This window comes from Pseudoliparis swirei, chromosome 9, assembly GCF_029220125.1.
Source record: "Pseudoliparis swirei isolate HS2019 ecotype Mariana Trench chromosome 9, NWPU_hadal_v1, whole genome shotgun sequence".
NCBI lineage: Eukaryota > Metazoa > Chordata > Actinopteri > Perciformes > Liparidae > Pseudoliparis > Pseudoliparis swirei.
The window spans coordinates 11,672,261-11,904,150 of record NC_079396.1 but is presented as its reverse complement, the minus strand read 5'-3'; the positions used below and the strand labels follow the sequence as shown (position 1 = coordinate 11,904,150).

The 231,890-nt window shown below is 43.4% G+C and overlaps 6 protein-coding genes and 2 long non-coding RNA genes across 16 annotated transcripts; 4 read left to right on the top strand and 4 right to left on the bottom strand.

Moving 5' to 3' along the window:
* Window positions 1-18,602: 18,602 nt before the first annotated feature.
* LOC130199068 (uncharacterized) lies at window positions 18,603-22,421 on the bottom strand. Its single transcript, XR_008832740.1, has 4 exons — window positions 22,334-22,421; window positions 21,320-21,473; window positions 20,840-20,903; window positions 18,603-20,506 (listed from the first exon to the last, which is right to left on the bottom strand). It is a non-coding gene; the product is annotated as an uncharacterized LOC130199068 (long non-coding RNA).
* samd11 (sterile alpha motif domain containing 11) lies at window positions 21,824-72,911 on the top strand. Of its 4 annotated transcripts, none has more exons than XM_056422267.1 (13): window positions 21,824-22,628; window positions 23,789-23,880; window positions 33,834-34,009; window positions 42,748-42,857; window positions 49,812-49,904; window positions 54,410-54,574; window positions 59,802-59,955; window positions 64,997-65,112; window positions 65,417-65,495; window positions 65,696-66,480; window positions 69,800-69,933; window positions 70,868-70,978; window positions 71,198-72,911. In XM_056422267.1, the coding sequence occupies exons 1-13, from the start codon at window positions 21,929-21,931 to the stop codon at window positions 71,480-71,482; spliced, it is 3,000 nt and encodes a 999-aa protein (XP_056278242.1). In that variant the 5' UTR covers window positions 21,824-21,928; the 3' UTR covers window positions 71,483-72,911. The 4 variants fall into 4 exon arrangements, with proteins under 4 accessions (XP_056278242.1, XP_056278241.1, XP_056278243.1 ...); XM_056422266.1 differs by having other exon boundaries at window positions 54,410-54,601; XM_056422269.1 differs by lacking the exon at window positions 21,824-22,628 and adding an exon at window positions 23,421-23,682 and having other exon boundaries at window positions 54,410-54,601.
* Window positions 72,912-73,905: 994 nt separating this feature from the next.
* Window positions 73,906-92,362, bottom strand: noc2l (NOC2-like nucleolar associated transcriptional repressor). The gene is made up of 18 exons (XM_056422331.1): window positions 92,322-92,362; window positions 91,285-91,419; window positions 90,996-91,179; window positions 89,574-89,814; window positions 88,918-89,008; window positions 88,737-88,815; window positions 88,407-88,517; window positions 88,177-88,290; window positions 87,806-87,994; window positions 86,922-87,061; window positions 85,355-85,466; window positions 82,073-82,186; window positions 80,932-81,033; window positions 80,454-80,597; window positions 77,219-77,332; window positions 76,886-77,021; window positions 74,812-74,901; window positions 73,906-74,136 (listed from the first exon to the last, which is right to left on the bottom strand). Exons 1-18 carry the CDS (start codon window positions 92,345-92,347, stop codon window positions 74,018-74,020), a joined length of 2,241 nt encoding a protein of 746 aa, XP_056278306.1. The 5' UTR covers window positions 92,348-92,362; the 3' UTR covers window positions 73,906-74,017.
* klhl17 (kelch-like family member 17) lies at window positions 92,187-104,925 on the top strand. 2 transcript variants are annotated; one of them, XM_056422332.1, is made up of 12 exons: window positions 92,187-92,236; window positions 94,760-95,024; window positions 95,888-96,009; window positions 96,105-96,326; window positions 98,548-98,664; window positions 98,758-98,971; window positions 99,518-99,662; window positions 100,273-100,440; window positions 100,609-100,697; window positions 100,832-100,905; window positions 101,025-101,206; window positions 102,499-104,925. In XM_056422332.1, the coding sequence occupies exons 1-12, from the start codon at window positions 92,210-92,212 to the stop codon at window positions 102,725-102,727; spliced, it is 1,854 nt and encodes a 617-aa protein (XP_056278307.1). In that variant the 5' UTR covers window positions 92,187-92,209; the 3' UTR covers window positions 102,728-104,925. The 2 variants fall into 2 exon arrangements, with proteins under 2 accessions (XP_056278307.1, XP_056278308.1); XM_056422333.1 differs by lacking the exon at window positions 92,187-92,236 and adding an exon at window positions 92,831-93,136.
* Window positions 104,926-113,434: 8,509 nt separating this feature from the next.
* plekhn1 (pleckstrin homology domain containing, family N member 1) lies at window positions 113,435-126,621 on the top strand. 2 transcript variants are annotated; one of them, XM_056423284.1, is made up of 16 exons: window positions 113,435-113,570; window positions 115,253-115,340; window positions 115,522-115,683; window positions 117,113-117,193; window positions 117,682-117,772; window positions 119,600-119,733; window positions 120,189-120,338; window positions 121,241-121,318; window positions 121,421-121,496; window positions 121,770-121,915; window positions 122,156-122,308; window positions 123,003-123,236; window positions 123,786-123,941; window positions 124,349-124,612; window positions 124,834-124,891; window positions 125,793-126,621. In XM_056423284.1, the coding sequence occupies exons 1-16, from the start codon at window positions 113,497-113,499 to the stop codon at window positions 125,975-125,977; spliced, it is 2,130 nt and encodes a 709-aa protein (XP_056279259.1). In that variant the 5' UTR covers window positions 113,435-113,496; the 3' UTR covers window positions 125,978-126,621. The 2 variants fall into 2 exon arrangements, with proteins under 2 accessions (XP_056279259.1, XP_056279258.1); XM_056423283.1 differs by having other exon boundaries at window positions 115,250-115,340.
* Window positions 126,622-132,195: 5,574 nt separating this feature from the next.
* LOC130200083 (PPARGC1 and ESRR induced regulator, muscle 1) lies at window positions 132,196-139,020 on the bottom strand. Of its 2 annotated transcripts, none has more exons than XM_056424046.1 (4): window positions 138,377-139,020; window positions 134,168-137,979; window positions 133,072-133,188; window positions 132,196-132,777 (listed from the first exon to the last, which is right to left on the bottom strand). In XM_056424046.1, exons 2-4 carry the CDS (start codon window positions 137,685-137,687, stop codon window positions 132,653-132,655), a joined length of 3,762 nt encoding a protein of 1,253 aa, XP_056280021.1. In that variant the 5' UTR covers window positions 137,688-137,979; window positions 138,377-139,020; the 3' UTR covers window positions 132,196-132,652. The 2 variants fall into 2 exon arrangements, with proteins under 2 accessions (XP_056280021.1, XP_056280022.1); XM_056424047.1 differs by having other exon boundaries at window positions 138,771-139,020.
* Window positions 139,021-149,604: 10,584 nt separating this feature from the next.
* LOC130199725 (uncharacterized) lies at window positions 149,605-151,599 on the top strand. 2 transcript variants are annotated; one of them, XR_008832877.1, is made up of 4 exons: window positions 149,605-149,691; window positions 150,600-150,658; window positions 150,737-151,070; window positions 151,210-151,599. It is a non-coding gene; the product is annotated as an uncharacterized LOC130199725 (long non-coding RNA). The 2 variants fall into 2 exon arrangements; XR_008832878.1 differs by lacking the exon at window positions 149,605-149,691 and adding an exon at window positions 149,730-149,878 and having other exon boundaries at window positions 150,600-151,070.
* A 46,043-nt stretch (window positions 151,600-197,642) lies between these two features.
* her9 (hairy-related 9) lies at window positions 197,643-199,955 on the bottom strand. 2 transcript variants are annotated; one of them, XM_056423149.1, is made up of 4 exons: window positions 199,281-199,955; window positions 199,018-199,113; window positions 198,825-198,912; window positions 197,643-198,696 (listed from the first exon to the last, which is right to left on the bottom strand). In XM_056423149.1, exons 1-4 carry the CDS (start codon window positions 199,386-199,388, stop codon window positions 198,116-198,118), a joined length of 873 nt encoding a protein of 290 aa, XP_056279124.1. In that variant the 5' UTR covers window positions 199,389-199,955; the 3' UTR covers window positions 197,643-198,115. The 2 variants fall into 2 exon arrangements, with proteins under 2 accessions (XP_056279124.1, XP_056279123.1); XM_056423148.1 differs by having other exon boundaries at window positions 197,643-198,699; window positions 199,281-199,950.
* Between the last annotated feature and the right edge of the window lie 31,935 nt (window positions 199,956-231,890).

Here is a 231,890-nt window from a genome sequence, read left to right as displayed (position 1 = left end):
GTATGCAACTGTATATATTATTTCTTCCAGTCTAGAGGCTTCTGTAAAAAGTGGCGCGGTGAAGTGGGGTTGTAAGCCTTTTACATTCTCAGCTTCATTGGGGCTCATGAAGGAGATTTCTGTCCTTCAACTTCTCCTACATATGTTGCCATTGTAGATTTGTAGAAAGCTTTATTAAGTAAGCCTGGAAATTCAAGTCTATCGCACACTGATGGTGAGAGGTAGCAGAATTTGAGTGCAGTAATCCATACACTCGAGTATACACTCAAATGAACACACATACACATCACAAACACACATGGTGGGTGGTAGGTTTCCCTTTGAAACCTGCGGTGGAGAAAGGCTTGTTTGTGAGCGTGCGAGCATGAGGGACGCTCTGCGTGCTGCGACTACTTGAGGACGAACTTTGGCCCTTTCTACACGTTCACTTTCTCTTGCTGAGACAAAAACAAGATTAAGTCTGCTCATCTCTACGCCGCACTGACTGCTTTCCAAGAGGGAGCCTACATGGACCGTGGGTGGTTTTGGAACGAGGTGCTCGTTAATTAAAGATCGGCTAATTACTGGCGCTGCTTAGTCTGGCTTTTGCGGCGCTGATAAGAGGATAATCCTGGAGAGAAAGGCGGAGATCGAACTGGTCCCCAGTAGACCAGGCCTCCTGCTCGACTAGGCCCCCCCCCCCCCCTCTGCCTCCAACCTCCCGCCCTGCTCTGCTTCTTTAAAGAGCAGGACTTACAACCAGAGTATAGAATATTCAAGCAGGCTGCACTTCAGCAGGAGGAAGCCTACATAAAAGACATTAGCCACCGCTTGTGAGACTGAGGGTTACTGAGGCTATTTTAATGCTACGTCCACTAGGTTAGCCGAATTTGGCTCAGAAGAAGCACAATTGTGCATTTTCCCAGTGAGGAAAGTCTTGAATTCCACATCACAGATTTCCCGGCAACATGTTTAATTAGTGCCTGTGTCTGTTTGCTCATTTGGATGCTTGTTTATGTTTATATTCACTTGTTTATCCATTGGAGCCTTTCCGTCATTCCAGATACACGCATGCATACATTTAAGTAATCACATTTACAAGCCACCTCACACTCTCATGTCTCAAAGGTTGCATGACCCGACTATCACTCACATGTCTCTAACCCATATTTTGTCATGGGGAGTTAGCCATTAGCACTTGCTGGGCTGTTCCCATATGCTGGGCCTCCACAGATCTATAATTCAGGGGAGGCAGATGTCCCCATGCATTATTCATGAGTGCCGTTCCATGCCGGGCTCGCAAGTGAGCCAGCGGCAGAACCGTCACAAGGTCCTTGCATATGGGCGGTCTTTTCCACGTTGACCTGCGAGTCGACTTCCTTACAACTCCTCCTGCAAAAGGACTACAGTGAGCTTTTCTGAGGCAGCGAGCAGCAAGTTGCTCTCTCAGATGACAGAGAGCATCATGGGAATCGGGAGCTGCATAACGGATGCTGATATTCTTCTGTTTAGTACGCATAACTGTGATGAAGTTATGAGTACGTATGAGTACATCGATTTTATATGTGAATACAGTCTTTCTAATAGTTGTATAATATCTTCTGTGGCCCTATGAGCTCATTCTGAGAGAGGTTATGGGAAGTGTAGGATACAGTTTGGGGTATTCATCCCACCCTAGGGCTGAATGTCAGGACATCTGTCTCTTTGCTGCATTGATTTCGACACGTTTAAAAAAAATTGTATGGTCAACTTTATGAAAGTTTAATATTAATTACATCATTGGAATGGGCTTTCTTCAAAATTAATACATCATTGGCAACATGTATTTCCATAAATAATGTCATGGAGATCGTTTTTACAGTAGGAAATAGTTTGGTTGATGTTTTGTTTTTTTGACCAAAAAAACCCAGTATAGAATATTCTAGATGTTTTGAAGCAGAGGAAGAGGCTGGATTTTGCGTATGTGCTCGAGTGAAGCATCTAGTCTGTAAATCACACCTACATACCTGGAGGAGACAGCAGCATTGTGTGCTGATACCCTCAAAGAGTGGGAGATAAAACACACACACACACACACACGCACACACACACACACCTACACACACACACACACACACAGGCACCCAAGATCACAAGCTGCCGCCAGCGCCAAGCCTGGCCGGCGCTGAACCAGCAACCCGATACCTCCTCCGGAGCCGTGCGAAGGGGGAGTGTTGGTGTGGGAGAGAGGCTTCCATAAAGTCTGTCCCGCCGGTCGGCTGTAACCTGAGCTCCAGCAGACAGCCGCGGTGCTTTGCAGTCAGGCACGGAGCTGTGTGTGTGTGTGCGTGTGTGTGTGTGTGTGTGTGTGTGTGTGGGGACGTGTGTGTGTGTGAGAGTGCGAGAGAATGGGTGACATGCTACCACACGCTTGTTACCACGCTTGGGATCAGGCCTATGTGCATGTGTATATTACGAACACTACCGTTTCTCACAACTTTACACACACACACACACACACACACACACACACACACACACACACACACACATACACACACACACACACGATATTAGTCTCAAAGTCATTTTAGCAATGTGTTATTACAGCCATTCTTTTTCACATTGACCCTTCCTCTCCCTGAAATTGATACAGATGTCGGGACCTTCGTCACTGAGTTTTCCTTTCCTTCAGGCTTTTTTCCAATATCTTCTCCCTTTTTACCCCCCGTGAGATCCAACGTGACCGTCATCCAAAACATTTAAGACGTCAGCGAGCAGAAAACTGCTGTCAGCTGCCAGGGTGCTGCCAGGGTGCTGCCCTTTACGGATGTGAGCGTGGTGTGAGCTGTATTGGATGAGAAGTGTGAGTGTGCATGTGCGTGTGTGTGTGTGTGTGTGTGTGTGTGTGTGAGAGAGAGATCGTGCTCGTCTCTGGTCTGGCAGAGGGACAGGAGCCTTTTGTGCGGTTGCAGTGGGTGAGGAGGTTAACTGAGCCACGGCAGAGCCAAGACGATGCCTGGGATATTGACAGGTTGGAACCTGAGGGCTCCTGCAGGATAGGAACACACTGCCAGAGGCTTGGTTACCACCAACGCCTGCCTGCCTCCCAGGGAGGGAGGGGGTATGAGATGGAAACACTGGGTGAAGGGAAGAGTCGGAGATATAGTTGGCCAAAATGACTCGAAAAAAAGGATCATGGGAGTGATTTGGCTCAGCTGTATGGTTACAGCCTGTATCACAATATTACTAAAAAAAAATATTTCTAATCGTGATGCATATTAAAAAAATGGTAAATGGGTGCAAAATCAAATCTTAAATATTTGAATTGATATTTATTATTTATTGCGAATTACACCAAACCAAACTCTTCAAATGTGTAAAGCAAAACCTTTAAGGGCTCTTTTGTTAGTTTTTTGTTTGTTTATTATGGTTTAGTTTGAGTCATTCCCAAACAACACAATCAGATTATGATACTACTGAAAGTCATTAAATGATGTCATTGGACGTTGAGAGTGAAATTGGTCATTTTAAAAAACAAAGCGTATTCCAAGCAAGAAAACTTAGTTAACTGCCTTTCGTGACGGATTTGTTGTTGCTCCATCTTTGCGGAGCTCCACCTTGCTGCTTTCACTCAGTAAGAAGCCGAGTATATGGTCTGTGTGGTTCAGGGTCATTCGCCATGGTAACGGTGGACCCGGTCAGAAGGTGATTGGCTTAGCTGAGGAGGGTGCTGGCGGCTGTTTGTTGATCCTCTGATAGGGGTGACCTCCCCCTGACCTCCACACAAATCAATACTGCCTCCTTAAACTTTAATTTGTCCTTGTTTGCTCGTGCTCACCTCCGATTGGGAGCAATTAAAATAGTCTTTAAAAAAACTATTTTTTAGCCTAAATTCACTATGGATAGGGAGGGGCCTTATTACTTCCTATTAGTTGAGATAAATGCAAATTTCTTGCATCATAGATGTGTTTATTTTTGTACACTTCTCTTCTAAAACTCCAAGAAGACGATACATTGTTTATATATTTGCTGTTTGTCAATATTTCATACAGCATAGTACATTCAGATGTGAACTAGCATGGCCTTTGTATGATGGAGGTGAAGATTCCAGTCACACAATGATTTCGGAGAATGCTTATTGTCCTGTGTTTATAGAGAACCTGTGTGGTGTAGGGAGTCCCTCCAACGCAGGAAAGCCTTTGAGAAGCTCCTTCCTGTCTCTTCACCTCCTCTTCATTGCACTTTTGTTTCTCTCTCTCCTCTCACCCCCTCGTTCTCACTTTCACTACCCATAATCCTCGGTGTGGTTTATAAGGTTACTGTGTTCCTCTGCTGAGCAGCAGAGCTCTGTGGGCTCATGATTTTTTGTGGGTACCTCTTCTCCTTTCTGGGGTCACCCTCTTTTCCTCCTCCACACAGGGAGTCACCTCACTGAAAGGCTTTGTGGTGGGTAGTTGCACCGAAACAGTCCTCCACAGTGTGAGGGACACGCTGTGCTGTTAGTCCCTAAAGCTGAGAGGTCAAAAAACAATGTACGCCTCAGAGCATCCTCGTGACTGTGTGTCAGACTCAAGCTTCAGTACTTTATTACCACATCAACGTAGACGGCAGGAGTTTGCGTCAATGCTGTTAGGTACCAAATGTAAACAGCAGCCGGCAGTTGCTGCACAGAACAGGTTTATTTTTAAGAATCATTCACCAGTTCACTGGGCACTTCCTTCTATAAATAAAGTTAATTTGTACAAAAAAGAACACATAGATTTACACAACAGAATACACAATATAATACAATTACAAAAGAATGGATGATACAACATTTCTGCCAAACTGCCATACCTAAACAAATATATGTCTAATTATATTACTAAATATTTTTTATATTTTCATGGTTAAAAGAAAAGCATCACTTAACTGAAAAGTCCTCTGATGAAAACAGACCGCTAACAACACCTGACATGCTTCAGCACCTCGTTATCTATCTAACAAACCGAATTTCTATCCGTGCCCCGGAGACGGAGAAGCCGGAGAAGCACAAGTGTAATTAATAACATAAATAACGACTGCATTCAATTTAGATGACCCAGTTTCAGGGTCCTGGTGTTGTGCATGCTGGCTCACGCCGTCATGGCTGACTGAGACGCTTCAGGAAATTGAGCCATCGTTAAGGTCAGTGTCACCTGTGGAAATGGTTTGTGTAGATTAATAACCAATCGCAACATTTTCAGTCAGTAAAGTCGCTTCCTGGTTAAATCACATTTCTGTCTCCTTTGGTTCGATCTATGTTTGGTTTCCTCTCTCTCTGCCGTGAGCGTCCTTGTGAGCCATCAATCGGTTTCTCTGTGCTTGTTTTCCTGCTGTGATAAAACACATCACTTCCTCCTCGTCACAGCATTTATACAAGAAAATGTTTGCTCCTCTGCTTAGAAAGTGATCACTTGCTTCTCTGTTATATATATATATATATATTATAGTCTTCTATTTGGAAATGTCACAGATTAAAAGTGCACCTCTGGATATGACATCACTCCTCGACTTGTTCTTTTAGATCTGTAGCACACCGTTTGAGGCCTCTGAAAAACCTTTTTAATAACATTTAACTTATATAACATTCTGAATACATATATCAGAATACAGCTTCTTCTGGCCTGTTTCAGTATACATGCTGTTGTTTGTGTGTGTGTGTGTTAAAGTAAATGATCTCCAGAGAGTTTGGCTGTCGTGGCGTTGGGAGGGCTGCGTCGTGGCCGCGTGGAGCTGCAGCACAGGAAACGCGTCAAAGTGCTGCGAGCTAACTGGAACCAGATGCACGGCCGCCGGCCGGGGGATTCTCACCGTGGAACAAGAGCGTCAGCGGGGGAAGAGAACTTCCCCCGCTGACGCTCTCGCTGTCTTCTATCGTCTGTATCTCTGAATCTTTTGTCTTTGAGTTGTTTCCTCTTCTCTCTCTGTCAACACTACTTGATTTATCAGTAGTTTAGCCGTTGAAGCGGTTGAGAGACTCCGCAGCGGGAGATTGAATAAAATAGCGATGACTAAGAGAAAATTATTTTCCATTGTTTTCTCTCTGCATATTCGAAAAGGGTTTGGAAACGAAAGACTGAAAAAGATTCAAAGATGGTCGGAACGATGATTAAAAAAAATGCAAATTTGCAATTGTTTTCAGGATCCAGTCAGTGTGGCAGTTTTTAGTTAGAATACAACATAACAGCTCATCTCACACGACTGATATAACCAGGCGTACTTAACCATTTCTAGTGTTTTTGAAGCTCTCCATAGTGGGAGATGGAGTTGGCCTGCTTTCTATGCCTGGGAGCATTGCCTGCCCTCCTCCGCTTCACTGCCCCCTGACTTTCTCTCACATATACAGTTCAGACACACACATGCGCATTTAAGCACACGTGCACACACACACTCATGCATACACTTAACTTATTCACTCATGCGCAGCAATCATACATGGCACGTGCACACGCATGACGACCGATGCACCGCTGAGGCTGTATGAGCAAGACTCCAGCTGAGCCTCTGGTCGACCCAGGGCTGCTGGAGGTCTTCAGTCTCTCTGCCGTTGGCGGATCCCCGAACACGGGCCACTCGGCAACAGAGACGACACACACCCACACACTCTCCCGCGGCGACAAATGTTCTGTAATATGAACTTCCAAATGATAGACTGATAAACAACAACAACTTGGGTGGCACTCTGAAACGAGACAACAATTACAGATCATAAACATAGGCCAGCGTGTTGAGAGTGTGCTCGTAGATGCACGTCTATCAGAGGCAGTAAGATGAATGATCCTTCTCAGTTTGGTCAGAGCTTTTTTTCTTTCTCTTTGCTCCTTCGAGGTGAATCGGCGCATCCGGAAGGTCCCCGATAGCTCTGGGTGAGAGCGGCTTTCAGCAGGCAGTTAGTCTTATCATCACACACAAACACACACACACACACACACACCAACACGCGCTGTCCCCTCTGACCCAGGCCGTTTCCTGCCCCTGGCTGATCTATTGGCTGATGCCTGAGCTGTGACTGTAGAGAAAGAGAGAAAAAAAGGAGGGGAAGGAAAGTGTGTGTGTGTGTGTGTGTGTGTGTGTGTGCGCGTGCGTGTGTGCGCTTACGGCCTGTCCCAGCGAATCGATATCCGCCTCGTATCCGTGAGCTGTGCCTGACCTCTGGCCGACCTTGCTCAGCATTGGTGGTTGGAGCGTGTTTTTTGTTGTTGGGGTCTGAAAATGTGAGAGGGACATGGAGTTTTACCCCCCTGCTAATAGAGGTCCGGGGCCACCGAAGAGTGTGAAAAGTCCCGACTTAAATGCACCAGTCGGTGGAGGCGGCAACAACGCATCGGAGAAATTCTAAAATATCGGGAAAATACTTGGAGTTTCCATCATTTCACAGTTGGTCAAAGTATAGTTCAAAGTATTTCCCCAGAGATAGTCTGACGTGATTATTTCCGCAACAATGAATATCAGAAACGTGTCTCTGCAGAGAGGTCGTTGTCTAAAGCTCGCAGAATCATTCATGTTGTGGTTTCAGGAGAAAAGCTGTGAAAAGTTTACAAAATGTTTTCCCTTCGTTTGTATACGATCCTGTTCAGAGATACTAAAGCCTCTCAGAGTGTGTGTGTGTATGTGTGTGTGTGCGTGTGTGAATACATGCATGTGCCTGTGTGTGCTCATGAGTGTGTGGGTGTGTAATTGTGTGTGTGTGTGTTATTATGTGTGTGTGTGTGCTATTGTGTGTGTGTGTGTGTTATTGTGTGTGTTATTGTGTGTGTGTGTGTGAATACGTGCCTGTATGAGGCCAGCATAGCAGTTGCCTTGACGTTGGGTTGCTAGTTGGACTCAGCCTTGCGTGTTGTTGGTGTTGCTGATAGAGGCTCCAGCTCCCGGCTGAGTGGGGCTGCGGGTGCTAGCCGCCGCCGGCACTAATTGAACCCTGCCGCTGAGGTAAGGGGGGGAGGAGGAGGCTGTCAGCGAGGGAGGGAAAAGAAAAAAAGAGAGGGAAGGAAAAAAAGCGTGGGGAGGGCGAAGTGCCCCTGGGGGGTTGGGTCCCTGCCTGCCTGCCTTTCGTTCTCCGGCTCCTTCCCCCCCTCCCCGTCTAAATAGCCGTGCCGGCGCTCCAGGGCTTCCTGCGCCTTATCTGCTGATAATTGGGCACTGGAGCTCCACAGCTCGCTTATGAAATATAGATTCCTGACGGAGAGGAAGGATGGGGGGAAGGAGGTACGTTGGTGGAGGGAGTGTGCAGGCAGAGAAAAGCCCCTGGTCGTATCGCGGGCTGCTCGGTGCTGCTCTGGCTCGTTTGGCAAACACACCCCACTGTAGTCAGGGCGAAGGCCTCCGCGCCGAGCGGCCCACACTGTCACAGACAATTGAAAAACAAGGCTTTGTTCCTGTTGTTCGTTGTACCCACAGGGTTCAAAGAGCCATAAATTGAGGGGGTGAATGTTGTTGTCTAGTTTGTCGCCGAGCATGTGAAACATTGTCGAGCCGTTTGAACGGCGGAGATTCGGCCCTTTGTGTCACACAAAACTCACGACTCTACACTTCCTGCTCCCAATTTTTTACGGAGACTTTGCATATTCAAGACTGAAAAAGGTGTGAGTGACGAGCCTGCGTATTACGGTGTCATTTGAATACCCCGATGAGGGAACGGTGTGTTATGAAACGCAGTATTCCTCTGTGTGTGAATGGAAGAGGATGTGTTTTTGCTGCAGTGAGGTCGGGATGCTATTTGCAGTCTCATGGGGGAATGTTATTGGATCACAACATGGAGACCAAATCCCAGAGAGAGGAGAGCAGGGAATACTCTGCTGGGTGCTCAACACACGGATCCCAAGACTACTTTTGTTTTTGTCTCTGGAAGAGGTTGTTCAATTCGAGATTATAACCGTTATCTATTTTATTTAAGACATATATTGTTAGCTCAATAGTAAGGAATTCATTCTTTCTATAAACTATTTAGTTAGTAAATGCCCCAAACTGTGCTTAGTGGGCATGACTGAAGTCAGTGGGAGGTAGTCTTTCTGAATGTCTCTTTTTGGAATGAAATTTGTGTTGAAACTCTTGGAAACAAGGACCGAACAGCTCAAACCTGTTGCCTCGTTTACTGTCTATCATTCAAAAGGTTATTCGATCTGACACCGCAGAATGTAATAACAAAACCTTGGTGCTTCTTGTCTTTTCTTCAGATCTATTGTCATCTGTCCTCAAATTCATTTTAAATACACACCTGCACACACAGGTCTGTGCATGTCCCAATTAGTGAGTGAGAGATTGGGTTCATGAAAATGCTTCACGCAGCTCTGTGCTCTTAGAATACAGTCGACTAAATGCAGCTTATATACGTTTTCTTAACCTCAGAGGGCAATGTTGCACACTTTGTTTTGAGGCAGGAGAAGAAAACAAATGGCCCGGGCTCAAGCAATCTTAGGAGTGATTCCCCTCTGCAGCCTGACCTCTGTGTATTTGACATTCTCTTTTAAACAATCGCAGCTCACGTTTAAAGTGTGGCCATAAGTCAAAGGAGCCTTTACCCTGAGTAACGGCTCCACCATCACATTTGCCAGAGTAACCACACGAGTTCCTTGTTTTTCACCCAAACCACCTTTAATTATGCGACAAAAAGACCGGCACTGTGGTACGCATTGATCTTGACACGGCACACTCTCTGTATCATTTCCCTTGGATCACTTGGGCCCTATTGGTCAATACCAATTGTAATACCCTGCTCTATGGGCCAGACAAATTCATTTCAATTACAATTAGCATGGAGGCCCAGCGGCTGATTTATGGCTTTGCTTTCCTTCCCGTGCCTTCCCCCGTGCATTAATCACGCCTACACCGGCCCGTGTGATCCTCACTTCATCTACCTGCCAAAGCAGCCGCCCTGCCGTGCATTCCTGGATCCCCTCCCCTCTTCTTTCCCTTTGACCGCAGGGTAACAGTGGGTGTCCTTAACTTGCACCTGACTAAGGAAGCAGGGCTGCACTTAACGTGGTGTCGGGGCGTCTGATTGGCACTCATTTATCATGTGCAATGAACAGATGGCCCTTGGAAAAAATGCATGAAAAGCTGTGGTTTTATAAGAACATCAAAATGAGGTCAGCACAGTGTCATTTGCTTTTCTGAATATTCCTGGGCTTTGCGAACACACATGCAGGATAAACTCCGATATAAATACATAAATCAATAAAAAAAAGGATAAATCAGATGCCAGGCTATCACCTGATTAACATTAACATTTATATGGTCTCTGGTCGTGTGCTGCAGGTTTGGAATTGGGAAACTACGTTACAACCGCCTCACACTCTCATCCTTCATTTGACATTTGGTTACCATCAGTTGGGGATTAGCAGGCCTATTTTAGATAGTCTGGAAACTGTTTGGGACCGAGCAGTGTCTCCTCCTCCTCCCGTGCTGCGTCGGAGGCTGAGTCATCCGGCGTTTCCACTGGGACAATGTACCAATCCTCGGTGGCCACACTCAGTCTTGTTTATACGGCCCCGTCCGCGGCCTTGTGGATCTGGCAGCAGCTCTCTCGCTTCCTACCTCTGTCCCCTTCGCTGCTCCTCCGCCCTTTGACGTTTTACCTCAAAGGCTTGGCGTGTGTTTTTGTGGGTCGGGACTTATTGACCAAGGCAATGGTGTCTCTGTGGAAAGTCAGTAAATTCAGAGGGCCAATAAAAACACAAGGCAGTGCGCTCCTCAGGGCAGACTAAACATCTGTTCACACAACATCCTGACTAGAGCTTCGCTGGTGGGCGGGCTATGAGCAAGCATGTGCATTAATTTGTACCTTTATGAAAGAGGTTACCCCAGGTAAATTAAAATTATAACCCACTTTGATTGTTTTACTGTATATGTAGAACCCAGATGAAACGGTGTAGAGCTCCTTTTTTTATTTGTTTCATTGCGTTTCAAAGCGATATATTTGGGTTGTATGAGGTACTGATCTATAGTATATAGCCAGTTGGTGGGTCAATAAGAAATAACAAGGGAACAAAAAGTATCATTAAAATACAAGAGCACTTCAAGAACACTAAGGTAGATTAACTGTATAAATCAACTTCATATAAATCAGTTAAAAAAGAGGACCCGCCTACACATTGCTGACTTGTCCATTGAAAAATGTTCAAACCTTTCTAGCATGCCCAAAGATTGGTACGTGGTGTCTCCGTTATATGGAAGCGCTTCTGTCGGCCACTCATATTTTACACATCTGAATATGATGGATAAGTCACTTCCGGATCTTGAACTGTTTTATTTCAGACCTCTCCGCTGGGTTTGAGCTTCAGAATTGCTTGTGTAAATGTAGCGTGTGTGGACACTACCTCAGTAATAAAAGCGCTAAACTACTAAAAAAGCTATTCGATTCAGAAAACAGCGACGTTGCCATCACGCTACTGAGAAATGTCGTTGAACTGGTATCGCTGCTACTTGAAGTGCAGCTGCTACCCAACACTCAGAATGTGTGCACCATGTCTGTGTGACGTTGGTCTTTTAAATGGCCTGATGGTGGTTTAGCTCACTTGCTAGATACTCATTAGCATTTATTAATCACTGACTCACACGCATTAACTGCATGCTTGATGTCTTCTTGTAAAATACAAAAATAAGTTTTCACTTTACATAAACCAGTCAAGCCTTCTGGTAAAGAAATAGGAGAGAAGACCCAACAGAAAAATATAAAATAATTTTAGTTCTTTTTTGGTTTATAAATGATCTGTAATGCCCTTACAACAAGAGCTCTTAAAATATATTCCCAAATCTTCATTTAGGGTGGATACAATGTGTGGGGCACGCAAAGAGCTCCTTTTTGGTCTTTTTGTAAAATAGTATTAAACAGTCTTCCACATGTGGCCCTTTTTAGTCCCGGGAGGTGGTGTTCTCACCTGACCTTGACGTGACCTGAGCAGCCTCCCTTGTTTAACACCTGGGTGCTGAGTGAGGAGGTTCAGCCTCTCCCACACAGGAAGTTATTCCCTTTCAACAAACAACCCAGAAATCTGTAGGATAAGCAGAGAAGGAGTTAAAACCCAAATTCTCAAACATCACCGGAAGCTGTTGGATAAGCTGAGGAGAAAATGTAGAGTGAAATGAATGTTGCCTCTCCTGCTTTTGAAGTATTTATAAGGACGTTCCACTAAGACTGAACTTCACTCTCACAGACATGAGCATCAGCCTAGGTAGAATTAATTTAACCCATTGGCGCTTTTGGAAATTCATATTTAGATCTAATTTAGATCTAAGGATTTTCTCTGATTCAAGCAGAGCCATTTTCATATTGCACTGATCAAAAGAAACTACTTCTCCCTCTATAACATCACTTCAAACGTGTGTACTTTAGCAACTAGACATACTCATCCAATCAAGCAAATCCTATTGTCTTTTGATTAATGAATCATGTGTCCACTCATACGAAACCTTTCTTTCCCCCACACATTCACACACACAAACATGTAGACCAGCGTTGGTGCATACGCACATGCACACACACTTTTACCGACAGAGAGAATAAGCTACCCTGAGAGGGAGTGCTGTATTGGGTTTTCTTCAGGAAGTGCGGCTCCTCCAAAGCTCTGGTCAGATGAAAGGCGAATAGCTGTATCGATCGGCCCAGAGCGGGGGTGGGGGTAGGGGTGGGGGTAGATGGAGCGAGTGGTGTGTCTGCCTGATGCAGGGCTGCCAGCCAGGCGAGGAGCAAGAGGCCAGAGGGGTACGGTGGGCTGAGAGGGGGGGGCAGCGAGTTGTCGCTGTGGCCCCGTGGCTCCACCATAACCCCCTGGCCCCACACACACACACACACACACATAATGCTAGCTCTAGCTCTCGCCTACTGTTGTTGATGAGAGCTGTCAGCGAATGAAACAACATGCGAGAGAGAGAGAGAGCGAGCGAGAGAGAGAGAGAGAGAACGACTTGGTATAAAATAACAACAGCATTCAAAGTTTTCTTATGTAGTCTAAAGTGTATTTAAATGGAAAAAAGCACTTCCAACGTAGATGAATCAAACAGAGCAGTAGGTTATAGTCTGAGAATATTTAAGGAGATGTGCAAAAATGTGGTTTTATAAAAGTGTCTGACAGTGAAACTCCGCATGCATAGAAGATTAAGCAGTGAACAGTCGCTCCTCCTCTGGGCGCGAGATGGTATCGCCATGGCCACACTTTAAGTGACTTTAAGTGAAAACCCTTTTCTGGATGGGCTGTTTAAATAAATACAAGTTAAACAGTTGACAGACCATTATTTTACATCTCAAACCCAGATGATGTGAGCAGCTCATGTTGTGTTATCCCACTGCAGCCTGTGTCTCTTCACAGGAAACGACCCGCGTCGAACAAACCACACTGAGGTTGGTTTGACCTGTGAATACATAAGTTTGTGTTTTTCACTTGGAAAAGATGTGGAAAATAGAGAATTGCTTGCCTGTGGCATGTATAAAGTCTCCCCCCGTGTCTTATCAGATTCATTTGAGCCAACACAGGACCATATGTGGACTTGGGCTGGGCGTGCCCGACCCTCTGCACTCTGTGCCCCGGGGGAGAGATCGGCCGGGGCGGCTTGCTAATTGAAATGTGTTGGCGACTCATCGACGTCTCGGCTCCAGTTTCAGGGCTATTTCGAACCGCAGTGCTGATTGCTGGTTTCACATCACACAGGAAAAAAAGAAAATCAATAGGAGCTGGGAGAGCGAGGGTTTATTCTTTGCAAGCAGACATTAATGCTTTGCAGAGGAGCGTTTGATATTTATCATTTGTCATTTCGTCGCTGCAGATCAACCTGAGCAGAATATATATTTAAATTGCTGAAATTTTTCAAATTTGGTTTCAATGTCCAGAACAGTCTTCACAGGCGTGGACAGACCAAGTCTTTTTAACATTGTTTATTTCCCTCAAAACTGTTGTTTTTGTTTTTATTTGTATGTTGTTGTTGCATGTTTTCAACAGAGAGAAACACCCTTGACCTTTGGGGATCACCAAAGGAGCCTCGTTGGGAAAAAATGGGTGATGTGATTTTACAGGGACTTAAAAAATATATATATATCAAAGGATGGTGCTTTTGAGACGCCGCAATTTCCGTCGTCATCAGTGAGCACGTGAAGCGTTTTCAGTGTAAATTGGTGGCAATCAACACTTTTTATTAAGTGACGATTTTGCATTTCAGTGGACAGAGCATGGCTAATTTAACATACGTGATTGAAGGACTGGTTTCACTTCCTTAAACAGCTTATATGTCACTTGGCACTGGCTGAGTCCACTTTGGTCCACCACTAGATACTGAAGAATTTCTCAAACATAATTTAAAGTCCAAGTCCTTACGCCTTAGATCCTCAATGATTCCGCGATGCATTTGACTAAATAACCGGACGACGATTTCTGCTTTCGTAGTGGTAGTAATGTTGGCCATTGTTTTGATCTTATGTTGGATTCCAGGGGCCTAATTTGGTATTAAGTTCTGGTCATAAATGGTACTGTCCATATCAATGAGTTCTGGTCTCTGGCATCGTTTGAAATCACTAGGTCGGATCTCTAGAAGGCTAACGTGGCCCACTATCTGGGCTTTGGCTGCTGGTGCTGCTACCCTTCAAACACAGAGTGAGCCCTTTGAAAAATGGATTGCGGAAGAGATAAGAAATAATTTATGTTCCTATCACTGCCTCGCACAAATATGGTGGGGAATACTGTGCCAATAACTCCCACAAACTCAGAGAGGCACGCTATCTTTTACTGCACAAATTATTAACGGCGCTGGGGAGGAAGGGGAGACGCTGTGCATTTTTTGCGAGATAGACCTGACTCATTGCTCGTTGAAGCTTTGAATTCACCACGGCGCTTTACAATAAAAGATTAGGAATACTAAAGTGAAAACCGAATAAACAATCGTGTAGGATTTTTCATTTTCATTATTTTCAGCCTAAAGTTTCATTTAGACAAATTATTTTCTCTCTGAGTGTGTGTGTGTGTGTGTGTGTGTGTTCATGCACTGTCCATGTGCAGTGCGTTTGTGTGTGAACAGGGAATAGAAGGAGGAGAGGAGGGAGTCCAAAGGGGAGTGTTGAGGGAGGATACTCGGGGTCGGGTGTCCGCTCGCCTCTGTCGGCTGGCGTTGACAGCTACAGACGCTGGTCTAAAATGAGAATCCTCTTGGGCCGCCTGCCTGCCCATCCAGCAAGAAAATAAATCCCATGTGGAAGAGCCGCTGTGTGGGATCACAGACAGCCGCCTGACCCCCCAGATCCGCCGGGGGAGGCCAAGGGCGCCGGCACGACAGCATAACCCCCCCCCCCCCCACCCCACCCCCGCCAGTGTCTAATGTTACTCCGCTTGCTTGCCAACTCTGAAATGTTGGAGTTAGAGGACTGCGTTGGTCCCACACTAGTTCAGTTTAAAAAAAGATTTTTTTTGGGGACATTTTTGGATGAATGCTCGGGTGAAGATTTAGCTTACGGCCTATACGTTATAGCACAACAATAGCACCACGGTATGTCTGTGCTTACAGGACCATACACTGTTGAAATGTTTTGAAACTTAAAACGAAGGACAAATTTGACTTAAACATTATTGAACTAGAATGGGCACTCGGTAGAGCGCATACCTTCGCATATCACAAGACTGGTCATTGAATTATGAACATTTTGGCATTAGTTGCATGCCAATTGGATACAAATTGACCGTGCTATGGTAAAAAGAAGATTTTGACCTTTTCATGACCTTGACCTTTGACCCGATTGATCCCAAAATCTAATCAAATGGTCCCCGGATAATAACTAACCATCCCACTAAATTTCATGCGATTCGGTTTAATACTTTTTGTGTTATGCGAGGAACACGCATACAAATAAATAAATAAATAAATAAATACACGGCGATCAAAACATAACCTTCCGCATTTTCAATGCGAAGGTAAAAAGGGGCGGGAGCTGGTGCTGGTATTCAGAGACGGCACACAGTGGCCAAAACACACAACCTGCTGTGCAATTAGAGACACACAATGAAAATAAGAAGTTTTTAAATATGATGTGGTGTTTCACACGGCCACCAGATGGAGGGTATTGAAATGCCCAATGTAATGCTTTCTCTTCAGAATTTCAGCTCTCGGATCTACATTTTCCCCTTCTAGTGTATGATGTTTTTTCCGTGTCTGCTTTCTGCTAAGTACACTCAAAGCCCACAGACTGTATCCCCTGAAACATTTTCTGATATTAAATTCCACAAATTACAATTGAGGAGAGCTAATCTTCCTACAGGACCCCTGAGAAGTATCGTGTCTAGATACAATGAGAATGAGTCAGCGAGAGGTAGCAGGGGAGCTAATAGAATTAACGAGTATGACGACAAAGGAAGCTTGACCTGAAACGAGAGGTGTTGCTCTTTCCAATCGCTGATCAAATAGTGCAGAAATTGTGAACCATGAAATATGAAATTAATCCCATGTAATGAGTCGGTATGCGATGTGACATCTTCATCATGACGTATATTTGGTACATTACTTCCATATTGCAATTGCAGAAAGGTTTGGGTGGGGAGGATATTATATTATAATTTTTGTTTAGCTAATAGTCTAATTCTAACAACTAATTACCCCGAAACACCCGAGTGTTTTAGTGGCCTAGCCCTACATCCCTAAACGATAGCGTGTTGGCCTAACATAAACCGTCCCGTCGGGTCGTGTGCAGATATCAGTGTTCTGACTGGTGTATAGAGCTCCCTGTCTGCCTCCACATCAATACAATGGAAGTCAATGGTTAACATTGTCTCCTTACTCTAGAAATAGTGTAGTGAAACCAATTGACAGTGTGCTTTGCAGATTATTCGAGATATTTTGAATGTAATATTTCAATGCTGTGAGCACCTCATATGAAATTCCATTCCTCCTCATTTGGGTGGCGGTAGAAACCTCAAAGACGGGTGGGCCGATCTCAAAACCTGTTCAGGTCGAACAGGCGTGGCTCGATAACGAATATCAATACATTTAAAATGAACTGATTATTTTAAATCACCGGTCAGTGGCGGACTCGGCTACTTAGCAGTGGCGCAACAGTCGACTGCGCTGTTTTAACTCAGATGTGTTAGAGACCTCGAAAGCTACAGACACAATGTGATCGGATAACTCTTTTACAGATGATACATGAACTGTTAACCCTTTAGATGTGTGTAGGCTAGTTTCGCAGCGTGGGCTAGCAGCCGACTGAATGGCCTACGAATGGTGATGCGTTCACTGACTGCTGGAGGCCATACTGAATTGCATTTGAACTGAGTCATTATTTTCATAGGAACAGTTTCAAAGATCTACATCGTGGGCGACTAATAATCTTTGAACCAAACAGAACCAAGTGATCAGTGGAAACAAAGTGATTTGTAATATCCATCTGATAAAACATATTTCCGCTAAATGTGTGAGAAAATGTGATAATGTGGCTCCTAAAACTAGAAAAAGTCCACAGAAGAAGAAGTGGTGGTATAATTTACACTAATTGGGATCAATCGCCATGCAACACACAACAAGCGCAACTTAAGTTTCTTTTTTATTAACTTCCTCCAGCGACTTTATCGGCTTTTGGCTTTGTGTCTATGGGAGAATTGGACAAGAGTATACTGCGTAGGCCTCCTTAGGAAATTCATACTATGCTTTAAATAGTTAATTACTCTCGCCGCGTCTCCGGCGGTGTCTGGGGGGCGGAGGGGGGCGGAGGAGACGGAGACGCTTCTCTCCGTCTTCCTTTCTGTTTTCCAGTAGGGGCAGGCCGATATATTTTGCAGCTCATGTCTGAAAGGCTGGCTCCAAGCGCCAGGGGTGGGCTCTCGCTCTCTGATGGTTTTCCAGTGAGTATTTGTCAGGTCAGACTGTGCACCGCCCGGCGGTCTCCGCTCCTCTCCCCGGGTTATTTATTACCTCTCTCCCCCGCCGGCAGCGCTGCGGCTCCGGGGCCGCTGCCAACAACGGCGCAGAGGCGGGGGCCGCGTTAGGGGGGTTCCCGGCGGACGATGAGGGCAAAGGAATGGACAGAATTTCCGGCTTATAACATGGCGAAGTTACCGTCCTCGACATTTCTTCGTCACCATCCTGTATAGTTTTCAAACTGAACTGGTCTGAATGTTGGATTGTATTTGAAGTTCAGTCCTGTGTGTGTTTTTGTGACATTGTATGGCTCAAAGAATCTTCATCAGTGCTGAACTAATTACTTAATAATTGATTCGAAGAGCAGCAGAAAATTAATTTCCAACCATGTTGATACTTTTAAGTCAATTGGAAGGAATTTCTGCTTTTTTGTACATTTTGTATCATATCACAGTAAATTAATTATTTTTGTGTTTTGGACACATTTTACAAGCTCGGTCGCGTTAAAATCTAAATTATGATGCCAACATTTTATAGTCTAAACGATTAAGATATTAAGAACATACAGATTAATCAATAATGGCAATAATCACCATAGTTAATCACCATAGTTTGTCTATGATCATGTTGATCCATGGTACTGCCATACAGGGATGTATTTGCATTATGTTGGAAAACAGATATCTACAATATCTATATGTTAAAACACATGATATCTGATTGTCAGTATCTTTGTTGAAAGTGTAACATGGACTTCCAAAGTGGAAACAAATTCAAAAAGCAAGAATCAATTTTATATTATGATCATCATTCATTTTATTAAAATAATATCAGTTTCACGAAGTGAAATGCTCCTTTTTCGTACACTTACAGCAACATGAAAACCATTTAATTTAAACGTTATACAAACATAAACTGTCATAAAAGAAAGAACAGTTGAGTTAAAATATCTGGAGATAGACAAAAATATAGTGTGAAAACAGTGTAACATGATCTGTATGTGAACATTAGTGTAACATATTTATAATAACAACACAATGGAAGGAACCAGGTACTGACCTCTCTCTTTATTTATTATTTGTCTAATCTAAAATCTTTTTAATCATTTTAACTCTTGATAGATTTGATTTCTTCTGTGGGTACTGATGAAATCTGCCAATGCTACACATAAGAAATAAATGAAAATAAAGAGTGTTTACTGATGGGTTTGCTGCCAGCCTCAGAAGGGAGTTAGAGTTGTAGACTCACCAGATGAATCCTACTTGAAACGGCATTCAGTGATAGAAAGAGAAACTATAAGAGGAGGCGGCACCAGTGTCTTCGTCGTGAGGAGCTCGTATCTTTGCATTTTGAGTAAAAGGCAATCGTTTTCCTTTTATTCCTTCATTCAAAGTCTTGCTGTGGAGTCTAAAACCAAACCTGAAAAGTCGTGACATAGATACTAGAAAAATAAAAGATTATTAGAATCTAAACATGCAGGGTTATTTATTTCTGTGCTCTAAATTGGTCTGGTTAATAAATAGTTGGAACCTCTTTCAGTTGTGACATGTGAGGGACACATGAATAAAAGTTACTATAATAGAGCTATGTCCTGATATTAGTATTTACTAATTTTTTCTAAATTCATGGGGTGTATTGAGCAGCTTAGTTTTTTTACACAGGAGTAGAAGAAGCAAGATGTAAGAAAAGGTTGAGGTACAAAGGTTAAATAAGGTTTCACAAAAACATGAAATCTTTTTATGAAAGAGACACAAAGGCTGATGGAAAACTCTGTTCAGTTTACGGGTTTTGAAGATGTTGAAGTGTCATTACCGTACACGTTTGGGGAACCCCTCCGTGATGAGCCATGGACAATGAGTCACAATCGGGGTGTGACTGTGTGTAGGAGTGAGTATGGGCGTCCCCTTTATGACTGGTTTCATCAGGGCTCTCCCGATGCTGCCACCTCCAGCACCAACGCACACATCAGCAAGGTTTCCATCCCGACATGTCGATGTGGTGAGGGCTGGTTGGGTGGAGACAGAATCAAAGAGCGTCTCCTCTGAAACGTCATGTTCCACTTCCTAGAAATGGGTTTGTAAACATACGCCATACATGTCAACAGCTCATGATTGATGTCACTGCTTGTGTTTAGAGCGCTTACCAACACATGTGAAGGGACATTACTGGTTGGTTTGAAATCCTGCCTTTCGATTTCATTTAGCACACGGCGTTCACTTCTAAAGGTAGAAGCTCTTGGGTAAAAGATTTCAGTTAAAATCATTTTTGGTCTCTTTCGGATCCACAAACACAAACCCATTCATTCCATGACATTTTCCTGAGACATCACAACTCCTCAGTTCCAGAAGGAGGAACGTCAATCTTCTGTCCCTCGCTGTCTTCGATGAGGTAGCTGCCGGGTGTTTTTGTAAATGTCTGCTTGCCTGCCGGCTGTAGGCACGACACCAGCTCTGGCCATGCTGTGGTCTCTGGCCTCCCCGTGTACCGCTTCCGCCTGCGGTGCGGTGTGCCTCCTTCCTGTGTGTGTCAGAGGCAGTTTGGCCTGATTTATAGGCCCCTGACACACGGCGTTTTGGACCCCACCTCTGCTTCTGGAATGGCTATTCCATGTGTTGGTGGTGGATCCACCTGGGTGGTTCTCCACTGATGGGGGTCAGATGTGGTTCGGCTCACGAGCTCCAGGAGCTCAGGGGAACATAACCTACAGACAGTGTGGAGAGAACGTGCCTTCAGAAAATGTGCTTCCAGGCTGAGGAGGTTTTACTTTAGTTAAAGCAACACGTTTGCAGCAACGGCAGCACATATTTATGATCTGTCCTTCCTAAACATGCTCTACATTAAAACTAAATATAAGGGCATTGGAAAGATTCAAATGTGCTTAACAAAAGTCACTGTGAAGTCATAAAACACGTTTTGGGTCATAACGTTGATTATGGCAATTTCAATGTAAACTGCAACACGACTGGTTGGCTGAGGCATCCAAACAAGCGGCTTTTTCAAGTTGTGTGACATTTTGACAGCTCTGCACACATACACATAGTTTAAGGCGACCGCAGCAGGTGAGTGGAAGTTGGAGAAGAGAGGGAAAAGTGGCGTCACTGTAAAACAAAGAGGAGGTTGAAAGAAGACACACCAGGTGAACATAAAACAAACCGTGGCAGGTCTGTTGACCTCTGTGACCCTGACCACCACAACGTGTATGATCAAAGGTGAAGGGTTAATTTAAAACTGCCTCTGTTTGTGTTTGCCATTGAAATGGCCAGAACATTATAAAGTTCTTATTTGGTGTATATTATTTGGTAGAATAGTAAACATGTTGAAACAATTTGCCTGAAAGGAAGTCTGGTATTAATGGTGTTACACATGTATTGACCTATTGAGGGGGACTTATAACTTCTAACAACTCAATGAGTGTGCTTAATATGTTGTAAATATGAAGACCCAGTTGTTAAAACCAGTTTTAGATTCAGTTGCATCGGTGGAAATGACAGTTAAGTTCCTCACGCTCACTCACGATGGTCACTCCAGTTTACGCACTTAAGCGTCGTCCGTCGCAGTCCCCCCTCCTCTCGCGGCTCCGCCGAGCCGCCGCTGTTTAAATGGGCCAAGTTGAGAAGCGGCGGAGAGTGCAAATCTTGTTTGGTCTGGGTCTGTGAACTTCAGCGTGACTTCAACGACATACACGGGGGTTAAAAACAACTCTTTAAAAACTTTAAACTGTATTAATGCTGTACAAATACTCCTCACGAATATTACGCCTGGTATGTTTCGCTTGTGGTTCTGATTAGTGCCATATGCCACATTGCTTTAAAAAAAATGTAGCCTACTAATATCAGTTTATTATCTTAATTGGCTGTGGATTTGTGTCTTGACCACGTTTAAACTCCCCATAACTGAGTCGATGTGCATTGTTTTCTTAGACTGCACAGACGATTAAAAAGGAATATACTCGGTGAATATATATCAAAAATAAAAAAAACTCCAAGCTACTTCTAATTTCCCCAAAGGCAAAGAAATAAGAGACACGACGCGTAACTGCGGCGGGTAATGGTCACCATAGGTAACATAATGTCCGGGGCTCAGGGCTCTCCATGTCAGGTATTAACAGACCGAGTGTGATTAAATGTGGGAGGTAGAAGCTGTGAGGCTGGCGGAGAGCGCCGCTGCCGCTGCGAGCTGGAAACTACTGAATGGGAATCTATCCGGCAACTTCACCAGACCGCTGTCTCACGGCGACACGGGGGCTCTGCGTAAAACCAAGCGGCGCGTCTCCAAGTCTGGCTCAGCCCAACTCACAGACGGAGAGGACGCAGAAGTTGGGTCGGGCGAGCTGCTTTTCACTTGTTACCGGCGCTCGGCTCCCACTAACATGCCTGCTATCAAAAAGGAGAGGCTGGATGGAGACGACATGGCATTGACTGCGTTCAACCAGTCCGAATACCTGGCCCCTTTAAATGCCGCCGCTATCCCCGTGGTGACCCCGCATCCGCCGCCGTATGACCACATTTTCGCCCATCACCGTGCGTACTTGGGGCTCCACGACTCGGCGCTGCATCACCAGCACCTCCACCATCACACGGACGACTTAATGCTGGAGAGGTTCTCCTCCATCCCGGACTTTCAGCCCTTCTTCGACAACGGGGAGCCGTGCATCGAAGTGGAGTGTGGGGAAAACAAGGCTTTGCTTTATATCAATAAATTGTGTCAAGGTAGTAAGGGACCCTCAATTAAATACAGGGGCGAGTGGCTTACCCCCAACGAGTTCCAGTTTGTCAGTGGACGAGAGACTGCCAAAGATTGGAAACGCAGTATTAGACACAAAGGTAAGAATAACCTCCACTATCCTCATGGTTCGTTGGCAGAGATGGACACCTCGCCATCAATGTAACACTTTTTAGACGCCACTTATTCTGGGTACAAAGTTGGGTCTCGTGGATCGGTGCTGAGTTTTGGAGTGAAAGGGTTACAGCAGTCGGTGCGTAAGGAGACGGATGAAAAAAAGGCGCATATCCTCCACATACCCCGCGAGGCTTTGACTCAGAGTTTGGGCAGCGACCAGACACCCAACCCGGCATTTGGAGTGGGCTGCACTGGGACTGAGGTGAAAAGTTAGACGTAGATGAGTCAATGCGTGACAGTTAAAATATGTTTTTTCTCATTATGGGTTGAATCGTTCCGTTAAGTGCAGCTGCACTTTTTACGCATTGCATGCTCGGTCCGAGATGGGCTTCATTTTTAAATAAGCGCTTTGTTTGTCCACTCCAGTTACAAGGGAGGTTTTAGCAAACATTTACACTTTTCAACTCAATACTAGGCTAATTGTAAGGCTGCTTTTATTCATAGTCAGATGATTTTGGGTATCCGTTAGATGTTCCGGTACAATAACCTTAATAGCATGAATGTAGTGATACAGTTCCGGTATTTTTATGTGGACATTTTTAGCTTAGTATTTTTAAACAATAATTCCGCATGGTCCACGCACCCCCTCTCTACACAAACTAACGCACACACGCGCGCGCACACACAAACACACGTGCACACGCACGCACACACTCACACACAAGGTTACTCAGGCAGAGCTGACACGCGTTAGGATGTGTTGGGGGAGGGTGTCGCCCCCAGGTCAAAAATGGTAGCCTAATAGTTTAATATACCGATTGCTATAGACAGATGACAGTAGGCTGCTGTCTCTCTGGCTCACAGCACTTGACCTCTGAGTAGAATTAAACTTCATGGCAGAAAAGTAGAGACAAGTCAAGTTGTCTGCAGAGACTCCTTCAGAGTACATGCTGTGCGGATTGGATGCTTTCTGACAAGATGTGTCGTGAACACATTGAGTCCTGAGAGGGTGGGATGAAGAAAAAGGCCCATTCTCAAGCAAGTTGATAATACCGTATCACATGCTGGAGGATATGAGTTTACTGGCTGGAGAATATGGTTGGTATTTACTAAAAGCGTTTCACTTGTTTGTTTGTTTTTCCAGGGAAAAGTCTCAAGACTCTTATGTCCAAAGGAATCTTACAGGTGCACCCTCCGATCTGTGATTGTCCTGGTTGTCGAATTTCATCTCCAGTGGTAAGAACTTTGTCTTGGTGTTACTCTCTGTCTGTCCTTGTGAAGTCAATATGTTGCTACATGGAAAATATTGTTTTAGTTTGACTTGAGGACAACTTCTCTGCTGTGGATATTCAATACATAGAACATGGGGTATTACAAATGTCCTGGATAGTTCATGGTAGTCAGGAAGCTGCCCCATTGGTGAAGGTTGTAACTTCTCAAATGGCAACATGCATGCAGAGCTGGAAGATATACAACATGTGTGAAAAGATGTATTTGCGATTGTAATATTGTACGCCCAACATATAGTGTTTTTATAGTTACGTAAAACACTTTTTAACTTGCTGGTTATGAATGCTTGTGCTTGCCTGGCTGTAATATTAAGTTATACCAAAATCACAAAATTGCCTTTAAGGTCTTTTTTATTCTAAACTGTTGTTTCTTTCCCAAATCGATATTACAGATCGTATTCTTTTAATTTAGATTTAGTTCAGCTTGTGTGAAAGCAAGACTAGGCATACTAATATTTCATTGACATATTTGTGTTGTGTCACCCAGCTTCACACACATGAAACAGGGGGTGAGTGTACACTGGAGCATTGTCTTTGTCTGTAACCTTGGTGATGAAGACCCTACAGGCACACGTGTCAACGTTGATGGTAATTCTTCTCAGCATGAATATCAAATCCACTTTCAGCCCTTCGCCGATGCTGAGTATCAAACAGCCCTTTTGATTTCGAGGCATTGACCGGCTCGATGTGGCTGTTTGACGAGAGGTGTTGTTGGTCGGGCTCCTCTGTCCCATTGTATCTGTTTCCTCACCTGGCTGCTGAACTTTTGTTTGCCCAGTGCGTCCCTCGGGGCTCAGGCCAGGGGCACATTGCCAAACCTTGAGGCCATGCAGGTGTGTCACGATTACAGCATCGCCGCCGCTCTGTGTGTGTGTGTGTTTGTGTGTGTGTGTGTCAGCTCTGAGCAAGCACACTGCCGGCTCACCGTCGCCAAATCTGTTCACACAGGTGCGAGTTGTGAGTGTGTGTATGTGTCTTTACGTGTGTGTGTTTTTATCACCACGGAGCGCATCTGTCGTCGCTCCCAAGCACTAATCTTGAGGGAAGGGTGTAAGAGGCTTAGCGAGCTACTGAGCGTGGCTACTGCTGATTATTGTGGGCGAGGCACGCAAGGCAAAGGCGGTTTAGATAAGCCGGAGGTGTTTGAGTGATACAGGTAAACTGGTGACATTTTTCACAGCCACAAATGAAGACCTGTACCCTGACACACAGGGTTCAGCCAAACGAAGGGAGGTAGGGCGTGCAGGGAGAACGGATAGTAGAAATATACATGTCTTCATTTTTGCTGAAGGGTTTGAGCCATGTTCGCTAATGTTCAGGCTCATAGCGGATATCGGAGTGATTGGATTGTGGCTTGCTTGGGCTTGTGCAGTTGCACTTAAATTACAGCTGTTACGTAGTACAACTCTGTCATTGACGTCAGCAGAGATATGAGAGCTGCACGGTTGTTGTTGTTGTTCTAGCCTTCTCTTCATGTCCTCGTCTGGTGCTGAAGCCTGAAGTCGAACCCACCAAGTGAATACCACCATGACACTTTCACGTACACACACACACACACACACACACACACACACACACACACACACACACACACACACACACACACACACACACACACACACACACACACACACACAGGCTCAGTATATTGGCAGCTCCGTGTGAGGCGGTGAGGGTTAGACGGAGGAGGGAGGGCAGAGGGGATTGTGTGGCCTGTACTGGCGTCTTCCTCTCTCCCCACTGACTCCCCTCAGGCCATGGCAGCCAGCCTCACTGATGAGCTCTCTCTCTCTCTCTCTCTCTCTCTCTCTCACACACACACTGCACTACAACACACTCACTACACACCAACCCCCACTATTCACTCACTCACTCATTCACGACACACTATATGCTTGCATCCTCACACAAATTACCTCATGCAGTCATTGATTTTGAAAGTTTGATGGCTGAACTTTGAGTGATGTTGTTTCGCTATAGGCGTGAGGCAAGCGATCATAAAAAAAGTGGAGCAGCTGGTGGGAAGACTTTTCACCTGCCTGCTCAGAGCTCATGGAAGTTAATATGCTGCGTTGACCCGTTCACAAGCTGTTTATTACAACTCAACCGTTGTCTCACCCACAAGTGTAGAATTACAATATGTTGATGACATACCTTCGGAGGTGTGTTAGCTTTCTATTCAGCATTGTTGTGTGATACATGATTTCTCAACTTAAATTGGTATAAAAGTTGCCCATTGGAATACATGTTGCTGATTGTGTGTGTTTCGGACTTCATGTCATTCTTTTGCACATATAATACTTTAGATTATACGATAGATTATGGATGCACGTTTTGTTGTTAGTTTTCTATCCGTGTCTCAATACATGCATGTCTTTGATTACATTTTTTTGTACGCCCGCGATGGCTGGCTTGACTTGCCTGCTTGCTGTGTGCGCATGTGTGTGTGTTCGTGCGTGAGTCTCCTCCCGGGAGAGCTGGGCTTCCTCTGCTCTGTTATTTCAGCGGAACTGGCGGAGGCCGGGAGGAAATTACACTCCCCTCCTCCGGCTCGTAAAGACCTCTTTCAATCAAGGGCTCCTCTTGCAAAGTGGAATTAAACAAACACACACACACACACACACACACACACACACACACACACATACACACACACATACACAGTTTCGCACAAATGTATATTCTATCTCATTACATTTTCATCATGCGACTTCCAAAAGTGTTAATGGGGAAAAGATCATTAAAATCAAAGTGCAACATATTGAATGAAATATTAGAAATTGGGCTGCCATGTGACGTGGAGTTGTCTTCATAGATCAACTTCCTACTGTACGTGTTGTGTATTTGTGCTAGCATGTGTGTTGCTGAGGTTATGTTGCGATGGTAACACCGGAATCGGTCATTGGCCCAGAAGTGTTCAGAACTGTGGTCGCATGCAGCGTGTTTATGCACTTCTGTGTGCTTCTCTGTGAGTATCGGACACATTAGAGATAAAGTAAGACGAACGATATGTGCGTTGTAGGTCTTAATGTCGCTTATAGAGATCAATACGTATTTAAATATGCGTCAAACATATAGAAATACAGTAACACTCCTCCACACACTTGCAAAAACTCTTTTGTGCCTCTTGTTGTCTTTCTATACAGTAAAAATAAACAGTTTATTTCGCAAATAAGCCATTAGCCGCTGGTGTGCATATCAGCAAGATGTCGCCGCTGAGTGTGTGTACGCTCTGTGTGAGCGTCTAAAAGTGTTGCTCACTAAATGACTGGATGCGTCGTGTGTGTTTGGATGCGGACGCTGTTAACAGGCAGCTAAAATAAGTTGGAGCATCTGTCTATCAGCTAAATAACAACAACAAAGCCCACAGCGATATTTCTGAAACCCCTCCTCCCAACATCTGTGTGTGCGCACAGATGTGTGTTTGCGTTTGTTCGCCATGTGATTTCCTCTGATTATCGTCACATCAGGCCTTTGCAGACAGTATGTCCTGTCATAGTTTTACCCATCCATCCATCAGTTCACTCCAAACCAGCACACTTAATGTGTGTAAACACAGCATTAGTCAGTCAAAGTAATCGGTTTTCTACAGTTATATTTACAGTTATATGATCATTTGCAACGTTTAAAGTGTAATAAAGTAGATAGCTTCCGAATTTCTTGATCATCACATTCATGCATGGGAAACCAAGGGAAACATCTTTAGCTTACACATTTTTAATGTTTAATACTAATGTGCTAAAAAGTCAGCATGAGAAACATTACAGACTCATAAAGACTCATAAAGCCTACATGTTATGTTGCTGGCATAAATGAGGGTCATCTAAGTAGATTATACCTCCACAGCATAATTTATGCTCACCATTCAAATTGTGTCCACCTTTATTTCATAGGTCGAGCCCGAAGGATGTGAAGAGGTGTAATTTTAACAACGTGTATTAAATGAAACTATTTCGAGTTTGTTGATCTTCACATGACATTCTCATAACTGTCATCATACTTGTTGCGACCAACACCAGAGAAAACATCAGTTGAATTTAGCAACCGCAACCTTGAATGCTGGCCCCCACCTCCCCGGTGTTTGAGGCTCAGCGTACCTGTCCAGAGAGCTCCCCTGCCGAGGCCTCGGTGGGCCGACCCAAACAGGAGAGAAGAAGGGAGGAGGAGGAGGGAGAGGAAGAAACGAGAGGGAAATGGGAGAGACGGAGGCGTGCTGGCACGCTTGACTGCACCGCCACTGACCTCCCAGCGCCGCCCAAGCAGCCGCCCCACCCCTCCTCCTCCTCCTCCTCCTCCTCTCTTCGCCGCCTCTCGCCCTCTGTGCACCTCTCCCCCTCCCCCAATGCTTACCCATCCCTCCCCCCTTGCCCTGTGCCGCTCCACTGGGCTGCAACTGCCCGCTCGGCTCAGCGCGTGGGGGCCGAGGGTGCAGGAGAGCATGAGTGTGTGTGTGTGTGTGTGGGAGGGTGGGGGGGGGGGGCGGTGGGGGGGAGGAAGGGGACTAGGTCGCATGCCTGTCCGCCCTACAGTGCTTTCTCACTTTTTTTTCTCTTTCTCTCACATGGCCTTGAAGAACCAAGTGTTGCCTAAAGTCTGAAACCACACACACACACACACACACACACACACACACACACACACACACACACACACACACAGTCATCCTGAATAAGATCAATTTAGCTGAGTTTTACTTGATAATCTTCATGCTTCATCTCAGAAAAAAATTATAGAAGTAGAATTTTTGATGTTCTTTGTGCAATATCAATGGAATTATGTACTTAAAGCAGCATGTGGAGCCACTCAGGCAGTACTGTGCTACCACAGCAGTTTAACTATTAAGGACACATCTAGCTCTACAGAATTTATTTGAAAATTTAAAAGAGTTGACAAAAATTATGAAGCCAAGTTTTAGTTATAGATCTTAAATGTACCCATCTGTATGGTATTGCAACATGGCTGGAGACGCTCTCCATCCCAAATAAAATATGTGAGTCACACTTGTTGACAACAATGTGTGTTTATGTTACTTGGTTGGTTGATATAATGAAAAATATTTTAGGAATACTTAAAGCATTATACTCTGTCATCTTTGCTTTGAACTTGCAAGATGTGACACATTGCAGTGATGAGTGTCAAAGGGATTTTTGTATGCTTGTGTTTTCTGCCATTGCAAAAAATTAACATTAGTGACAGGATTTTACTTTGTGTGTGTATGTGTGTAAATAGAAGAGTGGATCGTATAAATGGCCACACGGTGTATGGAGGATGAATGTGTCTATTCCTTTACCTCCTGGTAATATCTATAATATGAGCATTATATTCTTATGACAGAAGAGTTCAACATATTTCTAATAACATAGCTGCAGTTTATTCACAGACGTTCTTGATATTTGCTGTCCTTGCAGATTTTGCAGTGAGTTTGTTTTGGTGCACACTAATAATTTAATTAGAACCAGATTAGGCTCGCCATTTTCTCCCCGTGGCCTGCGCAGCATAGTGCGCCTTTTGTCTGATTTGGTTCAGTGTTTTGGTTCTGAATATGCCCCAGAAAGGTCATAAAGGGCAGCGGATGCAAATGGGTGTTTATATAAACAAACATTGTCATGGCTCGAGATGAAGAAAAATAAAAACAGCTAAATTATTTGTGGATGACAGCAAAACGGCTTTCATGTCACAACTATCTCAAAGTAAAAGAGATCGTACTAAGGCGCATGCTAAATTACTCAAAGCAGAAACTATGAACACCGACACATCTCTCATCCTTCTTGTTTTGTGGCACTAATAGAAGTTTTATTCTACCGGCGACTACACTTCTTGAGACATTATCCTTCCTTTCAAGGACCACATCATATTAACTTTATTATTGGATTACTGAGGAAATCTGGTTACTACGAACCATGTAAACACTTTAATTAAACTATTACTTTAACCCGATTATCCACAGTAATTAAGTTTGCATACTGAGCGATCTCATTTTGACTAAAGCTGACAAATAGTAGCCAATCACCTTTTCTGGATGCACCTGTGAACAAGTCATGACGTCAGAGATGAGGAGGTGAGACTTAGCGAAGTAAGAATTTGAGTTTTGTGTATAACTTGATCCCAGCCTCACACAAACACTGAGCAGGCAAATTGTTTTGGCCTTGTTATGTGAGCACGGTAATGACTGCTTCATCCCCCCAACCCCCCTCCTCACGCTCTTTTTTTTCCCTCACTCCTTCTCTGTCGTCTCCTCTTCCCCCTCCCCCTACTGCTCGCGCCAAGTCGGCCCGCCATCCCGCCTACACACACACACACACACACACACACACACACACACACACACACAAATGCACACACGCTGCGAGGTAACGGCAGACAGGCGCGTGACTCATTAGGCATTCGTCCCCCAGGGAGATTGCTGGGGGGGCGCGTGCGAGGGAGAGAGAGCGCCGCAGCTGCAGGAATGTCACGGGCGGCTACCGCTGTGTGTGTGTGTGTGCGCGCGTGTGTGCGCGCGCGCTCGCTAATGCGAGTTGGAGCCAGCGGCAGGGCACTGCACCTTTCAGGAAAAAACGCAGAAAGAAAACTAAAAAATATATTATTACTCCTCATTTTCCAACGAGAGCTCATTTAAAAATATGAAATAAATGTGGAGAGAAAATACTAGATTGCCTTTTAATTCCTGCTTGAATTTAACGCCTTTTGCTGGCCAACGTGTATAGCTGTGATATTAGCCTGTATTGTTTCTCAGTACAAGATCATTTAGTTGCTTTTAAAACCAAAACCTTTCCATAACTAAAGGGTTTCATTAATGACGCTACCCAAATTACTTCGAGGAGCCTATATGGCACATTGCTCGGCATAGTTAATCACCAGATGGATTTTATTTGAAATATGAGAGCTTTATCTACTCCAGAGAATGTATGCAGATTATATGTGTTGTCGCTTGAAAGACCAGTTTGAAGTGGGACACATTTCACTTCTTGACATTTTTCAAGACTGTCTTCATTTACTTAACCCAGAAAATCCACCTCAAACAGCATTCGGTGCCATTTAGTATGGTAGGGTTGTAAAGGGTCGTTATCAAGTTCAGCTTCTAGTACTATTTTCAGATCATACTATTGCATCATTTGTGTACTATATGAATATACAGTATATTGGGAAGTGTCTCTGAATGGTTTTTTTCGTGTCTGCCTACTGATATCATATGACTGATATGACTCATATGACCATTTCAATTGTCTAGATTGTGTAAGAGTTGGTCAGGGTGTCCCTAATCCCTATGTGCATCTCTGCGCATGCGTGTCTATTTTTTTTGTGTAAATGTGAAGGCCAGATATATTTCTTGGCTGCCAGACTGACAGAAAGCGTGGGAGGTGATATTCATAGAAGTGCTTTTAGTGGGACTTTTATGAGAGACTTTTTTCCATGGCTGAGGAGGTTGACCACACAGTGAGGTTGCCTCAGCTCTGTGCACATGCTTGCGTGTTTGTGCGTGCTCGTACGTGCCTGAACGTTCAGGCGCCCTTCCTTTGAGCGCCGTACGTGGGCCGCCAGGGGTGTGTTTTGCTTCGTGTTTTGTTTCGGAGAGCCCTCCCCCGTGCTACGGAAGTGTTGCCGGAAGCAGTGGGAGCTCACCCCCAGTTCTGCGTCAGTGCCACTAAAGAAAGGATCGGGGCTTTCCGGGAGGAGGGAAGAGGGAGGGAGGGAGGGAGGGAGAGGGGCTGTGAGCCTGGGTACGTCACGGCCATGTGGGTGGTTGTCTACACGCTTCCACACACTCACACAGCCTCAGTCACGACTGGTCTTAGACAAACTATTCTATTTTGCTGGCATGCTCCAAGTAAAATCCCCTGCTTTAGTTTGGAGGGGAATTCTAAGGAACAGGTGTGTGTGTGTGTGTGTGTGTACATGCAAATATGTGTGCGTGGAGGTGGTGAGGATAGTGTGCATGTGCGATTTTATGTTTTCCCTTACGATGCGAAGACAGCAGTCGTGAGGCTTGTACTTGGAGCTGCAGCGTTTGTGTTTAACAGATGTGTGTGTCTGACAGATGAAACTGCATCAGTGGAAAAGTGTTGTTCTATTGTTCTGATCTGATGTCATGCTCCTGTTTCCTGCTTCTAATGCGCCCGGTTGGAGCTCCGGCACTAACTTCTTTACAGCGAGGCCTTGTGTGAAAGTATCACAAGTATCAGAAAGTGATCCACTGTCCTCAAACATTAGAGCAGAACTTGAAGAAAGCTTCGACGGGGAAGAAGAAGCAGGAAAAAGCTCTTTTCTGGCAAAGCACGATAAAAAAGAGAAGGGAGAGAAATGTGCGGAACTCAGTGGCCTGCTCATCCTCGGGGATGTTTTCATCTTTCTCTGTCTTCCACCCCCCCAACTCTTTTTAATGTCTGCCATTTGAGAGACTCCAGAGGGGCTGCACCTGTTTGCCTCTTGGCTCGGAGCCCCCAAATCCCTCCTCCTGCCCCCGCCTGCCACTCAAGCTGCCGCGCTTCCTGGGATGGAAGGGACTGAGGGAAGGAGGGAGTGGGGAGGAGTGGTGGAGAGCGGGGTTGCGTGTGGTGGGAGGGATAGCTGGAGGGCTTAAAGGCGTTCGGGAAGAAGCCTAGAGATGTAAGCACAGATAGGGAGGGGGGTGTGGTGAGGGGTGGGGGGGGGGGGGTATAGTTTCAAATCCAAGTCCACTCGACACCGGGCAGACCTTACTTCTGTGGAGAGTTCGCTCTCACATATTTTGATTTAATTTATGTACTTTTTCCTCACCTTCTCTCACCTGTACAGATCCACATCTGCTCAGCCCTCTCTTCTCTGTTCACTTTTCTCCTCAGCCTATCCTTCCCTTGCTCCGATTTCCTTCCCCGGCTCAATCTCTCTCTTCTACTTTCTCCATCTACCATTTCCACTCCTCTTCTCCTCTCTTCTTCTCCTATCTTCTCTCTGTGATAGGACCATGTTAATCTGCAGTGACCTCTTCAGGTCACATTAAAGGTCGCGCAGCTTCCCGTCCCAATGCCCCTAGGGCCACCCTCTACTCTATATCCTTTATGTTCCTGGCAGCGTTGGAGAAAAATCAATAAACCACCAACAAACTTTTTTCCCCATCAGTTTAGTTTTAGAGTAAAAGTAGACGTATGCCAAACGTGACGTCTGTGTTTGGTGCTGGTGCAAGAAGCAGCTCGTTTCAAAAGGAAGCTTCTCTGTTAATGCAGATATACCTGTACAGGTTGGCCTCAGGACCAGAGTACCTCTTAATGATCACGTTACACGTTAACTGGATGGGATTTAACACTATTAATGAAATAAAAGTAGATATTGTTGCAGTAGTTTATCTTCATACAGTTGAACTGTTAAGGTCAGTTTGGTGAAGTTTGCATCTTAATATTATCACTTGGCGTGGCGGATGCTGGACATTTCACCATTATCCATTGTTGTTTCTCAAACACTTAAAGCAAACTATTTAGACTTCTGTGCTCGCTAGTTTTTATGTGTTACATCTGACTCGATGTGTGATATAAATATTTCTTCTCAAATTACAATCTTGAGAGATATTTGACAATCTTTCCACATACCAACCACGGTAACTGCAGAAGGTACCCCCTGGAGAACAAGTACCCCTGGTTGACAATTACTGATTTAATGTATTTTTTTACGACGTGTAAGCAGGATAACACGACACAAAATAGCGGATACATACAAAGTAAAACTGAGGGCCATTTTTATTGAAGTCTTGATTAGTCCTGCTTATATTTTCAGAGAGAACTCTCTCATCCAATGTGCTGTGACACAAAAAAAGGCTCCTGCAAATGATCAGAACCTAAAAATGCCAAACACTGAGAAATGCATTCGACAATGTATACATGAATCCTGTTGCTAAAGTCTCTCTTTTCTTTGTGCCTTGCTGTGCAGAACCGCGGACGCTTGGCTGAGAAACGTACCATCCCCCTTCCTCCTAACCGGGTGCCCAAGAAGGAGCTGGCCTCCATCTTCAGCAGTGACGACAGTGAAGGCAGCGACCGAGCCAGTGGAGATCATGCCCACATCAAACAAGAGGACGAGCTGCATTACAGTATCATGAGAAAGAGGTGAGGCCCCCGTGACTTCTACGGCCATGACTTGAATGCAGTTTGATGGACAGCCCAAGCGTGTTCGATGTTTGGGTCCCATGCCATTCTTATCAGATAGGGGTTGAGATTCCTTTACTTCTTACATGCAATACAATACACAACGTGGCTTTCCTGCCATTAAAGCGTCCAAAAAAACAACGTTGCCAAAGCAATCAAATTAATATTTTCCGTTGCTTTTTCTTACATTTTTGGACACTCATCATAAGTCACTAATAGTGAGTTGAGGATCATTTAGAAGTGTTAGGGACTGATTCTGAGATGAACAAACACAGAACCGTGTTTCAAAAATAGAGATAGAGCTTTTGCTTTGGGATGTCTTATGGAAGGACGCGTCCTGCAATGTTGAATGTGTTAATTGTAGGGCTGTCAATCGATTAAAAAAAATTAACTAATTAATCGCACATTTTGAAATTGCGATTAATTAATCGCGATTAAAAGTGTTTTCCTTCTTTTTAAAGACAAAACTTCACACAGAGCTGTGTTTTCAAAGAGGCTCCTACATATACAGTGCCAGCGAGGTATTTAATATCGTGGATGATAAATTGTTTCTTCAGTGAAACATCAGATTAGTAAAAAAAATATATATATTGAGACCCCATTGGTCCTGTCATCTTTAACACTGAACACAGCAGAACCAGTGGCCTTGGTAACTGACTGACATTCACATATGTCACGTTAACCCTCTGGAGTCTGGGGGCATTTTATACATTTTACAAAATAAATTAAATTCACCGTTTAAAGTCTTTTGCGTGTGACACACCCCCACGTGTTATACATCAAACATTCCAGAACAATCTCAGCTCTGAAATAAGGCTCATTGTCCTCACGCCGTGTTCTCTGGTTCTCTGACTGACAGGCTGCTAAATGAGCCTTACCTGTGAGGTGGGAGGTCCTTTGTGATTTACTGAGTGTTCATTGGTTGTTTTTACCGAAACGGATTGACAAATCATGGTGAAGGTTTCGTGTGACGAGTTCTTTCCGCGCCGCGTCACCCGACACGTCGCCCCTTCGTTCCTCTGTGTATCAGAGGGGGAGACGGGAGGAAGGAGGAGCAGGAGGAAACCCGACTGATTCATCCACGAGTTAAACTGATTTATGGTCCTTATTTTCGCGGAGAAAAAAATGGTTTTAAAAACGGAAACAGTGTCAAACCGTACTGCCGCGGTTTAAAAAAATATATATATATTTTAGTGCGTTAACGCGGCCAAATTAATCGCATAGATTAACGCGTTAACGCTGACAGCCCTAGTTAATTGGTTTGTTGAATTGCGTTTTGCTGCTCCTGCCAAGTCTCAGTGTATCCATCTTGACTTGATATTGAAGACTGAGCCACCTGAGTCACCAGTGTCCGCTCCGTTGCATCCCATGCTGTGCTTGGGAGCAGTTAGATCACAGAGTGTTTGATATAAAACATTCATAAGGCATTGCTGTTGCATTTTCATATCATGTTATTGCATTTTTTCATCTTAAGTGTCGAGAACGTTTTGAAATGGTGATGAAAGCTTTGGAATCCATGTTCATTGTGAAATACATTGTGCAGCACGATTGACATTTTTCCCAAAATGTTTTAGAGCCAGTGGTATGATATTAGTAAAAAACATGAACAGACGTGGCGTGACAGATTGAGATTAAGAGAGGGAGTAGTATATGCTGTCTCAAAAAAATGCACGGCCCGGTCAGTCTCTGGATCCTCAGCCGATACACCAGTATACGTGTGTTGTTCTTTTAATCAAATCAGGAGGGAAGCACAATTCTTGACAGGAATGTCTGTTGGAGGCATCAAACCATAATAATACCACAAATGTTTTCAAAAATGCCAGTGGTTTATTTGGGGGGGAAAACATCACATTTTAGTTTTGAATCAGTAAATTCCTGTTTGGATGAAGAGTGCTCAAGAATTGTGGTAGATTGGGTTTGTCACAAAAATGTGAACTGCATTTCCTAAAATCCGGTTTGGATTCAAGTGAGTATGTTCACATGGTCACACTTGCAAATTCACGTATGCAGGGTGACGGTGAGGTCACCGCATTACGATGAATCAGATCGCTTTGAAAGACGGCGCTCCCTCTCTCTTATGGCCAACAATCTGCTGTTACAAACTGGAAAAGATGGGAATAAAATTGTTTATTTGCTCTTTTTACAATCATTACGTGGATCCATTTTAAGTGACAGAAATTAGACATTTTCAATATGGAATAAACATCACATGGATTCTTGATTACTTGGTATATACATGACAGATCATGGGCGGATATAATGCAGAAGCTGTTCATTGATTAACCTCAGAAAGTCCCCAGCTGCATTATAAGCAGCTTGTGCAACCTCATTACAGGCGGGGATGTTTTTAAAAAAAAATGTCTTGAGACTTGCGTGTGACATGGCGGACAGCACAGCAACTGTGAAGCTTTAAATGGATCCGCTAACCTCATTTAAGAGGGCTTCCCCTCCCCCTGACACTTGTGCCGCTGGCGTGTTAAGATGATAATGAATTTAAAGAACACTTATGACTAATATGTCAGGCTTTTACCCTTTGAAAGGCGACGGACTCGCTGGAGCCGCAGCTCCGGTCTGTCCTGGGCATCCGTCTCAGCCCTGCTTTATCCCCCAGCGCAGGTCTGGACGAACGGGATAATGGGATGTCCAATCACGGAAATGTGATTTCTATTGACCGCAGCTTCGTAAGTGAGTCGTAGAAGGGTCTTAACAAATTGGATTTGGCCAATGGATGTGAAAAATACAGGGCCTCTGTATACATGTGTGAGCGTATCCGTGCCGTCTCATCCACACATCATCAAGGCTGGCGTTACCTACTTTAATCTACATTTATCCAAATGTTTTTACATAACGCTTCATGCAGCAAATCACCTTCAGGTGGCATCACATTCCACACATACAGTTATGTCATGTTTTTAAAAGAGGATTTTTCTGTCAGTGTCAACAAGTGCTGAGCATTTTCACCCGGACGTCTTCTCAAGTTCATTATACACCGGCCCACCTTCTTTGTACCAGATTAATGTTAATATTCGCCGGCTTTACAGACAGTTAGTTAACTTGGGGCTCCACAGATCTGCGCTTGTCCTTCTGAATGAGAACACAAAGCATCTAGAGACTGAAATGCTGCCAAATCTCGGAGCCAAACAAATAATCGTTACCACAATAAGTTCTAAAGAAGCTCCTCGGGGGGTCAGACCCAAAGTCTAATGTGGCGCCTGTGAAACACAACAACTGAAAGGTAGAAACACAATCTTGTTACCACCTTTGGTGTATTGTCTTGGTATCGATGCTGCAGATTGTTTGCGTCAGACTTTTGTCAACACAGATTTATGGATTCATCTCTGCGACTAAATATTTCATACCGATAACTTTCTACTGTCTTATTACTCAATGGCAAAACACTACCTTAGTGCTTGTTTCAGTTAGCCGTAGATAACAAGGCTTTGATTGAAAAGTGCTGACTCAGAGTCTGGGTAATTACCCGGCAACCAACGTGGATTTTATAAGTTACGCCCGCTGACGTCTGTCTTTCAGTCTTTGCCTCGTAGAAAGAAAGAATCCACCGTACCAATATCAACATTTACCAAAACAAGCAACGGCAGTTTCTCAGTGTTGCTGCTTCATCACTGACATAAACAAAATGCCTCCTCCCACAAAAGCAACAACATGGACTGACTGTCAGTGGCTCACACTGGGCCTCCACTTATAAGGGCCATCTTGTCCTGCGCTCTGCCACTCAGCAGGGAGTAAAGCTGATTGAAACAAGCAACACACTGAATTCAACATAACATACCACCATCCCATCTCATTATTTGGGATTGGCATCTCTATCTTCAGCAGCAAGGTTATAGTTGGAGTCCTTGTGGGCGTAATTCTGATAGACCTGGTTATAGCCTTGAATTGTCGCCCGCTTGATTGTGTTTCTCCAGTTTCACCTGAAGAGTGAGCTTCGGGTCCCATTGAGAGAAAACAATGGTGTGTTTGCTGCAGTTCATGCTCATAGGAGGCTGATTTGTGAAATTAGAAGCAAACAGAAACTTGCCTTCACAAACATGAAAAGGAATCTGATATTTTATTTACTATCAGGGTTTATTCAGTTCCCTTTCAGACATATGGATGAAAATACTGTATATACTTTCATGGAGCATTGGCTTGAATTAGTTAATGGTGCTCTGTACTTATCTGTGCAATAACCACAGAGAAAGAAAGGCTGTGATGCTGCGTTAGCTGCTATCTCATTTGACATTCTGTCCTCTGGCTTTATTGAACAACGGTGTCATTGCCTTATGCCAGTAGGAGGTCACGGACAGTGTGAAATTACTGGAAATGGCCCTCCCCTAAAGCACTAATTAGTGAGCTTGGAGGTTTTATAGCTTTCTAGAGGAGCTTTCCGCTTCAAGAATTCTTGGCTTTGTTTACACGCGTTGGCAACCATGGCAACAGAGTCACAGCAATTTAGTAGTTGATTGGGCGTTGGCTAGAAGCTAACGTACGTTATTTCCACATACGGAGTTCACGGACTAAACTCCCTATGACAAAATCATGAACACAAAATGAAAGTCAGCAGTGTTCCAGCAATTTAGTCTCACATTTGGCATTTGGCTTGAAGCACGAGGTTCACCGTTTCCACACGTTAAGAACACAGAGTTTACTATTCATGTTCTGTGATACAGTCAGCTGATGATATTAAGAGCTTTCGCCTTTCATACAGTTAAACAATGTGCTTTTTGAAAGCTCAAAAGGATTACCTCCCACTGTAACGAACAGATAATTTACTTTTCCAAATGTTTATTTCTTCAGAATCAGAAAAAGAAGAAGCAAGTAATAATAAAAGCTCATAAAGTGTGAGCCAGAGGAGAAATTAACATTAAAACCAGCAGCGTGTGCACGGCTCAGTGTAGGGGAACGTAAATGCAACATGGTGGACTTACCTCATTCAAATATATTGTACTTTTCTTTCCTCCCTTGGCTGCCTTATCGACCTCATGTCAGCCGGCACAGCAGAACAACAACAAGGAGAAGTGAAGCCCAAGTGAAGCCAGGCTACTCTTGGTTATTTATGTATCTATTTCTCTATTTATTCATTACCCCCTCTGCTCGCAGGGTTCCCAGTTGCAGGTTGCCTTTCGATCCAACTGTGAGCAGCATGACAATTGTGTTTCCGTTGCTTGTAGGAATCAGACAAAACATAAAACTTATGCGGAAAAGATCAATATTCCTGCTTTAAGCTTTACGTGCCTAAAGCATAGTTATTTCCTAAATAGAAGACTTTCATTATATATTTTTCCCTTCAGAGCGTCAGACAAACTTTACTCATTCCTTCCTTTTTTCGGAAGTCCATACTTGACCATGCTGTGGTGGCTGAACATTAGATATTGCCTGGTGCTGTTTGCATGTTGCTGTGGGCCAACTGTGCAGGTTGGAGTTGGCTCTGTGTTTGGGCTGTTGTCTTCAAAGCTTAAGAGGGTACGCGGTAAACCTGCGAGCACCAGATGTTACACAGTGCTTGCGACCTGTCTCTCTCTCTCTTCTCTGTCTCTCTTGCTCTCTCTCCCCGCACTCCTTCACATCCCTGCTGTCTGTCTGTCAGCACTTTCCCAGTGGTGGTGTGAGACATGGCGTCAGGGTGCCTGGGCTGCCAGCTCCTGCCAGCTCACACTGTGACCTCCAGCCCCGCCACCTCAGCTCCGCGTGCCAAGGCCACAGCGGGCCACCACTGGGCATTTATACTGAGGCGCCAGCCTTTGCCAGGAGAAGAGTTTTTTTCATGTTGTTTGGACCATTTTCAAAAGTAACTCATACTTTAATTTTAGAATGGAGCGCAACCTTTTCTAAAGAACAAAAGAAAGAGCCCCAACAAGTGATCTGATCAATTTATACTGGAATAGTTTTTATTTTAGGAATACAATGTTCAATATTGAGTTGTAGGGGCTACGATAAGTGATAAGTGTATTTTAAATTCATAGACCAGAAGCACTGAAAGGGTCCTAGAAATTCTTGTCTGACATGCAACGAGTATTAACATTCCAAGCATTGAAGGCTTAGTCTGATTCGTAGACATTTCCTTCTTGATTCTTTGATCCAAAATATCCTAAAGCAGTAAAATGTATAACTTTCGACAATATATTCACTCAGGTAAAGTCAGGTGATGAAAATGTATTGTTTTGGTATCGGCACATAAACTCTGGTCTTTTAAATTGAGAGCCAGCCCTTGTAGAAATGTGATTAGTTCTACAGGCTTTGCGGTCTCCTCTCAGTAATACTGCAGACCAGTCGTATGACGTTGAGCATTAACACATCTTAGCCTTCCCAGGGTCTGGGTCAGTGGGTCTGTCCTGTGGCCGCTGATGAGCGGTGCGGTATTGACCAGTTTAGGGATGAGCTGAGGATGAGATGATTGTCTACGGCGTGCACCTGCGTGATAAGAAGGCAGCTCATGTCCTTCTTTGCTATCGGGCCCGACAGCCACACTTTACCCCCCCCCCCCACCCCAACTCATCTCCATCCTCTCCGAGGCTGCTGTCCTTCCCTGCTTACTCCGGCTCTAGGAGCTCCTTAGGGAACGCTGACTCAGGTGACTGGGTTTTTAACCCCCCCCCCTCCTCCTCCTCTTCCTCATCTTCCAATGCTTGAGTATGACCTTGCCTCCACCCAGAGAAAGAAGGGGGGAAGGGGTTGAGGGAGGGCAAAGGTGGTCAGGGATAGGACTAGGACCTCATTAGCCCAAGCCGAGGCGGGACAGCTCAGGAAAAGTGTGCTAATTACCCTACGAACAATGTGCTTGCCGTTCATGGCTTAGAGCGGCTACTTCGCCATGAGATAATAACCCCATCACCTCTCTGAGAAGTTCAGGATGGCTTTTTCATGATCACTTTAAATGATGGACAGATGGTGGTGTTATAGCGCAGCTCGCTAGAATTTGGCCTCAGTTTCTCACAGTGGAGCGTGTGCAGTGTTTGTGATGTGTGCTTTGTTGTCACTTGCACTATTATATGACTTTAACACGTACAAATAAAATAAAAATAAAAACCTGTATCTCCTTTTCTCTCAAACCCTGCAACTCATTTTGTTTTTGTCTCTCAGACACAAATAGCTACTAATTTTAGCGAGTTACACTCTAAAAAAAGAACTCTATCATTATTCTGTTGCAGTCGCAACCCAATCAAGCGTCTACTTGCTGAGCAACCGGTGGCGACTGTTTTGTCTGAGACCGTTTCTGAGTCATTGTTTCTCTGTGACTGACCGGTGAAGCCAGCACGGCGGGCATTAGGCCCTCCAAGCTTTCTTCCATCTTTTCTGTTCGCGTGTGAAAAACAGCTTGGCAACCGACAGCCTGACATTACAGCAGGAGCCTGTAATCATGGGACTGTAAAAACCCAAATCCAGCAGCCACAAACAGTGTGGCCTCGTCATAGTGGTGGCAGCTAAGAGCCATTCGCCGCTTCTGTCCCATAAACTGTGCTTGCTGTGTCACACCAGACCCCCTTCACAGATGATTCTGCTTTCAATACAGTTGCCAGTTAAGCCTTTGAACAAGATCCCCAGTGACACGAGAGGATGCTGATACCAACCAACTGACATGTTTCAGTACTGCAATTTTTTAGGCATATTTTGTGGGCAAAATCATAATGTACATGAAGTTTCCTTTTCATTTGGGCTTTGGGATGTTCTTCCATGTCATAAACAGTACATTATATTTAGACTGTTACCTAAAACATATTTCACGCTGTGCCGCTCCGGCCACACACGCTGTTTGTCATTACATTGTAACTACACTGGTACTGCGTGTCTGCTTTCCTCCTCTCAAACTCTAAGCACTAATTTACCTTCATTGTGCCATTTAATGCAACTGGGATGGTACTCGGATTGCAAATGAAATACTTCATGACACAGTAGTTTGAGTCTCTTGGTGTGGGGAAGTAAGAAAGGCAGTTGGGGAAGCCTTTGGAAGGGCAGAGTGGCTCCAACCAGATCCGGGACTAATCTGTAAACCCTCCTCCTGCTCCTCCTGTGGGCGCTGAAGGACAGGACAGGGGCTTGAGAGACTCTTGTGCATAGTTTTGTTGTGAATGGCCACCTGTTGAAGTGCAGAAAAGAAGACATGAAGCCCAGTTTCAAATCACACAGATTCTCTGCATTGTCCTTTACATATTTTATTATTGATAAGTAAGTCAGACTCGTGCACGGTTTGATGGATATTCTGTTTTCCATCATCTTTCATTTTTCGTTATCTAATTGCCAATTTTTCTCTAAAACAGCAGTTGGCGGCCCAAGTTAATATCAGCTATAATCAGGTTTTAAGCAGCTGAACTAATTATGAGTTGTGAATATGTTCGTTAATACATCTTAGTGTGGAAGATGAGTAGGGATGAGACCCAAAAGTGCTGGGTGCGGTAGTCTGTCAGAGTGTATTACACACCTCAGAGCTAAGAGCCAGATGACAGGACAGCCACTTGTAGCTGCTGAGTCTGTGTAGAGGCATGCATTTTAGAAAGTTTAGACTGTCCTGTCTGGATGGAGGATCTTTGTGGTAAATAGTGCATGAAATACGATGAATGTATGCAATGCTGATCTATCACACACTGGTTTGGATTGCGTTGTGGAATTACGTTAGTTTGGAGCTGATTTTAAATGTGTTTATCCTCCTTTTCCTCTGTGTATTAATGTACGTGTGTGTGCGTGTGCTTGTGTGTGCTTCACAGTCGTGACAGTGACCTCTCTACAATCATCTCCAACCTGCACCACACCAGACAGCACGGCATGCCCGAGGGCCAGTCAGCCTCCGACCACAACACCAGTACTGGACACACAGGTAGGACCCCCAGTGATGCTTTCTGTGTGTGTGTGTGTGTGTGTGTGTGTGTGTGTGTGTGTGTGTGTGTGTGTGTGTGTGTGTGTGTGTGTGTGTGTGTGTGTGTGTGTGTGTGTGTGTGTGTGTGTGTGTGTGTGTGTGTGTGTGTGTGTGTGTGTGTGTGTGTGTGTGTGTGTGTGTGTGTGTGTGTGTGTGTTTAAAGGTTTGCCAGGATATTTAATTTATTTTTCTTTTTAATTTCTCTATTTCTATCTTTGTATTTAGACTGATAATATACACCCCGCCCTTTAAATCTCCTTTAACATATGTAAACGTTTCATTATCCATTTAATTTACCATAATTTGTGTGATTTGAGGGAATTTAACATAAGCGTATTACTAATTCCTGGAGGTCGCTCTCAATTTGATTACTTAATGGTCTTCCCACATTCTCTACCAGGATTTTTGTTAAACCCCCTGTTTTAAATTACTTCTGAATAAATAGCTTTGTTTGCCATTAATCCAGTTTCTTATGGGCAAGTGGAACCGTGGTGCGCACGTGCTGAGAGCTTTTCTTCCAGCTTACAGACAGAACACAGACAGTATTTAATCACAGCTATTTGTCAAGTAGCTTGTAAGAGGATATTGTGTCGCCTTCAAAGACATATGTTTGTAAAACAGCCTCTGTGGATATCTCTGTTCAGCAATCAAGCTACTGAACTGGATGTTTCTGTCATTTTCAAGTTATATGTTTGTGTCGTGTATAGTATCCCAACACGGTATGATTGAGTGCAACCCAAACACATTATCACATAATTGTGCATTTAAATGATTATATTGTCAATACAGCTTTGAACTTATATAAGTCACACTTTATAAACACACTATACACACTAGACACACTATAAACTTTGTCTCAACTGATGTTGTAGATTCTTGTGTTATTATTTTTTTCCTATTTAACCCTCCTGTTGCCTTCGGGTCAATTTGACCCGATTCAATATTTAACCCTCCTGTTACCTTTATATTTACTGACATATTTTACCCTTGGGGTCAATATGACCCCAGCTATTAAAATCTCCAGAAAATTATTAGAATTAATATTGTTTTCCAAGTTTAAGTGTGAGGTACTTTATGTTTGTTTGTTGACTACCGAAAGAACACCGACATTAAACATTGAATCGGGTCAAATTGACCCGAAGGCGGCAGGAGGGTTAAATATTGAATTGGGTCAAATTGACCCGAAGGCAACAGGAGGGTTAAAATGTTTATCAGGATGTCTTTTCTCGACGCTTAACCATTTGAAGTCAGTTTAGAATTAACTATAGACATTATTGTCAACGTAAACGATTCTAGTTTATATATATTTGCTGACTTTTGCAGACGGGAAACATCCAACTCTAAAATACTGATCATGAAATAATAATCAGCTGAATTATAAAAATCAAACATTTTAAAAACAAATACATTCACCCTTAATTAGCAAATGAGTTGTCTTGTTATCAGTGAAGGCCATACCTTGCCCCAATGTTGCCCTGGGTTTGACCCCGACCCTTCTTATAACATTAGCCAGAGGCACAGCGAGAACCATAATCAGTCCAGACCCAACACCTCCATACCCTCTCTGTGTGTGCTCATCTCCTCTGCCAGATTAATTGTCCATACGGTGCCTGTGATATCAGCTGTGGAGGGTGGAGGGTATTAGACCGCTCAACAGCCAACCCAGCCAGTGTCTTGAACCTTGTGACGGATTTCCACCCAAATACCGGCCTAATCAGCCGCTAAAGTTAATGGAGAAATCAGAGCCCTGGGTAGTTATTTTAATGGAGGAAGACACAAGGGGATAGAGGTGGGTCAGTGGGGGTTGATGGAGGAAAGGGTGAGCACAGTGTGGCCTACGCCAAGGGGGGTCCAAGACCCCAAAATCTGTTTGTTTGAGCGCTAAAGGGAGATTTAACAGGCTGCCTAAGCTCCTCGCTTTGTGTCTGTAAACAAGTCCAATCCGATCAGCCACTGGCTCCAACTCTGTCTGCCAGTGAAATTAGACGCACACACGTTCACAAACGCACAATTACACACAAATAACACATAGTTATACAGATGTGTGGCAACGCAAAAATAAACATGTTTAAATTTGCATCCAAATAAAGGTGGGTGTAATGTGTATAGCAGTGGATTATTTCACGTTGAGATAGATGAGCTTGCTGTATAATATTGTGTTTACTCTGTTCTGTCAGTCAACTATTGGGCTTATCCTCCACAACGCCATTCAATACACTGTGGAGGGAGAACACTTAAGAGGCACAGGAGTAAGATCGGAGAGAAATTAAGGATTCCATAAAGGAAAAGCAAGATGCATTAATGGAAGCAACATTTGGAAATGGAGAGCAGAGAGAGAGGAAAGAAAGATGAATGAGTGCGGTGGTGGTATCAGGGGAGGGCAGGCGGCAGCTATGGCGGCGGGCGGCTTTGTGTGTTGTTGTGTGTGTGTGGGTCAGGAGGAAAGGGAAGCAGGCTTGCCGGGTCGTCTCCGCGCCGTAGTGGGCCGTTAATTAAATCTGAGGGACAGACAGGAGGCCTGCCTCCCTCCTTCTCTTCCACCCTGCCCTCCCTCCCTCCCTCGCTCTCTCACTCCCCAGCCGCTGGCTATTCAGAGGCTCTGTGAGAGGGGGAGGGATGAGGGAGGAGGGAGGAGGGGTAGAGCAGGGGCGCCGCCGCTGAGAGTCTGGCTGCCTGTGGAGACTGTAAACCGTGGCTCTGCGGTCAGACTGGAGACTCAAACGGGCAGATAAGGTGTTTTTGGACCGCCTCTCTCTCTCTCTCGCTCTCTCCTCTGCTCCCTGCTCTCAGACTCCCAGAGGCAGTTACAGCCTGTTGGTGTGTGTGTGGTTGGGGGTTGTAGCGGTGGTTTGGGGCTTGAGCACATTTTTGTGTGTGTGCACCTTTCCGTGTGCGGTTTTTAAATGCCTGGCTTTGGATGTTTGCTTGCGTGTGAATCTGCATGCAGCCCGGCATGTTCGTGCAAGACCTTCTTTTTCAAACTGATTGTGAGTGAGGATCACTCTGAAAATATTACCAGGCAATACTAAACAAAAGTAAACACTCCGGGATTTCTAATGATATTAGCTCTGTCCTACAGAATCAAAAAGGGAAATGTGGGTTCTAAATATTTTTTAATATCACACTGCCTAATAGGAATATCATTGTACCGCCATAACACAAGTACCTTCTCAGGGTTATTGTTAATTAATTCTTCTTTCAAGAGATATAATTCACAAGTGCCCAAATAAAATGCTGAGTAAATAGTGAAAATACAATGTTCTTCTTTTCAGAGCACTTAAACTAAAGTTTTAACTAATTTTTTCTTTCAGTTAGATATTTAACATAATAATTTGATGTCGCCGTTCAAACTTTAATAGCCTTTAATAACCTGCGGCCTGAGCAGTTTTCATACAAAATTTTTGAATTTGTATATTCTGCCTTGAGGAAGAAAAACACTGGGATGACAGAGACGGAGAGATTTAAGAATGACAGAAGACACCAAGTGATTGAAAACTTAGACATACTTTGTAAATATGAATTTCCTTTTTTGAAGTAATATTTTGTTGTGAGGTGTAAGTTACATTCAGGTTCTGATCAACATTCTAATATTTAATTGAGGGGTTAATATTCTGTCATTGTATGTTTGTTTAATTTTCTTCACGTCATTTATTATTTACAACCTTTCCTTAATAACTATCATAATAATGTCCGTCTCTGCCCCAGACTTATTATAAACAAAACGCTGTTGGTGGAACCACCACTTCTCCACCACCTGTACACCAGACGTACCACTGTACCCGACAAAGGGCCAACAGAGCAACAACAATAATATCATGCAAAGATAGCCAGTAGGTTTAGTTTTTATTGTGTTACACAACTACATGCGTTGCAAAGGGGACATTTATTTATATGATAATGTCCCAGATTTTCACTTTAAGGTCAGTCATACTTTAGTCAGTTGACTAGACGCCCAAATCTTCCTCCGTGATTTCCTCTCTCCTTCGTTAGTTGTGTTCTTTTCTCTCCACCTCCCTTTCTTTCTCTCTTCCTGTTAAAAAGACATCATGACAAACATTAGATCAGTGTTACTGTGTGTACATTTGCACGTGTTGGAGGTGGCGCATCCTCTTCTCTGCGTGAGCAGAAGCGCCTCTCTTCCCATCCCCATCAACCACCCCCATGCCTCCCCCATTCTCCCCTCCCTCTCCCGGCTGCATCGGCGTGTAAGCCAATCAATGGCAGGGCTTTCAGGGCCGGCGGAGGCCCCGGCGCACAGAGGGGGGATCAATAAGTTATTAGCACCATTCTGTCAGCAGTAATGTGGAGATTGATCGGGGGGCTGCGGCTGGCGGCCCACCCCACGTCCCTGCCTGTCACTACCCCCCCACCCCCACCCCCACCCCACCCTCTTTCCGCACAACCCCCCCCCCCCTCCCCCCTCACCGGCCTGATAAAGATGACAGATTAACGGAGTAAGAGAGGAATTAAGGAGTCTGGCTGTCTGAGCTGTCAACACGCTCCATGGGATGGAGAGTGGAGAGGAAGAGGACTAAAGTTTGAGGGAGGAGAGGAAATCAGAGAGTAAAGAGGAATGCCGCCCTGGTGGTGTCACATGAAAGAGGAAGGGGTTTAAGTCTTGCTGTTTCCTCTTTCTCTATCCATTTTCATCCCTCTTTCCTCTAAGTAGGAGGAACGCCAGATAAGGAGCAGGTTAAGAGGAACTGAAGCAGAGGCTAGAAGGTTGGGTGGTTGAAAAAAGTTAGCCTGTATTTGTTGACCAGAAATGGGAAAAACAAGCGGCTGTATCATAGCAGCTAATACTATTTTGACTTAATTATTGCACGCTTTTTAAAGTCACAGTCGACGCCTGACGCCGTAACCATTAATGCTTCAGCAGTATATTAACAAGCAGGTGGTAGGGAAATGCCTGGGGTAGCAAACTTGACTGTAAGCCGTGTTAGTGGGAGTAAAAGTGTTAGCATAGGCGCTAGCAGAGCTCAGCGTTCGGCATTAAAAGGGAGCGCCGGTGCTCTAAGAAGCCCCATTTAATTGGCTTTAAAAGCTTTCCGCCCTCAAATCTCTGGCCCTCGGGCACTCGCTCAGGAGACGCAGTGTCTTGAGTGAGGTTGGCTCAAAAGACGACTCAAGTGTGTGTGTGTTTGATCATAAGTGGGTCTGTGCGTGTGTGTGTGTGTGTGTGTGTGCGTGTGCTAGAAGAGGCGGTTTAACTATTAGGGGTTCACTCTTTCTTTGTTAATATTCCAGCAATAAGATAGAGGGAGATATTGTTGTGTACTAAACCTTATTTGAAAATGAGAAGAAAAATAGAATGAAATATAAAAAGTGTGTGTGCATGTACTTTTCCATTAGCATCCCCCCTTCCCCTACACTGTCTCCTTAGGATGGTATAGGGAGTGGATCTCCTCAGGACCATTGAGGCAACATCAAACACTGGATCATTAGTGAACCTCCCTCTCTCCCTTTCTTGTTTGTTTGCTTGCTCGTCCTCTCATCAACACCGGGGCTCCTTCAGCAGCCCACAACATCCTCTCTGCCTGTCGCTCTTTCCCGTCTCCGTCTATCTTGGTCTAGTTATAGTGAAGAAAGAGCATACGTTTGGGTAATAGGTTAAGAGTTAAAGGTCAGACTCCACTCCAGCTTCACTCCTCTGTTGACGATTGTCCGTGCGTTGCAAAGGTAACAAGTGGGCATAGGAGTGAACACATGACAGAATTTTTTTTTTTTGCACCCCTGTTCATTGTTTCTTTGCACTATTTACACATGCTGTGCAAATGATGAAAAATTGCTTGGTTGAAAAAAAGAGAAAGAGCGAGGATCCATACTCCTTGAAAGAGGAGGGGGGGGGTGGGCACGGACTCTTCCCATCCTTATAAATACGCACGAGAAGTGAGAAAGAGAAAGCGAGAAAAAAAAGTCATACGGGAAGCAGTCGCTGCTGTGGCTTGGCTGTCTCTGTAGAGTCAGAGAAAAAGGTATATGCGATAGAAATAGAGAAAGAAAGAGAGCGAGAGCGCAATGACAAACAGCCTTCCTTGCCCGCACTACATGCAATGTGCTCTGCATCCCCTCTTTCTCTGATTAGGTCCATATTGATTTGAGGTGTGTATCAGGGGGTTGGAGGTGAGGCGATTGGGTGGGAAGGAAGAGAGGGATAAGAGGGGAGGAGAAGGAGGAGGCAGTAGGGGTTGCTATAATTGTACACTAGATACTCCTCTTTGGTGGCAGGGGAGGAGGTAGGGGGAAAACAGGGATGAAGAGACAACGGCAGGGAGGGTGTAAATGGGAGGAGGGAGAGAACTCCTAATGGGAGGAGGTTGCAAACACACCAAGAGGAGACGGAGACAAAGAAATGAGAAATGAGGCGAGAAGATCAGACGTGTGTTTGTGAGGAGAGGACAGCAACAGGAGACAGAGGAGTATCTGTCGTGGAGGTACAACAACTAAAAATACACATGATATAGACATAATGTTGGCTAAGAGGCTCTCGTGCACTTTAGTTCAGTCAGAGCATTTTGTGCCAACATCTGGAAAAAGAGAAGAGAGGAAGACCAGTAACACTTGAAGACTGTTGGAAAGAGACGTTGGGAGACACAAAGAGACAGAGCCCTCCTTCAAATAGACACACACACGTGAACGAGCACGGCAGATCTGTCATCCACGGCTCATCCCTGCTCATATCTGACAGAACAAGCAAATCTCCAGATGCCCGTGGCTGGCTTTACTTGCTCTCTTTCTCTCCATGCATGACTATTTTTTCTTTTTCTCTTTAGCTCTTTTTCACTCCCTCTCTTCTAAATTTGCATTTCCAAAACAGCTGCCATGTATACAGGTAGGCATAGAGCAGAACCTCTTTATCAAGCTTGTACTTTGGTCATTTAAGTGTCCGCTCTTTTTCTCTTTGTGTGCTTACAGATGACCTTCTAGGGAAGAGAAGAAGCTTCTCTCCCAACAGCAGCAGCGAGTGTCCCTCTGACAGCAAGAAGTCACGTAGCGTATCCCCCAAAGGTAAGAAGACCATGCAGAGAATGTGTGACTTTACAGATGTGCTTGGACGGACATTTGCTGACAGAAAAGAAGTAACAATTTTGGGAAAAAAGACAGAATGGCTGAGTTAAAGTTCAAATGAAAGGATGGAAACTGAGGAGTGAAGATGGAAACATGAGGCGTTGCTGGTTTTAGCTGCTGGTGGTCAGTGTTAGGGTGGTACACATGTGGAACCATGACGTCTTAAGCACCACGAAAGGAGAATTACTGTACAGCTGAAAACATTGAGAGATGACATTAGTAAAAACACTGCAGAAACTTTTCTTCCCATCTACAATGTCTGTATTCCTCTGGTCACTCAACAAGAGAACAGCACATGGGTGGTCGGGAGACGCCAGGGGTAGCTTGTTACAACACCTTAGATAATGGCTCTGTTGATAGAATATAAGTGTTGCTGCTGATTACTAATAAAAACTGTATTCCCGTTTCATCTGCTCTCTATATGACATGGAAACAACTTAAATAAAAAATCTTAAAAAGGCATACGTTGGCAAGACAATTCCCTGCTGTAGTGCTGCAATCCGGTCGCCATCCTCTATTATTCATATTTCCCTCATGTGGCGAGAAACCAGGCGCCCAGCGTGGAGCCGGCACAACCGTCCCTCTGGGCTCTTGAGGAAGACTTCCTGACTGATGCATTATACAGCAGGCAAAACCGCGAAACCAAGGGCAGCTCACCGCACATCCAGTCTCATCTCTGGAGACAACTGAACAACATGTACACACACGCATACACATTTTAATTTTTTTTCATTATAGTTAAATTCTGTGGGGGAAGGGGGGGGGGGGTAATCAATGGGTGAGGGTAATTTTGTAAGTGCAGATTTAGGTGTGTAGAGCTCAGCCTAAGCCTGGTGTTGACCTTTGACCCCTGGGTGATCTTTGACCGACATCAGCCCTGCCGGGAGCCTCTTTCTCTGAGTAGAGAAGCACTCACTCCTGACCATGATGGTCTTATTTAGACACAACTCAGCTTCTGAAAGATGCATGGGTTTTGATGTATATGTGAGTTCTGTGTGTGTATACTCGGGCTTGGCTTCCTCTAAAGGCAAATGGGGCTCGTGTGTTATTATTTCAACGTTGTGCTCTTTTGCCTTCATAGTTAGGTTTTTGGCTTTTAAAGCAAACAACGGCGGTATATAGCTTACATTTGAAATGTTCTGAATATTTGCATCATGGTGACTGATGAGGAAGACGGTGTGAATGTATGTGTGCAGCCTGCTGTCCAGAGAATTGAAGTTAAGCCATTTCAAAACACAGCTGATCCTGTGTCTTAACCTTGAGCTCTATCCACAGTCAAACCCCGACTCTGCACCTGCATGCGTATTTCTTTATCTATGCATGTCTGTATGTTCTCCATGTTCGGCGACAGACCCTACCCCTTAATGACTAATGCAAGTCGAGAAATAGATAGAGAGAGAGAGAGTAGCATAGCGTAGGAATGGTGCAGGAGAGATTGGATGCCGCTGTGTAAATGATGTCTGTTTTTCTTTCTGTTGCAAAATCGGCACCCCCTGCTGTGTTTAGAGAGCGAGAAAACTTCAGACAGTCACCGACTAGTTGCGTGCACACACACACACACGCACGCACGCACACAAACACACAAACACACAAACACACACAGACACACAGACACACACACATACACTTGAGGACCTTGGGTGGATTAGCTGGAGCTTGGCGGTGGAGACAGAGACGCTTGCGTGCTTGCTTCCTCCTCCACCACCTCCAACCCACCTCCGCTCCTTAGCGCCACTCCTGCTCGCCTGCCCGGGGCCAGGCTCAGGTTTCAATAAGAGGGAGGGTGGTAAAAATAACCCCCTCTTTCCTCTGCTTCTCCCTCCTCCTCATCCTATTTCTCCCTCCTCTAAGTCCCAAAACACCGCCCCATATTCCCCACCACCCATACCTTAGATCATGTTACTATTGACAGAGAGAGGGAGGTCAGAGAGAGAGAGATTAAGTGTGGGGACTGACAGCTAGATAGATATCATACACCACATGATGGTAGAAGCGGGGCCTCTTTTGGTCGTCTACATAAAAGAATATTTTTAAATACAGGAAAGCAAAACGTATAACCTTTCACCCTATGGGAACATTAATGCATGGTTATTCTGTGCGTTCTGTCAGAGAAATGGTGAGGTCATGCTTGGGTCAGACTCAGACCATTAACAATGCATGCTGTGTGTGTGTGTGGCTTCATCCAAAAGAGTTTCCAGTCCATCAGTGCTGGCTTTGCACTTCTTAATGAATAATATGTGAAAAAGCATGTTTTCTGCCTGATATCTGAGGAAGCATTCACGACAGTAATAAGTGCAGTAATAATAAAAAATATCCAAGATAGAAAGAGTATTAAATGATTCATGGTTAATCTTGACTCTGTAAGGTTTACAACGGCAATGAGTGCAGCTCTCCAGCAGGTGGGTCTGCAATGACCACTGCTGTGTGATTGAATGGACACAGCCCACATTGGGCTAACCCCCGGTCTGGACACTAATGGGCCGTAAAGCATCCTAAAACACAGACGTATGCAGGCAATCGGCTCAAGATCGTTGTATAAGACATTTTAAACAATCTTGCCAAAAACTAAATTTAACCGAGCTGACTTCATTCTGCCACGAGGTCCTTGAGCGTGTAGCTATTCCTGGCCACACAAAATACTATCCAAATTGCTGCAGCAAATGTGAGTTTAGCCGTGGACAGACGCACTCCACGTACTGTATGCACGCACCCGATCGGTTGCGTGATCCTCATGGCGAAAAACAAACAAACGCAAACTGGTTTCTGAGCAGCAGTGAGTGAGCTCATTTAAAAAAGGTGGGACTCACTAGTATTAAGGTACATCTAGTTATCCTCTTGTCTATTTGGGGCAAAGAGATACGTGTACTTTGCAGAATTGCTAAACAGCAGCGTTCAGTTCAGTGATGTCGTGAAATTGCATTTTGGCTATTCAACTTCAAATGTAGCCTCTGACCTCTGGCTTCATATTGAAACTGTATAGTAAATGTAGTATGGATGCATATGCCTCACAATCATGCCTGACAGAAATTAATGATATGATATATGATATGGGTTTTATTGTCATTGCATAGAGTACAGGTACAGAAGCAACGAAATTGAAAAGAAAGGGGATGGAAGATTACAGCATAACATGAGGGAAGAGAGGCGAGAAAAAAACAACCCCCCGACTATGCCCCTAGGGGTACAGTGTGGGAGCAGGAAAAAAACACCTTAGCACATAAGCACATACATCTTAAACATAAATTGCAACGAGTAGGAAGGGGGGAGGGGAGGTAAGCCAAAGACTGGGTGATCTAAGCCCAGCCATTGGGGGCAGGAGGTGACCAGCACCGACAAGCAGCCAGCCCGGTCCTTCAGCCATTACAGCGCCGATCACAGGCCCCGTCCTGTCACACTGGGGGGACGAAGCAGACGAAGGCGTGGGATGGGGGAGGGGGGTAGTGAATGCATTTCAGTGTATGTTAAGTTCGTGTGAGCGTGGCCTGTTATGTCGTCCTCCCCCAGGCCACAACAGACAAAGTTCTCAGTCCGCAAGATGGTCGTTGCCATGGAGATAGCCTTGAAGGGTCCTGGGGAGAAAACAACCACAGGTGTCTGTGGATAGGGGGAAGGGAATGAGAGAGATTCTCGTTTCAGTGATCTTCGGGGGAGTTGTTGTTCCAGTAACGGCCTTGGCCAAGGCCCGTCCTGGTAAGGGAGCCGAAAGCAGATAAGATTGGGATTGTTTGGTCTTCCAGTAGCTGCATTTCAATTTTGCGCAACCACTATTCCTCCATCTTCCTCCCGTTTGCCAATAGGATTTCAAATCGATCCACTTTCATTTGCAGAGCCGTCAGCTTCTCCACGATGTTATCATTCTGGCGGTTTAATGCCACAGTCTGAGTGCCAACAACTCTACCCAACGCAATCATGTCGGGCAGCCTTAGAGGGCTTTTTACAGCTGACACCGTTTGCTTGATTATCCGATAAGCCAGGGCAGCGCCAAATCCAAACAGCAGAAATCCTGTAATCATAGTTCGAATAGGTAGATGTCTTCTACGTCCTCCACGGAGAGTGGTGCTAGGCACAAGACCCGCCACTTCGCCCACGCGTCCATCGTGTATCCAGCAACATTCGTCCCAGCAGGACAGGCAGGTTCCCCCGAACCCGAGCTTCTCGTCGAGAAGATGGTGTCAATTGCGTTTAAGCACCAGTTGATTACGTCCATGGTTTTTAGTTCGAAGAGCGATGCGTAGAGAGTCTCTCCAGTATAGATGCATTGCATTGCAGTAACATGCATTGTTAATGGTCTGAGTCTCTCCAGTATAGAGACAGAGGTGGATGAATGATTAATTCAATGTACAACAATGACGTGAGTTTTAAAGCCTGCAGTTTCAGGTTAGTATTTATCCCCTGAGAATGTGGATATTGACAGTCATTGATACAAGTGTCTCTCCTCTCCTCAGAGAACTCCACGAGCCCAGTGGTGGAAGCAGGCGGCAGCCACGGCCACATGAGCCCCGAGGAGCACTACAGGCGCATGATGTCAGCGCTCAGCGAGCAGGGGTCCTATGAGGAGCAGCAGCAACGGCTCTACCAGCTGGCGAGCAGCATGGGTCTGCCTGGCCATGGTCAGTCCACGGGATCCGTATTTGTAGGTGTGTGCATCGTCATCGTCCTTCTCACTGTCATGATAGAGGTTTTCAGATATCTCTTGTTATTCTGTTACACCTTACTGTATAAACTTCAGTGCACAGTTGATTTTTATATTCAGAATAGCGTTTCCTGCTCTACCAGCAAGAATTGACTGATGAAAGATCCAGAGGTTCCTTTCAGGGTTTAAAAAAAACAAAAAAAATTGAAATAACTTCCGAGTTTGTTTTGAAGTTACTTCCAACTAAAATAGTTTCCTGTGGAAGCACTTCACCAGCTTCTATAAAAACATCTCTTCCGTCACCTGTCACCAAGTCGCTGCGCTGCACTGTGATCAGGGTACCAAGTTAAGGTGTGCCACACTGCTGCCATGATATAACCCCAGCCATGGAGACGGCTGACATTTCTATTTGCGGTGCTTGCCCACCCAGTGTCAAAGTGTCACTCTGGGTGATTTCTGACCAGCCTGGCCCTCCGTTGTTAACAACACCCACAAGGCTGTGCATGTATCAACACTGCGATTGATCTAAGAGCTCTTATTGGCTGACTGCCAACCCTCTAAATCTCCCAACACCCTGGAAACCACCAGTGTCCCTGTTTTTCTCAATTTCAACAGGCACATAGAATGCACTGGTTTTAGGTTGAGAGAACTGTAGTTTGATTGGGGGGAAAAAAGAAAGTGAGAAAATGTGCCTCACTTGAATTTTATACTTTGGCCTTATATTCATTTCACTGTGCCTGCCATTAAATGTCAACCTATTTTTGTTAAAAATGTAACATTAAGTCCTACCAGTCTTTATGAGCTCTTTTTCAGTAGCATAAATCCTATTGATCACCTGGCCGAATTGTAGTTGGAGCTACTTTTATTTTTATTTGATTAGTAATGATTTTTAATTGCTGGCTGCAAATCTAGGGGGCAAAGCCTATAAACGCTTTAATTGCCTTTTCCCAGTGTCTTAGAGGAGTTGGAGGAAGATGCAGTGCATTGTGGGGGTTTTATGACCCAGGGTGCAGTCTGATCACTGGCTTCCTTTCCCAGAAACCTTGCTGGTATGAGGAAGACGCTCTGGCGCAATATAGACATACTCGATCCCTTTCTTCACTTCCACGGCGTCCTTTATTCTTTATACACATGCATTCCTCCTCCAAGCAATATATGTGCAGAAGAAGTAGAGAAAGAGGTGAAGAGAAACCAGCTATACAAGTCTAAAAGACTATGAAGGAGGAACAGAGATGAGGGAATAGTTCCTCCCAGAACAAGAAATTAAAAAAAAAACATAAATACAAGTTTATGTTTTTTATTAACGATGCCATTTTAAACACAACTTAATGGAAGATTTCCTCTGAGCGATGTGTGTGTGTCATTGTGCATGTCATATCCTCTCAACAAATGATGAGCCGTGGGCATCAGCGCCAACACTCCCCGACAGCCACGTCTTTGGTGTTAATAATATTCCTTTTCTTCCACACCTGGCAACTTCATCGGCCTATCCACCAACTGCTTAGACGTTTATGTAGAAAACTCAGTATATCACTAACATCACGTCTTCCCTTCCGCCAATTAACAGTCGGAGCTTGTTAAGAAACTCTCTGTCACAAACAATCCAGGAGACGGGAGAGATGGATGGCTGTTTTGTCTCTTTAGAGGCTGACGCGAATCACTTCAGCAAGAGCCCCTTGACATTGACCTAGTCTCTGATGGGGCCTTGTGACCCCCGCCTCCCTCTTGGGCCCCCATCACCACCATCCCTCCTACACATCTCCATCTCTAGCATTGCTTTCATACCCTCTCCCCTCCTCCTCCTCCTTTCCCTCACCCCCACCTCCAACCTTCCCTTTAGCCTTGGTCCCCGCAGAGCATCCTTTCATGTGTTTGAAGTGCCGGGCACAGAAAATTAGAGTGTGTGTGCGTGAAAAGAGGCAGGGCTGAGGAGGAACTGTGTTCATGTGTGTGGATGTGTGGATGAATGTGTAGGTGTTGTTTGAGTGGTTCTATCTGGACCTGATGGGCAAAAGAAGAGTATGGAAAAGGGAGTGGGGGGGCTGAAATTGGGGTTGGCGGTGGAGGGATAGCAGGATTGTAGAAATAGCCAGGAGGGCTTTCCCCTCCCTCTTCATATGATGAAAGGAGAGTGAGGGAGAGTGAAAAGAAAAAGAGGGGTGGGGGTAGATATCCAGATGAAAGTGAAGGGAGGGGTGCAATGGAAGGGGCGTGCTTCTGTTTTGTCTCCTGCAGTTTAGTGTGATTTACTCACACCATCTTTTTATCATCATCGCAAAGAGCCTGAAAACTCCAGCACATGATTGGTCAAAGTACCGGCGCTTAAAGACATTCAATGTGACACACGTGACACAGATTTATTGCTTTCTTAGCCTATCGTATTGGCTGAATTCCTCTTCCTGAAAAGATACTTATTTTTCTGATGTATGTTGCGTTTTAGCGGATGGATATATCGGTCTTTGTGTCCCGGCCGGTCCGCCAAATCCATCACGCGGCTGGCAAAGCTGCATCAGTGCGGCGCTCCTCTGCATTCTCGCGTCGAGAAAACCCGGCTTAACCGAGGGGATTTAGGCCCAACACCAGGAATGATGGCGGAGAGAAAATTGGATGGCACAAAAGAGGGATAAGCAGGATGGGTCCGAGTGGTAAACTGGGACCTCCCAAAAATAACTCGTGCAACGAAGTATGTGTATTTGTGTCCTTGATTAGGACTTTATTAGGATAAAGGGACTCTCTTCTTGTGTTCCAGCAGCTGCAACACCAAGAGTTTTAGAGGGGGAATTCTAAATCTGAGGACCCACTCTGTGTACACACACACACACACACACACACACACACACACACACACACACACACACACACACACACACACACACACACACACACACACACACACAGTCTGAAGGTTAGAGCCCCAGGTGACCCTGCTCTTCTCAGTTCACATGAAAGAGAATTAGAGAGAGAGAGAGAGAGAGAGCAGGGGGAGGGGGGGATAAGATAAGATATAGAGAGAGAGAGAGCAAAATATGGATGCAGTTTTGGCGTGAAGCTTTACGAATACACATTGGATTAAATGAGAATAGAATACGATGAGAAAGGCTAGAAATAATAGAGAAATTATCAAGATACATTTGTATTTGACTGTTTTGTACACTGTGTATTGTCTGGGTTTAAAGGAGCCCTCGACTTTACTGTACACGTCAAAGTCAGACTCCTAACTACCATTACAAACTCACATGCAAGTCTTACAGCCTAATGTCCATGTTTTTTAAATAAATATATTTGATTGAAATATTATAACACATTATTTAGTATTCTCCACCAGAATAACATACTCTACTTTGTAAAGAAGCAGCATGTGTCTTTCTTTTAATTACAGAAAATATCCTTGATAAGTGAAATTAATTTGTGAGTAAATAATGCAAAATCAAACCTTAATCTGTGGCTTTGCTCTGACTTTGGTTAAAGTCAAATTCACAGTATTACTCAACCTGTGGAAATACTTGTATAAGGCAGGGAGAGTCAAGAGAAATACACTGTTGAGTTGCATTATGGGAATTGCTGGTTCCAGTGTTTTAGAGCTCAATTAATTTAGGCTGCAGCCTAAAGTTAGGGTTTCTTCCATGTTGGCTGCAACATAGTCAGGATATCGTGCAGAATCAATCTATTCTATCCTTCATAAATCTATAACAAACGTTATGTAAGTAGAATACTAATCCACTAGAGTACCCCTTTAACTGACCCAGTCATACAAAATAATTGGTGAGGTGGGATTGTGACCCCAGGAAACCCGTAGAGGTCAGCTCCTCCACCCGGTCCGCCCTGCACCGTGTATGCAAGTGCACAACAGACTGTGTGAATGTGTGTTTGTGCTCTGAGGCTCCAGTTCCCCTCTGGTCCCTCCCTTATCTCTTCCACCACCCCCCCTACCCCCCCCCCCCCCCACACACACACACACACACACAAAACACACACACCCTTGTCTGCCGCCAGCCGATTCCCCTGTGGCCTGGCGCAGCAAACAGATCGATACACCGGAGCTAGGCCGCATTAATATCTGTCGCTTCACCTCCCCCTCCCCGGCGCCTACTCAACTGCTTCAGCACACACACACACACACACACACACAAGCGCGCACACGCACACACACACAGACACTCACATGCAAGCACCTAAATCACACAGACGCACACAAACACACGTCACACCCGTACCGGCGGCGGAAATGGCCCCTAGCTCCCGAGGGATCTGTCTAATTAAAAAAGAGGGGGAGGAGGGGGAGGCGGAAAGAGAGGATAGATTGAGGCAAGGAGAGGGAGGAGAGAGAGAGAGAGCAGGATGGATTTTTCTCTCATTAGAAGCCATGTCTCCTGGTGTGGCCTGGCCTGGCTGATAATGATGAGGCCTCTCTTCGAGAGATGGAGAGAGAGAGGGAGAGAGAGAGGGAGGAGGAGCAGGGGGTTAAAACACTTTGCCCCTGATGTGTGAAGTCATTTTTTTGGTGCTTTTTTTTTTGCTTTACAAAAACACACCTTTTTATTTTTCACCACTTGTGTGGCAGACGGAATTGAGCGCTATGAGCTTTAATCTTCTAACATCTCATAGATCAAGATGTCTGTTTTTGTTGATCCTTGTTCAGTATGTGTGCTTTTATGTGCTAATGTGTGTCTGTACATGTATATGGGGGAGACTGAGGCTCAGTGGTAGAGCAGGGTCATCCTTCTATCAGAGGGTTGGCAGTTTGAATCCTCGGAGCCACTTGTCCATGTTGATGAGAAGAAACTTAACTCCAAACTGCTCCTAATGTGCAACACACTTAAAATAAGCCTTTAACTATAAGATGGTTACATGGATAGTCACGAGGACTTTCTGTTTCAATCCAAACCTGAGTAATATCTTAGAAATGAGTAGCTGATACTAAATTTGTTTTTATCCTCCCCTCTCTGTCTCCCCCCCAATTCTTGTATCCCCTCTGCTTTTTTCCTCTCATCTCTTCTCAACTTAATTCTTCATCATCTTTGTCTCTTCAACTGTATCCTCCCATCTCCCATCCTCTTCTTCCCTCATGTTATGCTGTAATCTTTCATCCACCCTTTCTTGTAATTTCGATGCTTTTGTACCTGTACTCTGGCAAACGACAAATAAATATATCAATCAAATCAATCAATCAATCTCCTGATTCTGTTTCATCACTCCTCATTCAGATATGCTGCGTGCTCGTCAGGAGGCGTTTGCTGCAGCAGTTAGAAATCCAGCGGCCTTAGAAGCTCACCTGCCTTCGGCGGGCAGCTCCTCTTCGTCCAGCCAGAGGCGCAAGCAGGGTCTGCCGCAGCACCGGGACGCACATTACACCGACAGGTGAGGAACCGACGCAAACACACTCACTTGCAAACTAAATATCGACGTCAGGCCGGCCAAAAGCTTGCTATTGAAACGGCAACCCTGCCCCGCTTACAGTACACACACACATGCTGCATTCGAGGCCCCGGTTGATGTGAGCACACTTAAATGTGGAAAACACAAAAAACAATGTTCAGATTTTTCAGAAACATTGTGTCAATGGAAGAAATAGTAGCAGGAGTTAATCACCTGCCAGTTAGCGTCGCCAACCGCTGCACTTTTATCCCATTCTTCCTCTCAGTCCAAGCTTTCTCAGCAAGATCTGATCTCATATTTATATTTTTCATTGTGCTGCAGTGTGTGTGTGCGCGCATGTGCGTGTGTGTGTGCGGCGTGAATGTGTGTGCATCTCCACATACATGGTTAAACTAAGGATCCAATAACCTCTTGGCTACCACTGTGGAGCTGCACGCCTGCATCCCTGGCTTTTCCTCCCTCCTCTCCCCCCAGCGCTGGCCCCTGCGCCTCCCAAACAAAGCCGGGGGCAGCGGGAGTGGGCGGGTAATTGCTTGTCGATTATTTATGTGGCGCGGGGAGAGGCGGGGGATCGATAATGGGCCGGCGGTGCGGCAGCAGGGGAGGGAGGGTTTATGTGTGTGTGTGTGTGTGAGACATGGAAGAGGGGGGGTGAAGGGAAGGGGTGGGGGATATAAGCAGGAAGCTGAGCGGCCCGGCGCAGTGTGGTTCAGCTCTGGGAGGCTGTGGGGGTGTGTATGTGTGTATATATATATATATATATATACACATATATATATATACACATATGTGTATATTTATATGTATATATATATATGTGTGTATGTATATATATATATGTATATATATATGTATATATATGTATATATATATGTGTATATATGTGTATATATATATATATATGTGTATGTATATTTATATTTGTATGCATCGACAAGCCTGCGCGTGGATGTAGTCAGTGAGCCGTGTGTGTTCTCCGACAGCACAGAGTAATTAGCCACACAGGGCAGGGAGAGTTAACTAGGCCTCGCCCTCCCATCCTCCATCCATCCATCTCTACCTCACTCCGTACCCCTTTACCTCCACCTGCCTCATTTTCAATGCTTTTAGTCGCAGCTTGTTTTGGAGTGAATAAAAAAGAGGGGTTAATTAGGAAAACGTTGAAGTGCCCTTTCCATCACTTGAACCATCGTCAAAATGAGATAATGCAAGTGTGCAAAACCTTTATCATGTTTCACCGGTACATCACACACTTTTGCTGTGGGACTTTTTCTGCATGTATCCACATACTTTTAATACTTGTATATACTTTTGATTTTTGATAAGTGTCTTTTGTGGCAAAAGTTTGGGAAGAGCCCCTCATGTTTTAAAGAGACGATCCCCCATAAAGAAAGATTGGTGTGGGAGAACTTGCTGGCCTAAATAGTGTCCAATCCAACACCTTTGGGGTGAACTGCATTGCAAAATAAATGCCGAGCCTTATCACCCAACATCAGAGCCTGACCTCACTAATGCCCTTGTGACGGAACGGGAGCAAATCCCTGCAGCCGGGATTCAAAATATTGTGAAAAACCTTCCTAGGAGAGGAGAGCCTGTATTATATAGGTTTCTAAATGAGAACAAACTTACGGGAGCGTAATTTCCATATACGTTTGGTTATGTAATGTACATGTGTCTAAATGTAAAGAATATACTCGACCCCAATGAAATATACAGAACCTGCAAAAAATAGAGAAGGAGGAAAATGACGTGAGAGTGGGATGAGTGCAAAGTGAAGAGAAAATTAAAATCGAGGTAATTGGTGAATAAAAGCTGAAAACTGAGAATCTTGAAAAGCCGAGGCTGAAAATGCGAGGAAACAATGGAAGCTCTCCCCCTCTCTAACTCTCTGCGTGGCTCACCTTTCCATCGACCCCTCATCATTGATTATCTGGGTCCCATTAGGGCCCATTGTTAAAAACAAATCATTAGGGCTGCTCGATGGGCTTAGAGCCTGGCGCTCCATTTGTCTGGCCTTAAATGGCAAAGCTCACCAAGCATCTGCAAGGCAAATAGGGGAAGGGTGGCGAAAAAGAGAGAGAGAGAGGGGAAGGGGAAAGCATTGTAGCTTAAAATGGGGATGAAGAGAAGGAAGCAAAACAGAAGAAGAGAGGAGATGGCGAGAGGACGAAGTGATGGAGAGAGAGAGAGAGAAAGAGTGCGATAAGAGGGAGGGAGGGAGTGAGCGAGATAGAAAAGAGAGAGAGAGAACGAGCGTGGAGGGAGCCTCATCCATTTTAATGAGCTTCCTGTGTAAATGTGTTCCTGCGGAGAAGGAGCCGAGGGCGGCCGCGCGGCGCTCCTAATCCCCCCACGTTCCCGTCATTAAGGGCAGCCCTGTCACACACACACCCCTACGCGCACACCAGGACACACACACACTTACACAGACACGCATACACACTCACACTGCCTGGGCTTTGGCGGGACGGGACTGCTGTCGCCACTCTGACAGGTCGTCACACACCAGTGAATTCCCCAGGAGCCCCTGGCCTCACTGCAGGCAGAGGGAGAGGAAGAGAGGGAGAGGAAGAGAGAGGGAGAGAGGGAGAAAAAGAGAGAGCGGGGTAGCAAGTGATATCATTTTGCGTTATAAGCCAACCTTGCATTTGTGAATCTGCCTATTTTCATTTTCTGATATTTTCATGTCTCAAGTAAAAAAACGGGTGAGTGTTTTTACCTCATCTTTTCATAGCATGTTGGCGGTATCTGTGCAACAAAATGCACAGATAGGGTAAGAAGAAAGTCACACATTGACTGACAGACACGTGTAAACACACACACACACACACACACACACACACACACACACACACACACACACACACACACACAGCCCCAGAGCAAAATGACTAATGTCTGCCACTCCTCCCTTAAAATTGCCTCCTATAAAAAGAGGGAGAGATGGAGGAAGGGAGGGGAGGGCAGCGTCAGACACACACTTTTTCTCCCCTTCCCGCTCTGTCTCTCTCACTCCCCGTGATTAGGCCTAATTATGGTGGCGCAGACGCCTGGCAGCCCCAGTCATGCAGCTTTAATTGACCGTTATTCATCTGCGGGCTAACGCTAGGCAAGGGTAGGCGGTGCGCGGAGAGGGAAGAAAGGGAGGACGTATCAGAAAGGGGATTGGGGGGAGGGGGGAGAGTTTGTCATGCGGGAGCCGTGGCGAGGTGGAGGGGAGTTTTTTTTGTTGCGGGCGCCTTAACGTGGCCTAGTGGAGCTGCGCGTCGCCAGGCTAATTGCTAGCCCCGAGGGATTAGGCCAGGTGATTACACACTGGGCGGTGTAATTACATAAGCAGCGGCGAGTGGGGCCCCGGCGAGCGGCTCCGGGGTCACGCGCCGTAGCCCTCACCCAAGATTAATTGGAGCTGCCAGTGGAGTGCGAGGCACCGCCGGAGAGAGCGGTTATACGATTAGCATTAACATTTCAACGGCGGAGGCGATCGATGAATGGTTTTCACCCCCCATCCACACCACCCCCACCACTCTACACCCCGCCTCCCCCTCCATCTCATCTCTCCGCTCTTATGTGCGTGCCCTCCCTCCCTCCGTGCAGTTCCTCCCCCCCCCCCTTACCATTTAGTGAGGCGGGAGACATACAGGCGCTAGCTAATTTGAACACAGTTGCAAAACAATATTTTCGGTTGCATACGTCGCCGTGTTGGTTTAGCTCGATGTTGTTTTCCTCGGCTTGTTTCTTTTGTGTTGCGGCAGTCACACACAGCTGAGCTCTGATTGGTGTGAGAGCAGCGGCTCAGGAGGAGAGCAGAGGAGACAGGAAAGGGAAGAGGAGAGGTGTGTGGAGCTCGCGAGGCCTTGGAAACAGCTGTGATGTGAGGCACGGAGCATCGTCTTCCACACGTGACACTTTCAATGGGTCATGGTGCAGATGCCTCACTCGTGTGAAAGCTTTTTATCTTCTCTCTCAAAACCATGTTCCTGTACCCATGAAGATCTGCACAAAACTGCGAGAAAAACTGCGAAAGGGAAATAATAATAGAAGGGATTACAGTGAACAAAGAAGGGGGATGAGGAAACTGAAAGAAAGACGTCGAGGCAAGACAAAGCTGGGGTGAAGAGACGGGATGAGATGAAGTGATGAAGAGGGGAGAGAGAATACATGGAGAGAGGTGGAGGAAATAAAACTGAAGGAAAATAAAGGAGTAAACGAGAGATTCTCCGAGGTCATAGAAAAGAAGAGCGAAGAGAAGGAAAAAAAGATGGTTTAGAAGGAACAAGAGACGCGGAGAGAGGGAGAGAGGGAGAGGGAGCAAGGTGAGAGGCGCCTTTCCCCCTCGACGAGGACAAAAGACGGAGCCAATAATGGAGAGGCCTTTTCAGAAGCGGAGGTTGCAGGACGCTCCATCTTTTCACCCGTTTCAATGCAACCCAGAGAGTAAGAGGGAGAGCGGGAGAGAGGGAGGGAAAACGGAGAGGAGGGCGTAGAAAAGGGAGAGAAGAGAGGAGGGATGAGTGTTAATTAGAAGGTCCTTCAGCCCGTGGCCCCGGTCAAGACGCAGGGGCCGCCGCAGCTGTCGGAGCATGACACACTGGCATTGTGCATTCAGCCCTCATTATGTGTGTGGGTCTCGAGTTGTGTGTGCGTGTGTTGTGTGTGTGTGTCTGTGTACGTATTGTGTGTACGTGTGAGGCAGCAGGGGAAGAAAAGGCTGCAGACCAGGGTACAGCAATGGCCAGCGGCGCTTGCTGCGGCGTGACAAGACTGATGAGGCACTGGGGCGACATGGGGGCCTCTGGAGCTCCACTGATAAAAATACATTGCATACATTGGTGTGGCAGCATCCACACACACACACACACACACACACACAAAGAATTGAGACGTACTTGTTCACCATTAATGTTACGTAGGGAATCAAACATTAAACATTTCTCCACGTTAAATGCGTTCATCGTTGCAAAGCATCCAGTGAAATCCAAAGTGAACCTCATGTTGTCTTTGATGATGTTTGTGTCCACAGAGATCTGTCTCACCCTCCACCCCTCCTGTCCCCACCAACTGGCCCTCACATCGCCTTAGGACCTCACCTGCGGCCTCCTTTCCTGGGCATGCCCTCAGCTCTTTGCCAGGCCCCTGGTGAGTCATAAATCATGCTACGGATAAATGTGTAATACCAATGGGGATGCATGGCATGGAAAAATACTTGTAAAAAAGATAAACACTGTCACATTTGCAGGGAGATGAGACGAATGTTATAGAGTTTTACAAGATATTACTCTTCAGATATAATTTTGCAGTAAACAGATGAGGGAAATTGTTTTTGTGAGTACCTTTTGTGAACTTTTAAACCTGATGTCTCATTTCAGTTTTTAACACTTGGGAGCTTCCATGTCACTTTTGTTCTTACTGGTATGTGTTTTCTTGCTGTTTCTATTCACAGGTTATGGTTTCCTCCAACCGGCTCAAGCTGAGCTCTTTGCTCGGCAACAGGAGATGTTGAGGAAACAAAATCTAGCCAGGTGTGTGTGTGTGTGTGTGTTACTAGTGTAATTATGGCCACAATGTAAATGATAACAGCTCAAATAGATGTTTCATGGGTTCATTATAACATTGATCAAAAGAGCTATACGCCCACAAACAGTGCTGTGGATGTGAAATAGTTGATTGTTCTAAACATTCGGCCTGTGTGTTAACGTCCGTGCGTCTATCATTTTCTCAGACTTGAGATGTCGGCAGAGCTGCTGAGACAGAAAGAGTTGGAAAGCCTCCACCAGCAACAGCAGCAGCAGCGTCTTCTGGGCTCTGAACCTTTGGGCGCTCTTCCACCTGGCCTCCCTCCAGACCATCCAGCCCTGCGCAGCCTCCACGACATCCCAGAGGGCCACCCGCTCCGCGAGGAACTGGCCCGCCGCTCGAATGCAATGCAGGTGCTCCGCCATGGGTCTGCCGCACCGCTCCTCACCCACCATCAGCATCAACATCCAGGACCACCCTCCACACCCAAAGACACCCAGGCACAGAGATCTCCCGCTGGCCCAGATTCTGAATTCAGGAAGGCCCCCCGCAGGGCCCCCCAGACGCAGCTCCGTGCTGGGGATCACACAGAAGGGCGAGAGGACAGAGGGAGGTTTGTCGACCGGGAGGTCCACGATGAGGAGATGAAGGACTCGGACAGTGACGAGGAGATGTGTGAGGAGAGGCGGAACAGTGTCGCTGCCAAGTCGAGCAGTAAACCCAGGGACCGGGACAGAGACGGGGGTAAAGAGACTGGCAGGAAGACGGCGTGTGACAGTGCCAAGGAGACCGGAGAGAGCTCAGGCAGACTGAGTGCCCCTTGTAGTTCAACAGGGACGGAGTCACCCAGTCGCCACCTCTTCACCCCTGGACTGGGCAAGGCTGATGTCAAGTACCACCTGCCACCTGGGTTCATGCCACCGCTGCCTGCTCTTCATGCTCAGTCACTGCCCTTCGGATTCCCCTACGCCAACCCCTACTTTCACACAGGTGAGAGACTCAGCCACACACACACAGATACACACAACACACACACAGTCGACATGCGAAGCCCATTAGCGTCACTCTTTGTGTGTGTGTGTCTCCTGAGTGAGGACCTCTCCCTGTTTGAGTCCCTGCATCTGACCTCAGTGTGATCTCATGCGCACCACGACCACGTGGGCAGAGAGGAGTACACATTCCCCCCATGATCAGCTTAAAGGGAAAATTCATATTTTTGCAGTGGGGTTCTGTGAGATCATTGTATCGACACCCCCGGTTTGGAGAAACAGAATACCAACATAGATACTGCAGTGGGAAACTATATTCTAATTGTAGGCTATATTTTGCATATTTTCATCACCACAATTCAATCAGTTAGATCTGTGAATCCAAGTGTTTTGCAAAATTTGAAGGAATTCTCTCAGGGTGTTCCTGAGATATCACCTTCACGAGAATGTGGCGGACGTGAGGTCACACTGACCGTGCACTTTGACATTTGACCACCGACATCTAATCACTTCATCATGTTCGGGTCAGGCAGCAACCTCCGGTCCTGATAAGTGGAGCCGATGCAGAAGTGCCTCACACTTGTATTCTCTCTAGTGGCCATCAGAGAGATTGTATGTGAGGCAGGGGGATGTCTATGTGTACAGATTGTAAAGCACTCCGAGACAAATTTGTGAAATTGGGCTATACAAATGAACTGAATTGAATTGAACATTACTTCTTACTTGTTTATTAAAACTTAGTATAAACATTGTGAGCATGACTTTATGGTCTCAGTCGCTAGTTTCAAGTCTTCTTCAATCCTACATTATTTCAATTTAGTAAAAAAAGGGAATACAAGTATAATCGTATATTAATGTGATTTAAAAAGTTATGGTTTAGTATATCATGAAAAATGTCATGACAAAAATCCTAGTTTAACATATTAAGTATTGGTATATTATGCCATCAAAATATAATGAAAAATACCACATTATTTTATGCAGAAATAATTCATAGTATAGTAGCTGTAAGATATGAAAAATGACAGTATGTTATTAAAAGGTAATCGTATAGTATGCTGACAAATGTGATAAAGAGGTCATACGATATATACACTTGTTAAAAAAGGCATGAAAATGTCATTTTGTCAAAAAGAGTGATAAAAAGACAGATTATAGTATGTTAAAAACATTCATTGTCTTGTATGTTGAAAAGTGAGATTAAAAAGTCAGAGTATAATGTGGTAAAAAAGTCTTAATATATTATGTTGAAATCGGGATAAAAATAGCAGATAAAATGTCATAGTATGTAAAGAAACTTCTACTATAGTATGTTGAAATAAATCAGAATATACAATGTTTTAGAAAAAAGTGTTAAATAGTTAAAGTACGTTGAAAAAATGCATACAAACTTAAAAGTTATAAAGAACTCACAGTGTAGTATTTGAAAAAAAGGTGATTATGTCCAGTATCATGTAGAGATGTCTATATATTGTATATACAGTTCTATGATTCATATTTAATTAAAAAAAATAATATATAATGAAAGCAGTGGATATGTAAGTGTTAACGGCTCATCGGCAGCGTATGACTGAACTATTCTTCGTGGTGACGTCTGCAGAAAGAAGCTGTGCTTATACTCTGTCTGCTTGTTGTGGCGTTTGGTTCTGCAGCGCAGATATTACGAGCCCGGCTCCTGATCCTAGAGGTGCATACGCCCTTAATGGAGGTCAGGCTGGCACCATTGATTTTGTCTGCAGTTCTGACTGCCCGTTGTGGTTGGTTCCTGCCCTGTTTGGTGGCTGATCCAAACACACTGATGTGTGTGCAGAGGACAGACTGGAGGATTGCAGTGTTTGTCAGCTGCTGCTGAGCCAGGGTCAACTCTCTGAGTACATCCTCTGCTTGGCCCTTTTCCTGGTCGTATCTTTGTTGGAAGTTCACGTCTGGGAGATGGTGAAAAAAACATTTGAAAAAAGTCATGTCTTATGTCAATGTCTTAAAAAGTATTAAGTATGCAATTTTATTTTTTTGCACCAAAAGAATGTAAATTAATTGTGAAATTACAGTTTATTCATATAGTATATATGACACAGTATAGTTTTGTCATACATTTTTTTCAAAATAATACATATATATTGCCATAAAAAAGACAAAATTAAGTGCATAAACCCCCAGATACAGCTGCATACTATACACATGTCATTGTATGCTAGTATACCATGAAAGTATAATGGTAACGAATATCCTAACAAATGAAAAGTATAATATGTCGAAGAAAGTGTGTGAAAGGAGCTTATAGGATTGTATGCTGAAGAAAGTGATTCAAAAAAAGTTTAAAAGGTCATGTTACATACTATACAATGAAAAGTATAGTATGTCTATAAAATATCATGTATGTCAAAAAAGTAGGGTTAGGGCTTTACACATTTCTAAAATAATTTATACTATAGTATGTAAAACAATCTCATAGATTATGGAGTCTATTAATATATATATCTATATACAGTATATAGATATATATAGATATATATATATGCACTAACATGTCATAAGTCATAGTATAGTATATAATTTAAAAGATATATATCATGTATAATATGCATATGATATATATCTATATATTACATATATATATAATATAGTATGCCTTGTGGATCGAAAAGTCATAGTTGTGTATGTCACAAGTAGTCATGGTACAGAAAGCCATTAATGTGTTATAAAGATGCAATACAAGTGTTACGGTATGTCCAAAAAGTCAGTATAGTATATCATATAAAAAAACATCCTGTACTTTCTATAAAAAAGCCCCCCAAAAAGGGTTATAGTACAGGATGCTACTGCATTTCTATAAATATAATCACAGGCGCGACCTTTAGCTCACCTGATGGAGTGTGCACCATGGAGGCGGAGTCCTTGGCACTGGATTCAATTCCAAGCTGCAGGCCTTCGCTGCCTTTGCCTCTATCGCTCTCATCCTTTCCTGTTGCTGTATAATAATAATAACTTTTACACAGCATCTATATAGTTCTACAGCTGCACCAATAAAAGAAACAAGTCATTGCAGCAAAAAAAATTCAATAATATGGCTATTTTGGTTTCATGTCTGAAAATGTACAGTATGTGTGTTTATAGAGTACGGTGTGTCATAAACATGGAATTACTGCATCACAGGATATTGCTGTCATTGAGACATAAGACGTTATTGGCCGTACATTTGTTTTTAGTCTTTAAGTTTTCAGGTAATGCGTCACTAAAGATGGCAGCAAGATCCTCAGTCCTAATAGCAACGTTGTCCCCGGTTATATTGACACATCATTTTCACCCACTGCTGCTTCCAGGCTCCGTGGGAGGTCTTTTCATGGATGGGGAGGACTCGGCCACAGCAAACCCTGTGGAGGACATCAGCAAGTGGAGCGTGGAGGACGTGTGTGGCTTTATAAGCAGCCTGGCCGGATGTGCTGAATACACACAGGTAAGGACACAGAACGAGGGAAAAGAGGAAGAGAGAGAGAGAGAGACAGAGAGAGGAGGGGATGGAGGCAGGGGCAGGCTGACTCCTAATCACAGAACAGTGACCCAAGGTATCATACATACTGCAACAATACTCCGTTGCTTTCCATGGCATCTCGCAAAGTTTAGGTGGAAGCCCTAAACCGGCATGAAGCGGTTTGTTTCATCGTTGTTGTGAATGTGTGTGTGGCTGCACGAATGGTGACGCTCCTAAGTGCAGCCGTATGAGTGGGCTTTGTGTGACTGCGGCTGGGTTAGCGGTGCATGTGCACTTGTAGCCTGGGGGCGTGACTGAAATGGTTGTGTGTGTGTGTGTGTGTGTGTTACACACATTGTTCCAAAATGTACTTTCCAGAATTTGAGAAAAGTAAACCAAACTCTTCTTTTCGTTTTTCCAAGTGTCGAACAATACTCACAAAACAGTATTTAGGTTTTAAGGCTCATTAGTCCCCGTAATCATGCTGGCTGTGGTGGAAGGGATTCCTTCATAATGGCACACAATAATCCACAATAATTTGTCCGCGCTATTGGATCCAGATGAATTTAAGGCTTTGGGATTTTTCCTTCATCTCTTACACGGAGGTCAAGCTAACACCATGGCCAGTCGTGACATAAACAGTTATTTCAGTGACCCATAAGACTCACACTGGCATGTGAATATTGAGGCAGTTGAACATGTGAAGCCATCCTTTAATAACACGTTTAAGACCCGATTAGACAACACTTCAACAACTACGTCCCCTTTTTAGGCTTCTTTCCCTACTCAAAATGGAGATGTAACATTTTGGAATAGAGACACTGTTTTGTCAGTTGTGTGAATGCATATGTAGTTTGTGTGTGTGTGTGTGTGTGTGTATATGTCGGGGCTGTGGCTGAAGCGGCTGTCTCTCCGCCAGGTGTTTCGGGAGCAGGCCATTGATGGAGAGACATTACCGCTGCTCACTGAGGAGCACCTGCTCACCACCCTGGGACTAAAGCTGGGGCCTGCGCTCAAGATCCGCTCACAGGTACACACACCACAGACCTGCGCGTGGACTCGTGTGTGTGTGTGTGTCTGAATGTGTGTTTCTGTCCATAGGCCCAAGACAAATTGCTAGAGTAGCATAGATGATCCCCCCACAGCCTCTCTTCCTCTCTCTCTCTCCGTTTGAAATGCAGCACAAGTCGATTCTACAACACTCAACAGGCTGCGCTGACAGTCATATGGTGTCCTCTTGTCTCCTCAGGTGGCGCGGCGCGTTGGCAGGCTTTTCTACATGACTGGATTCCCGCTGGCGTTCCCGTTTCCGCCTTCTGCCGCACTGCGCCCCCCAGAGCGCGATCGGGACTCCCTGACAACGCCATCTGACACCCCCTTGCCGCTCTCTTTGTCCCTGCCCCACAGACCCACTTCAACCAGCAGCAGCTCCTCTCCATACAGCGGCCCCACCCCAGGGTGCTCCTCACCCAAGCAGGAAAATGGCAACGGCTCCACAGTAGTTGGAAGATATGAGGCCAAAACTCCATCGTAGGAAAGGACAGGCAGGGGTGAGGAGGCCAGACTCAAACTAACGTGACCCAGGGAGACTCCCGGGCCCCCATTTGCCAGACTCTTCCCATCTTGGGACCGCGACGCTGGAATTTAGGGAAAGATATTGGACTGGAATAAGAGACGACTGTACCGTCCGTATCCAGCAAAACAATCAGCTTATAAGTTCCTCTGCATTGGTTGTAGCCGAGCAGAAGCCACAACAAACTGGATTGGAAGGGAGACACGCGAAGCGACAGAGGAGAAAAGGGAAGAAGAAAAGAGGAAGAGGAGACAGCTGGTCACAGACAGCCTGCCAAAAAAAAAAAAAAAGGAGCGAAGGCCTGCCACGAATGTGAAATTCTTGCAAGTCAGACGCGAGCGGATACTCTTCCTTCCTTCCTGGACTGGAGGAAGCTCCGCTCACTCACTTTTCTTTCTCTCGTCTCTCACCACAAGTCCTGAAGAACCCGGGAGATAAAGAGACGTCCTCCCTTTTTGTCATCTTCCTCCATCCCCTAGCTTGTTTCCTGAGGCCCGACAGCAGCGTGGAGGAGTCTTTTTAGAGGCTGCAGTCGAAGCATTACGCTGAGCGGCACCAGATCGGACCGGCTCCCTCTTTTCACTGCAACTATGCATTCCACTGTCCCGATACCAAAGATGACCGGATGTGTGGAAATGAAACCATGTTCCAGGACATGTCTGCTTCTTTCTGCATTGATGGTCACACAGAAAGACTGGTCCAACAGGGAAAGGCTAGTGCCTCACATGTGACACAGGAAGAGCTGTCGTTTACTGACATACAAATGCTTCAAAATGTTAGTGAAATGGAGAAGCCTTAACGGCGGCTACGGTGTGTACGGCTTACGTCATTGTATGCTCGTGTTGACTACTGTGGGAGGTAGGAAAAACATGCAAAATTGTACAGAATCATGCTTAAGATGAAAATATCCTGAAGGTTACATACGTGGTACTTTTACTTTTTGTTAAACGTAGTTGCACGAATAAGGTTTTCTTTACTGAAGAAAAATGTGACTTGCTGAACTTTGGTGGTACTTTTGTTCATACTCTTTTGTTCTGCCATTTAAAAAAAAGTGTAATATTAAAAGACGCTCCAATCTTGAATGCTACTTCAGCATATAAATGAGGAAAAATATTTATAGGACTTTTGATGTAGTAAAGCAGATTATGATATGTATTATAATTAGCCCTTAAGATGGATTCCAAAGATACTTTAACTTTGTTTTCTCTTGGTTGCAGGGAAAAGAAAGGCACAAAGCTCTTATTGCAAATGTTTGGAATTTGTTATGGATTTTTTTTTTTAACTACGCAAGCAATTAATTAAAAATGGTCTCTAGATTTCCCTTCGAAAGTTTTGTCTTCATCCTATTTTTCTATTCACCACACAGGTGAAATAAATCCTTAAGAAATTACTGTGCTCTCTCGTTGTTTGTGGGACTGTGACAACGTATATATAAAGGGAAAAGGCATATATATATATATATATACACCTTTTCCTCCTCAGGTGTTTGTGGTTCTTCTGTAAAAACATGTAAGGGAGTATGTGGTCTCCTGATGCGTGTGTGAAGGGGAGGTGTCCCATGTGTGTGTGTGTGGGGGAGGGGAGGTTCTGGTCAACACCAGCTGTCAGTGTGAGGTTCAGCCACAGGCCATGGCCTCTCTTGCCTGTGGGGATAAACCTGACCCTCCTCATCCTCCCACACACAAGACCAGAACCAGCCCCCACTCACACTTACCTTGTTCAAAAAGTTTAGACTGAAGCAGTATCTCACACACACACACACACACACACTTTAGGCTGGGCCTCTGCACCACAAGGTTCTACATTCACTGAAAACCACTACAGGGGAAACGTGACGACACAAAATATATCCTCAAAACTCGCCAAACAACAACTCTGCTCCGTGATCGCCTTCTAGTTTAGAGGACAACGCTGGTGATAGGCGCAGTAAAGTTTAGAAGGAAAGGGGAATCATTTGGGAGTAGGAAAGCAGCGTCTGAGCATGTGAAGACACAGACAGAAGACAGTAGTCGGGCGGGGGGTGGGAGTTGGCACAGAAACAGAGCAGCCTGTGTTGCTGCTCTACCACCTGGGCAGAGAGTCTTGGCACGCCATCAGACGCCACCCTGCCAGCCTGGCACAGCACTGCTGCCTCAGGGCTCAACACCCGCCTCTCTGTACCCCTCCTCTTGGCCGGCCCGGCTCGGAGCTCTCTCCAAATAGCCCGTCCACACAAAGCCTGGGGCTGCCTACAGGTGTGCACATGTACGCAGGACACAAATGACTCGTTTCAGGTGAACTTGCATCAGAATGCACGGCGACGCTTCAAATCAGTTGCATCGTTAAAAAAAAGATAAGAAAAATCAAGGCAAACACTCTGACGTGTAATCAATCGAAACTCGATGGAATGATATCATGAACATGTTTTTATTTAGGAATATAAAATACGATAATATCTAATTATAGATGGTTGATAAGGTGGAGAGCATAAAAGCCTCAGGTGAGCGTCCGTGGACCTCAGTCATCGTCAGACAGCTCCAGGTCCTCCACCACGTCCTCGTCTCCTTCTGCCAGCTTTATCAGAGCAGAGGAGGACAGCGGCTGAGGAGCCTTGGAGGCCACTTCATCATCCTCATCTGGAATAAAGACGTCACACTCAGCCACATGGGAATGTACCAGGTGTGGCAGGTATCAAGAGGAAACATTTTGATAATCTGTGCACATAAATGCAGTCACTCCATATGAGGACAAGTCAGAGTTTATTAATGTTCAGCATTCTCAACAATTATAGCTTCTCATATCCTTATATTATAACGACACACTGTTATTCAGTTATGTTGGCTGAATGTTGTGCATCATATCCCTGCTGCTTTGGTTTGTTGCACTTTAATCTGGTTAATCGGTCGATGATTTTCTCTTAATTGGTAAATCTATAAAACAATCAAAGTACTTCCTTTAAACCCAAATATATTTATTTGACAATGTTAAAATAACCCGAGATTTTCAGATTGGACAGTGAGAAATCTTGGGAGTATTTAGCCATTCTTCCTGAGTTTATCAGAAAAGTTGCTGATGAAATGTCTCTGGATTGACTGAATCACCATCTCATCTTTGCCGCTAAAATAATTGATTTAGGATTGTCCCACATGTACCTGCCAGACTCGTAGAAATGACTCTAAACATGCACTGAGGATGTCGGGTAATACGGTCTCATCTGAATACTACATTCATAAATACACAGCCAAAAACAGCATAGAAAACTACAAATTAGTTTCAGGATGCTTATTTTGGGATATTGCTATTGTACCAACCTGAGTCTCCGCCTTCCACCCCCTCGTCATTGCTCATGTCAAAAAGCTTTTCGAGATCATCCTCATCATCAGATCCGCGGCCCTTTTTTCCTGAGGAGAGATGGTGAAAAACATTACATTGAATTTGATCAACCGTTACTTTCTTTAGACATTTCTAAGTTTGCGTTGGTGCATCTCTGACGTCTGAGGACTTTGGAGACACCGATATGTGGGCCAGGCATCAGAGGCAGCTGGAAGTGTCTATTTCCTCCTGAGATGGAACTGAGAGTCGATTACAGACGCCGTTGCTGCTGCACAAACACCCATGACAGTTTACTACCGGCAATTTCAGACATCTTATGCTCACGGGCTAAATATAGCAAATGGAGATAGCAGGCAGGTTGCACAGCTACAAGGATGATTGGAGGTGTGTGTGTGTGTGTGTGTGTGTACTTGAGAAGTTGGGAGTTTGTCTGAATTTATGCTGTGATATACTTAGGGCGCATACCCGGTATGTGTGTGTGTGTGTGTGTGTGTTAAGCCAAAGGGACAACGGGTCCACAGGCTTTGAAGTAAAGGGGTGATGAGACGCTGGCGGCGTGGAGGAGAGAAGCAAAACAGAGCTACTTCCTGTCTGCTACACCGCACACACACAAGCGCAGATAAAGAATATTTACTAAATTATTCGGTATTTCGATTGCTATCTGAAAAAGATACCATCACCCACTCTTTGATGCGCACATGGTACGAGCAGACTTCAGTAGTACCCTAGAGATTGCCCCTAAATGACCTGGAAGATATTCCCCCGCCCCTCACCCATCAATCTAAATCATTAGCCCCCCTTCTCTCAACTCCCCCTTTTTTTCCGGAAGTGTGTGTGACCACAAAGAGCTTTGGTGAGCCGCCCAAAAAGCTTTTGGCTCCTCAAGACTGGACGACAGGGTGGTGGGTGTGCATGTCTTTGTGTGCGCACGTGTTGCGAGGACATGCGGGGGCAGCTGGTTGAAGCCCACAGAGCCAGAAAGAAAGAGAGAGAGAGAGCGAGAGAGAATGAAAGAGCGAGGAGAGTGGGAGCGGCCACCTCTGGGCTGGTTTGAATTAGGAACCCCCCGCTGGGATCCAAGCGTGTACTTCCTGTCAGGGGGTTTCAGCTCGTATGTGTGCGCAAGGGGTGGAGGAAAGACGAGCGAAAGGGAGGGAGGGCTGGAGAGAGGCGGAGGCTCGCTGCTCGCTGCCAGCTGCCCATCCGTTTGCTGGGACTCTCCCGACAATGAAGTCCAGATGCATTAAAAAAATAAAAATAAAACCCCCCTGCCGCCGACTCCTTTCCTCTGTGACCTTGCGTCGGGCTTTATGCTGCTTGGAGCGTGTCCGAGTGTAACGCTGTAAAAGCCAGGATGCAGCTGCCTGTGACCTGTGGGTGACCTTGAGAGGACAAGTTCTGGGGCTGCTAACTTCAGGCCGGCGAATCTTCTCTGCGGATGCATCATCTGATAAGCAGTGACTTTCTCACGGGTCCAATTGAAAATTGTATTTGTAGTTCCACAGAAACTGCCTCTGTGGAAGTTATAAGTGTGAACCTTGCGGTGACTGCTTTGCAGGTGATCTGCCTCATGGAGGTCTGGATCGTGGTCCATGCCTACTACCAACTATTTATACACCCCGTTATATTCATTGAATGTGTTGTAACTCTGTAATGATTCTTTCTGTACACATGACATCTCTTCCTTCTGTACACATGACATCTCTTGCTTCTGTCCATCCTGGAGAGGGATCCTCCTCTGTTGCTCTCCTGAAGGTTTCTTCCCTTTTTTCCCTCTGAAAGTTTTTTTTCTATTTCTTGTGAGTTTTTCCTGATCCGATGTGAGGTCCTGGGACAGGGATGTCGTCTGTGTAAAGACTGTAAAGCCATCGGAGGCAAATTTGTGATATTGGGCTGGACAAAATAAACTGAATTGAAAATGGCCGCAGAACACCAGGCTGGAACAAAACACAGCCCCCTGGAGGCCAGGACATCACAGCCTTCTGCTCCACAAGTAAAACTCCTCAACAGGCCAATTTCAATGTGTGCGTGAGTATGTGCGAGTGAGCTTGCCTTTGAGTTTGAATGTTCCGTCATCTTCGTCTGATTCGCTGTCGGTATCAAACAGATCCTTGAACTCCTTCTTGTCCTCCACCTTCTTCTCCTGGATCTTCCTCCGTTTGATCTCGGGGAGTTCCAGATCTTCCATCTTTACAGAACACAAAACCAGCAGAGTAAATACACAAACCAATGAAACGGTCCACTACACAGCATTACTGATTCATTTGACAAAGCTTCTACTGTGGGTCATCGTGGAATCCATAAAGAAAAAGCCAGAAGCGATTGGTGATGACTTTGTGGGATGAGGAAAATGTTTGTGCCGTTTTTGTTTGGTTGAATAGTTACCCTTTCTTTGCCAGAGATCTCCAGCTGGATCTCCTTCTCCCTGAGCTTCTTCCACTGGCTGTAGTACCTGCTGAGGGGAGTGCCTTGCTCATGGACCTGCTTCTCCCAAACCGCCTGACAGAACACAAAATCACAATATGTCCGTTAAAGAATGTATAGTGCGTGGGGGGGTTTATTTAACGGTGATAGATATCTTTGCAGACTCTAGTGAAGGAGACATTCAGCAAATTTATTCAGGTTCCAAAATTCCCCTAATAATGTGACTTTCCAATGCAACTCTACATTAATTGACCAGGAGAAAAGGATGGACGGACGAGTCAGTAGCAAGAGTTAGAAGATGTGGAAAAGGCAGATTTAAGGTGCCTGAAATGGGAGACCTGAAGATCTTCTCCAGCCCCTCAAGGTCTGTGTGGATGATATTGATTAGCCCCAATCACATTATCTGACCAACAAATTCAATAGAGAAAAAGGGCCGCGGCCTCTTGCGCCAGTTAGCTTAACACATTTACCGTGCCGCTATTAAAATGGATGACGTGTGCGCACACACACACACACACACACACACACACACACACACACACACACAATAACATAATGAAAACTAGGAACACTTCTGCCTTACAAAACCAAATATTTACACAGAGGCAGCAGAGAAACACAAGAGACATCAGGGTGTAAGCTGGATGGCGACAGGGAATCATTAATTAGGCTGGCTCTCAGTTTGGGTGACATCAGCAGGGGGCTGTGGCCAGAAGGAGGCCGTGGCCTTTCCCACAGCAGCAGCGGCAGCAAGGCTGTCCCCTCTCCTTCGCCTGCGGTGACACCTACTGCTTCCACGACGCCAGGGAGTGGATGCCATGGCGACAGCCTCTGCTGAGCAGAGAGCTGTGGCGACAGGAGCTGGCGCCGTCGCGGCGCCGTGCTGTCTGTCTGTTGTTTTTTGTTAACACACACACACACGCACGCACACACACACACACACACACTTCCATGTGTGTACGCACACACATTTCCTCATCAGATAAATTACACAGACCAACCTCTTAAATTTCTTCCTTAAACACTCCTAAATATTAATCAGCCGTACATGTCAAGACTCTCAGGAGCAGCAACGCCACATAAAAGCATGTTTGTGTAGACAGGTAGCAAACAGAGCGCGAGTCAACACAGAGAACACACTAATGGCTGCTCATTAAGGCGGAGGCGGCCCGGGTTCAAAAGCACATAAGAGCTTCGAATAACCACAGGGTCATTCCTAACCAGGCTTAGAGCTAGAAGGGAAGTGGCCTCCATTATCAATCGCTGACTGAAGGGTTTGACAGTCAGGGCGGTTCGGTGGCCCGCTGCTTCTGGACCAGAGCCCAGATAACAAACGTCTCGTGAAAGGTCATCTTTGCCATGCAACTGGATCACACTGAATACTTTTTTTTAAACAATGAAATAAGTGCGATGCACACATGACTAATCTAAATGACAACATGTTGTATTGTTGTGGAAACAACTGTGATGTAGACACTCATTGAGTGAAATGTCCATAATGTTATAAAAAGGTGTACAGTATACCATAACAAAATGTCATAGTATAGTATTCCTTACAACGCAAAAGAAAAGTCATAGTATCGTTTGCCATAAAAAACAATCATAGTTCATATGCCATGAAAAAAGGCATAGTATAGTATCAAATGGTCATTAAAATGTCAGTATAGTATGCAATATAAACATCCTGAAATAGGCATGTTATAGTATAATTTTAAAAAGGTTATACAAATGTGATATTCCATAGAAAACTCTGAGTATGCCATGAAAAAATATAACTTTCATAGTATAACATTGTATGAATAATGTCATGTAGACAATTAGCATATGGATTGGTCAGTTATGGTGAACAATGTGTATTTTGAGTTCATCCATGAGTTTAAACCAAAATCTCATTTATAAAAACAGTTTGCTGGCACGACACAATGGAAGGCGCAGAGGCCTTTTTAGGGTTATGACATCATAACATTTTACAGACATTTAAGACTACATTGGAAAACCTCATTAGAAACTTATGCATAGTCCTACTTAACTGTAAATATAACAAGTGATTAAATACCTTTCAGAGCAGAGAATAATTTACTCAAGGCCTATAATTCCAAAATAAAATGGTTCAAAGCCGAGTATTTAATTATAAAGTAATAAACCATAGGGTTCTTCTGACCTCTTTAACTAAACTGCGATAGGAAAATGCAGTCACATGACCAAATGAGTGGCGCTCACCTGATAAGGAGCTTGTCTAACAGAACGCTGCTGGAAAATTTCAACAGAGTTGCGTTACGGATTTGGACGATTTTGTGTGCTCAATTTCAGATTGATCACTTGTGAGGAAACATACCAGGTGGTATGAAGCCCTTTGACTGCATGAAGTAGAAAACATGTGGCGGGAAGGGTGAACTAATAAAACAGCTTGTAGCAAATGATATTGAAATTACTTGTCCAGGTGTAATAAAACAGTTTTCCCTAATAAGTAGATAAGGCAATACAACTAATTGTCATACATGACAATGGTAAATCATAAAACAACTTAATAATCATTACTCACTTTGGCGTAAAATACATTTTAAACTGATATCTTAATTGTACTGCATTATGATCCACTAGATACCCTTACATCTTTACGTAATAAATGAATCCATACACGTCAAAAAATGACTGCAACCTTTGATAATAACGCCTGATTTCTGTCTTAGTTCAACTTTACATGAAGTTGTGCCCGTTTTTGTACAAATGACCCAAGAACAAGTAAACGGTAAGTATCAGTGACCAGGTGCTGTGATTCTGTTACGCTTTAGGTCTGCTATCAATTTAAAACAGTTGAATTGTTTTGTTATTAGTATTACGTTACATTTTGACATGTTATACATTAGGTTATTATATATTATTTTCATTATTATCGAAACTCACCTTTGTAATTGTGTTTTGATGGAAGAGCAACTCCATTGACAACTCTTAAAACATTTTTTAATGTTTTTTTACACTTACACAAAAACACATACATGACCATGCATGCGTGCATGAGCGTGTGTGTGTGTATATATATATATATATTATTATTATATATACGCACGTATACATACACACACTTATTAGGAAATAGAAGTGACAATAAATATGAATGGACAGAAGAGGTTAAATAAGGACTCTGGACAAGGCAGTCCCCTGCCCCCCCGCCCTCCCTTCTTTCTTTCACACTCACCACAGCAGTGGCATCGGCCACTCCGAAGGCAGCCTTCTGTCTCAGTCCTGTGATGTGGCTGCTGTTCTCCTGTACCTTTTCCAGCAGCTGGCGCATCGGCTTGCAGTAATTGGCCACTTTGCATTCCTTCAGGAACACTTTCAGCTGCAGGGACACGGAGGCAAAGTATGAGAAAAGAGAGAACCCTTTAAAAAAAAAAAACTAAAAACAACCAGTCCGCCCATACGGTGCATTTAGGCACAGCAGAGGGTTCATGGTTGTTGTCCCTGAGGGGAGCAGGTTCAGCCTGGCAAATCCTGAACCAGATCCTGAATCATCTATTCAGATTTAAATGGTTTTAAACCATGTTCATTAGTTTAGACTGAATGTACTGTTGCATCACCTGTATGTGTTTACAATATGATGGTGAGATAAAGACAGAGCCAGGTCTTTCTGGAGTTGGGGCCCATTCCAAGATCTGTTTAAAAGGTTGCGTTACCTGAATGACGGTGGGCAGGGCGAGCTCTGGGAACCCGATGGTGCCGGCCTGAGTGTTGAAGTATTCCAGTATGAGGTCATACAGCTGGTCAATCAACCCATCCTAAAATCCAACACAAAAGCAAGAGATACTCATCCTTAAAATATGCATGTACAAGTTGTTACTGTGCACCTACATTCAGGACATGACAGACCCAAACACATCAAGACTGATATCCGTCTTAGCATTGCACTCGTCACAAAAGATTCCTGATTGACAGCGTAGCCTCGTCTAGGCGGTTTCAGACCTCAGAGTCTCTGCTCAAATCTCGATTCAGATAGGTCTGGCGAGGAGGGCCCACTGATGGTCGTTTCTTCCGGTCAAATAAGCATTCAGAGCCTAGAAGGGGGAATTAAAAACGCATCTTCCTCCAAAGAGATGGCTGGCTACCGAGCTAACTTAATACAAACACTGACATAAAATGGTGATAAGCATGAATGAGATTCACGCCTTAAAATAACTCTTATAACTTATTTTGATCAGCCGACGATGGCGCCTCGCCAGGCTAAGTTAAAGCAGTGCCTGGCAACTACAGATGGGCCTAATTCATATCCATGAAGCCATAAAACATACTGGAATTGATTCAAACGCAACTGAAAAACCTAGATCAAGCAAAGCCCTCATCTAAATTACTTGACACATAGTTTCCTCTTCGTCAATACAGAAGCAAGATGTTCTCGTGTTCAGGTTTGGACAGATCCGTGCGTCGTCAGGTCAGCTGTGCGACTATGAGGCAGGGCTTCGTGGCTGCTGCCCAGGTGACAGCAGTGAAAATAGCTCAAGTGAGCGGAGTGTGGGGGATAATCCCAGACGGCCGTGCTGCAATCCTCTCGGCTGCGGTGCTGAGCACGGCGACAGAGGGACAGTTTAGAGCCCTGACAAGGGGCTTTCTGTGCTGCCCTCAATCCCCTTATGTACACACAGCTGACACGCAGTGGAAGGGAACAACGTGAACATAACATTAACTAAGATTTGAACCACTCATCTGATCAGCTGCTGCTCCAACAAATATCAGAAACACAGAAACCAATGGGAGTATCCACAAAAACTGTAGAGGACATAATGTGTCCCACTGTCTCCCCTCCCCAGGAGTGGATCTTACCTTGTAGGCTTTCTCCATTAGGTTGACATTGCCAAGCTTCAGGATGACTGAAAAGTTGATGGGTTTCTTGCTCATTCGACCTGGTTTCTTGTTGAAGTCCACCTGTTGGAGGATCTAGAAGGAAAAATAATGTTCACACCCAACTGAAAAGCTCAATTGTATTGGTTGTGTAGTGAAATGCATACGATGACAACAGAGTAGCACATGGAACAAGAGCAAGTGCAAAACATGGGCGAAACATGTGACCTGATAACCTTAGTTTACTTTTGTGATTATTGCTCTTTATTATTGCTTCCCATCTGTCTTTTGGTTCAACCCGTTGCCCGCCTATCAAACCTTGACACAACCCATGGAATCTATAAAAAAGAAGAAGGTCAAAGCAGTCCTGAAGTAATAAGCCCTGTAACTAACTCTTATTAGAACTTCCATATTGCTCCTGCTCAGTTTCTGAATGTAGTATTTACATAAATGTAATATAGATCCATTTTCTTCTTCCCTGGACATATAACTTTCTCACAAGTTCAACATGGGGAACCCACGTGAACCACCACAGGATAGTATATGTTGATGGTGTCCTTCATGAGACAATGATCGCTCTACAGTTCACTTGACACATCTCTATCTTAGTCTGTGAAAGTACATTCTCGCCATTGTGTGGGCTTTTTGTCGACAAGCTTTAGCTTTCACATCTGCCCACAATGCGCAAGTGAATTTCTGTCTTGTATTTGTGTATCAAGCTATTTGTGACTCCCCGTATCTCTGTGCATTTCTGTGCGTGCGCTAGGGCTGCAACAACGAATCGATAAAATCGATAAAAATCGATTATTAAAATAGTTGGCAACGAATTTCATTATGGATTCGTTGTGTCGCGCGATTATTACGGCGCTCAATAAGTCGCGGAGTATAAACAAAGTTGAGTTGAGCGCAGAGCGGCGCAGGAGAAACAAGAGCGGAGGGAGAGGACAGAACGCTGCGTTGTGAGAGCCAATCAGCGCTGAGCTGCTCCTCTGTTGATGACTCTAATTGGCTGCTGCTGCTCACGTGGCGCTGGATGCGGAAGTCATTCACGTAGTCGGAGACATTCACGGAGCTGAGTGCGCCTACGGGTGACATTATGACCCCAGACACCAGGGCGCTACATGTCACGACGTGTGGCATTTCCACAAGAGTATAACGTAGAAAACGTGGTTATTTATTCCGTGGCAGATAGCAGAAAATATTTTTCCACGGAGATAAGCTACAACGCCACTCGCTGTGAGCGCTGCGCGCGCAGACAACATTTAACGGAGCGGAGCAGCGCGTGAGCTCTGATCGTGCGCACTTTAAATGAAGTATCGATACTAAAAATATGCTAAATCACATCGTTTTTAACGTACGGGTACTTTGTTCGTATCGCTACACCGTGCAGCGTGACAGCAGCAGATGTAGCGGACTAACATTCAAGCTAACCTAACTTCCCAAACGCTGTGGACATCTGAACGCTGATTGGCCGAGACGCGACACGTCCCATCAAAGATGTTTTATTGCGAAGAGCACCACTTCACATTTTTTCTGCGTCTCACTGTAATCTCAACGGCAGCGGGCCAGGTGAAAAAAATAATAAATCGGAACGCGTCTCTGATATTGTTCAGGGGGCCACATGGGGACCACTGCTCAGGAGAGGAAAGCTGTCAGTCTGTTTGTGACGGTTCATCACCATGGTGACCAGTGGGTCTCCAGGACCTTTCCATGACTTTAAACCAAATTTCCATGATTAAACATTTTGTGAAAACTCTGTCTATACGTGACAAAGTGAGAAGATGTAGTCTTTAAAATAACAATGAGAATTCCAAAGCATACCGTATATATAGGCCTACCGTGTAAATTAACATTTGAATGAAACAAATTTGCATTACTTTTCCAAATATTTTTGGGATTTTATTTTTTTCAATTACTTTTCTAGGCCTGCTAATAGCCATTTAAAAATGACTTTTCCAGGTTTTCCATGACCGTACGGACCCTGTTTTGAATAAAGGGTTGAAAATTATGAACATTTTGTTTTTTTTATCCGATTAAACGATAAAATAATCAACCGATTAATCGATTATCAAAATAATCGTTAGTTGCAGCCCTAGCGCGCGCCTGTGTGTGTGTGTGTGTGTGTGTGTGTGGTCGTTACTGTGCTCAGTGTGCAAAGATCCTGGCCGGTGCTGTCTGTACAAACATAGGATGTGGTGGCGGTCTGCGGGGGAGCCAGGGGGAAGTGGGAAAGCATGGGCCAACCCTGGTGCATGCACATACACACAATTTAATACACACACACACACATCCAAGCACATCTAGTGAAGCAGGAAGCTCCAAATCACACACCCCCCTTGGAGATGCGAGAACACACACACACACAGACACACACAAGAGGAAGGGGCTGCTTCTCCTGCTCTAATTAAAACAGAAGCAGCGTACCTCAGCTTGCCTTAACAGTGCTTTAACAAGGGGAACCTTAAGGGAGGAAAAGCACAGGAAATATTGTGCATCACAAATAAACACGGTTTTGGGTTGGGGGGCTCGGGGAGGGGGCTCCGAGTGTGTATACGGGGAAAAAGAGGTGGAGAGTGGGTTATAAGCAGGGAGGATGTGGTTTGCACAGCGTGTTAGGACCAGAGTGTAAACCACAACCGAGCCTTTATCGCTTTGGTCAAACTGCTGCATGCACACACACACGTACACACACGCGCGTACACACACACACACACGGCGAGTGGGGCTGTCGCTGCCGCCAGCACACCGCTTTCTGGCACATGACAGCACCGCCCCACGGCATGCGTAAACACTTACACATTCGCACACAAAAAGACACACAGACCGCACGATGACATCCGTAACACCTGACCCAGAGAAAATGTTGTCAGTTGGTGACCTGTGATTGGGCTGATAAAAAGGTGTCTCTTTCTCACATTCGCACACGCAGTCGTATCTTTGCGATGCGTTTCCCCAAGAACTCCTTCAGTTGTGGTCGTTGAGACAAAAGTGCCTTTCAGAAGCCACGGAGCTTTTCCACAGCAAACGACTGACGGAACATTTCATCACATCTCCCTTTTTAGCCTTTCCGTTTGAGACGAAGATAACCAACTGACTTTTGTTTATTCTGCTTAATTCAAACGCAATTCAGATATTTCAGCTCAGTGTACTGGTTAAAACGAAAAAAGTAAACTGCTGGAAACCTGCAAAAAGCTGTATAAATCCCATCAGATCCACATTTATGCTCTGCGACTGCTCGTCATTGGAGATGACGTGAAGTCTTACCTCCAAGAGGAAAGGCAGCACGGGTACAAATGTGTTGGTGCTGCTGGACAGCAGGATGAGGGCTCTGCAACAATGCATTCTCAGAGGGTAGTATCTTGATGTGGGCACCAGTCTGATCAGGAAAAGAAAAGTGGTCAATGTCTCCACCTGCTGTTGGCAAAATGTAATGACATGGTGGTTTTCACACACATTTCAGATTGAGCCTTTAACAAATGACTGATAAGAGACTTTTGGGGGATGAAACTTCAATCATTAATTGTGCATAAAAATCAAAAACTCTGGTTACGGGTATCACTAATTTTTTATATGTATACATAATTTTTGCTATTTAGTTATCAAAGAGTAGTGATAAAGATAAGTACATACGGCTGAGTATTTCACATGATTACACTGTTTTAATATTACTGTAAGTCCCTGTTTAACATTATCCACCATATGTGAATTTTCAGCACTAAGGCAGTCCTCTGTGCATAATCTTGCCTTATTTATCAATTTTTGACAGCAGCCTTTCTGTCACTCATTAAGTTTCGTCACAGCAGGAACCCCTTTATTCTCAGTAATGCTCTCATGTTCTGCTGAAAGCTTTATGTTGATGTGTGAAGCTCGTGTTGATATTAAGTGAATGTTCAGAACAAATGGTAAATGGACTGCACTTATAAAGTCATTCTACCTCACCGAACAAAGCATATGTGCCTCTCATTTATCCATTCATACACCATGCGTCATCAAACGCCAATGCTGGCAGAGCTGCCATGCAATGCCCACCGGGCGCCACTTGGTGTTCGGTGTCTTTCTTAAGGACACTTCGACATGCCATGAAGTAAAGTCTGGGATCCAACCGCCAACCTCTTAACTAATTTACGACTGGCTCTGAATCCACGAGTTTACGGGTTTATTAGACACCAACACTGCACAGATTTGTATGTTGTAGTTTTTGTGGTGAACATTGCAAGGACAACATAGATTTGATAAAAAATACCTGCAAAATCAAATCCATGCTCTATTCTATTATAATGGTGCTAATACAAACGCACATTAATAAAGGCAATTTTGATATTACTCATCGTGGGTAACTCTAGCCTGGAGTAGAAATGTAAAACTATTAATAGCAATTCTGCACAGTAAAAGTCCCACATTCAAATGTTTACTTAGCGGGAAGAGTGAAAGAGAGGCATCGACAGCACTCAAAGTGGAGCTTTCACTTCTAACATGATGCTGGGTAGTTTAATGAATAAATATGCATCATATCGCAAATTCTCTATTTTCTGAATCTGCATCATAACAAGTTCAGAACTATGATGTTTTCCTCTGAAGTAGAAGTACGCAGGGGGAGCATACTGTTTAGGTGCTTTGACGACTTTTTTATGTTAGTTTGGGGAACAATGAGTTAGAATAGAAAATATTAATACATTTGTCTCACCTTAATCTTATGTCTAAACATCATAATTAGTCTGTAGCTCTGTGGGGTCCTTTTATTGGTATTTGTAATTGTATTAAATATAGTCTAAAACAAATATGCAAGTCTAATACTACCTTAATTCATACAAATGTAAATAAATATACTCACTTCACAGTGCCAATTATGACTTGGCAGAGTGGATAGATTAGAGGCTGGAGGACATCACTGGGATGCAGGGTGCTGAGGACCCGACACCAGAGGTACAGACAGTGGATATACTGCCAGTTATACACCGACTGGTACGTTTCCTACAGAACACACACAGTGACAGTCGGTCAGTGTCTGTTTACAGGTTTATGAAACTCCATCGGAGCTGAACTTTTTTTGATGTTATCTTTTTCTTATATTTCCTATATTATCTTCTTGACAATGTGCTTTGCTAGGAGGAAGATAATAAAGCAAAATAAATTACATTGTGAAAATAACATAGTTAAATTATGGAATTATTAGCTGCTTAACTTCCTAACACTAGCTCTAGGCACCTTATAATACATAATTAAAACAACAAATGTCAGGGTGTTATTTCAATCAAAGAATGTATTTAATCGATGTATAAAAGCATTCACTTCCTAATCATATGAATTGCATGTTTGTATTAACTAACCACTATGGATGACAAAAACAAAGGACCACATTTAGAATCGTTGACATTGAATTTGAAACAGATGAAATTACCTTTTGCAGCATTAAGGGGAAATGGGGGGAAAAGATAAAATGGATAGTTCTAACCCATGCTGTTAATTATAGTCATCGAGTTAGAAAAAAAGAGAAAAAAAAAGGAATCGCCTAGAAAATTTAAAATAGGTGCATCACGAAGAACAATCCTTTAATCACTCATCATACAAATAATTAAAGAGTTGTCCAATACCTGTATCCCTGTAAACTAGGAGAGCATTTTAAATATGTATTTATACGTCAAAGTATGCTTTTTCAAAGCTTTCATAAGCACAGAAGCAGACCGTTTCCCTGAGCACATACAGTCCAAACCCTACCTTTTTCTTCATGGTCATAGCGTTCCTGAGGTGGATGGCCAACTGTCGGATGTAGATGAAGGCGTGCTGGTAAGTCGCCTGTGTGTCCAGGGAGTACATCTCTGTAAGGGTTCGCTGCATGAAGTTGATCATGGGCAGTGCATTGGGAGACGTGAACTTACAGTTCTGTACATAGGAAATGTACATTTGCTGCAAAAAGAAAGAAACACATCATAAGCAGGACAAATATAAATACAACCTGGTTTAACAGGCTAGTTGTGGCATTTACAGTGAACATCCAATTCAAAAGAAAATTAACTCTTCATCTCTTTAATATCTAGTATTTCAAGAAACCACTCAGTTAATTCTAGCCCACTGTAAATCCAGCTCACCTTGAGAATAGGGTTAAGATATTTGTCCTGCTTGTGTCTGCAGATCTTATTGAGTGCCAGGAAGGCGAGAACCCGACTTGTCTCCTCTCCTGTACTCCACTGCTTCAACAATTGCTGTACACACAAAGACATGATATGGTTTATGAACTCAAAATTGAATGAAAAACAATTTTTGCAGCATTAAATTGAGGATGACATTCCACACCATCCGATGATAATTTACGCATTACCTTTACCAGGTGGCGACACTGTTTGGGGAGACAAAGGTAATACGGTACGAGCTGGTTGGCGTGGCGCAGGACTGCACTGATGACTGTAGCCTCTGTCAGACAGGATAACAGCTAGAATAGGAGCGAAAGACAAAAGAGACGTTACAAGGAAACAGAAGTTGATACGGGGATGTTTTTAGGATGCACCATGGCACGTACAGTTTTGTTATAAATTGATTGTTCTGTGTCAAAGAAAAAGAATTCTCTGATGCATCTCATCCCACCTACCTCCCAATAATACAAGAGGCAGGAAGGACACTGGAGACACTTGAATCGAGGAGCAAAACAAACCTGAACTACTCCACTGAGATACATCTTGACGTCAATCTGATTCTTCTGCCACTTTGGACTGGCCGACGGGACCACTAACCTGAGAACAGAACAAAAGAAACAAAAGTGAGAACTGAACCATCTTTCAACAGCTACATTAAGACTAAACAGGAGGGGAACAAATGCGACATCCAATTCATACTTCTTTTGGTCTTTTTCTGGCTTCAACTTGAGCATCTTCTGCAGGGCCACAAAAATATCTCTGATACAGAACAAGACCAGGGCGTTGAACACTGCAGACAGTAAAGGGAAAAAGATATTTATGCATATGTATGAAGCGTGACATGTTGAATTGTTTGTATCATTCAGCAAAATCCTATCAATTCAATACATTCAAATTAATCTAATATGTCACTGTGTATTTGGTTTAAAGTCATCAGAAACAGTGCAGTGACTGGAGTTCAAACAAGTGTCTCTCGTTTTTATCACTATGTGTGGTTGGTTTGGTTATTGTCAAACCCACGGTGGTTCTTTATTATACATACTCTTTTTACGGAATTTAAATTTATGAAAATGTGACCACCCCCACTGGAAATTTTAAACTGCATCCTGACACCAATAATATTTAGGGCACTTTAAATTAATTAAAACTATAATTACATTGGAGGGTGTTATACCGTAATATTATATTGAATCATCTTTGTTACCAGAAATGAACAAATCTGAACATATCTTTCATTCCCGCTTTCAGCACTTAAAGCATTTTTATCAATTTAAAGCTCTATACATTGATATTTTTATAATAACAATTATCAACATTCAACAGTTTGAATACACTTATCAAACATGGTGTCTTACCTGAGCTGTCAGCAACTTTGTATCGACAAAGAGACCCTCCTTCGCCCTTGGTTGTGGCCACAGCGGCCTTAAAGGCCTGGGTGACTTCTCTGAAGAGACGAGGGTTGGGATCCTTCTTCATTGCAGCTTTCCAGTCTGCAACCATTTTTTCTGTGACTTTGATAATCTCCACTGCCTTCTTGGATTTCTTTGAAGCTTTCTTGTTATCCTCGTCATCGTCGTCGTCATCAGAACTGGCCTCCTACATGCAAACCACAATGGTATGAAGACTTTTTTTTAACTAATGAACTCATGACTAGGGTTGCTCGGTGTACCAATACTAAAAAGGTACTGCGGTACCCTAACGTTCAAAATGATACAGTTTTGCATATTTTTAGTATCAATACTTCATTAAAATAGCACGCGGTCAGAGCGCACTCACTGCTGCGCTCCCTATCATGCTGCCTGCACGCGTTGACTGCAAGGGGGCGGGGCTGCCCAGCCCTCTCTCACTAATGCTGCATTCACACCAAAAGCGTTGCTGGAAGCGGCAGTTATTCAGACTTAGTTGGTGAAAGTCACCGAGCTGTGTGAGCCTACAGGTGATGTTATGAACCCAAACACGAGTGCTTTAGATGTTCTGACGTTTGTGGGATGCCCACAGCAAGTATAAAGAAGAAATAGTGGTTACTTATTCCATGGTGGATGAAGGAAATGATAAACGTTTCCACGGAGTACAGACACAGAGATAAGCCACGTCCCCACTAAGGCACAAATGAAGCGATTGGCTCAAATTAACCACAACTTGTCGGGCGACTAAACTCATGTGAGTAAAGCGTTGCTTTCGGTGTGAACGCAGCATAACAAGCAGCTCTCACTCACAGCGATGATCGCTGGGGAGACAACAAGGTGTCGAGTGTTGCAGCTTTTGCTGACCGTCCTTGGCTTTTTGCAGAAAGTGAAATCTGGAAATACTTTGACTTCATTGCAGACAGTGAAGGAAAGCCCACAAACATAAAAAGACCTGTAAGGATCAATTATTATTCCATGAATTTAGATCAGATATGAACACTACTATTGCTCATACTAATGGAAGGAACTGTGTAATCATCTGGTCAGATACGGACAAAAGGCCTACATAGCCATGTATAATCAATGCTATGATGGCACCATGTAGTTTTCATTAATATCTTGCTGACGGCCAATACTATTATTAATGCCATTTGTTAAGTGTTGAAAAAGCTGAACAGGAACAAGCTGGTAAAAAGGGAACCAATCAGATGTATTATTTATTACTATGCTAGATAAATATACCAGTATCGTATCGTATTTGTGGTATCGTATCGTAAGTATCGGGATATTTATGGCAGGTATCGTATTGAATTATAACTTTGGCAACGTGACAACCCTAATCATGACCCCACACACCATCAGCCAGCTTACCTCCAGTGCAGATGGCAATTTGTGATACTTTTTCTCATCCTCATCATCAGAGCTGTCCGTGTCATCAAAGTTTAGGAGGGTTTGGTCGTTTGCTTGCAGGAACTTGTAGAAAGCTGGATCTTTGTTCTTTAACCTGGACAGCTGCTCCTTGTGCTGAGAGGCTTTACCTTTTTTCCCATCATCCCTATGGATAAAAAGACACCCACTCTCGTTAGGTTTTCATATCGTTATAACAATCACAACAAATATAAAGTATGTACAAATAATGACACCAGATCAGAAGACCCACGTCGTGAATGCTTTAGATTCCAGCTGTTTCTTCTTGTTCCGTTTATTGAGTCCACTCTGCTGTTTAGTCTCTTCATCAGACTCACTGGCAAAGCCTGCCTGCATAAACTCATCCACACTGAGGTCTTCTAACGGCCTAAAAAAAACAAGAAAACAAGAAAACATATGAAATAAGTTGGCCAACATGTGTGTGTTTGTGTGTGCGTGTGTTGGGGGGGGTCTGTATACAGTATATAGTGCATCACGGCTTCTATTGTCAATTAAAACGTTTTCCTTCACTGCTGGCTTCACGCTTAACGAGTCAAATCAGTCAACATTTTCATTTGGATAAATACTGAACATGTAGCTGGTGTTTGATTTAAGCTAACCACCGAAGCTAGCGCTAACAGCATGGGAGGCTAACACACTTTCGCACACAATGCGAGTGAAAACGAGTCTTTAAAACCCCGTAAACACACGAACTAGACCGACACCAGCTACACTAACACACGCAACAAACATGTGCAACTCGTTAAAACCTATTATTATAGAGCACATAGTAAAGACAATGTCTACGTGCCTGTTCTGCTTCCCTGCCATGCTGGATCCGAAACGTGACTACGTCCTCAAACATCAATACCCACAATGCCCCGGTGCAAAACTAAGCGGTTGGTTTGATGTTTCATGGGTACCAAACAGCTAACACGTAAATTATCTTACAAATGTAATACAGTGAGCATTTTTTTTTAATCCAAAGCTGAATAGATTTTAGTTTATTGCTTGCTAACGCGTATACACTACAGTATAACACAAGTGACGCCATTCACACTAAATCGAAGCATGTATTGAAAAGAAAAGCCGGCGAGCACTGCAACCTCGATACTTCACTGTCACAACCGGGTACAAGAACAAGCAGTGTTTTGATGCTACACGTGAGTTTAAATGAAATGATCGGCTGCATTCACGAGACACAGGTAACTGAATATTCACAGACATGGGGGTTTCTTTTGTAATGTATTGTACCATGCGTTACGCAGCCACAAAGCTGGGTTAGCTTACAAATAGGAAGAAATCATTGCTGTCATATCGACACCGACGACGGCTGGTGGTGAGTCCCGCTAATAATGGTTCCGTCGATCAGAGCTAACGTTAGCCAACCGGCCCAAACCATCAATTAGTACTCACGAACAGTCGTGACTCTTATTGTACCCTCATAATAAACTATAACATTAACAGTTTCAAGGCGCGTGTTGGCTTACAATCTAAAGAGAAGTATTATAATCGGTTAATTCTTGATCACTGAGTGAATGTGTTTTGTCCACGGTTTGTTTGATTTGGTCACCGGGCTAACTGAGGCGGGGGAAGGTTCAGGTTCTGACCAATCACCGCGCTTCTACGTAAAACTCCGCCTTTCGCGTTCGCGGAGGTTCATTTATTGAACGCACTTCCTGGCTCTGACCAGACAAAGGGGGGCGCTTAAGGTCGTGTATGTCCCTTCAAATAGTAAACAAACATCCATTGTGGGCGTTTGACATGTGCGCTTAAGAAATTGCTACGTGCGTATTTCTAACGTGCAATCTCCGTCCCTCGGCATCATACTGCAACAGCAAGAGCAGTTTCTACTTTCATCTCCAGCAGTTCCAGCGCCACCTTAACATACGATGTCGGCTTTCGTGCAGTTTTTTTGCATTGACGTCAAGACATACAGCTCCAAACAGGCTTTCTTCATATTTCGTATGCTTGAGTCCAAAAATGGACAGATAGACGGACACTGGTGCTCGTTTTAAACCAATCTGACTGCAACAGTGGCTGATCCATCTCCCATCACTCCGAGGAAGCTACTGCGTCCGAGGATAACCGCAACACAACCACCGGTAAAGAAATGACACATTCATTCTCTCTATTGCTGGTGCAGCAGCTGTTATTCAAAATAGATGGAGTGGGGGTTGGGGTTTTTACGAGGCACACAAGGAGGGTGTCAATGAATTGAAACCTCCTGCAGGTGTCTAAAGGAGATTGCAGTGTATCATTTGTGTTTCCAACAAGGTTGTGCATGTTTGTTAAGGAGTCTTTGTGTGGATGCCAGCCAAGGTTTTGAACCAGAGAGGAGAGAGACACTTTTAAGAGACACGTCTGGGATGGACAGGACAAGTGCTTTCCTCCGTTAGTTTTAGCTCTGGTAATTGTGTCTTCACTTCCACCTCAACCTCCTGTGTACCCATGTTTCAGCCTGCAGCATTGTTCAACGTTATTCCGTTGGGCATGAGAACAGACTGTCCCTTCCTAGAGGAACATGGTTGGTGTGTTTTTGTGGTCCATTGTGTTTTATAAAAGGGACCCGAAACTAGTCACCAGGCAGCTGTGGTGACATTTGAGATGTTCCTGGGTGGGACAGGGCAGAGTATTTGCAGTGCCTCCAAACAAATAACAACATCATTATGATGCATTTATTCTAAGTGCATTGGATATTTGTCCGGAAAGACATGTGAAACTCGACTAACTCAACCAGAATAGATATGTCGTTTTCTTTTAGCCTGAAGCGTTGCATGTCTTGTACTTCCAACTGATCCATATTTTTCATTGATGAGGCTGTGGGGGCTGCCTGTTTGTTCTGATAACATTCTGTCATTGTCACAAGCAAATCTCCACATTTACAAAACTGAGTAATTAATTTAAAATAAAAAGTAAATCACCACTAGAGGATAAGGATATTTAGCTCTGAGTATTTGGTTTGACACTTTTCTAACCACTTATCTTCTGCTCATGCGCTTATTTCTCTACCCGTATAATGAATCACAGCATCCATTTCAGTATATTAAAGTGAAAATATTCTCTTCATGAAGTCTGTTCCAGGCCGGTGATGTTTCTAATTTAGCTCATGTCCAGTTGAGTTCATTTGCCTTAGTGCATCCTAAATATTTATGAGACAACAACTTCTAAGATTCAGCGTGGCGGTTAAGCACGATTCTGAAGTGTGTTCTCCATCCGAGAGCAGGGCGGATGAGAGTGCGAAGGAAACTCGGGCTAACTCAGGCTACATCCTCCTCTACTCCCAGCCTGCATACCCGAGGCTGCAGCTGGTAAAGTGGGTGGGGGGCTTTACACAGCTAATTCCAGGGCAATTAAACTGGCCACTCAGGAGTCATTGTAAAAAGATAAACCAAAACTGTCCAATAGATGAGAATTCAGCTTTTGGTTTGATTACAGTTTAATTAATAATGCACTTTCTTGACTCTCTATTGTCATAATGTGATTTATTCAGTCTTAATGCTGAATGTCAAATAATAACTACACTTTGTGATGGTATAGCGGTCAGGTCGGGTACTATAACTATAAATAGGTACAATCATCGCTCAGGACACCGATCATAACACCTGCCTCCCAGCAGATCAACTAAGCTCTCGCATGTGACATTTTTTTTAAATTACAAGACATTTTTACAAGTTAATGACACTGGTATTATAACAGACATGAAAATGGTTTTCTGCATGTTTCAGTTGCCCAGAGTGCGGCCCAGGCAAGAGCCAGCCACCGCCGCATCAGGCACCATGATGGAGGGGGGCATTCAGCTGCTCAACCGCGATGGTCACAGCATTTCGCACAACTCTAAGCGGCACTACAACGACTCCTTCATGTCCATGAACAGGATGCGACAGCGGGGCCTGCTGTGTGACATTGTGCTCCATGTCTCCAACAAAGAAATCAAGGCGCACAAAGTGGTGCTGGCATCCTGCAGCCCCTACTTCCACGCAATGTTTACCAGTAAGTTCAGTCCACACACACACACTGCCTGCATTTGCTTTATCCCTCAAATCCATGAAGCCCAGCATGTTGCATGCATCAAACTGTGCATCATTGTTGCTCTTTTTCTCAGAGATTGATAACACAACAACCTGCGTGTGCAGTGAATGCCACCTCATCCATTCAGCATCAGCGCTGCATGTCTCTGTGTGTTTGTGTGTGTGTTTGTGTTTGTGTGTGGGGCGCTGGGTGAGGGCTGTGTCGTCAGACCGGTGAGAGGCATGCGTAAGAGGGGGGGAGTTTGTGGCTGTGTATTGTCCTCCCTTTTGTGAGGGTACAATGTGTCTCCAGACATTTAGTTGTCTGGCTTTGAGTCTCAGCTGCAAGGCTTCCTCTTGTCTGACCAAGTCACTAATGGGCCCATTTGAACAGAATCTGCAGATCTTTCATGATCATCCAAATGGAAAAATCGCAGCTCCTCTTCAAATATTGGGTTTAACAGTGTTTAAGTCAAGCCTGATGTTGCCTTACACGTGAACGAATGATCCCAGTCACTTATATACAGGTTATGAATGAAACACTGGTATCTGATGGATACTCGGTATCGGCCAATAGGTCAGATTAGTGCAACCCTACTTCTGACATCTGCCTCTTGGACTACAGATGCCCACGTTGGGAAAGGGTGTATAGATTCAATCATTAAAAAATGAGTTGTAACAACCGATTAAATGGACAGCAACAGATTTTTACAGCGTCGTTATATACATTAGGAACCTCCATGTGTCGGCATGGTTGAACAGGGAGGCAATTATATCAGCCAGAGTTTTTACTGGTTTTAATTCATAGGGAAAATGTAACTGCTCTCGTTCTATACGGCCATGCAGATGAGATGTCCGAGAGTCGGCAGACCCATGTGACCCTTCATGACATCGACTGCCAGGCTTTGGAGCAGCTGGTCCAGTACGCCTACACAGCAGAGATTGTGGTCGGGGAAGGCAACGTGCAGGTAGAAGATTTCAGATTTACCGACAAGCTTGTTCAATTGACCCCATTCATCAAACTGACTTGGTGTATTTCCACCTGTAATTGTCCTCTTTTTAGACCTTGCTCCCGGCCGCCAGCCTGCTGCAGCTCAACGGGGTGCGGGACGCCTGCTGTAAGTTCCTCCTCAGCCAGCTGGACCCCTCCAACTGCCTGGGCATCCGAGGCTTCGCTGACACGCACTCCTGCAGCGAGCTGCTCAAGTCCGCCCACAAGTATGTCCTGCAGCACTTTGTGGAGGTGTCCAAGACGGAGGAGTTCATGCTCCTGCCACTGAAACAGGTAAGACCGACGTTTTCTGTGTCTCCTGCTGTGACCACTGCCGACTGGCGCTTTTAAATGAAGTTGTTTTAATGGTGGCATACTCATAATGGGAAAAGGTTGTTGGTAGATCTATCTACTGGTAACTGCTCCCTCAGTGTGCCAGTCATGTGTTTTATTGATTTAGCAGTGTTGTTGTATTCATTGCCCTGTGCTGACATGGACTACTTTATCTGGCACGTCAACTTAGCCAAACTATCACTTATTCATCAGCTGTGCTCAGCAGTGGCAATGCTGTGGTCCCGGTCTTGGTAGTGGAAATTAGGCAAAGCCAGTGATATTCACCACAGTTTGTTTAGAGTTAATTGCATTGCCTACTTCTTTGAGGTATCAAGGCAGGTTTATTTTTGTGTTTGAACAAGGTTTTTAGAAATGTCGGGAAGATTTCACCTTGCTTGTTTATTATTTGCCATCACGCTGGGCTGCTATGGCCAGAAGTTTTATTCCCGGACAAGAGAAATAAACAGCCAAAGTGCCCTTTAGCAAGGCACATAACACCCACTGCTCCATTAGAACCGCTCAGCAGCCAACAGGTCGGACTGTGGTTGACAGCCTCTTAGTGAGAAACTACTGCGATTGAATTAAGCCTAAAGAAACAATATAGGCACAGTCTTTGATCTAAACCTGAACAAAAGGGAGGGCCCACTGCCCATAATCAGCAGGATATACCTAAATCATTTGGGCATTTCGCATAAACACTAAGTTAGAACCCACAGTTAAAAAAACAATTGTGTTTTCACTTTTCATATTCTTTTATTTGTTGCTGCTTTTAGTTTAGCTTTTTAGGTCTTTGATTTTTAGCCTCAAGATATCTGACAGCATGTAACATCACAGAGTATTGTTCCTCCAGTCAGGTGTAGGATGGGTTTGTGTTGATGTCTAAATAAATAAGAGAAATGCATCATCTTTTTTATGACATGATGTCTGTTTCACAATAATGCCTTGTTCAGCCTTGCCAGGTGGCAAAGAATAAAGTTTAAATGAACATAAGCATCACTTTGCCGCTATCTTTACGACTCTCTGAGGAACAATCCCTACTGCACTAAAGAGATTGTACTCCATGAGAGTAAAACACTAAGCTTCAGGCTCAAGGTCTTGAATCCCTGAGACTGAATCTACAACGGGGATGTGAATGGACTGTCCATTAAAACAGGCAAAGTTAGGCTGCAGAAAGGGCACATTAGAAAGAGATCATTTTCTTTTGCTTATTTTTCATTTTTCAGTGTATTCTCCTGTATTCTGTTCAGGCTGCTCTGAAGGACTCTGAGCTGTGAAGTATGTCCCATATTTCTTTCCATGTTCTGTGAAGGAAGTGGTGAGGCATGGAAGGTTGTGACTCGTCTGATTTAGTGACACTTCTCTGACTTAACATCACATGCATGACATAAAGACAACAAAGGATGGATGCATCCTAATTATTGTGTGTTTTGGTGTCTAAAGACATCTCGAGCATCTTGTCTCAGCCAAACCCCATTCCTACATCGCTCACTCCTGCTGCTACAAGGACATACACAATCCTCCATAGACCTCTCCACATACACACAGTCGTTTGTCTGAGTTAATGTGATGCAGTACCTCTGCATGTACTGCATCGCATAACTGCGGGACAGTAGCAGTAGCAGCTTTTTCCTGTGTAACTTTGGATTAGGCCAGGCTGCTCCTGGGAGACTGCTAACTGTTGCGCTGATCTAGACAGCTGCAGCGGCTGGCTGCTCTGGCCCCGCCCCGCCTTGCCAGCTTTGGGTTGATCTGGGAACAGTGCCAGACAGCCACTCGGGCTGCAGCACTCGGTGTGCCTCACACATACAAGTTGGGGTAACTTAAATATATCACTGACCGTAATATAACACACAGGCATTATTGTGTTTCGCTTTATTTTGAATCGAGGGATTTTGTTTGATGAGTGTCAATTTGAGAGAGCGTTTCCCTTTCAAATATCAGTCTGGCTAAAGTACAACAAATGAGAGCAGGGAGAACAGAGGCAACAGTTCATCAGACAAAGTCAGGGAAAATGTGCAGTAACAGATGCTGGCCAATCCAATTAACTTCCCGTGTGCCTATGTGTGCTTTTCCTGATGCTCAGAGTTGAATTAAAGCACTTGGAATTTGAATTTGGGGAAGTTGCTTTTGTAAAAGATTATATAAAAGGTCTCTGCGCAACTGCTCTGTCTTGTCCATCAAGGTCCTGGATTTGATCTCCAGTGACAATCTCAACGTGCCGTCTGAAGAGGAAGTGTACCGCGCTGTGTTGAGCTGGGTGAAACATGATGTGGATGGCCGAAGGCAACATGTCCCCTGGGTAAGATGTTCTTACTCATTTCTATAGTTCTACTCTGGATAAAAACTGCCTCCCATCACATCGCCTCCTTTCCCTTCTCCTGCCCCCCGTTAGCTGATGAAGTGTGTGCGGCTGCCACTGCTGAGGCGAGACTTTCTGATGAGCAACGTGGATACAGAGCTGCTGGTGCGACACCACACGGAGTGCAAGGACCTCCTGATCGAGGCTCTCAAGTACCACCTGATGCCTGAGCAGAGGGGAATCCTCAGCAACAGCCGGACGCGCCTGCGACGCTGCGAGGGTGCAAGCCCTGTGCTCTTCGCCGTTGGTCAGTGTGCCCCTGGAGGTACCCAGTAGGGTACACCTAGGCCACACTTCAATCAATCGTAATTAACGTCAGTTCAAACATCAGCATTTCTATGCTGGGAGTTGAACAAAATTATATAATTATGATGAGATATTTTAAGGGATTTTTGTAGCACTGCCATTTAATGGATTTCAAAATTATATAATTATGATGAGATATTTTAAGGGATTTTTGTAGCACTGCCATTTAATGAATTTCATTTAATAGATTTCAGGGCATAATACGCAGAGACCTTGGCCTCTACCTGTATTTTCTCTTTTCTTAATGTGCTGTGTACAGGACATCCTAGGCATCAGCAAAGAGCCTTTGAGCCCCATGTGGGGGTGTAACCCGTTCAGGTGTTAAAAAAAAAAAAAAAAAACTTTAAAAAAAGCCTGAAACGATGGCAAACACTCTCCAAAATCAATTTTTTTTGGATGCTTTTATAATAAAATATTTTCATATTTACTCGACTGCTTGACATCAAGGTTTTGTTTTTCACCATATTGCGTCTGTGTGCGACTGCAGGTGGCGGCAGTTTGTTTGCCATCCACGGAGACTGCGAGGCGTACGACACCAGGACGGACCGCTGGCACATGGTGGCTTCAATGTCCACTAGGCGGGCCCGGGTGGGCGTCGCAGCCATTGGGAACAGACTTTATGCCATCGGAGGGTGAGTGTGAAAACTACAGTCTTTGAGCTAATTAACTCTAGTTAAAAAAACTAGTTAACCCACCATTTCTTACACGAACACTACATAGTATGATGTGAACTGAACCTGATTTGGACTCATGGATGAGCTGATTAGATCTAAACAGGATATATAATGTATTTGTATTGTGACAATTTCACACAAACGTCTAGTGGGATTAAATGATAAAGTGATGGCGTTTTGGACGGAGATGGATGTAAACTGCAACATGACTTGTTGGTGGACGCAAACAACCAATTAATATACACTCACTGTGAAACTGTTGTGCAATACTGCTCTCACATTTCTGGGCCTTTTTTTATTTTTATTAGTTTTTACACTTTTAGAATGTACCTCCCTTTCTTATTATTTAAATTAAAATGTTACCTTAGGTTTAGGTTATTGTAATTCTGTGTGGAAGGAAGACTTAACAAAGTAAGATTGTCATTGTCCTTTCATTTGTAACTTTCTCTTAACTGTGCATTTGACCATGAAATATCTTGAATTAACAATTTTAGTTTTCAGAGCATATAAGACAACATGCTTCCATCAAAAAGCTGTTTCTGATTCATTAATATCCACGCCTTCTCAGGTATGATGGCACCTCGGACCTCGCGACCGTGGAGTCCTACGACCCCATCACTAACACCTGGCAACCGGAGGTTTCTATGGGCATACGGAGGAGCTGTTTGGGTGTAGCCGTCCTGCATGGCCTGCTGTACGCTGCTGGTGGTTATGATGGAGCCTCTTGCCTCAATAGGTATCCACAACCTTTGGTGATTAAGGTTAAACAACCGGATACTTTGACGCTACATTGTTGTATCCTGTATTGCTGTGTAGTGTTGGTGCTTTTTTAGGCTGGGTCTCTAAATAGGGCGGCCTTTCAGTGTTATTAAGAATACAAGCAAGTCGTTCTATTCCCTTTCAGTGCAGAGCGTTACGACCCTCTGACCAGTACATGGACCTCGATTGCTGCCATGAGCACCCGCAGGAGATATGTCCGAGTAGCAACTCTGGGTAGGGACCAAGAAAAACTATATTATAAACATGCCGTTTTATGTTTCACTGCTTGCATTTTAATGTTTGAAATCAAAAGGAAGTTACCATCTTGGTATTTGACTGCTAATACTTTCCTCCCTTCTCCCCTCCAGATGGCAGCTTGTATGCAGTGGGAGGTTATGACAGCTCCTCACACCTCGCAACAGTGGAGAAATATGACCCCCAGGTAAATGTCATGCTGTTCAATTTATCATCAGAGTAACTCGTCTGTTGGGACAGAACCATACACTCCGAATGTATCTATGAACCTGTAACCAACGCTCAGTCTCTTGCTGTCACAAACAGAGCAACGCGTGGATAGCGATCTCCAACATGCTGAGTCGGCGCAGCAGTGCCGGGGTGGCCGTGCTGGACGGCATGCTGTACGTCGCAGGGGGCAACGACGGCACCAACTGCCTGAACTCTGTGGAGCGCTTCAACCCCAAGGCCAACACCTGGGAGGGAGTGGCCCCCATGAACATACGCAGGTTAGCCTGCACCCACAACTCCTATTGGTAAAGGTCCAGTGACCAAAGATGTCTTTCAAAACAGTTGGAGTTGATTTCACTTATTTCCGTATCATACTATAACAGTTGAACAATGTGACAAATCCAAAATGTGCAGCCAATGGCGATAACGGGGCGAACAATGTAATAAAGTGAGACACATCTCAATCATCAGGAGGACCTGGTTCTACTTTTCCAACTGTGCTGGTTAAACTCTCAGTAATTAAATGCTAAAATGCAGAGCCCTCAGATGAACTCATTTTATCCTTTTGTTAGGCTTCTTAACATGTAAATACTGTGGTGCCCCCAGTTTTGCCTTAAACTAAGTCGCAGATAAAATCTCTTTTGAAAAGCTAATGAATAAGCTTGTCTGTGTTGAGCTTGTTAAAAAAAAGGTACCCCTGCTGTGATTATTCAGCTCTGTGGAAAGTCTTTACTCTTCAAGGCAGACGATTTGGGGCATTTAGAAGTCTTCCTTACTGCCTAAATCTTCTGAGAGCATAAACATCAAATGACCTATTTTACACAAGTCGGCTCTTTCTTATTTCTTAGAAAAAGGAAACTTGTCCTGGGGTAATCTTCAAAGCAGGCGTGCATATGCACACACCCGGGGCATTGTACTGATATGAGAGGAAGATTTACAGATGTAGCAGTCTTGCTGCTGAGGATACATCAGCAGATTCACGTATTCCCCAGGCCCTGCGACACACACACACACACACACACACACTCTGAGACACACTTTGTGTGTGAGTCTGGACACTATAATAGCAGGGAGACCTCACAACAGTGGACTATGCAGCCCCATGAATAACCCATGGGTTAATTAGCTGTGTGGCTTTGAGGGCTTTTTGGATCCAGTTGCTGAGAGACTCTCTTTTCAAAGTCCAAAACATCATGCTGTATTGACCACTCATCTATCACTCTTCAATGTTACACTTTTGCCAATGTGAAATATTGTAGAATAATTGTCTTGGCTTAATAATCTCACTATATTGTGAAATGGCTGCAGGGTGCAAAAACTCACAATATATTTTTTAACAATTTCTCTGTGATGGCAGAAAAATATCTATTGTCTCTTTTATTTTCCCAACACAACCATTAACTTTTCCTCTGTTAAAATGAATAAGAAGTATTCCTGGTGTCCTCAAACTGTGTGGCGGAGAAGGAACTCACCACGCGAGATTATTATTCACTCCTGATGAATGCTCCATAAATAAATCCGAACATGGCGTTGAGTTTATATACTGAATTAGGTTATTTCCTCCTTCCAGGAGCACTCATGACCTGGTGTCTATGGATGGCTGGTTGTACGCAGTGGGAGGTAACGATGGCAGCTCCAGTCTCAACTCCATCGAGAAGTACAACCCACGCAGCAACAAATGGGTCGCGGCCTCCTGCATGTTCACGCGACGCAGCAGCGTGGGCGTAGCTGTGTTGGAGCTGCTGAACTTCCCCCCACCTTCCTCAACCACCCTCTCGGTTTCCTCCACCAGCCTTTGACACGGGGTCACCGCTTGGCTGACCTCGGCCTCTGCTGCTACAGCCCAAACTGGCTCTGGGAAGAAACGCAACTGCTCGGTTTGAGACTGGGAGGAGGACAGGAGTGGACAGGTAAATGGATGGAGGTGGGAGAAGAGGGAGAGAGAGGGAAGGTGAGGATAAGGTTCTTGGCTTCATTGATATTTAGTACCCTCCAAAATGAGTGGCACTCTTGGTAAAGGTTGGCCAACCATCGTTTAGGGAGATTTTACTCAATAAATTTAAAAAAAATTACAAAAGTACCCTGTGATCGCCCCCTACCCCCCAAAAAATCCACCTGTAACTATGAATTGTCATTAACAGTTCAGGGACAACTTAGGATTCTTTATTGATCCACTACAAAATATTACATTACATTTTTTACGTTATAGTCAGACCAATCTGGCTTCTCTTTACCAAGATTCCCATTAATTCTGGAAACTATCTGGTCTGGACACCTGAAGCTCCACCAGACAGACGCCAGCGCCCACTCTCAAGAGTATAAAGATGTGCCCGGATGTGTTAACATGTCCTCGAGCTCCACTTTTCTTTTCTTTCTCCCACCACTCCAGTGTTTGAAACACTCATCGTGAAACATGGTGGACACTTAATTCTGTCATGTCTGCTGTAAATGTTTTTGGTTTGATGTTGTTGTCCTCTGCAATACTTTTTGTTTGATGTCAGGATGTTTTGCAATAATGTAAAAAGAGAGAAAGTGAATGATTTTACTTTTGGAATGTAGCTTTTGACTGGGTGTACGTGCATGTTTACAGATCGACTCCGAACAGGAGGATAAAACGTTGTAGTGCCGCTGTGCCACACTAGGTGGTAGTAACAGGTTAAAAACCCTTCCCACACTGCAGGACAGCATGGACACAGAACAGAGAGAAGTCAGCCCCTCGATATATATAGTAAATTAGTTTAATCTTCTTTTTTTATAAAATAATAATTGTGATGAACTATATGTATTTATAAAAAATGATAAATTCTAATATATATTCTGTTTTAAAGGGAGGAAACAGATCAGACATATGACTATTTAAGAGTGTTTTAAATATATTTATTTTGATTGTGTGCATATCGTCAATTTAAATGACAAAGAGAATGTCTAAGGGAGAGAGAGAGAGAGAGAGGTTGTTGTTCAGTTTATGTGCATTTTAAGTTTCTTCTGGTTAAGAGGACTGATTGATGCATTTTGATATGCAGCATTTCCTTTACTTTTCTTCACATTTGTTCACTGCCACAAGCATGATCTCACATGATACTGGACCGTATGCCTGCTACATTTGTGCTCACGGCTTTAGTTTTGTGAAAACTTATTGACCAGTCGATGACAGGACTCTATATTGTCTTGAATTACTTTTAAGTGGACATAATCTGTGCACACATGACAAGCTTAAAATGGCATTAAAGCAGCAAGTTAACCTACTGTTTACCAACACTTGACACAAATGAGTAATGCTGTTGACACTTGGTGCTGTCATATTTCCTTCGATACATAATCAAGTGTGGTGTCTTGTTATATGACCTCATTGTTGAAATGGATCCAAATCTATTGCAACAATGTTGAACTAGAAACGACTGCAGATATACTGGCTGTATAACGTGTGGTGGATGACTTGGGGACGTCGCCACTGAACTTGGATTGTTGAAAATAAATGGATTACCTTAAGTCTTCATGACTACCCGGGTTCAGTTGAGATTTTATGTAGCGCAGTGATACTTATCCAAACTTCTGAGAAGTTGCCTTTATTTCTTTATTCTTTTGAAGGATTTTGTTAATCCAGTTCTGTTCTCTATCTATGACGACCTTACTTTTCATTTGTTCCAGTGGACCCAGTAGAATAGTGGCTGTGATGGTCTTAAGGAGAAGCTGTTATTCTGTCAAGTGGCAGTGAGTCAGGGCCAGACTTTAAGAGATGTGCACACACAACCACAAAAGACCTTGGCCTCCATTTTGCTGATTGAACTGTAAATACAAAACGTGTTCATCTGAAATCCATTTGTGCAATTCCAATGTGATTGTAGCTATTTTTTTTGCTTTGTGTTCAATGTGGTGATGATTGTTTATTTATTATAGGTTTGTTATTTATGAGGAACTTTAAAATGTTGAATTTTGCACTATTGCGAAATGGAGCAATACACTGTAAAATTAAAAATAAAGCTGTTTTCAGATGTGATGACTACCTCGACGAGTTTGAACACATGTACACACTGGGTGGGACCGAATGCAAGATATATCCTGGAGATTTTATTCCTGCATTAGCAAAAATGCCTCCCTGTACTCGCTCTGGATGCAGAGTGATCCAGGGAGATGCAGTGTGATGCCCAATGAAAACACATACATACAGACAAACATACACAGGTTGTGTTGCTATGCTCGCAATACACCGTTGCCTGATACCTTCCCAACCGACTCCTCTTTCATAGTGATCTCAGCAGACAGCTGAACACTCACTTTACCCTTCTTGACCTCAGTCACATGGCATTCACACCTGTGGCTGCCTCTGCTCACACTCAAACTCCCACGTTCCCAAAATGCATAGAGACACTGGCCAAATATACACAATGCTAAGCACATACAGCTTTTAATTTAGAGAACTAAAGATTCCAGCTGCACATACAGCAAGTTTAATATTTTTTAGGACAACATCTGTGCACATGTGTTTGGGTCTTTGCTGTACTTGTGATGTTTGAGTGTGAAAATAAAAGCATGTATCGTGGTTGCATATAGAGGGAGTCAGTTTAAAAAAAAAAAAAATTTCAGCAGACACAATCACACTGTCCACATACATTTATTAAAAAACATTCCTGAGACATAATCGTTTTATTCATTGTCCATTCATATGATCCGTTACATTTATTGTCTCATTCAAATATAACTGAATAGATAGATTGAGGTTGGAGTGTCACATGTATGCATGTGTGTGTGTTAGGATTTAAAGGCATGCGTGGGCTTTTCATTTCATTTCATTCATTTATTTATTTATTTTAATAGGGACCGTGCACATTAATCAACCCAGGGGTAAATGTGTCAGTCTTAGCTAAGGCTAAATGTCAACTCGTCCCTGTGGCCAGATATTACAAGCCTTCACTAATGGAGAAAAAGTTTATCACAGAAACATCATAAAAAGCAATAAACATACAAGTTACGATCAAATACTGGCCATCATTAAAAAAACATAAAAAGCAATAAGTATATACACAATCACTGAGGAGGGAGTCACGATTCACGTGCACACATCTGATTGCCAAAAAGCTAGTTCTTCAGGCCGTGTTCAAAAGAGTGATACGTTCTGCTAGTGCGTACATGAAGAGTGTTCCAGAGGTGTCCTGCTTTTGTGTTTTGTTGTGACTGGATTTCTTCCCTTATGATCGATGCTGACTCATCTCTTTACCTGATGCTGTATAAACGTGTATCTCTCAGTCGGTTGTGACCAGTGTACTGCACTTTGCCATTGTCTGCTGGGGGAGCAGCATCGGAGCCGGTGACACCAGCCGTCTTAACAAACTGGTTAGGAAGGCTGGCTCCATCATCGGCTGCCAGCTGGAGCACCTGGAACAGGTGGTGGAGAGGAGGACGTTGAATAAACGTGTGTCCATATTGGACAACCCGGACCACCCTCTCCACCACCTCCTACAGGGACAGAGGAGGACTTTCTCCAGACGTCTCCTCACGCTCCGCTGCCACAAGGACAGATACAGGAGAACATTCCTGCCGACGGCTATGAGGCTCTACAACAGATCACCTCTTGCCAGATCATAGTGCAATAACTGTAATAATAACTTAATATTTACACTATGTTGATCTGCACTTCACACATTTCATTTATTTACACTACACACATAGACACACATTTCATTTTCATTTACACTACACACATACACACACATTTAATTTTCATTTACACTACACACATACACACACTGCATTTTCATTTGCACTACACACACTTTGCATTTTGCACACTGTCTATATTTAATATGTTTATATTTAATTTAATTTGTCATTAGTATTGTGTATTGTGTATGCATATATGTTGTATATATACATATATATATTTTATTTTATATTTTACTTTGTATACTTCTATATCTTTCATCCCTGTTTTTTATATTTTATATTTAATTTTTTATTCTTGTGTGTTTAGTTTATTGGTGCTGCTACTGTTACGACAAATTTCCCCTTGGGGATTAATAAAGTATATATCATCATCATCATCATCATCATCTATCTGACTGCTGGTGAGACGCAACAGGATACTCACCCACTGGACCTCAGTAATCAAACACCCACAGAACACAGAGCGTTTGCATCAGAGTTCAGTTCACAGAGATTTATTTGTAACCAACAGTTTCACAAATAAACCTAAGTTGGGTCCAGTATTAAAGACAACAACCTCCCTACACATCTGTCTTTCCCAACTCCCGAACAAACACATTGACATATTGTCTATAACATCACATTCGATGCATGTGCTCCTCCGTCCACTCCCTCATTACACATTTCTCATCACTCCGTTTAACCCCTGCCCCAGTTCAAGCCGGTTACTTTAAGGAATGTGGAGCTTCTTGCTGACGTCTCCCCCCTGGTCACTCTCTTATCGTTATTGTGTCTCAGCATCCCGGCCCTTGCTCTAGTCTCCTTTCTACCGGTTAATACTGGAACAGCACAAGGCCGCTGTGTCTATCTACGTCTGGCGTTCTTGTACCTCGTCTCAGGGAGAGAGCTGTGTGTGCGCTCTCGGCCATCTGTGCAGTTGTAATTTAAGCCAAATATAAAACTATGACCAAGTATAACACACTTTACTCTATATGTTGTGGCAGCACACAATTAAAAACTTTTTATCCACCACATTTTCCATGTCTCTGATTGCTGTAACGCTGAGTCACCTCCGCTGCTCGGAAGATGCTAATGAGTTCACAACCTGGACACATGTGCTCACTCTGGAAGAGAGGCATCCAGTTGCTTCTCTCTGTCCTCCCAGCTTTCTTGCCACTGGAGCTGTCCGTCTTTCGCCTGGTGTCGGCGCCTGCTCAGCCCTTATCTGGCCACGGAGATGCTGTCACCTTCTCTGAAAGGACTGAAGTGTCAATTGGACCACTGCACCGACTGCGAGAGGCCAGACACTTACCATAGACCACTTAAGATAAGACCGGGCCTGAAATGGAAAAAAACTCTCAACTGCATCAATGACTGTTCAGCTCATGGAAGTGTGTTCAGAGTAGAAATAATGTGGAAGGCCTTAATGCTCAAGCAAGGACAAGAACATGAGGTGTAGCCAAGAGAAGACCTCCAGAGGATGGACTACACTACATTACATTTAGCTGATACTTTTATCCAAAGCGGCTGACAATCATGTTACATTCATACACCGTAGACACAGGGAGCAATTCAGGGTTAAGTGCCTTGCTCAAGGACACATCGGCTAGGGTGGGGATCGAACCATCACTGACCTACAGTCTCCACGACTAAATAATAGAAATGCTTTACAGCACAAAAGCCATGAAGTAGCAATTAGTAAAGATCACCATTCAAAAGAAAGCTACTCAAGTAAGTTATTTTAAAGGGTCAAGATGTGGCCAGAAATCTTTTTTTTAAACATTAAAAAAATTAACTAACATCAACAGAATGTGAAGATGTTGTTGTGTTAATGTCTAAGATGTCTACATAGTACGCTGCAGATATATATATATATATGTAATTACCACGCTGACCAGCCTGTCCTGTCTTGTAGAGTAAGTTACCGTCACGTCCAGTCTGCCCTCAGTCCAACATGAGAAGACACACTATAAATATTGTTTAATAACTGATGGCTGTAAAAGCATCTGGCTGGAAATTACACATTGCACCTGTAATGTGTTTATCAAGTAATATTGTGTGTCCGCTTTAAAAGAGAATTTTGAGAAGATTTTCAAGGTAATGTGAAGCAACATGCAATATCCATGCCTCATAGTAAATTATTAAAAATATCTGCACCTCACTGTCCTCAATGTGTCCGTGCTAAATTTCCCTCGGCCTGTTCGCTGTCACTTGTCTGTCTATCATGTCTTTTATTGATGTTCCGTTGTTTATATATTTATCATACTCTGCATGCTTTTATGTTTTGTGCTTTGGCTGTGTATGTTTTAATAAAGTCTTTAGTCCATGTTTTTATTAATATAATTATCCCTTATTTATTTGCTTTGCATGTGTTTAATTATGAGCCTCTGTGTTGCTTGTCTTAATAGTATTTGACAATGTACAATGTATTATAAGGGTGTCTAGAATGATGTTTCAACTTATATTAATATTCTTTCCCCCTTTATTATTTTTTTGCATGCATATACTGTAAAAGGGTAAATGATTTATAACTTTCTAATTTTAGGATTACATCTGGCCAGCATCTACTGATAAAAAACTGGCACATTTACAGTGATGTTTTATTAATATGCACTGGCCCTATCAAATAAAACAATAAATTAAAACCATAAAAAAATGTTTTTTTTAAATAGGAAAATGGTGGTAACAACACAAGACAGCCGCGCTGTTTGTTAAAATCAAACAGTATTCACCAGTGCACCCTAAACAACACCACACATGTGTAGTGGTTTGAATCAACACCTCTCACAGTCCCCACTGTAATCAAAACCTCGTCCAACATTGTGTCTCAACACGTCTCATTGCCGACGTTATCATCTTTTGTTTTCTATGGTCGTGAAATTAATCAAATCAACCCAATGTGTGACGTCCAATTTCCATACTGTGTGTGCATCTTTGTGTGTGCTGCCTCAAAATGAAAACAATCTTATATTTGGTCTTTTCTCTCACAACGATAATCATATAAACTTTTTGCGACACAAACAGGGATCTGCTGAATTGAGCAGTAAAAATAGTTAATCTGACTTTGACTGATCTTGCCTTCAAAGGAGGCCCGCGGTCTAATTACGATTCCTTTATGGTCGTCCTGTGTGAGAACTTTGGCACGTCAGATTTCCTGTTGGACACCTGATGTTGGGAGCCTCATATCCAGACTCCGTTTTAGTGGCCTGAGGTGTGACTTTAGCACCGCTGCTCTCACCAGCTGAGTCTGGATAAACACAAGGAGTGATTCCTTGGGGAGGGCCAAATTCAACCCACCACCCATGGAGGGAATGCCATTATAAAAATGGCCATTACATCTCTTCCTTGGAACAAATAACACAAACTAAACTGGCAGATTAAACTCTAAAGTATAATATACATACAGTACAATTAGATATAATCTGACTAAAGCAGAAAGAGGCTCAATGTCATACATTATTGTGGTGAGCACAGACTGAAAAACTGAAACATACTAAATAATAAAGTCCCCTAACTTTTTAATGGGAAACTATGTGGGCTGTTAGGAAACAGCTCATTTGAGAACTGTGACCCACACCATAAAAAATTGAGTGGGAAAAAGAATGAATGGGCTGTTTGTCTTTCTAGATATAGTGTTGCTTTTGGCAAGGCATCCGGTATTTCCTCTTCCCGGTGAACAATGTGACATAAAACTGGAGGAGTGAGATATACAGAAGTTATGTAAACTAACCCACAAAGTGAATTATCTAAATACACTTGCCGCTTTTCAAAATTAAAGTATACGATCACGCTAGAGTGCTGTAAAGATTGCTTTAAATAAGCTAGATCACACAATGCCACATACTTTGCCCAACAAAAGAGTTTAGATCCACAAACAGCCTGACTTGAACAGATGGGGGGGAGATAAACAATAAAATGGGCAAAGCAGTGCGATCTTTCAAACAGTCTCTCCCCAGTGGTGTTTATGATGTGTGTCCGATTAACACACAAAACAAAATATGGAAGTAGTTGTGAGAAGAATGAAAAAACATGGGTCGAGTAGTTCCCATCCACTTTTACCGACGGTCTGCTCGTCGGATTATTGGCTTCAGAAAGTTAGACAAGAATGGTCAGGAGCAGCCTCCCAAACCCGGTCATGGAAAAGGTTTTAAGGGAATGCAGGTTTAAAGCACACTGACCTCTCAGCCTCATCACTACCTTAACGGAGATGGTCAAAGTGTTGTTGAGTGACCAAAGCCACAATAAGACATAGAAATATGTATATGATTAAGTTTAAGATGAGATGGAGATGAATACTTGTTTGTATTTTTTGGGCAGCTGTATATCTGTCAATCCACTCTGGGGTTGTTTCGAATGAACTGAAGCAATAGTTACATTCTTGCTGATAATTGTAATCTTGGTGAAAAATGGATGATGCACCTAACCTGAGACCGCTAACCGAAACTGATTGACCTCATTGGGAAAAAAAAGAAAAAAGATTTCCTTTTCCAGAGAAATGAGTCACCATGATGTCTGCAAGTATTATCTAGTTCATCTTGATGTTGCACAACCAGACTACGCATGTGTTTTCCCCTGAATATAAATGATTACATTATTTTAAAACGGATATAATCAGATTTCTTTCAACTGATCCAAATAAAACTCAAAATACAAACCATCAAAAACCTGGTGACAATAGTGACAAAGATGATTATCATTAATAGGAAGTCACAGATATGATCCAAAACATATAAAAGGATTTTTTAAAATGTTTATATTGAGTTGTGAAATAGGTGTATTCTTTCAATCTCACAGTTTTTTCTGTCCTGTCTTACTTAACATGGAAACACAGGATTCTCCTGCATGATGCAACAGTCTTTTGTTTATTACAGTCGTTTCTGAGAAATCATGCTTTCATCTGTTTCCAGGAAAACTTGTTAATAATCGTATTGACAGTCACTTTTACATTCTATACCTTTTTAATATCACCAGCAGCTATTGAGGCCACTCTCAACCTCCGTGAATTAATTCATTGTTTATTTTACGGGGACAATGCACAGCAATCAACAATAAAACTAAGTGAGCCGGAGAGGCTCATTTTCATCTGTGAAGATTCTCCTTACGTGTTCGATTCAACCCAATTTCCTAATCGGTTAGGATTTTAAAAGTCTGAGCCCGCTGTATCACCGTTCTATGGAATAAACCCCACTATGTGCAAATCATGTGAGTGGCAGACATCAACTCAGTGGAACGGAGGAAAAACAAAACGGTTCAAGTAAGTGAATTTAATTCATCCGATGATGTGATAACAGACATTATCTTTGGTTGCCTTTATATCTTGTCAATCACTTACCTTGATGATTTATGTATTTACTTTCACCATGCAATTCAATCGAATTATCCATTGATTTAATTACTTGATCATTTCATTCGCTCTATGGCCCATCAAACTGGGTTTTGAAGAACAATAGCACATTACTTGGAGGAATGGAAGGTGACAACGACTACCCTACAGTTCATTTTAACAAGCGGATGACTGTTGTGGCCTCAGGTGCATCCGTTTAAACAACCCCGCTAAACAGGTTGGCATTACCTGACAGCAAGCAGCCCCAGTTTACTTTATGATTACAGCAGCTCACTACAGACAATGACCTAATTATTGAGCAAATACAAAGAATCACGAGTGTTTGACTCGTCTGCCTGATGGATAAAACCACTTGACAGTGTTCATGGAACAGAGTGTTGCAACCTAAAACTTGTAATTATGAATTTAATTCAACGGATAATTGATTCTGATGGAGGATTTAACTTCCCACTTAACTTCATAATGTTGCTGTATTGTACACTATACCAAACTTCCCATGAAAATGTAAATACAGAAGCTGATTTTAACTATTTAAAAAGCAGCAACAGTTTATGTTAGGCTCATTTTAAAGTTGTGGATATCTCATTTAGAAACAAACTCTTTCCAAGAGGTGTATGCAAACAAGATGTGTTTGCATACACCTCTCGCCGTGTAGAGAGTTTGAATATACAAACGTCCTGACCCTTCCCATCCCACAGACAAATGAAAGGCTAAAGAAAAATATTCAAATTAAACACAAACGTTATACATTTACCTCAGTTAAAATAGCACTGTAATGTTTTGTCTATTTTAAAAATCTACAGTTTGTCTTCTTTTGAAATGAGTAGAACAGAAACAACAAGGGAGTCAACCATCATTCAAGGCTTCCCAGAAAAATAAGTTTCAAAATGACAATGATGTGTCCAAAGTATGTGGGGAAATAATAAATAGACTACTTAAGTGGGCAGGCATTTTTCATGTCTGGGCATGCCTGTGGAAGCTCCCATCTTCCACTTGATTGGCACACACCATCCACCGTGTTTAGTGACCAGCAACGCAGTGATGACCCAGGAATGAGCTCCATTTGGCTCCTGGAAGGTGTGAAATGGCACACTTCACTCTGTCTTTGTTGTTGGGATCGGTTTAACAGACAGAGGCCACTCACAGAAGGTCTGAGTCCCACTGGGTATTCACCACACAGACACACACAAACACACACACAGAGACAGACAGGCACAGAGACACACACACACACACAAAGACACAGACACACACATAGAGACACAGGCACAGAGACACAGACACACACACACACACACACACACACACATATACAGAGACACAGGCACAGAAACACACACAAATAAAGACACACACACACACCCCACACACACACACACAAAGCCTGTGACACAGCCACAAACTCCACCCCTCTTACGCAGACACACTCTCACGGTCTGACTCCACAGCCCTCACCCTCCTCTCCCTCAGTATAAGTCTAACTGCAGCAGGGAGCACACCACACTCTTGGATAACACTCACTCATCACACAAGGAATAAAGTTTGTCTTCAGCGAGGCGTAAAAAACCTTCAGATCTCAGCAGCATGGGGAGCAGCATGTCATGTGTCCCCCAACACAATTTCAGATTCTCCAGCAAGAGTTTCATACGCAGAAACAGGTAAGATCAAACTAGTCCAGGTGTTCTTACTGTGATGTCAGTGTGTCATTAGTTATTTTGCAGTTAATTATTTTAGACTGTGTTTCAGCTGGAAGAAATTCTTGGTATTTCTCAGGGTTTGAGCGGTGGGGTTAAACAGAGGTTGGGGATTTTGTGAGGCCAGGGTCAGGATCATATGGTAATACAGAATACTCCCGGAGTCGAGTCTGAGCGGTGCCCGTCTGGCCAACGGTGTCAATGATCCAGTTACCATTTGCCTCCTCTTTGCATCCTTGTAAAAATAATCTGCCAGCTGTCCATGAATCTGGTTTCCCTCAAATACAAAGATTTGATCCCATTCATTACCTTTAACATTTGAGCCGTTATAGTGAATTAGTTGATAATATCTGATTTATGAGACCTGGTATATGGCTTGTAGTGAGCTGACCTGAAAGCTTTGACCATGAATAAATGGATCTGACTGACCTTAATGGGTTATACTTGGTATTCTAACTAGTTTTCTTTAATCCAACTGGATTACATGCCTGGGCATGTTCTGATTAGACCAGCACATCTGATTCTAATTAACATCTTCTCCAGTTCACTCCTGTGCTGTGTTATGGTTCAGAGTCTGGTTTTGTCAAATGTGCCAAGTGACTTGATTTTCAAATAAAAGCAGAGGCATGGCCACCCTCTAAAACCCAACGGCTCAAGCTTGATCACTGATACACCTTCCAAGTTAGGTCAATGGTTCCGCATGGACAATGCGTTCAGTGTTCAAGTTTCCTGGGCGCCCTACTAAGTCATTGTGTTGGTGAACAGGCCAGGCTCAGGTATTCCCACAGAGAGCAGGTGTGAATGCCACAGCGGGGAATTGGAGAATGTTGGGTGTGCAAATCCACTGCATGTCTATTATTTATATTTGGCTTTGCAACTGTCGACTGCTTCCGTGTGCATGGCTTTCAAATGATTCCCTGTGCATGAGCACAGGGTGAGACATGGATGTAGTGGAGCAGCAGCAATCCCTAAACACTAATCAATGATTGTTGCTGGACATGGACTCTCTGATTAGGCAGACCTTGATTCCCACCATTCAAACAAAAGCCTGCGTTGTTGCACCGAGGACACTGGCACATGTATGTGCAGATAAGCAACAGGCTGAGATTGTAAAAGCAGTACTACTGCCTTATCATTGCAGTGAGGGAGCTTCCTCGAGATGTGACGCTAATGGTAACAGATGAGGGTCATGCAAAACAAAGAGGGACATTGAATGCTGATTCTCCTCTGCATAGCCTCACTATCAGAAACACTAGACCTGATTGTTCTTAACATTTAAATGGCTGGCATTGATGGAGTGAGGACAAAGGAAGGTGCTCCGGTCAAATTATAAAACACGAGACACGAATTATCATCATCTGCTGTGAAAATGGGACTCTATCAGTGGTCCAAGATTCAGTGTGCGACTTGATAGCTGTGGAAAAAAAGAGGAAATACAGACTCGGAGTTTGAAATGCAACACAGTAAATAAAAGACATTTAGGTCAACTCTCCATCTGACAACAGTAGACAACAGTGAACTCTCATAAACAGGAAGTATTCCTTGTTGACACTGCACTGGAAAGTTAACTGAACAGCAAACATAATAGATGATAAACATTGGAGAGTGAGTGGTAACACGTGGTTTTCCTCTCTCTCTGGCAGCAGTCGTCTGTTTCGGAAGAATTATCCCCAAGAGGGACAGGAGAAGTCCAACAGCATCATCAATATCTTGTGCACCGTCACCCCGAAGAAGGTAAAAAGCTTGTGGCATGACACTCAAACATCTGCACACCAAACAAAACGGCTCGCCTATGAATGTCAATTTATGCGCAATTTGATTCAATTTGATTTGTATTGGTGTCTCTGATTTCTACAGCCAGTTTATCTGGTTAATTCATGTCATGTCTAAACACTAACATTATGACCGGTTGCAGGAAATGTCCCATAAAGATCTGCAATCGATAGACAACATAAAATGGAATCCTTTGTTCCCTTACGACCTGTCCAGCGGCTGGAAGAAGAGCAGCATCAACGTGAAGAATTACGGACGGATGATTCACAGTTCCAAAGTTCGTTTCCGCTTCGCCCATTGCCAGGTGAGTGGGGTAAAACTACCTTTTAATGACTATGTTGTAATATCAGGACAGCCGATATCAAAGAAAACAATCCTTATTGTGGATAATGAGGTCTTAGAACAAAGACCACACCTACAATGACCCATCATGCCAGTCATCTATGTGAAGAAGTCCAACCCCCCAAAAGAACAAGTTGAGAGCAGGATGTTGCTCTGCGGCCACCAGAAACTCGCTGCCGGTGTTGACGTGGTGGCTGGCTGTAAATAATAAAAATCCGTTTCCCACTAAGCGGACCGCAGCCTGTGTTTGGACACGCTCACTTCTCCTACGGTTGTGAAACCGTCGCGAGAGAAAACCTCAGGGTAGAGAGTTCCTCTGATCCCAGAGGCTGATAGAGGACACACTGGATCCTCGCTCTGGGAATCAGAGCTGTGACACAACAGCGCTGTCAAAAAGAAAACAGAAAAGACTGGCTGACGGTACAGCGTTATTACAGCAAAAGAACACATTGTATTATAAACAGAAGAATATTACCACACAGGAGGAAATCGTATATTACGAAGCCTAAACATGAATCACTAATGTCAAAACGACATTAGTGATTCATGTCAGTGCAGAATCCTTACCAAGCCTACCAAATCATGATCATCAATCATGGGGATGATGAAGGAATACAATGTTCCAATATGAAATAGATTATAAAAGATAACCTGTGGCTGGGATTGAGAGAATAATTCATCTCATATTTGCCTCTTTCCTCGTCTGAGACAAACATCTGAACAGACATTAGAGGACAGCATGGGCCTTCAGACATGTACGGTTTCATCTCAACACTAAAGCTGCTGATTGTACCGATTAGTTTGCTATTTAAAAGTATGCTGTACCCTGTATGGGTGTTTTATAACACCGTAAAACAAGGATTGTAGTGTTCTGATGAGACATTCATTCTCACTAACAGGACTCAGTTTTATGAACACTGTAGCCGCATTAGGACGAGGCAAACATCTTCTATCACGATCTAGCTAATTTGATATCTCGATTACCTGATTCCTGATATAGCATGTTTGGTAATTCAATAAATAAATACTCTATATGAAATAAACTTATACTATCTTTTCTTTGTTCCTGTGTGAATAGAATAGTTGACAAATGAAGAGTACAGGGTTCTTGTGCAGTGAATAAATAAATAAATATGTTCAGCTATACACTGACTGAGTTTACATGCATGCAAACAAATACAGACTAAACAGATTAAGACGATAGTTTAATTAAACTACACTGCGGCATTCCCAAAAGCAGATTTCTAGTCAATTCAGATTCCAGATCAGAAAATGTTGTTAGTATGTCACAATATCTCAATGTGATTACATTGAAAGAAGATAATTGATCATTTGAATTGTTACCTAATTTGCCTCTCTTTCACTTTTAACTTCTCTAATTATCTCTCCAGGATGTACATGATTGCTACCTTGACCTCTTCCAGACACACCTTCATTTTGTCTCCAACAACACAACTGGACTGACATACCAGGTGAGTTGTTTTACTGAGGTAATAATAACATTAATATGATAAATATATGTAATATTATCACAATCCTTCCTTTGAAATTGATGGTTCCCAAGTATTGACTTATTTCTCTGGGTTGTTATATGATGTCATCATTCCTTCTGACATGCGTACCCTGTCAACCAGCGTTGTGTTGCTAAACATGACAACGCTTCTTCACCTGTCTCATAAAGCATGAGCAGCCATTAATCATAGTTTTACTGTTTTACTGTGTCGAGTAAGACCTCAACTCCATGTCAAAGACAGCAGCACCTGTATACAGTGTTAGTCACAATATAGATGACGGCAGACATGAAAACATCATGAAGGCTGACCTCAGTGTCAAGGTGATTAATACTTTGTTAAAATTCAGAGGTGCAAGATGTTGTCTAGACTGCTTTTGGTATAACAAATTAGATTTTTGGGGATTTTACAAAGAAGCATGACAGAGCTTTTTGTTGTTTTGTGTGCAGGGAACTCTTCCGCTGAAAGAACTCACCATCTGCCGCCTACAACAGAACTGCAACAACAGCCCACCCCAGGAATTCACCTTTCAAATAAACGGTACGTTCGACTTCACAAGTGAGGATACAAGTGGGTGTTGGCATAGAGTCCGAGAATTTTGTAATCATAATTTCTAGGTTTTATGTGTTGTTTTGAGTTCGGCTAATCAATCACTCAGACTGAAAACCAGCAAATCCAGAAGTGGCTGTAAAAAAAAGAGAAGATTAACCAGAGCTGGTGTGAGAATCCTGGTCTTTTCACTTGAATGTCAGTTATTGATTTAAGTAAGAATTTCCCCCGGATATATAACCAGCAGGAAACAAACACACTATTTTCAAACTGCAGCGTTTCCTATGTTATCACATTCCTGTGATTCAAAAGTGCCTCGACCCTCTTCACCTCCACTCAACCCCAAGACTAACTAGAGCTGGGCCCCCTTCACCCTTGGTCAGGGGGCAAACTGGCCTTAAAGACCCGCTTGTTAGACAACAGGTGCACTTCAGCCAGCCCAGCTGTTGTGAAGGAAAGCCCGGTTAAAGCTCTGAGCCTTGTCACCGCATTTATTCTACGGCACATTCCAACAGCCGCTCAGGTTGATGTCCAGTGGAAACGCCAGTGACAATAAACTCAGAATGAACAAAAACAACCTGAAACTTGACTTCTTTTAATTAAGGAGGAATAATCTGTTGTCGGGACAAGGGTTCTTTTGTCCTTGCCTGGGAAACAATAAATCAGTAAAATCAGGGGTTAACATTTAATTACACAGCGGAAAAAATGAAAAGCCAATCCAAGTGATGAAGCGTGTCAGGTTTCTGTCATTATGTTTCTTTATCATTACTATCTGACTGAAACCTAAACACATCTCTGCTGTCATAATGTTGACACTCTTTGGTGCTGCTTTCTCAAATTCAACGTTGCAATTTCCCGGATCGAGCTTGTTATTTTGTGGTATTGTATTGCAGTTGTTTTCCTTGTTCAGTGTGAAGCTTTATTTGCTTTATGGGAGGCATCCCTGACTGTATCGAGGAAGCGTGACGATATCCTGAGTCAAGTTAAAGAGCTCATGGAGAGATTTCCTCCTACGTCCTCCTTTCGTTCAGCTGAGAATATGATTCAGCTTTACCATAAAGTGCTTTTGGAGAGTTTTTCGAGAGTGACGAAGCGAGCGCAGCATGAGAGGGTCTGTAAACAATTCCCGGAAGCCTTCAGATGATTTGTGTTAAGTTTGAGGTAATGTGGCTGTGAAAGTTAGATATTTAGTTAGCTAATGACAGTCAATTGCTCTGAACAACAGTTAATAACCTCTGTAAACTGAAAGTGTCGAGAGGTTTTTGATTCATTATGGGCTTTCAGTCCCAAGACTTTTCACTCACATGCTTGAAAATGGGGGGAACATTTTTTAAAGAGAGTGCTCTGGTGAAGATCTAAATTAAGATGAATAAAGAGGTCAACAGATGAGTCCAGAGAGGCTGCTGATTAAGGAGCAGTCAGCAGCCTACGGTTCCTGGCAATTACAGTTGCAAAGCCAAGGGGCTATCTCTGCTGTTTATCTCTGGTATGTGGGCCTGATAGATAGAGAAGGATTCCAACTCTTTTCATCCCAGGAGCTGTTAACTCCTCCTGGGTAAGCAGCTCTGTGGGAGGAAGAGTCTGCTATGATTGTTAAATGTCAAACGAAGTCGGTCATGGGTCATCTTCCACGAGAGGCCTTCCATGTGCTTTATGGTCTTGAACATGTGTTAATGTTTATTGTACTTGTTGCACACATGTTCTAAACAGTCAGATTGTGAACACCATTAACGATTCTCCACCACGGCAGAGAGGCTCAGAAAGAGAAGCCTTGCGAACACTTTCGCTTTTTGAACTTGTGACCTTTGAACCCTGCAGGTGTGAGCCTTAACCCCATCGTCATCTACTGTTCCAACCAAGAAGACATGGACATGTGGTTTGGCCTGCTCAAAGACAACATTGAGGCCAATGGGGGCAGTCCAATTGTACAGGAAAGCTACACCAGAGTGAAAGTAAGTCACAGCTTTGTTGATGCTACCTCGCTCCGAACAGGCTTCAAGTTGCATACAAACTGATACAAACCACTTCTGATGAAAACAGGGTGTGTGTGAGTCAAGTAGGAGGTCACTACTGGCTTTCCCTGAGGCCTTGATACTAGGGAGCGGCAATGGCCGCATCACAGCCAACATCAAACGAACCCTCACATCTGCAAAGGGCTGTAGTGCTGACTCCCCACCCACAGGTGGGCAAATGGCTGATGAAACACATGACCCTAGACGGGTCACGACAGAAGAAAACAACTGAACTGATGATACATTTATAGGCCTCAGTGTAGGAGCCTCAGGACACAAAGCCAATTGACATTCTCAGAAAAAGAAATATCCAAATCAACATGTTTATATTAGCTGAAGAGATAAACTGTTCATATTGACCGTGTTGTTGATTTCCCCCTGTGTACCTATTGTAGCTAAAGCAAGACGAGTCCTGTGAGGGCAGGGAGGAGCTGAGGAACTCCGTAAACAGAGAGCCCATCTACGAGTGGGAGGGCTCTCAGAGGGACAGCCTGGGCACCATCACCTATGTTACTAAAGTCCAACTGCAGCACCTTCCCTGTCAGGTAAGACGTCACTGCTGCTTATCAAGAGCGAATCACTCGGATCGGTCAGACGAGGTAGAAGTCTGCTGTTGCCTATTTATGAAGATATACAGTAGCAGACTGTACCTCAGCACACACACATGTTCTCACATGATGAATAAAAGCATCTGCATCAGCTCTAAGTCCAAGTGACTCACAGAGTTTTGAAATTGTGCAATGAAACGAGTCTGTATTTTGTCTCCTGCCAATTTAACACCACTACCTTTATTTTCTTGTCGAGGTGTAAGACAGCGTCCGACACCTGCAACCAAAAACATGATTCTTGTAAACCGAATCACAGACCGATAATGCTGACACAGCTTCACAGGACAGTCGATAAAACCGTAGTCATGACACATCTTGCGTGGATATCCATATTTAATTCACTGTGGGAAATTGCGGCAACCCAATTGAAGTGTGTGAAATTTAGGGCAAGAGTGTGTGTGTGTGTGTGTGCCCGACTCACCTCACAGCTGGAATGTCAGCTGTCTATCCAGACACACCCTCCGCGAGGGAGGGGAAACATAAACTGCCGCACCTTTAAATGCTCCACTAACTGGTTTCGACTAACTGTGCCTCGCAATTAAGTATTAAAACATGATTATGGTATTTTTTAAATGTTTGCACCAGGTCTCACGGTGTCCTCTTAGCTTTGTATAATTCACTCTTCACATGGTCAGAATTACTGGAACTACCACGGCTGGTTTTCTTTCTTTTTTAGAAAAAAGCGCGTGGTGACATTTCTTTTTGTACAATATAAAAACGTGAAACACAAACACATCCTAGGAAATGGTCCACTGGTATACGCTATACATGACAATAGTATTCTGCTCATGTGTAATATTATTGTAAGCTTATTAGCAGGTGTAATCTTGTGCCCACAGGAACAGAGTGACAGACTGCTGGTGTTGTACCCATCGACGCTGATCATCCTATCAGAGGAGAATGGGCTCTTCTATAAGGTAGCACTGACCTTTCACTCTTAACATGAATCATATCCTGAGCTGTTTGCATACAGCATGTCAGCGTCAACGACTTGTGTGAAAGAGTCATTATGATTACAGGGAAAGCTTCCGCTCAACATGATTACTGTGACCACACCCTGCCAAGACGTCAAGCCCAACACCTTCATGATCGAAGGTAAGTGCATTGCGTGAGCTGCTCTACTGCCGTCTCTGTAGCACGCTGCCATTTAAAAAGACACGTTAGAGGGATTTAAATCAGTGGACATTCTTATGCATTCATTTACGCTATGTGGCCTTTTCCATGAATCCGCTCGCGTCACAGAATGTCACCCTCCATGAATGAGCTGGTTTTATCCCCAGTGAATGACAATCTGACTGTTGCACATTCCAGTGACTGAACGGACCGAATGACAGGCTTTGTCCCCTCCCCCCCTCTGTTTCTTACCAGGGAAGCTGATCAACCCCATAGTGGTGTCGTGTCTCGATAGAGCCGAGTTCTGCAACTGGATCCAACATTTCAAAAGTGCTGACGTGCCTGTTCTCAGCCCCCCGCCCCCTGTGTATGACATCATCTACACCCCAACGCACAGCGAGGTGAGACCCGCCCCTTTTCCTTTCAACAATTACGCAACTCAAGTATGAGGACAAGTGACAAAGAGAAGACAACATTGGCCTTTTGTACATTAACATTCAGCATGGCTATGATTTACAACTTCTACAAATACTACTGCTACTATGTCAACAGTCGAATAGAAGTCTAGTAAAAGAAAGTCAAGTCTGATGCTCAGCGGTTCTCAGTCAAATAGTTTAACTTCAAGTATTTTTTCACAACAGACTCCACAGTTTGACAGATGGAGTGGAAACAGCCATGGACGCGCTGAGTCTCTTAAGTTCAGCCATTCCTCGAGTGGATGTGGGACCCACAACCTTCAGTTACCCATTCATGAAGACAACCCTCTCTCCCCGGGATACACCGAACCGCTCTGTGTAAGTCATCTGTATATTCTTGAACTAATAAAACAAAGCAACCATGCCAACAATACAATTTTTGTGGTAGGAGTTAGTTATATATTGCAAAAGAAAAAGTTGTGTTTATCTTTGGTGGAGCTGAGCAGTAGCACCTTTCTTTTTCAAAGTTAATTATTAAGCCTTGAGACCAAACCGCTCCTGTTTAGGTGATGATCCTCAGACCTTCCAGTTAAAATGATCAAAAAAAAGTCTGTAATTTATCCCCCCAAAAAGATAAAAATCTACTCAACAGAGGGAAATAAGAGAGTCGTACTGCACAAGCTAATTAAGCAGTGAAAAGTGTGTTGGTAAACTTCAGTCTCGTGAAGAAGTACTGAAGCACACTGCATTATCAGGACTGTTGACCAAACTCCCACGGGCGAGGGGCTATGTAAGGCCGACTGCCCATCCAATTCGCTTAAAGGGGAGACGGCTCACTGCCCAGAAGACATGTTGTTCAGCTCCTGACCTGAATGACCACCCTCCCAATTAAACTGATGGATAACTTTTTCCTCTCGCACTCAGACGACTGTGTTCACAAAAGAAAAAAAGGATAATCCTGAAACCTACTGCTGCAGAGAGTCGAAACAGTCCATAATACATGATGCCATCTGTGTTTAAAAGCCACAGCTCTTGTCTGACTGTTGCACTGCATGTGTTTGTTTCTCTACAGTACAGCTCCAGTCATCCCTCCTCAACTGAGACGGCCCGCCTGGGCAGCCGGACCAACAGCGTGTCTTCACACACCAGGCCAGAGCGCGACCTACAACCTTTGTCACTGCGCTACTCCTCCCCCCAGGGCAGCTCCTACCTCCAGCCCGCCGAGGGCTCGGTGCGGTCTCAGGTCTACAGCACACCCTACTCTGCCGCGCACCGTGCCTGCTCACAGAAAGCCCCGCTTGTCAAGGTAATTCAGTCTGGCGGCTAACGGAATATTCCACTTGAGGCTGTCGACTTATTTTACATGTCATGTGAGCAGTAACTAAAATAGACGCACCAAGCAGTCAGCTGAGAGGACTCATACATATGGTGTTAACATATGGGGTAATAGTTGCATTGGTGCAGACATGGGGTCGAAAGATCACTCTTTTTGACGGGGCTATGATGAAAGCTCTATTATAGTTCATAAACAAAACCTAAGCCTCTAATGAGAAAACATGTACTCCACTTATCTCTATCATCACTATGGCAGCTGGAAGTTCAGGTTCTATACAACACCGACTGCCGAAGTAGATTTTCAAGGCAACAGATTCACACCAGAAATGCTGCCTTGGTCCAACACCTGCATTTTGTAATCTGATCCTACATTGGGGCTCATGTGATTGACTTCTGTGAACCTGAAGAGAGAAAGAGAGAGAGAGAAATACAGATAGAGACAAAGAGACATATGGGAAAGGAGTAGTGGATTTTCCTCTCATTGTTTAGTGCTTTAAACTAACTGATTTTTTATGATCAGTCCAACAGCTGGAGCACTCCTCAGACATCCATGAACTACTCCCTGAACGCCCTCCAGCGCCACTCGGACATGTGCGCCCCCCGACAGCCCTTGTCGCCCCTGTATGATGAGCCCTGCAGCCCCGAAATCTACTCCCTGAATGACGCCAGGCCAGTGGTAAGTGGATCCACGGGTTCAATTTACATCTGCGCAGCCTGTCGGATATCAGACAGTGCACACCCATGGACATGTTCAGTGAAAGAATAGGAGTGATTAGTTCATGCAGAGACTTGGATACATGCATCTAAGATTGCTTCAAATGTGGGGGCCTCATTCACATGCATGTAAGATTGAACTATTACTAAATCTAAAATCCATAGATGACATGTTTCACTATTCCAAAGGTTAAATGACCTCGAACCAGCTCAGTTACATGTTGATTATATAACTAAATGTATTCATTTCAGTTTGACTCTTATCACAAATCTATTTGACCCCATAGTCAAATGATCTTCCATATTTATCATCTGAACTTTTCATGCTTATTGTTTCCCTTCTCTGACGCTTCTGTCTCCGTTCTTTAGCAGCAGAGCTGGCAAGAGCCAATTCATCACCACCAGCAGCAGCAGCAGCAGCAGCAGCAGCAGGGGGCCGAGCTCCTACCCTCCTCCTTCCAGCTCCAAACCCCTCCCATGGGGAGGCACTGCAGGAGAAGCCTGGTCCTGACCAACTCCCAGGGCCAGGCTCTGAGCCTGGAGATGGAGGGCGCTCAAAGCCAAGCAGAGCAGAGAGCCGAGGCCGTGTCGAGGCTCAAGCTGCTGCCTGCGCCCGGCCAAGTGCAAGAGCAGGTGAGAAACACAGAGATACTCCTCTCCCAGGACAACACTTTGGTTTCTGGAAAGTGAAAGGGCAACGCGCGGTGTGGTAGCAGAGCTTGTGTATATACTTGTTCTGCAGGTGATATTTGAACAGATGCCGCAGATGAAATACATATTTTTGGGAACGTAAGAATGTTTGTTATGGCTGATCACAGGGAGTAACTTTGTTCTGTTTTCATATCTTCTCATAGATCCTCCCGGTGAACTCTGTGAGGAACACCCTTCAAATGCCATATGGTTACTCACCAGGTAAGAAGTGAAGGCATGCAGTCAGGAGCATTCCTGTTTATCGATAGTGGGCCTGTGTGCACAGTTTAGAATAAATAATTATATATTACCAGTCCTAATAAAAAAAAGAATTCAGAGTTTTTATTTTGTCAAACCAAATAAGGCATTGCTTAGTTTTTTGGCATGGCTATATTCAGATTTGATTTCTATTTAGAAACAATGGCCACCGTCTTAGATGGTAGCTATAACACTGCAGCATCATATTTCCTCACAAGTGTGAGTTATGGAGTTCATTACTAGCAGCCGCCTTCCTAAATACCACCAAGGACACAGGACATTGCTCACACTCCATTACACCTTAAATTAAACACTGCATGCACTTTGCACTGATTGAACTCCTGGGTCTATCTGTCAGAAGCCTAAAGGCTACAGAAGAGAAAGTGCAGGGAATGCATAAATGTGCCAATGAAATGGAGATTACTGCAGCTCCAAATGCCACTTGTGCAGATGTCCCATGTGGGGGAGAGCCCAGTGTAAGAGAACACTGCTTTACTCCTGCCCTGTGATTGACAGCGCACAACTGTGTGGGGTTACACTTGTACCTACAGGCTCTTTTTATCACAGATGAAATCCACACTAGAATTAACCTGCGCTTCACCTCGATTCCCACTTTGATTCTAACATGGGCAATGAGCCAATCATTTCATTTGACAGGTGACATATTGCTTCCCCATTCGAAACAAATGCATAACAAATGAAGGTGGTGCAGTAGTGGCATGTTACACTACTGGTTGTAAGATTATATGTTGGTACAAGGCCAATCACACCACATGTATGTCGGGATGTGTTTGTGTGTATTCAGGGCGAGGTTTGTCTCTCATTGTTTGAAACTAAAAGCCTGGGAATCTTCTCGCTCTTACAGATCTCCACTCGTACCTTGAACCCACAGAACCAGATGATCAGGAAATGGACTATGACAACATTTGGCAGTACGACTGTGATACTAGAATGATTCAGCCGATGTCTAGAATTTCGACACACCGGACAGGATTAGACTTTGGGGCCAGAGGCCTTGGTGCCATGGCAACCCAGCAGAGATGGTCATAAAACAAAACAATAGCCCGGCACTGGTCTGGACGTGTGCAAACAATAGATCTCTATCAGAGGGATAATAAAACGCCAACGAGCACAGCCCGTGTTGCTCCTGCTGCATACAGTACGACCCAACAAACCCCACCACTCACATTGTTAGATGTTGGGTAGCCAAGCAGAGGAACGATGAGTGCAGGTATGAAGAGGAACGGGCTAAGAACAGTAATAGCAGACTGACTTCTGTTTAATATGTAGCATTCAACGGAGAGGACAGCACAGTGTATATGCTGTGTCGCTGTAGCGTTATTTCTTTTATGTATTATGATATTGCACTAAAGGTTTCATATGTAGTGCAAAAGCAGTATTTTGTAACATGCTGTCCAGTTTACTTATTGTTATATTTTCTTTTGTTTTATTTAAAACTAAAAACAACATTCCATCAGGGCTTTATAGAGAATGTATATTTTTGTAAATGTTGTACATTTATTATTTTATTATGCTGTATAATCAAGGCAATTAGATGTGGCTTCAACCGACGGCCTTCAAGGTGCTAATATTACTATTACTACCACAGTACTGTACCGCTACCTGTGTGGCTTCCTTTTGTATTTTTGTTTGAGGTGTTTATTTATATTTGGAAATAAAACTCTAAAACTTGTCGACAAGTTTCTCTTTGTTTTGATTAAAGTCTTAAAGTGAAGATATAAAAAATGTCAATGTGGGAACAATGTCACGGTCACTCAGTGATGAACTTATCATCATCTGAATGTGAAGCTCTGCAGCTGTTTTCTGCATAAACTCGTGCCCGGTCCACGACCTCCTCCGCACCAGCAGAAACGGTTTTCCACCAGCTGGTCAACATCGTGGAGCCGTTAGCAGCTTGGGAGCCAGATATAGTATTTTATTTCATTTGACTTATTCGGGAGATTCTTGAAACCAAAAACAGAACTAAGTGTTGCGTAGCTGGATGTGTAAATATAACATATACATACGGTTGTTAAAAGGTGATGATATGCCTCCAAATTACAAAAACATCATTGCCATATGAATTCAATACTTAATAGTGTTTGCTTTTCAGGTCTGAGTTACTCAAGATTATATTTGGACATATAAAGTATCAGGGCTCTCAGGTTTTGAAGACAGGCAAGAGTGACATTTCCATCAGAGCGTGAGACTTGAGAGCCCTGAAGTATTGTAGAGACTCCACGCTCCAAGTGTTTAATTTAAAAATGCATAACCAAGCTGTTTTTCAATATTGTATCAAAACCCAATCCACACGTACACATATTTTATGGGTAAATATTGCCATCTGCTGGAGAGAAATTTGATTATTATGGCGGCCTGTCCAGTGTGTCCCCTGCCTTCGCCCTATGTCAGTTGGGATCGGCTCCAGCGCCCCCGCGACCCTAATGAGGATAAGCGGTATTGAAAATGGATGGGATGGATGAAGAGGACAATGTGTCCTATGATGAATACCTTGCAATAGTGTTGAATGCACATTATTATCTTTGCTGGAGATTTCAACCATGCAAACCTTAAGACTGTCCTTCCCAAACTACACCAGCATGTTGATTTCCCTACAAGAGGAGACAACATTTTGGATCTGGTCTACACAACCCACAAAGGAGCGTACAAGGCCTCCCCCCTCCCCCACATAGGTCTCTCTGACCACATCACCGTCATGCTAATGCCAGCATACAGACCCAGAGTGAAAGCCTCCAGACCGGTTCCGAAGCAGGTACGGGTGTGGCCAGAGGGGGCCTCCTGCGCTCTCCAAGACTGCTTTGACTCAACAGACTGGGGAATGTTTAAACAGGCAGCCACATACAACGACCACACAGACATTGGGGAGTACACAGACACTGTTACTTCTTACATTAGCAAGTGCATTGATGATGTGACCCATGTAAAGACCATCACCACTCGGGCTAACCAGAAGCCGTGGCTAACAGGGGAAGTCCATCGGCTGCTGAGGACTAGAAATAGGGTCTTCAGAGCTGGGGACGAAACGGACCTGAAAACAGCGAGAGCCAACCTGTCCCACGGCATCAGGAAAGCAAAAATGTTCGACACAAAAAAGACAATCCGGCACTTTAAAGACAGCAGAGACACACGCAGCCTGTGGCGGGGCATTCAGACCATCACAGACTATAAACCCACGCCACAGAACTGCGACAGCAACATCTCTGCTAAACAACCTCAACAGCTTCTTTGCACGGTTTGAAGCACAGAACAGCACTCGTCCACACAAGACTCCGCCCCCTCCCCATGATCAGGTTCTGTGCCTGTCTGCTGCCAGCGTGAAGAGGACTCTCTCGTCCATCAACACCCACAAGGCAACAGGTCCAGACAACATCCCTGGTCGTGTGCTGAAGGACTGCGCAGAGGAGCTTAAGGACGTCTTCACGGATGTCTTTAATACTTCTCTGAGACAAGCTGTTGTTCCATCATGCTTCAAGGCAACCACCATCATACCTGTGCCAAAGAAATCCACTCCGTCCTGCTTCAACGACTATCGTCCAGTGGCACTGACCCCCATAATCATGAAGTGCTTTGAACGACTAGTCATGTCGCATATCAAATCCATTCTCCCCCCCACCCTGGACCCTTTCCAGTTTGCATACCGGGCCAAACGGTCCACGGAGGATGCAATCTGCTCTGCTCTCCACCCAGCCCTCACCCACCTGGACAAAAAAGACTCCTATGTAAGAATGCTGTTCATAGACTTTAGCTCAGCATTCAACACAATCATCCCACAACAACTAATCTGCAAACTTGACCAGCTGGGGCTCAACACCTCGCTGTGTAACTGGCTGCTGGACTTCCTGAGTGAGAGGCCACAAGCAGTACGTGTTGGCAACAACACCTCGAGCAGCATCACACTCAGCACAGGGGCCCCTCAGGGCTGTGTGCTCGGTCCCCTGCTCTTCACCTTGCTGACTCACGACTGCAAAACCAGCTACAGCACCAATCACATGGTCAAGTTTGCAGACGACACAACATTGATAGGTCTCATCACCAAGGATGACGAGACCCTCTACAGGAGGGAGGTCAACCTTCTGACCACGTGGTGCGGAGTCAACAACCTCCTGCTCAACAACAGCAAGGCCACACCCATCACCCACCACTGACCATCAACGGTGCGGACATTGAGCAGGTCAGCAGCACCAAATTCCTGGGGGTGGAAATCAGTGAGGACCTCTCGTGGACAGCCAACACTACATCGCTGGCAAAGAAAGCACAGAGGCGCCTCTACTTCCTCCGGAAACTGAGGAAAGCAGGGAGCCCCCCATCCATCATGTGCACCTTCTACCGCGGCACCATCGAGAGTATCCTGACCAACTGCATCACTGTGTGGGGCGGAAGCTGCACAGACCACAGCAGGAAAGCCCTGCAGCGCATAGTGAAGGCAGCTGGAAGGATCATAATAATAATAATAATTCATTATATTTGTAAAGCGCTTTTCAATGACCCAAAGACGCTGACAGAAAATGCAAAGCAAAAGAACAGACAAGAATGGGCAACATATAGAGACAAAATAGAACAGAACAATCAAAACACAGTAGTCAGGGAAAAATAGAAGCAAAGCGGAGGGGGGGGTTTGGGGAGAGGAGGTGGTTAAGGGTAGGGGAGGTCATACGCTCGGGAGAAGAGGTAGGTTTTAAGGCGGGATTTGAAGGTGGTAAGTGAAGGTGAGTCTCTGACAGGCTGGGGGAGGGAGTTCCAGAGACGAGGTGCAACTCGAGAGAAGGCTCGATCACCAAAGTGTTTGAGTTTGGACGGAGGAACAATGAGGGGGGGAGTGGATGAGGATCGGAGGGTTAGGGTAGGGCGATGGAGAAGAAGGAGGTCAGTCAGGTAAGGGGCCAGGCAGTGAAGTGCTTTGTAGGTGAGGAGGAGCACTTTAAAGTTGATGCGGTCTTTGATGGGGAGCCAGTGGAGAGATTGGAGGACAGGAGTGATATGATCACGGAACCGGGTGGTAGTGAGCAGGCGGGCGGCAGAGTTCTGTACCATCTGTAGTCGATGGAGGGAGCGGAAGTGATGCCCGTGAGGAGGGAGTTGCAGTAGTCCAGGCGGGAGGAGACAAAGGCGTGAATGAGGCATTCAGCGGCAGTGGGAGAGAGGCAGTGTCTGATTTTGGCAATGTTGCGGAGATGGAAATAGGAGGTCTTAATAATGGAGCTAACATGAGGGTCGAATGAGAGGGTGGGGTCCAGGATGAAGCCAAGGTTGCGAGCCAGGGGGGAGAGGGGGTAATGGTTGTGTCGTCAATGGTAAGAGTGATGGGTCCGGTCTTGTTGAGAGTTGATTTAGTGCCAATGAGGAGAAGTTCAGTTTTGTCACAGTTAAGTTTGAGGAAGTTATGGGTCAGCCAGGTTTTATTGCGGATATACAGGTTTCAATGTGGGAGAGGGTGGGTTCTTTGTGGATTTTGTGTTTATGTAAATCTGTGTATCATCGGCATAACAGTGAAAGTCCAGGTTGAAGTTGCGAATAATTTGGCCAAGGGGGAGTATGTAGCAGATGAAAAGCAGGGGGCCAAGGACTGAACCTTGGGGGACCCCCTGCGTGACAGAGGAAAGGGTGGAGGTATGACCATTGAGGAGATGAACTGTTTTCTGTCGGTGAGGTAGGAGGTGAACCAGTCCAGTGCAGTGCCCTCAACACCCAGTTGGCGCAGCCTTAGAAGGAGGATGGGATGACTCACTGTGTCAAAGGCTGCGCTGAGGTCTAGAAGTATCAGGATGTTGAGGGCACCTGAGTCAGAGGAGATGAGTAGGTCATTGATGACTTTGACCAGGGCAGTTTCAGTGCTGTGTGATGGGCGGAAACCAGACTGAAGGGGTTCGTAAAGGTTGTTGGACTGAAGGTGGAAGTGGAGTTGGGTGGCGACAATTCGTTCAAGGGTTTTGGAAAGGAATGGGAGATTGGAGATAGGGCGGTAGTTAGAGAGGTTGGCAGGGTCAAGGGAAGGCTTTTTGAGAATAGGGGTGACAGCAGCAAGTTTGTAGACAGAGGAACAAGACCTTGGGACAGTGACTGATTGAAGAGAGCAGTGAGATGGGGAATAAGGACAGGGAGGCAGGCCTTGGTCAGGGTGGTGGGGAGGGGGTCGAGGGAGCAGGTGGTTGTCTTAGAGGCAGTGATGATATCAGTGATGAGGGCGGAGTCGGCAGGGGAGAAAACAGAGAGAGGAAGGGGCAGACAGTCAGACGGTGGGAAAGTGATATTGGGGGGTGGAGGGGCGGAGGAATTGGCGATAGAGGCAGACAGTGAGATATTGATTTGGGAGACTTTGTTATTGAAGGCGTGAAGAAAGGAGTTGCAAAGATCAGGGGAGGAAAGTGAGTTGTTGTCGGGGGGTTTGAGCAGCTTTTTGACAGTAGAGAAGAGGGTCCGGGGGTTTTGGTTGGTGCTGTTGATGAGGGTGGAAAAGTGGGCAGACTTGGCAGCTTGAAGAGCGTTTCGGTAGGAGGAGATGTGGTGTGGTGCCTCACTCCCCCCCCTCCCATCCCTGCAGGACATATACAACACCCGCCTCACCCGCAAAGCGACCACGATTGTGAGTGACCCCTGCCACCCCTCACACGGTCTCTTCAGCCTCCTGCCCTCTGGGAGGAGATACCGGAGCCTCCGGGCTCACACCGCCAGGCTGTCCAACAGCTTCATCCACCAGGCTGTCAGGAAGCTGAACTCTCTCCCCATCCTCCCACTCCGTCCTCTTTCAGACTCACATGTCTGAATGCTGCTAGCACAATTTATGTTGTCTATATGTTTGTTTTTACTATTTTTGCACTTTATGTTGTCTCTGCACTTTATGTTGTCTATATGTTTACATGTTTTTTACTATTTTTGCACTTTATGTTGTCTATGCACTTTATGTTGTCTATATGTTTACATGTTTTTTAAAACTATTTTTGCACTCTATGTTGTCTATATGTTGCACAATTCACTTTATGTTGGACAGAAGAGAAACGCAATTTCGATCTTCTGTATGTTTGCACATATGGAAAATTGACAAATAAAACTGACTTTGACTTTGACTTTGATTGCCATTTATATTAATTCATATCTTGAACTACTAGTTTTACTGAAAATCAAGTAATGTAAATACCTTTCTGTCACTCAGCTGTGACTGTCAGCTTGTTGCGTGGCCTTACGCTGCCCTCTAGTGTTTCAACGGTTCACATTCAGGTCAGAGTGCTTTTGGAATAACTAGACCGCAAATATCACAGACACATTGTTTACTTTAGTTAAACTGAAACACAGAAACATCTATACAAAAGAACACATACAAGTCATCTATCAGGATCAAAATGCCCTTAATAAAACTTAAAACTGATACTGGCACAACATACAATCCCTCAAATTAGTATAAGGTTTTGTCAGGGTGTTTTTTTGGTCATTTCATATTTCATAAGGATACTTTCATAAAGGTAAAGATCATCAAAGTGTCAAATTAATCTAGAATCAAGAATTAAAGCAACTGCTATAAACTGAAATACTTTTCTATGTCCTCTCAATGGAAAGATCAATTAAACACAAGATCCATAAAACAATTAGAGTGCAAATACATAAAGCAAACTTGTAGCAGCATATCTTCACAAATTCCACGACGGCCTGCGGTCTTGCTCTGGCGTGTATCGAGTGTTCGAGGAACAATGTTTCCCTTTAAGCGTGACGTAGTTAGAGGCATCGGGAATCAGACGCGGCGGTGTAATTCATGTTCTCCTCGCTGGCGGCCGCCTCCGTCTTGACGTATTCACGCAGGTATCGGATGGCTGACAGAGCACTTACATTCGCCAGCAGAACTGTGTGAGAATTAATATTAAAAAGTGAGTCGTTGCACATATACACATAAAGTCCACTGTTTCTTGAGGTTGATTTTATCTGAGTGCTTTTTTAATTTTACCTCAATATTTAATGACACTTTTAATTTTTATTTATTTAAATGAGTCAATAAACTGATTTCAAGATGAAATTAATAATAAAATGTAATATAGAAACATAGTGACAGATTAAGTAAACTACTTTATTTCAGTTGTTAAAAGAATCCTCTAATAAGAGTACATCTACATTAGTACATTAATACTGCTTACACATACCAGCCTTCCAGGTGTCTTCAACTTGTGGATTTGCAGTCTTCAGTACCCACGAAGCAAATGCAATACAAACCAGACACATGTCTGACTGTCTGAGAGGCAGAAGGGAGGCATTCAACCCTTCAAAGAAAGTGACAGAGTATCATAGAACACATACAATGACAATAACCATCCACGGGGAGGTCCAGTGAGAGATCAAGAGTTTAGGAATTGGCATCAACACCAACAGCTGAGCACAAGTAGGCCTACACATTATTATGTTGGTGCTTCCTGTCCAGTCACAAGGTGACCCGATCAATTCCCAACCCCCGCACAGATTACTGTTATGCAAACATACAAGGCTGGTTGATGCGATGGATATTTAAAATGATGACTTTATGACCTTGAAGACAATCCCAGCTGCAAACTGCTGAACATCAGGTGATATATTAGTATAGCTTGTCAGGTCATTAAGTTTGAATTGCAGCACAGGGAACGTTTAAGAGGAGGGATTCACAAAATTAATTAAAACGTATTTTAATTTTCCTTCACAGCCAAACAAACTAGAGCGCTCTAGTGGGAGCTTAGAGAGGACACTCATTGAGTGGAGTCAAGTTATCACGTACAACCTCTCCCCGAGGGGTTCACCGCTGCGTGCCCGGGGTCCAGCCAGTGTCCTCTGACAGCTGAGGTAAGAGAGTCCGCCCCGACGGACGATGTCGGAACTGTAACAGCCGACTGAGTGGATGACAAGTCCTACATTACAACTGTCCATGTGTGAGGAAAACACAAAACTGAGAGGTTGAATGACCAGTGCCGTATGTACAGGTTTTGATTTTAAAAGTTTAAGGTATATGAACATACAACTAAAGAGTAAAAGCCATCTGTGTCCGCTTTGTGATAGACCGATAGCCCCCCACGTCCAACTGATCCAATAGGTGTGCTTCCATGGTAACAATCAACTTCACTTGACAATGATAAATACATCATTTGTGGTTTATGGTTTTACTTTGATCCAGTATGAAAATATTTAACAGGCCTTATTTCAATGACTGTAACATAAATGTTAAAACTTCATTCTGATCTTTAATGACGCATCATTGTGTGAATCTGGACTCACCTGGATTGGAAACAGCCGTCTGGAAGTCCTCGTTTCGGGAAGGCTGCTGGCACAAAAGGGGCTCAGGAAACATCGCGTCTCCATACCCCAGAGCATTTAGAGGAGGAACTGTCTTTCCAAAGAAGCGGCCGCTTTGCCTCACAGGTACACGAGATGGAGGGTTTGAGAGAGTCTGCTTCTGGGCTGTAGATCCATATAGACTAATATTCCTGAAGGAGAGTGTGGTTTTCCAAAAAAAATTCTGTCTGAGGTCACTATCTGAGAAGAAATGCTCATATATGTCTGTGGAAATCGGAGATGTACTTGATGCATGGTTGAACCTGGTCACCACCCTCACAGGACCGCCACTATCTTCTTCATCAGAGTCTACAGACGACTCCTCAGAAGAAGAGGATGCCATGAAGTGATCGTAAGCCTCAGGGAACTCTAGACTTCTGTTCGCAGAGCGAGAATAGGAAACGACAGGAACCAGCTCGTCTTTGGTTTGATCTTCTGCAAGGATGAGAGGGTAGAAGAAGCTCTCGATCTCAAACTCTGAGAAGAAAAGGTCATACGTTTCAGGGACAGAATTTCCCTCAATGTAGCAGCTGGTAATGATATCTGTGGCCGATTGGCTGGGAACTGATTGCTTTCCACTGAAGAGATAATGAAATATAGCTGAGAGAGATATCCTGTAGCCGTCTGTTGATAATGAAGCTAAAGAGTCTGTGTCTTCTTCTTGCTTAGGCCCGTGTCCATCAGTGAAATACTCTACGTTTTGTAATCCTCCCTCATCTAAGGTTTGTAAAGTTTGGACTGTCCTTGAGCATCTCAAAGACTCAGATCCCAGGGCGTGTAGATTATGCACGGTTACGTTCTTAGAAATATTTCGGAGGGACTCTTGAGCCCCTTCAGAGGGAGCTGGTTGAGAAATGTCCCCAACAGATGTCAACATCATATTCTCAGGGTAAACATCAGCCTCTAGACTCTCCCACATGACACCGCTGGAAGAGAAAGGATTGGCGGCTAGAACAGAACCTGAACTTGTTTCTATAGAGTGAGAATCGCTCGGTGCGTCTCCATTGGTCGGGTCAGGCTTGGACTCATCCGGTTGAGTCAAAAAGCTTGAATCCGTCAGAGCAAACATGCTCGTCTTCTCACTTTCCTGTAACGGTGGGAGGGAGCTGGATGAAGCGGCTTTGCTGATCATGCGTAAACTCAGAATATCGTTTATTGTCAGCTTCTCCATCTCTGTCCAAAAAGAAGACATCGTGAACACTGAATGCTTCGAGTCTGGTGCCTTCGGAGGTTCACGTTCTGCTTTAAATGCCGTGATGATTCCTTCTGCTTTGACCCCTGAATCACATTTTAGATCTGTTGTGTCATTTGATACCGACTGGCTTTTGCATTCAGACGTGCCATCTCCTTCCTGGAGTTTTTCCAGCATTGGTGATGATGCTTCTCCTTGATCTCCACGGCCATTTTGATTGACAGATAAACAAGAACTTCCTGACATGTCTGTGACATTTTCATTCGAGATTGACATGACAGATTCTGTGTCCAGAGTGCAGCAGGAAGACACTGGTGTAATAACTGGTGGACTTGTTGGCAAGTCTTCAGACATGGACGGTTCGGTTTCTCTCTGACGTTTAACTGTGATGTCACCAGATCGAAGGGGATTCCCACTTTGAAAAGCCATTATTTGTGATGCTGCCAATTCAGCTCCCTCTACTGTTGTGTTTCTCTCTGACAAAACAGAACGTTTGGATAATGTGTGAGGCACCAGTGGATGTTCCGTTGGCCGTGCTGTAGTCTCTAAATCAAAACTGGTGGGACTTTGAGCCAGAAAGTGTTCATTGGCCAATGCACTGCTGGCATCTGATGTTGATTCAGCACGGTCCACTTGACTGGACATCTCCAAGGAGGGACAGGCTCCAGGTTTGAATTTCTTGGGTTTTGTGTCATCAGAACTGCTTCCAGACAGACGAGTCCCTTTCAGAGTAAATCTATCTGTGTCTGCGTCTTGACAGTCAATTCCCAACTGATGTTGGGGCTCAGCTTCTCTTTGACACAGCATGTGCTCGTCTCTGCCAGCATGTCCAGCATGTCCAGCCTCCACAGCCAGGACCGACTTAGCCACGGATAGTTTGTCCTTTTGGCTGATTTCCACTGCGAGATCATTTGACTCTGCGCTTGTTGTGATTCTTATTGATTTGATGTCTGCTGTGCAAGACTCTGGATTTTGTTCATCTTCACAACAATTGATAGAATGATTCATTTGGTCAGACTTCTGGAGACTCCCTGCATGAGAGTCATTTCTTCCACAGTGTTCCGCTTCTGTGGACGGGCCCGATCTACCGGTCACACCGTCAGTAATTCTAACTGTATGTAATCTGCTGCTAAGTTGTAAATGTGTTGCCATATTACCGCTGTCGTGTGGCGCTGACATTGCTCTGTCATCAGTTTGACTCGGGGCTTTTTCGTGAGGCGGATTATTTTCAGCTGGGTTTAATGCTGTACACCTTCCCTTTCTTACTATGCTCTCTTGTAGACATCGGTGTGTATTGTAGTGAGCAAGATCTACTTTGATCTCCTTCACAGATATATTCACTGGGAGATTGCTGGTGGTTGAATAACTGGTTAAAGATGAAATAATTTTTTTGACAGGGGGTTCGTTTAAATGAGATAAATTCTTATCCTGAGATAGACACAGAACAGTTCCTCCTCTCCATGCATGCCGTTCTTCCTCTGAATCACTATGCCTGACGAAAACCTGCCCGTCGTGTCCATGCACACCGTGGGCTGGCTCGACACTAAGCCGTCTCTTCTTCCTTCTCTTTCGTTTAATAGAGGCAAAATGAGACGATTCTTGGCTGGCGGCTTTGTTGGTGCGTGTTGCGTCCGACTGTAAAACATCAGCGTTTTGACCTCCTTTCCTGTTGACATGCGTCACCATTTCGAGATTAATCGGCGAATCAATCAACAAATCTTCCTGATAAACTGAATTTAAAGGTGTGCGCGTTTCCCCGGTTGTCCCACCGTCAGCATGAGCTGCTGTTTCTGAGCAGATGATGCACGCCGGTGAGTCACGAGACTGATTCAGCTGTGTTGCTTCATTTACTCTGGTTTCGGTGCAGGCCTCCTCTCTGGTGAATAACCTCGTTTTAGGGTTTGCTGATTTGTTAGTCTGGAGCACAGCGTTACTGGCTGCAGGATCAGGGGAAATCTTGGAGCCAAGCACATCTTTTTTCATTGCGTTTATATTGCTGATGGTGTCAACGGGCTGTGTGGTCTCTTTGCCAACTGCTCTTTCACCGCTGGCGGACAGAGAGTTGGGGATTTTTTTTTGCCAAGAACTGCAGCTGGCTCGTTTCCCATCACTAAACCACTCCTCTTCCATTGCCTCTCTGTTTTTCCCACCCCTCGCTTGGCTTGGCTCAGTAGGTCTCTCAGCCTCTGTAAGATTGTTCAGTTTTTCAAAGAATATATTGACAGACTGCAGGTCTATATCCTCCTCGCTGCCAGAGAGCACGCTCTCCATTCCAGCGACGGCGTGTCTGCTGAGGTAATGCTCCACAGGAGAGCCCTCGCAGTCCGGGGGGCCATCGATGGGGCGGTCAGCCTCTGAATGGCCTGCTGTTCAGTTGACTTTCTGAAGCCTCTTAGCAAGAATGGACCCCGTCTCATCAATGTCACTCATCCCCGAATCCACACCTGCTGATGAGGGAGGAAGCAGGTTGCACTGTTCGCACTCTGCAAAGAAGCATTTCCAGTCCCGGTCACAGATCTCCACACTGCATTCAAAGTTCTCCAGTTTGAATTTGCAATACAACCTGCAAAAAAGGTATCAAAAGAGCTACATTTCAGTTTCAGGCTATAACCTCAGAGATCTGTTCAGAATAAATGAAACATGATGCAGGCAAGAATACAAAAAGCCCAACTGTCACAAGATAACAGACTAATCAAGCAATTGATTTATATTTACATTTTAAGGAAGGTTTTGCAGCAGAATTTAAATTATAATAATATTATTTTGTATACAATTTATAGCAACATTATCCGATACAATATACATATTTAAGGCCACACTGAAAAATAGCCAGTAAACTGAAACAATCATTGGATATTGTTTGAGTATTTGGAAGTATGACAACAAAAAGTACTACTTTCCTCTGTAATTCCAGCTGTCTGCACGCTGCATGCACTTGTTCACCCATGCAGGTTTCCTACCTGGCTGCTTCAGCTGTGACCCGGGTCTACAGGAGGTGTGGAGTCTCAGCAGCAACATCTTGTGTGCCCTCCGGTGAGCCCCATGTGATTCAGATAAATATAGAGCGGCGCTTATGATCACGCAATAGACGCAATGTTCTTAAAGCAGCCATCTCCAACAGAGGCATAGCGTTTCAGAGCTTTAAATAGACTTCCCCCGAGCAAACTGCTGAATTGGATACACAGTATTTCAGATGTTACTCGTGTTTGCGTCGGTGCATATAGCTATAATATAGCTGATCTAGATGATTCAGCAGATATAGATTTATTAATTATATATCTGCTGATTAATCCACGGGCTGGCCCTCTCAGCAGATGAGGGGCTCATGTGACGTGCGAGTCAGTCAGCTGATACCTCATCGCTGTGACGTCATGGGGCGATAGTGGATCTGAATGTTTCCAGGCACTGCAGGAGGCCAGAACGATTGGTGGATGAGACTGGAGCTGCATCACATGACCCGCCTAAACCAAAACTACAGAAATACAGACAAAAGATCCATTAAACTAATCATATTGACTTAATTTAAGAGAATAATTAAACATATTTCTACTTTCTAAAACACTTTAATTAATTACATTCCATTAATAACAACTTAGTCCCCTATCAGTCAAAAATTAGTTTTTTAATTTATACTTCATGTATATAGATTGTGATGAAGATGTTATTTTTAATTAGAATAAAAAAAAAACAAAAAATATTTTTTTTATCATGCACAAAAAAAATAAACAAATATTTTATTCTTTATTATTAATGATTTATTATTCTTTGAAAAATGCTGAAAATATTATTCTTTATCTATCAAATAAAATATCATGAAAAAAAAAAAAAGTAAAATAAAATCTAAAAAAAAAAATTAAATTAAAAAAGTATTAAACAAGGGTATTAAACAAATCAAACCACTACCAGCTGTAACTCATTTTTTTTTTACTTGGTCTGAAAAAATAAAATTTTTTTTTTTAGGATGATCTTTTTTTTTGAAAATTGTTAGATAATATTAATCAATTTTAAAAAAATAAAATAAAGGTTATATTTGCAATGAATATAAAAGAATAATTCAGAATGCATTTTTTTTTTTTTTTTTTATTATTAAAGAAAATAAAACTTTTTAGAGAATATTCTAATTTTCTGAGACAGTCCTGTATTTGAGCTTCACTGTGTAGAACGATATTTGAGTTTGACCCTCAAAGACTGTTTTAAAATTCATCTAGTGAAAAGGGTATGTTTCTATGTGCTCATCTCAAATTTACGACATGTTTTAGAGTTCAACACACAAACATTGAAGCCTCTAGTTGACTGAAAATGAATCTCTGTGAAAGAGGAGATGTCTTATCTAGCACTTAAACTTGTTAAATAAAAAACATATTTGCATATTTATAGATTATGAAAGTTGTTACAGCTCATTAGTTTCTAAAAGTAAACCATCTGGTCTGCAACTGTAAATACTGGTCTGTCAATAATAATAATAATAATAATAATTTTTATTTTTATATTCTCTAGACACACAAGTCGCTTTACACCAGTAGTCAGTAGCACACACACACACACACAGTCGTCCCGTGGGGTACATCAGTAGCAGCAGCCCTGGCTGGGGAGGGGCAGACTGCGCAGCAGCAAAAATCGCGCGGCCCCTCCGACCACCACCAACATTCATTCACAATAAGTTGTCATCCACCATAATAAAACACTATATGGGACTGTAAATGTTAAAAAGTTATCATAATGGATGCAGCTCTTTCCCAGAAGGTAAGAGGTCCATTTCAGAAGTATTCCCATTGAAAGAACAGTTGAATACAAAGACCACAGAAGCCATGCCAACCCCTCAAATTAAGTTGTTCACAACCTGGCAATCCAAATATGTCCTTATTAATGCATTATTGCTGATCTATACAGCTTTAATGGATAAATTAAAAGCCATGCTATTTGTTGACCTTCTAAACCCTTTTTTAATTAGAAGGCAGCAACCCAAAGTGTAATGTAAAAGAGAATATTTTAAGCTCATATGTCCTCCAAGTTGCTGTTTTTAGCATTAACTTTATCAAAAGGTTTCTTGCTATATTTGTGATCTTTTTCTCTCGTGTCCACTTTGCATTTGATAGGTGGATCCTTCCTTTCTCCTCCTGATATGTAGCCTACCCTTCTTGATCACAATTCAACCAATGAACATTCTGGCGAGCATTGGGAGACACCTGGGTCGCTGTAATTATGGCACAGATGGATGTGAAATTCACCATTAGGGAGGACGGCTTATCTCAGAAGGTCTTGAGCCTTTGTTTACAGCTATCAGTAAGACTTAGCAAAGACAATGTGATTACGGGGCCACCGCTACCGTCAAAATGTCAATGACCCGAAAAGATACCAAGATAACCTATCAGTCCTGATCTCATTATCAACTGTAAAACTGTACTTAACGGATGCCTAATGTGTTTTAATTGCAGTTGAAGGTATTGATGAACAATGAAGCCATCCCATCTAAAACAAAAAATACCACTCAACATATTCTAGTGATAGTTAACGGGTCTGTTTTGTGAATTATCTCTATGAAAAGGGGTGAATTTAGAAGATTATAAGGTGTATAACAGAATTTAAATTTGTGACATTTGGCTCACCTTATTCTTGCATTTGCCAAGACACACATCAGCCAGATTTTTCATTCACATCGTCGCTCTACATTCAGAATGTGCGTCTCACACTTTCACAGGCTGCAACTACAGCCTCTATTTGCCTAATTTTCCTCACTATAGATATTTATGAGAAAACAGACCCTCTAATTAGCCAAACCACAGCCTGGGCTGTGTGCCCATGAGCCCCCTCAATTCACCCGCTGGGATAAAGGGAGACAAGCCAGTGCCTGTGTGGCTTCTGCACCTGGGGCAGCGGGCCGCTTTGACACGGGTGGGATTCTGTTTCCATCAACAGGATTAAGCTCTTATGAGTCAGTTCTTGGAGTTAAGATTGGAATCTGTTTGGGCTGCTTCACCGTGGCTTAAGCGACATCATTTCACCCTAATTGTTTACCATGTCGGCCCTGGCAATTCAGCGTCAATTAAACAAAGCCGGGTAAACAGACACATTCAGCAGCAGCTCAGTGACGTGACGTTTAAACAGAGGGGAGTTTGTGTACGGCCCCGTTACCAAGCGTCCTAAGTTGGTGGCATCTTATGTGTCAAACAGTCTTAATTATGGAAAAGTAAAGGGTACAAAAACAGAAAACGGGAGACAAAGATGTCTTTTTTTCTGATCTTCGGGGAGTGTTTACAAAACATTCAGCCTGTTTCGGCATTTACAAAGGCCACACAGGTTGATGTGGGCTACTTGCAGAAGGGCTTTACTGCAAAGAGTTGGAAAAAAGTTCAAAACAATGTGAGACAATGAGAGGAAATAAGCTTTCCATTACACAACAGCAAGGTGTAAAAAAGTGAACTAATGATTTGACGTTTACAAATATATCCTCTAATTTTCCAGGTTATTGATTGAAAGGTGTTTTTTGACACATCTTCTGTATTTTCTCTTTTTCAATGGAAATGTGCTGCAGTCTCTGGGGCTCAACGGAGTGAGGAAAGTTGTTTATCTAATACGAAATATAAATCAAACTAATAACTTCCTTGCATTTCAAAATTTTATCTTGACTTCTTTCATTATGATAAATTACATATTAGCCTACGATTCCCTTTGTATCTTGCTTGTGTTTATTAGGCGGATAAGTTCCTTATATCTTGCTTTGTTTTTTATCTTCTTTTCAAATGTAAATCCTACACGTTCGTGCTCCTGTTAAAGGCCCAGTTAGAAGCAAATCTGTATCAGTTTGAAATGAGTCCACATACCTATATTAAAAACACAGCATTCATCCAGGAACACTTTCCATGCATAAACTTGACCCATTCGCACAGGATAAAAAGGTGCTCTTAAATGTTTTAGTCGTCTGTTTCACAATACCAGGAACTAGTCTCGTCCCACATTTGAGACAAACGCACCTGTGGCCTTCTGGTGCATCCTCACCTCAGTGAGAAATGGCTACTTCAGGGTCATGTCAAACTCCACCAAGTCGACTGCACTATTTAGACTGCACCACCTGATAGGCCTCAATGATGGACACCTGGTTTCAAAAGTATTACAACCGGTTTTAGCACGATAAGGCATGGTATTAGAGGGAAAACATAAATTAGGTGTTTAAGGCCGCTACTGCCTGAAAATATTTTTTTTAAAGTGAACTTACTGAGCCCCTGTGCTTGTTGACCGTTGGACGACATCGACAACCTCAATGCAGGCACGCAGTACCTCCTGTCAACCACCAGATGGCGACAACCGACAGCCCAACACGATCGGATACACTGGTGTCGTTCGAGGACATTTAATAAATGTAGCGTAATAAAATAGTTACATGTAACACCACACTGGTATGTACTCAATTACAATAACAAGTTATTCAGCAAAGTAGTAGTAAAGTAAGTAAAAGTAGGCAATTCACGGACAGCAGCGTGTGTTATTGTTCCTGATACATTGCATCCGGTCGAGGGGAGCAGACTTTAACGACGTGGACACGCCGCATACTCCTAAAGCCAAGCAGCCATGACATGCGCAACAGGTGTTTCCACCTATTTGATTAGACTTCTTTTTTTAGTAGGCTATGTGGAGATGTGCAGACTGTGTGTTTGACTAGCCTGTCCTGGTACATTAGACCCATATACATTTTCAGTGAGCTGAAATTCAGTAACTAAGGTAGTAAGTAAGTAAAGTGTATTTATAATGCACTTATTCCAGATAAAGTGTTACAAAAGGCAGTAGCCTACAGTAGTCAATTAAAACCATTTGGCAATAACCGGGGTAAAAACTACAATCTACAAAGTAACTGGTACCTCTAACTGTCAGGAGAAAAATACTACATTAAAGTAGAACACAGCATACAATGGGAGAAAGCTAGTTGAGTTAAATGGGGTAAGTGCAAAAAAGAAAGTATTGCAGTTCTTGCATAAGTATGTTTCACTACTGTATAGAGAAACATAAGACTGCATGTGTCTGTGCAATAAATAACTTATTTAGAATTACGTTATAATTATTAAGATATCGCTCGAAAATCAACATGCCGTTAGGAGATCAATAATATTTTGTTCTCTGCATATCGTTTTTGATAGGAAACTGAGCACACTTGCTGACAGCTTTATGACGTATTTAAACTCACAGCTGCATACAATATTACTTCACAGTGTGCACAGTCCTCCATTGACAAATCCAAAGCTCGAGTCTCCTGGTTCCATCTCCATTGCTTCCTCCCCCCTCACCATTATGCACACAACCACTTCATTCCACATTAGCTGGTGTCAGGGTAAATTTAGACCTCCGCATACCGAGTCAAATTCTTCTTTCAGTTTCCAGGCTTAAGGCTGTTTGACTCTTAGCACATAAAACATTTCCCTCATTATCCCTACTTCTTTCCTTCAAGTGAGACAGTTGAAGTGATTGTAAAGCGAGGCGACTGAGACCTACACATTAGCGAATCTGAACAGAGCACAATTAAGGCAGCAGACGCGTGACATCAGCCATGTGCCCGAGGTGTGTGGTGACCCGTGCTGACTCTGGTCCGTCTGTGGTCTGTCTGTCCAGATCACAAACAGGCCTGCAGGCCTCATCAGCTGGGTTGAGTAGTGGAAGACCGCCAGCATGATACACTCCATCTGCGTTGAACACCGTATTTAGATTATTATATTGGCAATATTGATAGATATTGGACTGTGTACGTGCATTGAATCAAAGTTCAACATGCATTAGATCTTATCAAGTGTTCCTCAGCCGCTGACCTCTTCATGATTATGAAGAATAGTGTTCATTATCATTGTTTGAGATTCATGGCTGGACAGGACATCCACATCCATAAGAATATTCTCATGCGACCGGAATCTTTTCATCTATTATATTCATCAATTCATCAATTATTAGACTTACTCGTATCTTGATTTCCTTTCCTTTTAGAAACCAAATGTTTTTACACAGGGTTTCTAAAAATGTGATTCAATTCAATTCAATTCAGTTTATTTGTATAGCCCAATTTCACAAATTACTAATTTGTCTCGGAGTGTTTTACAATCTGTACACATAGACATCCCTGCCCCAAAACCTCACATCGGACCAGGAAAAACTCCCAAATAACCCTTCAGGGGGAAAAAAAGAGAAGAAACCTTCAGGAGAGCAACAGAGGAGGATCCCTCTCCAGGATGGACAGATGATTGAATCTAAAACAAAATTCAAGCCTGCTACTCAGCATCTTAGTCTATGTGTCCGTGGCCACCATTGATTTGAATTAAAAGTAGTTTCATCCTGGTAGGTTTGTGCTCACTGTCTTGGTTCCTTCGTTCCTTTGTTCCTTCGTTCCATTTTGCCTGCCTTCCTTCCTTCCTTCCTTCATGGTCTCTGTCTCTGCTCCTCCGCAGACGGACTCCTGAAAAGCTGTTTACCCTGGGTTAACCATGCGAGCTGTGTGAGAAATCATTCTTCTCTCGGCGGACTCGTGGGTTAATAAGTTATCTGAGGACAAAGAGCTGACAAGCCCACCACCACAAACCGAGCGATGGCCTTCCTTCCTTTGGATCGGGTCACCGGGGGTTATCAGTGACAGGGGAACAATAGGAAGTGGTAAGACCAATCACATCGTAGCACTGTCACTCACCTCCGGCATGCCTCCACACAACATGGGAGACAGAGCGGTCCCGCCACCGCTTATAACTCGTGATACACTCGGGCTTCTGTGCTGTTACCACTTTAACCAGCATGTCACATAGCATGGTACAGCCCTTTGAACTCCCGTTTATTACCACCGCTCGCTGTCTGAGGCTGCCAACAACTTTGGCCTGTCATGACCTGTCCGGGCGCATGACCCATCAACAGACGTTAAACACTTTTGAAAGGGACAACAGACTTGACAAACATTTCTAGAGCTGTGTCTAGAAGTCGAGAAGATGAAACAAATAATGTAAATGATAATAAAATCAAAGTATCTGCAAGCGTATCTCCATTTCTCTTCATGTTTGGCAGCGTGGGTCGTGATCTTCAGAATGTACAGAACTTTTACTGATGTGCAAACAGCAGCAGTGAAAAGTACAGAGCGCTGCCAGGAAGTGGTATGTTTGTAGGCCAACCCCAGATGTTAGCGTGGACAAAAAGAAGATGTTTGATTAGTGCTAGAAATAAGCTCTATGGCAAACACATGTTTAGATACTGTTCAGCAAGATAATCTTCGCAAATAACACCATTTCCTATGATTTTCTAAGCGTGAAGCAATCAACCCAAACAAAAGCTAAAGTTAAACACAGACATCTAACCAAAAGCTTATGAGCGGCCAATATATGATGTATTGTTGCAGATTAAACAACTCACTAATATATTAAGTATAGAAGCTTCACCTTGACCCGCTACAGCATCTACGTACTGCTCTCACAGTACAATGAGTACCTTTACATTTAATACTTACATTTTAATAATCTGTCTTACTCTCACAGCTCTCATGGCATCAGGCTGCTGTTTTCAGCTAAAAAGCTTAAACAACCCAGTGAACACGACACTAGATGCAGTTAGAGGCTTGATGGTGAACATTGTGGAGCTTTTAGAACTAATGTTTCATCTGAAAGGATGAACACACTGTGATGACGAGATCTTATATTCTTTGGGTCTAAAATGATTTTAATGTCCTTTTTCAGGAGCCAGTTTAGCATTTAGAGAGATTACAACAGTGTTATCTTTAGATTTGGGATGTAACATGATCAGGAAGTCACTTCTCAGGGTGTCTCCTCGCCAGTAAGGGAAAGGCATACTGCACAGGTTGCAACCCTGTCAAAACCAGCCTGTAAATCACAGCTGGAGTGCACGGCCCCGCAGTCGACATACAGTGAATATGAGTCGACTGCCTGTTTGACTGTGTCATCGCTGTCTGCCCTCTGGATCTGAGTCAGCCTGGCTGGTGAGAGTGGGCGTTTTGCCGCTGAGGGCATGGGGCCGCCCCCCTGACTAACCTCAGCCTGAGCTTCGTCACTGGGTAGAACGACTGAGAGAGGGCACACGTCCCTCCTTCTACAGGAAAGATGCTGCAACTCCACAACCTTGTGGTTTAACAGCCACGTATTCGTCCTCCAAATCTGCAGCGAGCTTGCTTCCTGTTGATGTGGATCACCCACCGTGTTAAAACGACTCTCCCCTGAAACCTGTCAACGCACAAGGTTATCAATGGCTGACAACAGAGCCTCGACAGTGAGGTAAACTGTATAGCCTACCTCCCTGGTTTGTTTAACCACAGCTGGTTGTTTGTGGGCTGACATTTGTTAATGGTGCATCGCTTGGAGCCTGAATGGCACATTCTTGCGCTGACACTTCAGATGTTTTTTACTCTTTTTCCATTGAGGTCCAGAAGACTGTGGATCAAGTAGGACTGAAAGGCAGCTAAATTAACACAACCAGTCAGTCAATGCTGGCCTTTGCCGCCTGAGAGTGTGGAAGAATTTGCATTGAGGCCGCACCATTCACGTTACAATACTGCAGGTCTCTGACAAGTGCTCCAGTCCTCGTCTGGGCCTCAGGGAGGGCAGCTCTCCAAGGAAAGAGACTCTTCACTTGTATGATGCCAGAGGCCAAACGGAGAGCTTAGGGAACAAGAGGCAAGTCGGAGCTTATTTGCTTGGTAGTTGCCATAACAGAAAGGGTAATAAGTAGTATTGGCTGATGTGTTCCCGCTGCCTAATGAGGCACAACAAAAGCAAACAGTCAGAGGTCAGCATTACCAATGTTGTCAGCTCCTAAAACCCCTCAGAGCTATAACTCCTTCACACTGCAGAATAATCAACACAGACCATCAGGACTGTATGCTTGAATGGTCACAATGCTGTGTCGAGAACGTTAGGCTATTCACTCAAAAAAGTGGGACTGAGCTCAATTAATATTTACTCAATAAATACAAGTAACCTTTACATAAAAAATATGTGTGTGTGGAGTTTGGCATATTATTATGTTGATTTAATACAATTTGAATTATTTATCAATTGCATTTTACTCATTTTTGTTTGAATAATATCAGCTCAAAATCATTGAGTAGAATTTAATCATATTTTATGAGTAAAGTCAACAATGTCGAAAAATTAATAAATTCTACTCAATGGAAACTCTTCAGTTTTAAACGCCGTACACTTCCGCCCAAGGAATTTGCGCCACACCTGACTTTCCGGTACACAAAGCTGGATTTATTCTTAGCAAACTAGGTTACCGGTAACTTACTCTGAACGGCAAACCTGCTCCGGTTCAGGGTAGCTTTCAGGATTGATTAAATAAAATTATATTCAAAACTCGGTGAAATTACAGACATTATCTGTAAATTAACAACCCAACTGTTAATTTAAGTATTATGCTAATAATACAAAATAACATTTTTTGCCCATTTTTGTAAAGAAAAATGACTATTATTAATACAGTCATTTTACAGTTTTCTTAAATGACATACAAATTCACTTTTTCATTACAATAAACATATTGCAGTTTTTTAAGAGTACAAAGTAGAAGAAATAATGATAAGTTTTGATACTTGTTCTTTAGAGGAGCATTATAGGGCGACCGTGAGTATTTGCTGTTGTGTCCAGTGTCCAATATTTGTAATCAGAACTGATAATGAATGAATTAAAATAAATTCTGAAACACTAACATCTTTTTAAACACACACATGCATACACACATACACACACACACAAACACACTACTCTGCCAACTGACCCTTAACCTCCTATTTGTCTTACATATTATATTTACCTAAATATAATACATTGAGGTCATGGGGTGAAATCGCCTCCAAAATCTTGACGAGGAAAATCCTTAAAACCAGTCTTTTAGTTAATTTTTCCACCAACTCAGATATGTGGATCCTCTTCAGATTTAAAGAGGGACATCTGAATATGAATACCCAAAAGTTTGGGACTGATAGCTGCAAGTTAAGGGTCCCCAAAAAGGTCCAAAGGGTCAAATTGGGCCTTATTCTCTTATAATCGCATATTTTTTGACAAGTGCAAAAATTGTCATAATCTCCTTAATATTAGTCCTGGATATCCAAGATTGAACACAAACACTCAAGACAGGGCCTACAATGAGGTGATGGGGTGAAATTTCCCCCAAAACACCCACAATAGTTAATTAGCTGTCTGAAATCCAGGACTTTAAGAGGGTGTGTGGCTTTGTAAATCTGAGACCCTGTTAAGAGTTTGGGCTGATTTTAGCTTCTTTTTTTCTCAACATGTCAGAGCTTAGCTTTCTTTTCCAGGTTGTAACTACTCCCAAATGGGGCCCAACCGGCTGGCAATATCTAGCACTTAGTATCCCTGCTTGGTAGTGGTTTAAAAACCGAGAAGAAAAAAAATGCACTCCTTCAAAGGTTCACAAGTCCTCAAATGTTTGTCATATATGACAAATCTCAGTTATGATGTTCTACCAGTCTGTTGGACCAGTGCTCTGGACTTCTCCGTACTCTGCTGGGGGAGCAGCATTGTAACTGGAGAAAACCAACCGACTCACTAAACTGGTGTGGAAGGCCGGCTCCATCATTGGCAAAGAGGACTATCCGGAACAGGCGGAGAGGAGGACATGAAGAAATGTTTGTCCATATTGGAGAACCGGACCACCCTCTCCACCACCTACTGCAGGGACAGCGGAGCACGTTCTCCAACAGACTGCTTTAGCTCTGCTTCACAAGGACAAACAGGAGAACATTCCTGATACAGGAGAACATTCTTGATAGAGGAGAAACTTCCAGATACAGGAGAACCTTCCTGGCAACTATTAGACTTTACAATAAATCACCTCTGGCCAGATCCTCCTCAAATTGAACAACATCAATGAACATTGCACCACTTTCACTTTATATACACTTAGATACACTGTATTTACTTTCATTTTTTTATTTTATTTCCTTTATTATTTAACTTCTTAAATGTAATATATCCTGTCCTACTCTTTTATTGTATTATTCTAAGAATCTAGTTACTAGAGAAGAAAACAGCACAGACAGAGACAGACAGACAGCCCGTCCTACAGAGAGAGAGAGAGAGAGAGAGAGAGAGAGAGAGAGAGAGAGAGAGAGAGTTCAAAGGAGAGGCCAGGTGCAGTGATCAGTCTAGTCTGATCACAGCAATCAACACAAAAAAAGCAGATTGAACTGTTGAACCCGGTTTCGCGCCACTTCTCCGCAGTTTGAGCTGCAGTGACTCACGAAACGCCACAGAGGGAACGACAGCCTCCTGACATGACAGCTCTTCTTGAGGTAAGAATGCCAACTTAATTTAATTTCAGAGAGTAACGTTGTATTGAACGAGCAACGTTAGTGACACTGAGGTTTCTACTCGGCTCTCTGGTGAGGGGTTGAGCTAGCCTCGTGTGAGCTAGCGGGTAGCTACTTTTGTATTCGAGGCATGGTGTTCTGCATTTCTGTGTCGCCTTGGGCGTCAAGAGTAAGTTAACTTAGCTATCTGATGGTTAAGTGTCTTCACGTTTCTTTAACATCGTCGATGTAACGTAGGTTGTCGGTTTCTGTGTTGAACGAGCTAACATTAGCTTACTTTACACATGTTAGCTGAGGTAATGTTTAGCTAACGCTCGTGTTATAGGTTCATTACTGTGGCAGGTGGGTTAAGACACCTGAGGGGTCACGTGCTACACACTTCATCTAATAACCACGATTTTATTGAAGTGCTTTGAAACTGGTTCCACGCAGACATGTATAGATAGACAAGTTCACATATACCGGAGCGGTCAGTCCGGACAGTCACGTGACCAGACACGTTATTGTACGTGTCTGGTCACGTGACGTCGGGACTCTGTTCACGTGACCGCTTTATACTGCGCTGTGTCATGCTGTCGGGACTGCTGTTAACGTGACTCTCTTAACGTGATGCTGTTGACGTGGTCGGGACTCTGTTCACGTGACTGTTGTTAACATGACGCTTATAACTGCGCTGTGGCGGACATGACAGCTCACAGCTCCTCAGAAGCTCCGTGAGCTGTCCAGTGAGGGGATGGTTTCATGTTCAAATCTTCATTTACTGTCCACATTATCAGATGAGGACGTCACCAAAGAGTGTCCTTTGAGTCGATGTTTACATTTATGTACAGATAATTAAGAACAATTAGTTAATTGTAAAATGCTAATTATTTTCTCCTGCCACCTTTCAGACATTATAATCCAACTTGGATGGAACAACTTCGTGACCTTAATGACACCCAGCAACACGGTGAGATTATAATCCATTTAAATGCCAGAAGCAAGCAATTATTTGTTTTTAAGATGTTTTTTTCTTTATTTGTGTTAGAGCTAGAGAGACACACAAGCAGCACAGGGGAGGATCTGCAGCAAAGGGACCACCGGAAACCTTTGGCCGCCATGATGACGACAACATGGGGCACTTGAGTGTGAATCTAGCCTTTTCATTTTTATTTACAACATTAGCATTGAAAAGAGCAAAAGTTGATGCTTGAGATGATTTTGTTTTTACTGAAGAGGATGTATGTCCTCCCCTTGTCCTTTATCCCCTTACTCTTTCTTTTTAGGTGTGATTACGATTACCAGCATGGACCTCAACACCTTCTTTGCTGTTCCACTCGTGTGACCCATGATCGGATTCAAGTTGTCAAGGATAAACGGGAGTAAGTTGTTTTAAGTTCAGTGTCTTAATTTAACAACAGAATAAATTGTTATTGTTCAAACCACCTAGTCATGTTGTAAATGCTATTTAAAGTTATATTATTGTTAATCTTTTCTATTTTGTCTTTTTTCTGGCTGTAGAGAGAATCATGTCAGCCCACAGACAACCGGTTGACCTGTGAGTCTTCAAGCAGTAATGATGACTACGCCTGCCTTAAGTTCCAGTTTCCTGGACATCATGTCGGCATGAGATTCTGTCCCCACCTGTCTTCAGTCTGGACCCAATGAGTTTTTTTTTTTTACAGTGCGTTTACAGTCACATGGTTTATTTCGAGGCTTTGTCTGAGTTTCAGTGCTGCAGTTATTTACCATTCAGGGTTGTTCAGAAACATCCAATTTGTCATTCTCATTTGAAGGGCTTGCTGCTGTGATTCTTTTGTGTACACCAGGATTTCTTTGTATTTTGGCATTTTACACAAATGTTTTTGAAAGATGGTCAACAAAGTTGCACAAATAAATGTTTACATGCTGTTATCCTAAATGTGGTAATTTGTTAACTGCTCCTCAGTAAATTCTTGCAAAAAGAAGGCATGATATTAAGTAGATTCTACATTAAAAAAATATGGCAACAAAGTGACAATCAATAACTTTACATAGATTTTAAGTCATGTGGTACCAATTATAAGTTGATTTGAAAAATTAATTTATGTAAAGATAAATAACAATTTCAGTTTAAATGTGTTGAATTCAGTAACATTCTTCCAAGTTATGAGTTGATGTAACTTATTTTATTTATTGAATCCAAATCATTCTTATCCAGATATTTAGAAAAATAGCATAGTTTTCACCCATACAATTAGTAAATATAAATCAGTATTATCCAGATATTTACTAAATTGAAATCAATTTTATCCACATAATTAGTAAATCTAAATTACTTTTTGACAGCTATTTGGTATATCTAAAGTACTTTTTTTTGGAATACCTAGTAAATATTAATCATTTTCACACATAAAATTAGTAAATATAAATCGGTATTATCCAGATATTTAGTAAATATAAATCAATTTCATCCACATAATTAGTAAATCTAAATTACTTTTTCACAGCTATTTGGTGTATCTAAATTACTTTCTTTTGAATACCTAGTAAATATTAATCATTTCCCCTGTATAATTGATTTGGATTTACTCAACATTTGCCATATTATTAGTAAATCCAAAATATTTGTATTTAATATTTTGTTTAAATTTGCTTAAAGGGTACCTGTAGTGCAAAACAACAACGTGCTACATCCATTCGGCGCATCAAATAAATCATATTTACCCTGCCGCTATTGTCAACAAGTCACGCATAGCCCGAGGATTTACATTTCTTTGTCAACATTCCGAGTCCGTGAACGCTTCAGGGCGCAGCCATTTTGCTAGTTATTTACTCATGTCAAAGCTAACTATGACGTTGAGTCGTTGAAAGGAATTCAGCCAATCCGGAGCCACTTTGTGACAAAACAGCGGATAGCCTATAACAAACAAACTGAGCTATAAAGGTGTACCAAATATAATGTCTTTCCCTCTATCGTGAAATATTCGTAGCGAAGAATTACACAATCTATATGGTCAAAATCAATGGAGATACTGCGAATGCCACGATACACGGGCAGCGGACGCGCCTTATTCGATATACCGCTGCCTCCATGGTGCGGCCTACTGAGACCGCTATATAAAGTATGGGCTTCTTAGTCTATGCTAAAGGATCATCATAATCATGGGCGATAGTATGCAGGCAAATGTTAGGCCTCTCGCTATGGGAGAATAAAGGTGAATATATTCAGAATATTAGTAATAATCACACCAACTCTGGTGATCGCAAATTAGCCTACATGAAACAACTGGCAAACTTACCGATTTGACAGTTCTCCTCGGTGCAGACCCCGAACATGTCGGCCGATCATTGCATCAATGAAAGACATCTCCAGCGCTGGCTTATGCGCGATGTAGCTCTCAAGCTCACTCTTTTGTGTGAAGCAGATGAGGTCTAATGACACTATATCATCGGACATAAGTTCGTGCTCTTTACAACAAATGCACTCTATGTCTGTTTTTTGTGGTACACATTTCCCACAACTGCACCAAACGTCCGCCGACTTGCGTGCACGGTCCGCTTCAGCATCTGGACCGGCGGTCCTTCGGCATCAACTTCATCTGAATCATCGCTATCATCGCTGTCACAATTCACTAAATGGGGATAGTCTGCTTTTAAAGGTTCAAACAAGTATCCAGTTGCTGAATCAGACAATCTTTCATCGTCCATATTCTCAATCTCTCAGCATTTGTTTGCGAGCGCTCGACGTTGTTTATATTGGTATCTGAACACATCCGCTGTGGCTGGCTGTCGATCTCTCAACGATTTGACGTCACACCACCCGCGACATATTCAAGCTCCAGTGCAATGTCGCATGTCGGAGTTGAGGACTTTGAACAGCCTAAACTACGTATTGTTATTGAATACTGGACCGTCAGTGCATGAATAACCTTTAGAAACACATTATCTTTTGATCTGGCTACATATTCGCTTTCACTACAGGTACCCTTTAATTAAATCAATAGTTTTTAATCAAAGCTGAAGTATTAAATTCTATTCAATTATATTAATTGTCACTTGTTGCCTTAATTTTATTGAGTAGACAATGGTCAAACTTTTCTGAGTGTTGCTGAGTTTGCACTTTGTCGGCAGAATGTGAAGAACAGAAAAACGTCCCTTTAACGTGCTTCTTTATGAGACATTAAGTATATGGTATTGGTTATTATATTCAGACAATGCATCCTATTGATTTATGCGTTTGCTGTCTTGCAGCTATAGTACTAGTTAGTGCATGTCTGGCTCATGTGTGTCGGATGAGAGCTCAGCTCTAAGTCCATAAGTTCAGAGTGTGCAGGAGAGGTTGCAGGAGCAACGTCAGCCTCGATGGCCGTTTATCTGCTCCAGTTGTATTTTGTTGGCACTAGTTCACAGTCATTTCTTGTCTTGTTCAATCGTAAACGGAGCAGAATTACAAAATGCTACTGAGTTCACGAATGTGCACCCAGTTTGTGAGGAACATTATGGATGTCTCTGTTCAGAATAACCTGCATGGATGAGTTTTGGGATGAGAGGCTGAGTTGGACAGCTTGGATTTAAATGCTGCAATTTACTCAGACATAGGATGACTTTTTCCATTAAACTACCAAAATATCTACATTGAAGTTATTTCAGGTATTCATCAGTCAGACAAAAGCTTTCAATCTTAATTCTGCACTAAACTACAATAAATACTCAGATGTATTTTTCTTTTATTGTCAGGAGAACAGATATACGACAACTCTCAACTCATCACTGTGTTACAAAAGAGAAAAAGAAAAGCCATTGCTACATTTTGTAGGTACGAGTATTTTGTATATTTGCTTCCCACCGTAACCACATTGAGATGTTGTCTCACTTATTGTCACTTCACATGATGTGTAATAATATTAATTAAATCTGCAAGCAGCGATGTACGGGCCCTCGCAACTCTGCACACGTCGGGGGGTACTTGCGGGACGCCGGCTCACGTGGTCGAGAATGATGCGACCGTTGGACAACGCTCCCACGAGTTAGACATTTTTTCTTAAAAGTGGATTAGCTATAGTCCTTCTCCTCATCTTGCCTGTAATCTCAGTTCTTGTGTGTCCTCGTTAAAGCAAATGAAGTAATGGGTGCAAATTTGGTGAATATAAATCTGTGTTTCTTGTTGTTTATATCGTTTGAATAACTTTGTTGTTAAGATGTTTCTTGAACCTGAACGTTTAGAGGACCATGCACTAGATTAACTTGTATCACATTCATGGCTGAAAAGGCTTTACATGGCAGATTATACACTGGATCATATTGTAACATATCAAACACACATATGGAAGATAAATAGAGAAAATACTCTGTCACACACACTTCATACATTGCACTACATCAGTACACACCAGCCAGGATCAGGATTGAAATGCAAGACTTTGTGGAAATAATGCTAATAAATGACCAACTGAAGAAAAAAAATGTAAAAGTCTAAATCTGTTAAATTAATAGTTTCACCCGACATCAGTGATTTCCTTCAAGGCCGATGAACAGCCAGGAGAAATAAACACTTGCCAGATTTTGGTTGTGCCGCTGTTGATGATGATGTCATTACTCTCCCTGGGTTCTTCTCACCTCATCTTGTTTGATTATTAAACCACAGCGGGCTTCAACAGAGTTGTTATGCTGGCCGTCGCCTCTGCACCCGGGCTAAATCTTCTGGTCTGCACTGCATCTGCAATCTGTAGTCTTAGCTGTATGTGTTGTCCCCAGACATAAAGACTTCATTGTCACAATATCATGGCTTGTTTCACAAATGAGCGTCACGCCAGTCCAACCACGCGCTGTAATGTTTCCCCACAAACACAGCTCTGCTCTAATGTCGCCAACACTGTCTAAGAATAATCACACTGGGAAACCCCAGAAAGGATCAAATGCATGTTTTTATGTGTGGCAACTTTTGAATGGGATGATGGGTAGTTGGAAGAAAAGGGCCAACAAAGACCACGTACTTGGGCCACTCTGTGTACTTCACAATTTTAATCAAACTGCACCGAGCATGGCATGCTGGGAGCGAGAGCCTACCCCCACTGTAGCCTGGGAAAAAGCCAGCTTGTCTTGAAAACTTCCAAACAATCACTCCTTCCCCTCATCTACTCGCTCAGAGCTCCCACTGTGTTGTAATATAACCTTAGAAGGGGGTACCAGGGCTGTGAGAGGTTAGTGCTGTCAGTGGGTACATAAAAGTAGAAGCTGCTGGACTGCCACACGATATTACTAAATACTAGCTGTTGCTCTGAGGTTGCTGAGGTGAACCGCTCGGTTTTGGCAGGTGGGGAGCCGGGTGGGGCTCGGGCCTTCACAGTAGGTTCTGGTTGATTAAAAGTGTTTCAACACAGTGGTGACCGGTGGTACCCAACTGCTTGCAATGAGGAAACTAACAGCATTGTATATTACAATGATCAGTGTGGGCTTATGAGCGTTCCCACAACAATCTGAGCATAAGACATGTGGAGATGGAGATTTAAAGGGGTGAGGTCTTTTTAATATCGTCCCACTGAAAGGATTGAGTCAGTCTCTGTCAGCTTTCAGTTTATGAGCTCATAGCTTGGTTACTCCAAACACTGAAAGTAATAGTTCAGTTAAGACATTTACTTGTTTTTTATACCGGACTATAACCAGAGATGTTTGATAGTCGATGTCGGACAGGATGTGTGGATGTGTTGTGGTCTCCCTGCTAATAGGAGATAGGAGATATACACATGCCCCTATCAACAGGACTATTTCATGTGTCACTGCCTTTCAAAATGGTTAAAAATCACAGTTGAAAAATGAAACTTGTTTTCTAATCTGATACGTCTACAGCTAAAGTTTGGGTAGGTTGAGAAAGAAAAGCTAGATGTGTAGTGTTATAGGTAAAGATCATGGTTTAGGTTGAAATGCCGACTTGGCTAAGGTTAGGACACACTCTGTGGTCATGGTTAAAATAAACTAGTGTTGACTAAAAGATACAGGAAGCATTCTCCCATGTCAAAGTCCAACCACCCCAACATCCCCCTGCTGTGTTCTTTGTCACTTGAATCTAAACGTGTGTTATTTTTGGCAGACACTAGCTTCAGGTCTTGAAAGACAATGTTGTAAAATTGTAAAAATCCACATGGGCTGAGGGGAAACCTGTTGCCTCGCCGGTGTGTGCTCTGTGTTGCATTTGTAATGTGGACCAAAGTTGTTGTTGTTGTTGCACATAGGGTTTTGAATGTTTGCATAAATAAACACAACACATAACAAAGTGACTGATACACAAGGGAAACAGTAAAGACTTTTGGAAACAGGCTATTACGTGGAACTGGCCTTCCTGTATCATCGTTATCATCTCATCAGCATCTGGAGCAACGCACTACAATCAAAACAGCCTCTTGCTTTTATAATACATTTGAACATGGTGCTGGTTTGGTCTGTATGCTTATGACTTTCAGAATGCAGCAGGTGAACATTGTGAGCTTGTGCACAAGCAAAGAGCATGAACGACTGTAAGTAAGTAATCCAGCTATGCTTACAGTTTTAAAGCTTGTAAAATAACACAAAGGTGAGAAGATGTTGAAATGGTATCATATGATTTTGCTCTCACTGGCTCAGTCTTGTTACAGGTGATTTATAATGTCTGTAAACACAGTTTGTCTTCTTGCAGAGACGGAAGAAAATGTGCTGTTGGACATTTGTTTTCACTTCCCCCCACCACTCAACTCCCTCCTGATTTCACCTCAGGCCAAAATGTCGCTTTTACTCTTTTAGTCCTGCTGTTTCACCTTCTCTTATATGACCATCCCATGTTCCCCTGCTGTGGGCCAACCTGCCATGTAAAGAACTGTCTTTGTGGAAAGAGCGGCTCCACAGGTGAGAGCAGCCTGAGGACAAGCTCTCCTGCTGGGCCGCGACACATGCTCACACACTCTGCCCTTTCTCTGGAAGATAACCTCTTTCTTTGACATTGCAGAAGCTTTTACCCGACTGGCAATATGTTAATTCCAACCCAGTACGAGCAAGAGCGATACATTGGGAGTGTAGCCATTTTCTTAAAGATTTATTTTTGTCATATCGGCCCATATGCAATCAGGCACACTTAAGAACACAACCTGTTGACTGACATGTTTCTGAATGCCTCTGATGTCTTGTGTTTCTGCACGTGCTCATGGCCAAATGTCTTCAGGAAGAATCCATGGAAGTAAAAAGTGCACAATACAGATTTTGTTTTCGAGTAGCACGTTGTGATGCTGTGGTTCCCTCGCTCTGCCTTCGGCAATGGCGCGACACCGTCGGGTTGGAGGAAGGCAGAGAGGCAGGACTCAGATATAGACGGCCACGCACTCAGACGCATCCTGCTGCGTCTTGCTTTCAGTCCGGAGCTATTTCAGAGGTTATTGATGTGTTCGCCAACTGGGAGGTTTCTTAACAACTGCCCTGCTGCAACAGGTTACAAGTCCAGCTTCCCGCTCATTAGGCTCTAATTGATTGTAATCTGGCCTTTGAGAAGTACTGGCCCGCTATGGGGTTGTTCTGCACATGTGAGGGCCCCCACTGTCCCTTCTACTTGTCCACCTCACTCACCAGCAGGGTCTGGAGTACAGACACAATTGGCCCTCTCAGATGTAATCATTAAAGCGGGTGGGATAGCATGAGTTCTTTCATACATCAGGCCTTGTGGACCAGCTTGAGAGCAGGGACAGTGGCCACTCTGCCTGCCCAGTGGGAGAGCCCCATCCTGGGCCGCCTATTGTTGGTCTCACCCCTCGATTGGCTGCCTGTGGTTCTGGCTGCATTGGGTTGATTTGTATGCCAAGGTCCTGGACCAAAGACAGCCATGCAGGGGAGCTGGGTCAATATTGGTTTTGAGAGCAAAAGGAAAAATGTCAAAATGTTAAATTCTATTGACTTCCCCCCACTGTTATTTGTTTCTGTGGCAAAAGGCCTAGTGGGCCATTAGTGTAAACAGGGCTTTGTCTTAGGGCTCAGCTTCCAGCGGGCGGCTCATGAAACAAAACCCAGAGATAGAGGGTCTGGTGTGGCTTAAAAATGGCTGAGCTGTGGGGCTGAATAGAGACCTTAAAATGACAAAGACAACATTTTTCCCGCATATGACACTGTTGCAGTACGCATGCCTTCTTGACCGCTGAAAGAGCTTTTTGGCATTTGGAAAGACCTGCAAAAAATGTGTGTAAGTACTTCAGGCTGATTATTAACATTCTTTACTTGCTTTTTTAAAAGGTAAATATCAAGAGAATACATAATATTACTTTTTGGAATCTCTGATTTAATATTTACATGGGTCCTTCATGTTTTACCTTATCTCTTCCTGCACGCATGTCCTACATGTATTGTCTTTTCCACTGTGTTCAGAGGTCCACAGCCACAGGGTAAAAGTGAGGAGCAGCTGTTTACCAGCAGTACATCCCTGTTGCCCTCTGCTCTCTCCTCTCTCGTTCAGCCCTCCAGGAATATGGGATTCTTTTTTAAATCACTTCCATTAACATGGAGCCATACAACTGTTCCTGCTTGAGTGTTTTCACACCCTCCTCCTCTTTGCTTTTTCCTCTGGTACTCCCTGCTTTCTTTTACCTATTCCCCCCTAACTTTATTATGTGGCAGGCTTTTGTGCTGCTGCAACAAGTCACTTCCTCAATGGGCAGACAGGGAGGGAACATGGAAATACTCAGGGAAAGGCACATAAAGGCTCGGGGGAACTCTTGAAAGTAAAAAGTTAACTTTGGGCTATGAAACAGTCTGAATTGATTTATCTTTGTAATGTTTATCTACTTACTTGTTTTTTTAACATATATTTAATTGGCTATTTTATATAGAGTTACATCACTGCTAATGGATTACTATGAATGCAGTCACACTGGAAACAATACAATGTGAGTGAAATCAAACATTATTGCGAGGTGAAACATTTCTCTCATTTGCCACCATTTGACCAATAAGGGTTCAGTGAAGCGAGCAATCCACTTACTTACTGACATGTCTTTCTTAACTGGGCAGTAAAGAAGTCGAACAAAGTTGACTTTGCCCCCCTTCTTCTCAAGCAAATAACATTTCCATTGCTTGTAAGTGTGAGTAGGCGTAAGTTACGTCTTTGAATTGACGGATGAAGATCGCGGTTTAATAGATCAAACAGATCAAGTCAAGGAAAGGTAAACATCTCTGGCTACCTCAGTGTGCTATTGCTACAGCTAATCATGTCCTGGTATTGTGCATTTGTCTTTTATTAAGGGAAAAAATTTGGGGAAAAGGGATGCATACACTGTGTGTGTGTGTGTGTGTGTGTATATTCAATTCAATTCAGTTTATTTTGTAGCCCAATATCACAAATTACAAATTTGCCTCAGAGGGCTTTACAATCTGTTCACATACGTCATCCCTGTCCCAGGACCTCACATCGGATCAGGAAAAACTCCCAAGAAATAGAAAAAAAACTTTCAGAGGGAAAAAAGGGAAGAAACCTTCAGGAGAGCAACAGGAGGAGGATCCCTCTCCAGGATGGACAGATGCAATAGATGTCATGTGTACAGAAGGAATCATTACAGAGTAACAACACGTTCAATGAGTATGAGCGTATGAGTAGTTGGTAGTAGGCATGCATGTGTGTGTGTGTGTGTGTGTGTGTGTTGTGGACAAAAGCATTTGTTCTAGCCAGGTCAGTAGGTTTATTCCGTGCCTGGAGACCTTGACGGCCTACTGGAAGTCCGACTGCCCGTGACCTTTTGAATTCATGCATAATGCAGCTCAAGGGTCGGGTCACTTAGAGCTCTGGCCTTATTGCAAAGTGTTGCAGGTTAATCGCAGCAGTGACAGTAGAAACACAGGAGCTCTTGGACAAGTTTTTGCAACTTGTCTTGAGTGCTTTGTATCATTCCTGGTCAGCACCAAAGAAACCAAGAAGCACCAAGTAGTTCACTCACTCATGGATGATACATTATCCAGAATTGTGTTTTTCAGTTTCATTCAGTGACTTTTTTCAATTATTGATTGCAACTAATTTGCTCTGCAGTATCAATTCATATCAGTCTCAAAGGAAAACCAGGGCCTGTAGACCTCATAAACATATGAGTAAGTCCAAACTGCATTCAGTTTCAGCTGTTTGCCAACCAGGTTTAATAAACATGTGAAAGAATTAGAGCTGAGCAACAGCAAACAGAGCATGGCTTGCAAAACGTCATGCTTTGGGAACATTTTTAAGATTCAAACGTTAGTGCATTTTCTGAAGACGTAACGGTGCACAGCATGTTATTTTCCTTCTCCAGTGACCCGTGGTGTCGGTCCGGTCTATGTTCTGCTTGACACTGGACAGACCCTCCTTCTCCCCCAGGACTGCGCAGAGACGTGGTGGATGAGCGTTTCCTTTTGAATCAGGAGTACAAAAAGCTACAGTGCAAAGAGCGAGAAAAAAAAAAGACACCCGTCATCACTGTGAGTTAGCACATGTAAAATAAATATATCAGCTGTAAAAGGGGGGCCCATTTGATCACAGCACGTCCTCCTACTCCCCATCCTGCCCCGCATACGCCAACAAACAACCCACAATTCCCTTCAGCCGGGGGTGACTTTGCATGAACATATTTGCTCATTGTGATTGCCAGCTTTTTGCCAGCCCCTTCTGGTGAGAGAGTGAGCAAACAAGCCCCTCTCCCCTGTGGACCTGCTGTAAACCAAAGACTGAAAGATGCATAACAAAAGGAGGGGAAAAGAGCAGTCAGAATGGTACAGAAAAGTGGGGTGAAGTTTGAAAGCATCACAGAACGACTAAATAGACTGTTTGGACTCCACTGCTGCCGATACCAGGGGTATACTTCTTGACAGCCGCAGAGTAAAACAAAGAGCGAATATAGCACAAACACAAATAGCAACTTAAAAATGTTCTAAGCCAATAAAAAGCCTTTTTTATCAGAATATATGAGTCCAAATAATAATCGTGGTGTGTTTGTGGCTCCTCAGCTTCCTGTGTTTCCTCTCTGAGGACTCTCCTCAGTCATACAGAGTCAAAGGAGTGGAAAGCCATGCAGCTCAAATGTGGACTGAGGTCTTTGCCCACTGTGAGCATTGCCCGGGGGAATGGTCGGACACAACCCGACTCCAACACCTGACACCTCGCTGTGAATGATCCTCTAAAGAGTGCACATCCTCCTCACCCAAATCAACTGAGCCATTTACTCACTCAACTCTGAGATGATTTAAAGGGTTTGTCCTCTCTTATTTTGCTATCCTTGAGATAACTGCATTCATTGTTGCACTTTTCAAAGTGAGGTTTTTTATTATTATTATGAAATGAGGATGTTTAATTGAGAATCACTTTTAGTGTGCTATTTGTGTTCCTGGTTCGCGTCTGATTCAGGCTAGATTCAAACGAGAGTGGGACATATGAGCACCAGTGTAAGGGAATGTATCACGGTTCTCAAAATGAAAACATATATACTTGATGATTTTCAAAGATTACCCATCTTGTGGTTTTGGATAAGATTGAGTTCAAAGAGTTTCCCAAACACAAGATGAAAAGTGAAAATAGAGCCGCTGCTGAATTTCATTTAAGTCCAGCAATAGAAGGATTGCATTAGTCACCTGGAAACTTGAGCTACGTTTGTCAGCCCACAAAATGACATCATGAGAAAGCACCTGCTTGTAGGACACCAAACACACTGCGTGCCCAGGAAACAGCTGCTCATCTATTGTTGTCTGGTGTTTTGGTTTATGGACAACATGAACCTCTCAACAAAGCCAAGTCCCTGCGGACGACAATGGTTTAAGTAGAAGGCAGAGTAAAGGGCATGCAGTGTTAAATGAAGTGCAATGTCAGCCTTTTACTTGTTTTTATTGGGCAGCCAAGTGGACGGTGCAGCTCTGTTGGGGGCTGCAGTAAAAGAGGATGGAAGATTCCTTCACACTTAGGTGTCTATCCTGTTAATAGGCTCATTCATAATGCTGGAAGTGTCCAGTGGTGGCAGTAGCAGGGTACACACACACACACACACACACACACACACACACGCTCGGGTTGTCGGGATACTCCAGTACCTTAGCAGTGGTTGGGATGGTGACAGTAGAGTCAGTTTAGATATTCCGATAAAGGTCAAGTGCCTAAACCAACCAATGTAGGAGCTCATATCCGCTATACTACTAATATGTTTTGAAGAAAATATAATGGCTATTAGCATAGCATTAAAACATAGCGGCAACCGAACAATAGATTTTACCAAAGTGAAGAAACCAAGAAGTGTCAACACACGAGATGAATGTAGAGCTCCTCATGTGAGGTTGGGCTGATGATGGGAGCTCATGTGTTAGTTGTTACCAGTCAGCTGAGAGCTGATCAGGCTATGCATAAAAAAGCTATGAGCTGTTTTTTGATCAGCTGATGCAAGATAGACAGCAGCTTTGTAGCTTTCTGTGAAGAGCACTTTAGTTTAATTTAGATTTGGCAGAAACGCACTACCTCCATTTTACTCTAGCATAAGAGCATATTGATGGTAGGTGAAATACACATTATTTATTTAACATCTTTGATATGATTGGTGCAGGCCAGATAATTTAATTGCTGATCCAGGCCGAGCAGATTTGACCAATAGGACTATGATCAGCCCAATAATCCCGTATGCGTCCCAGCCTAAACTGTGCAAGCAGAGAAAATTCTGTACTTGTCTGTACCTGCTTTTTAACTGTCACATAATTCCTACAAGAGGAACATTTATTTGCATTCAGCGGACTTAAACTTGACAGCAGAACAATAACTTCAGCTCTACACTGGTGAATGATTAATGTTGTGTTTTGTTTGATGCTAAATAAATAACATATACAAACTTGTGTTCCTTTTAACCTTACGCCTCTGAACTTTAAAACATTTTCAAACTGAACATGCACAGCCAAAAAGCCGGATGTTATTTCATTAAGGCATTACTCGTGTCTGTACTGAGGGAGGCACTGTTGGATGTGTTGGTCCATCAATAGGCATTTTCAAAATGGTGATTAAGCTCAGAGAAAGACATGTTAGCCTTTTAAACTGCTGGCAGACATAACTCATCTTGTCATATTGGTTAAATAATGAAGCCTTCATAAACAACTAACTGTAAATATAGCATACGGATTGCATCAGCAGTTTATACCTCGACGTATTGAAGCAGTTTATTAAAGTGAAACAAGAACACAGTTTGCTTTGAAAATATAAGCATTTACAACTATTGAGCACAGGATTAAATGTGTTTTCTCTCAAATACCTGGAATTAAAAATAACTCACAGTGCTTATTTTTGCACACAAAGAAGAAGCTGGTCCACTAATCCGATGCCACAGGTGCACAAATACCTGTGTAAGCAGAGTTAATACTGGTAAAAGCTCTTGGAAGAAGAAAAAAGGAACTCAGAAAAGTTCCCACACTTTGATTGTTTTGTTTCTTTCTCTTTCTTTCTGTCCTTTCTTTTTTCATTCCTGCCAAAATGTAAAGCAGTGTGCCAGCCATGAATGAACATAAATGATGGGGGAGGGGAAAATAATAGACGACAGAAAAACAAACATTGACTCGTGTAACTCACCTGTTGGTGAGAGTTTTTGTTTGGTGTTCATTCAGACAGCGGGCGGCTGGGGCCCCTCCCTGAGGCAGCGCTGGTTCCCAGGTAGAGCGTTGAGAGATGGGAGGAGAGTTCCCACCACCTCCCTAACCGTTCTCACCGTAGCTCATTGGTTGGACGTTGCCTCATCGCTGAAACAAGACACTCTCTCCGCCGTGCAGGCAGGTGTATGAGGCTGCAGGGCCCAAGGAGCTGGGAAGTGTGTGTGCCAGACACGAGGACAAAGAGACGTGCGAGGAGGAGGAGGAGGAGGAGGGTGATGAGCAAGTTTCACTCAAGCTTTGTCATACCTTCACTCTCTCAAAGTATCATTCATGTGCGTTGTCGTTGAGCTCCTTGTGTTTGGGAGGAGCATTCGCCTCCCCTTTGTACTTAGCAGCTGCTCCGCCAACCTGAGGACAGGTGTACACAAACAATGGGTATTTTGCCAATATAAGCAAATTAGTCTCAAATGGTTCCCACAGAAATCACTGTGGCCTTATAAGGGAGTTGGTAAAGACAATTGTGTCAGTTGGTCTTTATTTTGGCTGTCCATGATCACTAAGCTCCAAGTCTCAAGTCCACGGATCTGTTCAAGTCCATCCTTGACCCTCCCGTTGTCATTCAGGAGTTGAAAAAAAAGCGTATAAAAAAAGGCCACACAAACGACGTTCCAGTACTTTCCTCTGTTTTCCTAAATGTAGACAGCAAATACTAATGATTTGAAAATTCCAGCCTGGTTGGAAAAGAGAAAAACATTAAATTTGAGCCTTCACTAATTCACAACATGTGGACCAGCTTGTCAAGGTTTCCGTTTTTAGTATTGAGCCGCCATCATTTCAACCCACTCAGTGTACTTTTGTGTCAAATGGAACATGACTGCAACGTTGATGGATATTATAGTAACATTTGTGTGTGGCTATGTGTGAGGTTCAACAGTTCAGTAACGCGTTATCTCAGTTGAGGATGGTGTAACTTTCAGACTGAGGAACAGCCTGGTATGCCAAGATTGAACTAGCTCTGCACCTGGGAACGTCACGTACTCGTGGGTAGCTTCCTGAAGCCAGCTCTTATCACATCCGCAGCCCACAGTGACTTCCTGGTGTGGCTTTCAACAAGACATGGTTTCTTGTGCTTGGCATTTCCCACCTGGGGAGGTGTTTACTTTCACCTCGGTGTGACTGACGAGCAGCAATGACAGGAGAGATGCTTAACCATTCACTGTTTCTGCTTCCTCATTGAAATTAAATAAGAAAGTGTTTTTCATGTGTACTAATCTGGTGACAGTGAAAATTCAGACTTTATTAATTGACATGGTTTTGTTGTTGAAGCCTGCCTGGGCCTTGTCTGCGTGGTCTCTCTGCTATACTGCTCAACATGTCCGTTACTGAGTAGCAATTCAATCTTTTTAACTTAGAGGGAACTGTTTATAGGTGTTAGGAGGTCTTAATGAAAGTAGTGGGGAGGGAACTGCGCAAAATCTGATAAATTGCCTGAAGTGATGTAACTTGAGTCGGTTGGGTCTGCATACAGAGTATGGTGAATGTTACCGGACCTCTATCGCCGACCTCTCAACTCTGCTTGAGGCGAGCGACTCACGATGGAGATTTTCAGATGAGTAGAAACATTGTGTGTGATCTCCTATCCACCCAAAAACTCAATTAAAAAAATTAAATAATTTAAAATCTTTTTGCTACATTTCTACTTCTAGGGGGTAAAGTGTTGGTCAACATCTGAAAAAAGGTAGGACAGATACAGCCCAGATAATTTTTTCTGGTGCGGTTTCCTATTCACGATCAGTTAATATTGTGTTTAATTATGGCTGAACAAAGTTCTCCTCCTTTACAACTGATCCCTTGGTTCAGTGTTTACAAGTGGAAGGGCTTGGCACCATGAGGTTTATTCATGGCACCTGTAATATGACATAAAAAGAGCACAATTCAAGCCATAATGAGTATGTGTGGGTGTAAAATATATTTTCAGAATACTTAAGCGACCCGTACTGCGGTGAAATATTGAACTCCACTGTTTGTTTTTTACTGGACTTAAATAATCAAAGGCACGTATGTGTGTGGGAGGGAGGGCGGGTGCCTCTGTTAATGTGTCAGTCTGCAAGCGAGGCAATGAGCCAGGCTGTGTGCCTGCTGGAACTGCACGTGTGTGTGCAGGCATGTGTGTCTGTGTGTGTGTGTGTGTCTGAGTGTGTGTGTCTGTGTGTGTGTGTGTGTGCGCGCGCGTGCGAGGCTGCTGACGGGACCTGTCACTATCAGGCCCTCACATCTCTGGCACTGTCTGTGTTGACACTCTGCCCGAAGGGGAACGAGTCTGCAGAGGTTGAGGAGAGCAGCGGTTTCCCACGGCTGCTGCTCTCCGCCTCGGCCCTGCCTCTGCATTCCAGGGCTGCCAGCGCTCTGTAAATGTTTGGACAGCCTTGAACAAATAACACACCTTGAAAGGCACAAGCACAGGCCCTCTCTCCCTCTCCGCACACCCCTTCTCTTCATCCGCCTCCTTAAGCTCACATCTCTAACACCCTCAACCCAACCAAACCACAAATCTACCTCCTTCGCAGCCACCCGCCCTGCTACTGCCACAATTAAAACTTTCCCGGCTTCGCTCTCATGCAAAAATATACACCAACCTGTCCTGTGTTACTATTGTACACTTGCGTATATAAACACACTGACACACACCTGTATATATGTAAATACACACATGCCTAATATTTTGTGACGGCTGGGCCGTAGCTGTTTTAACCGTGCAGGATTATCTTTACACACACAAACACAGAGCTATAGGGGAAGTACATTTTTGTTAAGAAAACCAAAAGAAATTCCACTTGTACCTCATAACGTGCATTAAATGGACCTCAGATACATTTTGAGCCAGCATAAATGGGCAAAGTAGTTTCTGGTTTATTCCAGTGTTGAAGATATTCATGCGATTATTTAAATGTAATAATTGATTATAATTAAGAGATGATGTGTGATAATAAAGAGTCTGACAGAGTCTTAGGAACTTGGACTTTGTAATCGAGAGGCGTCTGCCCTTAGCACCCCTTCCCTGATCGTAGTGCAGGTAGAGAGAACATTATATTTGAAAAGAGACAGCAGCGAGATGATAGGCTCACGCTGTCATTGTCTTGTTGTGCTATTGGATAGAGGAGACCCGCTGATTTAAACAGCTGATATCATGATTATACCAAACAATTACAGCAAGGAATTTATGAGGGAGCAAGCGTGAGGAGTGAATGGCAGATGTATGAGAAATAAAGTCCACGCCAAGCATACTCGTTCTTACTGAATTGTGCTAGAGTTTCATATCTTGAAATGTTCTGGAAGCAGCCTCCAGCCTCACTGAACACAATTGTCAGCGTGCAAGGGGGGGGGGGGGGGAGGCATCGAGGAATTCAGCCCAATTTCCTAGCAATCATTAATCGTTCTTAAGTTAAATAACAACGTTTTCTATCAGTGCAGGAAATTGCGTGCCCTTTATAAGGAATGTGCATGTCGAAAAAACGTTTGTGCCTCAACAGACCTGCAATTGATGTTTGTTTTTTTATTTACCGTAATCATGATCTTTCACAAATCTCATCCACGGTATATTGCCACAGGAACAGAAAATGTTGGCATTGGAAAACAATGTTTCAGCTGAATATATTCAGATGTATGTTGTATGGTTGTGTATGACAGGGTGATAGAGTCCGACCGGTTGGTCTGTCTACAAGAGACGGACATGGGGATTAGCAGAAATAAGGTCCACTGTGGGAAGAATTGGACAATCAAAGTAAAATAGTGTTCATGGGAAAAATTCTCACGAGGAACAACAAACAGTTTATTTATTCTGTGAAACAATCTGATAGAAATATTGGGGTATGTTCAAGAATATCTCAGTTACTGCGACCATGAATATTTATTGTAATATTCATGCTCCCATATAGTTCAAAGACTATGCTGGGGTAAAAGAGCGCCTAAATGCAGTCTGATATGAATATTAGTCAGACTTTGAACGGCTTGATCTGATAAGGGGGAACCGTTTGAAGAGCAGCATACAGCATGTTATGGTACACACATCCACCCCCAACAAGCACACACAGTGTTTACATGGCCTCAAAACCATACAACAACTTGCTGCCAAAGAGGGGCTCGAACATGACAGCACACAAGCTTAGTTCAATGAGCTCGTAATCATAAAACTAAAACACACTTTGTAATATAAAAAAATATTTGTTCTCTCTAAAAGTCTTCATGTTGTTGATTAAGACATTCAAGCTGCTTTGAATCAATAACATCATGTCATTCAGAGAAATGTCTGCATCAGGTCGCCAGGCCAGGCCCTCCCTCATGCAGCATGAACACTACATCATTAGGCATCAGGCTTGATGAGCAATATCGAAGCACGATAATAGGGAGGCCGTAGAATTCCGACTCAACCACAAACACGAGCTCCCTGACGTCTGCCGGCAGCTGTGGAATCCGGCGTTTCTTGCTCATAGTAAATCCCACGAAATATAACACAGGACAACTTACACTGCGCTCGGCGGGCAGCGGCCACTCAAACGAGGCTCTGTTTTCATTGTCGGGAGGCCTCGGGTTACATATTTCTGTAATTTGGCTTTTATGCTCAGCAGTTTTGCAGCTGTGATGACATTTGGGTGTCGCCCCCCTGTTTCTCACGGTCTCGCTGCCTACGCTCCTCCGGCCGCTGGTCGTTGGCCAACACTGAGGTCTGTGTGTCAGCCCCCACTTCTTGTGTACACATGAACACTGAAGGAAGCTGCTTTTGAAGAAAAAAATGATTCCTGGCAATTGAGTTAAACCACAGTGGGCTTTTTTCCCCACTGGGTCATTTTTCCAAACTGTAGCTCAGTCGTTTCAGGGTCTCTGGGCGACTGCACACTGAAGTGGTTCATTTCACGGACAATGACATTTCAGCTTCTGCCAGCTTTGAACTTGTTGAAATGAGCAGGCCGCTAAGGTTCTTTACTTCTGACACTGATTTTATATACAGTATATATATATATATACAGTATATGTATATATATATATGTATATATATTATATATACATATATATATATATGACATAATATTTGACTATAATGTTCTGTTATCCTCTTCATCAATCGTGTGTATCAAGTGTTAAAACTGTTTAAAAATCATATTTAGGAGGGAAGGAATCACGAATCACCAATCATACTTTACTCAAGCTGCTTTGACACAAGAATAACTTGTAAAACTTGTAGGATAAGAGAGACTTCATATAAAACATTATTGCATTTTGCAATGCCTTTATGTGAAGCTTTTGTTTTTGCCTAATGTGTGGAGCAGAGTAACATCCATCTTGCGCTGAATTTAAACCAAGATGGCCTGACTGTAATGGCCATGACGGCTGACTTGCATGCGGACACCGTGCACTTGGTGGGATTGGCGGAACACTCAATGAAGCCAGTCAAATCAAACCACAGTAAACCCACTGTGTACTGAGTGTAAGATATGTTACTCCAAATAATCACTTTTCTGTCTCGTCTTCCTCTATCAACAGGCGATCTGAAATGATTTCCTGGTTGGGGGGGGACCAGAGGGCAATTTGGGAGCAGGTTTGGGTCTCATGTGTGTGTGTGCGTGGGGGGGGGGGGGGAATGGTGGGTGTTCCCCCGCAATCGCCCACGCTTGTTGTCAGCTGTCCTCCCGGAAACTTGAGTCCAGCTGCTGCCTGTTACACCAGGAATGTATCCCTGGGTCAGATGCCAGGAGTGTGGTGGCACATTAATAACAAGAGTGACCACTGGCCCCGGCCACTTGTGAGTTATTAACATGGCGCACTCAAATCTTTCCCATGCCCCCCAGCTCCCCCTCCCATAACCACCCGCTCTGACAGCAGCTGCCGGACTCTCGGTTTCCCAGAGTCAGGAAGCAGGGCGTGTGTAAGCATGTGTGTGTGTGTGTGAGTGTGTCTAGGGGTGGGGACTTTATGGGGTTGTGGTATCTGATTATTGGTCCGACATGCATACCAACGGTTCCTGTTTTGTGGCGGTTTAGGCTGATTTGTCTCATCGCTCAACACAGCTGGGACTTTGTGTAATAGCAAAACTCTGGAAACTTTATCAGTAACAATCTAGGGCACAGTGTGTCAGCAGAAAGTCAATCAATCAATCAATCAATCGGTAACGGGAACAGGTTAATTTATTGTCATATAAGAGAAATATAACACAAAAAGTGTGTTTGTTGATATGGCTGTAAGGACACAAAAACCTTCGAGTGACTGGACGTGGTTGTGAAAGAAACGAGACATTCAGAGCCCCTGCATGTGATTCACTTCCTGGCTCTGCACCATCAAACATAACGACGGCTCTGAAGTGCCTTTGAAATGTCCGAGGAACAGAAATAATTACTCTCATTTGTGGGCCATCTTATTTAGAATGCACTCAGCATGGAGGCTCAGGCGGAAAGTACACCACAGATGTTAGAAGTCTGTTTATTTTCTCTGATCAGCCGAATGTGAGTAATGTTTGTTTGAACTGGCTTGATTGGCAGAATTTAAGGACTCCACTCATGTGGCTGGTATGAGCCAGGGAGTGTGTTACAGGGCCCAAAAGCTTGCGGATGGCAGTTTTTCTTTACATAGTCTCTCAACGTATTCAGGCAGTGAGCACCTGGGCGGATCATTTTGGCCCTAATGATATGGCCTGACAACAAAACAACCCAAAAGGTACTTGAGGAAGTTTTTTGGAGCCTGGGCCTAATTACAACACGGGACAAAAAAATCAAACCACCCCGCACTTAATTGGCTTCTTTTCTTTCATGGTCCTATACATGGTCATTCAATCATGAGATGGAGGCAAACAAAACCCGTGCTCTCTCCTTGACCCAAAACACTCCCCTAATTGCCACTGCATGGTCAGCTCCATCTGTAGGTGGAATATCCTTAAGGAGAGGAACCGAAAACTCCACACAGCACTATCAGATAAACATACAATGATACATCAGGGGGAAGAACGTCATTATTTCTATACTTTAGTATTACAGGCTTTTTACCTGAAGCGTTTGCTGCAGCATTGTATCGACATAAGTGTCACGCAGAGTGCCAACAACGTAATACTTGCAAAAAGAGTCAGGAAGTGCTTTCATGTGAGTTCGACCACTTCCCTGATGCAAAGTGCAAGCAGGTATTCTTTCCATTTACTATTTTGGATCGAGCGTGCTCTGTGAGTTCCACAGCAACAAATGCAACGCGACGATCCCGCTGAAACAACTCCTGTGAATCGCAGCTTCCAAAGCTGCAGTGTGTCACGGTCGTCAGAAATGTCTGGTTTCTCTGGACTTTTTTGGTTTGGCGTTTGCTTCATGCGTCTGCTGTCGGGGTTGTGACCCAGCACACACACACACACACACATGTGGCATCTCTAAGCATGCCAGAGCGCTGCTCCGCCAGCAAGACGACCGACAGGACATGTGCAGACAGACACTCTGAAACCGCATGATGTCCACGTGTCGGGTGGCCGACTTTTGGGGACTTCTCTGGGAGACTGGGAGCTATTAATAAATTCATCACGACAGATTTCATGATCATGAGAGAGCTGGATGAAAGAAAAAATGAGGAGTTTCCTGTGAATCTCTATGAGAGGACACGTACCACTCGATCACTCATTCAGCTCAGATGAATACCATTCACAGACAGACAAGTGGAAGAGCTGCGAGTGGTTCTCTGTGTGTGTGTCTGAGCCACATTGAGGCCACCGTGTGGGACCCTCCTTTCACTCTCTTCCCCTCGCACGGCTGCTTCTAATCTCTGACCCCCATCAATAAGATGCTTTCAGAGTCCATCAAACAGACGAGCTGCTGCACAGGCAGCCGAGCACCGCTGGGGGGAGAACCATGGGAAACACTCTTAATTGTCCCCCAAACCTTTTTAAAGAATATTAAGCTGCATTAGCTGACCATGAGCGTTCCTTCATGGGGCTTTCTTCTATGGGGCTACAGCAGCCCACTCAGCCAACAGGCCATTAAACGTGACAGGTCTTTGTGAAGAACAGAGAGACAAACTCCCAGGAAGGTGCAGCTAGCAAACTGCTGCTCAAATAAAGGGGAGGCTAACAGGTTGGCTAGTCTTGTGTCTGGTTTGCATCAAGCGCTCCGTGCTGCATGACTCGCTTCCACAGCCTCAGATCTATTAGGGGCTATTAAGCATCCCGGTGGAGTGAGTCTATACTGCGAGCCATAACTCTGGCAGGGCAGATCCAAACAGACACAATATAGCAGGATCATTAGAGGTAAGACGTTCCAGCTCCAGTGATGTCGGACAACCACGCACCCTCTTGTTGGCAGTGCAACATACTCATTTGGTGGAAAACACCTAAACAAATAAATAGCCATAAAGATCATTTTGGTTTAACTTTGAGACACCGGTCTCTGAGATATCTGTTATTATTTGAAAAATAATGAAAGCAAATGGAATTTAATTTGTGGTGGAATTACTAAAAAGAAAAAGATAGAAATCGAAACGTCTCTTTTAATGGAAACGTCTGGTTGAAAATATCTGCATGGCTGAATCCCATCAGTGGAAGGTATAAGCTAAACTGATCATTTAACCTGCTTAATAACTCATGGAAACATATTTAAGAGAACAACATTATGATGTTCAATGTTGAAATGTTGAGTTTTGGTGACGGTTTTGAATTTAGCTTGAGATTTACATCATACTTCATGGGTTCGTACACAGTATATGTTGCCATGCTTAAATTAAGTTATGTTCAGTCTGCAGTTACAAGTAAAGTCTTCCAAATATACAGAAAATATATTTGTTAGTTTCATTAGAGGTGAGTTGTTTTATTCCAGGTCCCTGACCCTGTCGCTCTCGAGGGCCTGGCTATATTGTTCATCACTTTAGCCCCATGAAGAAGACCCTCCGATGGAGTGAGCCGTGTGTTAAGGTTGGTGATAAGCAGCTGCACCCTTTTTGTGCTCAGGCCTGAACTCGCCTCGGAGTGACACCAGAGGATTTCGAGAGATTGGGCCAACATTCAGGAGGGTTTCACTCTTATTAGAGAGGTCAAGTCATCTCTGAGGCAAAGCATGTGTAGCAGATGAGTGCAATAAAAGACCAGATGCATAAAACTCAGATCCAAGACTTTTAGTCTTCAGAAAGTGAGGAGGTTGTCTTGACAGAGAAGATGAAACCGGTCTAAACAACTTGTTTGCTCATTCTCATCTTCTCACCTGAAACACATAACCAGTGACTTAAACACATTTACTTCCCGACAGATGTTGGATGGACTTGGTTTCACTCATTCAGTGTCTAATCGGCTCACTGTGACCTTGTGACATCATTACTCAGAAACATCAGAGATCCTGGTCCTCTTTTGGATCCTGAAAATGGCATATGTTACAAACAATGGGCTCTCCATTAATCAAAAGCATTTAGGCACTAAATAGGCAGATACTGCAGGAGCCAGGACGAGCCCCCCCCCCCCCCCCCTCGCCCGACTAACCAGCCACCACAGTTCATATCAGCCCACTGAAAGTGGATTCATCACCATGTCATCCTTAAATAATAAAAACCTATGAGGCTGAACGTCAGTGTAGGCTGATGGGATTGGGATGAATGTGTGTGTGTGTGTGTGTGTGTGTGTGTCCACGATGCAGAAGGAGTGCGCGCCGATGGTCCGGAATGGGCGAGGCCTTCTTGTTGGCGACACAAAGCCGTTGCTGTGCAATCAGCTTGGTGTAAAATCGCCGCTCTGTGGCCCACACAAAGGCTGACAAAGGCAGGGGGCTGGTGGCTGGGGCGGGAGTGCGGTGACACAGCTGTGAGCAGAGCCTACACATCCCTGCTCAATATGGGCCCTCCTCATATCTGTAGCAACTTGGCCCCTGCTTCCGCCAGGGCCCGGGATAATGGAGGCCCTTGGCAGACCCCTTTGTTGCAAACTTTTTCAGAGTTCCTTTATAGCCTAAATCTTAAATATTTCATTAGGCCTCCTTCGTCCCGCTCCCTTTCTTTCACTACCATTTTGAAGAGCATCACCGGGACCTCTACTCTTTACCCCCCTTCACTCGGGCACCGCCCTGAAGACGACAAAGGATTCCATCCAAAACTGTTTTGGGAACCTGCTGTTACTCAAAAACAACCATTGTTTATGTCATTGTTATATATTTAGAAATAGCATGCATCATTTTTTTCCTGTTTATGAATCAAATTATATATCTACAAACTTTCTAATTATTATAGACTACCAAAAAATAAGGGACTTTCTGACTTTATTCTTTACGAACACCACGCAGCATTCAACTATGTAAATATTTAACAGTATTTAAATTGTTATAATTGCTATTTGTGCTATTTGTATATGTGTGCATATGTATGTTCATGTGTCTTTTGTCTTACATTTTCATTATCATTTGAACATATTAAGATCTTTTATTGAATCATATTTTACATTTTTGTCAGTTTTATATCCTGTACCCAAAGACACTTTTTAAAAAAAATCTCAACTGTAATAAACTTTGACAACTTGAATTCACCCAAACATAAAGATGTGGTTGATACTTCAATGAATGTTAGTTGATAATGTATTATCATGGGCTATTTATTAATTATACATGGTATTGTGATTTAAATGACCGATTTAAATATAGATTTGACTACCACAAAAACAGAATATATATCTGAATAAAATAATAGATGATGGAGTCCATCACCAACATATGACTTTGAATGCACCAGTTCAAATGTTAATTCAGCAGCAGATAGTTGACAGTGAAGTGAATGAAGCTTTTAAAGAGGGTTTGAGTACATTGACTCTGATAAGAAGGCAACTTTATTGAAATTTAAATATATTCATGACATATGGTCACATTAGAAACATTGAAAGTCATTATTAAGTGTTAAAGTCACAAGCTGCTCTGTGTATAGGAGGGCCACACACAAATGCCATGTATAGAATAGGTGACCAAACACTCCCATCCAAATATTAAACACTTGTTAATAACTTTCCCGGCCCTGCAGCAGAACTTCTGTCAGGACGGATAAAAAGGGCTGAAAGGGACTTGTCTTTATGCTAAGCCTTAAACTGGCATGGTTGGACAGAGTGACAAAGAGAAAAAGAAGAGAGAGGGGTTGATTTATCCAACACTTTAAGGGACCCTAATGAATAATTCAGTGTTATCATTCAACTTAATGCTCGATTATTATGTTTTTCTTCTCTCTTCACATGTGAGGGACCCCGGCAGATAGGGGGTATCATGCAGGGGCACAAAGGGGGAAGTAATGCACGCACAAGGACAAAACAAGAAGGCTGCAGGGCAGTCACTCCGCTGTCAGCTTGATAAATATAATGTGTCACCAATTAAAAACTCATTGCCATTCTTTAATTCCGGCGAGGCCTTGTTAACCGCTGCCTGGCAGGGAGGCTGCCAGAGGAGCCACGGCCTCTGCGACCAGCACCACCATAATAGAGGCCCTGCTTTCCCATCCTTTTAAAACCTTGGCCGTTCCCTTTGGCATGTAAATAAGGCAGCACTTTTCCAATAGAAATAAATGACCATCGATGTCTTTGATTTTCATCTTTCTTTCCTGGGAAAACAAAGAATTCTATAGTTTAAGATTTTTATTCAAAAAAACCTTTTTGGACGTTTCTTAGGCTGCATTCTCATGGTAATTATGTTGACTCAACTTTGTGCAACGTGGCTATACAACGCATATGAACCCTAGCAGGACTCCATTACAGAAATACCATTTAGCAAGCTGTTTCTGTGAGAAAGTCAAACGTTTAAGGGGCTTTTTTGTGGCGGTCCCAGAGGAGCAGCAGGAGTCCTTTGGAAACTTCAGTGAAACTAAAGGCCTCTCAGGTCTGAGATACTTCCCAGCTGAAGTCAAAAGTGTTGAAAATGCAGAAAAGCAGGTTTTCTTAAACAATGTCTAACTCCCTGTCAACCATGACTGCTGCGCTATTTAGCATCTTTCTTCTTGGACACGGGATACGCGGATGTCACGACCCCATCCGATCATATCTACATAGACACAAATACAAATTATTTTGTCTTTTTTTTATTGATTCCATAACACATGAGAAGGATATTCTTGCTGGACAGGAGAATGTATCTGGAGGAAATGAAATAACAAAATACTTGCACTTCAGAACGAAAAATGTGTTGTCCACGCCCAGCGTTACAAATCATTGTTTTCTGATCTTACGCCGCTATGGTTAAGGTTTGGTTAGGTTTAGGGGCAAAATAATTTTTCAGGGTAAGGAAAAGATTGTTTGGGTTCAAATTACTACTTAGTTAAGGGTATGGGTGCATCATCGATATGGTTAAAATAACATAGGTTAGTGATTTATGTTGGATGACGCAAAGAAATAGAAAATGAAGAGCAGTCTTCAGTCTTGGAGTCAAACATTTCACCTGACTTCCGTCTTTGATCGTGACGGATTTTATTCTTAACACTCTTAAAGACTTAGAATACTTTGTCACTATGAATATCTGTCATATTAAAATTTTTCTGAAGATGTTGTCGTTGTTGTTCTCATAGCAAAAATATTGCCAAAATTGAGGATTAATCAATTCTATGTGCTTGATTTTAAAGCACTTAATTAAGTTCACAACATTAAGAACACACTTTAAAGATACACACGAGAGTTTGAGCTGAACTTTGAGGCGACAAAAGGTTGTATAGATCCCAGGTTAGTTGTTTGTTTGTTGGGTCACTCGTTGACAAAGATTTCCTTCTCCCACACACCTTTTGTGTGACACATCCTCAGCAGTGGGAAATAATCCAGATTTGGAAACATTTCTAAGAACTGAATTGTAGGAATTCAGAGGTCACGCTACTTATAATTCCTTAACTCTCAATGTCCCTCATCAAGCTCATTTGAACAGTAACGTTGGAATGCAAAATATTTCATTTGCCACTAAATGAGCCGGCTCATCCTGGACACGTTAAAGTCCTGAGTGGAAAATAAAAAGAAAGAAGTATGAACATTTGAATGAGTGCAGGTCTCCCTCTTCAGCCCCCTCCCCCCGCCCTCTCTGCCCGCTCATTATCCCTGTCACACGGGACCAGGGCCCACTTGGCACAGCCTTGTAGACTTAATTGAATTAGACATACCCGCTTGTTTAGGCATTGTGTGGTGGCATGAGAATCTCCCAGCCATCTCCGTGAAGGCAGAAGAAAAGAGAGGCATCGGCAACACTTCATCGGCGAGATCTGAGAGTTGAAGATTCTCAGGGATGGGAGGGCTGCTATGAAATGAAGGACCACCAGTCTCCCATTGTGCCATGGCTCTGTGCCAAGTGCAGAGTTGGATTCGTCCAAGAGTGTCACTTCATTTGACACTGAGGTGTTGCAAAATCCCAGCTTCTAACAAACTCAAAAGCCCTCCTAGAATAGCTACTGTGATATACCATTCAATAATTGGAATATATTTCAAACTGGGCAATACATATAGTTTAGGGTCAATATTCATCTTTGGATGCTCCACCGATGTGGTTTGTATTTAATTATGGCCTCCAAGTGGAATCTGTAAACTTAAGATTGATCTTTTCTCTCCGTTAAAGCCTCAGGGTACATATTTTTGACGTTTTCAGGTCACTAAAACATAAGATTTGCACAACAGTCCATGTCAGCCATCTGTTGTGGTGCTTGTAGTCTTCTTCTTAAACCATTCCATGCAGCTCTCGACAGCAGCAACAGCACTCAGTGTGCCGGCTTAACCCTCTGACTTCAGGAGCTGGAGCTGACTTTAAAGTCAAGAGTCAGTCACTTTGTGACTAGGTTTTTTCTCTTTTTTTTTTTTTTTCTTCCTTAAAAATGGAAAGAAACCTCTTCTAATGTGATTGGCCTTTTCCATTTATCCAGATGGGGTCCAAACGGAGGTGCTACAAGGGGACGCCTAAGCGCTGTCACTACATAACGTCACCTCCCTAACCCCAGGGGTCAGGACCAGATTGACACCATAACCCACAGGCCTGATCCTCCTTCAGCTTCTTTAGAGGTCCACCCGGTCGGCAGTAATACGGCCCGCACGTTATTCATTTGGAGATCAGCCAAGCTGAAAAGATAAGCTGTGAATAATTGGAGCCCCCAGACCACGGAGAATCTGATGGGATCTTGGAGTATTTCACTTTTTCTCCCTCTCTCTATACCCTCTTATAACTGGAGGACATCCCTTGTTAGATCCAGGCAGCCAGATGGGCGAGAGAGGTGTGGGATGATCTCTGGTGCTTTTGAGAGGGATGACACTGGCTGTCGGGGCCTGTCACTCATGTGCAGGGGGAGTGAATGTGGAGCTTAATGAATCCTCCACAGCCACCAGTGGACAAGACGCAGCTCTGTGTGGACACCAGACAGCCAGACAGTACACCATCCAGCCTCCTTTTCACTACTTCTCCTCGCCTCTCTCATGGCCACGTGGCCTCTATCGTCCTGACGCAGAGTGAGGAACAATATTTTGAATAGTTTCTAAAAAGTTCTTTTGATTTTCATGTAATTTTATTTTGGTAAGGAATACAGTTCAAAACAAATATCAAGTTTTGTGTCTTCAATTAAAAAGGTGTCCATTAAAAAACATGTATACAGGACTGTCTCAGAAAATTAGAATATTGTGATGAAGTTCTTTATTTTCTGTAATGCAATTAAAAAAACAAAAATGTCATGCATTCTGGATTCATTACAAATCAACTGAAATATTGCAAGCCTTTTATTCTGATTTATTGCTGATTATGGCTTACAGTTTAAGAAAACTCAAATATCCTATCTCTAAATATTAGAATATCATGAAAAAGTATACTAGTAGGGTATTAAACAAATCACTTGAATTGTCTAATTAACTCGAAACACCTGCAAGGGTTTCCTGAGCCTTGACAAACTCTCAGCTGTTATAAATCTTTTTTTTTACTTGGTCTGAGGAAATATTAAAATTTTATGAGATAGGATTTTAGAGTTTTCTTAAGCTGTAAACCATAATCAGCAATATTAAAAGAATAAAAGGCTTGCAATATTTCAGTTGATTTGTAATGAATCCAGAATGCATGACATTTTTGTTTTTTTAATTGCATTACAGAAAATAAAGAACTTTATCACAATATTCTAATTTTCTGAGACAGTCCTGTATATAATGTGGTCCTCTCTGGCTTACAAGAAGTTGAGCCGTTGAGCTGCCGAGCCACAGTAACATCCCCTCGAGACGCGATATAACTCGTTAATAGAGCAGTCAAATCTCTCTGGGAGGTGGGACACTGGAAACAATTACACATGAAATGAGGCCGTTTGCTACTGTGGCTGCTGTCGTTAATCATCCCTCTGTCAAATTAGCATTCACCCTGTCCGCGTGGAAGACACCACAGCCGACAGACAGCGCATCGTTAGCCGCACTGCGCAACAAAGAGCTAGCAATGGGGAGGCTGCAGCTATCCTGTAATGTCAGGTCCCAGGTCAGCTTGGTCCAGAGCCAGTGGAAGCTCCTGCTGCGCTCTGCCTGTCCGGCGTTGTCATAACAGAGCAGTCTTACTGTATGAGGCCAGAGGGAAGACGAGGTTGCAGCCGCATGAAGAGGGACAGGACAACAGGGCCACACACTCGTTTCTCATTGACGTCGGCAGCAGTTGCGGCCCTGTTCTTACATAAACCTATATAGTGGAGCAACAGGAAGTGTATTGGCCAGCTTTAAATACTGAAGATGTGAGATTACATGTCACTTGTTTGAATCAGCTGTGTGTGTATTGCTCAGTCCATCATCAAATTAATTGAGATAACTTTGTATAGATAATCCTAGTTCATCAAAGTAACCCTGTCTCGTTTGAATCTCTGTGACACTGCAACTCCTGCGCTTGTTTTTCAACACTGATTGCAGGAATAATTGCAAGTAAGTTTGTGTATTATTGCACATAATTACAGTTTTATACAGATATGAATCAGTTTTGTTGTTTCATATTTCTTACGGCTATATGTATTAAATAGTTTTTTTAATTCATTTTTTAAAATGGTTTATTTAATAAGGGACAGTGCACATTGATAAAAACATTGCAGTAAATGTGCCAGAGTTAGCCAAGAGGCTATTTTTCATCTGTAGTCCCAATGTTGCTGATGTTAAGAACAAACCTAAAAACATAAGATTACAAATACAATCTACAGAAAAAGCAAATAAAATAAGGGAGAACAATGTTAAAATGGACAGAATAAAAACATAATGTCAGAGATACAACGTAAAAGCATACAGACTAAATGTGATATATAACTGCAAACAGGTGAACGACAAGAGAAGACACGCAGGTGGAGTAAACGGCCGACCAGCAAGTCAAGACAAACAGAGACCGGACAACAGTCAGATAGACAACAACTGACAGACGGACAAAATGAAAGTCCAACCTGGACAGATGGAGGAGGTCGGAGCCGTTACAGTCTAGTGCTGACAGAGCTGGGTAGTAATGTACCATTTCTTTGTTTCCGCTTTAAAAGAGTTGAATGATTGTAGCACTCTGATAGATACTGGAATGTAGTTCCAGTCAACTGCTGCTTGTACTGAGAAAGCAGCATGACTGAAAGTACTTTTCCTGAGAGGGATGATACAATCCCCTCTCGCTGCACCTCTTGTTTGCCGATATCCAGTTTGTGTGGGGACAAATTGTTTGAGAGGAGGAGAGGTTAATCAATGTATGATTTTGTACATCAGACAGATGTGCACATATTTAATCAAGTTATCCCAACTAAGCAAGTTGTATTTTTTTTGTATAGGACAGTGATGTGACAGAACTTTTTTTTTATCAAGAGTTTTGAGCGTACGCTTGTATAATGACTGTAATGGTTTGAGCGTAGTGGCACTAGCATGTGACCAGGTTGTTAAACAGTAGGTGATGTGGGAAATAACCATTGAATGCATGAATGTTTTAGCTGCCTCTGTTGACATGTAGTTGCGCGAGAATCAGAAATTGGAGAGATTGAATTTTACCCGATTACAAACTTTTTTCACCTGTGATTTGAAAGACAAATTAGAATCAAAAAGTACTCCCAGGTACTTGTATTCAGATACAACCTTTAGCCTCTCCCCAGATACAAAAACATCCGGTTCTACACTATCAGTTTCTTTTGGTAAAAAACATACACACAGTTTGGGATATATTGAGTTAACCACATTAGCCATGGATGTAGTGAGTTCTTTTGCTACATCTCCCAAATTGCTGCCATGCAAATAAATGACGGTGTCATCAGCATACATTTGAAAATTGGAATGAGGACAAACTGATGGCAGATCATTAATATATAAGGAAAATAATAATGGGCCCAGGACAGATCCTTGTGGGACACCTGTGGACAAGCGGAGGGCAGCGGATTGATGTTTTTGAATTTGGACAGACTGTGACCTATTTAGCAAATATGATTCCATCCATTTAAGTGTACCTGAGGAGAAGTAGTAACTGTGCAATTTGGACAAAAGAATACTATGATTTACAGTGTCAAATGCCTTCTTGAGATCAAGATACACAACTCCAACAACACCCTCTTTGTCCAGTAGAAATTTGATTTTTTCGGTGAAGAAACAGGTGGCCGTCTCAGTGGAATAATTGGCTCTAAAGCCGAATTGCATTGGATGAAGGGCAAAGGGACTGTTTTTCAAATGGCAGATCATTTGCTCAGCTACCAACTTCTAGTGATTACAGAATAGAGGAATCCGCCCCTCCTAATGATTGTTAATAATGATAATAAACAATCAGTAGCAGAGTTCATTCTGGACACTTATCCTGTAGACCTTGTACCCCTTTGTTGGCCTGTACTTTCACAGATCCCAGGCATTGTGAAACCTGATTCTTACAACAACACTAAACGCCGCACGAGACCTCGAACCAAATCTAGTGGCATGACCGGCTCGGACAAATCCCCAGCCATCAAGTCAAGCAAAATATTTTCTCTGCCCAATCGCATGGGCACGTTGCTTCCTGTCCTGGAGACGGTGTCACCCAATGGTTCCTTGTTTTCCATAAATCATGTTTCCTGTGTTGAGGGCATTTTTATGGAGAAAAAAAATCTATTTGCACGTGAGGCCCTCACTCATGTCATGTTTACAGTATTTAAAACAGCTGACAGGGCAGAGGACATTGGTGGACCTGGACAGGAAATTGAATTAATGGAAATTTGAGAAAAAGGTCATCTGTGGTCCAGGCATATTGACATTTTGATAAAAAGCAAAAATCAATTATTACTTGTTCATCATACAATACATACAAAATACAACTGGTCTGTCATAGATATCGAGGTCATTGATTGGTTCAACGTTTCACACATTTTTAAAGTGTTCTTTATCTTCTTTAACCATCTGAATCAGAGTCAGTAATGAATAGATTTGCAGACAGCTGAAGTGGTCCGATATTATAAATCAATGACGGTTTGTAATTCTCTTCATTTAAACAAAGGGCAAACGAATAAAAACCCATTAAAATGACATGTGAATTGGCAAACAAACTGTTTAATTTGTGTCTGCTGTGTGAAGGGGGCTTTCCGTCCGTGGGCCTGGGGGCAGCCCAAATTTACATCTGATTGGAGTTTAATGGCCCATGGCCGCTTTTATTGCCAAGTCACTATGGCGACCAAGCTTTTCTCAAGATTTTCAACAGACTAAAATGTCCTTTTTTTGTCTGTTTGAAATGTGTCATGCGAGCCAAATGGGGCTGGGGCTTGTATGTATCAATTTGTTTCTGTTGCGGGGCCCACACTCGCCCTGCAATGAATATATGGGCCATTGAATCCCGGCACACAATGGCCTCAGCTGATGCGGTTGCCACAGAGACACGCCCACACAAAGGGTCGGAATGATGACATATGGTCCAAACCTGCCCAGTCGGTGGACCCCCAATAGGCGGACTGCATTGAAGGACAAAACCCCACAGCAGCCATTTATCCGTGCTTACTCATTTCATGGTAAGATAAACTTTTTATAAAGTTTCCACAGTCCAAGAAGCAAACGGCTGGTGAAAAAGCCACCATGTAAAGTGGGGGGAATTCATCATTAAGTGATTAACAAAGGCTTCTTTACCACCTGCTTCTACATTAATACGGACGTTAAAGGCCCCTCTTTTTGTTTAAGTTGAAAAAGCATTAACTCAAAGACATAATAGAATGAAGTATATGTCAGTATTTTCAGTATTTTCAGTATTTTCTACTGACCCAAAACGTTGCTGCTGGATTTAACGTACTACTTCCATTGTAAGGAACTTATTTCTGCTCAAGAATGTTATTTCTAAGGCTATTTGAGGAAATACTTGTATTATAATTGTTGATACAGAATTTGGAACAATTAAACAAGTTGTGCTTCAACATGTTCCTGTTTCAAAGTGCAAAGGTTGGGAAACTGTCCACCTTGAAAATAATAATTTATTAGAATCTTGTTATTTAATATGGAAAAAAATGTAAGATAATCTCATACTATATGTTTTAAATGGTATATTCTTTGTATAGTATAAGCACTGTTTATACGACACAGTGCTTGTCACCAGTCAGTTTTGGCACCTTAACATTGTGTGCTGCAAAAAAGTAGTTGGAAGGCAAGCAGAAAAGTTTAAATAGTAAAAGGTAATGGATAAATGGCTGAAACCGCCAACTCCTTCAACTTCAAGGAGTAATGTGCAACTTGATCCAATCTACTGAAAAAAAGAGACCAAGCACAAACATAATGCAATGCAATCAATACTGTTAATACACATTCAGTTTAAATTAAATACAAATCATGGTATTGTATAGATGTCATATTCAAACCATACAAATGGAAACAAAATGAGTACAAGTTGTATTTTTAAAGTTAGTTTACGAAAGTAAATTATTTTACAACTTAGATTGTTTATGTTTATCTAAGTTTATGGGTTTCTTGCCAAAGTAGAGAGATGTCAGTTATGATTAAATAATGATCTGCTGGTTCTACGATACCAGATAAAGATAATCAGCACTGGGACATCAACTCAGACCTGCCAACATGTTCTCGGGGAAAACCCTCAGAGAACAGGCGTGTGCGTGGAAGAGGCCTACTTCCATTAGGAAAGATACGCAGTGTGTGAACAAGACATTTAAAAGCTGACCTGTTTCATTACTCACCACTGAAATATGTGATGATGTCATTATAGGCCTTGTATGGTGGGGAGAGGGGGCCTCAGGTCACATTCTCAAATCCAGCATGCTCTTCTTCTAGAAACATGGAAAGAATTCCTCTAATTCATTCAGGTGATATGATGTTGAATAAAAGTATGGGACATTAATTTAAAAAACGCACTTATCATTAAAGACATAACATCCAAGCATGCTGAGAGCTCAATATTATCATTATTAGAGCTGAAATTATTCATTGATTACTTGATTAGATCATCAGAAGTTCATAGATTATATTTAAGGAAAGCAATAAATAGTATATGATAGTATAAAGCAATACTATCAATCACTCTTTGGCTATAGCATCTCAAGGTTTCGGCTTTTCTCTGACATTGTAGGAAATTAATTATTTGGTTTTGTATTGTTGGTCAAAATAAAAACTTTGAGGACATCACAGTTTATAGCTCAGGCCTTAGACCCGTTAATTAACAGCTCTCGGCTATTTAATGTTTTAATGTGCCGCAGCACGCAAACATGAGCCGCGCTGCCCTCACCGTGGAGGAATCAAGCGCTCCCCTGGAGTTCTGCTGTGAGGTGCCACATATCAGTCAATCAAAAAAAAAGAAAGGGGCTACACAATAGCCAATCAGAAAAAAACGTATCTGTTGTATCTGGGTAAGATTTCATCCAGCAACCAATGAAAATAAAGCATCCTGGATAGATATGTCACTCTTGCCTGTCTTCAAAACTTAAGAGCCCTGTTAATGACATGTGGTTCAATTAAGTTCTCACTCTCTTAAACTTTAAATCTTGAAATAATGTGTTGTGTTTGTGCGTGTGATTTTGTGTGGTGATGTAAACTCAGCTGTCATAAGGAGCAGCAGGAGAGCATCGTGTTAACCTCTTGGTATCCTGCATGCTCAACACATCAGAGCATTGTTTATTAAGGCTGCCCACATAGCATTTATCACTTTATTTGCAGGCCTAGGAAAAGGACCCTCTCAACAATTTTCCAAACAGCACTTTGAACAAGTAAGATGTATTATAAAGAATTTAACATAAAGACAGGACATTTGTGCAATAGAATTAGGCATGTTTTTGTAAATGAGCGTAGAGTTATTAAAAAACATTTTTATTCTTTAAGGTAGCAAAGATGCCTCGTAAAAGACCTTTGCCAGGCCAGAATGCCGGGTACAACATGGGTACAACATGGGTACAACATGGGTACAACATGGGGACAACATGGGTACAACATGGGTACAACATGGGGACAACATGGGTACAACGCCACATTAATTCAAATGTCCTGATATTTGAGCCACCAACGTGTGTGGCTGCGTGCGCGGCAAAATGTTGGTCACCCCCGACAAAATCTCACTCCAAGGTTTTTTGAAAAGTTGGCAGCTCTGATATATAGACAAGATAGGTCAAGCCAAATTGTCACAAGATGTCAGCTAAGGTGACGAGTTGTGAGTGAGACCCGGAAGGAGATCTCACTTGGTTTGAGCCCGAGGTGACAGGTCCTTCTGGATGTGACCTCTCTATTCCCTGATTTCACCCCAGCCATCCGCCTGGCTGTCCCCTGCATGGACGCCTCCATTGACCGCTGTCACACAGGAGAACATTACCCTGGGAGGTCAAAGACCTCCAGGTGACCCGGAGAAGCCCCCTCGAAACACTTCAGCAAACAAGCAGTGTCCAGTCCAGACCTGTTTTTAACCGACACTCGGCAGGCCACTCAGGAGCTGTCAAAGCGGAAACAGAAAGTAAATACACCGTGAAATTTCAAATGAAACACAGGCGGCGCATCCGCCTCAATCAGCGAGCCATTGAGCATGATGCTTCTGTCTGTAGAGCATTTGGCTTGATGAGCCTGATCCTCGTTTCGTATGGCATGGATATGATTTTTCACAAAAAATACCCTCCACGGCTTCCAAACCACACACACACACACACGCACACGCACACACACGATCCCTCTGTGATCTCATGAGCAGACCCATGTGCACGGGTGAACACCCCCCACCCGTAGACCCCACACTGCACAGCATTATGCAGAGCTCCCTTGTATTCACACAGAGATCTAAAAATACCCGCGAGGCAGGAAACCCCCACATTCTGCAGCAATAGACGTACACTACAAAGACATCCAAACAATAAGCCTCTCCCGACTCGGAATCGTCCCAGACAATATAGGAAGACTGAGGCATCAGAGAGTTGCTTCCACAACCTGCTTCCACAATGAGACAAACCTATCTAGAGAATGGCAAAATATATTAAAAGTATGATACCCAGAGGCAATGTACTACAGGTCACACCTGTTATCAAGCTCTAGTGTTTTAATAAGCAGAAACCAATCCATGACAGTGGAGGCAGATATTCAGCAGGTTAAGTCACGTGTTCATTTTGTTCCAAACAATGGCCGTAGTCTGACGCACAACACAAATCTGATTTCAGTGTCATGAAGTTTTGTTAATTTAAACACGATGTTGACAAGAAATAATCCCATGTAGTTAGAGGGAAATCAAATCAGATAAATCCAGCAAAGTTTGGGACACTTTTATGAAATTCCTGGAAAATAATCTGGTGGGAATTGGTGAGTGAAATTGATTAAACAGATAAACACCTATAAAAAAGGACTAAACCTCTTGTTAAAAGGTATTGATTTAATTATGTGTTCCTTGAATGAGATGTTGAGGGCGGGGGTGTTCACAAATGTAAATATATGTTGGTTTTTTCGATGTAAAAAATACATAAATATAAACAATGATAACATGTATTAAAGCTTTGTTCAGATGTAATGGCATTCCTTCTTCGCTGTGTGGATGGCCTACTTGGTATCCAACATTTCAGGGTGTAGCAAACATGGTTTATAAAAGCTGAACTACCATTTGGATGAAAGTAAATGCATTCATACATAGGGATCTGGCCAATATTGAAGGAACTCAACAATTTACAGTGCCAGAGTAAGTACTCTGATATGTGTTTCATGAAGCCAGTGCACGACACCCAATTGGCCATTAGTTTTCCTTGCTAAATGTAATTGGGAAAACAAATGAGTAGATGTAAGGACATACTGTAAGAGGCAAAACCAAGATTGTAGTTTGCATTGTGTCCAACCTTTTTAAAGGTTAAGAAAAGATGGACTTTGCATCATCCAAACAAAAGTTTGCTTCTGCTAGAAAGCGCTTGTGGATTATTCCTGTAGAAGAAAAATCAGTTTGAATGACTGACATCACAGTGGCTTCTCACAAAGTTCCAAGACAATAGAATCATAAGAACAGGTTCATCAGACAGACTCATCTCGCTCTCTGCGGCTGAGGAGTGTGCCTATTTCACTGGTGAATCTCACTCTGTGGCCGACTTCATCAGACCTCATGTCACATTCTCGCGAACAGAGATCACTCATTTAAACAATGGGGTTAATGACTCACAGGACTCTGATTTGCTGACAGCTTGATGGGTGCTGGCATTGTCAGAGAGAGAAGATGAAGGTATAATGGCAATTAATTTGCAGCTTGCTTGGTTGGGGAAGGTTTGGATCTTGTAGGCTACATGCAGGAATAGCATGTAGCATTGTAGTCGTGGAAACTTACGACTGACTTTTCAAATGCGTGACGTTCATCCTGTAAATGGTACAGTTTACAGCGTATGCATATGTATACACTTGTCACCTTTTTACCACCACCATTTTCTCAAAAAATATAAACGTCCACACATTTATATTTTCAGTCATCAAACCATTCCTGCCATTTAATACCCACTTAGAGTATGAAACTATGGACTGAATGAGGATGAAATAAGGCGATACCTTCCGCTTGATTGACAGCTTAACAAAGGCAGTGGAGCAGAGTGATTTGTCAATGGGTAAAAATCAACACAAAGAGCTATTGATTGGCAGGAGAGAAAAGGGACGAGGACAATGAGTGCGGCTGTGGGATCTCGCTGAAGTGATCAATACTGGAGTTCTGCATGAGGGAGCCATCCCACTCTGTGTTTATACAGTCAGACACCGAGCAAAGATCAGCTATTGTACAGCCGCACTGGTGCTGTCAGTCAACGCAGGGCGACACTGCAGGGGGTAGCCGTCATCTCACACACACACACACACACACACACACCTACACACACATACACACACACCCCACACACACACACACACACACACACACACTCACACACACACACTAACAGATAGACGTTAACGCTCACATTAGGCTGATCCGCCTACTAGAGTTCTGAGAAAGAGACACCAACATGTTTCCTTTTTATCAAACCATTAATAAATGATTTTATTCATAATTTCTTATGAACAACTATGTGGTTGATTCAGTCACTTTAAGTAGTTTAAATAAAGGAGCATCCCTGTTGCTTTAGAACAGTGAATAGACATCCGGGACGTTTTCATTGGTGGAGATGAGGGGAGCAATACAGAAGAATGTGGTACCAAGGGATGCCAGAACCATAAATACTAAATAACTATACTAATTACTGACACTTATTAATATTAAAAGACAAAGAGGTGAGATACGTTATGTTTAATGAAATTGCTGGTTAATTATAACAGGCAGAAACAATTAAGATACATATTAGATTACTTTTGAATCCATTTTCCTCACTGAAACATTTCTTTCAAATATTCTCTACTGATTACATAATCACATATGTAGTTACAGTCGAGCTAAAGGTGGATTTTTTTGGTAAAAAACAAGGAGGTGGTAGCTGCGTGTGTGCAAAGAATAGCTGTATAGAAGCAAAGAGTGCATGCATCAAGAGGAGTGCTCATTTGCCCAGAACATCTTTATCTTTTATGTTTATTTCTGTTCTATTTGGTTGTGTGGTGATTCTCAAAACAAGATCAATCAAGTGGAAAAGTGGAAAGTATAGTTCTTGTGAACAAGCTTTCTTTGACGAGTCAGACACAAGGAAAACAAATGGAGCATCCCTCCGAAGCCTTCCAAATGATCCAAGAGACGTGAGGAGTGTCGGTGAGAGACACACGGCCAGATTCTCACGGAGGGAGGGATTCCCCCGTGAATGGGCTGCAACTGAGAATAACATGCCAGACAGTGCCCCGTGTGTGTGTGTGTGTGTGTGTGTGTGTTTGGTCCCGTGCTAATCTTATCAAGGCTCCATGTATTCATCATGAGGCCCGGTTACTTAGAACATGGAGATGAGTGCAGGACGGAAGAGGATCCATCCCGGAGCGATCACCGCCAGCAGAGAGAGAGACGCACGCAGCGGCTGCAGCGGCAGTGTTTACCTTCTGTCAGCCCATTGCCAAGCACCACTGGAAAGCTGTTTGTTACGGAGATAAGGGGATGACAGCGGGGTGACTGATGTCTGCAGGCTAGTTTGAAAGTGAGGATAAATGATGTGTTTGAACATTTCCTGTTATGTCAGTTGTATTATTCAAACTAACACGTGATTTCTCAACAGTATTTTTCTTAAACTTGGAACGTGGTAGTGTATAATGATCCACTTAACAATAGCTGAACCAGATCCGTCTACGACTAACATCCAATCCAGCTGTAGCTACCGGTATGGTCAGTCCTTAACACTGTGTAACAATATATGTTTGAATAAAAGAAAGATGCATATGGTGTAGATTAAGGGCTTGTGGATTGTTGTATTCCAGAGGGTTTTGTTTCTCCTCTACAAGTCTGGTTTATTATGAATACAGTGTGTAAAGAAAGACTATAAAGGTACAGTATCTGTGCTTCTTAAACAGAGTTTAAAAACTGTTACGTTAGTTTCCAATAGGTGTAAAAGTGTCATCTAGACATTTAACTAAAGTGTTACGTCCCATAGGGATTTAAAATAAATGGAAATTATAGCCACTTGATCAGTGTTTGGCCTAATATATCTTGTTTGAATGACGTTTAAATGTCTCCACAGGCAGTTGGGCCTTAGTGTGTGTCTGTGTGTGTGTGGGGGGGGGGGCAGTGCGTGTGCTTGTGCGTGTGTGTGCATGTGTGTACCCAGCTGTATTCTCAGCTCTCTTTGCCCATCCTCCGGGCGCATTTGTTTGGAGTGAGGCCATCCACTTATTGACACTTGGCTCCCTCGCCTCTTGCATGACAATCAAGGCAATAAAACCACGAGTGGAGCACACACTGTTGAACAGTTACCATAAGAAAAACACGAGCAAAGAGGATGAGTGTTTACCTTCCCAGGGCATGAAAAGAGGCAGAGAGAGAAGAAGAAAGAAAAAGAAAAGAAAAAGACAAGGGCTCATCTCATAACTCCAACGCCCTGCCACACGCAGAGCAAACACACAATGACACGCATGCTCTCAGCGCCTACGCTCATAGTGCCTTGGCATTTCGTGCCAAAAGTCATGTGAAAAAAACAATCTGATCTACTGACATGGTAGAGGAAGGACGATCCCTACATTTGAATGTTTAATGTTAATGTTGATGGCACCTTTTCCAATCCCTGTCCCATCTGCTTCAAGGCTTTGCCCCGATGTCCACAGACAGAGACACACACAAAGGATAAAGCGTATGTGAGACCAGGACATCCTGTTTAGGGGACAATGCCCCCCCCTTCTCTACTGTGCTAAAGTGATAATGCTCCAGCAACAGTGCTGCTGTCACCACCTCTCAGTCCGCTTCCAGAGAGGAGCACAGGACTCAGCTCCGTGCTCAGGAAATACATCGTTTCAACACCTCCCAAAGTGTAAAATATTCTTCTGTCAAATATTTCATTCGCTGAATACAAGACAGGGAGTTTCTGTGATCTTCCTGTAATAATAGTATTGGACATTGTGTAGAATGCTTACTTTGCATTTTTTGTCACATAAAGAGAGAGTGACTCAATGGAAGAGAGAGAGACAAAGTAGAATTTAAGCACAAACAGTTTCTATTTGCTGGCGTGGTTTCATACACGTTTTGCATCTCAGTTTCCTGCATTTGGAAGTTGCTCATGAACATAGATTGCCGTGAGTGATAAATGTAAAGGGATAACTGTATAATCAACAACAATAATATGTGTAATTAAATAGAGGTTTGTGTATATGGGTGATGCCAAAAGCCTGAGCTCCATTGTAATTGTTTTGAATCCAAGGTGGCGACAGCTTCAAGCTACAGAGTTTAGTGTTAGGGACGGGAAACAGAGGTTTTCAGTGGAGTATTACAAATGGAATACTTTACACCAGTGGTCACCAACCTTTTTGAACCCAAGATCCCTGACCTCCGCCTTCATGATCGGCAAGATCTACCTATTGAGGCGTTGAGAGAAAAGGACTGTCCAGATTAGATTTATGACTTGAGGCTTTTTATTTGGCCTAATTCTAATTGAATGAAATCAAAAAACTTTGGTCCAGCTTTCAAATTGATGAGACCAGGAACACAGAATTTAAGTGCAATATAAAAAGTAAGATATTTGTTCACCGCACACAATATGAACAAGAAAAAACACATTTGCAATGAGCAGCTGGATGAACGACCAATATAAATGTTGTATTTATTTACATTACAACACGACACTGACAACATGATCAGTCAGTGCAACTCGTGTAAGATCAGCTCTCATCATAATGCCATCAAGTCATGTGACTCCAATCAGTGTGATGCATGTGACTGAACTCTGTCTGTGAGCTTGTAGTTAGTTCATAAACACAGACAGACAGTCTGAGGCAGTTTGTGAGCTGTCTGTCAGTAATCCAGCTCCTGGTCTTTGATTTTGTGATTTTCTCAACTTCACTGACGGGTTTTTCGGGGCAAATGTGGTATTCATGAAAGTTTTCTCATCTGGGACTGGTTCTAAAGTCAGCCCGTTGGTGAATACGTTCACATCAGCTCTACAGACATCCTCAGATTTAAATAATAATAATTATAATAAATATGAGATCCCCATTTGTGACTCCTGCATCTGTGCTTTTTCAAATAATAGAATAAATACAATTGCAATCACTTTCAAGTAAACCAGATTGCTCCATCAGACAAGAAAAAAAGCTCAATGTTGAGCTTTTGCTTTGAAGGACAACAGCAGAAAAGCCAAACTCACGGAGGTAAGACCTGGAAAGTCGCCAAGAATCTCGGCAGTTGCGCATGCGCAGGCGTAATTTGTTAATGCCGTAACGTAAACATTTACACTAAGGGACAGGCATTACAACATTTATTTATTGATGACGTAGTTGTATGTCCTTGTACTTTGAACTTGTGTAATATGTAAAGTTATGAATAAAGGTCTTTCTGCATTTCCCCTGCGCCTCACCTGTAGTCCTACGCTCCCCTCTTTCAGGAGCACAGCTGACAACACGGCTGTCAGAGAACCCGTTTTCAGGCGTTCATTAAAATCAGGCGGAGATCTTTTCTGACGTCGATCTTCCAGTCAGGAAGAAAACGTTTCAGAAGACACTTCAGAAAATGTTCGAGAACGAGGAACAAATACATTGTCATTATATATTATATAATGACAATGTATATTTGTTATTACTGTCATTATAGGGCTGAGTCAGAGCGGAGGACCTTTTGTTCTTAAACTGTTTATCATTATTTAGATTTGTGGTCAGAACAATAAAATGACTGTAGTTGTGGTTCGAAAAGCTTTGAGGCTTCAAACAACGTGGATGTGGTGTGGTGACAAAAAAAAAGTCACCTGCACCCCCCCCCCCCCCCTCCGTTGTCACCTTTTTCACCCCTCATGAGTTTGCAGGTATGAATAATGTGTTTCTGATTTTATTTTCATTTTATTTTGGAGATCGACAGGGAACGTCTCCGAGATCGACCGGTCGATCGCGATCGACGGGTTGGCGACCACTGCTTTACACACACCCACACACACGCACGCACGTACGCACGCACGCGCATACACACACAGAGAGAAGGAGAGGAAGAGGATGAAATACAGTCACGCAAAAACAACAGGCGGCGGCATCTTGGAGAGACGCACTGGAGTCAGATCACACCGCGCGTGATGTTTTCAAGTGTCACATTGGGCACAAGTCTGTGCATGTGGTGAGACACGGGGTGAGTCACGCGCAGGCACACTCACCAACACACGCTCCCCCGGTTGCATGCAGTCCTGGGGGGGTTCACTAGGTGGTGGTATTGAGTTATCTATTTAGATTCATTTAAAATCAAAGGATAATGACACATTTATTACCGATCAATACTCATATGAACAACGGCAATGAAAATGATTCTCCATTCTTAATCATGTGAGATTTTGATTGTTTTTAATTACTTTTGCTTAATGTGGACTTCAACACTGCATCGTGTATGTTGATGATAGAACATGTGTTTAGTTTTACACACATTTGTTTATGGGAGGTATGTCATATCCTCTATAACTGAAAACATTAACATGTATGAGTGTAAAGTAGTAACAGTCTAATGAATCACCAGTAAGAACAATCTTTTAACAAATAACGCAGAACAATAAGTCAAGTCTTATATTGATATATCCCATAATCACAAAGCATTTGTTCTTACCGTTAGTGTTATCTCTGATAATCGTTTGGAAATGGAAAACTGTCTTAATTTTGTCTTTACTCAAGGTCCATAGTCTTATAACATCTCTTCGCTGTTTCATTTTTACATCCCCAACATTACAGGGCCTCATTATTGAAGTATTTACCTCTGAGACTTGTGCTGCTGAACTCTGACCCAGAGCTAAAATAGAGCGGCAGATGCAGGGCAAAGACCGGGATGACCCCGTCAATAGACAAATAAAAAATAAAATGTGTCCGCATTCAAAGACCCAGCTCCTTCAAGGCCCCCGAGGAGTCTGCAGGATGACCTCTAGCCCTGTCAAGAGGACCCTTTACTTTCTCTTGTGGAATCTGCACCATTTGCAAAGGCTGTCGGCCACAAGCCTCTCGCCTTGAAACAGGAGAAGCGGCTGAAAAGCCAAACCTGGCCTCGGAAATACGTTCTGTGGACAAGCAGCGAAGGATCAACACGGCACCCTGTGATATTTGATCAAGCTTGACGCGTCCCATTGCGTCTGAGCCTCACCTCCTCCGTCTGCACACACCCAACACCTCACACCCAGTCCCGGGATAAGTGGTCCCTTGCTATAAATACCGAGACTGGACCGAAGCGTGGAGGGAGCCAAAAAAGAGCGAGTGGTGGGAGGAGGAAAGCTTGTGTGGCTAAAACATAAAAAGGAGAACACCTGATAATAAAGTGCCATGGAGTCCAATGGGAAGTGACACTAACAATCTGCTGACTAATCTCCACTCTCCAACGCCCTTTTAAAACAAACACCTGCACAGAAGTCACTGTTAACTCGCACACTTCAGGGAAGCAGTTTGACTAGTTTCAACACCTTTTAATCAGGTCTCACTCCTCTCAATGTGTCTGTCTGCTCCAAAGCCTCTCCCTATATCACTCCCTCTGATTCTAAAAAAAACAGGTGCAAGGAGGAGTGCCCTCTGACACATAAAAACACTTAATGCCTGATGCGTGCTCCAGCCCCGCCTTTCCCCTGAGCAAAACCTGTGGCCAAAGCATGCAGAACATTTCCTTATGTCCTCATAGATGCAGCGTCTTCACATTGAGGAACAAATATAGCCGGGCATCCGTGTGAAAGTGAGAGCAGAAGAGCTCTCAAACAATCCTCATGGGCAACAGGGTATTTACTGTATTCATGTTCAGTGTAGGGGACAACTGTTCACAGCAAAAAGGCTCTTTGTGCTTGAGGTGATCTGCTGAGATATTGAGAATAGTCATAATCTAATAGAGCATATATCTCCTGGTAATCTGCAAAATGGAGAGTTTTTAAGTTTTCAACCAGTTAGAAGGAATTAGAAAGAGAGACAATAATCTTAACAATAAGAAGAAGAGAAATAGGAAGTGTGTTAACTCTTGCACGACTTCCTTTTTTAATTCAGTTCAAATCAACAAAAGTCTGTCAATATGTATATGTTTATTAATTTGATGAGCTCAGTTGATTCATTAGCCCGGGGGTAGAGACGTGTGCCTCCCCTCGTGCGCTCGGAGTGCTGCAGCATGAACGATGCAGCCCTCCCTGTGACTGTAAAGCACGAAGTGGCTGAACAAGGCAACTAATGCAACAATAGCAATCGGGAATTTGGAGGGAGAACAGACGATAAACGTTTGGCGGCAACGTTGTGCGCGCGTTTCTCCATTCAGTCGCTAATGAGAATGATAATTTGTGGCTCCTCGGACGACCCCGACCCCCTTCAATAGCAGCTTCTCCCAAGGGACGTAATGGCGCACATCCCCGAGGGACATTCAGTCCTCTATAGGAATCCTTTTCATCGGCGAAGACGGATTCCCGCCTGTTTCTTTCTATATATGCTTAATATACGAATTTCCTGAATATATTTTTAAAGTCATATATAGCCTATTGTTGTCCCGGCACCGGTGGAGCAGACATTGCTAATCCAACCAGCGCAGATCTGTATCGGTCTAAATTACCCTAGTAGCTTCCATCTGTATAATGGTAGGCCTATGAGTCTGAAAACATACTGTGTCATTATGTGTCATTATTTCTAATTATAATTATTAATATTGTATTACTCTTTCCAATGCTTTGTGTTGTAACCTCTCTCTCTCTCTCTCTCTCTCTCTCTCTCTCTCTCTCTCTTCTTATAGCCTACCTTTTTCTTTATGACGTTTTTTAAATCTCGTGTCTACTGTGTTTGCTTGGTTATCCGTAATGCGGTGCAAACAGTATGACTATAGTTATGTATTCATCTTCCTCAGCTTGAAGCTGGCTGTCTAACAGCATGCAACACGTTGCCATATCAAAATATATGGACTCTATAGTTAACTTCCAACGATCCCTCGTATTCACACCGGACCAGGCTCGCTTCTTGGCGGCCACGCGTGTGTGTGTTCGCCTCCTCACCTCCGCAGCGGCTGCACGACCCGGCCTGCCAGCGGGGATTTACTGGCTGGCGCTGTGCCCGGCCGCAGGCGGACTAGTTCGCTCGGTTCTCACGACCTCAGCTCCACAAAGGCATCTCTGAGCCATTAACTCAGATACGAAGGCAGTCGACGAGACCGCAGAACCCACACACGCTGCCAACTGGTGTTTCAGTATGAGGAAGCTGCTGAAGCATCACTGGCGGTAGGTTTCAGTGTGCCATTTACAGACGGTGTCATCTGCAGGGCAGTGGCTCTCAGCGGGGGAGTGAGAACGCAACGAAAAACAAGACAGTCCAACTGGTACAGGAAGGGTTGCAGGACAGAATATGGCATATTTGTCCATTTCTGCATGACTTAACATTTGAACCCTTCATAATTTAAATTGAAACAAGCAGTGAGAATGTTTATCTTGTGTGTGCATGGTGGCCAGGGCGAAAGAAACACTTTTAACCCGACTTCATGTTGGCCTGTGCCAGCAACGCGCGCCGGTGGAGTATTCCATGTTGTGGGGGTTTGCGCGGCGGTCAACAGGCGGTAACCTAATCCCGAGCAAAGGGGCCCGCTGACTGCATGTGGCTGACACACGGCTAGCGCCACGCCGCCCGGCGCACAGACACGGCTCTCAGTTCCGGACCTCACTCACCGGAGAGAGATAGGTTTACACCCGGGATAAACACAGGCAGGGGAGGGGGCGGGTTGAAAGGGAAACCTTTAATACACTGGGGAAAGTGCCTGGCCATATGTGGCCGCGGACTGGGTATAAATAAAAGGCCAATTCAAATGATCTTGTCAGTGAGTTTTTTGCGTTATGAGAGAAAGCCAGTGAATTTAAGAGGAAGTCATAATCGCTGAAAATATTATTCATACTACGTTTCTTTATCTTCCCCGACCTCCTCAAGTTTCGCCGCCATCAAAACAAAGTTGAACCAAGTTCCCTCGTTTTCTCCTTTATTAAGGTGTAGGCCCACTGGGAGCGGAATTGAACAATTGATACACAAAAGGAAGCGAGGATCCTTCCATATTCTCCTTTCACTGAGGCAATCTGTTAGTGACATTAACCCCTGAGAACATTTCCCAGGCTCATGAATAGGGTTTAAGACTTCTTAAAGCTCCCGCTGCATACAGGATGAGACCCCTTTCAAACTTTTAATTACCTTTATAGCAATAGAAAAATACACCCCCATTGTCCGCTGGACCATTCTCCAGCGGGCCAGATGTAAGGAGCTCCCGCCAAACTGGTGACAAGGTGGCAACTTAAAACTTGATAGATTAATCGATATGGAGTTCATATTGGGAACATAATCGATAGATTGGAGCTTCGATTTGGCTTTAGCTGTAATCACTGTGAGTTTGTTTAACTGTTATATTCCTGTTCCTTTTACGCATGAAATGTGCCTTTTAAACATGGCTCCACACACTATGATCCATACAACTCTTAAAGAGTATAATAAAGCAATGTGGAGATGATAGAAACAGGCTGTAGACAATACATTCATTTCTGAAAAGTAATTTATTTGAACAATGGGCCATTACCCAACTTCATTTTTTTCTTTTAAACACAAAACCACAAAGAATATAAAACACAGCTTTGGTATAACAATCAATAACACATCTGTACAAAACTAAAACTTTTCATAAAAAGTACTTCATAACAAAAAAAAATCCTATAAATCTTCCACAAGTACAGCATATTTATAACCGAAATCCAAATGTTGGAATCAGATAACAAATTATCTTTTAAAAAAACTTGTGCCAAGTAAGGCAACCCTTGTTCCATAAAACGAAACAATGAAAACTTCCCCGTGTGGGGGGGGGGGGGGGGGGCATTAAGTGGTTAGAGTTACGGTCCTGTAGTGAAAACGTCACAGGTTCAATCCCCTCAAAAGTTGTATGTGCAGTCAGTTAAATTTCTAAACTGGTAACGTAATGCAAACTGATGTGACATGAGTCTCTTGCCCCTCGCGCTACCAAGGCCTCCACACAGGCTCGTTGCCTTCCGAGCCGGCGCTCACTCCGACCGGACTGACCGCCTGAGACCCCCCGGAGAAAGACGTCATGCCGTGGACTGGTGAAGCTGCAGTCGATGCCGAGCCTCTGTGCACCGGGCTGGCGTTGACCGTAGCAGGCACTCCTGCGTTTGCGTAAAGGGGGATGACGGGCGCTGTGGCGGAGGCGAAGGCCGGGTTCGGGATCAAAAACGCAAACTGTCCATCAGTTGCGGGCACAAGCTGAAACCCACCAAAGACTTTGGGGGAGAGGGCCTCGCTGGGGCTGAGTTTGGAGCACATAGCAGCAGCGTTGAGGGGCAGTGTGGATGGGAGCTGCACATGGAGCGATTGAGCCAGATGCGCCTGCTGGGACGCGGCCTGCTGCGGGTAGCTTAGGGACATCATCTGGCCCATGCAGCTGGACAGGTGGTTGAGGAGCCTCGACCTCACCTCCGTGTTCACCCCCTCTGAGGTGGACAGGAAGCGCGTGACCTCGTTCATGCACTCGTTGAATCCGGCTCTGTATTTGCTCAGGACGGTGGCATCTGCTGAGAGAGCTGCTGGGGAAAGAGGGAGGGAGAGAGATAGGATATTAGAGACGCACTTGTGACTCAACTTTCCATCTTCCTAATGCTTTCCTGCGGGGAGTTTTAATCCACTTGATCCACTATTTGATTGAACTTACCGCTCATCTGTACGCGCTGCAGGTTCCTCAAGTGCTTCACTGTCATTTCCAGGATATCTGCTTTCTCCAACTTGGAGTGTCTGGAGCTCTGCAGAGGACATGACATCAACAGTTGAGTTTACATTCAATTGAAAACGAAATGATCTATGAACACAACATGGGTGTTAAAGGCATCAACATGATCTCAACTTACATCTTTTTTAAGTGCGTCTAGGATGAGAGTCTTGAGCTGCCCAAGGCTTTCGTTTATTCTCGCTCTCCGTCGTTTTTCCATGATGGGTTTGGATGACTGCAAAGAATAAACAAGTCTTCATTAATCTCCTGATCTCCATGTGCACATATATAAATTTGCACACTGCGCACGTGATGTTATAACAAACGAGTTAACTGCAATACGAACAATAACCATGACAAAGCTCTCACTTAAGAACAACCACAAATAGAAAATAAACCTACTTTTCTATGCTCGCTGGCATTCTTCGGCTTGTCCGGTGTGTGTGTTCCGTTTGCAGGGGCACCAGCGATGGGGGACGCCGTCTGCTTCTCCATAGTGTCAGCTGGCATCGTGGACCAAAGCGGGTAAAAGCGTCAAGAAGTAAATCCTCTTCAAAGCTCCGGGGGGGGGGAAAGGAAAACGTTGAACGTTTGCGTAAAGCAGCTGCAGGACATGTACGAGATGCCTCACAGTCCCGCCGATTAGTTTGCGTTACGTCGCCTTGTTATCGCCGAGCTGTCATCTGAGTTCACGAGCGCGCGCTGCACCGTACGGGGCGAGTGTCCGCTTCTGCCGCCGACACACGCCGAGGCGGTACTTATAGACGGCTCGCGTGCTCCCAGTTCGTGTGAAACCCTCTCTGCATTCTTTCCCACACTCGCCTCAGCCAATAGCAGAGAGGACTCACCCATTGGGCGCGGGGCAGACCGCTGATTGGACAGCAGCCCCGCGGGCCGTCAGTCACGCGCTGCTCAATCAGCCCTGCAGGGACAAACAACAAAGCGGAGCGAGCAGCAGCGGCAGGGCTCTGAAGTGATAAGGGAGGGAATGCGCTGGATGTTTGCTTCCAACTCTGCTGCGTGCGCGTCAAACACGTTAGAGGCTTCAGCTCGTTGTGTGTGTGCGTGTGCGTGTGTGTGTGTGTGTGTGTGTGTGTGTGTGTGTATACGGGAAGAATGTAGAGTCTGTATTGAGTAAGTCACAGTGTATATCATATACTTGTGTTTATAAAGATGAATTGTTTCACTTTTTTTATGAATGCAAATTGATTCATGCTTCTGACAAAAGAAAGTACATTTTATATTTATATGAGTGGTGTGATGTGTGTGTGTGTGTGTGTGTGTGTGTGTGTGTGTGTGTGTGTGTGTGTGTGCACGTAAATCCAACATTATGTTGGAACGTGCTCTCTTTTCTAAGTTTAACAACTAATAGCAACAACTAAGTCAATAGATGGATGTTGTCGCGCATAAACAATTTATTGGCCCTGCATGAAAACCAATACGCATTATCTACTTTTAAGACTCCTCGTGCGCCTCCACGGAGGAGACGTCGGTAATGGCACGCGAGGCGGTTTGCAGTAGCACGCACAGAGCCAATGGCAGGCGGCATCGCTATGCAAATAAAGCAGAGTGCAGTCTGATTGGCTGGGGGAGCAGCTCCATGTCAATCATCCCGGCGCGGAAGCCGCTCAAAGGGGAAGAGGAGGAGGCGGAGGAGGAGGAGGAGGAGAGGGGGGCACATCTGTCCGCCTGCGGTTCCTGTAAAGTCTTCTCCGGTCTACGCCGAGCACGTGCCAATACTTGCAGATTACATCCTGGAGACCAAATAGCATGTAATATCCAACCGGTGACTGTGGAATAAGTAGACTACAGTGATACTAATAGTAGACGAAGTAATAGTTAAATGAGGCTGTATTATAAATACATTTAGATTCCTTTGAAGAATTTATGGAAAGGAAAAAGACCGACAAATGTCTGTATATATAAGCTACAACACAATAATAATAAACCAACAATGTCAATATCAAATGTGATAACGTTTGCATATGATGCATATTTAAGAAAAGAAAGTATGATGCATGTGTAATTATCAATAGTTAAGGTCATTTTCATTAGTGATGTGCGAGTGTTTGAAACATGGCGTGAGTGACAACGTCTGAAGGAGAAGAGCGCCATCTAGCGACGGGTTTGTGAAACGTTATTCAATTTGACGTGATGGATCTCGTATTTGAATAACGTTTCACAAATCAGTCGATGAGGGCTTCATTCAAAATGACTTTATTAAAGTACATCAACACAAACAGTCAACGTCCAAGCATTAATAAAGTAATTTTGAATGAAGCCCAAATCAACTGTAGCCTAATGGAATAGGTGTTTATGAAGGTTTTACATGGGAAGTAATGATTATCTTGTCTGGACTCTACAAATAGTTTTCCTATTTACAGCAGTTAATGTCCTTAGACTTTGTTTTGTTTGTTGTCTGTGGCATATAAACTAGGAAAAATAGAGAACTTTTCTTTTGAAGGACCGACACACTTGTATGTGCATTTTATGGCGATGACCACAAGGTGGCACATCTGTGTCTGAATGAAAGTAGAACATGTGTAACAAACAAACAATTTAGCAAAATGCTAAAGTTATTTTATATAGTGACAGTATATATTTCACCTAACGTTTTCATAATCTGGTGAATTTATAATACTTCTTATATCTGACTAATGGTTATTAAGTCAGACTCAAATCAAAGATCGGTCACATTTCTTATTTTACCCAACAGTGGAGAACCGGTGAAAGTAAGAAATTAAGTGGCAGGAGGAAAATCTGAGAAAGAAACCACTCATATATATATCATTTATATAAATACAAAAATGAATATGTGCTGGAGATTTTTTTAAATGAACGGCGGAAAAAACTTAAAATGCTGTGTATATACAAGTTTTATGTATAATGTATTTGTTGCGAACATGCATCCATCCACCCTGTCCTCACACAGTAGGATCTGCATAGACCTGCATGTGAAAGATATTTGAATGTACAAAATACACATATACAACTTCATAACCATTTTACAGACATACATGCCATTACTTCCATGCCATTTTTAATTATCAACTTTTATTAAAAACAAAGTTTATAATATATACTTTCTACATATCATTTGTAATGCAGCAAACACTGAGTCTGTTACAAACGTAAAAGCAGACATGATGTTTACTGTGAAATATTAACTAACATAAGACAGTTTTACAGCTTTTTGTACAGAAACAAAAACCCTAAATAGCTTTGAAAAAACCTATTTTTTAGTCGGTTTGTTTTTCCCAGGAATGCAAAAACACTGACACGATCACTAAGCAAAAAAAAAGATAAAGTAACATGTTGCTGATACCAGGCGTTCTTCTTAAAACACAATGCCACAATTTCCGGTGACCTTTCATAAATTTTGCAACCGGAACTCAGATGAAACCTTTACGTTAGAGTGCAGCAGGTTTCCATGTTCAATCAGTAGGTGTACCACAACAATAGGAGCATTACAAAGTCTAAGGAGTCGTAGATGTCATAGTAATCTTAAAACTGATGACAAAGTCTTTGATCCTCTTTTGGTCAGCAGTCTATTGAAACAGGCCAAATGTAATAAAATTGTGCTAAGCCCTGCTTCAGTCCAGTCTCTAGTAGAGTATCAGTCATTGTTCAGCGCCCCCCCCCCCCCCCCCCCCCCCCATGGGTGAGCTGTGCTGAGGCATGCTGGACCCTTGTTTACCCAGGGTCCTGAGTCTCAAGAGCCAGCTGTGTGTGCTCGGGCTCACATCGCCTTTATTTGCTTTCGGATTGGCCCAAATGATGCAGATCTAATTCTACAGAGCTCTGCACAGATTACACAACTGCTCCCTGCAGCAGTGGAGTTAATGCGATTTCCGTTTAATAATTCTGTATAGGTGAAGCGGCACCTGTTGAACCTGATCTCAAGTCAGAAGAACTCTTGGTATTATCTATCAATAATTCCCCCCCTCTTCATTCCTGCGTTTCAAAGATCTTGGGCTCAGACAACAAAGAGAGCAGGAATTCCCCTTCAACTGAAAGAAACTTTTTGAGAGACTCCATCATTAGAGCACCATTAAAAGCTGATGCCGACATCGCTGGGAATGTAAAATCACTGCTGTGTAATAAGAGACAATCAACATTCACCACAAGAGCCAAAAGTACTTGCTTTTTGACTTAGCTTTATGAGGTGGAGGTCTGCGGGAGGAGATGAAAGGGCCCGAAAGGAGGGAGAAGCTGTGTTTGCAGAGTTCAGTAGTCTGTTGTCCAGATCCGGTGAATGCTCAGCAGCTCCCTTTGAACACCGCCTTCTTAATTTGTGGTTGTACAATGAGCCTGTGCACTTCTCCAAATCCATGTGCAGAATGCAGAAGGAGAGTCAATTATATTTGTATTAGCTGGTGTCGGCTGGGCAAGCCCTTTATACACACTCCCCAATCAAGTGCTAGTCGGTGTGTTTACCTCCATGAATCCCAGATGCCTGTTCGGGTGGCTTCTGCTTTGTTTCAGACACTGTGGCTATTTCAAAGAAGCCAAGCAGAAATGTGACCAATCTGAATTCTGCTGAACGTGAGAAAAAACTGAACTTTGGTGCAGAAATCGTGTTAAAAAGCTATCGATTGTGGGTTGTTCTCATTCCCAATATGTGCTGCTTTATTTTTTTTATCCACTTAATTCAAGATAGAAATATTGAGCTTGTTTTTTATTTGAGAGCTTTGGTTACTCGTTACTTTGAGGATATAAAATAGTTTAATTAACTCCACCTCTACCAACTACAACTGTACATAACAGCTTACATATTGGCAAGCCCCTAATAATATTCCAATACTATAATCTATGAGATTTATTTTGTAGGTTATCTACCTACAATTTACTTTTCTTTGATCAACATTAAGGTTTAAATTCCATTTTAATGCTCACAATTCAGATGGAGAAATGCTGAATTATGTATTTATTTACTCACTGATCTAAAACTAGTCAACTTTAAATGTGTAACAAAGTTTCTTATGGTTTCTCAGAGCATATAGAATATAACCTCAGGGTCCTCACTCGTATAACATAAATGTACTTTTACTTAAGACACTTTTTCTTTGCAGGAACTGCGCACATAATGGAGACTTTTCAATTCAATTCAGTTTATTTTGTACAGCCCAATATCACAAATTACAAATTTGCCTCAGAGGGCTTTACAACCTGTACACATACGACATCCCTGTCCCTGGATCTCACATCGGATCAGGAAAAACTCCCAAGAAATAGACAAAACCCTTTCACATGGGAAAAGGGGAAAAAAGGGAAGAAACCGTCAGGAGAGCAATAATAAAGAGTTCTATTAAAAAGTCAAACAAGTGATGGTGACGTGTTTTTTTAAGCAGGAATAGAGTGGTATTAAAACTTCTCCTTCCGTAAAGGATCTGAATACTTCCTCCACCACTGGAGACACAAAGTCAAACCCAGATGCATGATGGCGATCAGGACACAACCATGTGATGTTCTGTTTCCACATCAGAGATGACAGCAGCACTTCAAAGGTCCTGCTCGTACCAGTTAGTGCTGCAAGGTTTCTGAAACAAGTGAGGCCAGAAACCCAACACCAGCAGATCTAAGCTTCTGAGTGAAAGGACACCTGTGGCCTCTGCATTCAGCTCCCACTTTAAGTAGAGGGATTTGCAGAATACCACAAACACAGGGTTGATGGTTTATTATGGAAACTAATTAAACTAAATATGAACAAATATTTGCGTAAAGATGTGTACCCTTTCACTCACAGACATTGGCAAACGATCTGAGGGGATTTTCCCCTGCCAGGACGAGATATTTCATTCGCATTGTTGCTGGGGATTTCTTAAATTTGGGAGTGGCCATGATTTATTAAAACGTTTTTTTTCTTTACACCCATCAATTGTGCTGGTATTAAAACGCAAGTTACGTATGTAACTATGGTTCTATGAATCCTGGATGACCGCCAGAGGCGGTGCTAAGGATGAAATAGAACAGCTATTTTCCTGTTCAACCTTTCTGTGTTTGATGTATTACCAAGACTGCAGGGTGCTTTAAAAAAGGTCAGAATTTAAATAAATTAACAGGAATTTGGAAATATTTCTCATGGCATTGCAGGGGTGGGTGTGTTCAGTCAAAGGCTTAAAAGCTGCATGTTTGCACCACAAACGTGAGGGAAAGTGGTATTTTTTCATGCACTTTCACTTTATTCTTCCTTAATCTCATTACTCCCTCGGCTGTTTTCATACCTGCAGAAAAAAACCCTGAGATCAATTATATTTGCCTCACTTTTCAAGCGGCTTGTTGTCATTTTGCCATCTGCAGACCAGCATGTCCAGTACAATGTGGTGTATTCACGGAGCCTCTTTGGCTTTCTGAACAGAGAGGGACCCTTTTCTCTTGCTTCTCGCCCCAATTCAGGGCTTTCTTCTCCCTTTTAAGTGGGCTGTTGATGAGGTTAGTCTAATCAGATTAAGTCAACTCACATTGGTCTCTGCAGTTTGTTTTCCTTCCAAAGGCGTCCTGACATCTCCTATACTTTTTCTTTATCCTCCTCTTTGCACTTTTCATCCAGGCTTCCACCCAAAAAAAACCTTTCAGCAGAGGTCCCAATGGACTCCTTTATAAACCTCAGTTCCCCAATGATATAGGTTATTTAGAATGGGTCACTAGACTGCTATGCATGGGAAAAGGCCTTTAAAGTTGTGCAGTGACGCATTTGGACATTTCCACTGGTGTCTGTGTGAATGCAGGAGATTAGGTAAACACAAAGCACTAAATCAATTTTTGGAAATTGCTGGAACCTTTAATTTGATTCCTAAATAAATGTTTTAGGAAAGTTTTGTAAACTACAACGCTAATGCAATCTACACTTTTATCTAGAAACTTGTATGAGAGTAGAGTTTTCACGGCCAACTTGTTAAATAGTTTTTAAGTGGAATAAATACATTTGTATTGTTTAGATTGAACGAGATGTGAGTGTTACACACAGTGGCTAAAGAAAACAGTAATTACCGAGTCAAACCATCAGATTAATTTCTTTGTTATGTCATGTTTTGGAAAGAATATCCAGAAATCGCACCATTAAAATGTATATATATATATATACATGTATATATATATATGTATATATATATATATATTTAATTACATGGGGGAAAACTAATGTCTGTAAAATATGATAATTATTATTGTTGTTTTAAACAATTCATTATTCCCATCTGCTGAAACAAGTCAGATTACACAGATGATCAAAAACAGCGTAGTGACACAAATTCATAAATTCATTTAATCATAATGGCATACGTCTTAAAAAAATAACTCTAAATAGTTCACTTTTAAACAGATCTAATAATTGGAGGAAGTCATTAAAGGAAGAAAAAGTTCGGAGAGTTCTTGACCCCATGGTGAAATCAATTATTTTTCTAGAAATTTGATTGGATTAATACGCATAGATGCCTAGTTAAGCATACCCCCCCACACACACACCTGTAAAATCTCTGAAGTTCTCATCAGTGGTGTGCCGTAACTTGATTCCCCCACTAATAACAGGCTTACAAAGACAATGAGCACAATGAGTACAGAGGAGGTCTTTTCAGATGACTTCAGAGCCCCCCTTGAGAAAAGACATGGCAGCCCACTGACTGAATGGGAGCTGTAGAACCATTTCAAGCTAATGGATCTGAGAGACTGTCCACATAATTACATTACAGCATTTCAGCAGCCCTTTGAGCTCCACACTTGCAGCTTGGGCACACCACAGCACTTCATTCATATCATAGCTCCGCAGTGAAATGTGCTATGACAGATATGGCCCTCTTGGGCACTCTTGAACAAGGTTGCACTCCATGGGACTGGCAACCCCCTCATCCCTCTGCATACAAGTTTTTGGGTTTAAAACAGAGGGTGGGCACTGCAAAGACAAAGGATCAAACGTGGAGGACAATGAAAATCTAAAAATCGACTTAGTGTCAAAGAAGTGATGTTTGAGTGCAACAATATGCATATGTTCCTGTTAACCTTAATTTGTCCTGTTCATTTTCATTCCTGGACCGATTTACACATGACATACAACCTATTTTACAGCTTCTTTTATAAGGTGAACATGTCTATGTTTTGTAAATGATTTCTTCCCTTTTTTCCCCCGTGAAGGGTTGTTTGGGAGTTTTTCCTGATCCGATGGGAGGTTTTGGGACAGGGATGTCTATATGTACAGATTTTATAGCACTCTGAGACAATTTTTTAAATTTGTGAAAATGGGCTATCCAAATAAACTGTATTGAATTGAATTGAATATCACGGAGCCAAGAAAATGCTGTGTCCACCCTTTAGCATTTGTTTTGTATTGAGGTGAATACCATCAATCCATCTGGTTGCAGCCTATTCAATACACACATGTGTAATTGTGAAAACTACATTAAAAAAAAAAATCTTCTTATGCTTTACTGACATCTTCCCACTTTATACCAATTGTCAATGTGGTGGTAAATTACCAATATTCACATAGAAAACCTGGCAGGAAATCAGCTTTTTTCTCCTTTGCTTTCAACTGGATTTGTGCCTAATCCATTCCAGCCAAACCAAACACGTGTAAAAGGAGAACAAGACTTTTCACAGGCTGTGGTGAATGCTGCTGAATAAGTCAAACAGACCAACACAGAGCAGAAAAAAGACACATTTCTCGCCGCATTAACGCAGCAACTCCTCAATCAGTTTTGATTTACAAAGAATCTCTCCAAACCTTCACAGGACTAAGACAGATGTTTTCTCAATTTGTCCGCAAAGCGTAGATTCCACACAAAAGTCTGCAGACCAAGTGGAAAATCTCTCAGGCTAATATAACACAAGGCACCAATTTTGAGATGTCTCTCCTTGATAGCCATATTAAAAGATACCATTGATCCTTTTGTTCAATTTGTTGGTGGAAGAAATTCTTTGCTCTGGAGATTTTCTGGACAAAAAAATGACTCCTTTTGTGGTCGAGCAAAATCAATGCAAATTAATCTTTTATTCATTTCCCTGTGAATAACTCAAGTCTTTTCACTTTTGTTTGGAGGCCGTGAACTAAACAAAATCATAAGAAAAGTGGAGAATGTGAACGTTTATTGGCCAGTGGAAGCGAGAGATGACCCCGCTCTTCGGTGACAAAGACCCCTTTATGGCGTCGGTGTGAACCCATGACGCAAGGCTATTCCACTCTGACTGACCAGCACCGCAGGAGAGCCAACATGTGCAAAAATGGTGCCCCAATAAAACAAACTCTTTTTACACCCATAATGGAGTTTAGAGAACCGAAAAAACGCTGAGGGCGAGGTGACAGGCTGCAGGCTGTGTGGCAGTGTGTCAGTCACACACAGATGTATTGTCAACTTTTAATATCGGCTGAGGAATGTTTAAAAAAGTGGTTACATTTTACATTTTACATATTATGCCTATATTATTGAAATGTATAGCGTCTTGAAGGGGAACTCCGCTGACTGTAAACCAATCTGTTTGCAGAACTTCGGCAGTTCTTCTGCGTATGGAAGAAGTTGAATTGAGCCTTTTGTGGGAAATTTGATAGATGTTTTTTTTTTTTTATCTGTTGAAATGGAGTTATAACGAAGTGATGTGACCAGACATATGTAGCCCACTCCTCATGTCTGCTTGAGGCTAGCAGCTCAAACACACATTATTAAGAGCATAACACACTGAACCTCCAACTGAACTGTGGTTGAGTTATGGCTGATGTAAAGCCCAGGTTGCAGAACAAGCAGAACTAACACTTGTTATGTTGTATTAACTTGCTTATATATTACTCTTTAACCTTCTGCACTGTTGAGAGTGCTTAGAGCCAAATCATTTAATTATCAGCAGTGATTGTTGTGTGTTTGACAAATAAAGACATTGACTTCTGTCCTCAGAGGCCGGTAGTAGCTCCAGACTTTAACTTAACGATAGCTCCTTATCTCTGGCACACACCTAATACAGTTCTCCTCATTAACATAAGAGCAGAGTTCCCCATGTAAAAAGGCAGCACTCTGATTAACCACAGAGAATTCCCTCTCCACCCCTTTAAACGCATGAGATGCTGACTTTGCAAGACGCTGGCGGAGAGACAATCCCTGACTCGATCCTTTATGTCGCGGTTTTCTTGCTGAGGCTGAGCTCAGCACATTCCAGAGGTAAAACAAAGGGCACACACTAGCAGGACAAGTCGCCGGGATAAAATGGCAAAGAAACCGATTATGTCGGTTGGTCATTACTAGATCAACCTGAATGTAGCAATGATCATCATACACAATGGTTGGAGGGCCAAGGGTTACCGGGGTTTCCATGTTTGTGGTCACCTCGAACACCATCCCATCATCAAAGTTCCCTCGAAACTCAAAATACCGCCGCCCTTCCTTTTCCCTCTGATGTGGAGATTCACACACTTCACAGCGCGTACCCTCCCTTTAACTTTTATTTAGGGCCAAACATTGCAGAGGAGATGATTTGTGTGTCTGAAAACATCATGTATCAATCACATCAAAAGCCCAGGAAACAAAAGCGGGGGCTGGCAGCATCAGACAAACACTCCCATTAGTCACTGCAGTCTCTTTCACGCGTATCACATCGCGGACGAAGGAGGAGTTGTTTACTAGAGAACCTCACACTGTAAAGGCAAAGAGAACCTACCGCCTGGCCCATTCAACAAGCACAGAAACAAGTGGACCACTGTGTCGTCAATTACAATAAACACAGATCAAAGAGCACAACATGGACTTCTGTTTCGTAATGCACCCTGTGGCACAACCTTTTGGCGTACAAGGCCCTCACACTCCATCTTCCCACACTCAGATACAAACTCACCATTAATAAGGTCTGCAACGTGTGATTTTCAGCTCTCCCTCTTGTGTTTCTCTTCCTTGTCCCATCCCGAGCCCCCTGCCTGGTGCTGACCCAGCCAGCAGACCCCCTCTGCCCCCTCCCTGTCCCCTCCAACCCTGGGAAGAAGAGGCCCACGCTGGAGCTACGACTGGGGCTCATTAGCAGAGCCCACCTGGAGGCTGGCTGGGGGCTAACAGGGGACCACGGGGGCTGAGTCCTTGATGTGTTGGCTGTGAGCAGCAGTGTGACACGCAGCGGCGACAGGGCTGCTGCAGCAGAGAGCACCATCAGATGTACAGTATATGCTCCAACAGCCCTGAGTTGATCCAGCTTAATCTGTTGAATTGTTCCCTGAGCAAAGGCACACCTCTCTCCGGTAGCCCACCAGGAGAACCCTTTCAGACCCCTCCTCATAAAAGTCAGAGAGAAAGTTTATAACTGTTTGTGTTGATGGTATCTCACAGTCGAAACAGTCCGTAAAACAATTATGGAAACGAGTACCTTTGGTGTACGCTTTCTTTGAAGTCTAGCTGTCTGATGCAAATTCAATATCTCATCTTCATTTCGAATAACAAATCACACCCTTGCTTTGAGGCAGTTGTTGGCTGTGAATCGGTATTCATACACGGGGGGTGATGCTGAGGTGTGTTGGTGTGTCTGCGTGCAATACTCCAATGGTCTGGAGCCCTTGAGGTCAGATGTCCTGGGTCTGCGGAGACACAAAGGGATTCCCACGAAGGAATAGCAGGTCTCCTGAGTCATGTGGCTCCAGTCAGGTCGACTGCATTCGCTGTTTGACATCACAGTATCTGAACGACACCTCTCACATGGAATTTAACTTTGCGGAAACAAAGTGCATTTTTAGAATACTTTCACATAATGTTGTTCGGAAATTTAATTCTGCTGTCCAACTGAATAATAATGCTGGATTGGCTGAATTCATGGGCTCATTTTAATCAATATAGTTGACGCTACCAATTTTGAAGAAAAAAAACTGCTTAAATGTAAGTAGTAACCTCTAAAACCCCATCCAACCCATGTGCCATGCTTATATTTGATTGGTGTTTACATAATATCCATAAGGAACTTTCAGTCTACATTCTGATCTTTTATCAGGGCCACAGATTTGTATTTGTAAATGTGTTTTTCTCTACATCAAGCCATTTTTATTGGTTGATAAAAGATCCGTCCTGAGCTTTTATCCAGTTTGTATGGGCTTACGAAACACCGGACAACAACCAACACAGACACAAAATTGTTCATGGTTCCACAAATGAACAGGACAGAAATGTCACATCATGAAGGATATTGGGCACTCTTTCATAGCTGCCATGCTTTTTCTAAAGACACACAACTCCCACCAAAAGTCTCTTCAACAATACTTTTGGGCAATCAAAACGCACTTGGACTCTTTAGTTATTGTTTTTTTTTTTTTTTTTTTGAATATAGCAGACACGGGAGAATGTATTCTTAATGATGCCCAGATCACAGAAAGCCCATTAACACCGATTTTTTGAGAATACCGTCAGAATATTTCCCTCAATTATTAGGAACAATAAACTTTGTACTCATTTAAACTATACTGTAGAATATAGGGTTTTGCAAATATGCCTGAAAACAAAGTGGTTTAGTCCAATCATTTATCATTCATTTGCCTTGCAAAATTATTTTCTATTGAGGATTACGTGCTCTGACATTTATGTCGAAGCAAACCGTAGGGAGGACATCATGGTTTTATTCAGCTAGTAACAACAGCAGCTGTGGCCCTTAGGCTCACTCCTATTTCAGATCTTTGGCCTGGCAGGTGAAAGAAACCCCTGAGGATCATCACTGGGACCTATAGCCTACATTAAAATGAATGTGTTAAATCCATTATTAGAATATTGAGATTCAGAACATCCTGGTTGCAGAGTTAGAATATGCTTTTAGACCTGCATTTATTTTTCTGTTGAATGTAAACCTTCTGATGTAGTGCTGGATTATAATGAGCATTTGGTTTTTCAGATCAAAGAGGAACAGTGGAATATGGACAATGGATTCGTCATGATGACTGGTAAATCTCAGTCACAGGCCACCACATCAAGGACAATTAGCATTAGCTTGACTCTCCAGGCTCACCCCTTAAGCAGGATGAAAAAAGTGACCTGCTGACTAAGCACATTCCACCTGCAGCCTGCAGTTCAAAGGGCTCCCATGACGGTCACCCCTCTGCACCTCACCGCTCCGCTGCCAAGCAGCCACCACCTACCCTGAGGCACCGGCTCACCCGCCTCCACACCGCGGGTGAGCCGGTGCTCCGTCATCAACATCTCAGCCCATTCACAACACATACAGCGGCTCTGACTGCAAGCTGAGGTGCTACCTGCCAGCTAACAGCCTCAGGTGATGTTTGAATGGGCTTCGCTTGAGAATTAGCCACACCTCTCCCCCCTCGGAGAGAAGGCACGAGGGAGGCAGCATATGGCAGGCTCGGATGAATTCCCCTACTGTTTGAAAAGACTCTCAGAGGCCTTCAGGGTGATCGTAACTTCACGCTCCTCTTTACTAGATTAAGTCTCATAATCTCCCAGTAACGAGACTTTAAATCCAGAGCGGTAACTTTGGGCCTCGGGGTTCACTTACACACAGTGCATGCTGTTTTCACTTTAACACTTTATTTTATGACTTCAAGTAAGAGTTAATGCTCCTCATCGACTTTCCCCTCAAATTAGAGCAAAGAGGAAGATTTGTTGATAGAGATTCCCTAAATGTGGTGACTTGAATCTGTGAGGACCAAACCACTGAAGATAGAATAAATAAAGTCTACGTTGATGAGTTTGTGAGATTGAAGTGCCATTTCAGTTTATTACAACTCGAGACCAACTTTAGTAGTTTGAGCTATCGTTTCTGGTAGTGATGAGATTGTGCTCACCAAAGTAATCCCTGAGATCTAGAAACCAAACTAACCAAAACCGCTATCTTTGATTGTAAACAGCCAACGGTTTAGGCCAGATTATCTAAACCACTCTAGTTGGAGATAATAATAATAATCCTTTTTCCTAATCCAAGAAAACCCCATGCTAAACCAGACAGCATCAAGCAAAAGGTAAAGAACATCTTTTATTTCTCAGTCATTTCCACAATGTGGCGAGATTAAAAACACTTTTAGTGGGTGGAAACTGTTGTTGAGGAGTTGCCCTGAGCGATTATATTGCCGCCGACTGGACCAATTAAAAAATAGTTGTCCACATTAGTCACACAGGGAAAAAAATTGTTTTACTTTACACAGCTGAGAACTACCGTCAAGGATGCCTTTGAGATGTTCATGACCGCAAGTAAGAAAGGAATGTTCCTCATCAACTTTAACAAAGACGTCTTGTGGATTGAACTGCTTAGATGCATTTGTCTCAGATGATAATATCACATGCTCTCAGTGCATGTATAAGATAACACACAATTTAAATTAGCATTTTTAGCTCCTCTTCTATAATAATATTTCAATACTGTTTTTTATCATCGTCCCTGCCTGAGCAAACAAACTTCTTATTCCATGATGCAGAAAACAAAGAAAAAACTAAATGCAATATCATTCATATGACAGGCCGTAAAATGATGAAAACAATAAGCTTCAAAAGAAACTCTTGTTATGTAAGCCTTTATGTAGCTGATGTGTTTTTTTTAAACTGTAATGACAAATGGTGCCGTAAAGGATAAAAGCAACAACAACAACAATATCAGAAAGGCAAAATGACCCCATTGAGAAGGTTATCAGTCCCCAATTCATACTGACATCAGGAGAAGAAAGCCCGGTTACCTCTCCTGGGAATCACTGTTCTGTTCATGATGGAGCAAGAACTCCCACTGGAGAGTTGATGAGGCAGATGCCTTCACCGGGCTACAGGACGGAACGTCAGGCCCGCCTCCTGCCCTCCAGGGACCTCGACACAGCCTGCGACGCTGCACCCTCTCTCCTTTACTCATTTAATGTGGAGCTGAAGTAGCGGAGGCAGGAAGGAACCCCAGCGATGGAGGACTGTGAGTGGTGGCCTTGAATAGAAAATCCACCCTGAATACAGAATTCAGTCAGGTAGAAATCAGTCAAAAGCCTCTTGTGATCATCAAGGTTTTACTGGTGCTGCTTCATGAACTCATATTTTGATTTAGAGCACGAGCCAACCATGTTGTCCTCCATGTATAACCAACATTTCATCTCCTGAGAGAGACCCTCCCTTTGCAGTGCATTTCATTTGAGTAACTTCTATCTTCAGTTTTTCATACAACATTTGAAACATTTGATAAGTAATAAAACAATTAAAAAACCTAGTTTAATGTGGGATAACTTATTCTCTACTGTTAATAATCTCATCGACCATCAGATGTATCTTGCAACATCTTTGTGAAAACCCCTAGACTCACAGGTCTCGTTTTCAATACTTCGTGCCGAGAGTTAAATGAGAAGATTGATGCCACTCTCTGGTCTGTGTGCTAACGTTAAATGTGAAGCTCGAGCCGGCTAAGCTCAGTTTAGCATAAGGACTGGCAGCAGCGCTCGGTCAAGCACCGACAGGCACAAGATATAACTTCTGAGTTTAAGAGGTGTTGCTAAACATATTTTTTAACGTTTGACCACTTTGTTATCTATTCAAAATCTCACTTTGATAACTTGTGTATTTATGCAATACAATATGGAAAATGATTGGCTGGTCCCACAGAAATACATGAAGTGACCGATTAATAGTGCATGACGTGGTGGTGGCACATGTTGTGTTTAAATGAAATGTCCATGAACATTTAACTTAGTTTAATTCACGCAACAAAACAAACCACTTTGCATGGTTTAGGAAATAACATCACAAATATTTCAACAATATAAAAATGCTTTAGGACACAAGCACCGGTCTTAATCATAACAATTTAAAGTGTTGTGTATGTTTTATGTACCAACACTGTAATGCGCTGTTAACAGGTCATGGTCATTTCATGTATTCTGTAAGACCAGATTGATTTGCCAATTATTTGTTATATTATATTATTTCCATTTGAACACACCAACATATTCAAGCCTTGTATTTTTGCTACTAGTTTTGAGAGAAACTATCAGCCTCTTAATGTGATCCAAACAGCAGGTATGAGTGGGTACACTAAGGAAATGTTACAAATGACCAGAAGAAGTGCCTGTAATCAGGGGCTAATTCCAGGCTTGTTTCTGTGGTTATATTGATAGCTGGTTGTGTGATTACATCAGGTCAAAATGAGTATGTTTTGGTTCTCCACTGAGGCCGTGCTGAAGACAATGACATTCCTCTCTGGAGACAACCAAAACCTCCTCACCAGGAAAAGGGACCAACACAAGGTTTCTCGGCTTGACGGTGTCTCTTCCGACCTTCTGCCAGACAGCCGGCTGGCAATGCCAGGAATGCTAGACTGCTGCTCGATAGGAGACCATGTTCCACTTATTGGCTACTGGTGGGCAGAGCCACGGGGACAATGTCCAAGATGAGTTCCCACACAATAGGAACAAGACATTTATGACTCTTCGGCAACGGGAAAAATTAAAGGTTCACACTCAGGACACTCACGGCCCTCGTCCTCCCACTGACACACTGGGAGAGATGCTGCTCTGTGCAGACACCCCTCACATATTTGGGCTGTGTCTGAAAGGCTGAAGAAAAGGTCTCCCCTGAATCCAGCCAGGCTGTCCCATTTGGGGTGATTTAAATGGCTTGTTATTACCTTTCTCAGCCTTTGTCTCTCTACTGGTATGATGCATTTAATTGTTTCACCAGCACTCATTAGACAGGTATTTCACTGGCATGTTAAAATAACTAGCGATAACCCAGGCAACCAAAGTGGGAAATTCACTCACAAGTTGAGAGGATCTTGTAAACAAGAGGGATCATCTGTGTTTTCTCTTTGCTTTGCATTAATTATAGTTCAAAACAATTTTATTTGAATATGTGACAGCTAGAATTCAGAGTGAAAGTCAGAAATAGGATGCTAAATAATTTTAGGGGCATTAAGCACTGAACAATAGTAGTAAGGTTGTGCAAGGTATTTACACAAACATATAATCATGTACAAAGTTAAAGTATTGCATTTCATTGTTCTAATATAAGTGTATATTAAGACCAAACGGTTAGGCCAATTATAGTATATTGCATGTAGTAATATATGTAACATTTATGTAAATGATAAGAATGTTTTTCATGCAGAATCTTATATTACAACAACTGTAATAAAGTCTTTCTTTATGTGAATTAAAATATAAGAAGAGATGGGTGGACCTCCTCACAGCCCATTTGGGTTTTACTTTATCTTTAATGTCTTTGTGTTGGAACTGATGAACACGACTCAGTTTACAGTTAAATACAAGTGACTTGTAATGTAAGGATTCTGAGAATCATGCATCAACTTTGCAAAAGACTGACACGTGAAATAAACAATATTTACAACACAAGCTAGAGACAACCTGTAACATAATTTTGATCATCTATTGTTTGAAAATGCTCATGGATATTGTTTCATTGTTTGAAGATAGTTTGTGTAGCATCGTTCAGCCTGCAGCTCTGTGTCGAGACCCAGAGACGAACTCACTCATGTGACCTGATAGCCTTCAGACATGGAGTGCCACCTACTGGTTGCTCATCAGAAAAGCATGCAGGGAAAACTGAGTTGCTCAGATTCAGAGTTTAAAATACATTTCAATTCATCAGATGTAAGAAACCAAGTTTATTTGGGGTTTAGTTTGATCTTCAGCTTCCGGGAAATATATGCAATTTTACAATATGCATTTGTTTGGAATGTTGATTAAATACATTTGTATGTACACAAAATAATTCTATTAATTTATATTTTCTGAATGCTCCTGCTTCGTTGAATAATAGGATGTGTAATTAGTTGCACTTATTAGTAGAAGCCTTTTTTTATGCTTATTACACATTCATTCTGCCAATTAGGAGCACGGACATACCAACACCTTTTCACGAGTCTCCCATTTCCTCACCGATATCCATTGTACTCTTCAGCTGGTCCTCTGCTATTTGAACCCTCATATCCAGACCCTTCCCAATTAGACCCACCTTCCACTCTGAGGTTTACTTTCTCCAAGACGAGGAAGAAAACAGAGTCTTTTAACAAGTGGGCCCCACTCTTTTGTTCACACGGGGAAGTTTACCCACATCTGTCTCAGCACCTAACCTCTGGAAGAGAGGGGGTCAGTACCAAGGCCAGAGGTCAGCACTTGTCCCATTGTGAGCCAGAACCAACATGAACCCCAATCGAACACTGCGGTCAGCGGGAAACAGTGCCGGTTGGTTTTTAGGGCCACGGACGTGTGAACTAAACAGGAGCTGTGCTTTCAGGCGACTTGCCGCACGGAATGGTTTGAAAGGGACTCTTACGGTTACTTAATTAAGTACAGAACAAATAGTTGTCCTGCTTTGTTGCGTCTTTTCTGCATCCTCAATGGCATGGACATAAATAGAAAACAAAGCTGTGGTTTGAGAATCTGCAGGTGTGCATGGATGCGTGTGAAACTACCGGAGGGAGTAAGTTTATGTGGCACTCAAGGGGGAGGTCTGTGTGAGAACAGATCTAGTTAGGAGCGTCACAACAGATCTGACAAAACAGGCGACTAGGTCAGGCCAGACTTGCTGCTGTGACTGCGTAGTATTCAACCAAACCATAAAAAAGCAGCAGTCTTGCTCCCTCTCCCTGTTTCTCCTTCATTCCTTTGCTCGATTTCTTTCTCCCTTATCAGCAAGCTACCGTCCATAATTGACCTGATTCCCAGATTTCTCTCCCTCTGACCACCCTTGCGGGAGCATTAAAATGGGCAGCATAGGTGGCAGAGGACCGCCTGGCTGCAGGGAAAGGGGAAGTAAAAGAAAGTATTCTTCTAACGTCTTGAAAGAAAAAGGAAAATCAGCATAAAGACCGTGTTCACTCTCTCACGCACACATACACACACTCCATCTCCGTGCGGGCCCTCCTCCTCCCACTCCCGTCCGCATCCAAATCTTGATTAACCTCCTCTCCCACTCCCCCTTTCCCACCCACTCACATTCACACATACACATGGACACAAAGTGCCTTGGAGGCCCCCTGACAGATGGGGAGAGGGGTTTCGGGGGGTTCCTCTGAACAAATGGCACCCTGGTTTAGTGTGGTGTTGTCAGGGTTTGAATTGATCCCCGGGACTACAGAGGCTTCTCTCTGCCAGTGTGTCACAATGGCAACAAGTGTGTAGAGCTGGGAGCAAGCTTGTACAGGCATGGGACCCATACCTCATGAATGATAGCTTAGCAAATGGCCCTCCTTTCACTAGCTTTCATTGTAGGGCCATCTCTCGTTTTCTTTCATACCCTACTCAAAAAACTTGCCCAGCTTTGTTAGTTTTATTGGGTTTGATTGGTTTGAGATTCTGAAACGTGTTGGTTTTTGTGTGATTTTGTATGTGTGCACTTTGGAGGTGGGCGAGGGTGTGTGTGTGTGTGTGTGTGTGTGTTTCGAGGGGGGGGACTATTTTTGTACATTTTTGCTTGTTAAATTGATCGGCGCTGTGGTCTCACGGTATGGTCTGTTGAATGATGTAAAGCTATCTGTCATTGGCCAAAGCCAGGGAATGTGATTCAGTTTTATATGAATAGCACTTCCTGGGAGGTCGTGAAGTTTTTCACTTGGTGAGATAAACACCATGTGGGCAATTTTCACAGCTTTCCATAAATTCCGTTATAACTGTTCACACGGTTATAACGGCTATGCCTCCGTTCTTGTCAACTCAGATGCTCTCAGGTTTCCTAAAACTGTGTCGCTGCTGCAAGTGACATCCTGTTCATTCAGAAAAGGCAAAAAAATCCCCTGCTTTTACTTTTGGACCCTTAGTTTGAAAGTCATATACTTGTCTAATATGGTCATGTTTATCAGCATAATGAGCCTCTGTCTCATCCAGAAGATAAAGCCGGCTGAAAGTCTACTGTGACCTCTCAGCTGACCCCGGGCAGCATTTTACAGGCTCAGGAACAATCATCCCATTGGTAGATAACAACAGCATCATCCCTCCAGGCTCATTTCATCCTTGTCCCTCCTCCTCCGTCTGGTTAATGTTTCACTAGTCCTCTGTGTTTTGCTCCTCAGCCTGCAAGAGAGAGGGAGAAGGAAAATGAGGTTTGGTTATTCACAAAAGGAAAACGGGAGGTGATCGATTGATTGGTAAACAAACAGGCTGGATAGGCAGAGCAGGAGGGACCCATGAGCCGAGCTTCCTTATCTTCCACATGTGACATCGCCATCCATCCTACCTCATTATCACAGCCGTATCAAGAGGTGGTGATGGGGCTGATTACCTGCTTGCTATCAAATCTCGAGATGTAAAAAAACAAGGAAGAAGTTTTTGAGTTTTGGGACTCACAGTAGACAGACTAGAGAAGAAGAAGACAATGTATCCTGAGCTTTCGTCTCTAATTTGGATCAGGATAACAACTGGATAACATCTTTGATTAGACCATCCTTGCCTAAATGGGCACAGCTCTTATTTGAAATACAGGCTTTCTGTTAAAATGTTAAGTCTTGAACCCAAAATAACTTTGATGACATCGTCAGTGTTGTTTTATCAAACTTTGGAAGTCCTGTTCAGCTTCATGCATACAATTGTTGTGTTCCTTTTATTTCTTGCTTATCGATCCAGAAACTTATTTTTAGACTTTGGCAACACGATAGCAGGTGTTTTATGTGCTCTAGGGAAACCACAAAAGGCCTGAGAATTATAGCATTATAGAATTACAGTCATATGGATGGTATTCATTGACACTGCATGGTGAAAGTGTCTATAATTAGCATGTGACAATTGCAGAATGTCAGTAGATGGTGTTTTCGATGGATACATCAACTGCCTGCCACTTCCTTTATTGTAACACCCTGAGTGTGTGTGTGTGTGTGTGTGTGTGTGTGTGTGTGTGTCCACTGATTGTTCATTCCCTTCACCTGTGTTTTTCCCTCTTATATATAGATATATACTCCCCTGTTTTCCATTGTCCCCTGCCAGATTGTCATTGTAACCCTAATGTGTGCGTCGCCTTCCAGCGATAGTTTCCAGTGTCGGTTTTCCCTTGTTTAGTGACGTTGCCTAAGTAAAGGACTTTGCTTTCGCCTCACCTCGACTCCTGTCTGCTCCTGGGTCTCTGCTCCTGTCCTCAGAAACGTGACAGTTTTGGAGGAAATTAATTGTCAAGGTCTTTGCTTAATACAACTCTTGGTTGGATTACGAATGTGCAAAAAGCAACATTCTGCACATTATGAAGAAATAATGCTGCAAGTGGTGGGGATTGCTTGCAAAATAATTCTTGTGAGTACTTTGCAGGTGAGTGAAAAATAAACAACCCTGCCCTTTAACTGTTTAAGAAGTGGGCCACACCCCAGACTATGGTCTGGTTCAAAGAGCCACGGTACACATTTGATACATACTGAGGTGTCAGACCGATGTGCTCTCTGGCTCTCTCTTGTGTCGTCCGCTCTGCATAGCAATGGAAAGCATATTGCAATATCTTTTAATTGTTGGGGTGGCGGGGCAAGCGTGTATTGTTGTAGAGGCGAGGTCTGCATATTAAGAAAACACGGAGGAAGAACAGGCAACTGAAAAGGTCTTTGAATGAGAATCAATTAATTTTCATTTACTTCTATTAGCACTGGGCAGAGATTTGAATATGTGAACCCATTGCCAAACTGGCAGTGGCCTTTATAGTTGAGAGAGAGCCACATTAAGCTAATGATTGGGGGCAGAGGGAGAGACAAAGGGCTGTATGTGTGGTAGGGGAGGCCTGGCCGCCCTCTTCTCTCATTAGCACCACAGTGCCCTGCACTGCTGTCACACAGCGAGCCCTCACAGGCTGATCACTAGCTGGGGTGTGAAAAATACTCTGACAATTACATTTTTTAAAGTTTATTCTCAGCTATCAAGTTTACTTACTTATTTTTACTTAGACCGTTTAGGCTGTGGTCTAAAATGGTGCATATCAAAGCTAAATACAGATAACAGAAGCGCGGTTATGTTGGAATAGCTTCATCTTAAACATAAGCAAATGTGGATTGTAAAAAGGAATCGTGCATCAACTTTATACCCATTATCTCCAGCCATTGTCGTTGCTTCTGAAGATCACCAGGTCTGCATCTGTAGGAGTATTCCACAATACTATTGGAGAAGTGCATTATATTTCTTTTTCCCCAAAAGAATAATTAAATACACTACCGTTCAAAAGTTTGGGATCACCCAGACAATTTTGTGTCTTCCATGAAAAATCACACTTTTATTTATCAAATGAATATAAAATATAGTCAAGACATTGACAAGGTTAGAAATAATGATTAATATTTGAAGTATTAATTTTGTTCTTCAAACTTCAAGCTCAAAGGAAGGCCAGTTGTCTAGCTTATATCACCAGCATAACTGTTTTCAGCTGTGCTAACATAATTGCACGGGTTTTCTAATCAGACATTAGTCCCAGTGGCGGGCCGTGGGCCTGGGGCCTGGGCCTTCAGTGAGGTCCTACACAGTCCCACCCGAATTAATCCACCTCTTATTACTATCATTATGATGCCATGGCTCTAGACCAGGGCTGCTCAATACGTCGATCGCGGCGTTGGTAGATCGCATGACATTAAAAAAAATTGGCCCGCCCCCTTCATTTTCTCTATAGCACGTCTTTGTTCATTTATTAAACTAAACAGCTGTCTGATGTTGATCGTATCTACACAACAGCATGTCAATTCTCTCGGCTCTCCGTCTCGCGCGCTGAAGAATGCGCGCATCGGGACGGAGAAAAAGAAGAAGAAAAAAAGTCACTTGCACTAGTTTGTTCACTAAACAGGGCATTGTCGCACCCAAAGCAGATTTCAAGTATATGCTCGACCAAATCGACATCTTCTCCTCCTTCCGCCATTGTGGGTTGAAAAAACAGCTTTGTAGTCCGCGAATTAATTCCTTTATCAAATTCAGTTTCCTAGTTCTGAGGTTCTGCATCTACCTGCCCATAGGACCCGCCTCTCAATATTGGTAATCCAATCAAAAGACGTGCAGCACTCCGCCTGCTAGCTGCTCCTGTGCCGGTTCCGGGGCCTTCTAGAAGGCCTAGAAGAGCCAACTCTAAAGCTGATTGGTTGACACAACATTGTCATTCCCATTCACTTGAAGCTACCAGCGCCCGCAATGTTGATTCTGAAGGCCTAAGGGCAGATTTTAGCCCCCTGGCAACACACGATGGCTGAATATGATTGGATAAAAGATCTAACATAAAGACCAGCCCTCCAAATCTCAACCTGGCGCTGGCAGCAGCGCAACCGAGAGGAACGCTATGAAATTAAGAGAATAACTCTTACTCTGGGAAATAATTGAATACATATTTGTGGGAAAATATATTTAGAAAAAAATATATATTCTGATGATGTTTAGGCCAGCAGAGAAGGCCTTGCTGGCCCTGACGGCCCGCCACTGGTCTTCTAAGGCGATTAGCAAACACAATGTACCATTAGAACACTGGAGTGATAGTTGATGGAAATGGGCCTCTATACACCTCTGGAGATATGTCATTAGAAACCAGACACTTCCACCTAGAATAGTCATTTACCACATTAACAATGGAGAGAGTGTATTTCTGATTAATTTAATGTTATCTTTATTGAAAAAAAGTGCTTTTCTTTGAAAAATAAAGTAATTTCTCAGTGATCCCAAACTTTTGAACGGTAGTGTACATAAAGAGCAATCCTACAAAGATAAAAACTTCCCTTCTTATCCAGTTTAATTTTAGACACGTGAAACTGTTCTTACCATGCAGCCAACCCATTCTGTCCTAATCAAACCTTTACCGTCCCAAAAATGAATCAAACCAAATCAAAGATGAATAACAATAGCATGCATTATCACTTCAACTTTAGTAAATAAAGTAAACATAATCCCAACGAAGTATCGACAGAAATCTTTCCATGTCTTGACCAGTGCAGACTTCATCTTGTGTCGGATATCATCAGAACTATTTGGAAGAATGTTTTTCTAACTTTAAGCATATGTTAGATCTTGAAAGAATCCCAAAACTTCAGAACTGAAATATGTGATAGCAGAACATAACATTTAAAATCTAAATTCCAACATTGCTTTCAAGAACAACAAAGACTCCAAATCCAATAGACAGTGTTTAGTGTATAACAGATGTGTGATGTATTAAAATAACTGCTCGTTGTCTGAGATTCTTTCAGTCCCTGGAGTTCTTTATTGGATGAACACCACTCTTCCCAATCGGCTGTCCCATCGGTGTGTGCATATATGGAGTCCACAGAGGTCATAGCATATGATTCACAACATTTGTATACCCATCAAAACATGTAACCCCTCATGCCCTGTATGGAAGTGTGGCAGCTGTGGGGGTGGGGTCTGTAATTGGCCTCGGCTGCTGGCTGGTTGGTAATCAGCCAGCTGCTCCTTTTCTAAGAGCAGCATCTGCTCTGGCTGATTGGCAATCAGTCAGAGCAGCTGGCTGATTACCAACCAGCCAGCAGCTGAGGCCAATTACAGACCCCACCCCCATAGCTGCCACAGGAAGCATCTGCATTCACATTATATCTCGTCTCAGTTTCTCATTTCATGTATTTGTCACGGGTAGCGAGGGGCAAGATCTCATGTGCAGAGGAACAGGACACGACTCAATGTGAATAACAAAAACACTCTTTACTGAGGCAAAAGGTCCCAATTAGTAAACTAGTCCAAAAAGGGCAGGCAGACAGGCAGGGTCAGAACAGGCAGGTCAGGAATACACACTAATAAACTATCCATCCATCCATCCATTCTCATCCGCTTATTCCGGGGTCGGGTCGCGGGGGCAGCAGACCCAGCAGGTTGACCCAGACATCCCTCTCGCCCGCGACACTTTCCAGCTCATTCTGGGGGATCCCGAGGCGTTCCTAGGCCAGCCGGGAGATATAATCTCTCCAGCGTGTCCTGGGTCTTCCCCGGGGTCTCCTCCCAGTAGGACGTGCCTGGAAAACCTCTAACGGGAGGCGTCCAGGAGGCATCCGAATCAGATGCCCGAACCACCTCAGCTGACTCCTTTCGATGCGAAGGAGTAGCGGCTCGACTCCAAGCTCCCTCCTGATGTCCGAGCTCCTTACCCTATCTCTAAGGCTGAGCCCGCCACCCTACGGAGGAAACTCATTTCGGCCGCTTGTATTCGCGACCTCGTTCTTTCGGTCACTACCCAAAGTTCATGACCATAGGTGAGGATTGGAACGTAGACCGACCAGTAAATTGAGAGCTTCGCCTTTCGGCTCAGCTCTCTCTTCACCAAGACAGACCGGTACAGCGCCTGTTTTACTGCTGCAGCCGCACCGATCCGCCTGTCGATCTCCCGCTCCATCTTACCCTCACTCGTGAACAAGACCCCGAGATACTTGAACTCCTTCGCTTGGGGCAGGCACTCTGTCCCCACCTGGAGGGAGCAATCCACCGGTTTCCGGCAGAGCACCATGGCCTCAGATTTGGCGGTGCTGACTCTCATCCCTGCCGCTTCACACTCGGCAGCAAAACGCCCCAGTGAGTGCCGGAGGTCATGGTCTGAGGATGCTAACAGGACCACATCATCTGCAAACAGAAGAGAGGCGATCCCAAGACCCCCAAACCTGACCTGCTCCACCCCCAGGCTGCGCCTAGATATCCTGTCCATGAAAATCACAAACAGGACCGGTGATAAAGGGCAGCCCTGGCAGAGACCAACACCCACCGGGAACGTGTCTGACTTACTGCCGAGGATGCAAACACAGCTCCTACTGCAGGCGTACAGAGACCAGATAGCCCGTAGCAACGGGTCCGGAACCCCATACCCCCGCAGCACCCCCCACAACAATTCCCGAGGGACCCGGTCGAAAGCCTTCTCCAAGTCCACAAAACACATGAAGACTGGTTGGGCAAACTCCCAGGACCCCTCGAGGACCCTTGCGAGGGTGAAGAGCTGGTCCACAGTTCCACGACCGGGACGGAATCCGCACTGCTGGTCTTGAATCTGAGGTTCGACCAGCGGTCGGAGCCTCCTTTCCAGTACCCTGGCATAAACTTTCCCAGGGAGGCTGAGAAGTGTGATTCCACGATAGTTCGAGCACACTCTCCGGTCCCCCTTTTTGAAAATGGGAACCACCACCCTGGTCTGCCAGTCCAAGGGTACTGTTCCTGACCCCCATGCAACATTGAAGAGGCGTGTCAGCCAAGACAGCCCAACAATGTCCAGCGCCTTCAGCATCTCAGGTGGATCTCATCCACCCCCGGCGCCTTGCCACCAAGGAGCTTTTTAACAACCTTAGCGGCCTCTGCCAGGGATATTGGTGCGACCCCCCCCAAGTCTACAGGCACTGCCCCCTCTAGAGGGGACATGTTGGCCGGATTTAGGAGTTCCTCAAAGTATTCTTTCCACCGTCCGACGATGTCCCCCGTCCGGGTCAGCAGCTCCCCCCCCCCACGCTGAGAACAGCCTGGGGTAGACCCTGCTTTCCCTTCCTAAGCCGTCGGACGGTTTACCAGAACCTCTTTGAGGCCGACCGAAAGTCCTTCTCCATGGCCTCCCCGAACTCCTCCCATGCCCGAGTTTTTGCTTCCGCGACCACCGCTAATAAACTAGAGAGCTGCAAAAACCACAAGGCCCAAGGAGAACAAGACCGAACTACAGCCAACAATCCAGCAAGGGACACAAGAAAGACTGGCACAATATATAGGGGGGAAACAGGTGTACGGCATGAGGCACTAACGAGACAAGAGTGGCTGAGGGCAGGTGAAGGGAATTAACCAATCAAGGAGACACAGAGGACACACAGAGGGCGATACAGTATTAGTGCGACAAAATTGCAGACCTGTTAGTCAAGTGACAACGTTTTTTATGGAAACCGTTTCCGCCTCTGGTTCAGTGATGCATCTCAAGATGGAACATCTACGAATAAATCCGGCATAATTTACTGCTTTGAGTGTTTGAAACTTGAGCTGCAGGATGAAAAGATGGTGAGAAAAAATCACCCAGACCGCACGCGTGCAGTCGCATACCTCATGTCTGAAAAGGGGATTTACATGCCCTGTTTTTTAATGAGGGGAATATCTGTATGTCTGTGGAGGAGGACTTTAACACGAAGGTCTTGTTGTCCTACTGCAGTACTGTGATGCAGCGCCTTGTCGCCACGCGGAGGGAGGTACCCAGACAGTATGAAATGGAGCGGAAGGTATGAGCAGAGAAGAGGATGAAAGAGACAACGGGAGAAGGGAGCAGACAGGGTCACAGATGTGACACTAACAATAGAAGTGGCGGGGGTAAACGTGTGCAGACATCCCATCTTGGGCAAAGCTGTCTCCCAGCTGTTTGGTTCACCTGTCTCTTAAAAGGGAGCATATTTCTTGTTGGCGACAGAAGGAGAGACAGGTTTATTGGGCCTACAAGGGGCAGACCTTAATGTGAATTGAATATTAGACAAGGGACAATAAATCACTTGTCTTGTTGTTTTGGGAGGTTTGAGTCGCCAGAAGCTTGTTAAAGAGGGAGAACTGATATGAATATGAATCGTAAGCTCATCAGTAGAGCAGGTCATTCATGAGAAAATTGTCATATCAAGAAGAAATTAATAGGTTATGTCTCATATTTTCGATGGGCCTCTTTCAGGGAAGTTTAGTGTAATTGAGGACCACATGGAGGGATCTCTACATTAGAGCCCGGGCTGATATTGATGTGACCTCCCGCCCTTTCCTGTACTCAGGCGGCCCCTTTCTAAAACAAAGCACATGTGACAAGAGGAGAGGGGAGAAATCAGATGGCTTAATTGTTCCTTGACAATTAGACCATCACTCAAGCGAACATTGAGCAACCCAGCAAAAGTAGCAAAAGGAAGAGGCAGCTGAAGAAAGGGATGAAAGAAGAGGGCACTAAAACACCCACTGAGTGAGAGGGAAAGAGGGAGAGGGCCCTGCTATTGAGGGTCCGACAGGCCAAAAGGAGCAGAAAGCAGCTTACAATACTGTACAGCGCTGTTCTGCACCATTAAGTGGCATGGAGGGCAGGGCCGGGACAATAGGCTTCTGTCCCCGAGGAGAAGGCCAGCAGCTCCAGAGGAGTCTTCCTTTTCAGCCCATATGGTTGTGGCCGCCTCACAGGATGCTCCTCTCGCTGCAGACGCATGCTCAGCATCTGGACACACGAGGTCCACCGTCTCTCCACCGTGAGCACTGCAGCATGAGGGAAGGCAACAGGGTCGCCCTGGTAACACTGCAGTGATACACAAGGATTCAGGGCAGCACTCAAGAGATTAAGGAAAGGAAGTACTTCTGGATGGAGTGAAATCGCAATTTTGTTGGATTTAGAGTCCCACCAGGAATGAAAAACTGGGAGCAGAATTAACCCCATGTGCTTAACAAGCTTGGGTTATTCAAAAAAGCTCACCAATGCAGCGATTAAATCCTTGGTAGAAAGTATTTTTCTATTGTGCTGAATAAAAGCCTTTTGAATGTCATGTGAAGTTAGAATTACCAACTAACATTCTAACCAGTATTACCTGTAGACCATTACAGATTTAAATTTCTATGCGATTGTACACAATTCCACAATCTACCACAAACACAACTATAGTTAATGTCAGGATTATATAAAATAATTTGAAATATTATATAAATTGATCCTCTAAGAGATTAGTGATCACCTTTGGTGATTTTACAAGAGCTTTTGTCCAAGAGCTTTTTTTTCAAGAAATGTCTGAATGCTTCTCAACACAAGCAGATGCATGTCTAAACCATTTACATTACTTTAGCTAGTGTATTTTCCTCAAAGCTCAGAGCAACTGTGACTCCAGTCTCCTTTGGACTATTGACAAAGAGCTGTCAGAATGATGGATTATGAAGCTGCTGTCTGAATTTCAAACAAGGGCCCAGCCTTAACTCTCGTCCATCCTTAAACAGACCCCCAAACCCCCCCAGAAGAGAACAAAATATAAGCCAGGCATCCAAGAGAGAAAAGAAGTTGGGGGTGAGCCTCGAGAAGAAGAATCTTAACAAGTGTTTACCCTCTTTCTGTTGCCAAGCTGTGGAGCAATAACCTACCGTAGCGAAAGGCAGTGCCTGATCCAGGAAGAAAGGCCTCAGCCTGTGGGGTCAGGGGTCACTAACTCTGCCATTGTCTCTGACAGGGCAAGCACACTCCAGCTTTTCTCCGGCTTTCAAAGGCCTGTGATGGGGGTGGAAAGATAGACCTGAAAACACTGGGTCAGGACCAGGGGCTTTATAATAGTCAGGGAAGAAAGATTTGGAACCCAAAGGTTAAATGAAGAGCGAAAGGGCCCTTCTGTCCAATTACCGAGGGACAAATGCTCTCTGTGACCCATCGGGGTCAAAGTTCAGCCGAGCCATTGGCAGCGGCACACTCTGGCTTTTTGTGGCCCAGATGAGATGAACCTCCGCTGTGTTTATCTAAGTGACACCCTGACCAATAGTAAAAGTATAAATAATTTGTGGGCTTTCATGCTGCCACTTAGCAGAATTAATTTATAGACCAGGGAGTTCAAGCTTTGTAACAGAGCAATTAATGAAAAGGTTGAGCGTTCATATTGTTTTTCAGAGGCAAAATAACTAAAATCAGAAGAGGATATATAGAGAAATAAGAAAGAAAAAGTGTTGCTTTGGTGAGTTCCAATATATTTTAAAATGTAGTCATGGGAAAAAAAAGTTATGCGAAGTTATGCCTTGATGAATGAAAGACACCGCCAACTCCACCTTCTTAGAGCTTTCAGCAAAGCCGGTCAGTAGTTCTGTTAATCATGTGCCCATCTCAGTCTCAGGCCGCACTTGTGGCGTTAATACCTGCTGATACAAAGGCCCAGTGGAGCGGCATGGCGAGGGTGTCCCATATCCGGAGATGGCTGGATTAGACTGTTCCTGAACCACTTCCTCCTGAGCCCATGGGCCGCCAGGGATTATGTCAGAGAATTTAATCATCTGCACTTGTTAGGTTAACAAGCAAAGTACAATCATATTACAAGTTTCAGCTAAAGTCCTTTCTTTTGCCAGACACTTGCACAGCAGCAAACTCAGACCTAGACCTTAGCTCAAAGTATTACACTGTTTGTTCCCCGTCTGGTTCAATATTGTTCATGTAAAAACGACATCTTTCATCCAGTATTTTTAAGGGCGGCTTGCAAAAGACTCACATTTCAGCTACATTTCTCTATCATAATTAAGCTATGTGCAAGATCAGCTACTTTGCATTAATTTCTGCAATTTCTTTGATAAAACAAACAATAAAGAACAGTAGGGCGAGGGATTATATCACAAATTCCCCTCCCCTTCCTCCTCCTACAAGAATGTGCATAGAGTAAAGAAAGCAACCTTAAAGAATTCCAGCAAACTCCACCGCTACGAGTGTGTCTGGACCCTTTAAAGATTAAACACAGGACATTCACTTAAAACAAAATTGAATCCTGTGTTCAAACAAATCCCAGTAAACCGAGGCAGCATTGAATCACAGCCAGCTCCCCACTACAAAATCTCTCAGAAAATCCAGAAATGAACCTGAGAACAATCCATCAAAGCCTTGAGATGCGGCCGCCTGGAACACACCGAGCGCTGTGAAAGCTTTAAATCTCTTCCTCTGCCGAATCCATTTAGCACGGTTCTGCCACACTCCACCAGGGGGGTGCCTTGGGCTGGATACCAAGGCCTGGTACCACTGGGATAAATTATGCATGTTTGTGTGTGTGTGTGTGTGTGTATATCTTTGCTTGTGTTTTGTGTGTGTCTGAATGTAAGTCTGTGCTGTGGATGTAGAGGATTTTCCTCTCACTTGGACTCCTCTCTGCAGGTCCTCTCCGTCCTTCACGAGCTATAGCATAAGCCTGTTGGACACACATCGGAGGGGTGGAGGGGAGTCACTGGGAGCTAGCCAGGCTCCCAGGATTTTACAGGCCTTTAGAAGGAGCAGGTTGACCTTTAATCAGGGATCAGGAGCCCGGGCTGCAGCTGGAGGCCCAGAGGAACCCTGATTATGCCACATTAGGTCACACTCCCAGCTGGCCGCAACCTTGAGCCAGGACACTGAGGCAGCCTTAGGCCGGATAAAGCGCTCAGTGCAGGCATGAGGTGTACATTTATGATGGAGTCTTAACATTAATCTGCAAGATTAGTATACCTATAGGTGAAGCTTCAAAACAATGGACCCTCCCTATAGCATGGCTCAATAGCATCTTGAGTCACAGAGGGCATTATTAAACTTTCACACAATAAGTAATGCTCCTCCAAACCGTAGACTGCATATAAAGGAATGGACGTAGTCATTATTCAACCATAGGTTTGTGGACAACCGTTTTGAATCCTTAAGTTCGGCATGTGGGCTCCCGCCATCATTTTTGTCCGACAACATCTTGTAGTCTTGAAACCAGTAGTGACACAAGAGGGTGGAGCTAAGTTGAACCTCACGCTGAATAAAACATTTTTAGGTGACCAAAAAGGGTACAATTATCTTTCATGAACAGAAACCCCACTGGGAAAGGTTAAAGTTGTGTGACAAAAACAGGAACAACTCCCAGACTGGTGAACGCTGTGGTGGCTGTGGTGGGCTGTCAATCCCAAGTTAGCCACGCCCTAAAGCAAGCCCTGCTTTATCGTCTATTTTACTCTAAATTGCAGCCACCTCCAAACCAGTAAACTTATCATCTTTATAAAATCAATGCAGTGCCCTTTTAAACGCATACGAAGGAAGTAAAACCCCAAACACCTTTTCCAAATTTATTTTATCTAATCGAGGAAAACAAGATACGAAAATTGACACCAACTTGCTCTTTCTGTGCCAAAAAGCTTTAACCAGACCCTGCCCGCCACACACACACACACACACACACACACACACACACACACACACACACACACGCCCATCACTCTTCTGCAGAGGAATGGCACTCCCTCCTCTCGCCCTCTCTCCAACATCCTCCCCAAGAATTAGCCCCCTGCCCCCACCTCTTTACACACTACCATCCCCTCTTACCCTATTATCATATTTGATCCACAACTCCCCCCCCCCCTTAATCATTTCACCCTCCCACATACACCACCAGCAAGGCATGCCCCCTTTTCTTTGACCACTCTCAGGGAGAAGAAGAGGAGGATGAAGAGGCATGGGCTTTCATGGGGAACAATCTGCCAGGGAGATGAAGAATGAGCGGGCACTCAATTAAGGGCTGCCCATTGAGCCTGCGGAGTGAGCCTGAATGCGGGCCCCTCCAAAGGAATGGAGTCCCATGAATAGATTGTGGGCCTTCATGAAATATTAAAGAGCGGACGGATTTCCCACAATATTTGTACACCTCCCTTTGTAGGGATTTCTCCCTCCATTGAGCCTGAAACTGTTAACACATCCGCTCTGAAGCACGGCCCGCAGACTCTGCTAAAGAGCCCCACGGTCCAAGCATCAAACACCCCCCCCCCCCCTCACCTCTCCCCATTGCTCTGTCTGTCTCTTTCTCTTTCTCTCCCTATCTCTCCCTCCATCGCTTGCTCTCTGTCTTCTTGCCCGTGAGGGGATTACAGCAGTTTTAATGACCACCTGTCCTTGCTCCAGCACTGTATTGTGCCCTGCCAGGCCAAGCAGCAAGCATCCGCATGGTATTAAAGGGTCATATTGCTAACTGGTGACCCTTGTCTCCACCAACACAAGCCTGACAGTCAAAGCCACCCAGACAGGTAACGAGCACAATCACCACCATCCTGTGTGCGATGAAAACAAAGATGCAGGACAATGAAGAAAAGTGTCTTCTACTTGCCTAATACACATTATATATATATATATATATATATATGGAATTATTCTGAAAAGAGACTCAAGTAAAAGTTAACAAGTGCTTCCTCCCATAAAACCTTACTTTCTCCTTTTAATCTCTCTCTAACTCTCTCTTTCTCTCTCCCTCTCTCTCTCTCGCTCTCTCTCAAGTATAGGCAATACCTTGTCTGCTAATTCTTTCTTCAAAAATTCATAGCAAATCCAGTGTATTAAGAAAATCCTTATTTTCTATTATTTGGATGGACTCATAGTACCTTAAAGATGTTAATCTTGAAGGATTCTAAAGATGGGTGACACCTATGGATGTGACATTTGTCCAGTAGGACATTCTACGGATTTTATCAAATATTATTACATATATTAGATTTGTTATCAAGAAACACAA

Excerpts from the sequence above, each read along its gene's own strand:
- samd11 (XM_056422266.1), top strand. The coding sequence starts at position 21,929 with ATGTGGGAGGTAGAAGCTGTGAGGCTGGCGGAGAGCGCCGCTGCCGCT. Across the intron at positions 54,602-59,801 it reads CACGGGATCCGTATTTGTAG|ATATGCTGCGTGCTCGTCAG; the intron begins GTGTGTGCATCG and ends CTCCTCATTCAG. Across the intron at positions 65,496-65,695 it reads AGGAAACAAAATCTAGCCAG|ACTTGAGATGTCGGCAGAGC; the intron begins GTGTGTGTGTGT and ends TCATTTTCTCAG.
- klhl17 (XM_056422332.1), top strand. The coding sequence starts at position 92,210 with ATGATCGGCTGCATTCACGAGACACAG. Across the intron at positions 95,025-95,887 it reads CTTCCACGCAATGTTTACCA|ATGAGATGTCCGAGAGTCGG; the intron begins GTAAGTTCAGTC and ends ACGGCCATGCAG. Across the intron at positions 98,665-98,757 it reads GAAGGCAACATGTCCCCTGG|CTGATGAAGTGTGTGCGGCT; the intron begins GTAAGATGTTCT and ends GCCCCCCGTTAG.
- noc2l (XM_056422331.1), bottom strand. The coding sequence starts at position 92,347 with ATGACAGCAATGATTTCTTCCTATTT. Across the intron at positions 88,816-88,917 it reads CCAGAAAAAGACCAAAAGAA|GTTAGTGGTCCCGTCGGCCA; the intron begins GTATGAATTGGA and ends TTCTGTTCTCAG. Across the intron at positions 88,291-88,406 it reads AGTGTCGCCACCTGGTAAAG|CAATTGTTGAAGCAGTGGAG; the intron begins GTAATGCGTAAA and ends TTGTGTGTACAG.
- plekhn1 (XM_056423283.1), top strand. The coding sequence starts at position 113,497 with ATGGGGAGCAGCATGTCATGTGTCCCCCAACACAATTTCAGATTCTCC. Across the intron at positions 123,237-123,785 it reads AGAAAGCCCCGCTTGTCAAG|TCCAACAGCTGGAGCACTCC; the intron begins GTAATTCAGTCT and ends TTTTATGATCAG. Across the intron at positions 123,942-124,348 it reads TGAATGACGCCAGGCCAGTG|CAGCAGAGCTGGCAAGAGCC; the intron begins GTAAGTGGATCC and ends TCCGTTCTTTAG.
- LOC130200083 (XM_056424046.1), bottom strand. The coding sequence starts at position 137,687 with ATGGAGAGCGTGCTCTCTGGCAGCGAGGAGGATATAGACCTGCAGTCT. Across the intron at positions 133,189-134,167 it reads GACGGCTGTTTCCAATCCAG|GGTTGAATGCCTCCCTTCTG; the intron begins GTGAGTCCAGAT and ends CTTTCTTTGAAG. Across the intron at positions 132,778-133,071 it reads TGAAGACACCTGGAAGGCTG|TTCTGCTGGCGAATGTAAGT; the intron begins GTATGTGTAAGC and ends ATTCTCACACAG.
- her9 (XM_056423148.1), bottom strand. The coding sequence starts at position 199,388 with ATGCCAGCTGACACTATGGAGAAGCAGACGGCGTCCCCCATCGCTGGT. Across the intron at positions 199,114-199,280 it reads ATGCCAGCGAGCATAGAAAA|TCATCCAAACCCATCATGGA; the intron begins GTAGGTTTATTT and ends TATTCTTTGCAG. Across the intron at positions 198,913-199,017 it reads TAGACGCACTTAAAAAAGAT|AGCTCCAGACACTCCAAGTT; the intron begins GTAAGTTGAGAT and ends TGTCCTCTGCAG.